Source organism: Protomyctophum bolini (assembly GCF_963924005.1).
Source record: "Protomyctophum bolini genome assembly, chromosome: 16".
In the NCBI taxonomy this organism is placed as follows: Eukaryota; Metazoa; Chordata; class Actinopteri; order Myctophiformes; family Myctophidae; genus Protomyctophum; species Protomyctophum bolini.
The window spans coordinates 12811914-13069413 of NC_137877.1; the positions used below are offsets into that span (position 1 = coordinate 12811914).

The window sequence follows — 257500 nt, forward strand, 5'->3', positions numbered from 1 at the left end:
CGCGATGTGAGCTTGTAGATCAGCTATTTGATTTCCCCCAGAAATCGGTAGGTTGCGATTCAAGTGGTTGAAAGTCTGGAGATGCGAGGCATGGACTGTGTGTGTGTGTGTGTGTGTGTGTGTGTGTGTGTAAATGGCGCAGTTTATATATAGTTTCTTTATCCAAGGCGCTTTACAGATTGTAGATTGTGCATTACATTCACCCATTCACACACCGATGGCGGCGGAAACCATGCAAGGCACCAACTAGCACATCAGGAGCAATCAGGGGTTCAGTATCTTGCTCAAGGACACTTCGACACTAACTCTGTGGGAGTCCGGGTTCAAACTGGCAGCCTTGCGGTTACCATCTGGCCACTCTACCCCTGAGCCACCGCCGCCGCGTGCGGGCCGGCCGGCTAAAGTTCGGACAAGGCATGCAGACACGCATCACCTCAGCTCCAGTGCTGTCAAGCTAAACTGACATAAAATGCCCCCAAGCCACCGTATCAGCAATGGGCTTTACATAACGGCTGAGTCACTCCCAATCTATTTTTATGGCTTTGAAGTCTGTGTGTGTGTGTGTGTGTGTGTGTGTGTGTGTGTGTGTGTGAGTGCGTGCGTGCGTGCGAGACACACTATACTACTATTTAAATACACTTAAAAGTCACACTACTTCAAAAGTATCTAACACATTTCCATTTCATTAGTTCTTATGTTAGATTCGCTTGAATAAATATGTGACTCGACATTGCTCGACATTTCCACAAGAAGGGAATGGATTTTCAATTACTGACTTAGGTTCATCTTCTCACCAGGCCTATAAATGTACAAATGGAACCAAACCTTTGGCGTCTTGCCATCTATCTGCTAAATTAAGTTAAAAGAGTTCAATTGAGTTAAATGAACACAGCTGTGTGGTGCTAATTGTCTTAATTGTTTCTACGTTGATTAACCTGTCTTCTTCATCCCCGGTAACAGTCACATTAAAGGTTGCAAACTGTCCTTTTATTTGCCACTGACTCAAACTCGATTTCTCTCTCTCTCTCTCTCTCTCTCTCTCCCTCTCTCTCTCTCTCTGTCTCTCTCTCTCTCTCTCTCTCTCTAGGCTGTGCAACAGTGACACTTGTTGGTGAACAAACGCTATAACGCTATTTTTGTGCTCAGACAGACCCAGGGACACACATAGCTATAGCTGGGACAAATTTATGTTTGTGTGGGCGTTGGGAGGGCCAGGAGGATGAGGAGGGCTATATACGACAACCAAATCACTGTGCTTGACACATCAGAAACCAACAGCTGGCCGAGTTCAGCAGGCAAGCGGCGCCAGCAAGGGGCGGCCGCGGGAGGCACAACTTCCAGAACCACATGGGTGTCATTCAGCTTGTATCTGTACAATGGAGACCTGTGTGCAGTACTTAGTTTAGACAGTACTTGGTTTAGACTGGTTAGACCAGTCATTAGTCCTACAACTACAACCTATCTCAAACCCTCACCCTAACCCTAACCTTAACCTAAGTATGCACCCCTGCATATTTTGGTGGCACCAGCTGGGATGTGTCGCTTTAGCATTTAACCACAGTAACCATTATTTTATACTTTAGCTATTGAAAAATAGCAGATATACAAGCTCGTAGCGTGGCACTCGGTGCCGCACTATACGAGCTTGTAGGTAGCTTCACGGATCTGTGCATGGAAATTAAATCCGGAGACCTTTTCCTGGACAAGCGTTGGTTGAGCCCATGCACGGGGGAAGTCTCAAATGTTTTTGCTGTTGCTTGCATGGGGGAGGATTTCATCATCATCTTTGAAGGACACAAAGGGCTGTATTTTGCGTGTCTTAAGTACCAGGTCTCCCTAACTTGAGTAAACTAAAGACCTGGAGGCGTGATCAATGCCATTTGGCTATTCTGAGTGGCCAAAGAGCATTGATCACGCCTCCAGGTCTTTAGTTTACTCAAGTTAGGGAATAAGACCTGGTACTTAAGACACGCAAAATACAGCCCCTTGTATATTAAGCTTAAGGCCTCGACAGAGTCCGTTTTGCCTTGCGTAGGGGTGAGAGAAAACACACACACACACACACACACACACACACACACACACACACAGACACACACACACACAACACGCATGGTTATTGTAAGTGCCTGTGACACTTGGTTTTAACTTCAATGTTTTCTTTAGTTTGAAGTTAATTTGTTATATACCTTGCTCATTCTGGTTTACCTTTATTTTGACACTTCCTGTTACCAACACATATTTAGCTGAAGCCTGTTAGCTTCACTCACATCAGAACCACTCACCACACTCAGCCAGAGTGACACGGAGAGATGCAGTGTTTCTAGCAGCAGAGCCACATGGTATGATATGTTTTCAACTTCATGTTTGCCCAGTTGACTCGACATTATTGAAATGTTTGTAGCTTCAGTATACAATATGTGGACCGTTTACCCACAGTGTCCATCACAGTACTGATTGTTTGGTGACACAGTGCCTGTTTGCTGTGCTTCCTGTATGAAGCTCAAGGTGGCCTTCCAGCCCTTAGCACCCTCGATAAGCGGAGCGAGGTACAGCAGTGTTTGTTTGTTTCATTTGAGTTCATGATTTAATTTATGGTCTATTGTATTTTGTTGTGGTATTTCGTTTGGTCTCTGGTATCTTGGTTATGGTGCAATGTGCATTTGCCTGGGTATTGGTCTTGCATTGAAATTAACTTAGTTATTGTATCACTGCATTATTTATAATTGACCTTTAAATGAACACTAATGTAGAGGCCATGTAAATCCAGTAAATTTACGGGTGAGTACGGTTGTTTATCTGCCTGGAATCAGCAAATCTACGGGTACATAGACATCCAAAGAAAAGCTGTTATTCAGTGCAGTCTGGAGCAGTCTGAACTCCCTCACAACATCAGGTGGGAACTGCATGGCAGCCATGACACCAACAGCACCATGATGAAAAAAATGAATCTAAAATAAAAATAGAAATTAGCGCATGTTGATGATCTAAGACGGTGGTTCTCATGCATGGCCAATAAATGCATAACTAAAAAACATTGCATGGATGCACCTGGGACGTATCCTCAGTGATGTATCCTGAGGTCAACGGGGTTTCGGGTCTCTCAACATCATACCCCTCACTCAGGCGACCCAGCCAGGTGTGATCAAGTCCTGACTTACGACTTACGTAGCTACCCTCAATCAGTCTAGGGAAAAACCAGGGGCACACAATCTGTTGGAACTACTCCAGAACTACTCTGCCAGGGCTGGGAGGTACACTTCTGGCACATGGAGGGAATAGGCTCTGTGGGTTGTCTCCTGTCCGGGCCCCTCCTACGTCTCACCAGGTCCACTCCTGCTCTCACCAGGAGTAGAGCGAGGACCTGTGCGTTGCACCAGAGTCCCAGCACCAGACAGTTCATTTCACCTACATATTATCAAAGTGGGGTTCCTTGAAAAAAATTAAAAAGCTTGAGAATCAATATCAAAGTCTTAGATCTTTTGATTCTCTTTTTTTTTAATCCTAGATTCTAAGATAAATTAAAAAGCATTATGGACATTGTAGGAATTCAGCAATCCAGTCAAACCCTAGTCACACACACAGACTTCATTATTTTTCTGGCCATAGGGTGCAAATTTCAAATTGGTGCATGCAGGACGAAGTTCTCCGCCTTTTCAATTAGTAACGCCGATCGCACCGCTCCACAGGCTGGGAGCGTGTGTTACGCAACATGACGTCATCAAAAATGTTCCCCCCCTGTTTAGCCGACGAGACCGAAAATCTTAAAACGTTAATAAAACTTGATCTAAATCATTCCGTCCAAGTCTAAGCAAAGATTAGACGGCCCACCGCGGTCCCGTCGCTAGTCACGGTATAGAATTATCGGCTCTATGAGTGTTTTGGCTACATCTAGCTTTACTTCAGCCACATCTGGGATAGCATCCGGTCCGTCGGTAAAAGTGCTCCGCGGCTATAAATCGCTGGGCGCTATGATCTAACGGATTAAATAACCCTGGGCGTTCGGGGTGTTAACATTTAACATTGAGTGACTGCAGCGGTGAAATGTCCCTTTATGGTAAAAATAAATAAAAAACAAAAGAAAATGCCTTTAATAGGTTTGAGAACCACTGGTTTAAAGTGCCTCTCGGTTTCTGCTTATTTGAATAATGCAGTCTGAACTGAACAGAATCCTGAATACTGCAAAGCTTCAGTGGAAGGAACGGTTGGTTTAGCAGCGTTTATTTGATTAGGTATAACATTTTGTTTAACACATTCTGGGCGGGAACCCCTTTTGGTGTTTTAAGCATTATGTTGTAATTTAGAATTATGTTGTAAAATAGCATATACAAGCTCATAGCGTATGCTATTTTTGAAAAATCGAATGTGGCCCAAATGTATTCTTCTAACGTTTTTAACTCAAATATTTGCTTCTGGGGGGTCTTTGACTGGAACAACATATTTGAGATGGGGGTCAGTGGCCAAATACAGACATTTCTGGAAGTCCTTGACATGAAAAAGGTTGAGCACCACTGACATGGAAACATAGAAACAGAAGCCTTTTTTGTAATCGACTTCAGTCCAAAATGGGTTAACATGTTCACTGAACTTCAGTACATTTCACCAATAAGGTGTATTTGCTCATCACACAGTGCAAACAGACAGGTGGCAGACACCTGGCTGTCACTGTCACCATGCATGAGAGTGCCGACTCGACTCCCTCTGGATTTCCTCTGCCTCACGCACGCATGCACGCACGCACGCACACACGCGCGCGCAAGTAACACTTCATCACACATGCATGCAAAGCTATTGTGCAGACACATTCACAAAAACGTACACTTTACGCACGCAGATATGTATCCTCCATTAACCTACACCTCTTCCTATACACCTTGGACTAACAGATATGTATCCTCCATTAACCTACACCTCCTCCTACACCTTGGACTAACAGATATGTATCCTCCATTAACCTACACCTCCTCCTACACCTTGGACCAACAGATATGTATCCTCCATTAACCTACACCTCCTCCTACACCTTGGACCAACAGATATGTATCCTCCATTAACCTACACCTCCTCCTACACCTTGGACCAACAGATATGTATCCTCCATTAACCTACACCTCCTCCTACACCTTGGACCAACAGATATGTATCCTCCATTAACCTACACCTCCTCCTACACCTTGGACCAACAGATATGTATCCTCCATTAACCTACACCTCCTCCTACACCTTGGACCAACAGATATGTATCCTCCATTAACCTACACCTCCTCCTACACGTTGGACCAACAGATATGTATCCTCCATTAACCTACACCTCCTCCTACACCTTGGACTAACAGATATGTATCCTCCATTAACCTACACCTCCTCCTACACCTTGGACTAACAGATATGTATCCTCCATTAACCTACACCTCCTCCTACACCTTGGACCAACAGATATGTATCCTCCATTAACCTACACCTCCTCCTACACCTTGGACTAACAGATATGTATCCTCCATTAACCTACACCTCCTCCTATACACCTTGGACCAACAGATATTACATGGGAGAGAGAGGAGGGTGAAGGGAGCCTTAACAGCTTGTGCAGTGCCCGCAAGCTGTCTTTGATTTATGGGAAAGGGCAGACGGTACTGTCATTTATGGTGCGTGCGTGCGTGCGTGCGTGCCGCGTGCGTGTGTGTAGATATGACAGAGGGTGCCTGACAGAAGTCATTTTGTTGCCAGGTCAAGAGGACATCTCCCATCAAATCTGTCTACCTCTCCTCTCCCTCCCCTCCCCCCCCCTCTCTCTCTCCATCCCTCTCCACCTCTCTCTTCTCTCTCTCTCTTCCCTCTATATCTCACTTTCTGAGGAACTATACAGGCTACTCTCTGTCTCTCTGTCTTTTTCTCTCCTCTCTCTCTCTCTCTCTCTGCTTGTCTTTTGGTGGAAATAGAACCGTTTATGAGCCCACAGCTTGTTCCTAATTAAAATACAAGATTATAAAACATATACATATACGCATGACAGCCATGACTCTCAAAATGTATAAAAGGTTTAACTTTGTTTCCTTCTTTCTTTTTTTAACACAATCTCAACCGGGCTTTTAGAATGTTATTAAATGGAACCGGAGATGTCCTTGGCGTGTCCTTCACAGTCTCAAATTGTTAGAAGGCCATTTATTCACAGTGGGAAGCGTGAAGGTTTTTCTGGAAAGAATCTTAGATTAAATATGGCGTTCATATTTCACGGCTTTAATAACCGTACAGGGAGACAGTCAGTGATGATGATGCCGGGGACGGGTTGCTCAGTCTCGGGTGACGGTCAGTGTTTTGGGCTGCCTGCAGTGCATGCCTGCCTGCAGCGGCATATATATGATGAATGGCCGTCATTAACGCGTTGACAATGGGCTTTGCCTTTTAGCCGTCCGTCCGTCCGTGCTGTGTGATAAAGCATTGGCTGTCTCTCAACCCTCTCAAATTAATTTCGACCTGCACCGATTTGATCTGTATTATAGGGCCACAGTCTCTAGAGTGCACATGTATACCCGCATTCGATAGGCCTACAGCCGTCTACATATGTTATCTATAATTACATTGCAAAAAATGCTCAGTGTTAAACTGTTAATTTAACTAAAGATTCAAGATTCAATACTTTATTGCCATCAGAGTTGATTGGAATGTGTTTCAGACAGACATATACAAATAAACACCACATCACATATTCAGACAGTAGAAAAATATACAAAAGAACAAACATCATAATGAGAGAGACCATCCAATAAATAAGAAGAATGCAAAACGTTACAGTTCATGGTAAATAAATACAGACCCGGAAGGGTCCATATAATCTGGGGTCCGTGAATGCGCAATTTGCGTAAAACTCGTATAACCGAGTAATGCCAAACAGACACAACACAGGATTATGAAACTATAGGAAGCGCTGCACGCATGGCGATAATCCTGTTGGCGTTATCTTGTATGGTTAAGTATAGCCTATGAATAATGCTCATGTCGGGGCATAGCCTCTCTCCAGAGACGCCAAGATGAACTGAACATGAACTAATTGCGGAGATATAATTATGGATGGAATGATCACGCGTCGCATGCAGGCAACAAACACACATGGGTGTGTGCGCGCGTGTGTGTGTGTGTGTGTGTGTGTGTGTGTGTGTGTGTGTGTGTGTGTGTGTGTGTGTGTGAGAGAGAGAGAGAGAGAGAGGGAGAGACATTCTATAAGACAGCGCTGAAGGACAGAATAAAGCGACTGTCTTGATTCTTGACCTTAAAGGACACCGGCGCTGAACAGCAATGTCATTGGCTGCATGTCTTCGCTCTCCAATTATACGAGGTGAAAATGGTCACTCACTCACCGTGCGAGTCTGTGACCTGTGTGTGTGTGTGTGTGTGTGTGTGTGTGTGTGTGTGTGTGTGTGTGTGTGTGTGTGTGTGAGAGAGAGAGCCGCGCGCTCCTCAATCGTAGGCTATTGTACAGGCTACTGGAGCGTAATTTGACATTTTCGCGCGCACAGGCACGCACCGCACACTCACACAGTGACAGTGTCACCGTGTGTGTGTGTGAGTGTGTGTGAACACACGCGCGCGCACACAGCGAGAGAGACAGACAGTCAACAAGCGAAGTATATAGACAATTAAAAAAGCACATGCACGGGGACTCACGTGGTGGTGACCGCGGGTTTCTAATAAAGTGCGCGTTGCTGTTGTTGTTGTTGTTGGTATCATCATTATCATTATTCCCGCGTTCCGTTGTATTAGCCTATGATGTGGATGTCATCACCATCACATCAGATGCCGTGGTCACAGTCCACGTCCCTGCAGATGTACCAGAGGATGACATAGAGGATGAGGAGGATGGCGAAGATGAACAGCGCTACCAGGATGGCCTTCGTCACCGGAGAGATGAACGACTGCATGGCAGAGCCGCGCGGCGTGGCGTGGCGTGGAGAGGACAGGAGAGGAGGCTCCCTGGCCGTCAGCACTCAGTCAGTGCAGTGTCCTCTCCTCTGACTCCTCTCTCTCTCTCTCTCCCCTCTCTCTCTGCTTGCTGCCTCTCCTCTCTCCTCTGTCTCTCTCTCTCTCTCCTCCGCGGCTCCGGTGGCGGCAACTGTTGAGGAGGATGGATGCGAGCCCGGAGCCTTATTGTTGTGGCGCTGCTGCACGCACGCACACATTTATAATAAAGAGCGACACGCTACACACACACGCGCGCGCTCCTCTCTCTCTCTCTCTCTCTCTCTCTCTCCCCCCTCCTTGGCTGATGATGATAAGCTTGAAGCGTGCGGGGGGCTTCCCCCTTTACCCCCAAATATGGAAGCAGCAACAGCAGCGCAGCCAGTCAGTCAGGCATAGAAGAAATCCCCCGCTTCCTCCCTCCGAGAGCGCATGCAGGGACTGGGAGCTCTTTCTCTCCACACCGCGCGGGGAGACCGCTTTGATTCATTCACCCGTATCGCGGGCAGCTGCTGCGCCCGGGCTGTGCGGTGCCTGGGACGGTTGGTTCAGTTGGGTTTTCGCTGTTCCGTTCCGCGCATGCAGTATGAGTATTACAGACCCACTTTGAAGAGTGAGCCTATAATTTCTCTTCTTTAAGTTGTGTGCGTGCGCGCTGTTGCTGCTCCAGCAGCTCTGGCAAGGTGATGTGATTGTGTGAGGACTCGAGGAGTCGAGAGTAGGAGGAGGAGGAACAGGTTGATTAGTATTCCTCAGCGCGCCGCGCGGTCAACTCCGCTGCTTGTTGCACGGTAGACCTATAGCCCTATAGCCTACCGTTATACCGTTCCGCCGGCCGTCATCCAGCAGTCTGCACTCTGCAGATCGATCTATGCAGCCTGACGAACCCCGGGCCATCATGTCCTCTCATCGCGAGCCATCCTCCTCAGTCTCCTCAGTCCCCACAATCATCGACATCTAATATAGCAAAACAAAAGTATTTTTCTTTGAATGCATTTTTCCCCCGCAATAATAAGTGCTGTTGGTGTCAGGAGGACCCCCCAACATATTTGACCTCCAATTAAAATGTGTGTTGTGCCACTGAGTGACCCAAATGCAAGAGTTGTGTTTCTACAAAATATTCAATTATTTACATAGCCTAATATATATTACGTATATTACGGATAATATTCCGTGGCCATAGCACAAGTTTTAACCGTCTGTCTGTGTCTCTCTGTATCTGTCTGTCCAAGGCTGGACTGGGTCAAAAATCCGGCCCTGACATTTGGCCCAGACTGGCCCACCACAACCGGCAAGCAGATAGCATATACCGCATATACTCTAGAGCCCGCTCTGTGGAGGCACAGACAAACAAACAAGCCCCAATACCACCACTTTAATACTGAAAAACATCCCTCCATGCATGCAAAACAAATATTAAAATATTATTGCCAAGGCACAAACAAAATTGTCTTTCTCTCCACAACCCACAAAATGTCCGCAACACAAACATTAAATGCCATTGACAATCACTGCACAAAGGATTACGTATTATGTTCAGCTGATGCATGAGACTGTTTGTGAAAAATGAGGCTGAACTGCCAGGGTCAAGGAATGCATATAGGTTTGTATTATTTGATTTCCTTTGTTAGATTTCACTTTAACAGGCACAATATAGCACACACTCCTCTTCACCGGCCCCAATATGCCCACATGCTTTTGGAAATGTGCGAGTCTGTTCTGTTTCATTTGCAGATCATTTCAGTTGTCTGTCCTTTTTCTTTTTCCTATATTGTAGGATTTTGTATATTGTACAAGGTATCCAAAACATTTTCCCCTTTCCTTCAGAAAGGTGATTTTGTCTCTGTGCAGTTTCCTCTTGAATGTTTGACATTCATCCATTATATGGTAGCCTACCTGAACAAAATAGAAACGTTTATTTGCAGCTTGAGAGCTGTGCTGTGACTGGGGTGACTGGGAATTGTCGTCGATATTGCTTATGCTGGTGGCGAAGCTGCTGCCAGTGGATTTGGGCTTTTTGTATGTGTTTTGTTTCTGAGCTTTTGGTGCAGTTGGGTCTTGAATGTTGCCAAATACAGGGTCTGTGAGGATCTTCACCTGATATTCAAGAAACCTGACCAGGTCACAAAATCTGACTTTGCTGTTACGCTTTTCCTGTAGCTCACAGACTTCAGATCTCCATCTTTCTCTGATTTTATATGGCAACTTGGTGACCAGAGCTTTTAAATTGGAAGACAAGTCCAGTTCCTCCATATGTGATTTCCTCCATTGCATTGCAGCATCCTCTTAAATATAAAGCAAATGCCTCCAAAGCTCTAGGATCCTCAGGCTTAATAGAAGACCATGACAGGGCCTTTTCTACATATGCATTAGCGATTTTGAATTCATTGCCATAATGCTTTTGAAGGAGCTCTTTAGCTCTATGATACCCCTTCTCTGGTTCCATGTACAGGCATGTTCTGATAAGTTCCCTTGACTACCCCCTTGTGTACTGTTCCAAATAGTACAACCTGTCTCTGCCAGAGGCTGTTTTGGCTTCAATAAAATACTCAAAAGCTCTCATAAATGATCTATATTCAACTGGATCACCTTCAAATACCTTGATGTCTTTTTGAGGCAAAGAGGAATTATGATGCCGTTTTACAAGAGAGGCAGTTATTTCATTTTGTTTTTGCAAAATACTGTACAGAGTTGCATCATGCACTGGGGGTTGTGGCTTGGGCATTTTATTGTCGTCTTTGGATTGTGATGCTGATGCATGTGATTGGGTTCTGTCCTGCATGGGCGAGCGTCTAGATTTAAAGTTAAACACAAATGATGGTCATCTGATATATTGTCACGGTGGTTATCTTGTATGTCCAAAGATTCGATACACCACTAAGATACCCATGTACCTGTCTAAATACTTCCTTAATGTAAACGAAGTCCACACCCACAACACCAGAGGGAGTGCAACAAACCATGTACAACCCAGATTCGGCACAAACAAGGGACTAAATTATTTTCGCTCCTATGCCACCAAAATGTGGAACGCCCTATCAACAGTCATTAAGACATGTGAATCCCTTGACTCCTTCAAAACCGCTCTCAAAGGGCACTTACGGATGGCTGCAATTCGAAACTGGCCTCTGTCAAATCTGAATCCCCCCCACCGCCCACCCACCCTTTCTCCTCACTGTATACATATGTATCTTTTCCCTTTTTGCTTCCTATATGATGAATTCCTGTTCTGTTCTGTAACTACATAGAAGTGTCTATTTGTATGTCTCTAAATGTTTTGATGAATTGAACAATGTGGACCCTGTTGTAAACAAGTGTAATGCTTAATTGGGTCGTCCACTCACAGTTAACAGTCTTTGTATTGAGTTTGTGCTTGAAATGTACTGTAATTCTACAAACTGTTAATAAATATTTCAATCAATCAATCCAAATTGTACCAACTTAATATGCGTGGCCCCCAGCTGTTGCTACTTCCTACCTCAGTCACACCTCTTACTGGGCAAGAACCCCCCATATCAATATCAAGCAGTTCCGTCTCACTGGCTGAATGTCCTCGGCTTCTCTTTGCCCATTTGGAGTCCCATCACCAAACATAATACATAAAACATAATATCTGTTCTCAATTATTTGGGGTTCCAACCATATACTGACTAATAGTGGTATCATTCAAACCGACCACTAGGCAATAAAGCATTACACTTCAGAGGCAAGGAAGCAACCAGGTGCTCATAGGAGCTGTGCAGGTAGCCTATACAAAATGTAAAAATAGTCAAAAGGTGCTCCTGGGATCAATCGGGATAACACATCTATAGAACAAAGTGGAGATCCGGGCACACTTAAAGGTTAAAAAGGAGGAAAACTTTATTCAACCGACAAGTTTCGACCTATACGGTCTTCATCAGGGCTGCAAAGCATTACACTTGTTTACAAGAGGCCAGAGGGTCCACCTTTTTCCAATTTATCATAACATTTAGAGCCTCCGTAAAATCTGAATCCCCGACCCCTTTCCCCCCGGGCCCTCACTGTACATGTTTCTTTCCCTTTTTACCTCTATTTCCTGTTTTGACTATATAGAAGTATATATGTCTCTTAATGTTTTGATGAATTGTAAATGGTTGTCCCTATTGTAAACAAGTGTAACGCTTATAGTTTATGGTGTCGTCCACTCACAGTTAACAGTTTTTGTATTGAGTTGTACTTGAAATGTACTGTAATTCTGCAAACTGTTAATAAATCAATCAATCAATCAATCAATCAACCAGAGACGTAAAAATAAAGTATCATATATTGTTATCAATGTCAACCACTAGATGGCGACAAAAGAAAAAGATTCCTTTAACTTGTCACATCAGTGCAATGTGTTGTGTTTTGGGCTCCCATGTCGTACAGCAGCGTTCCGCTCCACACTGGGCTCTCTTTGCACAACAATCATGACAACTAGACGGATTTAATCAGTAACACCCGTCGCACACTAGGTAAGGCTGGCTTGGCGGTGTGCAAAAAAACACAACGTGCAGCTGCAACGTTTTGTCTTCGTTGGTTTACCTTACTCCCCCCCCCCCCCCCCACCCCCCGAGCTAACTAGCTAACTTTAGCCGCAACAACACAGTCTGTCTGGGGCCTGTTGACAAGAAAGCCGAAGGAAGGAGCTGCTGTCTTGTGGTGGTCGAGCTAAGCGCTACTAGTAGCCTCGACGCTAAAAGCAAGCACAGCTGGAACTGGTGATAAGTTTTGATGAAAATGTGCGGAAAAGTTGTGCTTTGGGGGTGAAATAATGCAGATGTTGAGGCTGCTGCTGCTGCTGCTGCTTGGCATACATATGGACATGTATGATGATTTAAGTTGGGAGCGTGACAATCTCTCTCCACCGAACGTTGTTGTCGAGGCTCGTTTATAACATAATACAGACATTGACTTATTGTTTTAATCCCACCCTATAATAATGACATGTTATTATTATGGGGGAAAGTGTGTGTTTATGTTTCCCCCGCCCCGAGCGACCGACACGGGCGCGTGACGAATAAATAGCACTATACCGTATATGGCCGGTGGCGTTGCTTGCCGATAATAAGAGCAGATGGATGGAGATCAAAGTCTCAAAACATAATGTTGATAGATTTGTTCCCTTTTTAGCTGGGGGGGGGGGGGGGGGGGTGGAATAGCAGTTTATTTATGCTGGATCATGGACTTCATGGAGTCTTGATCACTTTCAACCTGGCCTCCATATTTGTTTTTGTCCATGTCATTTTAGAAGGATCTATATATATATATATATAGTAGTCAAATATATATATATATATAGGGCGTTAAGTAGTTAAATGAGGCTTTAATTGGCCTTAATCAACAGGTCTTTTAGGTCGACCCATCAGTCAGTTATCACAACCACAGCACACCTAGTCACTGTAGGCTAATAACTTTTTTAAAACCAATATATGTCCAGCTAGCCATTGTTTGTGTATATCCATCCATCTTCAACCGCTTATCCGTAGTCGGGTCGCGGGGGCAACAGCTCCACTAGAGAGCTCCAGACTTCCCTCTCCAGAGCAACATTAGTGACTTCCTCCTGGGGGATCCCGAGACGTTCCAAGGCCAGTGAGTCGATGTAATGCCTTGGTCTGCCCCGGGGTCTCCTCCCAGTGGGACGTGGTCCTTGTTCTGCCCCGAGGTCTCCTCCCAGTGGGACGTGGTCCTTGTTCTGCCCCGGGGTCTCCTCCCAGTGGGACGTGATCCTTGTTCTGCCCCGGGGTCTCCTCCCAGTGGGACGTGGTCCTTGTTCTGCCCCGGGGTCTCCTCCCAGTGGGACGTGGTCCTTGGTCTGCCCCAGGGTCTCCTCCCAGTGGGACGTGATCCTTGTTCTGCCCCAAGGTCTCCTCCCAGTGGGACGTGGTCCTTGTTCTGCCCCAAGGTCTCCTCCCAGTGGGACGTGGTCCTTGGTCTGCCCCGAGGTCTCCTCCCAGTGGGACGTGGTCCTTGTTCTGCCCCGGGGTCTCCTCCCAGTGGGACGTGGTCCTTGTTCTGCCCCGGGGTCTCCTCCCAGTGGGACGTGATCCTTGTTCTGCCCCGGGGTCTCCTCCCAGTGGGACGTGATCCTTGTTCTGCCCCGGGGTCTCCTCCCAGTGGGACGTGATCCTTGTTCTGCCCCGGGGTCTCCTCCCAGTGGGACGTGGTCCTTGTTCTGCCCCGGGGTCTCCTCCCAGTGGGACGTGATCCTTGTTCTGCCCCGAGGTCTCCTCCCAGTGGGACGTGGTCCTTGTTCTGCCCCGGGGTCTCCTCCCAGTGGGACGTGGTCCTTGTTCTGCCCCGGGGTCTCCTCCCAGTGGGACGTGATCCTTGTTCTGCCCCAAGGTCTCCTCCCAGTGGGACGTGGTCCTTGTTCTGCCCCGGGGTCTCCTCCCAGTGGGACGTGATCCTTGTTCTGCCCCGGGGTCTCCTCCCAGTGGGACGTGGTCCTTGGTCTGCCCCGGGGTCTCCTCCCAGTGGGACGTGATCCTTGTTCTGCCCCAAGGTCTCCTCCCAGTGGGACGTGGTCCTTGTTCTGCCCCGGGGTCTCCTCCCAGTGGGACGTGATCCTTGTTCTGCCCCAAGGTCTCCTCCCAGTGGGACGTGGTCCTTGTTCTGCCCCGGGGTCTCCTCCCAGTGGGACGTGATCCTTGGTCTGCCCCGGGGTCTCCTCCCAGTGGGACGTGGTCCTTGTTCTGCCCCGGGGTCTCCTCCCAGTGGGACGTGATCCTTGGTCTGCCCCAAGGTCTCCTCCCAGTGGGACGTGGTCCTTGTTCTGCCCCAAGGTCTCCTCCCAGTGGGACGTGGTCCTTGTTCTGCCCCGAGGTCTCCTCCCAGTGGGACGTGGTCCTTGTTCTGCCCCGGGGTCTCCTCCCAGTGGGACGTGATCCTTGGTCTGGCCCGGGGTCTCCTCCCAGTGGGACGTGCATCGAGGACCTCCCTAGGGAGACGCCCAAGGGGGCATAGATTAATTGTTTTAATCGAGATTAATCTCACCGCAATCCTGGAGTTAATCTAGATTAAAATGGCTCATTTCAACTCTGCCGAAGGCATTAAAAATATTATGTGTGTGCTACCTAAATAATGACCAGAAGTAAGTCCTGGAGAACGGGTTTCTCAGGCCAGGTGGCCCATTAGACCAGGAGCCCTATTTATGGATATTAAAATATACAATTGCCTATTAATATAATATTGTGAGCTTGTAGAAATGTTCACAGTGTTGCCAAGCCTAGTCATTATAAGCTACTGTGGACTTGTTTATCTGTAAAGTTTCTTTAAAATATTGCTGGTCCTTGACATGAAAATGATTGAGAACCACTGCTCTAAAACAACATTGGACAATGATGTTTGACAGTCAACACTATAGTTGCTTATTTTAGACTTATTTTCAGATCTTCGGACTTGATCTGGCATGTTAACATTTTCATAGACATGGTTGCTTGTTTCTCTCTGGATGCAGACCCAGCTCCCAGACCCAACTTTGAGAATAGATTCACGGCGATATTTTTTTTATTGCACGATAAGAGTCTCGTGTTAACGCAGCACATTAACGCCGATAACGGCTCAACATATATATATATATATATATATATATATATATATATATATATATATGCATAAGCCATGTGAAAGTTGTATTTACAATTGTAATTTGATTGCTTAGGACACTGTATCGCTGTACCGCACTGTTGTGATGAAAAAAGAGTTGAGCCAGAAGGCAAAGCTCTCTGTCTACTGAGCAATCTTCATTCACCTATGGTCATGAAGTGTGGGTCATGACTGAAAGATTAAGGTCGCGAATACAAGCGGCCAAAATGAGTTTTCTCCGACAGGTGGCTGGCATCTCCCTTAGAGATAGGGTGAAAAGTTCAGTCACGTGGGAGAGACTCGGAGTAGAGCCGCTGCTCCTTCGCCTGGAAAGGAGCCAACTTAGGTGGTTCGGGCATCTGGTTAGGATGCCTCTCAGGCGTCTCTCTAGGGAGGTCCTCGATGCACGTCCCACTGGGAGGAGACCCCGAGGCAGAGTGGCAGACCACGGCGCAGATGGAGGGATTACATCGACTCACTGGCCTTGGAACGCCTCGGGATCCCCCAGGAGGAAGTCACTAATGTTGCTCTGGAGATGGAAGTCTGGAGCTCTCTGGTGGAGCTCCGACTACGGATAAGCGGTTGAAGATGGATGGATCCTTAGGACACAGTATTGGAAATGGTGTCAACAGCACTGTGTGAATGATTCACATTTGGCCTAGTAAATGTTCCTCCAAGTAACATTTAGCTCTGGATTAGCTTGATTAAAGTGTTGCAGCCATGTTCTAACACAGACTCTCCCCTCTCAGCAGCAGAACAATGAACGTGGATGATAAACTGGAAGGTGCGCTGCTGAAGAGTGGCAGTGGAGTGGACGCTGTCAGAGGAGCTTTGGGTTTGTTTGATTGTTTTCACATACAAAAATGTAAAAAAATTAACAGTCAATACAAATCTGAAGGAGAGAGCCTAAAATCCCTCCATGGGGGATCACTGATTCAATTGCTGAACATAGCCGATCTACAAGCTCACAACGCGTCGCGCTGCGACGTGTTGTGATCTTGTAGATCTGCTATTTTCAGCATGCAACCAAGTGTAAAATGACTTATACTGGATCTCTTGTCCACTATTCCCTTCCTAACATTTTAGTCTAGTTTTTATTTGTTGACGAAATTGTCAATATATTTACTCTTAGTTTTAGTCATCATAGCTTAGATTTCATGTAGTTTCCATTTAGTTTTTGCCAGTGGAAAAATGGTAGTCGACGAACATTGTTCGTCTTAGTTTTAGTCGACGAAAACAAACTCTGGTCTGGTGGTCTGGGCGTTGCAGGAGGAGGAGGAGGCTTGGTGGTGATGACCCTGGGAGAGCGTTCTCTGGCCAACCACCCCCTGCTGGCAGACGACGATGATGACGACGACGATGATGATGATGACGACGACTTGACCAGGTTGGTCACGCATGACCTGGTGCCTCCGGAGCGGCTGATGGTGCGCGAGGAGGGTCCGAAGAACGGCGGGGGCGTGCGAGGAGAGGTGGCCGTGCACTTCCCCATAAAGCTCTCCAACAAGCTGACACACTGCTCGCTCCACATGCCGGTGAGTTTCAGTTCCACTTCACTTTCACGTACACTACCCTTAACTGTTCCTCTATTTACAAACTACAATTAGTACAGAATACAGCCGCTAGAATTCTCACCAATACAAACCGCAGAGAACACATAACACCGGTACTGGCTGAACTACACTGGCTCCCTATCAAATCTAGAATCGATTTTAAAATCCTTTTAACAACCTATAAAGCACTACATGGCCTAGCCCCAGTTTATATTACAGACTTATTGGTGGCAAAACCAAATGTAAGACCCCTCAGGTCCTCTGATAAAGGCCTCCTGAATATTCCGGTGACAAAATTGAAAACCAAGGGGGGCCGGTCCTTTGCAGTGGTTGCTCCCACACTGTGGAACGCCCTACCCCTATCAATTAAAAATGCAATCAGTCTGTTGAAGGTTTCAAGTCCAAGTTGAAAAAACTTTATTTAGGTTACATTTTATCTTGTAAATGTTTACTTTTAGTTTGACTATCACTGTTGTCAATTTATGTTTCTGCTCTTACTCTTGTTGTGTTTGCTCCTTTGTGCCTTTGTGCCTGTTTTAACTTGATTGTTTATATTGTTGTTTTTACTGTACAGCACTTTGTGTGTGTGTGTGTGTGTGTGTGTGTGTGTGTGTGTGTGTGTGATTTTTCATTCACTCACCTCCATTACTCGCCTGCTAGTCTTCTCGCGTGGCCAGACTGTTGCCCCTCGCAATTTTCAAATGCTCCCCCCCCCCTCCCTTTCTTTCATTTTTGTATATTTCTATATCAAAAGTCAATACAAGTGAGATTTTAATTACTTCCTTTGAACAAAAACGTGCTGCGTGATAACGTGTCGAGGCCCACATGCATATGAATGAATCTTGATTAAATTCACCTGTTTGATTCCCATTGCTGCATCGCCTTCCAAAGTGGTTTTGATTACAGAACCACTCTGTTTTTAATCTCATTCAAGGTTGTCACCTTGAACGAGATTAAAAACGGAGTAGTTTGTAATCAAAGCCACTATCACTTGCTGAAAATCGGCTATTTTCAGCATGCAACTGATTGTAAAATGACTCATACTGGATCTCTTGCCCACTATTCCCTTCCTAACATTTTAGTCTAGTTTTTATTTGTTGACGAAATTGTCAGTATATTTAGTTTTAGTCATCATAGCTTAATTTTCCATTTAGTTCCCATTTAGTTTTCGTCAGTGGAAAAAGGTAGTCGACGAACATTATTCGTCTTAGTTTTAGTCGACGAAATCAACACTGTATGACTAAAAAAACAGCAACTTGGACACTCAGGCATGAGTAGTCGACGCATGAGTTCAAGTCGGTGGCTCTGCCCATGTCCCCCATATAACTAGGGGTTGGCGGAGGGTGTGTAGAGCCTAGCATCACATTAGATATTTCACACAGAGGTGAAAAATGGGTTACAAAATCGTGGGATAAAAATTCTAAGAGAAAAACAACCCTGGTGACAGTGTGTTCCGTGTGGTCCTCTTGGTTTCACAGTTGAGCATCAAGCAGGAGCTGAAGCAGCTGTCCGATCCGCTGGTCCAGATGAAGGAGAGGAAACAAGGAGCCAAGGACCTGATGGAGCAGCTGTCTGATCCACTCGTCCAGATGAAGGAGAGGAAACAAGGAAACAAGGACCTGATGGAGTGTCCCAAGAAGAAGAAGAGGAAGCAACGATCGCCCGCTAAGGTGCGAGTGCTGTGGAGGAGTTATTGGACTTTTTATTTTGGTGGTAACGGCAAGATATAGACCAACGATACCTGTAGGCCCGTCAGTCGTTCTTTGATTTTTCTAAAATAGCAGACCTACAAGCTCGTAGCGCATCACTCTGTGACGCGCTATAATAATAATAATAATAATAATAATAATAATAAAACTTTATTTGTATAGCACCTTTCATGACATGAAATGCAGCTCAAAGTGCTTTACAGAGCAATGGAGGAAAAAAAAGAAAAGAAAATCAAGGCATAAACATTAAAAAACAAGAGCAGTACAGTGAGGACATGAATAACAAAAAATTCAAAGATCAATTAAAAGTAAGGGTGTAGAAGTGGGTCTTGAGCTGTGCTTTAAAAATGTCTACAGAGGCTGCCTGTCGAAGGTACAGTGGGAGTTTGTTCCACGCCGTTGGCCCGTAGAAGCAAAAAGCTGCTTCCCTGTATTTTTATTTATTTAGGCAAAGCGAGCAGGCCAGCAGTGGAAGACCTTAGGGGGCGGTTTAGGACATATTTATGCTTCCATCTTTGTTTCCATTATTGTTCTCTCTCTCTCGCCTTTGATAGATTCTCACTATCAATGACGATGGATCGCTGGGCCTCCAGAACCCCAAGTGTCACGTCTGTGTCCACTGCAACGCTGCCTTCCGAACCAACTACCACCTACAGAGGCACGTCTACATCCACACTGGTAGGAGCCGGTGTTGTTTTTGACAACACATTTTAGTTTTAGTCTCTGCAATAGTTTTAGTCACCTGGAATGTGTTAGTCTAGTTTTAGTCGACTAAATATCATAAGATTTTAGTCGACTAAATCTACAGTTGATTTAGTCTACTAAAATGTATTTTGGCGGGCCTTGATGCCGTTGTTTTTTTTTGTTGCTGAAAATAGCCGATCTACAAGCTCACACCTTGTCACGCTGCGACGCATTGCGATCTTGTAGATCGGGTATTTTCAGCATGCAACCAAGTGTAAAATGGCTTATACTGGATCTCTTGTCCACTATAGTCCCTGCCTAACATTTTAGTCTAGTTTTCATTTGTTGACAAAATTGTCAGCATATTTAGTCTTAGCTTTAGTCATCATAGCTTAGTTTTCATTTAGTTTCCGTTTAGTTTTAGTCAGTGAAAAAGGGTAGTCGACGAACATTTTTCGTCTTGGTTTTAGTCGACGAAATCAACACTGGTGTAGTGCAGACCTTTTCCTTTATTAATGAGGCCAACCTTGCTGTCTCATCTCCCCAGGTGAGAAGCCTTTCCAGTGCAGTCAGTGTGATATGCGCTTCATACAGAAGTATCTCCTCCAGAGGCATGAGAAGATCCATACTGGTGAGTGAATGGAAGCACGTCCTATTCTATTGTCCTAATAAGACCCAGAAAGGAATCAATATTGTTGTACTTGCCGTTGTTGCCGTGTCTGTCTAAACTAAAGGCATAATACCCAGAGAGTCTGGCCTTTAACCCATTCAGGACGGGAACAACCCTTTTGTTGTTTTTAACCCATTTAGGCCTGAGATCAGATTCTAAAAATGTCTTCTACATCCTGACAGTTTTCTGAAAAAGCTATGTTTCTATGTCAGTCGTTCTTCGATTTTTCAAAAATAGCAGACCTACAAGCACGTAGCGTGCCACTCGGTGGCGCGCTATGAGCTTGTAGATCTGCTATTTTTCAATAGCTAAAGCATGACATGACTCACCAAAAGGGGTTCCCGCCCAAAATTGGTTGCAAGCCCCTAGCGCAGCACTGAGTGCCGCGTTACAAGCTTGTAGATCTGGTATTTCTTTGAAAAATTGTGAGAATGTGGCGCAATCAATGAATATATATATATTCTTTCAGAGCATTTTTAACTCAAATCTTTGCTTCCGGGGGAAGCCAATTTTTCTATATCCACTGATATAGAAACATTGTTTTTTTCAGAAAACTGTCATTTTCTTTTAGATTCGGCCTCGGGTCTAAAAGGGTTAAAGAATGACAAAAAACAAGAATTCAGTGAAGAGCAAAGTTTTGATCCAAAGGTCAACCTTTTGAGAAAAGTGGTCTTCATTTGTGAAGATTTTGTTGCTGGATCAAATGTGAAAGTATCATGATTTTGAACCTCAATTTGCCACAGATGCTAGTGTAGCAGAGTGGCTCAGAGCCTCTGCCTGATTGCCTCAAAAGTCTAATATCTCCCCCGGTCCAGAGGGATATCCCTTTGGACTAGTGGTTAAGATGTTGGACTTTCACGTGGGAGGCCCGAGTTCGAATCCCAGGCATTACACTAACTTCCTCCTTCCACATCACTCTTATTTCTGCCAAGATGTATATAACATTAATTTAAGTGTTTAATTGTAATAATTGTCTTTTTTCTTGCCATGCTTGTTATATCTTTGCTTAGGTGAAAAACCATTTCGTTGTGACGAATGTGGGATGAGATTCATTCAGAAATACCACATGGAGAGGCACAAGAGAACTCACAGCGGGGAGAAGCCCTACCAATGTGACTACTGTCACCAGGTGAGCTCGCTGTAAAGTGTAAACATAAGTGTAAGCTTCCATTTACCATTAACCGTTTCCGTCCGTAGGACGTGACCACACGTCTTAGGGAATCCAATCGAGGGATGCATTGGACGTGTGTACACGTCCTAGCGCATCCTCAATGATACCAGACGAGAGAAGAATATTCAGAATATTTCTCAGTCCGACTCTCGGCCACCGTCCTTCGCGCTCTACAGCCATATTAATCCAGGGAGCTCTCCGTGGTTTTGATCTGATGGATATACTAGCGCTTCATTTCTGCTCCTCATCCGCCTCTCGTTCAGCTGCTACAGTTGTTGTTGAGCTGCTACAGTTGAAGCTATGTTATATATTATTATTGTCTGTGCCTTATTTCCACAGTACTTCTCCAGAACAGACCGGGTTTTAAAGCACAGGCGGATGTGTCATGAGAACAGGGAGAGGAAGGCCCACAAGGCAGCTGCCAAAGCTGCACCTCTGCGCGACACAGAATCTCTTGGCCTTGCCTTTCCTGCCAAAGAGTGCACACTGCCCAAGAAAAAGCGTCAGAAGTGTCTGGATAAGTCACACGGCTCCGCCGCGTCCGCCGCTGCCCGCATGGAAGACCACGCGGCCGCCACCGTCGACGCGGAGGAGAAGGAGGAGCAGAGACGGAGAAAAATGGAATGTCTACCTCTCTACGCCGTCTCCTCCAAAGTCAAACATGAATATGTGATCGCGGGCTACTCCGTGGAGCTTCCCGAAGAGTCGACCAGCCGCCCCCCTTTGGGAGAGGCGTCCCCCGAAGAGATTCCTCCTCCCAAGCTGGTCCTGAAGAAGGTCCCCAAGAGGAGCGTCAAGCAGGCCAGCGAGCAGCCGCCTCCCGGCCTGTCCCCTCTGTCTCCCTTTGAGGAAAGCAACAAGGTCACCAGGTACACCTTTGAGATTGTGGACAAACCCGGAGGCTTTGAGATTGTGGACAAACAAGGAGGCCTTCTCGACGTGGTTGAGTGCAACAATGCACTCGAGCCCGTCGAAACACTTCAAACCAAACCAGTGGCCAGCAGCACAAACTATGAAGACGCCATGCAGTTCCTCAAGAAGAAGCGCTATCTTCAAGCTGCCATGGCCAACAACAGCCGGGATTATTCCGTCAACGTAAGCAGCATCTCTTCCCAGCCTGCTGCCGTTGCGCAAACGGCGGTGTCGACCGCCATCGACGAGACGGTCCCCGCCACGATCCTGGAGCCGCAGCCACTCAACGTGGAAATCAAGGCGGCGACGCACGATAAGAACGTGCTGCCGGATGAGGTTCTTCAGACGCTGCTGGACCACTACTCCAACAAAGCCAACGGACAGCAGGACATCTCTTTTAGCGTGGCCGACGCGGAGGTGACTTCCAGCATCTCCATAAACTCGTCGGACGTGTCGGACGGCAGCCCCGTGGAGACTCTGGGAGCTGGAAGCGCCCAGACTCAGCCGCCCGCCGAGAAATCCAGCCTCCTGCACGAGTACTCCAAGTTCCTCCAGCAAGCCCTGGAGAGGACCAGCCAGAACGACAGCTTTCTGAGCACACAGAGCCTCAACCTGGTGTCTTCCGAGAGTCCCACCTTGGCCGGGCAGCCTCTCTTCTCCACGGAGAAACAGTTCCCGTCTCCCGGCCGGTTCAAATCGGGGATGAGCTCTCCGCTGAGGTCCACGCTGGAAAAGCCTCACTTTGGACTCCTGGTGGGGGACTCGCAACACTCGTTTTCGTTTTCGGGCGACGAGACCAACACGCCCTCCGCGGTGTCCCCGACGGACGACGACGACGACGACTTCCTGGAGGATGTCTCCCCCACTAAGAAGTCAGACTCTTCGCAGGCGATGGTTCAGACTTTCCAAATCAGCGCCTTTGATCAGAACTACCGATCGCACTTCCAGGCGACGAGGTCGGGCGTGTCTTCGCAGTTCACTATTGCCAACGGACAGGTCAGTCTGCGGGCAGGACACAGCTCGGACTTCTCCGAGTTCCCCCTGGTCACGGTCTCGGAGACCAGGTCTCAGCTCAGCTCTTCTCCGGATGTTTCATCTAGCGAGACGTTTGGCTGAGTAGGATGTCTCATTCGTATCTGTAAAAAAAAAAAAAAATCATTTCAATGGCACTTTATATCCTAACATCCTCTGTTCTGCCAAAACTGGTAAAAATTGGAGACCATTGCTGTTGGGCAGAGAAACCTTGTATCTCCATATTTTGTGTCTTTGTTTTACATCCCTATTTCGTGCAAAACTTGAGGAAAAATAGTCGATCTATAAACTCACCTTGTGGTAAGGTTATAGATCTGCTATTTATGAAGATTGTTTTAAATGTTAAAGTTGTGTCAATATTTGACGAGTGAACAATATTCACAAGAGCTTGTGACGAAAAACAACTCCCGTGGATCCATCGGAACACCGTTTGTTTTGCGACAGTTTATTAAGACATACAAGGTTTCCACCCGACAGTTAGGAAATGTGTGCAAAATGGAAAAAGACAATAAGTATACCCCCTGAAAAGAAAACTACACTCGGAATGTGAATGATGCATGGGCATAATTACCATGGTATAGCATCATTCAATAGAATGTATAGTGAAAGATTTGTGACCAAAGCCTAAAAACGCAGTGGATGTTGTGGATTATTCACTTTGTATTATTATTGCCACAGATTATTTGTATCTCAGTGTTGTCTTTATTGTCAATCATCGTTGCCTCACGGTCGCTTGCACACAAAAATATTTACAGTGATTCTATGATTAATGTTTAATATTTTTCCACTAAAATGCAGGCTTAAATAATAGCGTACGCCCCTTTTGCAGTTAGCTACTTCCCCCTGTTACTGTAACCGTTACTGTAAGAAAACTAGTAACTGGAATAAAGCTTCAGTTCACTTCACATGTCAACAGCCCGCCCCCCCCCCCCCTCCACTATTGATTATTTGTCTTAATCTAAAGTCACTTTATTTGTCACCTGAAACGGGTGTCATCACAAGATAAAACTTGGTGAATGATTGTATTCCTCTGGTATAGAAACCAGTATAATTTCCATTGATATGAATTGGCTTTCATATCATGGTTCGTTTGGCTCTTAAGGAAAAGAAAATATAGACAAAATACTATGTATTTGTAATGTATTTTCTTTTCTTCCTATTGACCTTAAACACTTGTGGCCTTTTGTGGCTGGAATTAACAGCCTGACTTGTAAAAGTAAAAAACAAGTCTTAGACGATCCTATTCTTCTTTGAAGAAATTAAACCAAACTGATCTAGGTCTATTGAAAATACCCTATTGTCTCAGATTTTTCAGTGTGAGATTTATTTAAAAACAAATATATATATATATCAAAATTGTAGTTGTGAAATAGTTTGATGCATGCAATTAATCGCACAATGGCGCTTAATTCCCATAACCAGAATAAGAAAGCTCTTAATGGACATCTTATTACGAGTACACTGAACTTAACAAAATTAGTGTATGCAACTGTCCTTGTAAAAGGCTGCAATCTTTTGTAATGCACATTATTGGAGCGTGTTAACATTTTCTCTGTACAGAAATTGCCAATTAAGCTAATACAACTTGGCAATCTTCTTTTCAGTGAAGTGTCTTTGATATGATGATGACTCGCTTATCATGTAAAAGAAATCCTGTCTTAGATTTGTCTCATCGGAAGTGTAAAGGGCTTTTCAAACGTGAAGTGATATAACGCGCCTATAGTTCATTTTCAATGAGACCTGCGTTTTTGCGACAACGCAAGCGTATTTATGTGAGTGCGGTCCCGTGAATTTGATGCGCGCGTGCTCGTTTCGTGCACACGCCCGCGACTCACCGGACTTGGATACTGTTTCGCTTTTTTTTTTTACACTTGCGTTGTTGCGCCCCTCTTGAGCAGAGGGGCGTCCCGTTTGAAAGGCCCTTGAAGCTATACAAATGCCCCCCCCTTCTGTATGTATAACTTTACTTGGGGTTATGTCTCTCTCATTTTGCACCAGTCATTTAATTTCCCTCCTTTGCAACGGGTTTAATTTGAACACAAACACACAATGTTGAAGGCGACTCATTCTGTGGTTTTTGTATGGTTACGTTGTGAATTCTAGTGGGGTGGGAAGGGAATGCTTTTCTAGTTTACTAGTACGTGTGTGCCTTTTTAATATTTCCAGTCATTCCTATATTATGTCTTTCTTAGTTTCTGATAAGTCAATACATGCAGGCCTAATAATAATTCCACTTGCACATTATTAGCACATGTATAAGCTATGAAAGTATCTTCTTCTTATGGTAGGATTGATCTAATGACAACTTCAGCACTTGAACCCTATTTACGTAATTGACCGGCCGGCTCTCTCTCTACTAGGCCTCCTGCCTCCACCAAATCTCTTCGGCAAAATTTAGACCCGAGGACGATTCTACAAATGTCTTCTAAATCATGACAGTTTTCTGAAAAACGCATGTTTCTATGTCAGTGGTGCTCAAACATTTTCATGTCAAGGACCCCAAAAATATCTATGTAATAGGCCGCCGGCCCCCATCTGAAAATATGTTGTTCCAGGGACCCCCCCCCCCCCCCCCCCAGAAGCAAAGAGTTAAAAATGTTCACTCTGAAAGAATGTATATTCAAAATTTGCGCCACCTTTTCATGGATTTCTCAAAAATAGCAGACCTTCAAGCTCATAGCGTGGCACGCGGCAGTAGATCTGCTATTTTTCAATAGCTAATATAATGATGAATATGCCCTGATAAATGTGCAGAGAAACTGACATATTGTTCCACCAGTAACCTATGAGCTGCAGGTAGTAAAAAAAATTATGCAACACAAACATTTGAAAGTCCATGGATGATGATGTATACATTCAGATCCACTGACTGTCTACACGGATAAAATGTGCTATCTTTGCCGAACGTTCGCCCCCCAGAAAGTCGTTTAATTATTTTAAAACACTCCTGGACACTGACGTCTTGTGGGAGAAGGCAAGAAATGGCACCAAGGCAAGTTCTCAGCCTGATATATCTGTGGTTAGGAAAAAGAGAAGGTATTTTAATGACCTGTTGTGTTCGTGTGTGTGTGTGTGTATATATATATATATATATATATATATATATATAAGAGAGAGCATTATCATGTTTAAGATGTCTATAGTTTTGATAATTATTTCATATCTTCAAAGCAGTACTCGATGGTAAGTCTCGTTTGTTCAGACTTCGACATGGTTTTTATGTAACCCCTTAATCTGGCTTTTTCATATACTGCCTCAGATCTCGTGTGTGTGTGTGTGTGTGTGTGTGTGTGTGTGTGTGTGTGTGTGTGTGTGTGCGCGCGCGCGCATGTGTGACCTCTTGCTTTTGGTGCTAGTTGTTCACAAACACTGATTACGTGTTCCATCCATTTAAGGTTTGGACATCAAACCTTCCTCTCCCTCGTTTTCCTCGTTACATTTCTACTGACAATCAGGGACAGATTGCATCCCTTTGTTCTAAAAATCCAAACGGCTAATTAACTTCCCCTCTTGTGAACATTCCTCTTAGAATGTGTATGAAACGTACTGCTGTAAATGTATTGTATATTTTCACATTGTGCTTTTTTTTGTTTTCATGTTCTGAGATATACAGTATGTACTGATATTTGTGGGTATAGGGGCGACTAGGCTTTTGCAAGACACTACATCAGTGGGGGGGGGGGGGGGGTGGGTGTTGACAATTAATCCACTTCTTAATGTGTGAAGTGTGATTTGTGTATATATATGACTGCGACTATCGAGAGTAAATATGTCTGTTTTTTTGACAGATAATTGGTTCGTGTTTAGTTTTAAGGGAAAAATCTGCAAATGTGACTAAATTTGACTGAAGCACTGCCATTGGACTTTTTTTTTATTTTAGTTTTTTCATGTCATACTGTATCAAAGTAGGGAATCATAGCTTCAAATTGACGTATTGGTTGTTCAGTTTGACCCACCAGTTTTGGAGATATGGCTTATAGAGTAATGTCTTTCACAAAACAGCGAGCTGAGAAAACAGACTTGAAAGGTTCACTTCTGTGGACTCTTAACATTACACCTAGCTACATGTTTAAGCATTTATTTCATATTTACATGTCAATTTCAGACATGCTCTAGTATGTGAAGAGTGCCTGTGCTATTAACTCATTTTGGATTAAAAAAAAATGAAAAATATGTTTTTCTCCTCTGGTGAAAAGCTAGAGTTCGCGCAATGGCAGGCTCTCGGTCAAATCTTGTCACAAATTATGAATCCCTACACGGCATTGGATATCTGTGACACGTTCCCCGTACTGTTGAAATGTCTGTTGGTGATGGAAATACATTATTTTATCGTATATAGGGCTGGGTGATATGACTACAAATCAGTAGTATGACGACTATTTCAAATTCCTTGCCTTGTTTACGAATCTTAAGATTAATTAATGATTATGTAAAAAGAAAAATGTAGAGTGAAAATAGTAGGTCTACAAGCTTGTGAGCTTGTAGGTCAGCTATTCCTATGTTTGTTTGCCACCATTGTACAACACTGTGGTTAATCTGACTAATCGCTTTTGTCGATTCATTCAATTATTTTTCATCTTGTTTCGTTGAAATACAAAATCAGTAAATCACTAAAGATTTTTGAGGGGCGCTAGGCACCTATATTCGGCTATTAGTGTAGATTTTCGTCTTACACAAACATTAAATTCCCATTGACAATGAATGGAGAATTTATGTCTTAATGTGGACGACGAGCAAATTGGCAATTTTTGTCCTACAGAAAGATTCAATTCCCATTGACAATGAATCGATGGTGAGAGCCCCCCTCACTTCACACGGATGTGATTTTATTTTATTTTATTGTATTTTATTTATATATTTTGAGAGAGATTATTTTTCGATTAGCCTGCATGAGCAAGATTAGTCGGTTATGTCGTTTAATCGCCCAGCCCTAGTTTATCATTTGAGAATTGTTTGTTGCACTCCCCCATGTATGGTGTGAAATAGCCCAGTGGTTCCCAAATCGGGTCCGGGGACCCCCAGGGGTCCTCAAGGGAGTTCCAGGGGGTACCCACTACCCAGCTAAATTATAATTTGGAACCAAATGGACCCTTATGGGTCTGTAACTCTGAGTGTACAAATGGACCCTGACATCCATTTGGTTCCATTTGTACACTCTCAGAGTTGCATTAACATTGATTTTACAATATAAATTGAGGGTCCCAGAGATAGAAATGGGTCTGTAGACTAATATGCATGTCAAACTGGGGGTCCTTGAAATTAAACTGGTTGAGAATCACTGCTGGAGCCGTCAAAGTCTTCTCTTATGGGGGGGTCCCTGGCATAACTTTTTCTAATTGGGGTCCGCGGACTCATCAGTGTCAATTTGGGGGTCCTTTGCGGTTGGAAATTCCCACCAGATATACCTATTCATACTAAAGCACTTTTCACAGGCAAAGTATACAAGATGCACATTAACGTATGCTTCGTTAATGGCAATCTTGGTTTAAATTGGCCGATTTAAAATAAGGAAAACAAAATGTGTTGATAGCAAATCCTCCACTAAATATATTATCCTCTCTGTCGTGTGGAAACCTTATATGTATGTCGAACCTTTATATGTCTAAAAGTGATCAGGACTTTTCAGGATTTAAATTAAATCACGCAAAAACCTTTTGTGTGATGTTAATTTATGGGGAAAGATACGCACAAAAGGTTAAAATAAGGATATATAGATTTCTGTCTGACAAACAACCACATATAGAAAAGTACCACACAAGTCCTACCAGTGTTGATTTTGGCAGCACATTTTGATTTTACTTTTAGTCATAGTCTTCATTTAGTTTTAGTCACCTGGAATGTTTCAGTGTTTAGTCTATAGTTTTAGTCAACTAAATAATATATAAGATTTTTGTTGACTAAATCTACAGGTGATTTAGTCGACTAAAATGTATTTTGGCGGGCCTTGATGCCGTCGTCGTAATGGCTGATTTTACACCCGCTGAAAATACCAGATCTACAAGCTCGCAACACACATCGCATCCGCGATACGTTGTGAGCTTGTAGATATATTTTTTTTAAGTTTTCATAGTGTCGTTTTCCTTTAGTTCCCATTTAGCTTTCCTCTGTGGGAAAAAAGGTAGTCGCCGAAAAAGTTTCCTCATAGTATTTAGTCGACGGAGTCAACACTGGTCCTCACATCATATAAGCCTATATTTACTGTTCTGAACTACCATCACCTGGCCATAAGTGTCCTTGTATAAGCTCGATAGAAAAATAACTTTGTTTTGTGTAAAAAAAAGAAAAAAGAAAAAAAGTGTAAAAAGAAGAAAGAAATGCCTGAATGATTAACCTTTTTGATAAAAACGTTCTATTTTTGAAACATGTAATGTTGGCACTGTTCTGATGCGGTCACTATATTGCTATCACCATCACCACTGATTCCTCCATATAGATCATATCAAGGTCAACCCTATTATGGTTAAAGAATTTCCCACTCAAGTCTGACTTGTATAGAACTGCTATTTTCATAATACTTTTATGCAGAACTTGAACCTCGATCTATCTATTCTATACCCACTATAACAAAGTGTGTGAATCATTTGATCTGAATGCTCCACTGTTTGGGGGAGAGGAGGGGATGGGAAGTTGTCATGGTTGATTTGCATGGTCTCTATAAGTTTGTTGGGTTGTGTAAAGCTTTTTTTTTTTCATTTTGTTTCATTTCATTTTTCTTCTTTCTGAATATGTTAATGTAACGGCTTTAAATTGTAGCTGATTAATTTCGGTAAACGTAGCCAATTATGATTAGATTTTTTTTTGCAATATATTATCATTTGTAAAATATCTGATTAAGCTAAGGTTGTTGTTTTGATGTGTGTCATGATGTCCCTTATAAATAAATAAAAAAACACTATCAGTATTTTGGGGGGTCTTTTCAAGAAGTCTTGATATATCGGTAATGTAATGTAACCTGCAAGTACTATAGGACTTTTTTTATAACTTTACTGGAGTATTAACAATTTTCTGTAGCCTACTTTTACTTCTACTCCATTTCAGAGGCAAATATGTATGGAAAAAAATCATTAACATGGTGAAACACATCAAGATGTGATTCACCATGTTAATGTTTTTTTCAGACCTCCAGTTCTAGGAAACTTTATAGGACTTTTTTATTATTTCCACTTCCATTTAACAGCTCTAAGGTATATTAATGAGATAGTAAAATCTTGAAAATTAGTGGAATGCCCCTCCCTTTAAGTACATTTTGACAGTTGATACCAATACTTTGCAGTACACACTTAAGTGTACTTGACTTACTTAAGTAAAAGTATAGGCTACTTGTTTCCACCACTGCAGCCTGGGCAGAATGAAATGTTGTCCAGCTGGGGGAGTAGTTTTACCAGGCTACCACTGCACTGCTTGACGTTGTTGAATGTCAGAGTGCTTTAATGGTATTTATAGTCCGCCGTACGCTAGTGTCGCTCGGCGAATGTGTCAGATCCACAAGCTCACAAAGCATGGCGAACGCGACGCGTTGTGAGCTTGTAGATCTGCTATTTTTTAAATTATTTTACGACGACTAGACCAGGCTTGACGCTGATAGGCTCCTGTCTGTGCCAACCAACTGAAGGGCTGGGGGGGGGGGGGGGGGGGGGGGTGAACTGAAGGCTGGCCAAAACTAACAAGCCAAACAAGGCCATTTGGCGAGAGTGTTTGATGATCAACACACACCTTAAAATAACATTGGTCAAAGCAGGTCCTACCTGCTTGGCTGCTGACTCTCTTGACCACGTAGCGTTATTAGAAAACAGCTGAGTCTTCGGATACATGAGTTAATCAGGGGAATTGGGCAACAATAAAAGTATTTTATAAATAAATAGAACTGCTCTCCGCCAAGTTTTCTCTCTCTCTCTCTCTCTCTCTCTCGTTTCTGACATGGAGTTGTTTTAGTGGGCTATTGGAAGTTAAAGGATCGCGTTTCGTTGCCCTCATCCAGGCAGGTAGGCTAATTATCATTTAAATAATGTGTGATCAACAGGGTATCTGATATCGACGCATATATGGCTATTAATTTCAATTCGATGATTTCACCAGTAATGTCATGATAATTGCGTCGGTAACCATGAACTCAACTCCAGTCTGTTTTTTCTTCTGTTGTAAAATGATTGCTCAGTCAACACAACAGAACACCTGTCATGCACATAATCACATTAAATGGATCCGGCCGGGTGTCCGTCTGGGTTTAGGCTATGGCTGTACAGCCACACCTGTGTTTGTCTCCTGAGACACTGCAAAGTGCAATCAGTCATCTTATAAGTCTAATTTAAATTGAATAGACTAATGCTTGATTTACAGGCCAAGACGTAGCCTACTAGTCTATATACGGTAATCAGATATGCACTCGGGATTGAAATCTGTCCCCCAATATCTACTGTTTTACAAGAGGGGGGCTCCAGCTAAGGGGTCCCCAGCTGAATTAGTTAATATAGCTTCAAAATCACCAAAGATCCACACTGTCTACACTACAGGCTGTATAGAGCTGCTATTTTCAGAATATCTTGGGAGAAAAAAAAAGTCAAACTTTTTTTCATATTTTATTAACACAAATGGTGGTGTTATTTTGTTAAAAAAAAACTATGGGGGTCCCTCCCAGGCACAACATATAATCTTCAGATGGGGCCAAATTAATATTAATTTGGGGGTCCTTGACATAAAAACGGTTGAGTTTTTTGAGAACGAGTGGGTTGCAGGCAGCTTTAACAAATCCCCAGAACTCCTCTCGGCATAGTGAATAATCATAACGGATACAGGCTGTGTAAACAGAATTAACAGGCTGTGACAAGTTAATGAAGAAAAAGCTCAGAGCAAGAGTTGAGGGATAATTAATAACCTTCCCGCAGGCTCTGTTTGTTATACTGTCCTGTGGTGGGAAAAGTTATTAAATAGATTTACTCTAATCTTTTCTATAAAGTTTACTTGTATTTGGCTTGATACTTTATTCTTGTACCCCATTACATCTCGGAGGCAAATGTTGAAGCATACTTTTTGCTCAAATTATGAATCAAAGCATTCTAAATTGTTGTGAAGCGTCATACAGTGTTGTTTTTTCATATTCGTTTTAGTCGACAAAAACAACACTGACCACATATCGGGTTACCAGGGTTAAAGTGTTCTATTCTGAAGAAGTGTAGCCTGGGAAGTCATCCACTGTGACTGTACAGTGTACAGTGTACAGTTGTACACTGTTCCAAAGGCCTATTCATATAGTTGAGTTTTACACGTAATGTAAGCTGAAATGCCCATTAATCTACAAGCTCTCAATGTGTCTGGATGCGACGTGTTGTGAGCTTGTAGATCTGCTATTTTAGGTAACCCTTGTGGCTCAGGGGTAGAGTGGCCAGATGGTAACCGCAAGGTTGCCAGTTCGAACCCGGGCTCCCCCAGAGTTAGTGGCGAAGTGTCCTTGAGCAAGACACTGAACCCCAAATTGCTCCTGATGTGCTGGTTGGTGCCTTGCATGGTTTCCGCTCCCATCGGTGTATGAATGTGTGTGTGAATGGGTGAATGTAATGCACAATCTATGTGAAGTGCCTTGGATAAAGGCGCTATATAAATGCACCATTTACCCTACTGACGCGTGCAGGGCACAGAGTCACGGTAATCGATTCCATCCCCTGCCATGGAGACCGTGCAGCCCACAGGGTGGTCCGGCGTGGGACCGCCGAGGCCCGGGAGAGCACCTGGAGCCTTCACCAGCCACACACACATCCATGATCTGTTCTATGAGGATGCCCAGGTACTGTACAACCTTGTTACCTTGAGTTAAATGCATAAACGTCTCCAGACTCAAATGGCCCCATTTACAGTATGGCTAGCTAGTAGACACTGCACGATCTCGCGTGTGTGTCGGTCTCGCGCTTGAATGAATTGGAATAAAAAACAAATGATGTAACCTGGCTATATGTATCGGGTCTGGATCGCATCTTGGTGAACTCTTGCAGTGTGTGATGCCTAGTCGGCGACCAATCGTTTAGTGTGAAAGCCACACAAATATAATGACAGTTGATAAAATAAAATAAAAGACTCCTGTAGTGTGAAATACATACAGTAATGATCTGATGACTCGCAGACAGCTGTAAAACTCCTACAGTGTGTAGGGGCCATCACACATGGCAGCCAAATCCAGCCTGAATCTGTGCCACATCCAGATTGGAATCTGATTTGTTTAGATACAAACGAGTCACATAGAATCCCGCAGTCTTAATAATATTAATAATGTTCTAAGGCCCTATGACTGCAGTCGCATCCAGTCAAATCCCATTCAAATCTGATTCATTTCTCAAATCTGATTTTTTGGCCCGAACTGTTCACACTCATTTGCAAGTGCAGATCGGATCTGTCACAGATCTGCGTGTTCAGACTGCATGGCAGCCAAATCCAGCCCTGAATCTGATCTGTGCACCAGACGTCCAGGATTTAAATCTGATGTGTTTAAATAAGTCTAAACACAATCAAGTCACATGGAATCTGTGTTCAGATCTCCTGAAATCAGTTTTGAAACCACCTCTGAATGTGGCTCATTTGCAAAAATCTGATTCCAATCCATGTGACTTGTTTGTGTTTATACTTATTTAAACTTCCAGGGGCACAGATCTGATTCTGTTTCACCGCTTTAGCGCTCATTCAGCCTTTGCTTCTAAAGTTCAGCACACTTCTGGCAATAAGATTGCCAGTTCGAACCCAGGCTCCCCCAGAGTTGGTGTCAAAGTGTCCTTGAGCAAGACACTGAGTATGCTGGTTGGTGCCTTGCATGGTTTCCGCCGCCATCGTTGTATGAATGTGTGTGTGTGTGTGTGTGTGTGTGTGTGTGTGTGTGTGTGTGTGTGTGTGTGTGTGTGAATGTAATGCACAATCATCTGTGTAAAGAACCTTGGATAAAGGCGCTATATAAATGCACCATTTACCATTTATAAACCATCTGCCTCATGTTGGTGTGCGTGCAGTGCCTGCAGCCTCCCAGCCAGCCCTAGTGGAGGGTTAGGGTTATCATCTCTAGTGTGAACCTCATGTTGGTGTGCGTGCAGCGCCGCCCAGGGTTAGGGTTATCATCTCTAGCATAAACCATCTGCCTCATGCAGCGCCTGCAGCGGCCCAGCCAGCCCTGGTGGAGGGTGCAGCTGTTCGTGTGGGAGCCGGTCCTCTTCGGCACCTGGGATGGCGTCTTCACCACCTGCATGATCAACATCTTTGGCGTGGTCCTCTTCCTCCGCACCGGGTTCCTGGTGGTGAGCGGACATGACACTCATTATACACATTCATTAACAGTGGTGGAAAAAGTACCCACATTTTTTTTTACTTAATCGGCCTCAGGTCTAAATGGGTTAAACGTCACATTTCATAGTATTTCATGTAGTTTCTCTCCTGCAGGGGAACACGGGCGTGTTGCTGGTGTTTATATGTAGTTCCTCTCCTCTCCTCCAGGGGAACACGGGCGTACTGCTGGTGTTTATATGTAGTTCCTCTCCTCTCCTCCAGGGGAACACGGGCGTGTTGCTGGTGTTTATATGTAGTTCCTCTCCTCTCCTCCAGGGGAACACGGGCGTACTGCTGGTGTTTATATGTAGTTTCTCTCCTCTCCTCCAGGGGAACACGGGCATGTTGCTGGTGTTTATATGTAGTTCCTCTCCTCTCCTCCAGGGGAACACGGGCGTGTTGCTGGTGTTTATATGTAGTTCCTCTCCTCTCCTCCAGGGGAACACGGGCGTACTGCTGGTGTTTATATGTAGTTTCTCTCCTCTCCTCCAGGGGAACACGGGCATGTTGCTGGTGTTTATATGTAGTTCCTCTCCTCTCCTCCAGGGGAACACGGGCGTGTTGCTGGGCATGCTCCTGGTGTCCGTGGTGGTGCTGGTTGCCCTGGTGACGGTGATGTCGGGCATCGGGCTGTGCGAGCGCTGCGGCGGCGCCGGGCGCAACGGAGGCGGAGTCTACTCCATGGTCTCCACGGCGCTGGGAGGCCGCGTGGGCGGCACCGTGGGACTCCTCTACGTGTTCGGACAGGTCAGAGAGGTCAGGGGGGACATCCCAGTGATGGGACGGGACTCCTCTACGTGTTCGGACAGGTCAGAGAGGTCAGGGGGGACAACGTCCCAGTGATGGGATGGGACTCCTCTACGTGTTCGGACAGGTCATGTTGGAAACAGCAGTAAATCAAGCTGGGCACATTATCAGGTGCTCCAAGGCCTTTGATTAGCCAGCGGTCCGTTATAGAGCGGAACGGTTATTATCCAGAAATAACACATAGCTGTATTCTGCGATTCAATCATTCAACCATGAAGCCATGTAATAATAAGTCATTTTTCGTCGACTACCTTTTTCAATTAAATAAAAACTAAGCTAAACTAAGACTAAATATACTGACAATTTCGTCAACAAATAAAAACTAGACTAAAATGTTAGGAAGGGACTAGTGGACAAGAGATCCAGTATGAGTCATTTTACACTTGGTTGCATTCTGAAAATAAAAGATCTACAAATCAACTAAACAGACTTATAGCTTGTTACGTAGACAGCACTAGAATTGCATTTTATGTAGTCATAGCACTTTATAGTACACAATGTATAATATAGTATAGTATGTATAATTTACATAGATATTCCGCTGTTACGTTCTTAGTTTATACATGATTCATGATAACTACTTTTTATATATGTGATGTATGCCATTCTTTTGTTATTGCTTAATGTAAATCGCTCTGGATTAAGAGCGTCTGCTAAATGCCTAAATTGTAAATTGTTACTAGATTTAGTCCACTAAAACTAAACGACACTGATGTCATGTCACGTCCCCCCCTCTTCCAGTGTGTGGCCGGGGCCATGTACCTCACAGGCTTCAGCGAGTCCGTGGCGGAGGTGCTGGGCCTGCAGAGCGAGTGGGCGGTCCGCGCCATGTCTGCGGCCGTGCTCCTGGCCCTGCTGGGCATCAACCTGGCCGGGGTCAAGTGGATCGTCCGCCTGCAGCTGCTGCTGCTGGCCCTGCTGGCCGTGTCCACGCTGGACTTTGTGCTGGGCACCTTCACACACCTGGACCCAGGTAGGCTGCTTTGATCACACACCTGGACCCGGGTAGGCTGCTTTGATCACACACCTGGACCCGGGTAGGCTGCTTTGATCACACACCTGGACCCAGGTAGGCTGCTTTGATCACACACCTGGACCCGGGTAGGCTGCTTTGATCACACACCTGGACCCAGGTAGGCTGCTTAAATCACACACCTGGACCCAGGTAGGCTGCTTTAATCACACACCTGGACCCAGGTAGGCTGCTTTGATCACACACCTGGACCCAGGTAGGCTGCTTAAATCACACATCTGGACCCAGGTAGGCTGCTTAAATCACACACCTGGACCCAGGTAGGCTGCTTTAATCACACACCTGGACCCAGGTAGGCTGCTTTACTTGCCCTCTATGCCCTCAGTGTCCACAGGGACGTGCAGAGAGTGTTAATCCCGTAAGAGGGCACTTTTGGACAAAATAGCAATGAATTTAGAGCCAATTAGCAGTTGCGTTGCATCTTAACTTGTAACTAAGTGCAGACTAATTGATATTATTGAGTAATGGAAATACTCAATTAAACCTCTAAATTGTACTACAGTACTTGTGTAAATGTACTTAACTTTTATGGCTTTGAGTTATTGTGGGGCAGTGTCATTGAGCTGTGTCTGCCAGTAGAGGGCACTGTGGCACCATACTTTCCTCTCATTCTGAGCTTTGTAGGCCCTGTGTGGTTTACTTTTCTTGCTGCATATCTGCCCTTAAACCCATACTGTACCTGCTGGGGTGTTTTTATCTTCACCGCAAAGCTGCTCACTCATTCAAGTTTGATTTATTCTCGAAATTACACAGAGTAATTAAACTCATTTTCAGTGTCGCCGAGTAATCCAATATAAAGTGCCACTCGGGGCACAGGTCTCGAAAAGCTCACAATGCGTCGCACTCGCAGCGCGACTCCTTTGTGAGATTGTAGATCAGCTATTTTCAGCAAGTGTAAAATCGGTCAATACGACGGCATGAAGGCCCGCCAAAACACATTTTAGTCGACCAAATATCATAAGATTTTATTCAACTAAAATCTTATGAACACGATACTAACGAACACATACGAACACTAAAACATTCCAGGTGACTAAAATGTGACTAAAACTAAATAAACTATTCAAGATGACTAAAACTAAAATCTAACTTTGCTGTCCAAATCAACACTGTGTGTGGTGTGGCGGGGGGGCTGGGGGCGGGGGGGGAACATTGTTGCCTTTTTGTTTCAATAGAATGTATTCTTTATGCTGGCCTTCAGGAAGTCCTTCCCCGCGCTTCCTGTTCTCACTGATTATCAACTTCCTGTTCAGAGGGAAGAGCAAAGAGTTCTAGAAGGGTGGAGCGTGCTCTCTCTCTCTCTCTCTCTCTGTCTCTGTCTCTCTCTCCCACTCTCTCTCTGTGTCTCTGTCTGTGTCTGTCTCTCTGTCTCTTTCTGTCTCTCTCTGTGTGTGTGTCTCTCTCTCTCTCTCTCTCTCTCTCTCTCTCTCTGTGTCTGTCTTACTCAAGTACTATTTATGTACTCAATGTATTTTTCAATACTGCATGGATAATACTCCACTACATCTTAGAGGCAAAACTTTTTTTGTTTTTTTTTAAATACTCTTTGAACATTTTACTCGAGTAAAAGTTTGAATATAGGCCTTTTACTTGTAACTGACTATTTCTGCACTGTGCTACTTTTACTTAAATAAAAAAATTTGTAGCACTGAGAAACTCAAACCAGACCGCTGGTGGTGGTTAGCTTGGCAAGATGGAACTTTACCACTCCATCATCCCTAATCCCACATCACCACCACAGCTGGGCACAGCCCAAATATACTGCTATTGGCCATATTCAGACCGCAGCCATCTTGCCAGGTGATACTTCCCATTGCAGCTGTAGGGAAAGCTTGAATTGTCCTCTTTCAATCTGTAAAGTGTTTGTTTCATAAAAATCCACCGTAGACATGTTATGCGCTCGTTGACTATCACTCAACGGCCCTGCGTTCCACCTGTTTTGAATGTGCACGTAGTGCAGCAGGAGGTTGCTTTACTGATAACGAGCGCTTCCATAGTCTGATACTAGTCTGAAAATGTCTTGACAGGAAGTAGCTCATAACATGTCTACGGTTGATATTTATGAAACAAACACTATACAGATTGAAAGAGGATAATTCAAGCTTTCCCTACAGCCGCAATGTTGGAGATATTTGACCAGCAGTATTTACATTATACGTACTGGGCTTGAGTACTTTGTCCACCACTGTGGGTAGTGGGAGAGTGAGTCATAATGGATAGACCAGGTTTTTCTAATTAAGAGAGAGAGAGAGTGTGTGTGTGTGTGTGTGTGTGTGTGTGTGTGTGTGTGTGTGTGTGTGTGTGTGCGCGTGCGTGCGTGTGGTGTATAGTACAATTCCAGAAATAGACATTGTAGGACAGGTTATTTTCTGTTTTCAGAAAAAGATCATTACAGTTAGGCTTACAATTAGGAATAGATTCAGGTTGGGGTTAGGAGGATTAGTAAATCAATTTTAAGAAAATGTCCAAGGGCACGATGTGCTGCACTGCGACACGTTGCACATTTTGCCATGTTGCTATAAAAACGATAATCTAAAATAAAAACATTCATAAAATCGGCATCCTAGTGGTGATATCATGATTGGCGTAGTGCCAGCTGGTCCCATCTAAAGCCCAACACACACCGGCTCCGTTCGACGTGGCGCGACGGAAAATAGAACTGGTTCTATCGGCGCGTCAGGCGAGGCGCCAGCGCGCGTCGGACGCCGCCGGTGTGCGAGAGGTTCATTGAAAATAAAGGAGGCGGCTGTTTTGACGCGCGGCATTCGCAGACAGTGTGGGAGGCCCTTTAGCTAGCCAAGAGCTCTAGTCTAGCCCAGAGCCATCTAATAGAAGAGTTACGACATTGAGGGGGCACAAACTGAGCGCTCGAGTGCTGTTCATGCAGCCTGAACTGAGACAAGCTGGAGTTGGAAATGCATTGTTTTCAACGAGGGCAGTGCAAATAAGAGCTATTTTAAGCATGTGTGCAACATGACAACTGTTTTAAAGTATTGTACAGTGACAGCTAAAGTCTCTTTAGTCTCTGTACTATGACTACAAAACAATCTAAAATAAAGGGATTTAAGATCATTAAAGCTGGGCTGTTGCCTGAGTCCAATGCATTTCTGCCTACTTCCGGTCCAGGACTTGGCCCAGTTGGTCATTCTCAATAGAAGTCTATGTAGGAGAGCCGCCATTGGACTGAAGCCCCATGAAGTGAACGTAGTTTGCGTAACTCTGTCTATATCTAAGGCTCTGGTCTAGCCTGCCCCCCCCCCCTCTCTCTCTCACCCTCTCTCTCTCTCACCCTCTCTCTCTCTCTCACCCTCTCTCTCTCTCTCTCTCTCTCTCTCTCACCGGGCGCAGACGAACGGGGGCCTGGTTACCTGCCAGACGGAGAATGAAAGCGAGCCATGACATGTGTTTACACGACGATAACGCCTCTAATCAGACCTGTCGAGGCCAGCTGCCTGCGCACACTTGTCACCGACAGGCCCAGTGGTGGGTTCCACAAACCTCCATACATCACCATCACGCAGCTGACTGCTGCATGGCATTATATGTCTTCGCGGCCAGGTGTCAAAATTCAATGAAAACATCTACTGAATATGTCTGTGCCACCGAGCGCTCCACTAATGCTGTTCAGTAAGGCCTCATTCACACCTAAAAGACACCTGCCTTGTCCGTGTCTTGTCCGTGTTTAATGACCGCCCCAATGCATTTCCAATGGCAGTCACATGATTTGACCAAACATTTTTGTTTGATGGCTGTGTTCTGCCCCACAACAAAAAAATTGAAGGATTCCAAGGATTCCCAGCCTGTAATGTAGGCTTAGAGGTGTTGATTTCCTCGACTTAAACTAAGCCGAAAAATTGACTACCTTTTTGCACAATCGACTACCTTTTTGCACTGACAAAAACTAAATGAAAACTAAGCTATGATGACTAAATGACTAAATGTATTGACAATTCGTCATAAAAACTAGACTAAAATGTTAGGAACGGACTAGTGGACAAGAGATCCACTATAAGTCATTTTACACTTGGTTGCATGCTGAAAATAGCAGATCTACAAGCTCACGACGCGTCGCAGCACGACGTGTTGTGTGCTTGTAGATCGGCTATTTTCAGCAAGTTTAAAATGAGCCATTAAGACGGACGGCATCGAGGCCCGCCAAAATACATTTTAGTATTGCAGATTTAGATTTAGTCGACTAAAACTAGACTAACACCATTAGACTAACCATTCCAGTTGACTAAAATAGAAATTTGCTGCCAAAAACAACACTGCTTGCTAGAGGTTCCCACTGTTCCCACTTCCCACTGTTGTTAGTAAGGAATCACATGAAAAGCGAAGATGCAGCAGATCAGAAAGGGATGAAGCCCGGACGGACTCTACGCCTCAACTCTGGACCTCATGTCTTTGTGTCACTGTCCAAAAATGTTGGGTGAAGTCGGGTTAACACCCTAAAAAACCCCAGACCCAGGAAGCACATTATGGCTTCCTGTCCCCCTTCGATGGGATGGAGGCTTCAAACAGACGGACGGAATCGAAAGGCGTTGCCTCTGGTTGTATTTCAACTTGACGGCACAGCTAGGCAGCAGCGCAAAATTGCCTTGCGGTTCAGGCAGTTTTGGTCGCAGCAAACAATACCTTGGCAATTTCCCTCCTCGGGCTGACACATGCCCTGCAGATTGCATGCTCGGTACGAGTAAAAAAAACAAGGGTTTCTTCAAATGAATTTCCCATATGGGGCAGTTAAAGGACAACTTTAGTTTTTTTTCAACCAAGGTTCATGTTTTAGGTTGTTATTAGAGAAAGTAAAAGATGAGTGTTAATTGAGTTAAGAATTTGCTGCTTTCTTTCGTTTTAGGGATTTTAGCTGTTTTTGACAGGGGGGCGGGGGCATTCAGGCATGGGGCTAAATATGTATTTTTTTACAAAATGTTATAGCGATTTATTTTTTTATTATTTACTATAGTCCTAATAGACCCCAGGACATTATATTTGACCACAAAAATCACAAGATCTACTGAATGTGTCAAACTGACATATTGAGCCTATGACACAGTGTGGCTTCCCCCCAGTAGGCTACCTTCATATTCAGTAGATCCTGTGATCTTTTGTGGCCAGATGTAATTTATTGGAGTGTAGTAGAGCTATAGTAAATAATAAATAAATAAAATCGCTATAACATTTGGTAAAAAAATACATATTTAGCCCCATGCTCGAATGCCCCCGCTCCCCCTGTCAAAAACAGCTAAAATCCCTAAAACGAAAGAAAGCAGCAAATGAAAAAACACTCATCTTTTTGTTTATCTAATAACAACCTAAAACATGGGCCTTGGTTGAAAAAAACTAAAGTTGTCCTTTAAGCTCTGAACCACTGGTTCTCAATGTTGTTAATGCCATATGTTGCATTGTTGTAAGAGCTTGGAGATCAGCTATTTCCACTATTTTAAAACTATAAAGGTGGTTGCACATGCACTGGCCGCGTTTTTCGGCGAGAAAAGCCGCTTACAAATCCGAATTCACGCCCGGTGTGTGGAGACCTTAAGATTATCATTTTGGTATTTGGTATTTTGTCATATCTGCCAGGTGAGATTATAGTTTTAAAAGGCAAACGTGTAATAAAGTGTAATTAAGCAATATTACACGAGAGGGTGTGGTTTAACGTGATTATTGCCACGACAGGGATGCGGTCAAATGGTCGTAGTAGTCACTACGACCACAAATGTCCCAAGAAACTAGCTAGCCTAGCCAAACACACACTTCATTATGTTTCTGGCCATAGGGTGCAAATTTCAGATTGTGCTAATGTTATCTATACTACAAATATTAACACCGAGTGACTGCAGTTTCTTCCAGCGATGAAATGTCCCTTTAAAGTAACAGTATATCACAGGAAAGGACTTGTCATAATCAATCAGTGAACTGCTCCTTGAGGACGGAGAGTGACTCCACATATCTATTGGGAGCTCTTCAAGCTGAATAACGCCTGGCCTGTTGACTTATAATGACATTACCACACACACACACACACACACACACACACAGACACACAGCCAGTATGGTGGAAGTATACTCCTATTGTTCAGCTTAATGCAAGTAACTTAATGTTAGTAATTGTGGGGCGCCCGCTGGCCAAGTGCAGTCCAGGCGCATCATGCCACGGCACATACAGTATAGGCTTTGGCCTAAAAGTGCGTTGCGTGTTGAGTCCCGTTCATGACGACCTTTGCTGTGTGTCTCTCCCCTTCCCTGTCTCTCTCTTCACTTGATACTCTCGTTAATGCCAGAAAAAGCCCCATAACAAATCTTTAAAAAAAGTAATTGTGCAAGTAACTTAATGTTAGTAAGTAAATGTAAGTTAATTTTAGTAAGTAATTGTGCAATTAAGTAACTTAATGTTAGTAAGTAAATGTCAAGTAACTTAACGCTAGTAAGCAAATGTGCAATTAAGTAACTTAATGCTAGTTTGAGTACATCAATTACACCGCTGCTACATCTACACGTGCAAGTGACCACCCTTGAGTTAATTGGCTTGATGTTCTCTCTCTCCCCTGTGCGTGCGTGCGTGTGCGTGTGCGTGTGCGTGTGTGTGTGTGTGTGTGTGTGTCAGAGCGTGGTGTTATAACAAGGGTGGGGTAGCCCACATGGTGGAGACATGGACACTGACCGCCCTGGCCGGCTTATAGTTACACACACCAGGGTTGTTTGGATAAAGGGTGGTCTCGCTGCCGCCGGACTCACAGAATGGACTCTGGGAGTTTAGGAGAGACTCCCGATTATATGTTGATATCTGGGGTCTGATCTTTGGGTTTTAAAGCCTCCTTAAGTTGTTCCTTAGCTGTGGAAATCAGGGCAGAGTGCATGCTATATGTCCATCCCTTCTTGGGCTTAGTTTAGTGTCATGCAGTGCTGTATTTCTAAAACAAAAGAAAAGATTGAGCGACCATGCAATTGTCTCTCTCTCTCTCTCTCTCTCTCTCTCTCAGCTCTCTCTCTCGGCCTCTCTCTCTCCCCCCACTCAGACTTGGAAGCGGCTCAGCTTCTGAAAAGGGCGGTGACTTCCTTTTGGATAAACATGTCATTAATCTGAGAGAACACATTCTTTCCCATAGTAAGATAACCCAGCGGGAAATGACCGGTGTTGTAACACATAGGCGGACCCTTCAGATTCAGGCTCTCTGGATTATAAACCGTGCCCCAAATCAGTGGAGACGTGTAAGAACACGTACACTTGCTGAAAATAGACGATCTACAAGCTAACAACACGTCGTGCTGCGACGCGTTGTGAGCTTGTAGATCAGCTATTTTCAGCATGCAACAATGTGTAAAATGACTTATACTATATCTCTTGTCCACTAGTCCCATCCTAACATTCTCCCTGGAAATAAAAATGTCTGGGTTTCCGAGGCTAGTGTTTCAGTGATGCCCTGTTTGATGTCTAGAATACTGTCAGTGAATCAACCTTCCCCTGACCTGCTCCACATCTCTGTCACTAACTGGCACTCACGAGTCACTGCTCCACGTCTCTGACCTACTCCACATCTCTGTCACTAAACCACTGTCTCTCGGTGGATCTCTCATCTTTGCTTCCTCTGCGACGCTGACAGCTCGTGTTGAATTTCCAATTCCATTCCCATCTATTCAGCTGTTATGAGGATGAGCAACCCTCATCCGCTCTGAGGAAAACACTGGCGCAAAACAGCCTGCCGCGTGACTTGTTGCGACCGTAGGTTCACGTTTACTACGAAAACCTGCAACCTCCCGTGCGTCAGTTAGTTAGTCACCCCCACGCCTCCATATATGGTCACGCCTCGTGACATGGCCAACGCATTTCCGGGCGTCCCCAGAGGGGGTCCCCATACAGCCAAAAAACGTTGAGAATCCCTGTTCTACTACTATCGATAAAGGCAGAAAAAGCCAAAAACATGAAAGTGACAAACAAAAAAAGTGACAAATGAAAACTATTCAAGAGCCTATATGACTACAACGTAAAATGTAAATGTGCTGTCCAAATCACCCCTGGTCTCTCTCTCTCCTCCTCTGCAGAGCATGGCTTCGTTGGGTACACAGCGGAGCTGCTGGGTAACAACTCTCTGCCAGATTACAGCCCCGGAGAAAACTTCTTCACCGTCTTCGGGGTGTTCTTCCCCGCTGCAACCGGTGAGGAACCTTCAGTTATTCACACATTTTGATTGCCATATTAATATCGTCTCTGTCTAGTCCTGTCCAATAGCGTTATACTTTTCAGGAAATCGAATGGAGCTGTGTCTTCTAATGCAGTGGTTTCCAAACTTTTTCATGTCAAGGACCCCCAAATTGACACTAATTAGCCCGCCGTCAATCAGGGAGGCCAATCAGGGAGGCCTCATTCACACGTACCAAACACCAATCAAGCAAATGTTTGGTCGGTTTTTTGGGCCACCACAATGCTTTTCCAATGGGAGTCACATGGTTTGATCAAACATTTGTGTTTGATTGCTGATTGCTGGTGGTGTTCTGCCCCTCCCCCCTCATCAAACAAATGACGACATTCTTGAAGTAGAGCGTTCATTTAAAAGTCGTAATACTGTGTGTGTGTGTGTGTGTGTGTGTGTGTGTGTGTGTGTGTGTGTGTGTGTGTGTGTGTGTGTGTGTGTGTGTGTGTGTGTGTGTGTGTGTGTGTGTGTGTGTGTGTGTGTGTGTGTGTGTGTGTGTGTGTGTGTGTGTGTGTGTGTGTGTGTGTGTGTGTGTGTGTGTGTGTGTGTGTGTAGGGGTGATGGCGGGCTTCAACATGAGTTCAGACCTCCAGCGTCCTGAACACAACATCCCATTGGGAACTCTGGCAGCTGTCTTCACCTCGTAGGACTCTCTCGATCTACACGTGCACACACACTACACTGTTACGTTGAGTCCACGCGTTGTGAGCTTGGAATCTGCTGTTTAGCCAAATGTTCACAATTTACATTTACAAATTAGGCATTTAGCAGACGCTCGTAATCCAGAGAGATTTACATTAAGCAAGACCAAAAGCATGGTAATACATCACATACATAAAATGTAGTTATCGTGAAACATGCATAAGATAAGAACGGTGGAATATCTATATAATGAAACTATACATATAAACTATAAAGTGCTATGACTACATAAAATGCTATTCTAGTACTGTCTACGTAACATGCTATAAGCACCCTGAGCACCACTGGCATTATACAGGATCATCGTTTTCACAAAAGGCAAGCTCATCCTTTCCGTTGGAATAGAAACGGAACGGAACAATCATCCTTGGTTGACCCCGTATTTGTAATTTGAGACTTTTGCGCTGACATAATTCTCCTATTAATAGTGTGAGAAAGCCGCGTGGATAACGCTGGCTGTGTGTTGTTGGTGGTGGTGGTGGGGGGGGGGGCTCCACAGGTGGTTCCTCTATCTGGTCTTTGTCTTCCTACTGGGGGCCATCTGCACCAGAGAGGCCCTGCGGTATGACTTCTTGATAGCGGAAAAGGTAAACTCATTTTTTCCTTCCTTTTCTTTTCATTACCCCCACACACACACACACACACACACACACGTGCACACGGTGACGAGCTCACTTTGGTTGCGGTGATGTGGTTTTGTGTGTTCTCCCTCCTAAGTTCTTGTAATGCCATCCAAAGGGCAGCTGGCTTTGTACAAATTCCCCCTCACGCTTTTGGCACCGGTGGCTAGAGTGGTGACGGCGTCACAGCATTGTGGAAACTGTGTGTGCGTGTGTGTGTGTGTGTGTGTGTGTGTGTCTGTGTGTGTGTGTGTGTGTGTGTGTGCGCGCGCGAATGTGAATTTGAGAAATATATATTGTGAGTACAATCTCCCTGGTCCTCACAAGAGAATGGTTTTGGTTCCATTTGTACACCCCCAGAGTTACAGACCCATAAGGGTCCATTTGGTTCCATCTGTACATCCCCAGAGTTATAGACCCATAAGGGTCCATTTGGTTCCATTTGTACACCCCCAGAGTTACAGACCCATAAGGGTCCATTTGGTTCCATCTGTACACCCCCAGAGTTACAGACCCATAAGGGTCCATTTGGTTCCATTTGTACACCCCCAGAGTTACAGACCCATAAGGGTCCATTTGGTTCCATCTGTACACCCCCAGAGTTACAGACCCATAAGGGTCCATTTGGTTCCATCTGTACACCCCCAGAGTTACAGACCCATAAGGGTCCATTTGGTTCCATCTGTACACTCCCAGAGTTACAGACCCATAAGGGTCCATTTGGTTCCAAACTAACATTTAGCTGACCCCCCGGACCCCACTTCGGGAACCACTGGTTTAAACAACATTTAGGAAGCAAGCACCAAATGAGCAAACTAGCAAAGTACACTTTAGAAACGAGGGTGTGCTAAAACAACATACATGTACAGACAGACACTTAAGCAATATTACACTAGAGGGTGTGGTTTAACGTGATTATTGCCACGACAGTGATGCGGTAAGGAAAGAGACAAAGTCGAGTTCCGCAAGCATCACTGAGAAACTAAGAAAATAGCTGAAAAAATATATATTTTTAATGACAGATGTACAGTCACTACGACCACAAATGTCCCAAGAAACTAGCTAGCCTGTGGTGCATGGTGCTGGTTTGATCCACGGCTAGAAGCCGTTTCAACCAATCAGATTGCTTCCTCGAAACGACCTGTTGTATAATATAAGATAGTCTACAGAATATTAAAACGGGACACAGTGTATAGAGCAGAAGGCTGGCCTATAAACAACATAAATGCGTAAATGTGCTGAACTAGCGATTCTGAACCAGATAAGTCCCAAAACATTTAACATTTAATTTAAACTCATCTCTCTCTACTTTGTCACAGCTATAGGATAAATACAAATAGCTAAAACAGCAGAAAGAAGATTTTCCCAGTGTTGAATGTGGACATGGGTGTTCCTCACCGGTTACCAGTAATGGATGCTGGTGACCAGGCTGTACTGAACAAGTGTTCTGTGGGGTCCATCCATTTACACAGCTGCTCTTAGCGAGGCCAGGCGGAGAGTGGAGCTCAGGCAGCAGACATACAGCGCACGCATGCACGCACGCACGCACGCACGCACGCACGCACGCACGCACTTGTATTCCTATCCTTGAAAGGATATCACCGTCATTCTAGGATGAACACTTTATGAATGGCTGTTTTTTTCCCCTTTTTTATCCAAACACTAAAGCCCCAAATAGCCCCAAATCTACGAGCTTGTAGGTCGGCTATTTTCAGTGCGCAACACAAGTATGAATCGGTCGATCGCTCCAAGGGCCCTATATTTTCGTCAGTGGGGACGCAAATTTTCTTTGCCTTTTAAAAAATATATATATTTATTTTAAGAAACTAGAAACTAGCCGATCTACAGCAACAGTTTTTAGATCGGCTATTTGAACTATCTGTTATAAATAGTTTTTCAAAATGGTAAAACAAAAACAAAAAAAATTCAAACTTTAAGGATCTAATCCTAATCCCAACCTGAGTCTTTTCCCACCTAAATATCTTTTTCTTTCCAACTATAAAAACAATTTCTCTAGTGAGGAATCACAATATCTATTTCTCAAATTCAATTACACTACCCTCACTAGTGCAGTAATTACACACACACACACACACACACACACACACACACACACACACACACACACACACACACACACACACACACACACACACACAGGTGTGTATGTTTGAGAACCAATTATCTAATCCTAACTATTTTTGAGGTAATTTTGAATACAGTATATATCGATATTTCAATAGATTCTAAAGCATACTATAGATGTACCACAAAGTAGTTCCAGTATACAGTACATGTTCTTTGTTGCTTTCCGTGACAAAGTGATAATTACTTTCAAACCATCCCAGAATCTTCATGGTAGTTCCTTGTTGTTAATGGAGGCCGGTGTAGGTTCATATTGTTTTGGGATTGTGTTTTCGTTAAGAGGTCTGGCTGGAGCGGAACTGAGCCAGGGTGTAGTCTCTGAAACTCTGTTTGTTTTCCTTCTCCCCCACCCCCACCCCCCCAGGTCTCCTTGGTGGGTTTCCTCTTTCTACTGGGCCTCTACATCTCCTCGCTGGCTTCCTGCATGGGCGGCCTGTACGGAGCACCCAGGATCCTCCAGTGTGTCGCCCAGGAGAGGGTGGTCCCCGCCCTGGCCTTCCTGGGGAAAGGGGTGGGTGGATGGATGGATGGATGGATGGATGGATGGATGGGTGGGTGGGTGGATGGATGGATGGATGGATGCTTTGAAGGAGAGATGTCCTCTTAAAACACAATCAGTACGGGAGCACAGTGGCACAGTTGGTAGTGCTGTCGCTTCACAGCTAGAAGGTCCTGGGTTCGATTCCCGCTCGGGGCCTGTGGGTGCTGGCGGCGTGTTTTCTCCTCCGTGTCATCAGTGCCCATACCCGAGGCGGGGTTGGCAAAAGGGCCTTTCTGTGTGGGCCTTTCAAATGGACCCGTTAGGGTCCATTTGGTTCCATTTGTACACTCTCAGAGTTAGATTAACATTGATTTTACAATATAAATTGAGGTCCCAGAGATAGAAATGCCATTCAATGGGGGTCCGTACTCCGTAGACTAATGCATGTCAAACTGGGGGTCCTTGAAATTGGTTGAGAATCACTGCTAGAGCCGTAAAAATATTGTCTCATGGGGGTCCCTGGCATATCTATTCAAATGGGGGTCCCCGGGCTAATTAGTGTCAATTTGGGGGTCCTTTACATGAAGAAGTTTGGGAACCACTGATGTACATATAGCATAGTACTGTATAGTACCACAGCCAAGTGAACTCTGACACAAACGATTGTAGCGCAGAGCAGAGGGAGTGTGCGTGCGACCGTGCGTGCATGTACGCACACACACACACACACACACACGGGGGGCGTGGTGGGTGGACTCCATGGGAAATGGTGAGAAGACTGCCTAATTATAGAGTGACCCAGCCCACCACCCCACAGACGCAAGAGGGACTACAGTCCATTAGAGCCATGACTTACAATACACCACCCGCAGAAACACAAACACACACACACACACACACAAACAGGCCGCTTATATAATGAAGCAGACGAGGCAACAATGACACGTCGTACCCCCTCCTCATCATACAATAATGTGCACGTCCTGACCCCTGAACCCGGCCGCGACCCCACGACCCCTGTCCGCTTCCTCGGTCTTCCCCTGCCGGGCGGGCGGGCGGGCTATAGTGGCTGACCTCTCTCTCTCTCTCTCTCTCAGCGGACTGGAATGAGGCCCTAGACATCTCCGTCCCAAATCAAAGCCTCAGAACAAACGCAGGAAGGGAGACCGACCGGCGGACCGGCAGGGCCCAACCCTGGTCGAGTCCTGGAGGCCGGCCAGACGCGAGCTTATATACAGTAGTTTAGTTTAGCTCCGACTGCTAGGGAGTGAAGCTAAGATGCAAGATCTCACGCACGCATCAACTCTAGTCACATCCACAGGTTTAACGACATTATATAATGTCGTCGCACTGCAAGCTTGTAGATCGGATATTTTCAGCATGCAACCAAGTGTAAAATGACTTATACTGGATCTCTTGTCCACTAGTCCCTGCCTAACATTTTAGTCTAGTTTTTATTTGTTGACGAAATTGTCACATCTGCGTCACGCACACTCAGCCTCTGCAGCGCACTAACTGAAAGTGACTGCATGGAGTCTGTTTCATTTCTATCCCCAATCTATGCTCTTTCCAAAGGCCCTTGAATGATGGAATATGATTAAGGATTACTGTGATTGTGGTAAGCTCACATATAACACATACCAAAATTAATTGGCAAAAAGAAAAAACTTTTTTGAAGAAAAAAAAGAAATCAGAATTATTTTGCGGACCCCATGGCTATGTGTTCTCTAACTTCCATCGTTACCGACTCAGTTCTCTACAGCCGGGCACCGGTCTAGTTTGATTAATGAGATCTATGTTCAGATTGCGGGCAAATCTGGTTTGTTTTCTCAAATACAATCTTTCGGATTGACTGTCCACACTGATGAGATCAGACTTCAGAAATATTGTCAACACATGTCTGCTTTGGTTGCTGTGGTAACGACATAATAATAATAACGACATAGGCATGAGTAATGGAAGCTCACGGAATGTTGCGACGAGTTGTGAGCTTGTTGTTCGGCTATATTTGAGAATGACACCGTCGTATGACCGGAAGAGACGAGAGAGCCTTCTGAGTGTCCAGACCGAGACACATCGTTAGAAATCCGATTCTAATCTCATTTCAAAAGTCTGTTTCCATCCATGTGATATTTATGCTGGTTCACACTTTCCAATCTTAATAGGATTTGTGCTGCCGGTTTGAACATAGAGCAGCAGGGCGACTGTGTTCTTTTACCTTGTGCTGTATCGAGATTTCTGCGAATGAATGGACCAAAATTAATTATATCCCTCTTTTATTTTAAATCTATTGTTATTTCTCTCTTTTTTTTAACCAGAGAGGCCCCAACAGGACCCCTGTGGCGGCCATCTGTCTGACCAGCCTGCTGACCATGGCGTTCATCTTCATCGGCCGGGTCAACGTGCTGGCGCCCATCGTCACCATCAACTTCATGCTCACCTACAGCCTGATCGACTACTCCTACTTCAGCGTGGCCATGACCTCCAAGCTCCAGGCCCAGGATAAGAGGGACGCTCTGGCCCTGGCCTCCAGCACGTCGTCAGCATCGGGCCCCAAGGCTTCGGCCAAGCAGAGCTGGAAGCCCCTGCTGGAAGTCACCCAGCAGAAATACTACGGCTCGGGAGTCTGGGGGAGTCCTCCGGCCGAAGGCACGCTGCTGGAGTTCACCCGGGACATGGACCGGATCTTTCACACGACTGGCGGCGTCGACGCCTGGTCCGAGAGGGCCTCGTCGCCGTGCTCCGGGCCGGGAGGGGAGGAGAGCGGCAGATATAATAAGAGCAGGAGGGAGAGCAAGGTGCCCACCAAGCAAATGCTGATGGACAGCTTCGGTCTGGACGTGAACAGCAACGTGTCCCTGCCGGCCGAGCAGGGAAGCCAGGAGACGCAGGGCTGGATTTACCCAGACCAGGAGGTGAGTTCCCTGCAGGGTGGGGGCCCCACTCTGCAGGGTGGGGGGCCCACGCCTCAAGGCTCCGGAGGACCCTCGGACGCACGGGACGGGTCCCCGACGAAAGCAGACCGCGTTGAGCTGGACCAGTTGGCCGGGTCTCCGATGAATCAAAATACAGGTGCAGTGTTGTTGCTTTTGTCGACTAATGCTATGAGAGAGAAAATGTTCGTCGACAGCCTTTTTTCACTGACTAAAACTAAATGGAAACTAAATGAAAACTACATTTCGACTAAATGTTAGGAAGGGACTATAGTGGACAAGAGATCCAGTGTAAGTAATTTTTGCATGCAACATTTGGTTGCATGCTGAAAATAGCAGATGTACAAGCTCACAACGCGTCACAGTTCAGAAAGCGCTGAAGCGACATCACGTTGCCCATCTGAAAGGACATATATAATAGTGTGGCACGAAGTGACACTATATATATCTGCTATTTTTAATAGCCAAAGTAAAATAAATATGGTTAAAATGATTGTGACGCTACAGTATATCAATTAATTTTAGATTACTGTGAGGGCATAATTGTTAGTGTTAGTCGCTTACTTTTATAATATGCAGTGATTATGATTATATGTTCCAGTTAACAGAGACAAGGCGGAACAACAAGGCTCAGAAATCAGACCCATGCCGGACTCGTTCTATGCCAGCTTCTGCAACCACTGGGTCGCTCTGATCGGAGTAAGTTCTTCTGCAACCACTGGGTCGCTCTGATCGGAGTAAGTTCTTCTGCAACCACTGGGTCGCTCTGATCGGAGTAAGTTCTTCTGCAACCACTGGGTCGCTCTGATCGGAGTAAGTTCTTCTGCAACCACTGGGTCGCTCTGATCGGAGTAAGTTCTTCTGCAACCACTGGGTCGCTCTGATCGGAGTAAGTTCTTCTGCAACCACTGGGTCGCTCTGATCGGAGTCAGGGGAGGGCAACTTTGACCATGGAAAGGCCTTTCAAATCCATGTTGTCCCCATTCTCAATAGAAGTCTATGTAGGAGTGCCTCCATTGGACTGAAGCCCCATGAAGTGAACGGAGTTTGCGTAACTCTGTCTATATCTAAGGCTCTGAACAGTATTATCCTGTGTCACTTGTGACTTGCACCATATATGGTGCAAGTGACACAGTAAAACATGCATGCTTTATAGACATCAGAATCATCAAAGAAGGATCTGTTACGCGTGCGTGTGTGCGTGCGCGCATGTGTGTGTGTGTGTGTGTGTGTGTGTGTGTGTGTGTGTGTGTGTGTGCGTTCCTTCAGGCGCTGTGTTCCCTCCTCATCATGTTTGTTATCCAGTGGGTCTACGCCTTGGCAAACATCACCGTGGCCCTGATGCTCTTCCTCTACATAGGGAAAACAAGCCCCGGTCTTCCTATGGGTCAGTGTCTCTAACACGCTATAGAGGGGAGGTATAGGTCAGTGTCTCTAACACGCTATAGAGGGGAGGTATAGGTCAGTGTCTCTAACACGCTATAGAGGGGAGGTATATGGGTCAGTGTCTCTAACACGCTATAGAGGGGAGGTATAGGTCAGTGTCTCTAACACGCTATAGAGGGGAGGTATAGGTCAGTGTCTCTAACACGCTATAGAGGGGAGGTATATGGGTCAGTGTCTCTAACACGCTATAGAGGGGAGGTATAGGTCAGTGTCTCTAACACGCTATAGAGGGGAGGTATATGGGTCAGTGTCTCTAACACGCTATAGAGGGTATATATGTAATGCATAAAGTGAGTGGAAAAATCCAGTTTAACGTAGTTTATTAACCCATTTAGGCCTGATGTCGAAATTGTCTTCTAAATCCTAACAGTTTTCTATTCTAACAGACTGTCAAAGTTATTTCCACAGAGTCGGCACACGTTGGGTTTTTTCTTAGACGGTGTGTGGTGGGTTCTTCAGCCATTCTCCTCATTTTCCTCGCATAGCCTTGTTTGAAGTTCCGCTGGTAATGATTTCCTCACGGTTATTTTGAGGGGTGCACACCACTCAGAGCCCTGACGTCACATAATTTGGAGCGATCCCACTTTTAGGCCAGTGCAGCCCATGCGTAAATCCAGGCTTTCATTTTTCGCGCAGACGAAATGAAAGCCTGGGTATCGAGGCTATCGGCTGAGTGAAAACTTGTGATATATGTATTGTAAATGTCTTTCAATTATCCTCAGGACACCTTATGTCGTGTGTGTGTGTGTGTGTGTCTGTGTATAGGCTCAAATTTGGCTGATTTTGATTTGCAGCGTGTTCGCTTAACAGCTGTTGTGGCTTAAGGATTTCTAGAATAGCTGACTATAGGGACATCGTGTGCAACTGTGCTATTATGGCATCTCTAGCACACAATGACACGCTTCAGAGTGTAACACAGCAGTGCGAAACACTTGTGTCACAGGTGGTAGGGGTCGACGAGATGCTGCACATACCTCACTAGAGTACTGCACTCCTACGCACTTTTAAGATACCAAATTGACACTTGACCCATTTAAAATGACATGCCAGGGACCCCCCCATAAGAGGAGTGATTCTCAACATTTGTAATGGACTGAGGACCCTTAGTTTGACATGCATTATTCTACGGACCCCCCCTATGTAATGGCATTTCTATCTCTGAGACCCCAACTACTTTATTGGTTTATTTGGACAGGACCAGAGGCGTATCTACAATAAGGCGAGGACAGGCGTCTGCCTGTCCAAATCCATTTCTGGCCTGGTCAAAATCCAGACAATGAGAAAAAAGAGAGGACAAAAACAAGACCTGAGAACAATTAGTGGACAGCTGGTTGGCCGTTGCGGTAGAGCGCGACCCTCAATCACCAATTGGAATGTAAATGCATGCCTTTCAGCCTCTGTATCCTACTGTCTGGCAGGTATATCTCTTTGAAAACCTTTAGGGCTACAATTGTGCGCGGGGAGACGACAATCAACACACCTTGCCTGTCCAAAATGTAATTCTTGCCTGCCCAAAATGTAATTCCTGGAAACGCCACTGGACCACGGCCGGCGTCACGGGGGTGCCTGGGGGTGCAAAGCACCCTCAGTTGCAAAATGTGCACCCTCAGTTTATGTTCTATGTAAAGTTATGACAATATCAAAAATAACAAAATTATATTCAGAATATTATAATTGTCATAGAGATAACAATAACAGTATCAGTATCAAAACACTCCGTTTTACCCAGTAATATTATATAGCCACATCCAGCCTATCAATTGCTCGTTGTCGTTGCAGCGCAGCTCCAGTCTAATTCCCCAATTTACAATTACCTGCCTGCGCAGGCAGTAGCCTATTATTCAGCAGTGGCACCGTGACCACGGACAGTTTAGTGATTTTAATTTTCACCCTTTCACCTCGTCCTGATTCCTGTTGTGTTTTGTTGTGGAAAGTAAAAGCGTGCGAAACAAATTAAAACAAAGTGATTCAAAGACCGAAGATCTGCCCTCTCCTGGCTCTAGCTGTGGAAGAACTCCACCTCGGTAAGCCTAAACTAAGCTTGCCATCACACCACACACCCACCGCCGGTTGATTTGGGAACAGAGAAGCCAGGAGCTACAATCCTACCCAACTCGAATATTTTTCAATAAAACAGCTAATTTAGCATTAGCTGGTTTGGGAGGCTGGTGCTGCCTTTTGCTTTCCATGTCGGACATTTCCTAATTATTGGTAGGCTGCAATCTACGACTGGTTCAGTTGGAATTCAGCTGGCATATTTTGTTCTGCTGGTTTTATTTGTCATGTCTGTCTGAAACAGGCTATTTTAGGCTATGCTATAGGCTTAATTCTTTTTCACTATTCTATTTTTTGTATCATTGTAGCAGTAGCAACAGAATGGTGAACTTGGTGAAGGAATGGCTGTCTTTTTGAACGAGCGAGATGTTTGCGCCTCGATCTCTCTCTCTCTCTGGCTCACTGGCTGGGCTGCAGTTCAGGCGATCCGTTTATTACAGTGCCGGCCCTATAATTTGGTGCCCTAGGCAGGATTTTTGGTGTCCCCCGGGGTGGGGGGCCAATTTGGTGCCCTAGGCAGGATTTTTGGTGTCCCCCGGGGTGGGGGGCACCGAACACATGAACTGACATGGGGGATGTCAGTTCAGTCAGAGGGCGTGTTGTGATGCCCCAAACTTAGATTTGTCAAAACTTAAAATTTTGAAGGAGCTTTTTCAATTAATGATATAAAAATATGTATATATGAGTTAAAAAAAGAATGCATGGTTGGTCATGGCACCTAGGCAACTGCCTGTTCTGCCTATTCTTGCACAGTGCTTTATGCTTTAGAAAATGTGTCCGACCTGGCTGTGGCTGCAGTTCAGACAATTTATTTTTATTGATTGATTGAATACTTTATAACAGATTGCATGCAGTAGCATGCATGTAGGCTACACTTAATTCAATAAATGCTGCTGCGGCTGCAGTAGAAACAGACGGAAACTCAGGTTTTTGATTGATTGATTGAATACTGTATAAAGAGTTTGCAGATTGTAGCTATACCACACTTAAATTAAATAAATGCTGCCTATTTAACAGCAGTAAATATTTCAGCATTCAGCTATGCATTGTTAAATCATTCAACATGGCAACAGGCTGATACAAGTTTTACTAAATGTGCAGTGCAGGGCTGCGGTCACAGACAAGCCATTCTTATTCTGTAACAACCGTCCTACACTTCTCCAAACCCCTACAGTCCACAGCGCCTTCTGGAGGCACTTGTACAGTTATCACCCCGTTTGATTTAACAACGCTATAGTTGTATGTTGAAATAAAATAACACTATTTCCTGTGCACCCTAAGAATTTTCATCTGCACCCTTAGTCATTTCATCCTGCAGCCGGCCCTGCACTGGACGGGACAGGGCATAATAAAGGACATTACATAAAAATGTAGTGTATACACCGACTTTAGCATACAGGTCCATGGTACATTTCAAACGTAATGGTACATTTTCAATCATAAACGGTGTGTGTTTTGATTTCTTTACAGGTGCTGCGTCTCGCTTCAGCTTTTTCAGATGGCTCAAATCAACGTTGAGCAGCATCTGCAGGTGTGTTTCAGTTCAGGATGTCACCCTGACATGATTATTATTCAGGATTTGACTTTTACACCTTCATAGATTGTAGTCTTTGTACAAAAGACTTGCCTCTGGTCTATATCGGTTTGGAGTGACTGTGGCTCAGGAGGTAGAACAGGTCGTCCAATGATCCATGTGGTCGGCGGTTTGAATCTCGGCTCCTCCTGTCTACATTTTAACTTTTATGACCTCAATTACACCATAAGAAAATACTATTTCTACGCTAAACATGCCCCTTCAAGACAAAAGAAAAAACATTTTCTCCCCTTCAAATCAACCAAAGGCATCGGGATACACTGCATTTCTACATTGTGGTATTGCTACTTTTACTTAAAGAAAATCTCAGTTATTCTTACACCACTACATGTGTCCTTTCCTCTCAGGAGGCCTCCGTCTCCCAGGGACCAGATCGTGGTGACGCCCTCTCTCTCGGGCGTCGGCATGGAAACCAGGCAGCTGACTGAGGACAATGCTGACTTCTCCTCGCGACACCGCTACCACCAGTCCTCCTTCATCGAGGCCAGCGGGATGGCGCGGACTCGACTCGACTGACGTCGTCACTTAAACTCCTCAGTAAAACGTTTGTCAAGTCACTTTGTCGAGGTTGACGGGCCGCAGATACCGAGCAACAGAGGGTTGGAACCCAAGGACTCAATTTTCGTCACCGCTAAACCCCTTATCCCTAAACTTATTTTTTAAATATTTTGCTAAACATTTTTGAAAGTTAAAATGGCCAGTCTACAAGCACGTGTCATAGTTGAACTATTCAAAAATGTTTTTCAAAATAAAAATAAAAGGCAGTAAAAAGAAGTTTAGGGATGAGGGGTTTAGCATGTACGAAAATGGAGCCCCAAATGTCTGCTAAAGACGGCGGTTTAAAGTGTCACATCATCAGCCCGTCTGGGTTTTATTTGAATTAACAGAACTTTTTGTTCGGGAGCGTGACCCAGACAGACTTCGACCTGTGCATGACTTGGAGCCTGAGTGCAATTGTGAGGACTGTTTATTTGACTATTCTGAAAATAATGTTGGTGTAATTGTCTTCATATTGGAGAGATACTCCACTTATTTTGCAGCTTACCCCACTATGTGACTTACTGTAGGCAAACATTCCAATATTGACCACTATTTTCACACTATTGTATACAATACATCAAGAGGGTGCAATAAACTAGGCTCTAACCACTCTTACCTTCAAGTATAATGCACATTCATTCCATTTAGGAACGATGCTGTCCAGGGCTGATCACAGTTTGGGAGATGGTAACAGCTGTTGCGTGCACAGACATGTTCTGAAAATGCACTCTGCCCACCCATCTGGCGACTTACGTGTGGTCAGATTTTCAAGTGGGCCCTGATCAGAAAGGGCTGGGAACCATTGGTTTAACTCATTTAGACCTGAGCTCGAGTCTACAAATGTTTCTATGTCAGTGGGTTTTCAAAGTATTTCATGTCTATTACCAATTTGAAGCCATGATTCCCTGCTTTCATAAAAAAAAGTCACACCCGTGTGAACCGAGTGGTGCAACTCCCCCCCCCCCCCCCCCTCTCTCGCTCTCTCTCTCTCTCTTTTTCTGGCAAACAGCGCCCCTACTGGTACTCATTATATGATGCTCATAGTCACATAGGCGGACACGGACATTGCTGGTTGTAGGAGTGGTTGCACCACTCAAAAATCCAATGGCAGTCCCTCAGTCAAATTTTGGTCACAAATGTTCTTCCTTTAGTCTTCGTCTGCATGCTTATGCAGGAAGCCATGTGTTGGAAGCGGACACAGCTTGCGGGAGCTGTGTTTAATCAACTCAAGCTCATCAGGTTTCTCCATAGGAAGAGTCTAGCTCTGGTCCATGAAATTAATATATACAAAGTATAGGTGGGCCAATACTTCCATGTTTACAACCGCCTTTGCTAATTGCTTGATCTTTATTTGCTATATGGATGCCTATAATGTGATCCATGTTGGATGCTTAAGCACAACATTGCTTTGAATCGAAGTGATTCTGATGTTCTATTTATTTCACTTGAGCATATTATATTGATGAGACGATGCTGTTTTCGCTCCAGAGGAGCGAAGTGGTCCTCTCCAGAGGACCACTATAGTTCCACACTCACTCCAGAGGGCCACTATAGTTCCACACTCACTCCAGAGGGCCACTATAGTTCCACACTCACTCCAGAGGGCCACTATAGTTCCACACTCACTCCAGAGGGCCACTATAGTTCCACACTCAATCCAGATGGCCACTCTCACTCCAGAGAGCCACTATAGTTCCACACTCACTCCAGAGGGCCACTATAGTTCCACACTCACTCCAGAGGGCCACATTGTGGTCCCATGTGGACCCCGGGCCGCCAGTCGCCCATGTATGCTAGTATAGGTCATGTGGCTTATGTATTCAATCTATCCATATACAACCATGCAGTCCAGGAGACACAGGTCTTAACCTCTGGGTTCATGACCTTGATCAGTAAGGGTCAGCCCCAAGGTATTTGAAACGCATTCCTCCTATAGCCGTTGGAGTCTCTTGAAACCAAAGTATCGACCGAATTGTAGTAGAGGGCCACATTCTGACGTTATTTACATGGGGTCTGAAAGATATTCAGCATTAATGATGACCTTTATAGTCGACTAACCATAATGGGCTTAGTTGACCTGCATGTAAATCAAGGTGCGTGCGTGAAGTGCGCTGTAGCTCAGGGATGTGTTATTTATACCATGTCAAGACAAGTACTCTTATGTGTATTTGGCCGTGGACCCTCATCTCAAACTATTTGCTTTACACACACACACACACACACACTTTTTCAAAGATTTTGACAAGTTGTCTATACTTGTGACACACATATGCATAATAGTCACGGACAAAGTCAGAGAGAGAAGGATGAGGCTGTCAGGCACCCAGAACTTGAGGCAAGTAAATTGATATGGGAGCCAACCAGGGCAAAGCCAGGAGGGGAAAGAAGCGCATACCACCTATGTAGACGTGCTGCGGCGCGACAGCTTGGCTGACAACACTGAAGAGCTCAAGAACCTGATGTTGGATAGAGGAAATTGTGGAGGGCAGTGATCCAGGAATCCCAAGTTGGTGTTGGCTATAGACCTCACTCTCGCAGCAACAACATAGCTAATATCTAAAATGAGACGGATCGTTTCCCAGTTTTAATTGGTTTATAGGAAGAACACAGAGTCAAGAGAAAGCACCAAATATGGCCAGTAGACACACTCAGTGGTTTGTTCAAGACCATGGGCACAATTGGGCATGCAGCCCTTTGCCTTTGCAAGACATGACAGACGTGGAGCATGAATGGAACACAGAGTTCAGAAGATAACCTGAACGGTGAACACTGACAGCTGAACGCTGTAGTTTTTGGCAGCAAATTGCTATTTAAATTTGAGTCATAATGGTCTCTTGAATAGTTTTCCTTTAGTTTTAGTCACATTTTATTCACCTGGAATGTTTTAGTGTTTAGTCTAGTTTCAGTCGACTAAATCTATTAAGATTTTAGTCGACTAAATCTACAGTTAATTTAGTCGACTAAAATGTTTTTTTTTGGTGGGCGTTGATTTTTTATACACTTGCTGAAAATAGCCGATCTACAAGCTCACAACACGTCGCAGCGTGACGCGTTGTGAGCTTAGATCAGGCTTAGATCGGCTATTTTCAGCATGCTAGTGTAAAATGACTTGTACTGGATCTCTTGTCCACTAGTCCCTTCCTAACATTTTTAGTCTATAGTTTTTATTTGTTGACGTAGCCTAATTGTCAGTATATGTAGTCATATAGTTTTAGTCATCATAGCTTAGTTTTTATGTTGTTTTTGTCAGTGAAAAAAGGTAGTCGACGAACATTTTCGTCATAGTATTAGTCGACGAAAACAACACTGGCTGACAGATGGTGTGGTCAGCTAGGAGTCGGGACCTATAGCTGCTAGGTCAGGTGACTCAGGTCAAGTGCGGTCACACAACTGGTGAAAGAGTTCCCCACTTGAACCCTAGATACCATGAGCGTCTCTGTCGGTGTCGGGTGTCCAAACTTTCACTTGAAAAAGTATAGGCTATACTCACTTTTTTTTGAGTGGTGCAACAATTAACCACTCCCTTTACGGAGCTGTGTGTGGCTGGGTGGCTGGCTGCATGGGTCTGAGCACGTAAACAGCATGATTGTTTTTCACCACCTGTGCTGTGTGCAACCTAACAGTAACACACACACACACACACACACACACACACACACACACACATGCACATATTAACTTTATATAATGAATTGGGTGTGCCAGTACAGTGACAGTGCAGTAGTACAATAGAGGGACCCCCACACGGTAACTCTGTAATTTCTAAACCGTTTCGGACGCGGGGTGGCACGCAGGAACTGGCCTGGCCCCCTGGGCACGTTCCTGGATGTTCCGGGGACCCCCCAGGGGACTCCCCGGGGACCCCCACACGGTAACTGTAATTTCTCTACCGTTTCGGACGCGGGGCGGCTTGCCGGAACAGGGCCGGCACCCTGGGTGCGTTCCTGTGGGTCTGGAACTTCCCCCCACCCGGGGACCCCCATACGGAGTTGCACCACTCACTTCACACGGGTGTGATTTTTTTCTTTAGTTTATTTTATTTTATTTGCACATATGTACATAACAACAACATGGTCAAATAAAAATAAATACAGAAAGCAATACTTAAGCTACCAGTTGAGCTTAAATAACATAATTAAGATATGAATAATATTGATAGGCAAAAAAAAGATGATAAACAATTCTCTAAAAAATAATATGATTATAGGCGTGTTGCCCTGCAAGCTTGTTAATAAAAATTGCAGTAATGGAGGTACAGACTCTGATATGAGACGGTAAGTTATTCCAAAAGTGTGGTCCTCTGAACTTGATGGTAAATTGGGCCGATGTAACACTTTTCTGATGTCCGAATATAGCGGATTTATTGTGTGGAAGGTAAGCCACTATCGCTGCGTGCGCGCGTGAGTGCATACGTGTGCGGCGTGTGTGTGAGAGATTGTGTGTGTGTGTCTGTGTGTGTGTGTGTGTGTGTGTGTGTGTGTGTGGGAGGAGCTCAGGCGCCTGTAGAATGTGATAACATGCTCTCTGCTCCAACTTCACTTGTGCTGAACTTAAACTGCACACAAGTTCTCTCTCCTTCTTCCTCCCTCCCTCCCTCCACCGCCATCAGGCGCTGCTACACTATGGTCTCTATAAGGAACCATTCAGCTCCACCACGACATGAGGGATTAACTTTATTGAGACGCATTTAAAACAAAACCTAAAAGTAAACCCCAAAAGCGCTCTTCCGATGGTGGCCTCGGGCGATCATCCGCCGCTCATCTCTTCTTCTTCTTGTAAATCCTTCGCGGTCATCCCGTTGTTTTTAGGTGTGGAATCATGGAAACGTGTTTTCTGAATCACGTCCTCCTCCTCCTCCTCCTCCGTGCCTCTGTGGCGATGGTGGCACTGGGCCCCGTCGCCCAGGCATGGACACCGGACACCCCGGACAGCTTGGACGGGGACGGGACAGCAGCGCCGGGTCTGGGTCCGGGGGTAACGGGACGGGAACGGCGGTACCACTCCTCCACCACCGGCCCAGGAGGAGAAGAGCTCCATGCAGCCACGGCGGCAGATACGGTGGTGTTTACCGGCCCGGGACGAGCATCAGGGACCGGCCGCGGCGAGGAGGAGGAGGACTCCATCAGCCACGCAGTGGAGGACACTTTATTATTATTCTTACCAACAACTGGAAGCAATCTGCCGCTGCTGCAGAGCGGGACGGATGGAGGACTGGACAACACTGCTGCTGCGGCCACTGATACGGTATTAGGTCAGTGTGTGTGAGCAAACTTTATTCTCGTGCCAAAATAGGACCCGCAAAATGATCAAATTATAGGTTGCTGCGGACCCCCATCTAAAAAAGATAGTCTATAGCTATAATGTATAAATGTATTATGAAGTGGTTCACATTATGAGTGAACATTGTGAATGTGATGCTGCACATTAACACATTTCGCTGCATGGGGAGTCGGGGACCCCCTAGATTTAGAACCCCCTAACTCCCTGCATGGGGAGTCGGGGACCCCCTAGATTTAGAACCCCTGGCCCTAACTCCCTGCAGTCGGGGATCCCCTAGAAACCCGGCCACAAGGACCCCCTTTGAGGACCAAAGCTTCGAGAAGTGATGCACTTGTCTTTGAAGCACTCATGCCCTATATATATATATATATATATATATATATATATATTTATATACTTAGTATAATCATTCACCGGAGTTGCAACTGTACTTAATAATAATAATCAAAAAATCTCAAAAAGTACCCAAAGACGCTTTACATGGGGGGGCTTTACAGAGGTAACATCAAATAAAAACAACTTTATTAGAAAAGTGGGGAGTGGGTCTACACCACATTTATTTGCCAAAAATAGCCGATCCACATGAAACATCAAATCACCTTGTGAGAGTTAATCGATTTAATTGATTAGGCTTAAAGAAAATAATAAAGCTATAATCAAATAATTGATGAATAATCAAATGGACCCCATTGTGGCCATTTCACTATAGGCTATATAGGTGCACAGTCTCTTTTATTTTCCGGAAATAAAGAAAATAGCCGATCTACAAGTTCACAATGCATTGTTTTCCACACAGTCTATTGCAGTGATTCTCAAACGTCATTGTTTTTTATATTCTTCAAGAAATAGCCTGCCTATAGCTCAATAAATAATGGTTCGTGCAGTGTGGCTTGGAAGTGAACATAATAGACAGATATCCAGTAGACCAGTGGTTCCCAAGGACCCCCAAATTGACACTAATTAGCCTGCAGACCCCTGTTTGAAGAGATATTCCAGGGACCCCCATAAGATAATTTTTGTACGGCTAGCAGACAGTGATTCTCAACCTGTTCAATTTCAAGGACCCCCCAAGTTTGACATGCATATTAGACCCATTTAATGGCATTTCTATCTCTAACCCTCAATTTATATTGTAAAATGTATGTTAATTTAACTCTTATAGAGTGTACAAATGGAACCATCAGGGCCCATTTGGTTCAATTTGTACACTCTCAGATAGTTACAGACCCATAAAGGGTCCATTTGGTTTCAAACTATCATTTAGCTGGGGACCCCCTGGAACTCCCTCAAGGACCCCTGGGGGTCCCGGACCCCACTTTGGGAACCACGGCAGTAGACAGCTTCTGTGTCTCAGTTTCCATGTCAAAGTTCAAGTGACATTACATGTGCGGCAGCCGTTGAACTGTGGAGCCCCTCGTGTGGTCCCCGGGCCGCCAGTTGCCCATGCATGTTATGCCTTAAAATGTCACTGCACTGTCACCTGGGGACCCGACCAAAAACCATGTGGCGATCCCCCTGGGCGTCCCGACCCACAGGTTGAGAATCACTGAGCTAGACAACTTCCATCCCGTTGAGTGAGTATAACATATCGATGCTTTCGGGCAGAAATCTAACGTCATGTTGTGGCCTATACCTGATCGTACTACAGCAACAACAGTTGTTTTTGGACATATGTGACCAGATTTGACTGAGAGCCTGCCATTGTGCAAATTCCAGCTTTTCACCAAATGAGTTAATAGCACATGAGGCATAGAGCATGTCTGAAATAAATGTCAGAGCTGAAATCGTAAATATTAAATAAATGCTTAAACATGTAGCTAGGTGTAATGTTGGAGACCACAGAAGTGAACCTTTCAAGCCTGTTTTCTCAACTGTCAATTTTAAGCTATGATTCCCTGCTTTCATATGACATGAAAAAAAAACGAAAATCCAAAATAATCCAATGGCAGTCCCTCAGTCAAATTTGGCCACCCGACACGACAGGCTTAAGACCATCAGCCTTGTCATCAGAGCTGGATGTGAAAATTATATGAAAGGAGGGCTCGGAACTCACTTTGAATCGCTCCAAGTTGTTTTCCCACCGGCAAACGACCGCAAGCAAGACGTTTTGGAGTTTGGCTCAGCACCGACGTTGGAGGATGTGTCTTAATCAGTTTGAAATATAGCCCTAAGTGGTTCTCACAGTGAAGACTGATGACTCGGACTGAATGAAAGCTTCCTAGAGAAAACATTTTCATGTCACAAGTTGACATGTATTTGTCCGCGAAACACCATCTGATAAAATGTTCAAAATCTCTTTCAAAAGTTTTCACAATTTAACAAGACCTTTCAAAAGTTTCAAATGGACCCTTACAGGTGTGTAAATGGAACCAAAAATAACCTTACGGTTACATTTTGTTCAATTTTTACACAATTAGAGATAATAGACAGACAGACATTTTTTATTGGCCTACATTCATGCATCCACTTGCTGACCAGCTGTCGGTATTGAGCAATTATTTTAATAGGGGTTTATATGTGACCATATACCATTAACATCCTATATAAGGCAATTTGCTTTATGTAGCATGTGACATGATTCTGAATCCATTTCATGCATTAGTTTTGCACAAAAAACACTCCTTGGCCTAATAACGGCCATAACCACTGTGCACAATGTGCTGCCATTGCAATGGCCGTTTTTAGCCCAAGGAGTGTTTTCTGTGCAAAACTAATGCTTGGAATGGATTCAGGATCATGAAACCCCCCCCCTAGTTTGACATGTCACATGCTACTTAAAGCATAATGAAATTGTGACATTTTTGTCACAATTTGTATTTCTTTTTTACAAAAGCACATTAGTTCAATTATGTGCCCTCTCCCAATAATGTTTTTTTAAGTGAGTTCTTTTAAAAGAGTATTTACCTTTGATTTGTTTCAATTTGATAGACTTTAAGGACTTAGACGGTTAATTCTTCGTCTCAACTGCATCAAGGCAAAAGGCTGAAACAATGGTTGACTAGAAGTCATATAGCCATAAATAGTCATTCTATTCATGACACTTCTTCATGTTCTTGCGGTGAATCCTTGGAACCTGTTGCACGCACTTGACCCCTGGTGAGGCAGAAACAACACACGTCCCATGCGGACGTCGCACGTCCACGGGACGACCTTTGATGCTGCCGGGAGAAGGAGACAGTGTGTGAACAGTTCAGAGATAAATAGACAAACAACAGGCGTGTATGTATGTGTGGATGTGTGGGCCGTAGGGAGGGTCAGTCCGCTGCAGTGTTGCCAACAGCACGTTCCAGTCTGTCTTCGGTTACTAACGCCCGCGGACTGGATCCAGAGAGAGAGAGAGAGATAGGCAACCTGGGGAACAGGGCAGGTCCCAGGTTCGAGCCCCCCCAGCTATGTGTTGAAGTGCCCAACCTGCCTGTGCTCAAGTCTGGCTACTTCAATCAGCTGGGTGCAGCTGGAAACTGAATTTCCCCTGGTGGGATCAAATGGGTGTACATTATTGTTATGAGAGAGAGAGAGAGTAGGAGGGAGAGAGAGAGAGAATTGCAGAGGAAGAGAGAGGGAAAGAAATAAGACAAACAGAGGAAGTGAGAAAGAGAGAGAGTGAGGAAAAACACAGGCTAAATGGCCCAAAAACAAGACACCTCCATGGTGCACTCCCCGTGGGTGGACTGCTTGGACACATGTGCACTGCAGGCAGGGCTGCAGTTGAACTCTCCCTTGCCCTGGGTTCTGGGATGGCTGCTTGCATGCTGTGTGTGTTACGCTCTGGATGGTGTCCAGCTCTGAGGCCTGTTTTGTTCCTCTCACCAGGCTAGCAGGGTGCTGTACGTCTGCCCAGTACAGGGCCGGCTGCCACCGCAGCTCCAATGCTGTCAATCTAACACAGTGAGTCACACTAGAGCAGCGGTTTGCAACCGCTTTTCACGTCAAGGCCCATTAGTTGTTTTGCATTTGAGCCACAGAGTCGGAACCACCATTTGATGAGATTCAGCCTCTCCGATCCTAAACTAAAGAATATGTTGTTGTCGTTGTCAAAATAACAAAATGTGTAGACTTCTTGTAAATTAAGTAATGCTGCCAGATCTTTTAACAACTCGAGAGTTCCCATCATTTAGCTGGGGACCACCTACCTCCTCAAGGACCACTGCTGGTCCCCGGACCACTGGTTGAAAACCACTGCACCAGAGGTAGAGCAGTGGTTCTCAAACTTAAAAAGAAAATGTCAATGGCCCCCATAACTCTTGAGCGTGACAAATGGGGTACACTCCCAGAGTTACAGACTTGTGTGCTTTCACTTCACGGACGAGGACATTGGTTTTGTGGCCAGAAAAGCGCTGTGTGCGTCTTCTGATCGATGTCACTTAAATTCTGGGCGGGAACCCCTTTTGGTGTTTTAAGCATTATGTTATACTTTAGCTATTGAAAAATAGCAGACCTACAAGCTCACGATTTTTCAAATCGTGAAAATGCGGCACAAATCTTTGAATATATATTCTTTCAGAGCGAACGTTTTTAACTAAAATCTTTGCTTCTGAGGGGTTCCTGGAATAACATATTTTCAGATGAGGGTCTGTGGCCAATAACATCATTTGTGGGGTCCTTGACATGAAATATTGAGCACCACTGATACAGAAACATAGGTATTTCAGAAAACTGTCAGAATTTAAAAGATTATAAGGCCTAAATGGGTTTAAAGGGGATATTTCACTTTCAAAATAATGCTGGGTCATTTTATCGTCTACTCAGGCTTTTATGTGAACACCCAGACAGTTTTTAAGTTGCTCAATTCAGTATTTATATATTTGATATTTTAGCTGCCCCACCCCCTTCCCATATACAAACCCATTGTAACTTCATGGGCATAAAATAATTATGTTGATCGACGTTTGCCTGTTATCTCTACTATAATGATACCAACATCAATACAGCATGGATGGAATTAAATGGTGGTCTGTGCCCCTGTGGCTCAAATGCTGAATAAATAAAAGCCTTATAATGGACTGGAAAACCACTGCTTTAAGTGGTGGGGCCGCCTGGTGTCCAGACAATGCTTCTAAAGCCGAGCATGATTCCTAGGGACAAATAATGTACATGAGAGGGTCTGCTACGCATCAAATAATCATCATCTCTTACTCATCCCATTGTGGGAGATTACATCATCAATACAGATCTGTGTGTGTGTGTGTGTGTGTGTGTGTGTGTGTGTGTGTGTGTGTGTGTGTGTGTGTGTGTGTGTGTGTGTGTGTGTGTGTGTGTGTGTGTGTGTGTGTGTGTGTGTGTGTGTGTGTGTGTGTGTGTGTGTGTGTGCGGGTGTGTGTGTGTGTGCGGCTGTGCGTGTGTGCGCAATGTACCTCACCCGAAATCAATTGGGGCTCCAAGGATAGGGTGTGGTGTTCCTGTGTGTGCGTGTGTCCATATTGCCTATTTATTGCTGTAAGGTATACGTCTCTCTCTAGTGTTTCACAAAGTACGCCTTGCAGGCACCCTTTGGGTTCTCGGAAGGGGGTTCCAAATGGCTGAAGCGGACTTTGCAGCGTTCCTTAAACACTGCATGTTCTCCCCGTGTCCCCTAGGGTAGGTACCCTCAAAAACATGCAGTAATCCTGGTCTCTAAACTACCTCCCCCTGGACAGCCGGGGCGCCTGATGGAGGGGAAAGGAACCGGTCGGAATAACGTGTTCCTTCCACCCGCTACGTCTGGCCGGCGAAACTCTCCCCTGTCAGGTGAAAAGAAGCAGCTTGGACTCCTCATGCATAGATGAAAGCATGAGGTCAGTCCGCTAGCAAAAGTAGCAGATCTACAAGTAAAACATGTCGAAACTTGAGGAAGTTGCAGATCTGCTACTTTGGATGCTTTTGTGTTTAAGAGGTTTTTGCCCAACAACAACGCTATACTTTGGAATACGTATGTTTTTTTTTTCCAAAGCAATAAGCAACACACTCCAGTACCTTAAACCCAAGTACAACTTCGACTGAGCCACTTTCACTTGTCGCGCGGAGCTGCTATGACCAGAAGTAGATCTATCTATCTATACTTTGACTCTGGGGTTGAAGCACCACATCCTCACCGACAGTGTTTCCAGCAGGGCCCCGCTGCTCTCACTCATGCTTTAGGAAGGAAATGGCTGATTCCCAGCGGACATGCAGGGCCACCGCCATATTTAGGGTCTCAGGCCTTTTGTTGGGGTAGACGAGCCCGGCTGCCAATTGTTCTCCGCCCAAAAATCATTACATCCGCAGGCAAGCTACTTCTGACAGCAACTTCTTCCCCCCTCCCCTCCACCACTCTCTACTCCTGCGTCCATGATCACTGCCCAAACAGTGGCTCTTGGACACCCCCTGGTGACGTTGTTTGGACAATGCAGGAATGGAGGTGAACGTTAGAGGGCCACTTCTCCCCGTTTTGCAACCAGAGCTTATTGTCTCCACCAGGCCGAAGGCATGGGGAGAGAGTATGTTTTATTGTATCCACCAGGCCGAAGGCATGGGGAGAGAGTATGTTTTATTGTCTCCACCAGGCCGAAGGCATGGGGAGAGAGTATGTTTTATTGTCTCCACCAGGCCGAAGGCATGGGGAGAGAGTATGTTTTGCACTCCGTCCGTGTGTCCGTGTCTGTGTGTGTGTGTGATGTGTATGATGTTTGCTCCCTCCAACACCCCAGCACTACCGGTGGGCTCTGTTATTTATGTTCCCCATGGGTGGGTTGTTATTGTATATCTATCTCCCTGCTCTTAATGTTTAATGATGGTGTTTGATTGTGCCGAGCAGGGAGAAGAAATGCAGCAGAGCCGAACGCCAAGATAAAATATTATATGAACACTTGTATTCTCATTCTATAATAAATATTGGTTAAATCTGTCCGTGAGTTATCTGACTGAACTAATCTAAAGTTGTTTTGTCCACAGTCACTGAAGTGAGGAGGCAGCGCGTAGCAGAGACAGGCTGGTCATCAGAGCAGACGGCCGGCCCGCTGTCGTCCACGCAGCCTCTCATCAACACTGTGGTGGCCAGCACTGAGGCCAGCATCACCTACTGGGAGGACCTGCTCGCCCCAGACCAAGGTTAGAATGGTTTAGGGATGGGGCACACGGCACACACCCGGTCCCAGAGATAGAATTGCCATAATTGTCTAAATGTATGTCAAACTAGGGGTCCTTGAAGTTGAAACGGGTTGAGAATCACTGCTAGAGCCGTACAAATATTCTCTTATGGGGTCCCTGCTGGCATATCTCTTCAAATGGGGGTCCGCAGGCTAACTAGTGTTAATTTGGGGGGTAAGTGTTAGTTTTATTTATTATACTTCTGGTTATTTGTCAGGTGCAGGGTTGAAATGGGCCAGCGTAAGAAACGCAAGAAAAGATAGCATTTCAGAGATTAAGCATTAAGATTTCATATCATCCTAGAAAGCTTATTCTGAATACATTGGCCAAAAAAAACTAAGGACATTTTGCCTATAATTTCAGTTATTTGGAGTTAATCTTGTAAACGCACAATACACTTTCAGACAGTTAGTTGTCGTTTATAAATGTTTTACTATCATTATAACCTTTCCCCAGACCTGCTGCCACACTACATCTCCCAGGAGCCCCGGCCCTGGACGGTGACGGACCACATCTCCCAGGAGCCCCGGCCCTGGACGGTGACGGACTACAACTCCCAGGAGCCCTGGGTGGTGACGGAGGAGGCCAGGTTACCCAGAGACAGCCCCGACATGGGCCTCCGGCTGGGGGGCGTCACTGAGTCGGACGCTGGGGGTATGTATGCCTGACACAATTATTATTACATACCGCTAATCGTCTATAATCCAGTGGTTTTCAACCAGAGGTCCGGGAACCAATTATATTCAATTTCAGTAATGATCAATGTTCCACAGTAAACCACACTGAGTCCTTTAAATGATACCTCACAGGATTTATTTGTGAAGTTCTGTTCAGTTCAAGTGACACATAGAAACAGGAAACAGTTAGGATTTAGAAGCATGTTTTAGAATCGGTCTCAGGTGTAAAAGTGAAATGTTCTAATGGTGACAGGCCTGGCTGGGGGGACATCGCTGGGGACGTCTGTCCACGCGGACCACGCCAGCAGCAGCACCAGTGCCTTCATCTCTACCACCATCAGCCGTGCTGGAGAGAGGACCCTGCTGTCTGTCACCTCCTCCAGCAGTAGCCACGACAACAACAACAGCACCTCCTCCATGTTCACAGAGGTAATAAACTCCCAGCAACCCCCGGGGGCCTCCACCTGGGGTCTCCCAGGCACGGACGCAGGGTCTGAGGACTACCGGCACACCTTTCCCTCCTCCTCCTCCATCAGGACCCACAGCAACATGGACGCTACACGCTCTGAGCACCGGCCACCCCAACGCTCCTCCTTCTCCTACTCCTCCAGGGGAACGGATTCGGAGACGCTGGGCGCCACCCGGCACGTGCTCTCCTCCTCCGTGTCTGAGGGCACGCCCATCTCCACGCCATCTCTCAGTGTGGCGACGGAGGGCGCGGCGAGGAGACGAGAGGAGGTCGATGCAGAGCGAACAGAAGCGCCGCCTCTCGTTGCGTCGGAGAGCGGGATGACTACCAACACCTCGGATCAGGACACTGTGACACAAGGTTGTTATAGTTTAGCATTATTAGGCTATTATTGTTATTATGCTATATATCTCTTGTTGTGTTTATATAGCAGACTCCTCACTCAAATGTGCACTAGCAGTTTGGGCAACTCCAAAGCAAGCTCCACATGCCCCAACATTTTATTTACCTGCCATAGTGTCAACCCCTTACCCCTGTGTCGGATCGTGTGGTTAGGCATATTCATCGATACGACCTGATATGACAAATAAGGGCCGATACCGATACTTTTCCGATACCGATACAGTATCGGGGACATCTCTACTTTTAAGTATATTTTTGATGCCAATACTTTTGTTACGTTGAACATAAATTAATTATTAATAACCCTTGCTGGGGTTTTGACATTCACAGAGTTCTCTGGCGGAACGCAGAGCTCCAGCAGCACGCTGGGCCAGGAGGAGGAGAGGACGGACAGCGTGTCTCCACCGCACACTGTGGATCAGGGGACAGACGGCATGTCTCCACCCCACACTGTGCAAGGGACAGACAGCATGTCTCCACCCCACACTGTGCAAGGAACAGACAGCATGTCTCCACCCCACACTGTGGACCAGGGGACAGACAGCATGTCTCCACCGCACACTGTGCAAGGGACAGACAGCATGTCTCCACCCCACACTGTGGACCAGGGGACAGACAGCATGTCTCCACCGCACACTGTGCAAGGGACAGACAGCGTGTCTCCACCACACACTGTGCAAGGGACAGACAGCATGTCTCCACCCCACACTGTGGACCAGGGGACAGACAGCATGTCTCCACCGCACACTGTGCAAGGGACAGACAGCGTGTCTCCACCACACACTGTGCAAGGGACAGACAGCATGTCTCAACCCCACACTGTGGATCAGGGGACAGACAGCGTGTCTCCACCCCACACTGTGCAAGGGACAGACAGTATGTCTCCACCCCACACTGTGCAAGGGACAGACAGCGTGTCTCAACCCCACACTGTGCAAGGGACAGACAGCATGTCTCCACCCCACACTGTGCAAGGGACAGACGTGTCTCCACCCCACACTGTGCAAGGGACAGACAGCGTGTCTCCACCCCACACTGTGCAAGGGACAGACAGCGTGTCTCCACCCCACACTGTGGATCAGGGGACAGATAGTGTGTCTTCACCCTACACTGTGGATCAGGGGACAGATAGTGTGTCTCCACCCCACACTGTGCAAGGGACAGACAGCATGTCTCCACCCCACACTGTGCAAGGGACAGACAGCATGTCTCCACCCCACACTGTGGATCAGGGGACAGATAGTGTGTCTCCACCGCACACTGTGCAAGGGACAGACAGCATGTCTCCACCCCAGGGGGACGAGCGGAGCACAGTCCTGGCTCTGACCGATGCCACGCCTACACTGGAGGCCAGCACTGTGGTGGCGGTCCTGGAGGGCACGCTGTCACCCACCCACGTCCTCCCAGAGACGGACAGACCAGCGCTGGCCACTGAGCTGCCCCTCACCACCACCACCACCACCACGCCTGTCACCGTCACACACAGGTAACTATACGGCACTGTGGTGTGCATATGGGGCTCAAATGAAAAACAAAAGGCAGTGGCGTGCACAGACATTTAGAGGGGCAGGTGCTCAAGTGAAAAAAGCGCACCTTGTGCAGCGCGTGGAACCGGCCGGTTGCCTTAATAGTTAATTTTGGGGCCTAAATAATATATTAGAAGCTTTTTATCAAGAATTGATCAATGTCACCATGGTCCACATACTGTACAGTGTACAGTACATTACAAAAAGTGCTCTAGCACCCCCTAGTCTATCTGTGCACGCCACTGAAAAAAGGGCAGGACCCCCACATTGATGGGTATAGAAACATACAATTTTCAGAAAACTGTCAGGACATAGAATACATTTAGTAGAATCTGGTCTCAGGTCTAAATGGGTTAATTCAATTAACGGCTGAACGCCTACACAGACCGCAGGTCACGGAGGAGGAGGAGGAGACGACAGCCAGAGCCACCGCGCCACCCTTCATCGCCACCACCCACCCTCCTCCACCCGCCAGCACCCTGCTGCCTCCCCAGCTCAGCAGCAGTGGCAGCACCCCCACCCAGGGCTCTCCCACGCAGCGCAGCACCCATCACCCCACCACCACCACCTCCACCCTGGCCCCGCGCACCACTCTGCCCACCTCCCTGCACACCCAGGTTAGTGTCGTTTTGGGCATTTTCATTGGTGATTAAATAACCCCGGGCAATTAAAGTGTGAAAAGCTGGAGCGATGGCAGGCTCTCAGTCAAATCTGGTCACATATAACACGACCTTTCCCCCCCCACCACCCAGAGGCCGTCCACGCAGCCCGCCAGCCCCACCAACGTCACCACCATCCGGCTGGAGACCAGCACGGCCAGCCCCCTGAACAATAGCACCACCCGCGGAGGGCACGCCACCACCACCACCATCGCCACCAGCAGCACATACACCCACAGCAGCAGCACCGCCGCCAGGGTTACTACGCCCACTCCTCACCCCACAGGGAGACAGCCGACGGACAGACTGACCACGGAGCCCACGGTGCCCATGCCCACCACCACGCAGCCCATGGATGTCCGGCGGCCCACCGCCAGCGCACCACCAGGTCAGCAGCAGTGGTGGAAAGTTAACTAAGTATACTTTTTATAAGTATACTGCACTTAAGTACAATTTTGAGGTATTTGTACTTTACTTAAGTATTTCCAGTTTCCCGTACTTTTAATTCTACTCCAGTACATCTCGGAGCCACATTTTTTACTTTTACTCCACTACAATAATTTGAAAACTTTAGTTACGACTCGAGATATTAATTTTCATTAAAAAACAATTACATTAAACAATATACATTTCGACCATTTGAAAATAGCCGATCTACAAGCTCACAATGCGACGCAAGGCATTATGTCACATAATGCCGGTCCACTGGCAGCTAAATGTTGTGTTATTGAAAACAAGCACTTCCAAACTCTGACACTCAAATGCAGGGCATTACTTGACAGAAAGTAGCTCATAACGTTTCTATGGTGGATTTTCCTGAAACAAAAACTTTGCAGATAGAAAGAGGATAATTCGTTCAGCTGCAATGTTGGTTAGTTTAACATGGTTTAATGCAATCAGACAGGACTTTTCTGTGTGGAACTGTGGATGTATGGGCTGTCAAGGCCAGAAAGTCGTTTTTTGCCACTCAGTGGGCGTTCCCGCATAACTTCCAGGTCACGCGCATACCCTCTATAGAGCACCGCAGTCCCGCCCCCTTTCAGAAAAGCGAGTGGCCCAGGAAATGAAACCCCAATGCATTCTCCCATCGGCACTTCTAATATAATTTATTTAAAGACGCTTACGCCGCGGACAAAGCCAACTCGGATCGTGACAAATCATGACAATGAACACAATGTTTTGGGCCGATCAAATCATTTATAAGACGAAAAACAAAACAAATAATGTTGTCTCCTGACTTTCTTTTCTTCTTTCTAATGATTTGATCGGCCCAAAACATTGTGTTCATTGTCATGATTTGTCACAATCCGAGTTGGCTTTGTCCGCGGCGTAACCGTCTTTAAATAAATTATATTAGAAGTGCCGATGGGAGAATGCATTGGGGTTTCATTTCCTGGGCCACTCGCTTTTCTGAAAGGGGGCGGGACTGCGGCGCTCTATTAAGGCAACCGGCCGGTTCCACGCGCTGCACAAGGTGCCCTTTTTGACTTGAGCACCTGCCCCTCTAAATGTCTGCACGCCAAATCATTTAGCTGTATAGGGACAACCTGGGGCCCCCTCAACCACTGGTTGAAAACCACTGACCTATACAGTACACCACTGTCTCTTGTCTGTTGTCCCAACCTGTATAGTCAGTCCCTGCGAGCTCAACCCCTGCATGAACGGACCACTGACCTTGTCTCTTGTCTCACCCAACCTGTGTAGTCAGTCCCTGCGTGCTCAACCCCTGCATGAACGGAGGCATGTGTGGCAGCTACGGAGGAGGGACGTTCACCTGCCACTGTCAGCAGGCCTGGACCGGCTCCACCTGCAGTGAGGGTGAGGCTCCGAGAACTGATTCTACAAATGTCTTCTAAATCATGACAGTTTTCTGTGATTCTCAAACTGTGTGTGTGTGTGTGTGTGTGTGTGTGTGTGTGTGTGTGTGTGTGTGTGTGTGTGTGTGTGTGTGTGTGTGTGTGTGTGTGTGTGTGTGTGTGTGTGTGTGTGTGTGTGTGTGTGTGTGTGTGTGTGTGTGTGTGTGTGTGTGTGTGTGTGTGTGTGTGTGTGTGTGTGTGTGTGTGCGCGTGCGGTCTCCAGATGCGAACGAGTGTCACAACAACCCCTGTCCCCCAGGCTCCATGTGTGTGAACACACGGGGATCTTTCAGCTGTGAGTGTCCCCTAGGCTTTGATCTGGAGGATGGACGCACCTGCACCAAAGGTAAGGAAGGCCACCAGGCCAGGGTGGTGTAAAACACTGGTTTTCAGGCCGTGAGCCCCCAAAACCAGTGGGGGGTTTTTTTCAACCTTTTTCAAGCTCCATTATTATTCGGAATTTGATCCGGCGGATCAAATGCCGATAATAAGGTCTTAAAATTCCGTAATTGTAAAATAAGTAATCTGGGGACCCCACAAAAAAAATCATGCACCCGCTGGGGGTCCCGATCCACAGGTTGAGAACCACTTGTGTAAAACAGGACTCTCTGAGTCACAATGGATCTGAAACAGATTCCCCAAAGTAGGCAGCTGGTCGCTGTCCTTGTTTATTATTAATATGAATATTTGTTTTGCCACATACAGCAAAGACCTTCTTGGGCACATTTAGTGTGAACAGGAAGCCTCACGATCCTGAAGTCTTCAAGAGCGTCACCGTTCACGAGATCCAGAGAGAGATCGTTCAGCTGGTGAGAGATCTTTTTGCTGTAGATCTTTTTTTGAGTGGTGCAACCACTCCAAGGAACAGCAATGTGCCTATGTCCCTATGTCCCGATGTTTAGAGTTCTGTGCTGTTGCACCACTCGCTTCAGACTGGCTTATATTTAGAAATGAAACATGTGCCCATACTCGAGGCGGGGTTGGCGAAAGGGCCTTTCTGTGTGGAGTTTGCATGTTCTCCCCGTGTCCCCTAGAGTAGGTACCCTCACAAAAAACATGCAGTAATCCTGGTCTCTAAACTACCTTCCCCTGGCCAGCCGGGACGCCTGATGGAGGGGAAAGGAACTGGTTGGAATTACGTGTTCCTTCCACGCGCTACGTCCAACCAGGGAAACTCCCCCCTGTCAGATGTAAAGGAGCAACTTGGACACTCATGCATGAAGGAAGCATGAGTTCAAGTCCGTTGCTCTCCCCAGGTTGGCGGAGGGTGTGTAGAGCCCAGGATCAGATTAGATAATTGACACAGGGGTGAACAATGGGTTACAAAATCATGGGATAAAAAAATAAATAAAACATGTCTGTTGCACACACATTTCTAATATGCAGTACACTTTGCCTCATTTCTCTTGTCCTAGCTCAATGCATCGTTGTCGATTCTGCATGGCTACCGTCGTTCGACGCTGAGGAGGAAGTAAGTTGATCCAGTTTAGGATAAAGCTTGCCTGCATGGGCCCAAAAACCTTCTAGAGTTGCCCTCTGTTGATAATAAAATAAAAAAACAAGAATGACTCACGGTCATAACTGCCAGGTACAGCAAAGAGGCTCCATCTTGCGCCACCCTTATCCCTAAACTAATTTAGCCATTTTTTACTATTTTGAAAAACATTTTAAAATTGTTCAACTAGCCGATCTACATCGAGACATTGTGAGCTTGTAGATCGGCTATTTGAACCATTTTAAAAGGTTTTTTAAAATAGTAAAAAAATGTCAAGTTAGTTTAGGGATATAGCAAGAAATAGCCCTATGGGTTTTTATCTTCCATTGGCTTAGAGCAGTGGTTTTCAACCAGTGGTCCGGGGACCATCAGTGGTCCATGAGAGGATTCCAGGTAGTCTCCATGGCTACATGATAGAGTTTAGGTAACCAAATGGACCCTTATAGATAGATCTTTAACTCTTGAGACCCTGTACTTATTATTGACGTTTTTTATTACTTAACGTTTCCAGAGGGGAAGACGGGGTGCGTATCCTGGCCATCAACATGTTCTCCGTCTCCACGGACGTGACCAGCGCGGAGGTGTCCGAAGGCATCCAGATGTACCTGGGCAACTGCAGCTCGTCCATGGCTCACTGCAGGGTGGTCATGCACCACCAGCTCACCTATCACGGTGAGACACACTTCATTTAGCGCAATCAGGACGGTCCTGCACCACCAGCTCACCTATCACGGTGAGACACACTTAATTTAGCCCAATCAGGACGGTCCTGCACCACCAGCTCACCTATCACGGTGAGACACACTTAATTTAGCCCAATCAGGACGGTCCTGCACCACCAGCTCACCTATCACGGTGAGACACACTTCATTTAGCCCAATCAGGACGGTCCTGCACCACCAGCTCCCCTATCACGGTGAGACACACTTCATTTAGCCCAATCAGGACGGGGGAAACCGAACCCCTTTTGGTGTTAGATCTGCTGGCCAGATGCAATTACTGGCCTGGGCCGTGGCTCAGCGGTCCAGGCACCTTGGCTGGTAATCCAGTCTGGCAGTGTGCCACGGGGTTTGACTACCGATCCCGACGGCCTTTACTGCATGTCACTCCCCCCCCCATTTCTCTCCCCATTTCCTGTCAGCCTACTGTCTGTCCCTCCATAAAAAAATAAATAAATAAAGGTGAAAGCCAAAAAAAAAAAAAAAAAAAAGATGCAATTACTGGGGGCGAGGAAAGTAAAGTAATAAGTAGCTAGTTACTCTTGGCAGGGAGTGAGGGAGTAATAAGTAAAGTAATAACTAGTAATAAGTAATAATATTATCTTATGATATTTAGTCGACTAAAACTAGACTGACACTAAAACATTCCACGTGACTAAAACTTAATTAAACTTATTCAAAACACTATATGACTTAAACTAAAAGCAAAATTTGCTGTCAAAAACAACAGTGATCATAATAACTATTAATGTGTGTGTCTTTGGCCAGTGGAGAGTCTGTGCGTGGAACAGAGGATGCAGTGTGACGCGCAGCGCTCCGCCTGCACAGACAACAATGGCGCCGCCTGCTGCCAGTGTCTACCGGGATACTACAAACAGAGCCCGGACGCCCTGTCCTGCATTGGTACGCTGTGTGTGTGTGTGTGTTCGTGCGTGTGCGTGTGTGTGTGATACACCAGATGCTGTTGTCAACGAAGGGAACAGATCCGTTTCCATTCTTGAAGTGGCCTGCAGCACCTCTGATTCTAGCTTAGAAGAAGCCTTTATGACCAACGTCATTAAATACCAACTGCTACTCCAGGCCATCACAGAGCTGTATAGGCTATAGGTGCAATCTACTGTACTTGTATTTATCTTTGGCAGCCTAGGACATGGACATAGGCTTCCAACAACTTGCAGAATTATGTGCAAATATCTCTTCTACTATCGGTAGCTGCCAAATATGGCGAAGACGCTGTTACTTGTGCGTATTTGTCCAAGATTTGTCGACTGCATTGTAAAAAATGGTGTCCTTGTATTATATCTCTCATGTGGACATAAATACAATGATGAAAGTGTGTGTGTGTGTGTGTGTGTGTGTGTGTGTGTGTGTGTGTGTGTGTTTGCGTGCGTGCGTAATGTTCTGGGGTACAAACGATTCATAGATTCATATAATATGAATATGATACAATTAGTTTGTAGTGTAATAAAAGATAATGGAAGTAAATCAATCTGTTTTCATCATGGATCATTAGTCACACAGTGAGGTGGGAATAAATCATGTGTTGTAATCGAGATGCATCGTGAATGCATCGGTAATCGATTTCTCTGAATGGATCCAAAAATGGGAAGGGCAGGTTGAAAATGTTAACTGGGGGGGGGGGTCCCTGGAAAAACATATTTTCAGATGGGGGTCGGCTGCATATTACATATTTTTTTGGGGGTTCCTGGCATGAAAATGTTTGATGAACGACTGACATAGAAACATGTATTTTTTCTTCAAAAAACTGTCAGGATTTAGAAGGTATTTGTAGAATCGTCCTCAGGTCTACATGTGTTTTTTTCTGTCTCTGTGTTTCTTCAGACTGTGGAGATGGCTATAAGCTGAGCGAGAACGGCACCTGTGTCCAGTAAGCATGGATTTATGTATTATTTACTTTGCGGCGGGCACGCCTCCATCATTGCTGAGGAGCAGTGTTGTTTATAGCAGCAAATTTAGATTTTGGTTTTAGTCATATAAGTCTCTTGAATAGGTTTAGTCACATTTTAGTCACCTGGAATGTTTTAGTGTTTCAGTCTAGTTTCAGTCGACAAAATGTCATAAAATTTTAGTAGACTAAATCTACAGTTTATTTAGTCGAACAAAATGTGTTTTGGAGGGCCTTGATGCTTGAGGGTCGTAATGACAGTTTTTTTTCACTTGCTGAAAATAACCGCGCTGCGACGCGTTGTGAGCTTGTAGATCTGCTATTTTCAGCATGCAACCAAGTGTAAAATGACTTATTAGTTTTAGTCGACGAAAACAACACTGCTGAGGAGGAGGGTTCCAAATGTGCCATCTCGTCCTAACTCCTGTGTCTGTCTGTCTGTCTCTGCCAATCAGGTGCATGTTTGGCTTTGGAGGTTTCAACTGTGGAGATTGTAAGTATAGGGCTACAACTTATGCCTTTTTTCATACTTCGGTCTACAACGTGTTGTTTTAGAAAATGTGGACAATTTTGTACATTTAGTTTTTTAGTTCAAAATAGTTTCGTGTTTTTGAGTGGATCATTATGTGCTGTTGTTCTCTTTGGTGTTGCAGTCTACAAGCTGATTGCAGTGGTGGTGTCACCTGCAGAGGGCGCCCTGCTCATTGTTCTCATGATTGCTCTCATCGTCACCTGCTGCAAGTAAGGAGCCTATAAACAACTCTACAGTCTACACACAACCTGGCGTGACGCCAGGGCACCACTTGTAAAAGTCAATTTAGACTACAGTGGGTCCTTGCACTTATCCTACTATAAATGCGCTACGTCTCTGTCTGCGTGTGTGCGTGTGTTTAATGCACGTAACTTGAGAACCGTTTGCCCCACCGACTTCACATTCGACACACGTGTTCCACACCCGCAGGGAGTGCAGTGCCCGGTATCGAGTCGGTCGGACCCACGGTTGTCCAGAACCACCACAAAAGGCTCTGGTCAGGCTCTGCCAGTGGGCCTAATGAGGCCAAGTCCCCTCACCTGTGCAATTTCCAGCCTCTGCCTCAGCCAATTGATTGCCATGGCAACCCCACACCTGCGTGGGTTCCACTTTACACCAGACAGTGGCCTTGTGGTTAGAGTGTCCGCCCTGAAAGTGGGAGGTCGGGGTTCGATCCCCGGCCGGGTCATACCAAAGACTGTAAAAAATGGAACCCAATGCCTCCCTGCTTGGCACTCAGCATCAACGGGTTGGATTGGGAGGGTCGTATCAACGAATCAAATGATTCCCACAGCCACGGCATGGCTGCAGCTCACCGCTCCTTGGCTGTGGCCCCTTGGCTCCTTGGCTGTGGCTCACAGCTCCTTGGCTGCAGCTCACCGCTCCTTGGCTGCGGCTCACCGCTCCTTGGCTGCGGCTCACCGCTCCTTGGCTGCGGCTCACCGCTCCTTGGCTGCGGCTCACCGCTCCTTGGCTGCGGCACACCGCTCCTTGGCTGTGGCTCACCGCTCCTTGGCTGTGGCTCACCGCTCCTTGGCTGCGGCACACCGCTCCTTGGCTGCGGCTCACCGCTCCTTGGCTGCAGCCCCCCGCTCTTGGCTGCGGCACACCGCTCCTTGGCTGCGGCTCACCGCTCCTTGGCTGCGGCTCACCGCTCCTTGGCTGCGGCTCACCGCTCCTTGGCTGCGGCTCACCGCTCCTTGGCTGTGGCTCACCGCTCCTTGGCTGTGGCTCACCGCTCCTTGGCTGCGGCTCACCGCTCCTTGGCTGTGGCTCACCGCTCCTTGGCTGCGGCTCACCGCTCCTTGGCTGTGGCTCACCGCTCCTTGGCTGTGGCTCACCGCTCCTTGGCTGTGGCTCACCGCTCCTTGGCTGCGGCTCACCGCGCTGTGGCTCACCGCTCCTTGGCTGCGGCTCACCGCTCCTTGGCTGCGGCTCACCGCTCCTTGGCTGCGGCTCACCGCTCCTTGGCTGCGGCACACCGCTCCTTGGCTGTGGCTCACCGCTCCTTGGCTGCGGCTCACCGATCCTTGGCTGTGGCTCACCGCTCCTTGGCGGCAGCTCTCTGACCGTCATGGCGTACTGTCTGTAAATCCCTGAACAACGTTTTGTTTTTCCCTAATATAAGGAAAGACAAGAATGACATCAACAAGATCATATTCAAGAGTGGCGACCTGCAGATGTCTCCATACGCCGAGTTCCCCAAGAGCAACCGCGTGTCCACGGAGTGGGGCCGGGAGACCATCGAGATGCAGGAGAACGGCAGCACCAAGAACCTCCTGCAGATGACCGACATCTACTACTCTGTAAGGAAGTATACCTAGGCTGGGGTCCACCTATGCTTTCTATGGCATATAAGCAGCTAATTAATGTCGGTTTTCGGATATATATATTTGATTAATTTCACAGCACTACTCTGTCTCCCTCTCTTTCTGTGTTGTTGTGTCTGACAGTTCTCTCATCCTCTTTCTGTGTTGGTTCTGACCGTTCTCTCATCCTCTCTCTCTGTCAGCCTGCGTTGCGTAACTCTGACCTGGAGAGAAACGGCTTGTATCCGTTCAGCGGTCTGCCGGGCTCCCGTCACTCGTGCATCTACCCCGCGCAGTGGAACCCGTCCTTCATCAGCGACGACTCCCGTCGAAGAGACTACTTCTGATTCCCCACCCGATCCGATTCACCCCCCCTGCACACCACCACCGCTGGCTGGCCCCACCCGATCTGATTCCCCCCTGCACACCACCACCACCATCGCTGGCCCCACCCGATCCGATTCCCCCCTGCACACCACCAGCACCACCACCCCTAGACTGGCGCGGCCAGACTCATAGCGAGGATTCACTGACGCTTCCTCAACCGCGCCAGGCTATACCCCCACCCCCAGCCCCAAGCTCACCCCCACCCGGATCCGACACACACTCATTGCTAAAAACTAAAATATCTCCATGAGTTCAAGGCTTCATGGGGTGTGTGTGTGATTGATTGATTGATTGATTGATTGTATTATCTTTGATGGAAGAACTACTCCTTCACTGATCCACTTCACTGATCCGTGGCGGAACACATCAAGTCCATTGAATGATCAGTAAAACAGACATGCTCTGAAAATGCACCCACGCACCCATCTGGCCACTTAACAGTGTTAAGAAAAAAAAAGAAAGTATGACAGATCATGCTGTTGCAGCATCTGTTCAGCTGGACTGCTATGCGCTGAGGGTGTGTGTGTGTGTGTGTGTGTGTGTGTCTATGTGTGTCTATGTGTGTGTGTGTGTGTGTGTGCGTGCGTGCGTGCGCGATAATATGTGCGTTCCACTGCTGTGATTTGAATGTAGATTTATATTTTTTTGTTCAAATCCTTTTTTTTTTTTTCAGATTTGTTTCTCAAATCTGATCTTTAGGACTGACTGTCCACACTGTGATCAGATCAGATTTGTGTATTCAGACATGTCGACCTATCTGCACTGGTTGCTGAAATCAGATTTGGAATTATCTGTATTTGCGCCACATTTTCACGATTAAAAAAAAATCTACAAGCTCATAGCGTGGCCACATCATGCTTAAAACACCAAAAGGGGTTCCCGCCCAGAATGCGTTAAGCAATAATACACAAGCGGGTGTGCTTGTGGAACTCTTCTCCGCCTCGTTCCTGACCGCGTCACTTGACGTGCCAATCATAAAAATATAAATGCCTCATTGGTTGCTGCAGTTCGTTGGAGCGACCTGTCTGCAACCGGAGGAGGAAGTCAAGCGGAATCTTGAAGGCACGCTGCCTCTGATTGGCCTATACCGTTTTGCTTCCCTTAAATGCTTCGCAAGGAATCTCGGGAAAGGTTGCCCAATGCAATCACGCGTCGCCGTTGCCTCCATGTTGCCTTCCGTTGAGGTACAGAAGGGGCAGAGCCGGAAGAGGCGTCTATGTTTAAAGCGGCCGAAATTTGTTTTCTCCGACGGGTGGCTGGCATCTCCCTTAGAGATGGGGTGAGAAGTTCAGTCACACGGGAGAGACTCGGAGTAGAGCCGAGTCTCTGCTCCTTCGCCTGGAAAGGAGCCAGCTTAGGTGGTTCGGGCATCTGGTTAGGATGGCTCTCGGGCGTCTCCCTAGGGAGGTCCTCGACGCACGTCCCACTGGGAGGAGACCCCGGGGCAGACCAAGGCGCAGATGGACTCATATCGACTCAGGGACCAAACCGAAGTCTGACAAACGGTGAATTAAGCATTAGGGCTATATGGACCAGAGCTAGTAGAGGATATGGATGGAATATGAGCGCCTGCAGTGCTTCCCAAAATGTTAGAGCTCAAGACCCAATAGAGATATTTGGTTTCTCACCAGGATCCAAACTTGCCAAAAACAATGTGTTTATGAATGAACCACTTTTATAGTGAAAATGAAAAATGTCTCGCAACCCATTTACATGGGTCCGCGCCCCCTCCCTGAAAACAGCGTCCCGAGCCATCGTTTGGGAACCATAACAGACCACTGTAAATGTCAGGATGCACTAAATGTGTGTCTGTGCCAAAATGTTGGAAAAATATTTAATGTCTTTTCTGCTCATACAGCTGTTAATTTATTCCCTTTGTAGCATAATGGATGTCTCACACATACACACTGAGCAAGGAGTGTGTGTGTGTGTGTGTGTGTGTGTGTGTGTGTGTGTGTGTGTGTGTGTGTGTGTGTGTGATTCAACTAAATAATGTGTAGAAGTATCAGAACTCATTGAGTGATTGTATGTAAAGATGTATCATAATTAGTTTGCTATTTTTTTGGAAGGAATATCATTTATGTAACTATTCCTTTTGTATATTAATGCTGTGTTTGTTCTGACGTTTTAGTCAGCCATGCTTATTTAAATAAAAGTCTTGCACTGCAGTGATCTGGTCTCACTCCATTAAAAAAAAAAAAAAAAAAATTGAAGCAGAAGGAAAAAAACATTCAGGTATTTAAATTACAGCACCAAAGACAGTAGCATATGTGAATTTATTCTACATTGTAACAAGCACCAATGTTCTTCCCTGATTTACATTTAGTACTTTGCAGATATGTAGGCCTACGCTATGGTGACCATGACCATGTTGAATAAAGTAAAACAAATGAAACTGTGGTGTATTCATCATTTCTCAATTGAGAAGTTGTTCAAACTGGTCTCAGTCTTGAAGTAAGGAAATATAATCTTGTGCCAGCTCTGCTGGGATATATGCAGATCATTGTTACTGGGCTCACTGCTAAAATATAACATATAAAAAAACCCACATATTACACACATAAAGAGTCAAGACCCCCTGGAACGTGTTCTAAATCTTCTAAACGTCTTAACATATATTTTTTTGCAAAAAGGGTGAAGTGTCCCTTTAATATATATTTTTTTTTAAATAGATAAACGGAGACCCCTGTGGTCACATAATTATATGGGTCACTGATGTTGGTGTGTAACTCCAAACAGGGTTTCTCTCCCTCTCAGGCTGCAGGCACGCCCCTCCTCGTCCTGTGTGTACTGTGTGTGTACGATCTGCTCAACAGCAGATGAGCCTCAGCTGCTGCAGCACAGCGGATCGTATCCATGGCTCCTGGAACACTGCAGAAATAAATCGGTTTATCATTTGCAAGTTTATATACAGCGAATTAACCCAAATTAGCCCCATTTGAAGGCTTTGATGTGTGTCTCGTGCAGCATTATATCGACGTTGGATTTCTTATAAAAACCAAACGGAATCTTTGACGGATATATCTCCAATCAACGACAGACAGGAAAAACGTACGGGGATTTAATGTGAGAGGATATTTTCGTTAACCGTTATTATAATAAACGTTAAATTACCGTGATCTAACTGATATGTTACACACTCTCTCTCTCTCTCTTGACTCCTGCTGAGGTGAGTGCGTTGGATTTTTATTTAAACATTGATTGATCAGATCAGATCGGACATGGTTTTGCCTTGCCTCGATTTTATTTTATATATTTTTTGCTTTTACTGAGGCTGTCCCACAGAGAAACGTTAACCCAATGTAATACAGTTTTCCATTACATTGGCTTCAGCTCAGGAATGGTAGAGTGGAATTACCGCCAGTTTCTCCTTGGCATATAGCCTAGAATAGATGCCTGGGCTAATGTGGGTCAATAGGGGAAACCAAATCAGTGCTCTTTGAGAGGAATCACTATCCACCTAACCTTCAAAGAATTATAAAGGAAGGTTCCTTCATTAGGTTAATGTTTTGATGTTACGAAATGGACTTCTGTCTCTTTTTTGAAATGTGATTTAATACTATTTGAATCTGTTCATGTTTGTTTTCTAACCACTCCTATAGACAGCTATGTGTGTGGCTGTGTCCCTGGGTCTGTTGCACAGCCTAACACATAGACAGACACACACAGGCCAGATAGGAGGGCCAGTACAGTACAGTACAGTACAGTACAGTACAGTACAGTACAGTACAGTACAGTGCAGTACCACTCACTTCAGACGGGTCTGATTTTAAATAATTCTGCTGCATATTGTGTCTCAATCAGTGTCTTGGCCCTGGGTCTGTTGCACAGCCTAACACATAGACAGACACACACAGGCCAGATAGGAGGGCCAGTACAGTACAGTACAGTACAGTACAGTACAGTACAGTACAGTGCAGTACCACTCACTTCAGACGGGTCTGATTTTAAATAATTCTGCTGCATATTGTGTCTCAATCAGTGTCTTGGCCCTGGGTCTGTTGCACAGCCTAACACATAGACAGACACACACAGGCCAGATAGGAGGGCTAGTACAGTACAGTACAGTACAGTACAGTGCAGTACAGTACAGTACCACTCACTTCAGACGGGTCTGATTTTAAATAATTCTGCTGCATATTGTGTCTCGATCAGTGTCTTGGCCAAGTTTCCCCTCGAATAAAGATTTTTTATTAAAAAAAAACATAAATCTCTGTTCTATCCTGGTTCATTTGGACAACATTTTCAATAGCCTTACTAGGGAAAATAGTAGTTTGTCTGTTTAGCTAGAATCAAATGACGAAGTGTATATAGGATTTAAGCGGTTCAATTACGTGTTTATTTATTTATGGTATGTTTGCTTACTATATAGCCAACATTGGACCGTCACAGGCGCTCCTGTGAAGCCTGCAGATTGGGCCCCCCCAGAATGGCCCCGGCCCCTAGAATGGCCCCGGCCCACACCAAGATCACCGGCAAGGACGGCCACGGAGTCCATCTGTCTTCTCCTCTGTCCAACAACGTGGACTCCGATGGGGGGGCCGTGCTCGGCGTCGTCGAAATGGAGCCTCAGATGAAGAGAACAAAAGAGGACAGTTATTCCCAAAAGATGGACTTCCGCCTCTCCACGTTGGAGGTCCCGCTTCTTCCCCGAATGCTGGCGGCGGGCGCGACGTCGGCCGCCCACTACAAGGCCGTGCTCCTCCCCAGCCCGGCGGCCTCCTCCATCCTCGGCCTCCTGTCCCTCCACAAAAGCTTCAAAGATTCCCCTCGGGGGGTGGCCTCCCCGGCGGGGCTCCCCCCTGGTGCACCAGACACGTGTTCTTCACTCCCTGTCCCCGTCGAGCACAGTCGGCAAGAAGCACGCACGCAGCAGCCGGGACACGGTGGCGGGCCAGACGGCCGCCATGTTCCCCAGACCCCTGCTGCTCCTCTCCTTCCTTTGCTCTTCCAAGGGGAGGAGGAGGAGAAGAAGAAGGTCCACCTTGGCCTCCTCCTCACACACCCCATTACTGTGACCCAAAAGGAGGAGGAGGTGGTGGACAGTCATCGCACCCCAGCTCTGGCACAGCCTTATTGGGGGGGCGGTTCAGACTCCGACCGCGGGCCTGATGTGTCCGAAGCAGGGCCCGAGGAGGAGGCGACTGTGAGGGAGCTGACCCGATGGCAGCTCTCCAGGCAGGCAGGCCTGCAGAGCTGGGCCGCGAGGCTGCAGAGGAGACTCCAGGCTCTTCAAGGGCGGCACGCCGTGCTGCACTGCAGCCAGCAGCTGGAGGGCCTGGAGAAGGCCCTTCGTCAAACCCGAGGGACCTCCTCCTCCTCCTCCGTCTCCTCCAACACCCAGGACGACTCCTCTAAGCCTCCGACACGCCGCAGATGTACCGCAGGCTGCGGCACCCGCCGGTCTCCCCTGGAGTCTTCCGCGGAGCTGGAGGAGTTTGGCTGCTCCAGCCAGGCCGTGCTGAGAGGGCTGCAGGAGGCGCTGGACTCTGACGCCACGGCCTGCAGCAGCAGCTCGTCGGACGAGGCGTTTGATCTAGAGAGCAGACCGCGAGGAAGCAAGCCCACGTGAGTACTGCTATAGTGAAGTATACTTTGTTGTGTGTGTGTGAACGTTTGGCCAAAATATATAGCAAACCTATACAAGCTCCAAACACATCGCGTTGTGATTGTGAGTGACACGTTGTGAGCTTGTAGGTCAGCTATTTTCGACGGGTGTAAATGACAAAATTGTATTTCAGCCTTTATTGACAGCGACGGTGATTATCGATAGGAAAGGAAACGCTCAAAGAGTAAGGGGATGACATTCAGTATTTATTTATTAATTTAACCCATTTAGACCTGAGGACGATTCTACAAATGCCTTCTAAATCCTGACAGTTTTCTGAAAAACCTCATGTTTCTATGTCAGTGGTTCTCAAACTATTTCATGTCAAGGACTCCAAAAATTATATGTAATTGGCGGCCGACCCCCATCTGAAAAAATGTTGTTCCAGGGACCACCCCCCCAGAAGCAAAGATTTGAGTTAAAAACGTCCGCTCTGAAATAATATATATTCAAAAATGTGCACCAGATTTTCACGATATTTCAAAAATAGCAGATCTACAAGCTCGTAGCGCGGCACTCAGTCTCAGTGCCGTGCTATGAGCTTGTAGATCTGCTATTTTTCAATAGCTAAAGTATAAGATAATGCTTAAAACACCAACGGGTTGTGTCATTAGAAACTACAGTAAGCCTACTTTTCTTAGTGGACGCACTTTGTGCACCCCCGCCAGAAAGGGATTTATTTTACACAGAAAAATCCCTTTCTGGCCACAAAGTGCATTTTATAGTGTGGTGGGGAACCCAGAGTGCGTCCACTAAGGAAAGTAGGCTTTCTAATGACACAACCCGTCCTTGTATTGGTGAGTATAGGTAACACGCTCTTTAGATTTTCGCTACAGAGGAGAGGCTGGTCTGAGTTTCATTTGAGAGCCATCGGTCCCATACAGCCTTCTATGGACCAGAGCTAGTCACTGAGCAGGCTCTTAAAAGTGATAAAACTATCCATACAAAAACATATACAATACAAAAAAAGTACAGGGGAGGGGACAGAACAATTACAGTGCAATGTGAGCAGTGACGCCAGTGACAAATGGAGTGGATATTTAATTACTCATGATTACAAATGTGGTTTTCTTTAAGTACATGTGAAGGTCAAATAGTTGTAGCTCTCTCTTATACTTCTGTAGGGAGACTGTTCCATTGAAGGGATCGAGGCTCTAACAGAGAAGACTGTTTTATTACCAAACACACTACATCTGTATGGCACTTTGCAGTCCCCTCTGGTAGTTGCCCTGGTTACTCTGACACCACTGTCTCTTCGATCTGTAAACTGTTTAATAATGGCCGGCAATCGAACCCGGGAGTCGCAGATGAGAGAATTGCTTCCAATCCTAATCTTAACCATTCGGCTACCAAGTGGTTAATGCTTTGATGTACACATTATTCTAGTGCAAATATGGTGCACTAGCAGCTAGCTGACAGCCAGGTGATAATGGCAGTGGATTTCTTACTATAAATGTGCCACGTCTCTGTGTGTGTGTCTGCGTGTGTGTGTGTGTACGGTTGTAATGCTCGTAACTCGAGAACCGTTTTCCCCACCGACTTCATATTCCACACACATGTTCCACACCGCCGCAGGGAGTGCAGTGTCCGGAATCGAGTCGGTCAGACCCACGGTTCTCCAGAACCACCACAAAAGGCTCTGGTCAGGCTCTGGTCAGGCTCTGCCAGTGGGCCTAAATCCCCTCACAATTTTCAGCCCCTGCCTCAGCCAATTGATTGCCATTGCAACCCCACACCTGGCGATTGATAAGAAAGGCCACTTTTCACAGTCAGTCAGTTTTCCCTCTTCAGACACAGGCAGATACAGAGATCTCCATGTGGGACACAGACAGACAGTTAAAACGGGTGCTATGACAAGTTGACAACAGGTATTATTAGGTTCCCAAGTTGCATCGTTCTCAAGTAGGCCGGTAGCCGACGGGCACGTACAGGTCTAGTCTTTTTTTAAGCAAGTTGATTGATAAGCACTTTTCTATAAATGCTAGAATTTTGAGCATTCGGTCTGTTTGGATGTGTTCTTTATTTTGACATAGACATAGATTACACAGCAGGTTGTAACAGCTGCACAAACAGCCTAGAGACCACATGCTGTGTGTTTGTAACATGTTGATTTGAGGACAAACATAACTTTAATGTCTCGTTTTTGGCCAAACAAGACATGTGCCAGGGGCGAATAGTTCTTACAACTGTCAAGGGTGACCATGGATGGGAGTGGAGCACCCACTTTGTCAGCTTGAGAGCAAAGGGTACAAAACACCGTCGTACATGATCCACGGAAATGTCTCTTTCTAGTTGATATGTGTGTCCCTTGTCGCCCAGTGACTGCGTCGTCAAAGTCGTTACCGCTTGGTTCACGGGCGGTGCTGGCTACTGGCTGTTGGCTACTGCTGGCTAACTGCTGGCACTTTTAGATGCAAGGAATTATTGGCTCTTAAAAGAGCCGTTATGTTGGCACTGACAGTGCTGTCCGCCTCGGCAGGTTCTGGCACTGCGTCAGCAGGTTTTAACGACAGGCTGGTCATCGTTGTCGGAGGGCGCCGGGGTCTTGTCGGTGGGCGCTGGGGTTCTTGGTGGAAGCGGCGCCGGCAAATTGTAGAATCGACTTGACGAATCCCTTTTTTAACTGGTGGTGGCTTCATCGTAGTCAGACAAGTGAGATATACTCTACCTGGCAGGTTAAAACAAAAGCCACCATATTAGCATTTGAATACCTGTTTCTGTGAACAGACAACGCCCACCGCCAGTGGCCCAAGCCGCAAGCCCCCACCACCTACGTAAAGGTGAGAGTCGGGTGCCTACGTGACCAAACGCCAGTCATGGGGGAGGGGAGCTCAGGGGTGCTATATTGTGTTCCTGTGTTCTTGAGGGGTTGCTCCAGCTACCAAGCACCGCCACAGTTGTCACCACTGACGAGAGTTATGCCTGTTCAAAGTTTTCATTTTCAAACGATTGCTATAGCGCCGCTATTTGGCATGACTCTCTGTAACGCCCGGGATTCGGGCCTCCCGTGTGAAAGTCCAACATCTTAACCACTAGACCAAAGGTCTACCGGGTTGGACCGGGGGAGATATTAGACTTTTAAGGCCATCAGGCAGAGGCTCTGAGCCACTCTGCTACATCTCTAACATACCGTGAATTTTAGGGGCAGAATTTTCATTGGCTCATAAAACCTTCATGTCATAAAACTCAGACAAAAGCCCAACATTAGATATTGGTGAATTTTGATCAAAGATCCCTGGAGTAGATAGATTTGAACGGTTGGTTCCGCTGCCTCCAGGACTGGGCCGGACCTGCAGCCTGCACCCTGCAGTTCATTGACGTCAGCTGCAGCTGTTATTTGTTTCCATTCAGACTAAACAGGGTGAATCAGATGACAGCGCACGTGTATATCAGTGGTTCTCAAAAAAAGCTTTTTTTAAATAGCTGATGTATATGCTGATGTACTTTAGGAAGTAATAAAGTGGTTAAACTGGGGACCCCCTGGAACCCCCACCTCAATAACCCTGGGCCGCCATTTTCTTGTTTTGTTTTTCAACATTAGAAATATAATGGTGCCCTCATAGTACATAAAAAATTCATAAAAATAAAAGCACTTGCAAAGTTATATGTAATACAGTTGTGTATTCTTATGACATTCATTTCATTATATTTCTTTTCATATTCCATCTGAATTAGTTAAAACTGAGGAGTTGGATTATTAACCCGCTTGACTGAAGTCTACCTTGAATTGAACGATGTCATAACGGCACTCTGCTGAACGCCTATACTTCTGAACATCCAGCACCTTACAGTACAGTACATACTCCGAGAGTGCTTCTCATATATAATATGTTCTTTCCTACGTTGTCGTGCTCCTTCCTTAGACAACACGACATGGCATCGTGGAAGGTTTTACAGCCAGAGTTATTTGTGGGGGTGGTGGTGGCAAGCCAAGACACATGGAGTCACACAGCGGAAACACTGTGCACATGCAACACAGGAATGATAATAGGGCGCTGTTGTCGGTTTTCTGGGGAAGTCTATTTGTGGGAGGCCTTGTCTGATATTGTGGCAAGCTATCACAAATCTCTCTAGAGCAGGCAGGGGTGCCCACACTTTTTTGACTTACTTTCACAATGACCAGCTCAACCAGATCTACCCACCTGAAAATAGTTTAAATATGTACCTGAGGGTGCTTTAGAATAGCGGCGCTGGCATTACATATAAGACAAATGCACTTGGAATGGGAAATAGAGGAGGAGAGATGGAATAGGTAGGGGTTTTCTTGTATTTAATGTATAATGCTACCGATGTTTGTGCACAGCAACACTGAAAACAAAATTGTGGATTTGAGCTGACAGGCGCTTTTTGATGTCAATCAATTAAGTCACCTTTAATTCAAGTGGCAGATGCCAAGAATTGTCTTTTATATATTGAATTGAAATATTATTTAGGGGCATGTCATGTGATCTACCTACACAGCCTTTTGTGATTTACTGGTAGATCGCGATCTACCTTTTGGGCACCCCTGCTCTAGGGTATGGTGTACAGTATATCAGGCCTATAGTACAAACATCATATTGTACGTTTTCTATAAAGCACTTTATTCTTGCTCTGTAAAGCACTTTGAGCTGTATTACATGTCATCATTATTATTATTATTATTATTATTAATATATGAGAAACTGCAGTTTTTTAACTTGCTTAACTAGCTTGTTGATGTCGATTTAGAGGTGTCACATCTGTGAGGTTGTAGATAGGCTATTTTTTTAACCGCGATCTCGACTCAATCTGTGTCTCGATTTTGTCAACAAATAAAAACTAGACTTAAATGTTATGAAGCGACTAGTGGACAAGGGATCCAGTATAAGTCATCTTACACTTGGTTGCATGCTTGTCTAAAATAGCAGATCTACAAGCTCACAACGCGTCACAGTGCGGCGCGTTGTGAGCTTGTAGATCGGCTAATTTTGACTAAATCACCTGTAGATTTAGTCGACAAACATATTATGATATTTAGTCAACTAAAACAGGTTGACTAAATATAAATGAAAACGTTTCAAGAGACTATATGCCAGAAACAACACTGGTTGTCTGTGGCTTTGATACACGGATGTCTCATTCAGCAACAGTGTTTGTCTTTGGTTGGACTCTTTGAAGGTCAGAACCTGCCTGGACGCTCTTCTTGTTCTGTTCAGCCCCTTGTGAATCTTGGACGGGAGATTTAGGCCGACTCTTTCCCTCCCACTACCAGTAAAAGTCACCAGTGGTAACCACGGTAACAGGACGACTCACCCCTTTTCTGTTCTCCTCCCGGAATCTTCCCCAGTGAGGGGTGGGATCTGTATAAGCCAGACAGCTGGACTTGAATATCTACAACTTTCACGACAGCAGACAGCCTAAGTACGAATATAATTTATGAAAAGGCTACTACAGCGAAGTCGGTTCATGGGGATTATCTGATGAGGTACCATTTGAGTAGGCAAAACCTTGCATACTAAATTATACTAAATTGTTTATAGGGTCAATATAAGTAAAATGATAAAACCTTTCCATAGGAGTATCTTTTTACGTTTTTCCCAAAAGAATACAAATGGCCAATAGCATATTACAAGTTATCCCCCTCACTGGGGAAAATTATCCGTGAGGAAAAACGTGGAAGCACCGGGGTGTGTTGTCCAGTATTCGTAACCACCACACATCCTGGACCAGAATGTGTGAACGTTGGCTTGACGTCAATGTCAACAGCATGTTGGCAGAGGGAGGCAGGTTGGGATGTAGGGTGTTTTTCTGACAAACAGCATGCTGGCAGAGGGATGCAGGTTGGGATGTAGGGTGTTTTTCTGACAAACAGCATGCTGGCAGAGGGAGGCAGGTTGGGATGTAGGGTGTTTTTCTGACAAACAGCATGCTGGCAGAGGGAGGCAGGTTGGGATGTAGGGTGTTTTTCTGACAAACAGCATGCTGGCAGAGGGAGGCAGGTTGGGATGTAGGGTGTTTTTCTGACAAACAGCATGCTGGCAGAGGGAGGCAGGCTGGGTTGTAGGGTGTTTTTCTGACAAACAGCATGCTGGCGGAGGGAGGCAGGCTGGGTTGTAGGGTGTTTTTCTGACAAACAGCATGCTGGCGGAGGGAGGCAGGCTGGGTTGTAGGGTGTTTTTCTGACAAACAGCATGCTGGCGGAGGGAGGGAGGCTGGGATGTAGGGTGTTTGTGTTTTGTGTGACAGTGGTTAACCTTTTCCCCCTTACAATCTCACACCAACCATTAATTTAACTAATCAATGTGATACATTTGAACAAAAACACATTTTAATCTATTTTATAATCTATAGCATAACACTTTACACGTAAACTTACCACATCAACACACAATGTTCCTTACTCACATTCTCTGATGGAGAACGGCAGCCCATGCTCTCCCCCAAGGCAGAGCCTTAGATATAGAGTTACGCAAATTGCGTTCACTTCATGGGGCTTCAGTCCAATGGCGGCTCTCCTACATAGACTTCTATTGAGCCTGAGGACAACCAACTGGGACAAGTCCTGGACCGGAAGTAGACAGGATGCATTGGACTCAGGCAACAGCCCAGCTTTAATGATCTTAAATACCTTTATTTTGGATTGTTTTGTAGTAATCGTACAACATAAACTTTAGTTGTTACTGTACAATACTTTTGTACAGTAACAGTTGTCATGTTGCACACATGTTTAAAATAGCTCTTATTTGCACCGCCCTCGTTGAAAACAATGTATTTCCAACTCAAGCTTGCCTTTGTTCAGGCTGCATGAACAGCACTCGAGTGTGTGTGTGTGGGGGGGTTAAGGGCGGGGGGGATCTAGGACCAGATTTCCTTTACTCAATGCGCATTTGTGAAAAGCCAAACCGGCTCCCGAATCAGCAGCCAGGGAATTTAGTAAATTCATGCACATTTATCATGAGATATTTCGTACGTTTGGGCATTTATTGGCATTATTGATCATACATCATATTACAGCGGTTATTGGTTAAATCATTATCGGACACATTTGAATTATCATGTAACAACTGGGCCATGATGCTTTCACTATTATGTATCATTATCATAATTCATTTGTCCTCTTTGTATTTCCTTCACTCCTCCATTCTGGGATGGATTGGACCCAAACACATGAACGCACTGGCCGTTGACTATCATTGCACGCGTTCACGTGCGTTCATGTATGAAACAGCGTTCACGTGTCATCATGAACGTGCGCAAAGGTTGGCAACGGACCAGCGCGTTCATGTGTTTGGGTCCAAACTGCAATACCAAATATGGCCACTATGTTCGGCCACTATTTCGCCTCAGGGTTTCCTCCGGGTGTCGTCTCTATTCATATATACTCTAAGCTGAAACCCCCATTTGATGTCTATGTGTGCACTTCCCTGTGCTCAGTCTGTGGTGGTTCTAATTCTGTCTGGCTAAAGCCTAGTGGTCGCTCTGGGATTGGTCTGTAACTAAGTATGCTGTGATTCCAGTAAACACGCCGACGACAAAGGAACACACATTACGTTTTTACTAGCTCTGGAGACAGGGAGGGCTTCTTCCGTCCGTCCGTGTGTGTGTGTGTGTGTGTGTGTGTGTGTGTGTGTGTGTGTGTGTTTGTGCACTGTGTGTGTGTATGTGTGTGTGTGTGTGCGCGTGCGTGCGTGTACTGTGTGTGTGTGTGTGTGTGTGTGTGTGTGTGTGTGTGTGTGTATGTGCGTGCATGTACTGTGTGTGTACTGTGTGTGTGTGTGCCCTAACAAAAGGCAGTTTTAAGCCTGCCTTTTGTCTAAATAAGTCCCCCTACTGTGTACAATTGATTTTCTGTGCTTCCCTCAATGGCTCCCCACGAAGAGACATTTTTATGGTATGTCCTCCATGTCTCCTTCTCTCTGGAGAGGTTGTTGCTCCTCTTGGGGGAAAATAAATGCAGCTTTGAGGATAAGAGCTCGACCGACATAGTAATGGTCTGGCCGATATATACTTGGTGATACCCCGGTATGAGGTATCAGTATTATGCATGTAGTCGATGTCCCTATATTTTGGGCATGTCAATATAGACCATATCAGAATGTTTGAACAAACAGGTATTTCCGGGTAGAGAATGTCTATGGATGTTTTCACGATGAAATGTAAAGTATGTCCAGAACATTAGCTACATTATGTCTAATTTGTCAACCTGTGGATATAACAAATACCATAATAATTAGTTCTAATACTCAATAGCAATATCAAATCAAGTGTCCTGTTCTTGCTGAAATAACAATAATACTACTGCTCCATCCTGTTATGTATTGGACAAGCAGGGATGCACTGGGTCCCATTGTTCAGACTGGACCTGTATACGTGGGACTAAGTCCCATTGTTCATACTAGACCTGCACTGTTCCCATTGTTCATACTAGACCTATCCTGTACATCCCATTGTTCAGACTAGACCTGCACTGGGTCCCATTTTTCAGACTAGACCTGCACTGGGTCCCATTGTTCAGACTAGACCTGTACTGGGTCCCATTGTTCAGACTAGACCTGCACTGGGTCCCATTGTTCAGACTAGACCTGTACTGGGTCCCATTGTTCAGACTAGACCTTCACTGGGTCCCATTGTTCAGACTAGACCTGTCCTGTACGTCCCATTGTTCATACTAGACCTGCACTGGGTCCCATTGTTCATACTAGACCTGCACTGGGTCCCATTGTTCAGACTAGACCTGCACTGGGTCCCATTGTTCATACTAGACCTGCACTGGGTCCCATTGTTCAGACTAGACCTGTACTGGGTCCCATTGTTCAGACTAGACCTGCACTGGGTCCCATTGTTCAGACTAGACCTGCACTGGGTCCCATTGTTCAGACTAGACCTGCACTGGGTCCCATTGTTCAGACTAGACCTGCACTGGGTCCCATTGTTCAGACTAGACCTGTACTGGGTGCCATTGTTCAGACTAGACCTGCACTGGGTCCCATTGTTCAGACTAGACCTGCACTGGGTCCCATTGTTCAGACTAGACCTGTACGTGCCCGTCGGCCACCGGCCTACTTGAGAACAATGCAACTTGGGAACCTAATAATACCCGTTGTCAACTTGTCATAGCACCCGTTGTAACCATCTGTCTGTGTCCCACATGGAGATCTCTGTATCTGCTTGTGTCTGAAGAGGGCAAACTGACTGACTGTGAAAAGTGGACTGGTTAAGTAATCAATTGTCAGGCACCTGACAATTGATTACTTAACCAGCTGAGGCAGAGGCTGGAAATTGCACAGGTGAGGGGATTTAGGCTGATTAGGCCCACTGGCAGAGCTTGACCAGAGCCTTTTGTGGTGGTTCTGGAGAACTGTGGGTCCGACCGACTCGATACGGGGCACTTCACTCCCTGTGGCGGTGTGGAACGCGTGTGTTGAATTTGAAGTCGGTGGGGCAAACGGTTCTCGAGTTACGTGCATTACAACCGTACACACACACACACACACACAGACAGACGTGACATTTATAGTTAGATGATATTTATAGGGTTATATTGATATTGTAGGCAGCTACTGTATTTTATTTGATTACGTATAGATATGTGTTGTTTCCTAGCAATTAGTTGACTTTTGGTGAAAAGGCCTGCATGTCCTGTATCGGTTAATATCGGAATTGAAGAGCTGGACAATATCAGAATATTATAATAATATAATAATAATATAATATCGGCAAAAAAGTCTATCGGACATCCCTAGTTCAAATCTTAGCTTTTTGCCAATTATTTGGGGGCCATCATGCAATACCCTCACGGCCCACCAGTGGGCCCCGGGCCACAAGTTGATTCACAGAAAGTATTCTGACAAAAATAATAAATACAATAGTTATAATAAGGCCTGCAGCTGCTTGAGCAGAGTGGCACTTCCATTTCAAACCAAACATCCTATTAAATAGCTGCTTTTCTGCTCTTGCAGCATTCCTCAACAGCCCTGGCCCTCATTTTCCCATGTGTTCATAATTTTTGACATATGGGAAGCAAGTTTTGCGGCCACCCTGGACTAGCTTAATTATTGGAAAGAACTGCGGGGCACACCCTGCAAACTTACAAAATGTCAAACCTAAAAAATGTCTTCTAAATCCTGACAGTTTTCGGAAAAACCTATGTTTCTATATCAGTGGTTCATACATTTTCATGTCAAGAACCCCAAAAATGTATGTAATTGGCCACCGACCCCCATCTGAAAATATGTTGTTCCAGGGACCCCCCTAGAAGCAAATATTTGAGCTAAAAACATTCGCTCTGAAAGAATATTATATAAAGATTTGCGCCTTATTTTCACCATTTTTCAAAAATAGCAGACCTACAAGCTTGTAGATCTGCTATTTCTAAATAGCTATAGCATAACATAATGCTTGAAACACCAAAAGGGGTTTCTGCCCAAAATGGGTAAAACTGCGGGGCACACCCTGCAAACTTTAAATGCCCCATACGAGAGCCAAAACTGTGTTTGAAAAAGCTCTACTCCCCCAGCTACTAGTTGGGGCTGGCCTTTCTCCAACTGGGATTTGGCTGAGACATGGTTTAATGGCCTTCTCATTGTCAAGAAGTCAGTGGAAGCTATGCAAACATTGTCTTTTCCCAGCTAATGTGTAGACATGATCTGTCAATAGTTCTGTCCAGTAGAGGTGTGTGTATACAGTGTACTGCACAATATGTGTCGATGTGTGAGCTCTGCATCCATAACAACAAACTAGGGCTGCAACTATGGATGCACCGAAAGGGAAATTCTTGGCCGAAACTGAATACTGAATATAGGAAACAGTTGGCCGAAAACCGAATATCCGAATATGATTCATATCTATATCTTTTTTCCTAACATTGCTGTCATGGCCGTACCTTTAAAGCTACCTGATTTATGCCAAAGAAATGGTTATGGCAAAACTTAACTTAAATATTAATCACTATTATGTGTCCATAAAACATGTATTCAGCTCTTTTGAATGCATTAATTGCATACAGTAGTCTGAAAACCCACCTTTTCAGAATCCATCATGGCCTGTAGGACTTACCCTACCCCCTTAGATAGCACTTTTGTAGACTTAGATAGCATTTGATACAGACTTATAGCATGTTATGTAGACAGCACTAGAATTGCATTGTATGTAGTCACAGCACTTTATAGTATATATGTAGCAGAGTGGCTCAGAGCCTCTGCCTGATGGCCTCAAAAGTCTAATATCTTCCCTGGTCCAAAGGGATATCCCTTTGGACTAGTGGTTAAGATATTTGACTCACGTGGGAGACCCAAGTTCAAATCCCGGGCGTTACATATATGTATAGCATAGTATAGTATATATGTATAGTTTATATGTATAGTTTCATTATATAGATATTCCACTGTTACGTTCTTAGCTTACGCATTTTTTATGATAACTACTTTTTGTATGTGATGTATTGCCATGCTTTTTGTTCTTGCTTAATGTAAATCGCTCTGGATTAAGAGCGTCTGCTAAATGCCTACATTTGTAAATTGTATGTGCGTACATGACTGAGGCCCATTGTGTTTTTGTATACGCACATCAAGTGGTCTTCCTCTTAATCTGCCTTTGAGGTTCCTCTCCTCTCCTTCGTCCTGTTGCTATGCTTAGCAAATATTCCCGGAATGTTCCTATTTGGCAGACACAGAGAGAGAGAGAGAGAGAGAGCCACAGCATATAGCCAGACCTGATTATTTTCTCTGTGAAACTCCACTACAGACATTCATTATACCAATTACAGGCCTCTCTCTTCATCCAAAACATTTTCTTGTTGGTCACTAATGAACTCTAATAAAGTTACGCAGCCAGCCGCCTCCATGTCATTCAGGCTAGACATGCACTCTCCGTTTAATTCAATTGGCTTCCATTAAAGCACAGCCTTATAATCCTAACACAAAATTAGAGCTGTTTGTTTATGTTAGTGGTTCTTCGCCAAGTGAGTCCGAGGACCTCCACCAGGGATCCTTTTTAGCTCGGGCACCTTTTTTTTTATGTTTTCAGAAGCCAGCCGCCTCCATGTCATTCAGGCTAGACATGCACTCTCCGTTTAATTCAATTGGCTTCCATTAAAGCACAGCCTTATAATCCTAACACAAAATTAGAGCTGTTTGTTTATGTTAGTGGTTCTTCGCCAAGTGAGTCCGAGGACCTCCACCAGGGATCCTTTTTAGCTCGGGCACCTTTTTTTTTATGTTTTCAGAAGGGGGTCCAAGTACAATACATTCATCATTTGGGTGTCCTTTGCCAAGCAGTGGTTTACATCAATTCCCAAAGTGGGGTCCGGGGACTCCCAGGGGTCCTTGAGGAAGTTCCAGGGGGTCTCCAGCTAAATGATAGTTTGGAACCAAAGGGACCCTTATGGGTGTGTAACTCTGAGAGTGTACAAATGCATCCATTTGTACACTCTCAGAGTTAAATTAACATTGTTAACCAACATAAATAGTGGTCCGTAGCCTAATGCATGTCAAACTGGGGGTGGAAATGGTTGAAAATCACAGCTAGAGCTGTACAAATCTTCTCTTATGGCCTGGGGGTCCCTGGCATACGTTTTCAAATGGGGGTCCGCAGGCTAATTAGTGTCAATTTGGGGGTCCTTGACATGAGAAAGTTTGGGAACCAAACGTTGGTCCAGTGTCTGTGTTCATCCAGTCAGGAGCAACCTTCCCCTCTGCTGCACCACATTGTTTAAAGTGGGAGAGGCTCCTCCCCCTAGCCTTAGTCAAGGTCCTAGAGTAGACCTACTGCCATGGTAACTATGGCCTTGGCAAAGCCAGGGACGCACGCACGCACGCACGCATGCACATGCACACACACACACACACACACACACACACACACACACACACACACACACACACACACACACACACACACACACACACACAGTGGGTGAATACTTAACAATGTTGCCTAGCACCATGGTAACATATAGAAACACACTAATAATAACCAATCTGTGTCCTGCATACATATTAGCTAGGTTAACAGGATATTGTTGTTGACACTGCAGCGTGCAAACATTGGCCACATGTTTGCTTGTCTCTGTAGGCAAGCTACTGTACAGCAGGGTTGAACCACTTCAAGATGCCATTTTATTTGCTAAAGCAAAACTTACATAATGTAGCTTTACATGGTTAAAATGTGTGCTTTGGATAGCGCCTTTATCCAAACAATGTGCATTACAGCAGTGGTTCCCAAACCATGTCAAGGACCCCCAAATTGACATCCATTAGCCCGCGGGCTCCCATTTGAAAAGATATGCCATGAGGGACCCCCCATAAGAGATCTAGCAGAGATTCTCAACCCGTTTCATTCCCAGCTTGACATGCATTAGTCTACGGACCCCCATTTTATTGCACTTTGGGAACCACTGAGCTATAACAGGGGTCTAACAGGGTATTTAACAGGGGTTCTCAACGTTCTTGGCTGGGAAATGCGTTGGTCATGTCTCGCTCAAACGAAAGAAAGAAAAAATGAAAGAAAAAGAAAATACACTCATCTTTTACTTTCTCTAATAACAACCTAAAACATGAACCTTGGTCGAAAAAATAACAAAAACAAAGTTGTCCTTCATTTCTATAGGTATAGCCAACAGCATCTGTGAATGACATGGATTGTCCTCTCTCTCTCTCTCTCTCTCTCTCTCTCTCTCTCTCTCTCTCTCTCTCTCTCCAACCCCCCTCGTCCCTTCTGTCCCTCTTTCCCCCCCATGTCCTCTGGGATGTTCTCTCTTGCTGCACCAACCCCCCACCCCACGCCACCCCACCCCACCCGCAGGAGAGGCAGACGGAGCAACGGCCACAGTGGTGTTACAGGTAGAGCCGTTCAATTCACGATCAATTACATTTTACTTGGGGATTAATTTCCGATGTTATTGTGCTTTTTTCCCCAGCACATAGAAATAAAATAAATGTTTTTTTTGTGGCTTTCACATTTATTTTATATATTTTATGGAGGGACAGACAGTAGGCTGACAGGAAATGGGGAGAGAGATGGGGGGGGAAAGACATGCAGTAAAGGCCGTCGGGATCGGTAGTTGAACCCGCGGCACGTTGCCAGACTGGATTACCAGCCAAGGTGCCACACTATGGCCAAAATAGGTTATATTGAATAATTGTAGGCCTATATGTACAAAACTATTTTGGAAATAGCCAATCTAAAGCTTACAACGCATCGCAACGCAACACCTTGTGAGCTTGTAGATTGGTTATTTCCGCAGTTTTTGAAACAGATTTATATGGGCGAATGGAAGCAATTGTGACGATTAGCTATGCAAAACAATTGCAATTATCTACAAATAATTGCATTCTGCAATAACAGTGACACACAGTGACCTCATTATGTGCTATAATGATTGTGAACTGGCCTGCAGCAGAGCCATTGAAGTACGACAGAGTTACGACATCTCCGTTCACTTCATGGGGCTTCAGTCCAATGACTGTCCGGCCAGTGCTGGACTTAGGCAACAGCCCAGCTTTAATGATCTTAAAGCCCTTTTATATTAGACCTTTTTTTGTAATAGTACAACATAAACATTACAGAGACTTTAGTTGTCCCTGTACAATACTTTAAAACAGTTGTCATGTTGCACACATGCCTAAAACTGCTGATATTTGCGCCGCCCTCGTTGAAAACAATGTATTTCAAACTCCAGGTTTGTAACTCCAGGGCTGCATGAACAGGACGGAATTCTGCAGCAGGTGGAGCTGGCTGCAGCTGCGCGTGGCGTAACTCTGTGTAACTCTATGGCTCTGGTCTGCACTCCGCAGTGGTTCCAGGCAGCAGTGAGAGGAGGTGGCAGGAGGACCGGGCGGAGGTCTGCAGCAGGTGGAGCTGGCTGCAGCTGCGCGTGGCCGAGCTGCAGGGACGCATCCAGCAGCTGGAGGAGCTCCACAAGCACATCTGCTCCACCAAGGTAGAACTGGAAGAGAAATAACCAGGGGTTCCCCAGATGGGCCTTGCAAACGGGGCGCAAAGAACGCACACGTTGTTGCCTGGATCCACGACAGGTCTGCTACAGGTCTGGATCCACGACAGATCTGCTACAGGTCTGGATCCACGACAGGTCTGCTACAGGTCTGGATCAACGACAGGTCTGCTACAGGTCTGGATCAACGACAGGTCTGCTACAGGTCTGCTCGAGAGGGGTGCGACAACGCAAGCGTAAAAAAAAAAGCTAAACCGAATCCAGGTCTGGTGAGTCGAAGGCGTGTGCACGAAACAAGCACGCACGCAACAAATTCACGGGCCCACGTAAATACGCTTGCGTTGTTGCATCGCGACTTCTCCGAGCAAAAACGCAGGTCTCATTGAAAATTAACTATAGGCGTGTTTTATCGCTCCCTGTTTGCAAGGCCCCTTCACTAGCATGTCTGAAGTAAAATCAGACACAAGTAGTAGCATGTGCTTAAATTCATATTTAGAAAATGTTTCAGATGTCAAACATTTCTGAGATGATGGAATGGTGATGGATGATGATGGTCATGGAAGGGGAACCTTCTGAAAGCTTCATGGGCAAAGATAATAAACTTCAAAATAAAATAAAAAAACGACAAAATGACATGCTAGTGTTGGATTGAGACCCAAAAGAGAGACATGTGGGGCTGTATTTTGCTTGTCTTAAGTACCAGGTCTTATTACCTAACTTGAGTAAACTAAAGACCTGGAGGCGTGATCAATGCTTTCATCAATGACCTGGTACTTAAGACACGCAAAATACAGCCCATGTCTCCCCGGCTGGGACCCAAAAACAACAAAAAACACGATGGATTAACCACCGTAGCCCTGTTTGACGTAGCGTGAGCTTGTAGAGAGGTTATTTTGTAAGGGTTTGTATTTATTTTATTAGTAGGATTTATTTTTATTTTCTGAAATGATGTCTGAAATTCTTTGGGAAACTTTTAGTTTTGGGGTTTTTCCCCCCTGACATTTATCTTTTTGAAAATCCTTTAAAACATTTTTAAACACAATTTATAGGAAACAATTAAGGGTAAAAAAAAGAAAAGACATTTCCTCGCAAAACAAATCTTGTTCCCCCCCCCCCCATGCCCCAGTGTTTGGTGAAACTCTGAAATACTGTCTGTGCAGTCCTGGGAATCATGACCCCCATATACAGTATCTCACCGAGCTTCTGCGGCCTTATCGTACATTCCAGCCAGGGCTCTGAGGTCTGCTGATCAGTCACTACTAACTGTACTTGAAACAACAAAACAGAGTTTAGGGATAAGGGGTTTAGCGGGGTGTGTTTTCGCCTCCCGAGTAGGACACGAGAGGCACTTACATGAAGCTCCCTCCTACGTTCTACAATACATTCAGAAACGAGTGGGAGTTGATCTTTTGAGAATGAATGACGTCAAAGTTTAATATGACTCACTGAGCTGCAAGATTGAAATCACTCCCAACATCTTGCCGTTTATTTAGTTTATTTCTGACAGTTGCACTGTGCATTACATATTTAATGAAATAATAAAGCAGGGGCGCAGATAGCATTTTATAACTGGGGGGGACATATTTGGGGGCTATCTGCGTGCACTCATTTTGTTTTTCGCATAATTACGCAGATTTTCTGCGTTAGCGGATTTCACGGCAAAGCGCATGCAGCCACGGTACATGGCTTTTTTTATAGATTTTTTATATATATAGAATACATGAAATAAGTGTGTGTGTGTGTGTGTGTGTGTGTGTGTGAGTGAGTTAGGGCATTCACAAATAAATCGATTTATCGATTAACACAAATCGATTCAGATTAGGAGAAGTCGAAAGTTGAAAAAAAAAGAAAGTTTTCCCCATATTTTTTGCTCTATGTGTGCTTGTGTACAGAATTCAAACTGTAGCATTGATTATTGTCACGGACAGAAGTCATTATTTTCCTTTGCATATGCACCGGAGTGCACTCGCCTATTAGTTTGCATTGCATTCAGAACGCGCCCTTAATTACAAACCAAATGCAGCTGTGTATGTGCCTCTCCCCCCTCACCTCCGTGTAGGAAATAAAACGTCTGGGTTTCCGAGGCTACATCCGTGCTGACGCAATGACTGTCCTGTTTCTGGTTAAGCTTTACGCGCGGGGCACATGAACCTCTCCGTCTCCGGTCAGTGCTGGTTGTTGTTTATTTGCATGGCTCAGAAAATAAGTAACAAACTAAAATGAGAACGTTATCGAGTTGTTGGAGGATCGAGGAGGAGGAGAATAATAATGTTATATTCCTTATTGTATTCTCAGGCCGCTGCGCTGCTGCTGCGCTGTGTGCCAATGCCACTACTTTACCTGGATAACATCATCTTTTCATTTTGACATGAAATAATAATCCTGTACCGGCACCGCGTGTAGCGTTTGGTTTCATTAATGCGATCGTGAGAAAATAGCCTACTCTGCTGCTGCCCGCAGAGCATTATATGATGAACGGTAAAGATACCAAAGATTGGACAGACAGTGCTACGCAACATGGAAGTAACATTGACTCGAAGCCGTTTATAAATCAGTCAGTGAACGGACGAGTCAACTTTTCACCGCAGTTTGGTCCCCGTCGTCTGTCCCCCCCCCCCCCACACCCACACCCACAATCACAATCAGAAGCGTTTTCAAAGAGACGAGTAGGATATAAAGGCAGCCTGAAAGGCAAGCAATTGCATTCCAATGGGTGATTGAGCGTCGCGCTATACGCGCAACGGCCATCAGGTCTGGTGTTTGTCCTCTTTTCTCAGTGTTTTCAAATGGATTTTTAAACGACGCAAAACTTGGAATTCCCCTCTCGCGTAGGCTACCAGTGGCACGTGTCAAGTTGTTAATGCCCTAGTGTGTGTGTGTGTGTGTGTGTGTGTGTGTGTGCGTGCTCGCACATGCTCGCGCATGCTCGCTCGTGCCTGCCAGGGTGGAGTGGTACTGGCCAAGTCGCAGCCTCTGACAGACAGACAGATCCAGCAGACGCTGCTGAGGGAGACGGCAGGGCTGTCCTACACCACCGGGGCCGCAGAGCTGCCTGTGGACACCGACAGTGAGCCCAGCAGCCCCACACGCCTCCTGCACAACATACAGAGACAGGTATATGACCCAGGAGCCCCACACGCCTCCTGCACAACATACAGAGACAGGTATATGACCCAGGAGCCCCACACGCCTCCTTCACAACATACAGAGACAGGTATATGACCCAGGAGCCCCACACGCCTCCTGCACAACATACAGAGACAGGTATATGACCCAGGAGCCCCACACGCCTCCTGCACAACATACAGAGACAGGTATATGACCCAGGAGCCCCACACGCCTCCTGCACAACATACAGAGACAGGTATATGACCCAGGAGCCCCACACGCCTCCTGCACAACATACAGAGACAGGTATATGACCCAGGAGCCCCACACGCCTCCTGCACAACATACAGAGACAGGTATATGACCCAGGAGCCCCACACGCCTCCTGCACAACATACAGAGACAGGTATACGACCCAGGAGCCCCACACGCCTCCTTCACAACATACAGAGACAGGTATACGACCCAGGAGCCCCACACGCCTCCTTCACAACATACAGAGACAGGTATATGACCCAGGAGCCCCACACGCCTCCTGCACAACATACAGAGACAGGTATATGACCCAGGAGCCCCACACGCCTCCTGCACAACATACAGAGACAGGTATATGACCCAGGAGCCCCACACGCCTCCTGCACAACATACAGAGACAGGTATACGACCCAGGAGCCCCACACGCCTCCTGCACAACATACAGAGACAGGTACAGTATACGACCCAGGAGCCCCACACGCCTCCTGCACAACATACAGAAATTCAGGAGTTGAAAGTTGGCCGAAGTGCGATTAACAACCTATATAAGGCAAATAATAAATAATAATAAAATAATTGTCATTATGCTTTAAGTAGCATGTCACTTGTCAAACTAGGGGATTTTCATAATTCTGAATCCTTTACCAACATTAGTTTTGCACGAAAAACACTCCTTGGGCTAAAAACGGCTATAGCCGTCATCACAAATATGATGAGGTCATCACATTTGGGCAAGTGACTATATGGCCTCATTTAGGCCATCGTGAATAATTAAAATACAAATCATAAGAAATTCCATAAATTAGAAAACAATTGTTTAGGAAGTTAACGTGTGGCTTCGCACTGCGTTGTGAGTTTGGTAGATAGGCTATTTTCCACAAATGTGGGTCCCGGGCCAAAATGTCTAATTTCTCTTCTGGGTCTTGTAAGTGAAAATGTTTTGTAACCATTGGTTTTGATGCCTTCTCTCCACTGCAGAGTGCCCAGCTGAGCCAGATAGTCACCAGCCTGTCTGCGTTCTCATCACCACCCAGCTCCAAACAACCACAGGCCTGGAAGGGCCTCAGCAAGAGAGCCTTCAGCCGGTACAAGATACTGCACGCACGCACGCACGCACCCATGGTCATGGAAGGGGAACCTTCTGAAAGCTTCATGGGCAAAGATAATCAACTTCAAAATAAATAAAAACGGTCAAAATGACCTCTTAGACATGCTAGTGTTGTGACTCACTGAACTGCAAGATTGAAATCACTCCCAACATCTTGCATTTAGTTTATTTCTGACAGTTGCGCTGTGCATTACCCACGCACGCACGCACTCACACGATTGTCACTATAGTATACTACACTGGTGTGCATGCCGTGACACAGATCCAGGTTTGCCTCAGGATTTTGTGACAATCACAAATCATTATTATTTCTGTATATTATTATACAAAAGTTATGCATTATTTTATTTTTTTATTCACTATATCAGCACTATTTTTTTTAAATTAATGAATATATTCCTACAAACAAAATGTAACAAAAGGGGGATCTACAAGAAATCTGATTTGAGTTTCTGTTTGAGAACATTAACCGACCAACACAAATATACAAACACAAATAACTTTGATAGATATATTTGAAAACGAGGTTAAGCTGTACAGCTGCTATAGGTTGTTGTAGCTGACACAATATAATATATTTGCTGAAAAAAGCGCTATGGTTCTTTATGAAACGCCCATAGAGACGTGAGAGAACCGTGTCATTTATCAAGAGTTTAACCCATTCTGAACGGGAACCCCTTTTGGTGTTTTAAGCATTATGTTATACTTTAGCTATTGAACAATAGCAGTTCTACAAGCTTGTGTCGTTTGACATGAAAATGTTTGAGAACGACTTGACACAGAAACATGGGGTTTTTCAGAAAACTGTCAGGATTTAGTCTATCAGGACATTTATAGAATCGTTCCCAAGTCAAAATGGGTTAATAATAACATCCAATGAAACGCCCATAGAGACGTGACAGAACAGCATGCAGGGCCTGTCATGGATCAAGAGTTTAAACCAAGCAGCCCAAATAAGGAATAGCCTGCACGGTCCCCAGTGTCCAGCCTGATTTGGATCAAAAGCATCCCTTCCAAGCCTTTCCTTCCTGTTGCTCTGTTAAACTAAACGTCTGTCTCTGTGTGACTGACTGCGCCCTGATCCTCTTCCTCGCAGACACACACCAGGATTCCATACAGTGTTGTTTTTGTCAGCGCATTTCTATTTTTTGTTTTAAGTCATATTCCCTTGAATAGTTTTCATTTCGTTTTTGTCACATTTTAGTCACCCGGAATGTTTTAGTGTTAGTCTACTTTTAGTCGACTAAATATTATACGACTAAAATGCATTTTGGTGGGCATTGATGTGCCAATCTACAAGCGATCACAATCACATCTATCCAATCTACAAGCGATCTACAAGCTTGTAGATTTTTCAGCATGCAACCAAGTGTAAAATGACTTATACAGGATCTCTTGTCCACTAGTGCATTCCTAACATTTGAGTCTAGTTTTTATTTGTTGACGAAATCGACAGTATATTTACTTTACTAGTCATAGTTTTTGTCATTATTATTTTTTGTTTTAGTTTTAGTCAACGAAAACAACACTGATTCCTTATTATTTTCCATAGCCTACAGACCATTTTGGACGACAGCTAGTCTCTCAAGACAGACTGTTGCCTCGCGTCAACTAGTCTGTCGGCAAGCAGTAGAAAGAAACGTATCACTGGCCTACAAGTATGGACGCTGTAGTTCAGGAAGTCAGCCGCGCAATCACCCAATCACATTTAGTGGGCGGGATTTACATGTGTGTGCAGCGAGGACATTTCGTCCCACTGGAAGCAAACCTACACGCTTCCATTATTATTGAACATGGCTTCCTCTGGTCAACAAACAACACCAAATAAACCTATTACGAATGTATGTAGAGTTTGTGGAGATTATTTAAAGTATGGAGTAAAAGGACAAGTATTTAATTTATTCACAAATCAGGGATTGGAGACTAGTTTGGAAGCTATAACCGAAGAACCTGTTGTTGCAGACGATCCACTGAAATCGATTTGCTTAAGCTGCAAACAATTGTTGATGAAATATTCGCGCACCAAAGAAATTTTGGAAAAGGTTGGCGATTCGGTCAAATAACTGTATGACCGAAACAATGCTAGACATAAGCGTTGTGCAACTGCATCTCCATCTCACCTCAAAAAAACGGGGAAGTGCTATCTAATGTTGTCCTATGTTGAACAAATAAGTGTAAACTCCGTCAAACTAAATGTAATGTAAACTGTGTACAGTACAAAGTATGAATAAAAGCGTTGGTTATGATTAAGTGTAATTAACTTCAATCAAATGCGTTAATTGTGTTGTGTGCTAATATTTACGTTTCCCAACAAATGACCCCTTTATTTAAGCAACTTCAGAACAGTCCGTGACGTACAAATATAACGGACGTAAAACAAATGTATTTTGCAGTACAAATTAAAGTTATAAAAGCTTTGGTTTAGTGTTCAATCTGAAAGTGAATTGATTTGGAAACCGCGGGGGCTCCTTTTCACACTGTTTCACAAATCACATTAGGATACAAAGCCTTTCAGACGTGGTATTATCTATATTTTTGCTTTAAACTTTGAGAAGGGGTCCATTACGTTTTACAGGTCAACAAGGACCCATTATCTAGTGTAATCAATGAATATAAATCCTCTTACATTAGCTACATTTATTGTCTAAATTTCAAATTGTGTTGCATATTTATAATAAACTTGATTTAATGGATGGTTGGGTCCATATGATCGTTTGACAGTACTAAAAGTACATTCAGTGTATTTTATTTTAGACACTAATCCCTTAAATACTCAGCACTTGATCAAAATGGGTGATCTATAAGGTCACAATACTAGCACTGAGATGCATTGTGACTCGTGAGTTTAAAGCTGGCTGTTTTTCTGCATGCCATGATGCAACATGCATAAGTAGTAGTACACATGGTTAAATTGTATTTTCTAGCATTATTATGATTAAATGTTAATAAACGGCATGTTTTCAGAGTCTGTAGATGCATTCTGCCCAGCATATGCTGCAGAAATGCCTCGCTCCGTCAACATTTTCACTTGCTCTTCCATTATAGAAATGAGTGGGCATATAACAAAAACGATAGCGTCCTTTAGCCATCTCTCTGGAAAGGCTTCGGAAAGTAGGGAACACACCGTTGGCCAAGCTTGATATACGAGGCTTTTTCCAAAACCAGTAGGTAAACATAATAAAACATCTCGTCGATCGATTAAATATTTCAAACAAATGTGCTGAAGCGGTTTGATATGTTCAACATTGTGTAGAACAGCAACTTTTCCTCCTCCGTTACATCCATGTTTTGTTCCGCAAAGGAATGGTTGAAAGTAGGAATGAAAACAGTGCGACACAGCGGTAGTAGTGGAACTCGGCGGAAAAGCAAGGGCCTTTTCCGGTTGATCGAAATTCTAAACAGACGTTGCCCCCAGAGTCTAATTTCGAGGAACAACAGCGGAGGCGCTGTTTTCCCGAATATTTGACGATGGGATTCTCAGATTGGACGACAGCTGATGTGAAACACACGACAGTACAGTCGAATTAGATAAATATTTAACTTTGAAAATAGCAATGACATGTCATGTGAGCTTGTAGATGGGTATCGATTACTTTATGAAATTATTGATTACCGGTATTTCGTTTTTTTATTATTATAACCGATTAATTTGATTTAATGTATGCGTGTGCGCGCGTGCAAATGAATGAATGAATGAATGATTTCATTTATTTACGTGTCTTGACTGCCTTTTGCAGCCCATCCCTTACGGGATTATTTTTACAGGACACAATTTACAGTACAATATATTTCCTGTGCCAACACGTTGACACCAAAACACGAAACAAAAGTAAATATCATACAATGTATGTACATAACATAATCAATATAAGGAGATAATGGACAGAAGACCGATTTGCGTCTAACTTTGTGTGTGTGTGTGTGTGTGTGTGTGTGTGCGTGCGTGTGCGTTTCCCCGGCAGCAGCAGCCTGGGGGCGGGGTGTGAGCTCGTCGCCCTGGCGGGGGGCAGCAAGAGGAGGAAGGTGCTCGGCCGAAGCAGACAGCAGCTCCTCAGGGCCGACGCCTCCCGCGTGTGCGCCCGGACCCGGCCTCTGGTCACCTACCACAAGCCCAGACTCTTCACCCTCCACCTCCACGGCACCACCTCAGGCAGCTCACAGGTACGCTGCCCTCCACAGCACTACCTCCACACCACCTCAGGCGGCTCACAGGTATTCTGCCCTCCACAGTACTACCTCCACACCACCTCAGGCGGCTCACAGGTATTCTGCCCTCCACAGCACTACCTCCGCACCACCTCAGGCAGCTCACAGGTATTCTGCCCTCCACAGTACTACCTCCACACCACCTCAGGCGGCTCACAGGTATTCTGCCCTCCACAGTACTACCTCCACACCACCTCAGGCGGCTCACAGGTATTCTGCCCTCCACAGCACTACCTCCGCACCACCTCAGGCAGCTCACAGGTACGCTGCCCTCCACAGTACTCCATATATGGAGCTGACCTGTTCTGACATTCCATATTGTTGATCTGACCTCATCAAACACTGTACACTCAAGACACGCTCCATATATGGCCAGTACAGAATTAATTCCATATGTTGATCTGACCCACATGCCAAAGCGCCAGCGCTCGCCCAGCAGTCTGCTGTCACCCAGGTGGATGCGTGCACGCGACCAGGCGAGGTCGCTTCTCGCCCTCAGGCGTCTTACTGGTATACGTACTGTAGTTTTCTATTATTAGTCTCTGAGCAGCTTACTGTACCTCTAGCACCTAAGGGCTCTTTTAATTTGGTTATTGAGAAAGGGGGAGCGCATAATTATCTCATTGCTTGCCTCCTACTCATTTTAACGGAGCCAGATTGAAAATGGCAACCCTCTACTCACAGATTGCTGCCGCATAAAACTACCATTTTGACATCTGATGTCTTCATTTTCTATAGTGCTGTTTAACACAGCATAGTGCGTAGTTTGAGTATGCTAGGCTAAATTATCCCCATAATGTCCATTTCACTCAAACGCATTGAGATTCCAGTTAGATTCAGACAATTACATGCAGTTCTCTGAGATAGTTTCAACACATTGTAATCTAACCTCTGGATTAGTGCCTTTTTCATGAGCCTAGTAAAGCTAAAATAAACAATTATTTTGCAGTACATTCAACTCTACATTATAAAGGTTCTTTATAAAAGTTCTACCATAATCATTTTCAGTACTTGTCTATTTTTAAATTAAGTTAATTTCATATAAAAGTGGTTCTCTCCTTACATGGTATTGTCGTGGAAATTTAGGGATAAACATCTAATAATATAATACTCCAAGTTACAGAAGTTACAGTTTGGTGCTGTTCGGCTGTTGTTTATGATGTCACTGTCCCATTTGGTGAATGCCTTGAGGCTATATGTTGGGGGTTGGTTGTGTGGGACTGAGCTATAAAAGCTGTCGCCTTTCTCCATTCTGGGAGTCAGACTGGGTTTTCCATACATGAACAGGTCGTGTAAGTCTCCACAGACTGCCTTTACAGTATGTGCCACCTACATGAGCAAGATTAAGTCAAGCATTAATTCTACTTCTATCAGTTTTGAATTGATATATTTTCGGTGTATATGCTCAGCCCTACATATAATACACATTCCAATCTATCAGTTCACCAAAAGATAATTGACTTTTTTTTTTGGTCACCACCCAGCCTTGTAATTGCGGGTGATATATCATGTCATGACATTTTGGCTATATATGAGTCAAAGTGGCATTCTAATTATTAATAAGTGCCAATAACAAAGCAGTGTGCCAGCTTAACTGTGATATTAGCAGCAGACCCAGGAATCTCAATGACGACCTAATGACTTTAATCAGTGTGATTAAACCCTGGTAGCTTCTCCAAGACATCATGACTCACGATGAGAAAGAGAGAGAGAGAGAGAGAGAGAGAAGAGAACCATGCACTACCTGAGATAATATCACCCCCGCGGCTATGCTCTCTGCCGCCTCCATTTTCGAGTGCCTGACGTGGAGGATGAGAGAGATCATATCGTTGCAGAAAACCTCTTATCCACCATATATTTTATCTTTTGTGTTTCTTTGTACATTAACACAGTACAGCGCCACACGAAAGCATCGGATGTACAGTAGCAGATCCACAAGCTTGAACCAGCTACTCGTGTTGTGTTTTTTATTTTTATATTATCTCTCTCTCCTGAAAAGTAACTGTTTTGGACACAATGAGGTTTCCACCCGACAGAGACATACAATCACACTCACATTTGTACAAGCAGAGTAAAGATGTGAATAGCGATGATTTGATTGGCTGAGCAAAGTACATATTGAAGACATTGCTCAGTGGGATGGTCAAAAATGATGAAAAACCAGGATAAAAAAAGAAAATCAAAAATTCAAAAAACGATTTTTGAAGTACGATACTTAAGTAAAAGTACTTAGTTACTTTCCAACACTACAAAAGTGACGGCAGAAAAGTGAAGATGCCAAAAGTGAGCACGGAATGTGATGTATGATGGTTGACGATTAAGCAATAAGCCTCAGGATTTGAGCAGTTGATGACGTGTGCACTCCTCGACTCATCTCATTCAACAAACATGGCGGAGCTAGTAGCTAGCAGTGACGTTACAATTTCCGACAATTATCTTTGCAGAGACGGCAAAAATCGTTTACATTCGAGTCAGCCATAACAAATTAGATTTCGAAATAAACGGAGACTGCTAGTGTGGCAAGAAGATTTCGCTGCTGCTGTGTGCAATGCATAGAGAGTATGTACTACTGTGGGACAGGAGGAATGAGGAAGTAGGAACGGAACGTGTTTAGATGACGCCACTTTTTTTGATATACGCTGATTGGCTGAAGGGGTTGTCCGTCAACGTTACTCTCCCGCCCCATGGCTAAACAGCCACACAGGCGATTATGCCAGACTCTCCCCTCAGGCAGAATGCAAATCTGGCGAGGGGGGAGGGGTTTACCCAGGCTAGGTTATCGGTGAAATTTACAATTTCAAGTATTGGGACTACCCGTTTTAGAATGATGTATAAGAGCGCCCCTCACTTCACACGGGTGTGATTCCTCTTTATCATCTTACCTGCTGTGTCTTTCTCTCTCTCTCTCTCTCTCTCTCTCTCTCTGTGTCTCTCTCTCTCTCTCTCTCTCTCTCTCTCTCTCTCTCTCTCTCTCTCTCTCTCTCTCAGCGGGTGGACAGTTATCCCTCGTCCTCCTACTGTCCATCATGCTCCTCCTGTGACCCCGTGGCTCTGTGCTCTGACCCCGCCTGCACCTCCTCCTCCAACACCTCCTCCTCCAGAACCTCCGCCTGCACCTCCTCCTCCAACACCTCCTCCTCCAGAACCTCCGCCTGCACCTCCTCCTCCAACACCTCCTCCTCCAGAACCTCCGCCTGCACCTCCTCCTCCAACACCTCCTCCTCCAGAACCTCCGCCTGCACCTCCTCCTCCAACACCTCCTCCTCCAGAACCTCCGCCTGCACCTCCTCCTCCAACACCTCCTCCTCCTCCGGCCCCTCCAGACCCCACCCTGTTCTGTCTCTCTCTTCAGGTATACGAGGCAAAGACGTGTGTTTTACACCAGTGTGCCGGTCGAAATTCGACGTCTAAATCACGACAATTTTCTGAAAAACATGTTTCTCGGTGGTGCTCAAACTTTTTCATGTGAAGGACCCCCAAAATTATATAATTGGCTGCCGACCCCCCCCCATCTGAAAATATGTTGTTCCAGTGACCTGCCAGAAGCAAAGATTTTAGTTGAAAACGTTTGCTCTGAAAGAATATATTCAAAGATTTGCACCACAATTTCATGATTTTTCAAATATAGCAGAAAGCTCGTGGCATGGCACTCGGTGCCACGCTATGAGCTTGTAGATCTGCTATTTTTCAATAGCTAAAGTATAACATAATGCTTAAAACACCAAAAGGGATTCCCGCCCAAAATGGGTTCTTTTTCATTTCAAGGACCATCTCTGGTGGTCTCCGGACCTGATGTTACGAAACAGTCGTTTACAGAACTGTTGAATTACAGAGTTGTCTGGTTGTATTTAAGAATGGAACCTTTATGGGTAAATTGACCATTATCATATCCACTTAAAATACGTTGTCGCACATCAATAATAGCAGATCTGAAATGTTAGTCTTCTCCTTAACTGACCCACATTTTTAACAATGGGCTTATTCATATCAGGCAACTGTTCCTCTCCTCTCCTCTCCTCTCCTCTCCTCTCCTCTCCTCTCCTCTCAGACACCCCCCTGTCCCATCATTTGCAGACAGCCCTGGCCAGAGAAGAATGGCTCCAGAGGCCTTTGGTGATCAAGGCTGAACGATCCAGTACAGGACATTACAACGCAGCAGGCTGTGAGTCCACACTGCTGCGCAACAGTATGAACCATAGACCAATGACCAACAGTCATTGGAACCCCATGTAGAGGTCCCCAACATCATAGAAAAGGACTCTTTGACAGTCATTGGACAGTCATTGGAATCGCTAAATCACAAAAAAAAACCCACTAAAAAAGAACCAAAAATCAAAAAAAAAAACACTGATTTGTTAGTGATTTTCAGTGCTTTTTAGTGCTTTGTTTGTGGGGTTTTTTTATACCAATGACTGTCAAAGAGTCCTTTTCTATGATTTTGTTTTAGTGATCAAAATGTTGGCACCCCTTCTGAGATGGTGAGATACCCCTTAAAGAGTGCGTGTACCAAATTTGGTGCTTTTATCCACCGAGTAACGATTTGCCGATAATATCCCATGTCGGTGGCGGCCATATTGGAACTTACAAAATGGCCACCGTAAAATGTATGTTTTGTAATATCTCAGCCTCTAAATGAGCTAGAACATTAACTGCTAAACCTACATTTTCGGCATCAAGGAATCCAATGGTGGTAGTTATAAAGCTACAAGAATGTCAACATTAACCCTTAGACTGGGTCCATAGTGACCTGGAGTGGTTGCAGCTTCACTATGTAATGTTGTTGGTTTTTAATTTTATTATTTGTTGCGAACGCAGTGATTGCGAATGCAATGAGCACTTACTATGAGACCTAGCAGATCATGTCTGTCTGTCTGTCTGTCTGTGTGTGTCTGTCTGTCCCGCTTTTGTGCCCATATATGGAGCTGAGTGATTTGTTTGTGATTGATGCAAGTGTCTGTCCCGCTGTTACGTCACCATGACTCAGCCATAACCATATAAGGAGTCCCCAAAGCAGCTATACGTCCAAAACCCAAATATGTACGAGCTGCGTTCGCATGTCTGTGGATGGCATATTGGAATTTACAAAATGACAGCCGTAAAATGTATGTTTTGTAATATATTGGATTCTAAATGAGATGGAACATTGATTTTAATGGCTAAACCATAGAACCATAGAAATTGAATAGAAATGTTCTTCAGCAAGAGGTAATAGTTTGCTGTGACTAAACGTCCGTATCTGGGGAGAAAAATACCAACTGTGCATCAGGTTGGTTTCACTGTGAAGCCAGCACAGCCTGGTGGATCAGCAGTGTATCTGCTTCTTCGTGGTTATTTTCCTCAAAGAGCAGGTTTTTGTTGCTCCTAGTGTATCCAGAAGCAGACATGATGGTCACCTTGGAGGATCCCCTGCTGTACTGTACAAGTAGATGGATTAACCTGGACTTGTCATGGCATGGCAGAATTGTTCCATCAGGAGCAAACAGTGCCCTTGGTGTCAGAGTGAATGGCTTCTTTTTGGTTGATATCTTGGCTTGAGCTGGCCAAGGACCTGTTTGCAAGGCTGATGGTACTTGCCCCATCAGCCTTTCAAACAGGTCCTCGGTCTCCTTCATATCTCTAGAGTACAACAGGGGATCCTCCAAGGTGATCCATTGTCATCCCACCTGATGCACAGTTGTGAACAAGAAAGTGACAAGCTCCCTCTAATAATAATCCATTCCAAGCATGAGTTTTGCACGAAAAACGTCAGCACAAATGTGATGAGGTCAGCACATTTTGGGCAAATTTGGTCTATGGCCGAATTTAGGCCAAGGAGTGGTTTTTGTGCAAAACTAATGCTTGGAATGGATTCAGAATCATGAAAACCCCCTAGTTTGACATGCTACTTAAAGCATGATGAAATTCGGAAAGGTTTGCCTTATATTGGTTGTCTATGGTGTGGTATACAAAAATGTCCATAACTTTTTTTCGCAATGTTTTCCGGCAGAGCAGACCTCTCATTCTGTGGACCTTAATGACCAAATGAATAGAAAAAAACACAAATAAAAATCACTGGTTAAACTCTATTCCTTGAGCTTTTGGGCCTGTGGCCGCCCGACTACCAGGGGACTGAAGAGGGATTTGGGACAGCGAGAGGAAATTCCTGTGGTGTACTAACTCTCTCTCTCTCTCTCTCTCTCTCTCTAGATCAAAGTCACAGGCATCACATGAGGCAGGGGAGGGGTGGAGTCAGACCTGTAAGGTGGGCGGGTGCCGCTCAGACACCAAACAGCAGAGTCAATCAGCGGAGGAGGAAAGGACACGCCCACACAGTGACAGATGGTAGGTTTTGTACCTTGTGTTGCTATACTTGTGAGGGCCAAATGTCTCTACTGCAAGTACACTATAGTATAATTTGAGAAATTGACATGATGAGGCCAATTTGATTTTTCAAAAGGACTTTATTTTTTAGAGTTAAGAGAGGTCAGGTTTAGGGGTTCAATCTAATCTTTTAACCAAGTCACAGACGACATAAAGGGTGTTCAATTACGTTGATTTGTGGGAAAATTACAAAAATCTGAAAAAATTAAGTTAGCTCATGTTGCGAGTAACTAGTTCTTTACGTATAAAGTAACTTTCCCATTCAGTAACGCCATTATATTTACTTTACTGTGTTTTCAATGGGTGAGTTACCCACATTACATAATGTGATCCAAAAAAAAACGTCTCCTCCGCCTCCTGCCAGTGCAGAGTCTGTCATGTAAACTGACAGGGTGCACTGAGTGCGCTCCCAGAGTACGCACGCACACACACACACACACACACACACACACACACACACACACACACACACACACACACACACACACAGTGGTCAAATGTAAACTGTGTATATATTTTGTGTTGTATTGTTCCACTACATTTCATAATGATAATTTCCACAGAACAACACAAAAACATTTTGTATAAAGTAAAGTAACTAGTAACTATAGTTACTTTCATAATTTAGGAACTAGTAAAGTAACTAGTTACTGTACTTTTAAAAAGTAACTTGCCCAACACTAGTCGTTTCTTCCCGACAGTGACGATGTAGAGTGTTGCAGTTACCACCCTCTTTCAGAAGGGCGAGCAGCCCAGAAGAGAATTTCCCATGCATTTTTCCCATAGACCTTTCAAAAAGTATTTATTTAAACACCTTTAAGCCTCGGACAAAGCCAACTCGGCTCCTGACAAATCATGACAATACGTTTTTGAGCCAAACAAATAATTAGAAAGACGAAAAGAAAAAAAAAAGTTGTACCCTGCCCTTTTTCTTTCCAATTATCTGTTCGGCCCAAAAATGTTGTGTATTGTCATGATTTGTCAGGAATTTCTCTTCCGGGCCGCTCTTCGAGGACGGGACTGCAACGCTCCATGCTCGGCCACACCCCTCATCATTCAGCACACCTGGGTAAGAGCAGATTAGGATGTTAAGAATGTTTGGTGCTTCTCTTATCCCCCCCCCCCCTTAACACAATTAAGAGAAAATAAGAGATATGTAAATGTTGCCGTAGTTTACTTAAACCCCAACATCCATATTCTGGGGTGGGACAATTTGCCAAAATTATCAGATGTTCAAGCTCAGAGTGTTTGTCGACTTTCCAAGTGCAGTTGTAACTCAAGTCTGTTTCACAAGAGGATTTAAGTGGTAAAAGCTCTCTCTGTGTGTGTGTGTGTGTGTGTGTGTGTGTGTGTGTGTGTGTGTGTGTGTGTGTGTGTGTGTGTGCGCGCGCAGATGAGGAGGATTTTCTGTCCCAGCTCTCTGATCCTGAGGACAGTTCAGAGGACACATGGTCACCCCAGACCTCTCACACACGCAAGCAGTTCACAGTACCGGTAACACACACACACACACACACACACACACACATTGAAAGGCTGGATTGAACCACTGGTGGGCCACAGGGATATTGCAAGTGTTTTCCCAAATTATTGGCAAAACACTTAAAATTTTAATGATAATATGGCATTAAAGTGCAGGATGAAAAGCCCAAAAGTTGACTACTGTATACCCCTATCCGGGGTAGATAAATCAGTTTGACTTTTACTGCAAAAGTCTTGAAATTGATCCATGAAGTTACACACAACACAAAAAAATTCAACTAAACGCAAGAGAGAAGAAATTAGGTCTCTAGCTGTGCTATAAAGATGTTTAAGAGAGATCTATCTCTGTATGTTGCCCATGCCCTGTCACTCACATGGCTTGTGTGTGTGTGTGTGTGTGTGTGTGTGTGTGTGTGTGCTTCCCCCCGCTCGCCAGGGGCCCGTCCGCAGACGCCAGGGGGACGACAGCGTGTACGACATCCACAACCTGGCCTTCCCCATGGCGCTGGTCTCCATGGCCAAGGTGGAGAAGATGGAGTACAAGAACATCCTCACACGCGGGTAGGTAAATATCTCGTCCAGGAGGAGAGGAGAGCGAAGGAATGTGTGGAATATACAAGCCCATGGCGTATCACTGTGCGCTGCGAGCTTGTTCATCTGCTATTTTTGAACTTCTTTTTGAAGAATCCTGAAAGTGTGAGAACTACCGATTTATTTCGAAAGCATTTCGTTGAATGGGCCTCAGGGATTAATGCTTGCGTGTGTTACTGTGCAGGTGGAGGGTGGTGGAGTGCCCGTCCCCAGGAGGAAAACCAGAGGAGGTAACAGTTAACAGCCTGTTAACCAGTACATAACCTGTGTTGTGGACCGTTAGGCGGGCGGCTGTGGCTCAGGAGGTAGAGCAGGTCGTCGAATGATCCGTGGGTCGGCGGCTCGAATCCCAGCTCCTCCTCCTGTCTACATGTCGAAGTGTCCTTGGGCAAAGACACTGAACCCCACATTGCCTCCAATGGGTCGGTCGGTGCCTATAGCTTGCCACCATTGGGGTGTGAATGTGGGAAGTGAGGACGCTGGCGTCGACTGTTCGCCGCTTCACCTCCCAATGTATGAATGACTGGACCATTGTAAAGCGATTTGAGTACTTAGAAAAGCGCTATAAAATGCAATCCACTATTATTATTATTATTATTATTATTAACATGCTGGGTTAAAACCTGTGCACCGTGTTAAAGGAGCATTCAGTGATTTTGGGTGATTTGGAAAAGCCCCCGGTCCGCCCCGGTAACAAGATGTGCACATGCACGCACTACAGTGGGGGGACACGCAACAGGCCAACAGCACACACACCAAGGCCCGCCCCCGCTCAATCATGATGGGAGGAAGGCCCCTCTCTATCCTGATTGGATGAAGGCTGGGCCCTTAACCTAAGCTTTTTTGACCCCAGGGGTTAACTGGGGACAGGGAGGAACTCCTTATATGGTCAGCACACTCTATAGTAGGGAGGATTATCACATAAAAAAAGAAAAGTGATATTTGAATTAAGTGAAATCACTGAAGATGCCTTTGACATCGTCGGTCCAACAGGAGGCAGTGACGGATGAGGCGTTCCACCAGAGACACTTGGCGTCTGAGCAGAGAGAGAAGCAAGGCTGGTCCGCCCTGAGCATGAGCCCCAGCTACAAGCAGCCCTCCAGGTGGGCACGCACGCACCCACGCACTGTTACTATTCTTGTGTGCGGATATCCACATTTTGTATTGTGTTATTGCCCATTCCCTGAATCTAAATCCACTGGTTTGTCACAGCTAGGTTTATAGGTGTAAAGAAGTGGGTGAAATGTTTATAACAAGCACTGTGTGAAGTGAGGGGCGCTCTTATTTGCGTCCTCATCACCTTCGTCTTCAATGTTTGTGTTTACACTAGCCGCAATTTGCAACTCTAGATTTTGTTAAAAGATCATTCTAATAGGTTGTGTTGTTATTCACTGCAGGTCGGGTAGCAGATGGTCAGCCAGTGTGGAAGAAGAGGCGTGCTCCTCCTGGTCAGAGGATGGGACGATGGACCTTCAGATGGACACAGAGGAGAGGGCCGGTGCAGAGGAGTGGCTGGTAAGATGACCAAACTCAAAATACATTAGCAGCACTGCCACCCAAGTGCCCTGACCCCCTCCCTCAAAAATGCATTGACCGGCTCAAATGCATGAGTGTGGAAATATAGTGGCCCTCTGGAGTGAGTGTGGAACTATCGTGGCCCTCTGGAGTGAGTGTGGAACTATCGTGGCCCTCTGGAGTGTTTTGGAACTATCGTGGCCCTCGATCTGGAGTGAGCGTGGAACTATAGTGGCCCTCTGGAGTGTGTGTGGAAATATAGTGGCCCTCTGGAGTGAGTGTGGAACTATAGTGGCCCTCTGGAATGAGTGTGGAACTATAGTGGCCCTCTGGAGTGAGTACAGAACTATAGTGGCCCTCTGGAGTGAGCACGGAACTATAGTGGCCCTCTGGAGTGAGTGTGGAACTATAGTGGCCCTCTGGAGTGAGTGTGGAACTATAGTGGCCCTCTGTAGTGAGCGTGGAACTACAGTATAGTGGCCCTCTGGGGTGAGTGTGGAACTATAGTGGCCCTCTGGAGTGAGTACAGAAATATAGTGGCCCTCTGAAGTGAGTGTGGAACTATAATGCATCGTCAAAGTTGCACCACTCCTGCTACAGCGTTACAGTACATGTCATTGTGCTGCTCATACGTCTATATTTCGGTGTCCTCGCAGCCTCCTCTCTTTCTCTGGGAGCTGCGTGTGTTTCCTCTGGCTGAAGACGAGGAGAAGGCCCTGTTCTCTGAGGAGGAAGAGGCGGCCCCACGATGCTGCCCAGCCCCGTGGCCAAGAACTACACCCCCCAGCAGCCCCAGCAGCACCACTGTGCTGGCCTCCAAATCCCAGCTGTCCTCTCTGGCACTGTCCTCCAGCACCAGCACCACCACACCACCCTTTGGTGGACAGAGGAGGAACTGCGCCCCCAACGGTCGAATCGCCTGTAGGTCATCACCACTGGCATGTGTGTGTGTGTGTGCCCGAGAATATCTGCCTCATTTTAGATTTTAGCTATATTTTAACCACTTTAATCATTATTTTATACTACTATACATACTTTTATACTATACTTAAAAACAAAAAACAGATATACAAGCCCATAGTGTGTCACTTTGTGCCCAATCTGAGAATCCCATTGGCAAATAATGGGAAATCAGCGACCCCTGAGTCAACAGTCTGTCTTGAATACTTTGTGCCTAAAAAGGTTTAAGCCATGATGTTTACTTTGTCATGCAACAGTGTCGTTTAAAAGTATCGAAAATATTTTGTGAGCTTATAGATCGAATATTTCCGCTATATGGGGTAAGAAAGCAACATTGCCCCAAAATGGACCATTTTCATTTTGTATGCAAATTGATAGCGATAATTTTGTAATTAAACAGATTAGTTTGATTAACAGTTTCAGCCCTACTCATATACATTTTTTCCGTCATCCGCAGGAGCTCTCCGATGTCTACTCCTTGGGAACTACAATCTCCAACATCTTTGGAATACTTATACCGTAGATTTCTCAAGTAATTAGATAATGTTCTGCCTGGTTCTTCGATTTTGTATTCGTCAAGTTTAGTCCCAATTAGAGATGTCCCGAATCGGTATCGGAAAAGTATCGGATCGCCATCGGCCCTTATTTGGTCATATCGGGTCATGTGGAGTTTGCTTTGGAGTTGCCCAAACTGCGAGTGCACATTTGAGTGAGGAGTCTGCTATAAACACAACACGAGATATATAGCTAGAACGCTATAAACACTATTCCCAGTCGGTGGACTTTTTCTTTTTTTTATTATTATATATATTATTCTCTGGTATCGGTATTCGGTATCGGCTAACAGAAATTGTGAGATCGGATCGGAAAGGAACAAAGTGTATCCGGACATCCCTAATACCAATCCCCTACTACTTGATGGTGCTAATACTAAACAAAACTGTAAACCAGCATTAACCAGTTGTAGTCTCAGGTAGTATATAGAATTTCTATAGTAGTATAATTGTTATTTATTTCTATTCAAATTTGTCTCTGAAAGGTCTTATACTATATTATATCATATTATGTAATAGTGTACATCAGAACTGTGTATTATTAGAGAATATGTATGGGAATTGTATGTGATAAACATGACCTATTTTATAGAATGTTTTTTTTTTAATGAACAAAAAGGGATTCGCTGTATATGTCTTTTGGCCTGGCACAATACGTTTGAGTGAAAATTTATCTTAACCTTCTTTTATCTATCTTTCTTTTTGACACGTTTTAATTAGATCACAATAAAATAAAACCCAAGCAAGGTTATTGTCACATAACTTATTTACTACAGTTGGCATGTCAGTGCAGTTACAGTTCTTTGCAACAATTGAGGGTCAGGTAAGCACACACAAAATGTACTAGGGCAGTGGTTCTCAACCTTTTCAAGGCTGGGACCCCCAAAATAATCACATTTGAACTGGGGACCCCCACCCTGAGAAGCATTGCAATTGTAGGAGTTGAGTTGAGATGTTCCTTTTTTAATATTGCGAAAACAGCAACAAGCGAGCTTGTAGAGCGGCTACCCCCCCCCCCCCCTCTTTCTTATATTATTTGACAATTTGACCAATGTTTCACCATGCAGTTTATATACTTATATACTACAGTATATATATTTGATTACTTTTGATGCAGTAATGTTTTTTGTCTTTTCTTTTTTTTAAGGTACTAAAAAGGTCATGAAAGTCCTTAACCCATTTTGGGCGGGAGACAATTTTGAGGTATTTGTACTTTACTTGAGTATTTCCAATTTCCAGTACTTTTACTTCTGCTCCACTGCATCTCAGAGCCAAAATTTGTACTTTTACTCCACTACAATTATTTTAAAACTTTAGTTACTAAGATTTTAGCCGATCTACAAGCTATTTTCAATAGATTTTGTACACATTTTGAACTTGTGAAATGGCACATTCTGCACAATGAGTACTTTTACTTTTAGTATTTTAAGTACATTTTGATGCAGATACTTTTGTGCTTTTATTCAAGGACATTTTCAATTCCCTACTTTTACTTAAGTAAAACAATTGAGTACTTTTTCCACCACTGATACTTCGATCCCTTTGCCTTTCTGGACCAGCAAGCTATCACTCTCATTGGCTGCCGTAGTGTGGCCGTACTAGCAAGCTATCATTCTCATTGGCTGCCGTATATATTGCCTGCCTCGTCTCTAGGCAACCAGCCACTTTTTTGCCCCTAGCAGACCTCTCAGCCATGGGATGCATTGCTAGCTGAACGGCATGAAGTCAAACCACTCAACACTACTTTTACAAAACTAAAGTCAAAGACAGCGAGTGCTGCTGGTGATAGGAACGGGTAAAGCTTACATTCTGTAAGCTTGTAAAACACAGAAAAATACACATGCTGAATAGGTGCTGTGTAGCATGGGGGATTTGCAGAGCATGTCTGGGCTGAAGCTGCTACAGTGATCAATCTGCCTCCCTTGACTGGCCAACACAATGTATCATATTCACAGATTGGCCAGATTGTATATGACGTTTGTGCCGCTGAACCAATATAAATGTTGCACAGAAGACTTCCTTCTGTCACAGGGAGATGATTTCAAGTGTTCATTCGTACATAGTGTTGCTGGTGTGAGAGATGTTTTCCTGGGCGGTGAGATTGAGTGGAGCACAGAAACGAAACAGTGACGCCGCTGTTTCCGTGGAGCACAATGTGTACTCATTTGGAGGCTACTACATGGACGACAGCAATACGAATATAATGATTGTGGTCGATGTGTTCAACACAGTGTCTTTGCGCTGGAAGAACCTGCCCCCAGTTACAGCTGATGGAGGCCACTCTCACCTTCATGTTCCCACCAAGCGCTTTGACCACACCGCTGTGCTGGCAGAAGATGTCATCTACATCTTCGGGGGGTTCAAGTATGCAAATCGGTACCGTGCAGAAGTCTGTAATGACCTTTATGCATTCAACGTCGACGCCCACAGATGGCTCAAGCCAGAGGTCCATGGGACTGTTCCAGAGGCATGCAGGGGCCACTCAGCCTGTGTCTCTGGGAAGGCCATGTATGTCTACGGTGGATCGGTCAGGACTAATGACATGTTCAGGTTGGACACCACCACGATGTTCTGGTCTTTCATTAACAGCAGAAGTACTACTCCAGAGCCTGCTTCATTGTATCACTCTGCCACAGTCATCAGGACAAAGATGTTTGTATTCGGGGGCCGAGGGGTCCATGACAACACAATTAGAGTGTTTGACACAGAGACAAACCACTGGCTGAACACGCCTTCTGCACAGCTTCTTCCAGAAGGACGCTGGGGTCATTCAACCTTTGCCTACAAAGAAGAGCTCTATATATTTGGTGGAAGAAACTGGACTCTGGACAGGAACTTTAATGATCTGTGGAAATTCAATCCAGATACCTTCTCTTGCATGAAGGTCGGACCCACTGGCAAAGGCCCATGTCCGACGTTAGGGATGTGCTGTTGCATGGTGGGGGATCGTATCATTCTGTTTGGGGGAAGGAACACACCCGCCCACCTTTACATCTTAGACTTAAGTCCTAGTCTGAAGACGTTATGCAAGCTATCAGTTATTCAGTACAATATGGAGCAGTCGGCACTGCCACACAACATCAGGTGGGAATTGGCTGCCATGGACAACAGAAAACGAACGAACAGCCCATGAAATATAAGTGGCAGTTTATTGGGTCAAAGCATAGACGATGACATTTGCAGGAACATTTTATGTTCAGTTTCACACAGAGACCGGTTATCGAGTTGTCTGAAGATCATCTCATGAACCAATGGACCCCTCTGACGCCTGGCTTTTAATTGTGGCAGTCACGACTACACGACTTCATAATGTTTGCTTTAACCCATTTAGACCTAAGGCCGATTTTGAAAAGGCCTTCTAAAACCTCGACTTCGACGTTGACTCTTGTTTGTCGGAGTGGTGGTACTTTACATTTTTGTTCAATAGTACCACCATTCCAACACGGGACGTCGCAGCCACATGCATATTACTTTGAGTTGGCCATAACTGTACTCACCCAAATTTCAAGCTGTTTATAAATTAAAAGTGTATGTTAATGTCCTTAATTATTACGTGATTCAATGCTCATACCTTTATTATGAACTGCTGGGCTTGCATTACCACGGCTATTCTCTCTCTCTCTGCATGCAACATGCACATTTGAGTAGGTCTATATATGATTTCCTCTAGTGGTGGGTGGGGCTATACTGATTACTAGTTAGGCACACCTGTGGCTGATATAGGCCCAGGTGGTGGTAACCTCAAAAACATTTGCCCTCTATCAGAGGTACTGTGAGAACCTTGACAGTTGTGCCACAAGCTGATGCATTATGAAAGTTTGCTCCTTTCTTTCTGTTGTTGTTCTTTTTGAGTATTGTTTGTTTATGTCCAAATTGGTACCTTTAGTTTGCACTACTGACTGTTATACCGTTTTCTTTCTTGTGCAGTTAAAATCATCACTTCCATCTTAAACTATCATCCGTCATCATCCATGTTATTCAATGAGCAGTGTTTAGTATAAATATAAGTTCCCGATTGTACCTTACATGCCAGTGTGGCGCAGGTGATAAACCGGGGGTTTGTAAACAGGACATTCAGGGTTCAAGTCCCCTGAAGAACAATTTCAATGTCCATCTAAATTCTAAAAGGCTGGTTAAATTTAAGTCCCAGATTGTACCTTACAGCCCAGCGTGGCTCAAAAGATACAGCTGAGGTTTACAATCCAAAGGTTACTGGTTCAAAACTCAAACAAAACTAATACTCAACCAAAAACTCAAATAAACTCAAACAATACTAAAAATCAACAAAAAACTCAAAAATGAGTCAATATAAAAACTGAAACAACAAAACAAACAAAACATGTCAAATAACAAAACAAAAGCAATAAACAAAAATCATCAACCACAACAATCCAAATGCCTAACCTAAATGCTTTTCAAAGCAAACTTATGTCATACAACCTCTAATCATTAGGGTTCATTATGACAAATGAGATTTAGGTTGGAACCTTTCACTGTAGAGCATGCAATAGCATCTTTTCTGCATGAGCTATGGTGGTGCAATGGTTAAAATTCAGACCTTGCAAACAGAAGGTTCTGGGTTCAAGACCAGCACGGGCATTATCCTCTTTGCATCTTTATCCAATCTTTCACTGTAGACTGTGCAATAGCATCAATTCTGCATGAGTCATGGTGGTGAACTGGTTAGGACACTGGCCCTGCAACCATGAAGGTTCCTGGTTCAAATACAGTCAAGACAATTTTCCAATTAATCTTGTCTTGCATCTTTGTCCAATCTTTCACTGTGTAGAGCATGCAATAGCATCATTTCTGCATGAGCTATGTTGGTGCAATGGTTAAAATTCAGACCTTGCAAACAGAAGGTTCTGGGTTCAAGTCCAGCACGGGCATTTTCCTCTTTGCATCTTTATCCAATCTTTCACTGTAGACTGTGCAATAGCATCACTTCTGCATGAGTCATGGTGGTGAACTGGTTAGTACACTGGCCTTGCAACCAGAAGGTTCCTGGTTCAAATACAGTGATGACCTTTTTCCAAGTTTGTACTCTTGTACCTGTATCTCTAACTGTAGGTTCCAAAGCCCGTGAAGCAGTAAGCTTGACTCCAAAAAATAATCCACGTCCACACGTCCATTGTAGTTTAACGTTTTACTTGACAAAAAGTGTACAGAACAACAAACAACATGTGATACAAAAAAAGGTGTTCAAAAACGATTCTAAAATGGTCTAGTCAGGTTTCTGAATTGTCTTAATATTTTCCAACGTGGTTTAGTATTTCCAAAGTGGGTCAAAAAACTGTAGCTGCTCTCAGGCTTCCAGCTCTGAACTAACTAAAAACCTGCTGCTGATAATGCACACTGAATTAACTGGCTTGCTGGCTTCTGCTCCAATAGGCTGAATTCTTAATTGGCTCTATTAACTCAGTTAAGACTCAGGCTGCACAAAATGTGTAATCAAGAAATGTCCTTCAATATAGTACACACAATGAAATAACTTAAATGCACTCATAGACATTTTCTGTTCTAAATATGGCTCTCACATTTCCGGCCCCTAATTGGCTAGGCGGGAAGCATAACAATTATGACATTACTTAGAGCCATTAAACATTACTATCAAGAAAACAACTTAAATATATTCTTCACAGTTCAAACTGCCTCTTGTAGCAGACAGAGTTTTGTAATTGGTCTCTCAAGGGTGCTGGTTTTCGTCTTCACACTGACACGACGCACAACTCCCCTTGAATCTGGCATGATCTTGAGTATTCTTCCCATCATCCATGAATTCCTCAGAGCGGAGTCATCCACAATCAAAACGACGTCTCCAGGTTGGAAGTTCCTTCTTGCTGTCAGCCATTTCTTCCGTTCCTGAAGGAGCGGCAAGTACTCATGGGTCCATCTTGACCAGAACAGATCAGCAAAGTACTGGATTTGTCTCCATCTCCATCGTGCGTACAGATCTTCTCTCTTGACATATGCCCTTCTTTGCAAAGCCTCAATATCCTCAGGGTATGAATGCTTCTGGCTGAAGAGAACTAGCTCTTTTTCAGCTATGTTCAGGTCTTCAACTGTGAGCGGCTTCTTTTCCAACTTTGTTCTATGTTTCTCCAGCCGTTGCTTGAGAAGCCTCTGTTGCTTGACTGGGTCATCTTCAGAGTGATTGATGATAGCTGGTAGCTCTTTCCTTTTGCCACTTAGGTGCAGCAGCAATTCCCTTAGCCGGAGAAACCAAGCCACTGCTTTCTTCAGCTGGTGCCAGCTTGAGTAGTGATCAAATAGCTTACTTAGTGTAGCAGTGCTCTCCTCCGTGGCAAGTAGACTGACTACAGCTGACTTTTTGATCTCGACGTCATCTTCCTGAATATGACTGGACTGATCTGGTCCCTTGTAGTCTTCATGGAAGTCTGGGTTCTCGCTGAGCTTTCTTTTTAGACCAACTGTACGCTGCTCAGCTACACAGCGGTTGTTCGGCATGATGGCAGTCTCATTCCTCAAAGGCAAGCCGATACAGTAATGCCCATCAACAAGCTCAGTGGATTTAGTGACTGACCGCATGAACTTGTGATCTTCTTGAGACATCTCTGTTTTGTCTTCACAGCTGTGTTCCGGGAAGTCTGTATTGTACTGTTGGACTAACAGTTCTTCAATGCTTGCTACAGAAATGCGGTTGACTGTGTGACTGCAAACATCATCCACGATCTCATCCTCTCTTCTTACAGGCCCATTCACCACCCAACCAAGGATGGTCTTAACTGCGTAGGGTCCGTCCCCTTCACTATTAATCACCTGCCATGGCTCCATAGCTTTAGGCGAGTTGGTCCCGATCAGCAGGCCGACTTCTGCTTCGAGCTGCGGGATTTGTACCTCTTTCAAGTGGGGCCATCTCCTCACATCTTCTGGCTGGGGAATGTTTTCCCTCTTCACCGGTATGTCCTTATGTGTGAAGGCTTTCGGTAGGTCGATGTAATCTTTCGACTCAAGTCCACACACTTCCAGGTCAGACAGGATGTAACTGGGAACCAGCTTCTCCTGGCCCATAGTTCGAAGAAGGATCTCCGTCTTCCTGCCTCTGATGTTCAGCTGTCTCATGAGTGCTTCAGTACAGAATGTGGCTGAACTTCCCTGATCCAAGAAGGCGTATGTCTTCACAGTCTTCTCACTTTTCTTGGACCTAACCATTACAGGTACTATTGCGAGTATGCACTCATCTCCGGCCCCAGTGCGTCCACAGGTCTCTTGCTCTAGTGACACAAGGGCGCTTGAGACACTCGAGCTCCTTTCCTCAGTGTTGCTGTCCTCATCCTTCCTTGACTGAACACTGTCTTCTTTGTCAACATGCAAGATGCTTGGATGTTTCTGAGAACACTCTTGACATGTCATCCTGGCTTTACAGAATTTACTGAGGTGTCCCTGCGTAAGGCAACCAAAGCAGAGTCCTCTTTTCTTCAGAAACTCAACTCTGTCTTTACCCTGTTCTTCTCTTATATTTCTGCATACATCTAGTGAATGATTCTCCTGGCAGAACAAGCAGGGTTTCTGGAAAGCATTTACAGCGTGGGACGGTAGATTATTCTTAAGTGAGTCATGTGACTCCTCTTCAGCAGGAGTTACAGTAGTAGCAAAACTGCTCTTTGGTTTTCCTTCAGTAGCTGTGCCGCTGTCTTGAATATTTCCGAATAGCGGATCACTTGCAATCTGTGCTTGTCGGTAGATAAACGTCACCAAGTCTGAGAACCTGGCTCTTCTTCCTTGTCTTTCTTGAACGTCAAACGCTGTCACCCTCCACTTCTCTCTTATCTTGTAAGGAAGTTTTGAGATAACAACTCTCATATTCGTGGGGTTGTCCATCTCACTCATGAACTCAATATCATCCATGGTATTACGACATCCGATCAGGAAAAGAGCGTATGTGTTCATCGCTTTCCCGTCCTCCGACTTCATCTGAGGCCACTTCAGAGCCTTTTCTATGTAGGCATTGGCTATCTTCAGCTCGTCACCATAATGCTTCCGAAGTAGTGTTCTGGCTTCTTGATAGCCTCTGTTCGGGTCCATGTGTTCACAGCTGCAGACCAACTGGTGTGGTTCTCCGCTGGTGAACTGCTCCAAATAATACAGCTTGTCTCTGCTGTTCTCTGTCTTGCTGTCTATTGCATAATCAAAGGCTCTAATAAAGGACCTGTAGGTGAGCGGGTCACCCTGGAACACAGGTATTTCTCTTTTCGGGAGATAAGACAATTGTTGCTGTGTGATGAGCATCTCAGTAATCTGATTCTGACACCTTATCACTTCATAGCCATCTCTGTCACTTCTTGGTGGCAAGGTAGGTGGCAAAGCAGGCTGCAAGGCAGGCTTCCTTTCAACATGTGTCTGAGACCGCTCCTCTGGCTCCTTAGATGCCTTTCGGGGTCCTCTTGTTCCTGTCTTCGATGTCTTTGAGCCTGCTACTACATGTGACTTGTAGTAGTCATTCATTCCATCCTGGTGGGTGCCTTCATATTCTTCATATTCTTCAAATACTTGTAACTTGGCATCAGACTCTGCAATAGCTGTATCTAGCTCCAGTTGTTCTTTTTTAGCTTTCAACTGGGCTTCTTCAAATTCAAGGGCTTGCTTCATCTTTAACATTGCTGCACGCGCCAGCAGTGCTGCCCTTTCTGCTTCTACTTGTCTACGTGCACGCACAGAAGACGTAGTAGAGGATACTTTTGAGTGTTGCACATTAGAAGCACTATCACCAGGCTTGATATAGTCGTCTTCTTAATCCCCTCTGGGAGGGCCTTTTTTATTTACTTTACGCACATCATCAATCCATTCATCAGTGGCTTTAACAGAATTTAGGATTGATGCTTGCTTAGGTTCGTACCAATTAGTCTGATCAGCAGTAACCTCATCTTCAGGTAAAAGAGCTGTCACTTCTTCATTGACATCACCAAATTCTTTACACAGCTTAACAAGGTCATTCAGACTCAATTGTTCAACTTTATCCACATTTCTTACATCTTTCTTCAGAATATCCAATTCGTTAATCTTGTTAGTTATTTGCCCTGCTTTGGCTCTCCTAGATGCAATCAGTCTATGGAGTTTCTCCTCCAAAGCCTTTCCTGTGGGTATTGACATCCTCTTGTGGTGGCTAGGCGTATCTGCAGCCTTGTGTGTTGCTTCATCTGGCATTTTCGTTTTTCAATGCAAACAGTGTATAATGCAATGTTTAAACTTCACAAAAAAGCTTCCAATAAAACTTGCAAAACTGTTACTTAAATGCACTGTCTTCTGATATAGGCTTGGATATATCTTCAAAACGGCAATGATAAAATCAGCATCATTCTTCAGCTCACCAGAGCAAACTTCTTTTCTTTTTCCTCTTCCTTTACACAAGATTAACTCTCTTTACCTTCTTGTAGCTTCCAGTGATGTTAGGTTTCCACTTGCTTCTCTTGAGCTAGTTTTTTGACAAAATGTAGGTTCCAAAGCCCGTGAAGCAGTAAGCTTGACTCCAAAAAATAATCCACGTCCACACGTCCATTGTAGTTTAACGTTTTACTTGACAAAAAGTGTACAGAACAACAAACAACATGTGATACAAAAAAAGGTGTTCAAAAACGATTCTAAAATGGTCTAGTCAGGTTTCTGAATTGTCTTAATATTTTCCAACGTGGTTTAGTATTTCCAAAGTGGGTCAAAAAACTGTAGCTGCTCTCAGGCTTCCAGCTCTGAACTAACTAAAAACCTGCTGCTGATAATGCACACTGAATTAACTGGCTTGCTGGCTTCTGCTCCAATAGGCTGAATTCTTAATTGGCTCTATTAACTCAGTTAAGACTCAGGCTGCACAAAATGTGTAATCAAGAAATGTCCTTCAATATAGTACACACAATGAAATAACTTAAATGCACTCATAGACATTTTCTGTTCTAAATATGGCTCTCACACTAACCTTACAGTGCGCAAAAGAACAGGTTAAGTATGAATAGATAGATCTGTCAGTGTGACGCGAAAGATAAACCTGGAACTTAGAAACCAGAGGTACAGGGTTCAATCCTAAAATTTTCACTGTCCATCAAAATTCTAAAAGGTGGGTTATATATAAGTCCCAGAATGTACCTGACAGCCCAGCGTGGCTCAAAAGATACATCTGAGGTTTACAATCCAAAGGTTACTGGTTCAAAACTCAAACAAAACTAAAAGAAACTCAAACAAAACTAAAAATCAACAAAAAACTCTAACAAAACTAAAAGAAACTCAAACAAAACTAAAAATCTACAAAAAAATGCATCTGTGCTTGAAACAAACATTTCTGAGCCTGCATGTTCTCAATCAACCTAATTACATCCTGCTCTTTCTGGAGTTGTCATGTGACCGGCTGTGATTTTGGACTTTATTTGAACCTAAACCAACCAAAGAAATACAATTCAATGTACAGCATAAATAACCGGGTAGCGGTGGCTCAGGGGTAGAGTGGCTGGATGGTAACCGCAAGGTTGCCAGCTGAAACCCGGGCTTCCCCAGAGTTGGTGTCGAAGTGTCCTTGAGCAAGACACTGAGGTTTAAACCCAACATGAGCATTTTTCTCTTTGCATCTTCATCCAATCTATCACTGCAGAGCATGCAATAGCATCAATTCCACATGAGCTATGATGGTGCAATGGTTACAATTCAGGCCTTGCAAACAGAAGGTTCTGGGTTCAAGTCCAGCATGGGCATTTTCCTCTTTGCCTCTTTATCCAATCTTTCACTGTAGACTGTGCAATAGCATCAGTTCTGCATGAGTCATGGTGGTGAACTGGTTAGGACACTGGCCCTGCAACCAGAAGGTTCCTGGTTCAAATACAGTGATGACCTTTTTCCAATTTTGTACTCTTGTAGAAGAACATTTTCAGTCGATCTAATTTCTGAAAGGTGGGTTGAGTAAGACGTTCGCCGATAGATCTGACATGTCAGTGTGGCGCAGAAGATAAACCTGGAACTTAGAAACCAGAGGGACAGGGTTCAAACTTAACATTTTCAGTCCATCAAAATTCTCGAAAGTGGGTTAAGTATTACATTCCCGATTATAGCTTACAGCCCATCGTGGCTCAAAAGATACATCCAAGGTTTACAATCCAAAGGTTACTGGTTCAAAACTCAAACAAAACTAATAATCAACCAAAAACTCAAACAAATCTAAAAGAAACTCAAACAAAGCTAATAATCAACAAAAAACTCAAAAATGAGTCAATATAAAAACTGAAACAACAAAACATGTCAAATAACAAAACAAAAGCAATAAACAAAAATCATCAACCACAACAATACAAATGCCTAACCTAAATGCGTTTCAAAGCAAACTTGTCATACAATCTCTAATCATTAGGGTTCATTATGACAACAAATGAGATTTAGGTTGGAACTACTTTATTCTGCACTCGCATGTAATATTTCAATGAGCAGTGTTTAGTATAAATATAAGTTCCCGATTGTACCTTACATGCCAGTGTGGCGCAGGTGATAAACCGGGGGTTTGTAAACAGGACATTTAGGGTTCAAGTCCCCTGAAGAACATTTTCAATGATCTAAATTCTAAAAGGCTGGTTAAATATGAGTTCCCGATTGTACCTTACATGCCAGTGTGGCGCAGGTGATAAACCGTGGGTTTATAAACAGGACATTCAGTGTTCAAGTCTCCTGAAGAACATTTTCAATGTCCATCTAAATTCTAAAAGGCTGGTTAAATATGAGTTCCCGATTATATCTTACATGCCAGTGTGGCTCAATAGATAAAAACTAGGCTTCATAAACCTAACGTCATAGGTTCAAACCTCAAACAAAACTAATACTCAACCAAAAAGTCAAACAAAAACAAAAATCAACTGAAACCAAAAAGCTCAAATAAAGTGTCATAAAAAAACTCAAATAAAAACAAAACTCAAATATCTCAATAAAAACAAATAATAAAATGTTTCAATCAAATTAATCTGAAGAAGACAATACAATTAGTTAAATAAAATCACTTTGCTTAATATGTAAATTTCTTAAGCTCCACCCCCGGAGGCAGGCTCATAAAAAAATCCCGCCCCAGAGGCGGGTTCCAAAAAAAGATCCTCCCCCTCCCACCGGAGCCAAAAGAGAGCGGGAGGAGGGAGGCCGGATTTCGGCACTCTTTGCCTTAAAAAGCCCAAAAATGAAGGTTTACCCTGAGCAAGATTCAAACCCACCACCTTCAGCTTGTGAGACCTATGCTTTCCTCTTGCACCACTAGGCAATTCACACTAATAAGAATTTGGGGGTTGTATTTAAGGTTGAAGGCAGAGGTGACAGGTCAAGGGATGAAAATCCACTTCTGACACCTCTACCCCTGCCAGAATGATTATTCTAAAGGTATATGAGATCAGGGTTCATGACGACTCAACTGAGATTTAGGTTATTGTTTAAAACCATCTGTGGGAACATTTTTACTCTGTTTCCCACATTTACTCTTTCATTGAGCAAACAAGATGTTTAGTTTGCCATAATGTAATTACATTGCATACCAGTTATTGTCATCTCTTAGTCTTAGTTTTAGATGACCAAAACCTTTGCACTTTTAATCAACCAGAAATATAATTGTTTTGTTTAATACATTACTTTTGCTGTTCTCACTCCAGACTTTATTATTTAAACAATTAAGTTGGATAAGTGTTTTGTGATTAGTATTTTTTTTTTTTTTACAGATTTTGTTAAGTACATTTGCTGTTCTCACTTTAGACTGTTACAATAAAATGGTAATTAAAGTGTTTTCAACTAGTTTCTCAAACAGTGCTGTTATGACCACAGCTCATCTTAGAGTAGCTTATTTCATGTAAAAAGAAATACCACTTTATACACTCATGGCATGCAGCATGTCAATCAAATCAATTATAGGCTGAGCTCCATACTTGTGAACTGCATTCTGTTTTGAGCTAGTGACTCAAGGATACCTTTTTTAAATGGAATCCAACTTCAATCCATTTCATGTATTTATTGCAACAAATACCAAACAATTAAATACAAAAACAAACAACAATTTGGGGTAACAACAGGACTATGGAAATTGTATACATGTGACCATGGCAGAGTAAGAACAGCTCAGTAAATTCAACTTGGGAATCCATTAAAAGTGCTAAGGTAACCACACTGTTGATGTGTTCCACAATGGCAAGAGTAGACAAGCCTATAAGTAGAACTCTGTTAGAACCACAATATGAAGGTACAGATCACAAAGGCAACCTTTCTGCACATTTGGTCATCAACACTGATGTGTAGAGAAGGGATGCCTGCGAAACATTAGGCTAAAACAATTACAAGCAGTCAAGCAGTTTCCTACTTTGCTCAGTCAGTGCAAACAAAGAAAGACCAAACAGGAAAGCCCAGCATGGCCACCAGGCTTTATAGGGGAGGGGCTAATCAGTGACTACTTAGACCTGGGTAATTGGGGGCATGGAGACAGAACTCTGCACCATGCATCTCACATGTCTTTGTGGCATACACATAAAGACAAGGATTTATAAACCGAAAGTTGTAGGTTAAAAAATGTGTCACATGACAACTCAAACCCGGGCTTCCCCAGAGTTGGTGTCGAAGTGTCCTTGAGCAACCTATATCGTACGGCATACTATAGCGCGCCGTTTTTCATCATTTTTGATGATTTGACAAAAATGAAAAAAACGATGGGTTATAGCCCATGTTTTTTGAAATTTTGAAAAAAAAAGTTATCCTCGTTTCTCATCATTTTGGACCGTGGGCTAAAGCCCATATCGTACGGCATACTATAGCGCGCCGTTTTTCATCATTTTTGAGGATCTGAAAAAAATGACGAAATGACAAAAACGATGGGTTATAGCCCATGTTTTTTGAAATGTTGAAAAAAAAAGTTATCCTCGTTTCTCATCATTTTGGACCATGGGCTATAGCCCATATCGTACGGCATACTATAGCGCGCCGTTATTCATCATTTTTGAGGATTTGAAAAAAATGACGAAATGACAAAAACGATGGGTTATAGCCCATGTTTTTTGAAATTTTGAAAAAAAAAGTTAGCCTCGTTTCTCATCATTTTGGACCATGGGCTATAGCCCATATCGTATTATAGATTAGTTTCAGGTGGGGTAATCTAAACACAGCATCTTAACACTGGTTGTCAAGCTATTTAGTATTTTTTGCAGTTTCCCTGCTTGAAAGGGATGGCACAGACCATTTGGAGATTGTTACTGGGTTTCACTCATACAATGACCACACAGTTTCCTTCTTTTTACTCTTCTTTACTTTGTAGTTGAGTACAGTTGTACAGGTATTGTGTAAGTCAGTTAGTGGGTAAGTCAGGTAAGGTGAAAAACCTTAAAGGGAAAATAAAAAAGAACTAATGTAAGTATAATGCACATTCAATCAATACACATACTTTACATGTTCTAAACACCTAAATATCATTTTTACTTAAGTGTCTCTTAATCAACTCATTTCTAAATCAATTCATTTTTTGCTCAATTCGTTTCTAAACAGTTTTTAAACATAATAAACTCATGAAATGTAAATTAAATAAACTGAATTAATTAGCATCATTGAAACGTTTTTATCAATCAATAATCAATTCAAATGTATTTTAAATCAAATGATCATGTTCATTGTTCATGTCCAATTGGCCATCATGTTTCCTTTAACTTCAACTCAAGTCATCATAAACAACAACAAACAATAACAAGTGTCCATGAACTGGCATGCAACTGGCATGATCTGTCACAGATATACAGTTCTCTCACCGGCTGTCTCTCCAGCATTTATATGGCTGCACCGTTCTGCTCTGCTGTTTGTGTGTGTTGCTCCTGTTTGGATGCACACCGCTGTTTCTCATGGAGGTTTGTGTGTTTCCTGTGTTTGGCCAACGCCCTACTCTCAGGTGCAGTGAATGCACTGATGCTGATTAGTGAGGCAATTGGGGAGTGAGTGAGTGAGTGACAATCAGCAGAGTGTCAGTGGCAATGATTGTCAGTCCAGATTTAACCCTTTGCTCTCCATTTCTCCAAGTTGACTTCACACTGGTGAAATAGTGAATTTCATATTTAATGTGAACATACAACAGGACTAAGGTTAGCAGGTTACAGCGCTGTAGGGCTTCGAACCCTATATCCAGGCAGAAGCTTGGATAGTACACTACCAGCGCTTTCTTTTGCTTTGCAACACCATGGTCCAAATTCACAACGGCGTTTACGATGATAACATGACGTGACGTGCTAGCGGAATTTACGTGGATTTCCCACATTTTAATTTGGAATTCAAGGAAATGGCCGTGAACTTGACGCTCACGTAGGTTGGTCGGAAACTCCGTCAAATCCTCTTTAGGTGGCGTAGACATTTGCGGAGGCATACACTTGCGTATAGATTTATTCAGAAGGCTTTAGTCTTCATGCTGAATCAATAAATTGTTCCCAAATCTCAGATAAAATATGTAGGCATGTGTCCCCAACATATTGGTCGATCAGCACATAAAGAAATGATAGCCTATATAATAAATGATGAGAAACAAGGATAACTTTTTTTTTCAAAATTTCAAAAAACATGGGCTATAACCCATCGTTTTTTTCATTTTTGTCAAATCATCAAAAATGATGAAAAACGGCGTGCTATAGTATGCCGTACGATATGGGCTATAGCCCATGGTCCAAAATGAAGAGAAACGAGGCTAACTTTTTTTTTCAAAATTAAAAAAAACATGGGCTATAACCCATCTTTTTTTTCATTTTTGTCAAATCATCAAAAATGATGAAAAACAGCGCGTTATAGTATGCCGTACGATATGGGCTATAGCCCATGGTCCAAAATGATGAGAAACGAGGCTAACCTTTTTTTTTCAAAATTTCAAAAAACATGGGCTATAACCCACCGTTTTTTTTCATTTTTTCATTTTTTTCAAATCCTCAAAAATGATGAAAAACGGCGTGCCATAGTATGCCGTACGATATGGGCTATAGCCCACGGTCCAAAATGATGAGAAACGAGGCTAACTTTTTTTTTCAAAATTTCAAAAAACATGGGCTATAACCCACCGTTTTTTCATTTTTTCATTTTTTTCAAATCCTCAAAAATGATGAAAAACGGCGTGCCATAGTATGCCGTACGATATGGGCTATAGCCCACGGTCCAAAATGATGAGAAACGAGGCTAACTTTTTTTTCCAAAATTTCAAAAAACATGGGCTATAACCCACCGTTTTTTTCATTTTTTCATTTTTTTCAAATCCTCAAAAATGATGAAAAACGGCGTGCCATAGTATGCCGTACGATATGGGCTATAGCCCACGGTCCAAAATGATGAGAAACGAGGCTAACTTTTTTTTTCAAAATTTCAAAAAACATGGGCTATAACCCACCGTTTTTTTCATTTTTTCATTTTTTTCAAATCCTCAAAAATGATGAAAAACGGCGTGCCATAGTATGCCGTACGATATGGGCTATAGCCCACGGTTCAAAATGATGAGAAACGAGGCTAACTTTTTTTTTCAAAATTTCAAAAAACATGGGCTATAACCCACCGTTTTTTTCATTTTTTCATTTTTTTCAAATCCTCAAAAATGATGAAAAACGGCGTGCCATAGTATGCCGTAAAGATATGGGCTATAGCCCACGGTTCAAAATGATGAGAAACGAGGCTAACTTTTTTTTTCAAAATTTCAAAAAACATGGGCTATAACCCACCGTTTTTTTCATTTTTTCATTTTTTTCAAATCCTCAAAAATGATGAAAAACGGCGTGCCATAGTATGCCGTACGATATGGGCTATAGCCCACGGTCCAAAATGATGAGAAACAAGGCTAACTTTTTTTTTCAAAATTTCAAAAAACATGGGCTATAACCCACCGTTTTTTTCATTTTTCATTTTTTTCAAATCCTCAAAAATGATGAAAAACGGCGTGCCATAGTATGCCGTACGATATGGGCTATAGCCCACGGTCCAAAATGATGAGAAACGAGGCTAACTTTCTTTTTCAAAATTTCAAAAAACATGAGCTATAACCCACCGTTTTTTTCATTTTTTCATTTTTTTCAAATCCTCAAAAATGATGAAAAACGGCGTGCCATAGTATGCCGTACGATATGGGCTATAGCCCACGGTCCAAAATGATGAGAAACGAGGCTAACCTTTTTTTTCAAAATTTCAAAAAACATGGGCTATAACCCACCGTTTTTTTAATTTTTTCATTTTTTTCAAATCCTCAAAAATGATGAAAAACGGCGTGCCATAGTATGCCGTACGATATGGGCTATAGCCCACGGTTCAAAATGATGAGAAACGAGGCTAACTTTTTTTTTCAAAATTTCAAAAAACATGGGCTATAACCCACCGTTTTTTTCATTTTTTCATTTTTTTCAAATCCTCAAAAATGATGAAAAACGGCGTGCCATAGTATGCCGTACGATATGGGCTATAGCCCACGGTCCAAAATGATGAGAAACGAGGCTAACTTTTTTTTTTTAAATTTCAAAAAACATGGGCTATAACCCACCGTTTTTTTCATTTTTTTCAAATCCTCAAAAATGATGAAAAACGGCGTGCCATAGTATGCCGTACGATATGGGCTATAGCCCACGGTCCAAAATGATGAGAAACGAGGCTAACTTTTTTTTTCAAAATTTCAAAAAACATGGGCTATAACCCACCGTTTTATTCATTTTTTATTTTTTTTCAAATCCTCAAAAATGATGAAAAACGGCGTGCCATAGTATGCCGTACGATATGGGCTATAGCCCACGGTTCAAAATGATGAGAAACGAGGCTAACTTTTTTTTTTTAAATTTCAAAAAACATGGGCTATAACCCACCGTTTTTTTCATTTTTTCCAAATCCTCAAAAAGGATGAAAAACGGCGTGCCATAGTATGCCGTACAATATGGGCTATAGCCCATGGTCCAAAATGATGAGAAACGAGGCTAACTTTTTCTTTCAAAATTTCAAAAAACATGGGCTATAACCCACCGTTTTTTTCATTTTTCATTTTTTTCAAATCCTCAAAAATGATGAAAAACGGCGTGCCATAGTATGCCGTACGATATGGGCTATAGCCCACGGTCCAAAATGATGAGAAACGAGGCTAACTTTTTCTTTCAAAATTTCAAAAAACATGGGCTATAACCCACCGTTTTTTCATTTTTTCATTTTTTTCAAATCCTCAAAAATGATGAAAAACGGCGTGCCATAGTATGCCGTACGATATGTGCTATAGCCCACGGTCCAAAATGATGAGAAACGAGGCTAACTTTCTTTTTCAAAATTTCAAAAAACATGGGCTATAACCCACCGTTTTTTTCATTTTTTCATTTTTTTCAAATCCTCAAAAATGATGAAAAACGGTGTGCCATAGTATGCCGTACGATATGGGCTATAGCCCACGGTCCAAAATGATGAGAAACGAGGCTAACCTTTTTTTTCAAAATTTCAAAAAACATGGGCTATAACCCACCGTTTTTTTCATTTTTTCATTTTTTTCAAATCCTCAAAAATGATGAAAAACGGCATGCCATAGTATGCCGTACGATATGGGCTATAGCCCACGGTCCAAAATGATGAGAAACGAGGCTAACTTCTTTTTTTCAAAATTTCAAAAAACATGGGCTATAACCCACCGTTTTTTTCATTTTTTCATTTTTTTCAAATCCTCAAAAATGATGAAAAACGGCGTGCCATAGTATGCAGTACGATATGGGCTATAGCCCACGGTTCAAAATGATGAGAAACGAGGCTAACTTTTTTTTTCAAAATTTCAAAAAACATGGGCTATAACCCACCGTTTTTTTCATTTTTTCATTTTTTTCAAATCCTCAAAAATGATGAAAAACGGCATGCCATAGTATGCCGTACGATATGGGCTATAGCCCACGGTCCAAAATGATGAGAAACGAGGCTAACCTTTTTTTTCAAAATTTCAAAAAACATGGGCTATAACCCACCGTTTTTTTCATTTTTTCATTTTTTTCAAATCCTCAAAAATGATGAAAAACGGCGTGCCATAGTATGCAGTACGATATGGGCTATAGCCCACGGTTCAAAATGATGAGAAACGAGGCTAACTTTTTTTTTCAAAATTTCAAAAAACATGGGCTATAACCCACCGTTTTTTTCATTTTTTCATTTTTTTCAAATCCTCAAAAATGATGAAAAACGGCGTGCCATAGTATGCCGTACGATATGGGCTATAGCCCACGGTCCAAAATGATGAGAAACGAGGCTAACTTTTTTTTTCAAAATTTCAAAAAACATGGGCTATAACCCACCGTTTTTTTTTCATTTTTTCATTTTTTTCAAATCCTCAAAAATGATGAAAAACGGCGTGCCATAGTATGCCGTACGATATGGGCTATAGCCCACGGTCCAAAATGATGAGAAACGAGGCTAACTTTTTTTTCCAAAATTAAAAAAAACATGGGCTATAACCCACCGTTTTTTTCATTTTTTCATTTTTTTCAAATCCTCAAAAATGATGAAAAACGGCGTGCCATAGTATGCCGTACGATATGGGCTATAGCCCACGGTCCAAAATGATGAGAAACGAGGCTAACTTTTTCTTTCAAAATTTCAAAAAACATGGGCTATAACCCACCGTTTTTTTCATTTTTCATTTTTTTCAAATCCTCAAAAATGATGAAAAACGGCGTGCCATAGTATGCCGTACGATATGGGCTATAGCCCACGGTCCAAAATGATGAGAAACGAGGCTAACTTTTTTTTTTTTAATTTCAAAAAACATGGGCTATAACCCACCGTTTTTTTCATTTTTTCATTTTTTTCAAATCCTCAAAAATGATGAAAAACGGCGTGCCATAGTATGCCGTACGATATGGGCTATAGCCCACGGTCCAAAATGATGAGAAACGAGGCTAACTTTTTTTTTTTTAATTTCAAAAAACATGGGCTATAACCCACCGTTTTATTCATTTTTTATTTTTTTTCAAATCCTCAAAAATGATGAAAAACGGCGTGCCATAGTATGCCGTACGATATGGGCTATAGCCCACGGTTCAAAATGATGAGAAACGAGGCTAACTTTTTTTTTCAAAATTTCAAAAAACATGGGCTATAACCCACCGTTTTTTTCATTTTTTCATTTTTTTCAAATCCTCAAAAATGATGAAAAACGGCGTGCCATAGTATGCCGTACGATATGGGCTATAGCCAACGGTCCAAAATGATGAGAAACGAGGCTAACTTTTTCTTTCAAAATTTCAAAAAACATGGGCTATAACCCACCGTTTTTTTCATTTTTCATTTTTTTCAAATCCTCAAAAATGATGAAAAACGGCGTGCCATAGTATGCCGTACGATATGGGCTATAGCCCACGGTCCAAAATGATGAGAAACGAGGCTAACTTTCTTTTTCAAAATTTCAAAAAACATGGGCTATAACCCACCGTTTTTTTCATTTTTTCATTTTTTTCAAATCCTCAAAAATGATGAAAAACGGCGTGCCATAGTATGCCGTACGATATGGGCTATAGCCCACGGTTCAAAATGATGAGAAACGAGGCTAACTTTTTTTTTCAAAATTTCAAAAAACATGGGCTATAACCCACCGTTTTTTTCATTTTTTCATTTTTTTTAAATCCTCAAAAATGATGAAAAACGGCGTGCCATAGTATGCCGTACGATATGGGCTATAGCCCACGGTCCAAAATGATGAGAAACGAGGCTAACTTTTTTTTTTTAAATTTCAAAAAACATGGGCTATAACCCACCGTTTTTTTCATTTTTTCATTTTTTTCAAATCCTCAAAAATGATGAAAAACGGCGTGCCATAGTATGCCGTACGATATGGGCTATAGCCCACGGTCCAAAATGATGAGAAACGAGGCTAACTTTTTTTTTCAAAATTTCAAAAAACATGGGCTATAACCCACCGTTTTATTCATTTTTTATTTTTTTTTCAAATCCTCAAAAATGATGAAAAACGGCGTGCCATAGTATGCCGTACGATATGGGCTATAGCCCATGGTCCAAAATGATGAGAAACGAGGCTAACTTTTTCTTTCAAAATTTCAAAAAACATGGGCTATAACCCACCGTTTTTTTCATTTTTCATTTTTTTCAAATCCTCAAAAATGATGAAAAACGGCGTGCCATAGTATGCCGTACGATATGGGCTATAGCCCACGGTCCAAAATGATGAGAAACGAGGCTAACTTTCTTTTTCAAAATTTCAAAAAACATGGGCTATAACCCACCGTTTTTTTCATTTTTTCATTTTTTTCAAATCCTCAAAAATGATGAAAAACGGCGTGCCATAGTATGCCGTACGATATGGGCTATAGCCCACGGTCCAAAATGATGAGAAACGAGGCTAACCTTTTTTTTCAAAATTTCAAAAAACATGGGCTATAACCCACCGTTTTTTTCATTTTTTCATTTTTTTCAAATCCTCAAAAATGATGAAAAACGGCGTGCCATAGTATGCAGTACGATATGGGCTATAGCCCACGGTTCAAAATGATGAGAAACGAGGCTAACTTTTTTTTTCAAAATTTCAAAAAACATGGGCTATAACCCACCGTTTTTTTCATTTTTTCATTTTTTTCAAATCCTCAAAAATGATGAAAAACGGCATGCCATAGTATGCCGTACGATATGGGCTATAGCCCACGGTCCAAAATGATGAGAAACGAGGCTAACTTTTTTTTTTCAAAATTTCAAAAAACATGGGCTATAACCCACCGTTTTTTTCATTTTTTCATTTTTTTCAAATCCTCAAAAATGATGAAAAACGGCGTGCCATAGTATGCAGTACGATATGGGCTATAGCCCACGGTTCAAAATGATGAGAAACGAGGCTAACTTTTTTTTTCAAAATTTCAAAAAACATGGGCTATAACCCACCGTTTTTTTTCATTTTTTCATTTTTTTCAAATCCTCAAAAATGATGAAAAACGGCGTGCCATAGTATGCCGTACGATATGGGCTATAGCCCACGGTCCAAAATGATGAGAAACGAGGCTAACTTTTTTTTTCAAAATTTCAAAAAACATGGGCTATAACCCACCGTTTTTTTTTTTCATTTTTTCATTTTTTTCAAATCCTCAAAAATGATGAAAAACGGCGTGCCATAGTATGCCGTACGATATGGGCTATAGCCCACGGTCCAAAATGATGAGAAACGAGGCTAACTTTTTTTTCCAAAATTTAAAAAAACATGGGCTATAACCCACCGTTTTTTTCATTTTTTCATTTTTTTCAAATCCTCAAAAATGATGAAAAACGGCGTGCCATAGTATGCCGTACGATATGGGCTATAGCCCACGGTCCAAAATGATGAGAAACGAGGCTAACTTTTTCTTTCAAAATTTCAAAAAACATGGGCTATAACCCACCGTTTTTTTCATTTTTCATTTTTTTCAAATCCTCAAAAATGATGAAAAACGGCGTGCCATAGTATGCCGTACGATATGGGCTATAGCCCACGGTCCAAAATGATGAGAAACGAGGCTAACTTTTTTTTTCAAAATTTCAAAAAACATGGGCTATAACCCACCGTTTTTTCATTTTTTCATTTTTTTCAAATCCTCAAAAATGATGAAAAACGGCGTGCCATAGTATGCCGTACGATATGGGCTATAGCCCACGGTCCAAAATGATGAGAAACGAGGCTAACTTTTTTTTTTTAAATTTCAAAAAACATGGGCTATAACCCACCGTTTTTTCATTTTTTCATTTTTTTCAAATCCTCAAAAATGATGAAAAACGGCGTGCCATAGTATGCCGTACGATATGGGCTATAGCCCACGGTCCAAAATGATGAGAAACGAGGCTAACTTTTTTTTTTAAATTTCAAAAAACATGGGCTATAACCCACCGTTTTTTTCATTTTTTCATTTTTTTCAAATCCTCAAAAATGATGAAAAACGGCGTGCCATAGTATGCCGTACGATATGGGCTATAGCCCACGGTCCAAAATGATGAGAAACGAGGCTAACTTTCTTTTTCAAAATTTCAAAAAACATGGGCTATAACCCACCGTTTTTTTCATTTTTTCATTTTTTTCAAATCCTCAAAAATGATGAAAAACGGCGTGCCATAGTATGCCGTACGATATGGGCTATAGCCCACGGTCCAAAATGATGAGAAACGAGGCTAACTTTTTTTTTCAAAATTTCAAAAAACATGGGCTATAACCCACCGTTTTATTCATTTTTTATTTTTTTTCAAATCCTCAAAAATGATGAAAAACGGCGTGCCATAGTATGCCGTACGATATGGGCTATAGCCCACGGTTCAAAATGATGAGAAACGAGGCTAACTTTTTTTTTCAAAATTTCAAAAAACATGGGCTATAACCCACCGTTTTTTTCATTTTTTCATTTTTTTCAAATCCTCAAAAATGATGAAAAACGGCGTGCCATAGTATGCCGTACGATATGGGCTATAGCCCACGGTCCAAAATGATGAGAAACGAGGCTAACTTTTTTTTTCAAAATTTCAAAAAACATGGGCTATAACCCACCGTTTTTTTCATTTTTTCATTTTTTTCAAATCCTCAAAAATGATGAGAAACGGCGTGCCATAGTATGCAGTACGATATGGGCTATAGCCCACGGTCCAAAATGATGAGAAACGAGGCTAACTTTTTTTTTCAAAATTTCAAAAAACATGGGCTATAACCCACCGTTTTTTTTTTCATTTTTTCATTTTTTTCAAATCCTCAAAAATGATGAAAAACGGCGTGCCATAGTATGCCGTACGATATGGGCACGGTCCAAAATGATGAGAAACGAGGCTAACTTTTTTTTTCAAAATTTCAAAAAACATGGGCTATAACCCACCGTTTTTTTCATTTTTTCATTTTTTTCAAATCCTCAAAAATGATGAAAAACGGCGTGCCATAGTATGCCGTACGATATGGGCTATAGCCCACGGTCCAAAATGATGAGAAACGAGGCTAACTTTTTTTTCCAAAATTTCAAAAAACATGGGCTATAACCCACCGTTTTTTTCATTTTTTCATTTTTTTCAAATCCTCAAAAATGATGAAAAACGGCGTGCCATAGTATGCCGTACGATATGGGCTATAGCCCACGGTCCAAAATGATGAGAAACGAGGCTAACTTCTTTTTCCAAAATTAAAAAAAACATGGGCTATAACCCATCTTTTTTTTCATTTTTGTCAAATCATCAAAAATGATGAAAAACAGCGCGTTATAGTATGCCGTACGATATGGGCTATAGCCCATGGTCCAAAATGAAGAGAAACGAGGCTAACTTTTTTTTTCAAAATTAAAAAAAACATGGGCTATAACCCATCTTTTTTTTCATTTTTGTCAAATCATCAAAAATGATGAAAAACAGCGCGTTATAGTATGCCGTACGATATGGGCTATAGCCCATGGTCCAAAATGATGAGAAACGAGGCTAACCTTTTTTTTTCAAAATTTCAAAAAACATGGGCTATAACCCACCGTTTTTTTTCATTTTTTCATTTTTTTCAAATCCTCAAAAATGATGAAAAACGGCGTGCCATAGTATGCCGTACGATATGGGCTATAGCCCACGGTCCAAAATGATGAGAAACGAGGCTAACTTTTTTTTTCAAAATTTCAAAAAACATGGGCTATAACCCACCGTTTTTTCATTTTTTCATTTTTTTCAAATCCTCAAAAATGATGAAAAACGGCGTGCCATAGTATGCCGTACGATATGGGCTATAGCCCACGGTCCAAAATGATGAGAAACGAGGCTAACTTTTTTTTCCAAAATTTCAAAAAACATGGGCTATAACCCACCGTTTTTTTCATTTTTTCATTTTTTTCAAATCCTCAAAAATGATGAAAAACGGCGTGCCATAGTATGCCGTACGATATGGGCTATAGCCCACGGTCCAAAATGATGAGAAACGAGGCTAACTTTTTTTTTCAAAATTTCAAAAAACATGGGCTATAACCCACCGTTTTTTTCATTTTTTCATTTTTTTCAAATCCTCAAAAATGATGAAAAACGGCGGGCCATAGTATGCCGTACGATATGGGCTATAGCCCACGGTTCAAAATGATGAGAAACGAGGCTAACTTTTTTTTTCAAAATTTCAAAAAACATGGGCTATAACCCACCGTTTTTTTCATTTTTTCATTTTTTTCAAATCCTCAAAAATGATGAAAAACGGCGTGCCATAGTATGCCGTAAAGATATGGGCTATAGCCCACGGTTCAAAATGATGAGAAACGAGGCTAACTTTTTTTTTCAAAATTTCAAAAAACATGGGCTATAACCCACCGTTTTTTTCATTTTTTCATTTTTTTCAAATCCTCAAAAATGATGAAAAACGGCGTGCCATAGTATGCCGTACGATATGGGCTATAGCCCACGGTCCAAAATGATGAGAAACAAGGCTAACTTTTTTTTTCAAAATTTCAAAAAACATGGGCTATAACCCACCGTTTTTTTCATTTTTCATTTTTTTCAAATCCTCAAAAATGATGAAAAACGGCGTGCCATAGTATGCCGTACGATATGGGCTATAGCCCACGGTCCAAAATGATGAGAAACGAGGCTAACTTTCTTTTTCAAAATTTCAAAAAACATGAGCTATAACCCACCGTTTTTTTCATTTTTTCATTTTTTTCAAATCCTCAAAAATGATGAAAAACGGCGTGCCATAGTATGCCGTACGATATGGGCTATAGCCCACGGTCCAAAATGATGAGAAACGAGGCTAACCTTTTTTTTCAAAATTTCAAAAAACATGGGCTATAACCCACCGTTTTTTTAATTTTTTAATTTTTTTCAAATCCTCAAAAATGATGAAAAACGGCGTGCCATAGTATGCCGTACGATATGGGCTATAGCCCACGGTTCAAAATGATGAGAAACGAGGCTAACTTTTTTTTTCAAAATTTCAAAAAACATGGGCTATAACCCACCGTTTTTTTCATTTTTTCATTTTTTTCAAATCCTCAAAAATGATGAAAAACGGCGTGCCATAGTATGCCGTACGATATGGGCTATAGCCCACGGTCCAAAATGATGAGAAACGAGGCTAACTTTTTTTTTTTTAATTTCAAAAAACATGGGCTATAACCCACCGTTTTTTTCATTTTTTCATTTTTTTCAAATCCTCAAAAATGATGAAAAACGGCGTGCCATAGTATGCCGTACGATATGGGCTATAGCCCACGGTCCAAAATGATGAGAAACGAGGCTAACTTTTTTTTTCAAAATTTCAAAAAACATGGGCTATAACCCACCGTTTTTTTCATTTTTTCATTTTTTTCAAATCCTCAAAAATGATGAAAAACGGCGTGCCATAGTATGCCGTACGATATGGGCTATAGCCCACGGTTCAAAATGATGAGAAACGAGGCTAACTTTTTTTTTCAAAATTTCAAAAAACATGGGCTATAACCCACCGTTTTTTTCATTTTTTCATTTTTTTCAAATCCTCAAAAATGATGAAAAACGGCGTGCCATAGTATGCCGTAAAGATATGGGCTATAGCCCACGGTTCAAAATGATGAGAAACGAGGCTAACTTTTTTTTTCAAAATTTCAAAAAACATGGGCTATAACCCACCGTTTTTTTCATTTTTTCATTTTTTTCAAATCCTCAAAAATGATGAAAAACGGCGTGCCATAGTATGCCGTACGATATGGGCTATAGCCCACGGTCCAAAATGATGAGAAACAAGGCTAACTTTTTTTTCAAAATTTCAAAAAACATGGGCTATAACCCACCGTTTTTTTCATTTTTCATTTTTTTCAAATCCTCAAAAATGATGAAAAACGGCGTGCCATAGTATGCCGTACGATATGGGCTATAGCCCACGGTCCAAAATGATGAGAAACGAGGCTAACTTTCTTTTTCAAAATTTCAAAAAACATGAGCTATAACCCACCGTTTTTTTCATTTTTTCATTTTTTTCAAATCCTCAAAAATGATGAAAAACGGCGTGCCATAGTATGCCGTACGATATGGGCTATAGCCCACGGTCCAAAATGATGAGAAACGAGGCTAACCTTTTTTTTCAAAATTTCAAAAAACATGGGCTATAACCCACCGTTTTTTTAATTTTTTCATTTTTTTCAAATCCTCAAAAATGATGAAAAACGGCGTGCCATAGTATGCCGTACGATATGGGCTATAGCCCACGGTTCAAAATGATGAGAAACGAGGCTAACTTTTTTTTTCAAAATTTCAAAAAACATGGGCTATAACCCACCGTTTTTTTCATTTTTTCATTTTTTTCAAATCCTCAAAAATGATGAAAAACGGCGTGCCATAGTATGCCGTACGATATGGGCTATAGCCCACGGTCCAAAATGATGAGAAACGAGGCTAACTTTTTTTTTTTAAATTTCAAAAAACATGGGCTATAACCCACCGTTTTTTTCATTTTTTCATTTTTTTCAAATCCTCAAAAATGATGAAAAACGGCGTGCCATAGTATGCCGTACGATATGGGCTATAGCCCACGGTCCAAAATGATGAGAAACGAGGCTAACTTTTTTTTTCAAAATTTCAAAAAACATGGGCTATAACCCACCGTTTTATTCATTTTTTATTTTTTTTCAAATCCTCAAAAATGATGAAAAACGGCGTGCCATAGTATGCCGTACGATATGGGCTATAGCCCACGGTTCAAAATGATGAGAAACGAGGCTAACTTTTTTTTTCAAAATTTCAAAAAACATGGGCTATAACCCACCGTTTTTTTCATTTTTTCCAAATCCTCAAAAATGATGAAAAACGGCGTGCCATAGTATGCCGTACGATATGGGCTATAGCCCACGGTCCAAAATGATGAGAAACGAGGCTAACTTTTTCTTTCAAAATTTCAAAAAACATGGGCTATAACCCACCGTTTTTTTCATTTTTCATTTTTTTCAAATCCTCAAAAATGATGAAAAACGGCGTGCCATAGTATGCCGTACGATATGGGCTATAGCCCACGGTCCAAAATGATGAGAAACGAGGCTAACTTTTTTTTTTTTAATTTCAAAAAACATGGGCTATAACCCACCGTTTTTTTCATTTTTTCATTTTTTTCAAATCCTCAAAAATGATGAAAAACGGCGTGCCATAGTATGCCGAACGATATGGGCTATAGCCCACGGTCCAAAATGATGAGAAACGAGGCTAACTTTTTTTTTCAAAATTTCAAAAAACATGGGCTATAACCCACCGTTTTTTTCATTTTTTCATTTTTTTCAAATCCTCAAAAATGATGAAAAACGGCGTGCCATAGTATGCCGTACGATATGGGCTATAGCCCACGGTCCAAAATGATGAGAAACGAGGCTAACTTTTTCTTTCAAAATTTCAAAAAACATGGGCTATAACCCACCGTTTTTTTCATTTTTCATTTTTTTCAAATCCTCAAAAATGATGAAAAACGGCGTGCCATAGTATGCCGTACGATATGGGCTATAGCCCACGGTCCAAAATGATGAGAAACGAGGCTAACTTTCTTTTTCAAAATTTCAAAAAACATGGGCTATAACCCACCGTTTTTTTCATTTTTTCATTTTTTTCAAATCCTCAAAAATGATGAAAAACGGCGTGCCATAGTATGCCGTACGATATGGGCTATAGCCCACGGTTCAAAATGATGAGAAACGAGGCTAACTTTTTTTTTCAAAATTTCAAAAAACATGGGCTATAACCCACCGTTTTTTTCATTTTTTCATTTTTTTCAAATCCTCAAAAATGATGAAAAACGGTGTGCCATAGTATGCCGTACGATATGGGCTATAGCCCACGGTCCAAAATGATGAGAAACGAGGCTAACTTTTTTTTTTTAAATTTAAAAAAACATGGGCTATAACCCACCGTTTTTTTCATTTTTTAATTTTTTTCAAATCCTCAAAAATGATGAAAAACGGCGTGCCATAGTATGCCGTACGATATGGGCTATAGCCCACGGTCCAAAATGATGAGAAACGAGGCTAACTTTTTTTTTCAAAATTTCAAAAAACATGGGCTATAACCCACCGTTTTATTCATTTTTTATTTTTTTTCAAATCCTCAAAAATGATGAAAAACGGCGTGCCATAGTATGCCGTACGATATGGGCTATAGCCCACGGTTCAAAATGATGAGAAACGAGGCTAACTTTTTTTTTCAAAATTTCAAAAAACATGGGCTATAACCCACCGTTTTTTTCATTTTTTCCAAATCCTCAAAAATGATGAAAAACGGCGTGCCATAGTATGCCGTACAATATGGGCTATAGCCCATGGTCCAAAATGATGAGAAACGAGGCTAACTTTTTCTTTCAAAATTTCAAAAAACATGGGCTATAACCCACCGTTTTTTTCATTTTTCATTTTTTTCAAATCCTCAAAAATGATGAAAAACGGCGTGCCATAGTATGCCGTACGATATGGGCTATAGCCCACGGTCCAAAATGATGAGAAACGAGGCTAACTTTCTTTTTCAAAATTTCAAAAAACATGGGCTATAACCCACCGTTTTTTTCATTTTTTCATTTTTTTCAAATCCTCAAAAATGATGAAAAACGGCGTGCCATAGTATGCCGTACGATATGGGCTATAGCCCACGGTCCAAAATGATGAGAAACGAGGCTAACCTTTTTTTTCAAAATTTCAAAAAACATGGGCTATAACCCACCGTTTTTTTCATTTTTTCATTTTTTTCAAATCCTCAAAAATGATGAAAAACGGCGTGCCATAGTATGCAGTACGATATGGGCTATAGCCCACGGTTCAAAATGATGAGAAACGAGGCTAACTTTTTTTTTCAAAATTTCAAAAAACATGGGCTATAACCCACCGTTTTTTTCATTTTTTCATTTTTTTAAAATCCTCAAAAATGATGAAAAACGGCATGCCATAGTATGCCGTACGATATGGGCTATAGCCCACGGTCCAAAATGATGAGAAACGAGGCTAACTTTTTTTTTCAAAATTTCAAAAAACATGGGCTATAACCCACCGTTTTTTTCATTTTTTCATTTTTTTCAAATCCTCAAAAATGATGAAAAACGGCGTGCCATAGTATGCAGTACGATATGGGCTATAGCCCACGGTTCAAAATGATGAGAAACGAGGCTAACTTTTTTTTTCAAAATTTCAAAAAACATGGGCTAGCCTATAACCCACCGTTTTTTTCATTTTTTCATTTTTTTCAAATCCTCAAAAATGATGAAAAACGGCGTGCCATAGTATGCCGTACGATATGGGCTATAGCCCACGGTCCAAAATGATGAGAAACGAGGCTAACTTTTTTTTTTCAAAATTTCAAAAAACATGGGCTATAACCCACCGTTTTTTTTTCATTTTTTCATTTTTTTCAAATCCTCAAAAATGATGAAAAACGGCGTGCCATAGTATGCCGTACGATATGGGCTATAGCCCACGGTCCAAAATGATGAGAAACAAGGCTAACTTTTTTTTCCAAAATTTAAAAAAACATGGGCTATAACCCACCGTTTTTTTCATTTTTTCATTTTTTTCAAATCCTCAAAAATGATGAAAAACGGCGTGCCATAGTATGCCGTACGATATGGGCTATAGCCCACGGTCCAAAATGATGAGAAACGAGGCTAACTTTTTCTTTCAAAATTTCAAAAAACATGGGCTATAACCCACCGTTTTTTTCATTTTTCATTTTTTTCAAATCCTCAAAAATGATGAAAAACGGCGTGCCATAGTATGCCGTACGATATGGGCTATAGCCCACGGTCCAAAATGATGAGAAACGAGGCTAACTTTTTTTTTCAAAATTTCAAAAAACATGGGCTATAACCCACCGTTTTTTTCATTTTTTCATTTTTTTCAAATCCTCAAAAATGATGAAAAACGGCGTGCCATAGTATGCCGTACGATATGGGCTATAGCCCACGGTCCAAAATGATGAGAAACGAGGCTAACTTTTTTTTTTTAAATTTCAAAAAACATGGGCTATAACCCACCGTTTTATTCATTTTTTATTTTTTTTCAAATCCTCAAAAATGATGAAAAACGGCGTGCCATAGTATGCCGTACGATATGGGCTATAGCCCACGGTTCAAAATGATGAGAAACGAGGCTAACTTTTTTTTTCAAAATTTCAAAAAACATGGGCTATAACCCACCGTTTTTTTCATTTTTTCATTTTTTTCAAATCCTCAAAAATGATGAAAAACGGCGTGCCATAGTATGCCGTACGATATGGGCTATAGCCCACGGTCCAAAATGATGAGAAACGAGGCTAACTTTTTCTTTCAAAATTTCAAAAAACATGGGCTATAACCCACCGTTTTTTTCATTCTTCATTTTTTTCAAATCCTCAAAAATGATGAAAAACGGCGTGCCATAGTATGCCGTACGATATGGGCTATAGCCCACGGTCCAAAATGATGAGAAACGAGGCTAACTTTCTTTTTCAAAATTTCAAAAAACATGGGCTATAACCCACCGTTTTTTTCATTTTTTCATTTTTTTCAAATCCTCAAAAATGATGAAAAACGGCGTGCCATAGTATGCCGTACGATATGGGCTATAGCCCACGGTCCAAAATGATGAGAAACGAGGCTAACTTTTTTTTTCAAAATTTCAAAAAACATGGGCTATAACCCACCGTTTTATTCATTTTTTATTTTTTTTCAAATCCTCAAAAATGATGAAAAACGGCGTGCCATAGTATGCCGTACGATATGGGCTATAGCCCACGGTTCAAAATGATGAGAAACGAGGCTAACTTTTTTTTTCAAAATTTCAAAAAACATGGGCTATAACCCACCGTTTTTTTCATTTTTTCATTTTTTTCAAATCCTCAAAAATGATGAAAAACGGCGTGCCATAGTATGCCGTACGATATGGGCTATAGCCCACGGTCCAAAATGATGAGAAACGAGGCTAACTTTTTCTTTCAAAATTTCAAAAAACATGGGCTATAACCCACCGTTTTTTTCATTTTTCATTTTTTTCAAATCCTCAAAAATGATGAAAAACGGCGTGCCATAGTATGCCGTACGATATGGGCTATAGCCCACAGTCCAAAATGATGAGAAACGAGGCTAACTTTCTTTTTCAAAATTTCAAAAAACATGGGCTATAACCCACCGTTTTTTTCATTTTTTCATTTTTTTCAAATCCTCAAAAATGATGAAAAACGGCGTGCCATAGTATGCCGTACGATATGGGCTATAGCCCACGGTCCAAAATGATGAGAAACGAGGCTAACTTTTTTTTTCAAATTTTCAAAAAACATGGGCTATAACCCACCGTTTTTTTCATTTTTTCATTTTTTTCAAATCCTCAAAAATGATGAAAAACGGCATGCCATAGTATGCCGTACGATATGGGCTATAGCCCACGGTCCAAAATGATGAGAAACGAGGCTAACTTTTTTTTTCAAAATTTCAAAAAACATGGGCTATAACCCACCGTTTTTTTCATTTTTTCATTTTTTTCAAATCCTCAAAAATGATGAAAAACGGCGTGCCATAGTATGCAGTACGATATGGGCTATAGCCCACGGTCCAAAATGATGAGAAACGAGGCTAACTTTTTTTTTCAAAATTTCAAAAAACATGGGCTATAACCCACCGTTTTTTTTTCATTTTTTCATTTTTTTCAAATCCTCAAAAATGATGAAAAACGGCGTGCCATAGTATGCCGTACGATATGGGCTATAGCCCACGGTCCAAAATGATGAGAAACGAGGATAACTTTTTTTTTCAAAATTTCAAAAAACATGGGCTATAACCCACCGTTTTTTTCATTTTTTCATTTTTTTCAAATCCTCAAAAATGATGAAAAACGGCGTGCCATAGTATGCCGTACGATATGGGCTATAGCCCACGGTCCAAAATGATGAGAAACGAGGCTAACTTTTTTTTCCAAAATTTCAAAAAACATGGGCTATAACCCACCGTTTTTTTCATTTTTTCATTTTTTTCAAATCCTCAAAAATGATGAAAAACGGCGTGCCATAGTATGCCGTACGATATGGGCTATAGCCCACGGTCCAAAATGATGAGAAACGAGGCTAACTTCTTTTTCCAAAATTAAAAAAAACATGGGCTATAACCCATCTTTTTTTTCATTTTTGTCAAATCATCAAAAATGATGAAAAACAGCGCGTTATAGTATGCCGTACGATATGGGCTATAGCCCATGGTCCAAAATGAAGAGAAACGAGGCTAACTTTTTTTTTCAAAATTAAAAAAAACATGGGCTATAACCCATCTTTTTTTTCATTTTTGTCAAATCATCAAAAATGATGAAAAACAGCGCGTTATAGTATGCCGTACGATATGGGCTATAGCCCATGGTCCAAAATGATGAGAAACGAGGCTAACCTTTTTTTTCCAAAATTTCAAAAAACATGGGCTATAACCCACCGTTTTTTTTCATTTTTTCATTTTTTTCAAATCCTCAAAAATGATGAAAAACGGCGTGCCATAGTATGCCGTACGATATGGGCTATAGCCCACGGTCCAAAATGATGAGAAACGAGGCTAACTTTTTTTTTCAAAATTTCAAAAAACATGGGCTATAACCCACCGTTTTTTCATTTTTTCATTTTTTTCAAATCCTCAAAAATGATGAAAAACGGCGTGCCATAGTATGCCGTACGATATGGGCTATAGCCCACGGTCCAAAATGATGAGAAACGAGGCTAACTTTTTTTTCCAAAATTTCAAAAAACATGGGCTATAACCCACCGTTTTTTTCATTTTTTCATTTTTTTCAAATCCTCAAAAATGATGAAAAACGGCGTGCCATAGTATGCCGTACGATATGGGCTATAGCCCACGGTCCAAAATGATGAGAAACGAGGCTAACTTTTTTTTTCAAAATTTCAAAAAACATGGGCTATAACCCACCGTTTTTTTCATTTTTTCATTTTTTTCAAATCCTCAAAAATGATGAAAAACGGCGTGCCATAGTATGCCGTACGATATGGGCTATAGCCCCGGTTCAAAATGATGAGAAACGAGGCTAACTTTTTTTTTCAAAATTTCAAAAAACATGGGCTATAACCCACCGTTTTTTTCATTTTTTCATTTTTTTCAAATCCTCAAAAATGATGAAAAACGGCGTGCCATAGTATGCCGTAAAGATATGGGCTATAGCCCACGGTTCAAAATGATGAGAAACGAGGCTAACTTTTTTTTCAAAATTTCAAAAAACATGGGCTATAACCCACCGTTTTTTTCATTTTTTCATTTTTTTCAAATCCTCAAAAATGATGAAAAACGGCGTGCCATAGTATGCCGTACGATATGGGCTATAGCCCACGGTCCAAAATGATGAGAAACAAGGCTAACTTTTTTTTTCAAAATTTCAAAAAACATGGGCTATAACCCACCGTTTTTTTCATTTTTCATTTTTTTCAAATCCTCAAAAATGATGAAAAACGGCGTGCCATAGTATGCCGTACGATATGGGCTATAGCCCACGGTCCAAAATGATGAGAAACGAGGCTAACTTTCTTTTTCAAAATTTCAAAAAACATGAGCTATAACCCACCGTTTTTTTCATTTTTTCATTTTTTTCAAATCCTCAAAAATGATGAAAAACGGCGTGCCATAGTATGCCGTACGATATGGGCTATAGCCCACGGTCCAAAATGATGAGAAACGAGGCTAACCTTTTTTTTCAAAATTTCAAAAAACATGGGCTATAACCCACCGTTTTTTTTCATTTTTTCATTTTTTTCAAATCCTCAAAAATGATGAAAAACGGCGTGCCATAGTATGCCGTACGATATGGGCTATAGCCCACGGTCCAAAATGATGAGAAACGAGGCTAACTTTTTTTTTCAAAATTTCAAAAAACATGGGCTATAACCCACCGTTTTTTCATTTTTTTCATATCCTCAAAAATGATGAAAAACGGCGTGCCATAGTATGCCGTACGATATGGGCTATAGCCCACGGTCCAAAATGATGAGAAACGAGGCTAACTTTTTTTTCCAAAATTTCAAAAAACATGGGCTATAACCCACCGTTTTTTTCATTTTTTCATTTTTTTCAAATCCTCAAAAATGATGAAAAACGGCGTGCCATAGTATGCCGTACGATATGGGCTATAGCCCACGGTCCAAAATGATGAGAAACGAGGCTAACTTTTTTTTTCAAAATTTCAAAAAACATGGGCTATAACCCACCGTTTTTTTCATTTTTTCATTTTTTTCAAATCCTCAAAAATGATGAAAAACGGCGTGCCATAGTATGCCGTACGATATGGGCTATAGCCCACGGTTCAAAATGATGAGAAACGAGGCTAACTTTTTTTTTCAAAATTTCAAAAAACATGGGCTATAACCCACCGTTTTTTTCATTTTTTCATTTTTTTCAAATCCTCAAAAATGATGAAAAACGGCGTGCCATAGTATGCCGTAAAGATATGGGCTATAGCCCACGGTTCAAAATGATGAGAAACGAGGCTAACTTTTTTTTCCAAAATTTCAAAAAACATGGGCTATAACCCACCGTTTTTTTCATTTTTTCATTTTTTTCAAATCCTCAAAAATGATGAAAAACGGCGTGCCATAGTATGCCGTACGATATGGGCTATAGCCCACGGTCCAAAATGATGAGAAACAAGGCTAACTTTTTTTTTCAAAATTTCAAAAAACATGGGCTATAACCCACCGTTTTTTTCATTTTTCATTTTTTTCAAATCCTCAAAAATGATGAAAAACGGCGTGCCATAGTATGCCGTACGATATGGGCTATAGCCCACGGTCCAAAATGATGAGAAACGAGGCTAACTTTCTTTTTCAAAATTTCAAAAAACATGAGCTATAACCCACCGTTTTTTTCATTTTTTCATTTTTTTCAAATCCTCAAAAATGATGAAAAACGGCGTGCCATAGTATGCCGTACGATATGGGCTATAGCCCACGGTCCAAAATGATGAGAAACGAGGCTAACCTTTTTTTTCAAAATTTCAAAAAACATGGGCTATAACCCACCGTTTTTTAAATTTTTTCATTTTTTTCAAATCCTCAAAAATGATGAAAAACGGCGTGCCATAGTATGCCGTACGATATGGGCTATAGCCCACGGTCCAAAATGATGAGAAACGAGGCTAACTTTTTTTTTCAAAATTTCAAAAAACATGGGCTATAACCCACCGTTTTTTTAATTTTTTCATTTTTTTCAAATCCTCAAAAATGATGAAAAACGGCGTGCCATAGTATGCCGTACGATATGGGCTATAGCCCACGGTTCAAAATGATGAGAAACGAGGCTAACTTTTTTTTTCAAAATTTCAAAAAACATGGGCTATAACCCACCGTTTTTTTCATTTTTTCATTTTTTTCAAATCCTCAAAAATGATGAAAAACGGCGTGCCATAGTATGCCGTAAAGATATGGGCTATAGCCCACGGTTCAAAATGATGAGAAACGAGGCTAACTTTTTTTTTCAAAATTTCAAAAAACATGGGCTATAACCCACCGTTTTTTTCATTTTTTCATTTTTTTCAAATCCTCAAAAATGATGAAAAACGGCGTGCCATAGTATGCCGTACGATATGGGCTATAGCCCACGGTCCAAAATGATGAGAAACAAGGCTAACTTTTTTTTTCAAAATTTCAAAAAACATGGGCTATAACCCACCGTTTTTTTCATTTTTCATTTTTTTCAAATCCTCAAAAATGATGAAAAACGGCGTGCCATAGTATGCCGTACGATATGGGCTATAGCCCACGGTCCAAAATGATGAGAAACGAGGCTAACTTTCTTTTTCAAAATTTCAAAAAACATGAGCTATAACCCACCGTTTTTTTCATTTTTTCATTTTTTTCAAATCCTCAAAAATGATGAAAAACGGCGTGCCATAGTATGCCGTACGATATGGGCTATAGCCCACGGTCCAAAATGATGAGAAACGAGGCTAACCTTTTTTTTCAAAATTTCAAAAAACATGGGCTATAACCCACCGTTTTTTTAATTTTTTCATTTTTTTCAAATCCTCAAAAATGATGAAAAACGGCGTGCCATAGTATGCCGTACGATATGGGCTATAGCCCACGGTTCAAAATGATGAGAAACGAGGCTAACTTTTTTTTTCAAAATTTCAAAAAACATGGGCTATAACCCACCGTTTTTTTCATTTTTTCATTTTTTTCAAATCCTCAAAAATGATGAAAAACGGCGTGCCATAGTATGCCGTACGATATGGGCTATAGCCCACGGTCCAAAATGATGAGAAACGAGGCTAACTTTTTTTTTTAAATTTCAAAAAACATGGGCTATAACCCACCGTTTTTTTCATTTTTTCATTTTTTTCAAATCCTCAAAAATGATGAAAAACGGCGTGCCATAGTATGCCGTACGATATGGGCTATAGCCCACGGTCCAAAATGATGAGAAACGAGGCTAACTTTTTTTTTCAAAATTTCAAAAAACATGGGCTATAACCCACCGTTTTATTCATTTTTTATTTTTTTTCAAATCCTCAAAAATGATGAAAAACGGCGTGCCATAGTATGCCGTACGATATGGGCTATAGCCCACGGTTCAAAATGATGAGAAACGAGGCTAACTTTTTTTTTCAAAATTTCAAAAAACATGGGCTATAACCCACCGTTTTTTTCATTTTTTCATTTTTTTCAAATCCTCAAAAATGATGAAAAACGGCGTGCCATAGTATGCCGTAAAGATATGGGCTATAGCCCACGGTTCAAAATGATGAGAAACGAGGCTAACTTTTTTTTCCAAAATTTCAAAAAACATGGGCTATAACCCACCGTTTTTTTCATTTTTTCATTTTTTTCAAATCCTCAAAAATGATGAAAAACGGCGTGCCATAGTATGCCGTACGATATGGGCTATAGCCCACGGTCCAAAATGATGAGAAACAAGGCTAACTTTTTTTTTCAAAATTTCAAAAAACATGGGCTATAACCCACCGTTTTTTTCATTTTTCATTTTTTTCAAATCCTCAAAAATGATGAAAAACGGCGTGCCATAGTATGCCGTACGATATGGGCTATAGCCCACGGTCCAAAATGATGAGAAACGAGGCTAACTTTCTTTTTCAAAATTTCAAAAAACATGAGCTATAACCCACCGTTTTTTTCATTTTTTCATTTTTTTCAAATCCTCAAAAATGATGAAAAACGGCGTGCCATAGTATGCCGTACGATATGGGCTATAGCCCACGGTCCAAAATGATGAGAAACGAGGCTAACCTTTTTTTTCAAAATTTCAAAAAACATGGGCTATAACCCACCGTTTTTTAAATTTTTTCATTTTTTTCAAATCCTCAAAAATGATGAAAAACGGCGTGCCATAGTATGCCGTACGATATGGGCTATAGCCCACGGTCCAAAATGATGAGAAACGAGGCTAACTTTTTTTTTCAAAATTTCAAAAAACATGGGCTATAACCCACCGTTTTTTTAATTTTTTCATTTTTTTCAAATCCTCAAAAATGATGAAAAACGGCGTGCCATAGTATGCCGTACGATATGGGCTATAGCCCACGGTTCAAAATGATGAGAAACGAGGCTAACTTTTTTTTTCAAAATTTCAAAAAACATGGGCTATAACCCACCGTTTTTTTCATTTTTTCATTTTTTTCAAATCCTCAAAAATGATGAAAAACGGCGTGCCATAGTATGCCGTAAAGATATGGGCTATAGCCCACGGTTCAAAATGATGAGAAACGAGGCTAACTTTTTTTTTCAAAATTTCAAAAAACATGGGCTATAACCCACCGTTTTTTTCATTTTTTCATTTTTTTCAAATCCTCAAAAATGATGAAAAACGGCGTGCCATAGTATGCCGTACGATATGGGCTATAGCCCACGGTCCAAAATGATGAGAAACAAGGCTAACTTTTTTTTTCAAAATTTCAAAAAACATGGGCTATAACCCACCGTTTTTTTCATTTTTCATTTTTTTCAAATCCTCAAAAATGATGAAAAACGGCGTGCCATAGTATGCCGTACGATATGGGCTATAGCCCACGGTCCAAAATGATGAGAAACGAGGCTAACTTTCTTTTTCAAAATTTCAAAAAACATGAGCTATAACCCACCGTTTTTTTCATTTTTTCATTTTTTTCAAATCCTCAAAAATGATGAAAAACGGCGTGCCATAGTATGCCGTACGATATGGGCTATAGCCCACGGTCCAAAATGATGAGAAACGAGGCTAACCTTTTTTTTCAAAATTTCAAAAAACATGGGCTATAACCCACCGTTTTTTTAATTTTTTCATTTTTTTCAAATCCTCAAAAATGATGAAAAACGGCGTGCCATAGTATGCCGTACGATATGGGCTATAGCCCACGGTTCAAAATGATGAGAAACGAGGCTAACTTTTTTTTTCAAAATTTCAAAAAACATGGGCTATAACCCACCGTTTTTTTCATTTTTTCATTTTTTTCAAATCCTCAAAAATGATGAAAAACGGCGTGCCATAGTATGCCGTACGATATGGGCTATAGCCCACGGTCCAAAATGATGAGAAACGAGGCTAACTTTTTTTTTTTAAATTTCAAAAAACATGGGCTATAACCCACCGTTTTTTTCATTTTTTCATTTTTTTCAAATCCTCAAAAATGATGAAAAACGGCGTGCCATAGTATGCCGTACGATATGGGCTATAGCCCACGGTCCAAAATGATGAGAAACGAGGCTAACTTTTTTTTTCAAAATTTCAAAAAACATGGGCTATAACCCACCGTTTTATTCATTTTTTATTTTTTTCAAATCCTCAAAAATGATGAAAAACGGCGTGCCATAGTATGCCGTACGATATGGGCTATAGCCCACGGTTCAAAATGATGAGAAACGAGGCTAACTTTTTTTTTCAAAATTTCAAAAAACATGGGCTATAACCCACCGTTTTATTCATTTTTTTTTTTTTTTCAAATCCTCAAAAATGATGAAAAACGGCGTGCCATAGTATGCCGTACGATATGGGCTATAGCCCACGGTTCAAAATGATGAGAAACGAGGCTAACTTTTTTTTTCAAAATTTCAAAAAACATGGGCTATAACCCACCGTTTTTTTCATTTTTTCATTTTTTTCAAATCCTCAAAAATGATGAAAAACGGCGTGCCATAGTATGCCGTACGATATGGGCTATAGCCCACGGTTCAAAATGATGAGAAACGAGGCTAACTTTTTTTTTCAAAATTTCAAAAAACATGGGCTATAACCCACCGTTTTATTCATTTTTTTTTTTTTTTCAAATCCTCAAAAATGATGAAAAACGGCGTGCCATAGTATGCCGTACGATATGGGCTATAGCCCACGGTTCAAAATGATGAGAAACGAGGCTAACTTTTTTTTTCAAAATTTCAAAAAACATGGGCTATAACCCACCGTTTTTTTCATTTTTTCATTTTTTTCAAATCCTCAAAAATGATGAAAAACGGCGTGCCATAGTATGCCGTACGATATGGGCTATAGCCCACGGTCCAAAATGATGAGAAACGAGGCTAACTTTTTCTTTCAAAATTTCAAAAAACATGGGCTATAACCCACCGTTTTTTTCATTTTTCATTTTTTTCAAATCCTCAAAAATGATGAAAAACGGCGTGCCATAGTATGCCGTACGATATGGGCTATAGCCCACGGTCCAAAATGATGAGAAACGAGGCTAACTTTCTTTATCAAAATTTCAAAAAACATGGGCTATAACCCACCGTTTTTTTCATTTTTTCATTTTTTTCAAATCCTCAAAAATGATGAAAAACGGCGTGCCATAGTATGCCGTACGATATGGGCTATAGCCCACGGTTCAAAATGATGAGAAACGAGGCTAACTTTTTTTTTCAAAATTTCAAAAAACATGGGCTATAACCCACCGTTTTTTTCATTTTTTCATTTTTTTCAAATCCTCAAAAATGATGAAAAACGGCGTGCCATAGTATGCCGTACGATATGGGCTATAGCCCACGGTCCAAAATGATGAGAAACGAGGCTAACTTTTTTTTTTAAATTTCAAAAAACATGGGCTATAACCCACCGTTTTTTTCATTTTTTCATTTTTTTCAAATCCTCAAAAATGATGAAAAACGGCGTGCCATAGTATGCCGTACGATATGGGCTATAGCCCACGGTCCAAAATGATGAGAAACGAGGCTAACTTTTTTTTTCAAAATTTCAAAAAACATGGGCTATAACCCACCGTTTTATTCATTTTTTATTTTTTTTCAAATCCTCAAAAATGATGAAAAACGGCGTGCCATAGTATGCCGTACGATATGGGCTATAGCCCACGGTTCAAAATGATGAGAAACGAGGCTAACTTTTTTTTTCAAAATTTCAAAAAACATGGGCTATAACCCACCGTTTTTTTCATTTTTCATTTTTTTCCAATCCTCAAAAATGATGAAAAACGGCGTGCCATAGTATGCCGTACGATATGGGCTATAGCCCACGGTCCAAAATGATGAGAAACGAGGCTAACTTTTTCTTTCAAAATTTCAAAAAACATGGGCTATAACCCACCGTTTTTTCATTTTTTCATTTTTTTCAAATCCTCAAAAATGATGAAAAACGGCGTGCCATAGTATGCCGTACGATATGTGCTATAGCCCACGGTCCAAAATGATGAGAAACGAGGCTAACTTTCTTTTTCAAAATTTCAAAAAACATGGGCTATAACCCACCGTTTTTTTTATTTTTTCATTTTTTTCAAATCCTCAAAAATGATGAAAAACGGCGTGCCATAGTATGCCGTACGATATGGGCTATAGCCCACGGTCCAAAATGATGAGAAACGAGGCTAACCTTTTTTTTCAAAATTTCAAAAAACATGGGCTATAACCCACCGTTTTTTTCATTTTTTCATTTTTTTCAAATCCTCAAAAATGATGAAAAACGGCGTGCCATAGTATGCAGTACGATATGGGCTATAGCCCACGGTTCAAAATGATGAGAAACGAGGCTAACTTTTTTTTTCAAAATTTCAAAAAACATGGGCTATAACCCACCGTTTTTTTCATTTTTTCATTTTTTTCAAATCCTCAAAAATGATGAAAAACGGCGTGCCATAGTATGCCGTACGATATGGGCTTTAGCCCACGGTCCAAAATGATGAGAAACGAGGCTAACTTTTTTTTTCAAAATTTAAAAAAACATGGGCTATAACCCACCGTTTTTTTTTTCATTTTTTCATTTTTTTCAAATCCTCAAAAATGATGAAAAACGGCGTGCCATAGTATGCAGTACGATATGGGCTATAGCCCACGGTCCAAAATGATGAGAAACGAGGCTAACTTTTTTTTCCAAAATTTAAAAAAACATGGGCTATAACCCACCGTTTTTTTCATTTTTTCATTTTTTTCAAATCCTCAAAAATGATGAAAAACGGCATGCCATAGTATGCCGTACGATATGGGCTATAGCCCACGGTCCAAAATGATGAGAAACGAGGCTAACTTTTTTTTTCAAAATTTCAAAAAACATGGGCTATAACCCACCGTTTTTTTCATTTTTTCATTTTTTTCAAATCCTCAAAAATGATGAAAAACGGCGTGCCATAGTATGCAGTACGATATGGGCTATAGCCCACGGTTCAAAATGATGAGAAACGAGGCTAACTTTTTTTTTCAAAATTTCAAAAAACATGGGCTATAACCCACCGTTTTTTTCATTTTTTCATTTTTTTCAAATCCTCAAAAATGATGAAAAACGGCGTGCCATAGTATGCCGTACGATATGGGCTATAGCCCACGGTCCAAAATGATGAGAAACGAGGCTAACTTTTTTTTTCAAAATTTCAAAAAACATGGGCTATAACCCACCGTTTTTTTTTTATTTTTTAATTTTTTTCAAATCCTCAAAAATGATGAAAAACGGCGTGCCATAGTATGCCGTACGATATGGGCTATAGCCCACGGTCCAAAATGATGAGAAACGAGGCTAACTTTTTTTTCCAAAATTTAAAAAAACATGGGCTATAACCCACCGTTTTTTTCATTTTTTCATTTTTTTCAAATCCTCAAAAATGATGAAAAACGGCGTGCCATAGTATGCCGTACGATATGGGCTATAGCCCACGGTCCAAAATGATGAGAAACGAGGCTAACTTTTTCTTTCAAAATTTCAAAAAACATGGGCTATAACCCACCGTTTTTTTCATTTTTCATTTTTTTCAAATCCTCAAAAATGATGAAAAACGGCGTGCCATAGTATGCCGTACGATATGGGCTATAGCCCACGGTCCAAAATGATGAGAAACGAGGCTAACTTTTTTTTTCAAAATTTCAAAAAACATGGGCTATAACTCACCGTTTTTTCATTTTTTCATTTTTTTCAAATCCTCAAAAATGATGAAAAACGGCGTGCCATAGTATGCTGTACGATATGGGCTATAGCCCACGGTCCAAAATGATGAGAAACGAGGCTAACTTTTTTTTTTTAAATTTCAAAAAACATGGGCTATAACCCACCGTTTTTTTCATTTTTTCATTTTTTTCAAATCCTCAAAAATGATGAAAAACGGCGTGCCATAGTATGCCGTATGATATGGGCTATAGCCCACGGTCCAAAATGATGAGAAACGAGGCTAACTTTTTTTTTTTAAATTTCAAAAAACATGGGCTATAACCCACCGTTTTATTCATTTTTTATTTTTTTTCAAATCCTCAAAAATGATGAAAAACGGCGTGCCATAGTATGCCGTACGATATGGGCTATAGCCCACGGTTCAAAATGATGAGAAACGAGGCTAACTTTTTTTTTCAAAATTTCAAAAAACATGGGCTATAACCCACCGTTTTTTTCATTTTTTCATTTTTTTCAAATCCTCAAAAATGATGAAAAACGGCGTGCCATAGTATGCCGTACGATATGGGCTATAGCCCACGGTCCAAAATGATGAGAAACGAGGCTAACTTTTTCTTTCAAAATTTCAAAAAACATGGGCTATAACCCACCGTTTTTTTCATTTTTCATTTTTTTCAAATCCTCAAAAATGATGAAAAACGGCGTGCCATAGTATGCCGTACGATATGGGCTATAGCCCACGGTCCAAAATGATGAGAAACGAGGCTAACTTTCTTTTTCAAAATTTCAAAAAACATGGGCTATAACCCACCGTTTTATTCATTTTTTATTTTTTTTCAAATCCTCAAAAATGATGAAAAACGGCGTGCCATAGTATGCCGTACGATATGGGCTATAGCCCACGGTTCAAAATGATGAGAAACGAGGCTAACTTTTTTTTTCAAAATTTCAAAAAACATGGGCTATAACCCACCGTTTTTTTCATTTTTTCATTTTTTTCAAATCCTCAAAAATGATGAAAAACGGCGTGCCATAGTATGCCGTACGATATGGGCTATAGCCCACGGTCCAAAATGATGAGAAACGAGGCTAACTTTTTCTTTCAAAATTTCAAAAAACATGGGCTATAACCCACCGTTTTTTTCATTTTTCATTTTTTTCAAATCCTCAAAAATGATGAAAAACGGCGTGCCATAGTATGCCGTACGATATGGGCTATAGCCCACGGTCCAAAATGATGAGAAACGAGGCTAACTTTCTTTTTCAAAATTTCAAAAAACATGGGCTATAACCCACCGTTTTTTTCATTTTTTCATTTTTTTCAAATCCTCAAAAATGATGAAAAACGGCGTGCCATAGTATGCCGTACGATATGGGCTATAGCCCACGGTCCAAAATGATGAGAAACGAGGCTAACTTTTTTTTTCAAAATTTCAAAAAACATGGGCTATAACCCACCGTTTTTTTCATTTTTTCATTTTTTTCAAATCCTCAAAAATGATGAAAAACGGCATGCCATAGTATGCCGTACGATATGGGCTATAGCCCACGGTCCAAAATGATGAGAAACGAGGCTAACTTTTTTTTTCAAAATTTCAAAAAACATGGGCTATAACCCACCGTTTTTTTCATTTTTTTCAAATCCTCAAAAATGATGAAAAACGGCGTGCCATAGTATGCCGTACGATATGGGCTATAGCCCACGGTTCAAAATGATGAGAAACGAGGCTAACTTTTTTTTCCAAAATTTAAAAAAACATGGGCTATAACCCATCGTTTTTGTCAAATTGTGGAATTGCGGAAATTGCGGAAATGATGAAAAACGGCGTGCCATAGTATGCCGTACGATATGGGCTATAGCCCACGGTCCAAAATGATGAGAAACGAGGCTAACTTTTTTTTTCAAAATTTCAAAAAACATGGGCTATAACCCACCGTTTTTTTCATTTTTTCATTTTTTTCAAATCCTCAAAAATGATGAAAAACGGCGTGCCATAGTATGCCGTACGATATGGGCTATAGCCCACGGTCCAAAATGATGAGAAACGAGGCTAACTTTTTTTTCCAAAATTTCAAAAACATGGGCTATAACCCACCGTTTTTTTCATTTTTTCATTTTTTTCAAATCCTCAAAAATGATGAAAAACGGCGTGCCATAGTATGCCGTACGATATGGGCTATAGCCCACGGTCCAAAATGATGAGAAACGAGGCTAACTTCTTTTTCCAAAATTTCAAAAAACATGGGCTATAACCCACCGTTTTTTTCATTTTTTCATTTTTTTCAAATCCTCAAAAATGATGAAAAACGGCGTGCCATAGTATGCCGTACGATATGGGCTATAGCCCACGGTCCAAAATGATGAGAAACGAGGCTAACTTTTTTTTTCAAAATTTCAAAAAACATGGGCTATAACCCACCGTTTTTTTCATTTTTTCATTTTTTTCAAATCCTCAAAAATGATGAAAAACGGCGTGCCATAGTATGCCGTACGATATGGGCTATAGCCCACGGTTCAAAATGATGAGAAACGAGGCTAACTTTTTTTTCCAAAATTTCAAAAAACATGGGCTATAACCCACCGTTTTTTTAATTTTTTAATTTTTTTCAAATCCTCAAAAAGGATGAAAAACGGCGTGCCATAGTATGCCGTACGATATGGGCTATAGCCCACGGTCCAAAATGATGAGAAACGAGGCTAACTCTTTTTTTTTTTAATTTAAAAAAACATGGGCTATAACCCACCGTTTTTTTCATTTTTTCATTTTTTTCAAATCCTCAAAAATGATGAAAAACGGCGTGCCATAGTATGCCGTACGATATGGGCTATAGCCCACGGTCCAAAATGATGAGAAACGAGGCTAACTTTTTTTTCCAAAATTTCAAAAAACATGGGCTATAACCCACCGTTTTTTTCATTTTTTCATTTTTTTCAAATCCTCAAAAATGATGAAAAACGGCGTGCCATAGTATGCCGTACGATATGGGCTATAGCCCACGGTTCAAAATGATGAGAAACGAGGCTAACTTTTTTTTTTCAAAATTTCAAAAAACATGGGCTATAACCCATCGTTTTTGTCAAATTGTGGAATTGCGGAAATTGCGGAAATGATGAAAAACGGCGTGCCATAGTATGCCGTACGATATGGGCTATAGCCCACGGTCCAAAATGATGAGAAACGAGGCTAACTTTTTTTTTCAAAATTTCAAAAAACATGGGCTATAACCCACCGTTTTTTTCATTTTTTCATTTTTTTCAAATCCTCAAAAATGATGAAAAACGGCGTGCCATAGTATGCCGTACGATATGGGCTATAGCCCACGGTTCAAAATGATGAGAAACGAGGCTAACTTTTTTTTCCAAAATTTCAAAAAACATGGGCTATAACCCATCGTTTTTGTCAAATTGCGGAAATTGCGGAAATGGTAATTGCGGAAATTGAAATTCTGGAAATGGTAATTGCGGAAATGCGGAAATGGAAATTGCGGAAATGGTAATTGCGGAAATTGCGGAAATTGCGGTAATTGCGGAAATGGAAATTGCGGAAATTCATTTATCCATACATCGCAATTGCGCGTGTGCGAGCATGTTGCATGCTTCTCAATGTTGCCTGCTTAATCATTTCATTTATCCATACATCGCAATTGTGCGTGTGCGCTGAACCTGCACACTCATGCACTATCCATTCCATGCACATTATTAGTCGCCTATATTTACTACAGTAGACTATGCCTACACGCTGGCCCCAGTGTGTGTGTGTGTGTGTGTGCCCCTCCACCCTCCCCCATGGCGCTGGCGCTGTGGAATGTCCATCTAAAAAGGAACAGTGAACCTCACGACGGCCATTTACACAAAGCACACTGGGCTAAACCCAACCATAACTAATTAAATAATCTCTTAACATGCCTAAACACCCCCTTTTTAACATTATCTCTTAACTCTGGCTGTTCACACAATTCACCATGGGCATGATACTGCCGATTCAGGAAGCCATTACCACCAACAAAAAAAAGAAAAAGATAGACAAAATATAATCAAGCTTTTATTGTGAAAAGAAAGCGGAGCAACATAGTCCTCTGTGATTTTACCAGTGAATGTCAATACTGTTCACCTAGCTTAGAAGCCAGCTGCAAAAGAAACATTGCAAAAAGCCACAGGCGTTCTTCTAAGAGCATTTTAGTTTTTAAGTGCCATATAGTTTGAAGGCCCACAAAACTAGTGTGAAAGGAAGGCAGTTGTTTGCATGTGGACGGTCCCGTTGCGGTGTTGGTTCAATGCAGGCATTTGTTGGTTGGTTGGTTCCGTTTAGGCGTTCAGGTACTTGGCGTGGTGCTTGATGTGGTCGCTCATGAACGAGTAGATGAAGAAATAGCTGTGGTCATAACCCTGTCGGAGACCAGATAGAAAGAATATTAAGTTTTGCTACAGTAATTTTTATTTTTTATTTTGATCAACATCTGCCTGTTATCTCTCCTAATTATAATGGTACCAACATCAGTACCGCATGGAATTTGGACAAAATCTTATCCAACGATAACAACATATTCTTTAGTTTTGGATCCGAGTGGCTGAATGTCATGGTGGTCGTGGCTCAAAAATGCAGAATAAATAATGGTCCTTGACATGAAAGAGGTTGAATACCACTGTCCTAAACAATATATATCTTTGCTGTCGGGAGGAAACGTCATAACTCCAAAATGTTAAATTTTCAGGAAATAAAGAAAACCTTATATTTTTAAAAGAAAGCAATACAGCCTCATCAAAGTTGGTGTAACTTTATTATTGTCAATTACTTCCATGAGAGGGGGAGAGGTGGTGGAGTTAGTTGCTTTAGCAGATATTTTGAGGGTCCAATGGAGTTAAGAGGTTTTTATCCAAAGCACTTTTTACTACTTCATTGGTTTAATATTTTCGAAACAACACACAGACAATAGCACTGATTTATGCCCAAAAAAACCAAAAAATTGAGTTATGAGGTTTCCTCCCGACAGCAGCGAATGTGTTGAGTGGACGAAAAGGTACTGACCGGCTGCAGTCTAAAAACCACAGGGATCTTCTTCTCAGAGCAGGCAGCGATCAGGTTGTCGGGGAGGAGTTGACTGGCCGACAGGAACTGGTCATCACGGCCCTGGTCAATCAGGATGTCCAGCGCGGGCCCAGAGTAGGAAGCCGCCAACACTGTGGCGTCATAAGCCTGGACAGAGAGGGTTATGCCCGCAGGGCTTTTCATACTGGAAGCACTGTTGATTTTGACAGCAATTTTTTTTATTTTCATTTTAGTCATAGTCTCTTGAATAGTTTATTTAGTTTTAGTCACATCTTTTTAGTCACCTGGAATGGTTTAGTGTTAGTCTAGTTTTAGTCGACTAAATCTAGTTGATTTAGTTGACTGAAATGTATTTTGGCGGGCCTTGATCACTTGATGCAGTCGTAATGACTGATTTTACACTTGCTGAAAATAGCCGATCTACAAGCTCACAATGCTTCGTGAGCTTGTAGATTGGCTATGTTCAGCATGCAACCAAGTGTAAAATGACTTGTCTTTTACTTACTGGATCTCTTGTCCATTAGTCCCTTCCTCACATTTTAATCTAGTTGTTATTTGTTGACGAAATTGTCAATATATTTAGGCTTAGTCATCATAGCTTAGTTTTCATTTAGTCCCAATTGGTTTTAGTCAGTGAAAAAAGGTACTCGCCGAACATTTTTCGTCATAGTTTTAGTCGACAAAATCAACACTGCTGATAATTCAATTTCAACGTGAGGCGAGTGTTTAGGTAGGCGGGTGCGGGCAACCTGACTGGTGTAGTGGCACAATGCCATTAACCCATTTTGACCTGAGATCAGATTCTAAAAATGTCTGTTTGTTTTCTGAAAAAGCTATGAGCTTGTAGATCTGCTATTTTTCAATAGCTAAAGCATAGCATAATGCTAACACCAAAAGGGGTTCCCCGCCCTGAATGGGTTAAGGCTCTTACATGACTCGTTTCATTTTCAGTGTCATTTCATGTCTTATAATATTTCCCTGAGCGCCGTCATCACATACCTCCCAGGTGGACTTGTCTGGCCCCAGGTAGCCTGAAAAGGCCTTCTGGCCCCAGGGACACTGCATGGGGTTACAGATGGGAGCAAAGGCAGACACCGCCTATAAGAGAAAGAGAGAGACCATGAAAGAGGGAGAAAAGGGGGGTGATAGAGGAGAGTGGGAAGAGAGAAATTATTGCAGTGGTTCTCAACATGGGGGTCCAGAGAGCAAGTGCTTTGGTGCACTGCTCCTCCTTGTGGATAGGGGGAGGGCTGTCTTACTGAGACAACATGTAGTCCAGAAAGTAAGTGAGTCCAGTGTCCATGACATCAGAGACACTGGGCTCACTTCTAAAATCTAAAATATCTAAAACCACATATTACACACATAAAGACCCCCGGGAAATGTATCCAAATCTTCTAAACGTCATTAACACATATTTTTTTACAAAAAGGGTGAAGTTTCCCTTTAACAGCTGCTCTGGGGCTCAACCACTATATGCACAGAGTATACGAGGGGGTACGGACATGCACATACCTGGCTGATAACGTCCCATAGCTGGGCGGTACGAATATATTCGTACCTCGCAGAGAAACAATTCATATTTATTTTATCAGACACACCCCTTTCCTATACAAATCCATTGTAACTTCAAACTTAAGTTGGTTCTTGTGACTGATATTGTCCTTCTAATGCGTGAGGGGGCCTTTTTCTTTTTCTCATCAACAAGAACAATCTTTCGACTCTCCCCCTGCCTATTTAATTGTGTACCTTGTATTTCCCAGGGTTCTTCAGGGCACAGATGAGCGCCCCGTGGCCGCCCATCGAGTGACCGCTGACGGACATCCTGTCGGGATCAGCAGGGAAGTTGGCGTTGATCAGTTTGGGGAGCTGAGGAGGGACAAGTTGTTCAGTGCTCAAGAAAGTACAAAAAGAAAAGAGTAGTTGTAACAGCAGCAGTACACCAATGTTGCCAGAAGAGGGCAATGTGACTCCACACATTAACTGTGGGATTGGTATTCTACATTTCCCAAATTATCAATTCACTTACAGTACATTCACTTAGATAAAACAAAACAAAGAACAAACTAGGGATGTCCCGATACACTTTTTTCATTTCCGATCCGGATTAATAAAAAAAGAAAATAAATCTTATTTTGAAGTCCACCGACTGGGAATAGTGTTTATAGCCATGTAGCCATCTCGTGTTGTGTTTATAGCAGACTCATCACTTAAATGTGCACTTGCAGTTTGGGCAACTCGAAAGCAAACTCCACATGCCCCAGCATTTTATTTACCTGCCATAGTTTCAACCGCTTACACCCCTTACAGTCTAACCACTGGCAAATATGCCAGTGGTTAGACTGGCATATTTGCCGATACCGACAAGACCAAATAAGGGCCGATCCGATACCGATACAGTATCGGGACATCTCTAGAACAAACAGGAAAAAAGATAAAAGACACGTTCTTCTTCTCCTTTCGGCTTTTCCCTACAGGGGTCGCCACAGCGAATCATCTGCCTCCATCTCACCCTGTCCTCTGCCTCTTCTCTCACACCAACTAATTTCATGTCCTCTTTCACTACATCCATAAATCTTCTCTTTGGTCTTCCTCCATAGGCCTCCTGCCTGGCAGTTCCAACCTCAACATCCTTCTACGGATATACTCACTATCCCTCCTCTGTACGTGTCCAAACCATCTCATTCTGGCCTTTCAGGCTTTATCTCCAAAACATCTGACATACGCTGTCCCTCTGATGTACTCGTTCCTGATCCTATCCATTCATCCTTGTTACTCCCAGAGAGAACCTCAACATCATACTATAATTAACTCAATGTCTGAATGAATGTCAGAAACACCGCAGTATCTCCTCACCGCCTGCACCAATCGCTCCCACTTTTCACACACCACATTCATTCAGACGTTGAGTTAATTATAGTATGATAGTAAAATAAGTAAATCAATTAAAACATGAAAAGCAGCTCTGAAAAACGAAATAAAAAATATTTATTTTTATACAAGGCTAGATAATCTCTGCGATTTTGGATATTGTAATATCGTGAGATGACATAAGTGTTGTCCTTTCCTGGTTTTAATCAATTTTTTATACTTATTTATTTTATTTTCAGAAATAGCTCAAATAGTCGATCTACAAACTCACAATGCGTTGTAAGCGTGTACATCGGTTTTCGCCACAGAATTTCTTTGGAGAAATAAATAAAAAACGTAGATCATCTTCACAATATCAAGGCATTTTGGGCAAATAAATCATGCTATAAAAAGCCCCCTCGCTGATCCTGTTTCACATTAACTACAGGGGTGAAGGCATCATGCCAGATACCTCCTCAGTGACGTAGGCGTACATGCGGTAGTTGGTCTTCCAGGGGTCCTGGGTGGCGTTGACATAGAAGCCAGCTCCTGTACCAAAGTCCCAGCTCTCATCTTCACCCTCGATGTTACAACCACCTGACCCAAGACAGACAGACACAGACAGAATGACACCAAGTCGACAGCTTTGATTTCTGTTCTCGCTGCAGTTGTGTGCATAATTTAAAGACACACTTTTAGGCCCAAACCATACTAGCTGCAACTCCTTGCAAGTCGCAACTACCCACAACAAAACAAACCACATCAATGCAACTCCTTGCAACTGCCATTATAATAATGGTTGCAAGTAGTTGCATGTTGCAAGGAGTTGCATGGTGTCCCTCTGGTGGTTAGGGCTTCACACCAGTGCCTGGTGCGCGTTGCGTCGCTCTTGGGTGATAACCTTGTATCTCCAAGTTCCAGCGTTTTATGCTCCACCCCCCCACACACACACATTAAATGGTGAAAGCAGATCTACAATCTCAAATCCCATCACAACGCGTTTGTATAGGTCATATTTTTTCTACATGTTTTTCTTAAAATGTTTCACCTATAATGGCACACCCCAAAATGGAGATACCACGTTTAAAGTAGTTAAGTACAGTATGTCTTACCTAACTCTTTCAGCGCCACCTGGTGGTCACCAGTTTAGGCTTTGAGTGCCAATTCTCCCATTATAAAGAAATAAATAATTTGTAATTCTATTATGCATGTCATCACCTGTACACCAGATTTTCAAAATATAAAAAAAAAAAATTAATTCCCAAGGGAAGACGTCTTGTCATCCGTGGCATCCGGTACTTAATTGGCAATTAGACGATAGACGTTTATGGCTACCAAACAGTTTTAACATTGTTTGGGAGTCGGGACAAAGGATATTTGAGTTTGCTGACAAATAATGGTTTTGGACATACATGGTTTCCACCTGACAGCAACGGGGTGTGTGTGTGTGTATGTGTGTTGTTCCTACGTGGGCTCGTATCCGGGGCGACGAATATGATGCCATTGTCGGCGGCAGCCTGCTGAATTCCTCCTTTGGTGATGACGTTCTGCTCTGTGCACGTGAGTCCTGAACAGCACACACACACACACACACACACACACACACACACTTGAAATGTTTATTTATGTCCACATAATGAGAAGTACAGGAATACCTTGTTACTGTACAAAGGACATAAACACTGCCAGTGCAGTTTGACAGTGGGAGAGCAGCCAGTTACAACGTGCATGGACGGCAAAGCATCGTTACATACAGTACAGCTGACATGTCGGACACAGGGCAGCAGACATAAATCATGGATAAAGGAAACAACGCCTCCTCCAAATTGAGCGGCTTCCTATAATGGCTGAAACTGAGCAATACCTCGCTAACTGCTTGGCTATCCTTTTGGAAAGGCCGGCCATTTGTAAGCCCCTCACAACCAACTTATGCACATGCCCTAGGCTGCCAAAGATAAAAACTAAAAGTTTACATCTGTAGCCTAGCTGTGAGATGGTCTGCATTAGCTGCTGATACTTCAGCACTTTGGTTAGAAAGGCTTCTTCCAGGCTATAGTCAAAGGTACAGCCGACCTCGAGAATGAACACCTCTCTATGGTTTTCATTTACAACAATGACATCAGGGGTGTTAGCTGAAAAAGACACACACACACACACACACACACACACACACAATTCTGAATGTGCGCGTGAGGCCTAACACACACACAAACATGAAGTTCTGCTCCACGCACGCGAGTCCTGCAAGGCTTTTGGAGATTATGTTTTCGCCCTGAACTATAACTCTTGAACCAAAGACTTGAGCAAACAGCACATGCAGTGCATCGTTAGCTTTGTTGTAGATGCTATTTTTCCACATTTGAACATTTTTGAAAATGTTCACTCACTGTTCGCCCACGGCATGCCCAGGTTTAAGTGACACGTATTGCATGAACGGTTCGGCTTACTGATGAATGATGTGAGTCCATCATCTTCAATGCCCACATCATTTTGGTTGACTGTTGGCTGAAGTTGTCTCGCAGCCACACTGATGCTTGTAGAAGCACTAACGTTATCATCAGGCTTGGCCATGGCAGGCATGAGATATGTGCCAACCCCGACCAGTCTGTCGAGAGGCCTTTTGACACTTTTTCTCTTTATCATCACTGACCAGAGCCGCTCCCTCACGTTGCCAGCGTCAACCGTTTCGCTGCAGAGAATGCACCCACGCCAGTGCGGCATGCTTCTGCCCCACTTGAGTCTAGCCCATTTAGGCCTGACCTCAAAATTAAAAAAGAATCTTCTAAATCCTCCAGTTTTCTGAAATAAATATTTTCACGTTTTTCAAAAATAACAGACCTACAAGCTCGTAGCGCGCCACTCGGTGGCGCGCTATGAGCTTGTAGATCTGCTTTAGCTATTTCAAAAGCTAAATTATAACAATGTTTAAAACACCAAAAGGGGTTCCCGCCCAAAATGGGTTAAAGTAATAATAATACTATTACATTCCTCCAAATAACTACTCAGTAATTCAACAGCAAACTGACCTTGACTGAGAGGTCCCTCAGTCAGCCTAAGCCACTGCCATGCACCACATGGAGGTTTTATAAGCACCAGAGACACTGGCGGTCATGTTGTCAGCACTTCTTCTGTCCACCTGTGAGATCTTATTTTGGGCATGACAGCCACTAAAGGCAGCCTGGAAATCAGCCAGAACAAAAGTGCGCCAACCGCACGATGTAGCGCTGAGGTAACGAAGCAAAACAACACAGCTTTAATGTATAAATAAAAACAATTTAAGGCTTTAAAACAATCAAACTAAAACTAAAAACAGACAATCCGGGCACTTAAGAGTAATAAAAGAGGGATAGCCTTTATTTATTTAAAAGGCAACATGTTTCCACTATAGTTCACTTTTTACCTCCCGGAAGCACCTGGTTGTTCTTGTTTAATTTTTATTTTACCGTAACATTTGGCTTTGCTTCCAAAAGAACTGCTTCAGTGGTCTGTGCAGTGCATGTACTATATTAAAATAAACACCACATGGATGGAATCTATTTTAACAAAACTTAAGAGCGTTTGGATTTATCGTAACCGAAGAGAGAGGGAGTTTGTGGACTGGTATAGGTGGATTTCAAAATAAAACATACTTCAGTATTCATTACTTCATAATCAAGTTAAAAAAACGAATACACACTAATAATATTTACAACTAAATTACAATACCCATTACATTAACCTACAATACAAAAGTAAACATAATCACTCAGGTAACCAGTCAGAATGCTGTACATGTGAACACAGTTGATTTCAACCATAGTTTCAGAGTCCTCTGTAGAACACGTTACCATCCTTCTCTAGTTTTAGAACCGTAGGCAATAAAGGAGTTCCAAAGGTTATAGCCCCCTTTACTGAGAAGGCAGACTGCTCTGCCGGAAACATCGCCGAAAAAGGTTATGGCCATATTTGTATACCACACCATAGACGACCAATATAAGGCAACATTTTCCAAATTTCATCATGCTTTAAGTAGCATGTGTCTGGAGCACTCTGGTGGAGCTGTTGCCCCCACGACCCGACTACGGATAGGCGGTTGAAGATGGATGGATGGATGGGTCCTGGGAAAATGTCTAATCTCTCTTTTGGGGGTAGACAACTCACCTGAGAGCCAGTACATGACAGGACACTTCACGTCACCCTCTGCCTTGGGGGGCAGGTAGACCGCAAACTTCATCTTACACTTCAGCTCGGTGCTGCAGAGAAATTAATTTCAATTCAATTATTATTATTATAGTATGACAACCCAATTTCTGACAAGACACTATACAAATTGAGAAGAAACCCGACATTACCCTCCCAGTGCTCCCACCCACCATCCAATGCCCAGGAATCGAACCCAGGTCTCCTGTGTGAAAAGCCAACAGCCAAAGGGATAGCCCTATGACTATGGGGAGATATTAGACTTCTAGGCCATCAGGCTGAGGTTGTGAACCACTCTGCTACACTCTCACCCCCCTTTTGACCTCCTCCCACAGTGAATCGAACCCTGGTCCCCCACGTGGAAAGCAGAAACATCTTAACCACTAAGCCAAAGGGAATTCCCTCTGACTCTGGGAGATATTAAGACTTTTGGGCCATCAGGCTGAGGTTGTGAGGTGAGCCACTCGCTACATTTTTCCCCCTTTTTTTGCATAGTGGCAATTATGATTGGTTGTGGTTTTCTATCATTTCAACATCGTTGAACAATAACCTACAAAGTTGCAGCTTATTTTTTCGTTAATAGAAAATAGAAAATTATCTACATAATAACTCTGTAAGTTATCCATTTGACTTTTATGCATGCCCGTCGGGCTGCAATTTTCCATAACCGTGTGTTATGATCCGTGGAAGGTTATGATGAATAATCTTAATATTTAACTTTATTTCCATAGCAGCAGCAGTGTGTTACAATCTGGGACACACTAGGCAAGGACACGTGAAACATTTTTTTAAAAAGTTTTATAACATTTAACAACTTATATTTTACACTGGATGGAAGTCAATGCTGAGGTTGCTTGGTCAAGTTGGTCTGACTGAAACTTTGCGCAAAATAGATTCCTGACGTCATAGATGATTAACATTGAAAATGACGTCATTTATAGGCCTATAGACAAATTCAGTCTCATGGTCACAGCGAACTATTTCCTCTTTCCTGTAGGTGGAGACGACATATCTGCGGTGGGAAAGTGACTGACTCTTTTACTAGCTCTGGTCCATAGCCTTCTACTGCTTCGATTCTGCCCTGCAGTAAGGCTATGTGACTATCAGTATTACATCTCAAATCGAAATCAGACCAGCCTCTCCTCTTTTGTGAAAATCTCACGAACGTTTGACCTACTCACCAATAAAAAGACGGGTTGTGTCAATAGAAAGCCTACTTTCCTTAGTGGACGGCTGGACGCACTCTAAGCCCCCCACCACACGGTACTTTTTGGCCAAAAATAAAATACTTTTAGTTACTCCGCTGCGCCCTCTACCGATATTGCCCAGAGAACTGCCTCATAGAGAATATTATTCCTCCGGTGAAAAAAAATCCTTTTTGGCCAAAAAGTACCGTTTACACGTGTGGTGGGGGGCTCAGAGTGCGTCCACTAAGGAAAGTATGCTTTCTATTGACACAACCCGTCTTTTTATTGGCGAGTAGGTCAAACGTTTGTGAGTTTTCCACAAAAGAGGAGAGGCTGGTCTGATTTCGATTTGAGATTTAAAACTGATAGTCACATAGCCTTACTGCAGGGCAGAATCGAAGCAGTAGAAGGCTATGGACCAGAGCTACTCTTTTAACTGCTTTTTACTAAGACTAACTTTACAAAGATGCCCAGAACCTCAGGATGAACCTGTGTAGTTTATGGCTGCTCCAACAGTATTGGCAACATTCAACTTTGGAGAGAAACGGAATGTCAAAAAATACACAGAGGTGGCTGAGACCAGAGCCATAGAGTAATGGTTGAGACGAAGCAGTGAAAGGTCCTGAAAGATACATAACGTCAGTCTTACCCAAGAATACCAAACGACTCGCCCCTGCGAAATGTTTTAATGTAGTTAACAGTTAAGTTAGTATTTCCCTCCCTCCCTGAAATCTACGAGACAGAAACCGCACCGCACGCGTTGCGTCCTACTCAGGGGGGCAGTCGGACAGATATTTTGTGAAGCCACCAAGGAAATCGGGATTTCCTGAAAGTTCATATAATGGCCTGTTGTGGCGCTGTCATTGGGCCCAAAAAAACCCATAGCCCCATAGAAGTCCATGTATTTGGGCCCAACTTCACCTAGACTGTATTACCTTAATAAACATGGTCATGAATACTTTCTTCCACTTTGCTTCCAGTCACTAGTTTAAAGTCTCATTTCTAATGTCATAATATTCTTTTTGGAAAATGATGTTCCCATTTATAAAAAAAATGACCATAAAGTCGCGTATGTTCTGAGGGGCGTGGCTACCGTTAGAGTCTATGATCGGGATTCCCCACCCACTCGAGTCAAAATAAAAACCAACTAAGAAGAAGGGGGGGAAGTCCCGCCTCGTTGTCTGGGCCAGCCAATGGGCCAGCTGGGCGATTTACAATACAAGGAAGGACTGACAGGCTTCATTTTACGTTCATGTTAGACCCGGGGAACGCTTTGTCCATATTTTTTTTACAGTCTATGGTCCTACTACATCGTCTTACCTGTCATGTTCGAACACCTTCTGGTAGCCGCCTGCACACTTGTTGGAGGATACTTGAGTGAGGGCCATTATCTGTGGCAAAAACACAACCATCATCATCATCATCATCACATATGTTGCACAACATACAGTACATGTAAAACCTTTTGCACAGTGCACTGCATCACACCAGGAATCTGTGAAACATTAATTTGCCTACTTTCTTATCTACTTCTGTCACGTACCTTATGTAATATGTACACATTAGCTGCCATTTCCTCCTGTACATATCTAAATTAATATTGATAATCACTGACTCACTTCTGTACAGCTGTAGTGTGATGTGACATGAAGCGGAAATAAAATAAAGTGGAATCCAATTCTGAATGGAGTGTGTGTGACGTGTGTGTGTGTGTGTGTGTGTAAAAATAGAATGCATGGTGCTGGGTGAAGATTTGCTGTAGTTAATAATCAGACAGCATGACAGTCACACTGCCTTGGCTTGGTTTCAAACCTCTCTCTAGAAGCCGTTGGCTGCACGTTACCCGTGACGGACACAACTCAAAGAGAAAGCACTATAATCGATCATCTAATCTTTATTATTAATTATCATCAGCAGCCGTTGGTTCAAAGGCTCATGCTCAATGCAATGCATTAGTTGCATTAAAGCTACTTAGTAAGTTGACATACTAGTATAGTATATGACATGGACAGACAGACTACTGTACTTTCGTTCAGACTAGGAGGCGTGCCAAAAAAAGAACATATCTAACATAGGCTAAAACGCGTCGCAATGCGTATGCGTTTTCAGTTTTCACCTTCTAGATTTGTTCTATAGATTTATTTGTATTTATTTGTAAGAAGGAATTCACTCTCGCGATATGGAGGTCAGCTTTATAGCCAGTTAGCAGTACGCAGCGTTGTTGTATTATTAAGGAAGGAAAGTGGATTATTGCTGAGCATTGAATCTGTTGTGAGCGATAGACATGTCGGTTTAAGCTATAATTTATAATATGAGCACATGTTGCACCGTTGCACGTAACGGTAACATACCTCTGTTTTGAGCCCACGTTGCTGTAAGTGTTGTCCCGTTGAGCTCCGACCGACAACTGAAACTGAACTGAACTGAACTGAACTCTGACTAGGATAAGCTAGCTGAGCTAGGATAAGACTTCCGGTGGCCGAGCTCTTCCGAATAAAAGTACCCGCTAAAGTAAACAAAACACGATTCATAAGATCTGCACATTAAAACGAATACCCGGGAGTACACGGGAAGTCTTCTCCTAGCTCACTATAGACGGAGCTCTGAGTCATAGCTCTGAGTCTTTGGCACGGCCCTGGTACCCTACCATGGGCCACCTAGTGTCAGGGATGTCGTCACTCTTACCTGACGTCACTCTTACCTGATGTCATCCCCTCCATATATAAGGCATCCACGCCAGAAACAATCTCTGTCCGACTATTGAATATCAACGTGGTCAGTATTGAGATTCTAATCCTAAACCTGCAATTTAATCATTCTTAACTTGCTCCCAAAACTGAAGAACATCAAGACCACAACTATCCAACTTCAAGATAACAACTCCTTGATAAGTTGTTAAGGTCAGCACTTTCCGCGCTTGCGACCAAGACCTCCTCCATCCTTACACCTAGTGGCCATTGACAGGATGGATGAATAAGCTATTGATGGGACGGCAGCGTCTAGTGAACAGATCTAATGAACAGATTTAAGACTTCCGGTGGACGATCTCTTCAAAATAAGAGTACCCTCTAGAGTATGAAAAAAAAGTTTCATTTGCACATTAAAACTACAAATTAAGCATTTAAATGATGCTATATGATGCTAGAAGACACACATTATGTTTCTGTGTAAAAATAAGTAATTAAATAATAATAATAGTAATAATAAAGTCATCTAAATGCATAAATGCTCATCACTGGAGTGCATGGACTTTATAAAGTGGACACTGGACAAAAGACGGCTCCGCGAGGCAACTATCTGGACATACCCACGCGTCCGGGGAGATGTCCTCTACCACCCCACAGTCTCCGCTAAGCGGGAGAGGTGTAAAATTCAGAGCAGCAGAGCTTCTACTGGGGTCAATGCAAAAAAAATTACCGTTTCCGGACCCAGACTGGACACTGGACAAAAGACGGCTCCGCGAGGCAACTATCTGGACATACCCACGCGTCCGGGGAGATGTCCTCTACCACCCCACAGTCTCCGCTAAGCGGGAGAGGTGTAAAATTCAGAGCAGCAGACCTTCTATTGGGGTCAACACTCAAAAAAGTGCCGTTTCCAGACACAGAATGGACACTGGACAAAGAGGCCTCCGCGAGGCAACTATCTGGACACACCCACGCGTTCAGGGAGATGTCCTGTACCACACCCCAGTCTCCGCTAAGCGGGAGAGGTGTAAAATTCACAGCAGCAGAGCTTCTAATGGGGTCAATGCAAAAAAATGTACCGTTTCCGGACCCAGACTGGACACTGGACAAAAGACGGCTCCGCGAGGCAACTATCTGGACATACCCACGCGTCCGGGGAGATGTCCTCTACCACCCCACAGTCTCCGCTAAGCGGGAGAGGTGTAAAATTCAGAGCAGCAGAGCTTCTACTGGGGTCAATGCAAAAAAAATTACCGTTTCCGGACCCAGACTGGACACTGGACAAAAGACGGCTCCGCGAGGCAACTATCTGGACATACCCACGCGTCCGGGGAGATGTCCTCTACCACCCCACAGTCTCCGCTAAGCGGGAGAGGTGTAAAATTCAGAGCAGCAGACCTTCTATTGGGGTCAACACTCAAAAAAGTGCCGTTTCCAGACACAGAATGGACACTGGACAAAGAGGCCTCCGCGAGGCAACTATCTGGACACACCCACGCGTTCAGGGAGATGTCCTGTACCACACCCCAGTCTCCGCTAAGCGGGAGAGGTGTAAAATTCACAGCAGCAGAGCTTCTAATGGGGTCAATGCAAAAAAATGTACCGTTTCCGGACCCAGACTGGACACTGGACAAAAGACGGCTCCGCGAGGCAACTATCTGGACATACCCACGCGTCCGGGGAGATGTCCTCTACCACCCCACAGTCTCCGCTAAGCGGGAGAGGTGTAAAATTCAGAGCAGCAGAGCTTCTACTGGGGTCAATGCAAAAAAAATTACCGTTTCCGGACCCAGACTGGACACTGGACAAAAGACGGCTCCGCGAGGCAACTATCTGGACATACCCACGCGTCCGGGGAGATGTCCTCTACCACCCCACAGTCTCCGCTAAGCGGGAGAGGTGTAAAATTCAGAGCAGCAGACCTTCTATTGGGGTCAACACTCAAAAAAGTGCCGTTTCCAGACACAGAATGGACACTGGACAAAGAGGCCTCCGCGAGGCAACTATCTGGACACACCCACGCGTTCAGGGAGATGTCCTGTACCACACCCCAGTCTCCGCTAAGCGGGAGAGGTGTAAAATTCACAGCAGCAGAGCTTCTAATGGGGTCAATGCAAAAAAATGTACCGTTTCCGGACCCAGACTGGACACTGGACAAAAGACGGCTCCGCGAGGCAACTATCTGGACATACCCACGCGTCCGGGGAGATGTCCTCTACCACCCCACAGTCTCCGCTAAGCGGGAGAGGTGTAAAATTCAGAGCAGCAGAGCTTCTACTGGGGTCAATGCAAAAAAAAATACCGTTTCCGGACCCAGACTGGACACTGGACAAAAGACGGCTCCGCGAGGCAACTATCTGGACATACCCACGCGTCCGGGGAGATGTCCTCTACCACCCCACAGTCTCCGCTAAGCGGGAGAGGTGTAAAATTCAGAGCAGCAGAGCTTCTATTGGGGTCAACACTCAAAAAAGTGCCGTTTCCAGACACAGAATGGACACTGGACAAAGAGGCCTCCGCGAGGCAACTATCTGGACACACCCACGCGTTCAGGGAGATGTCCTGTACCACACCCCAGTCTCCGCTAAGCGGGAGAGGTGTAAAATTCACAGCAGCAGAGCTTCTAATGGGGTCAATGCAAAAAAATGTACCGTTTCCGGACCCAGACTGGACACTGGACAAAAGACGGCTCCGCGAGGCAACTATCTGGACATACCCACGCGTCCGGGGAGATGTCCTCTACCACCCCACAGTCTCCGCTAAGCGGGAGAGGTGTAAAATTCAGAGCAGCAGAGCTTCTATTGGGGTCAACACTCAAAAAAGTGCCGTTTAAAAGTGTACTAAGTATACTTAAGGTAAAAGGTGCTTGCTTTAAAGGTATTCAACTAATGTATTTTCACACACACATTGGCTTCTTTGGTTTTTGGCTTTCTAGTCTAGTCCCGTTCATATTTGTTTGGCAACGGTGATATATACAAAATGTCACCAACTATATTACCAACTCATAGCTCATAGCTGGCTGCATGCAATTGCAATTGCAAAGTAATACTAATTATTTTGGTAATTACTGGTGTTTGAACACTAATGTCAGCATGAATAACAATGTCATTCACTATGTAGATGGGCCATTAACAGTAATAGCTTATTTTTACAGTGCTGTACATTCCTGCCCCAGATATAGATGAGGTGACAACGATTGATCGTTGTATATATAAAGTGGCCCTCTCCAAGCATTACATTTATAAAAGAATAAAAGAATACAGACAAGGCTTTGAAAGTTAGAAATAAATACCTTTTAATTAATCATTCAATCAATCAATTCAATGGAAAGAAAAAGGCATACAGTTTCATTCACTGTTACACAGAAGAAGAAAAAATCACTCTTCAAAATAATGGTCATCACAATCAGAAATAAAACGCTCATTTTAAAGTTTCCAAATCCCTACAATATTTGTTTTTAAACATCACAATTTGTCTTAATGTGGACTGAGAAGCTACTTTAATAGTTTAGTAGTCACAGATTTGATCAATTTACTGCATGTGTGTGCGCATCTGTGTTAATACAGCAAACATTATTCAAACACATGCAAAACATGCAAAAACTACAAAGTCAATCAGTGCAAACATCACTCAAAAGTACAAAATGGTACTATAAGTGCAACGTACCTATAAGTGCATACATTACTCAAATGTATAAAAAGGTAAGACGTGCAATGTACCAAGTGCAAACGTTACTCAAATGTATAATATGGTACAACATGCAATGTACCTCAATGCAAACATCACTCAAATGTATAATATGGTACAACATGCAATGTACCTAAGTGCACACATCACTCAAATGTATAAAAAGGTATAGTGCAAAGCATCACTGCAAACATTAAGTGCAAACATTGTACACACACACACACACACACACACACACACACACACACACACACAAATTGATCAAAAGTTAGATGTAGGGGAGAGCCGCCACGGATGTAACATTTTGCACGTTTCATTTTTTTACTCGGAGATCCGTTTAGCTACACATGTAATATTTTCAGGCAACGGACCTACACATGTCAGCTACCATAAACCACTTCAAGTTATTTTTTTGATAAAACAGGTCGGGAGTTATTAAACCGAACGTGGACGCTGTTTCAGTGTTACATTTGCTGCGCATATCGGATTAATTGTAACAGCATGGAGTATAAATGTAACAACGCTAAAAAACACCATTAAACATATCGTTTTCAGCTTAAAGCAATTATATTTCATTGAAGCAACTCCTTAGCATTGTTTTCATACCATGGATGTGATAAGAAAATGTATCAAACATATTGGGAAATATTAAATAGTATCGTGTACCAGTTTGGGCTTTTTTTTTCAGTTCAATGGGGAAATACATTGATTAAACAAACGTTTGATTGATTGAGTTGTACAATGTTATACAACCCTAAACTAATTTTAGAATACACTACACAATACAATACAATTTTAGAACATATAATATTGGCCAATATGTCAAATATGTAAATATTACTTATAATGGCATTGAATGGAAGCGGACCATTTGTAACACATGTTACAATTGACCCTCCCACCGAAGTTTTCTTTGCCGTTGCTTACAGACCAGAATGAACGTGAATTCCGTCTAAACACGATGCAAACTAATGAAGAACATAAGCATGAAGACATCCATGTGGATTTTTATTCACCAACACCAAAGAAAAAACTTGTAGCACACAAATACTCCAGGTGTAAAATTATACGCATTTTGAAAAAAGTCAGTTTTTCGCCAATAGCTCCCCGCAGGATGAAGGTAAACACTTCAAACTTCCTGGGCACGTAGAGTACGTTGCTGTACACATACTGACGCGATTGCGTCATGGTGGCGTTGACCAATCAAGAGATAACGTCCATGTTACAACCGTGACGCGTTACATCCAAGGCGGCTCTCCCCTACTTTTAAAGCAAAACCAGCTCAGTCCAAACATTTCAAACGTTTGTTTTTAGATGATCACAGTAATCACTATTGGATTAAATCACGTGGGGACGTGTCATTTGGCGTCCCTCGCATCCTCCATTGTCGAAGTTCTCCTACAACATAGATAAAACAGAGCCTTTTAGTGCAGTGCAGTACTTAAACTATGTACTCATAGCAATACATTTTTTCCTGTCAGCTCATACAATATGATATCTCGCTTTTCAGTCTCTGTTTGGAAAGTGTTGAGACTCACATCAAACAGAACAGCTTTGGAAAATAAACAAGTGTAGAGACCACAGCTACTGTTGTCAGTTTGTGTTATGAAATGAGGGCAACTGTCATAACACTCATATCTAAATGTGATATTCATACCTCTACCATGAATTGCAAAATACTGTAAGGCTAAGTATTTTTGCAGTGGACCAAATACATTAACCAGTTCTTGTTCAGGACTGAATCCATTAGAACAACATCCAAGCCCTTACCAAAAAGCAGTTTATAAAAGTGTACTAAGTATACTTAAGGTAAAAGGTGCTTGCTTTAAAGGTATTCAACTAATGTATTTTCACACACACATTGGCTTCTTTGGTTTTTGGCTTTCTAGTCTAGTCCCGTTCATATTTGTTTGGCAACGGTGATATATACAAAATGTCACCAACTATATTACCAACTCATAGCTCATAGCTGGCTGCATGCAATTGCAATTGCAAAGTAATACTAATTATTTTGGTAATTACTGGTGTTTGAACACTAATGTCAGCATGAATAACAATGTCATTCACTATGTAGCACCTTTTACCTTAAGTATACTTAGTACACTTTTATAAACTGCTTTTTGGTAAAGGCTTGGATGTTGTTCTAATGGATTCAGTCCTGAACAAGAACTGGTTAATGTATTTGGTCCACTGCAAAAATACTTAGCCTTACAGTATTTTGCAATTCATGGTAGAGGTATGGCTAATGTATGTTAATGGCCCATCTAACATTACCATTGTCATTCATTGTCAATTGACATTAGTGTTCAAACACCAGTAATTACCAAAATAATTAGTATTACTTTGAAATTGCATGCAGAGCCATTTTGAGCATTGACCCCAGTAGAAGCTCTGCTGCTCTGAATTTTACACCTCTCCCGCTTAGCGGAGACTGTGGGGTGGTAGAGGACATCTCCCCGGACGCGTGGGTATGTCCAGATAGTTGCCTCACGGAGCCGTCTTTTGTCCAGTGTCCAGTCTGGGTCCGGAAACGGTACATTTTTTTGCATTGACCCCATTAGAAGCTCTGCTGCTGTGAATTTTACACCTCTCCCGCTTAGCGGAGACTGGGGTGTGGTACAGGACATCTCCCTGAACGCGTGGGTATGTCCAGATAGTTGCCTCGCGGAGCCGTCTTTTGTCCAGTGTCCAGTCTGGGTCCGGAAACGGTACATTTTTTTGCATTGACCCCATTAGAAGCTCTGCTGCTGTGAATTTTACACCTCTCCCGCTTAGCGGAGACTGGGGTGTGGTACAGGACATCTCCCTGAACGCGTGGGTATGTCCAGATAGTTGCCTCGCGGAGGCCTCTTTGTCCAGTGTCCATTCTGTGTCTGGAAACGGCACTTTTTTGAGTGTTGACCCCAATAGAAGCTCTGCTGCTCTGAATTTTACACCTCTCCCGCTTAGCGGAGACTGTGGGGTGGTAGAGGACATCTCCCCGGACGCGTGGGTATGTCCAGATAGTTGCCTCGCGGAGCCGTCTTTTGTCCAGTGTCCAGTCTGGGTCCGGAAACGGTACATTTTTTTGCATTGACCCCATTAGAAGCTCTGCTGCTGTGAATTTTACACCTCTCCCGCTTAGCGGAGACTGGGGTGTGGTACAGGACATCTCCCTGAACGCGTGGGTGTGTCCAGATAGTTGCCTCGCGGAGGCCTCTTTGTCCAGTGTCCATTCTGTGTCTGGAAACGGCACTTTTTTGAGTGTTGACCCCAATAGAAGGTCTGCTGCTCTGAATTTTACACCTCTCCCGCTTAGCGGATACTGGGGTGTGGTAGAGGACATCTCCCCGGACGCGTGGGTATGTCCAGATAGTTGCCTCGCGGAGGCCTCTTTGTCCAGTGTCCATTCTGTGTCTGGAAACGGCACTTTTTTGAGTGTTGACCCCAATAGAAGCTCTGCTGCTCTGAATTTTACACCTCTCCCGCTTAGCGGAGACTGTGGGGTGGTAGAGGACATCTCCCCGGACGCGTGGGTATGTCCAGATAGTTGCCTCGCGGAGCCGTCTTTTGTCCAGTGTCCAGTCTGGGTCCGGAAACGGTATTTTTTTTTGCATTGACCCCAGTAGAAGCTCTGCTGCTCTGAATTTTACACCTCTCCCGCTTAGCGGAGACTGTGGGGTGGTAGAGGACATCTCCCCGGACGCGTGGGTATGTCCAGATAGTTGCCTCGCGGAGCCGTCTTTTGTCCAGTGTCCAGTCTGGGTCCGGAAACGGTACATTTTTTTGCATTGACCCCATTAGAAGCTCTGCTGCTGTGAATTTTACACCTCTCCCGCTTAGCGGAGACTGGGGTGTGGTACAGGACATCTCCCTGAACGCGTGGGTATGTCCAGATAGTTGCCTCGCGGAGGCCTCTTTGTCCAGTGTCCATTCTGGGTCTGGAAACGGCACTTTTTTGAGTATTGACCCCAATAGAAGGTCTGCTGCTCTGAATTTTACACCTCTCCCGCTTAGCGGAGACTGGGGTGTGGTAGAGGACATCTCCCCGGACGCGTGGGTATGTCCAGATAGTTGCCTCGCGGAGGCCTCTTTGTCCAGTGTCCATTCTGGGTCTGGAAACGGCACTTTTTTGAGTGTTGACCCCAATAGAAGGTCTGCTGCTCTGAATTTTACACCTCTCCCGCTTAGCGGAGACTATGGGGTGGTAGAGGACATCTCCCCGGACGCGTGGGTATGTCCAGATAGTTGCCTCGCGGAGGCCTCTTTGTCCAGTGTCCATTCTGGGTCTGGAAACGGCACTTTTTTGAGTGTTGACCCCAATAGAAGGTCTGCTGCTCTGAATTTTACACCTCTCCCGCTTAGCGGAGACTGTGGGGTGGTAGAGGACATCTCCCCGGACGCGTGGGTATGTCCAGATAGTTGCCTCGCGGAGGCCTCTTTGTCCAGTGTCCAGTCTGGGTCCGGAAACGGTAATTTTTTTTGCATTGACCCCAGTAGAAGCTCTGCTGCTCTGATTTTTACACCTCTCCCGCTTAGCGGAGACTGTGGGGTGGTAGAGGACATCTCCCCGGACGCGTGGGTATGTCCAGATAGTTGCCTCGCGGAGGCCTCTTTGTCCAGTGTCCATTCTGTGTCTGGAAACGGCACTTTTTTGAGTGTTGACCCCAATAGAAGCTCTGCTGCTCTGAATTTTACACCTCTCCCGCTTAGCGGAGACTGTGGGGTGGTAGAGGACATCTCCCCGGACGCGTGGGTATGTCCAGATAGTTGCCTCGCGGAGCCGTCTTTTGTCCAGTGTCCACTTTATAAAGTCCATGCACTCCAGTGAATAGCATTTATCCATTTAGATAACTTTTTTATGTTATTTAATTACTTATTTTTACACAGAAACATAATGTGTGTCTTTACAATAACTGTAATGTAATAATAATACTAATAATGTAATGTAAAAATTATTTAATTAACGAATTAAATAACCTTATTTTATTCTGAAAGCAACCGGATGTCTTAAATCTGCTAGCTCTCAGACCGGAAGTTCTAAAGCTGCTCATAAGACGGAGCCGATGGGACGATGTTTACACCATTCTGGTTGGTAACGAGACAACTCACCCCTTTTACTCTTTTTGGTGAGTTGTCCGGACAACTCCGATGATGATGATGATGGCTACTGCTAATATATAATTAGCAGTAGCCATCATCATCGTTGTTGGGGGGAGGGGGGTGTAATTCAGTCAGACAGTATGTAGGCCTATTAGAAATGTGATTGATTGATCATACATGTTATTTCACACTAGGGTATACATTTAAAAAGAAAGCAGACCAAAAAGACTTGTTTACATTATGGTCTTTCGGTTTCAATTTAGACGTAAAGATGTACACTTCTATGAAATCATCATATAAAGAACTCAATAAATAAAGGGAAAAATTTATCCTGTAATGGAAAAAAGGCGTGAATTTAGAACTAATGGTGACATATAGTTCCTATTGGATATGGAAGTAGGTCTATTTTATTGCATTGTCAGAACTTTACAACAACAATGTCTACAATAAGTTATAATTAAGACAAGTCATGATAGCACAATCACAGATTGTGCGAGATTGTTTCTCTGTCTAATTTCTCGGTCTAGTTTCTCGGTCTAGTTTCTCGGTCTAATTTCTCGCTTATATTTCTCGGTCTAATTTCTCGCTTATGGTTAATATTCCAATGCTCAACATGGGATCATGTTGTAAAGTGAGGATACTGTTATAAAAGAATGTGGTTGGCTCTTAAAAGAGCCTTTTGTGGGTATAAGATGGAGCAGACAGTTTACTTCTTTTTGGGCGCTGCCTTGGGTTTGGCAACCTAAGATGCCAAACGACGTGGCCTTTTAAAGAAGTTGCAAATTCTCTTTTCACCTCAGGGTGGCAGCCCCGTTCTGTACTCTGCTTGGCCATGCTGGTGACCGCCATAGACATGACACTTCCAGTTGTTTACTGCAGCTAAAAAGACAACGATAATAGATCAGGCCTACTGCTTCCTCCAGAAGTGATGCAAATTCCAATTGGTATTCACCGAGAGTAGAAATTGTGTTTTCTTCTGATTTGCCAGCAGTGTTGCCAATTGCCATTGCTAAGTAATTCAACGTGAAGAGAAACTTACAAACATTACAGTTGAGTTGACATCATGGAGCTTGCTTAACCACTAAAGCTCTAGTCTACAGTCACAGTGTACTGTGGAATAGCAAAGGTTGCCTATTTACAAGGAGGTGCAGTGGGGTATTTTTATCTAAATTATATTTGCCCGGAATTTAAAAAGAAGGCTTATATATGGCTCAATATGTCAGTTTGTCACATTCAATAGATCCTGTGATCTTTTGTGGCCAGATGCAATTTCTTGGGGTTTATTAGGACTATAGTAAATAATAATAAAAAGAATCGCCATAATATTTTGTAAAAAAATAGATATTTAGCCCTATGCTCGAATGCCCCACCCCCCTGTCAAAAACTGCTAAAATCCCCAAAACGAAAGAAAGCAGCAAATTAAAGAAAATTAACACTCACCTTTTAGTTTCTCTAATAACAACCTAAAACATGAACCGTGGTTGAAAAAAACGAAAGTTGTCCTTTAAAGCAGCTAAAAGCAGCTTAAAGCATATAGGGAATAATAGTTTGTAGGCTATATCCTTAAGTGTGTAATCAATCTCTAAATAAACAAACAAACAACAAACAAACATATTAAACCTGTACATTATGTGACTGTAAACCCTTGCCTCCATCTCTTTTTAAATAGCTTGCCTTATATGCTTAATAATTACAGAAGTAAAAATTGGACTTTGGATAAACTATAATGTGTCTAATTCTGACTGATAACGTGAACCTGCAGTTCAGCAAGCATGAAATTGAAAGTGGAAGATGTGCCATGCATGCTCATATCTCTACACAGAAGGCTGTATTTTAGGGCAGTAAGGTTCCCAAACGTTTTCATGTCAAGGACCCTTAAATTGATATGCACTACTACATATGCAGAGCCCTACCTGAAAATATTTTGTAGAGACCCCATAAGAGAAGATTAGTTAAATGTTGTTTTTGTTTTTAAGATTTAAAAAGTTTTTTGTTTTTTACTTTTATTTTGATATGGTAAGTATATTGTCACTATACTTTTGTAATTTTACTCAAGTCAAATTTTGAATTACGGTCTTTAACAGAGTATTCGTAGGTGGTATAGACAGTAAGTAAGTAAATAACTTCTTCCACTATACTGACCTTCCCATGACAGGGTCCATGCAACATGCCTCAAGTTTCTGTCATGGAACTGGCTAAATAAACAACACGATACAAGGTGAAAACATTGTGAAAAGGAAAATGTCAAAACAACATGAAAAATACATGCATTATTATGGGCTCCATCTTGCGCCATGTTGTCAAAACAACATGAAAAATACATGCATAGGGCTCCATCTTGCGCCACCCTTATCCCTAAACGTATTTGCCATTTTTTACTATTTTGAAAAACATTTTAAAATAGTTTTTAAATAGTAAAACATGGCAAATTAGTTTAGGGTTAAGGGTTAAGGGGTGGTGCAAGATATAACCCAAGGTGTCTATATACTCAAAGAATTACTAAAATAAAACAGTGCCTGTGTCCCTTGTGCAAGTAAGAGCCATCACTTATCAAATCGATATCGATCAGAGAAATGAGATCAGATCTGCAAACAAGCTGAAAAAAGAAAATAAAAAAGGTCAAATCTTCGTGAAGGTCAATCAATAGATGTCAGTTGTTGGCAGGTAGTTTCTCACTCATAAACACATGACCACAAAGGCTCTGACTCGAGTCCAGACTATCATCAATGAAAGATGAATTCATTCTCCTTCCTGATCCTGACCTGTATACAGTAGGTGCAGATATGCCCAGGGGGAATGAATGAGTTTAAAACCTGGAAAAACTCATGGACCGGTGGAGAGCAGCTGGGTTGGAAAGACACTGCTCTTTCTTTTGTGGAGATGTCATGTTTTATTTCAGTTCAATGTGCATCCATGTAGTAGTATGTACAACATCCATGTTCAAACTGTGCACAAGCCCAAGTCACACGAATACATCTCAAGATGTCAGGAACACGCTCAGGGAGAAAGGTAGGACCCAAAACTTGTTTCAGAGAACAGAACACAATGTTGAAGGCAACGTCTTTACTAATTCTACAATGAACAAACTCGGGTACACCTCTCACAGGACAAACATATAGGCCCTATAGGTCCTTTAAATACCAGAAATAATGAACTCAACCATCTTCAGCTGGGCTGCGCAGGTGGAATCAGTCTCAACAATGTCGGAACAGAGAGGGGAGGAGGGAATGGGCAAGGACAGAGCCACATAAGGACAGTACTGACAGGAAGGGGAAAAGGCCCCTTCGTATTCATAACGAAAACATCTAAGGCATTTTCCCCCCGAAAATGTAGAAAGTTGGAATAAAAATGATATACTGATATTCTAGTCATGCCAGGTTGAAAGTGTCCTCTGTATTGGGAAATGAGTGCACCAATAAAAAATTCCTAACATTTTGTATAGTATACTGTATATTACAATATTTACGTGTGGTTGTCACAGAATCCCAAAGCACGGCACGTCATACTGTTTGAGAAACACTGATGTGTGAGAGAGTATAGTCCTCTAACGAAAGGTTATCCGTTAGATTTTGTTTCTATTACAGTGTCCGTGCGTGAGTGTAATAATAATGGATTGCATTTTTATAGCGCTTTTCCATGCACTACGTGCTTACTCAAAGCGCTTTACAATGGTCCATTCATTCATACATTTAATGATGTGTTAATTACACACACAGTGTGTGCATACTGCATATATAATTAACACTAATAACACAAGGGGAATTAACAATAAGATTTTTATTTGAACGACATTAATCTGTTTTGAATGACATGTTGTGACATGCTGTGCACACTTAAGTTCCTTGCAGACTGGACGCGTTTTTCAGGAAAATCTGCGAAAAAACGCTGCTAAAGTTTTTAGACACCTTTACAGTGTTGTATAAACAATAAACATAACATCAGTTTGCAGAACATAAACGTAGATTAATAATACATCATCCGTCCTTTTTACGCACACTGCAAATGTGTCATTTCTTCCATACAGAACACTAAGATAATAGCAGGCTATACATGAACACATTCCTTCCTTCTTAACCTCCTGGGGTGTTTTGTTGTTGTTGTTGTTGGTAAATCAACAAAGAATAGAAAAATTGATTGGGGTTAACAAATAATATTTATCTCAATCATTACAATTGTGCTACTATATGTCTATCCTCCTTCCGTTTTTCCCTTTTTATTTGGCAGGCCAAGTTGTTTAGCATATACTGTACATTTTGCGTGTCCGATGGGGCAGGTATTATCTATATTTCAATGTCACATTTCACAGCTCGTAATGTGTTAAAGATGTTAAACCCATTATGCCAATGAAGGATTGGATTGGATTGCACGCACGCACGCAAGCAAGCATGCACACACATGCATGTACAGCAGGGTTCCCCAATGAGCGCCCCCTTGTGGCCCACGGAAGTGGGGGGGGGGTCCCAGTTATAAATGGCATTAAATTGGGGTCAGTAGCCTCTGGCATGTCAAACTGGGGGTCCTTTTCAAATGGGGTCTTGCCCTGAACATTAATTTCAGCTAGGGCAAGACCTCGACCTCGCGCGTGCCGACTCGGCCCCCAGCCTACCGTAGTCAAAATATGGCCCTTGAGGAAAATTAATTGGGGAAGCCTGATGTACACACAGTCACACGCGCACACGCACACGCACACACACACACACGCACACACGCACACACACACACACACACACACATACACACACACACACACACACACACACACACACACACACACACACACACACACTCATTAGCCTGACAGCACATGTCAGGATGTTGCGACTTCAATCAGAATCCAATAAGCTACTAATGGCCGGGAGAACTATATGATAACAGTGTGTGTGTGTGTGTGTGTGTGTGCTCACTCCTTTCAAATGAGAGGATCTCTGACACAGGGCTTTATGATGTGTATACACAGTACAGTACAAAAGGCATCGCATCTCCTGCATTGCTTTCATGTATCCACTTGATGAATGGAAGTAGCCTAAATCTATTCCAGGCTGGGACACAGAGATGATGTATTCAGCCGTAGCCACACGCACACGCACACACACACACACACACACACACACACACACACACACACACACACACACACACACACACACACACACACACACACACACACACACACACACACACACACACACACACACACACACACACACAGCATTGTGCTGTGTGTCTATAATAATAGACACACAGCATTGTGCTGTGTGTCTGCTTGTGTGCATGCAAATTGGATGCCTTATTAACATCCATTAAGCAAGCAGAGTCTGATAAGGGTTACATGGTATGTCTACTATGTTGTGTCACCACGTTGCGTATACGCCGTTCAACTTGCTCTCCTCTTTGATCCACATCGAAGGCTAATCGCATTCAACTACTAATGCCGAATAGATGGAGGCTCCTGTCTGGGCACTTAGGCCAGCCTGCTAATTGCTAATCGCATGTACCCTTGCATGTTAATCAAATCACAATCTTATCACTTCGCTGGAAGGAGCTATATATGACCGCAGAGCACCCGAGGGTTCGGCTGTCACGCGGTGAGAAATGGCCTCATATACCCTGATTATATGAACAGATCTGGTAATAACACGATAGCAGCCACTGTAGATGTCCCCCGCTATATGCAGTGGTCCTCTGTTTATCCTGCATTAGTCCCCATAGGCGACAGACGGCCATACATGTCCCCTACCCTGCAGTCGTCCTTCCTGTGTCTGCTCTGCATGCCCTGTAGTAGAAGTATACTCAGGCCCAATCCCAATTGCCTCCCTCAAGCCCTGAGCCCTGGACCCTCATTGACTTTAATGACGTCAGCTGTAAGTGCTTGAGGGTGAGAGGCTGCAAGGGCTCCACATTGTTGTGAAAGAAATGGGACAGCACTTTGAAGATGAGTCCGCCATGCATGAGTCCATGACACTTTGCATCACTTTATAAAACCTGTCCTTATTCACAGCCAGTGCCTACACCTACATGCTTGGCCTATTTGCCATGTCTATCATGTCTATTTTAGTATTTAAGCTGATCGTTTTATTATTATTAGTTTCATAAATACACTTTCCTGTGTGATATGGGTTGTAATATTCATATATAATAATATTCATTATACATTTAATTTCCATATTCTTTTACTTTTCTCATTAGTCATTTCTCATCATGTTTCCCTTATTATTATTATTGTTATTAAATATATAGCCTATATCCTTCCATTCCGTCTCCTTTTGAGAACAGTGAGAAAGCACTATTGTGTTTGTTGACATTCTAATCGCGATACATAACTAATTTGCATATTTAAATGATTGACGTTTGGAGGATCCCCCTCATTCCCCTGGTAACGCTATGAACTGTGGGTAATTTCTTTGCTAAAGTCAGCCCAAAGTCAGCATCGACGCTGACTTTGGCAAAGGGCACATAAAGGGGCGGGGCTGAGCCCTCACTGACTTACCGATTTCAAATGGGACATCCCTCAAGCCCTCGCAGACTTCACATGAACGCGCAGCTAAGTCAGTGAGGGCTCATTGAGTCAGCAAGGGAGTGGATTGGGATTGGGCCACAATAGAGCGTCCCAGGGCCCAGGAAATGATGCTCCGTTCATTTTCCTCATAGACATTTAAAAGTATTTAAGGCCCAATCCCAATCCACTCCCTTGCTGACTCAATGAGCCCTCACTGACTTAGCTGCGCGTTCATGTGAAGTCTGCGAGGGCTTGATGATGATGATCCTACTTTGTAAGCTGTGACAATCCTTCCTTCAAATTATGTTAAAATAAAATGATTTACAAGATGAAATCTATATTGTCAGTTGCTCCATGCAAAAGGGATGACTTATAGCTTACACCTAAGTATATACTGTAGCTCTATGCATGCAGGGTCCGTAACCTATGCCTATACAACTGGGGGTTCAAAAAAGTTTTAAATGATAAGGTTGAGGATCACTGATGTTGATGAATGACAATGACAGAGGGAGGGAGAGAGAGAGAGAGAGAGAGAGAGAGAGAGAGAGAGAGAGAGAGAGAGCATAGATAATTATGTATGGCAGATGGAGAAAGGGAACAAAGATAAAGATAAACTCATAGACCATAATTTAGTTAGTCATGCCAGCGATATAATGCCTCCTATCAGAGGTTTTGTGAAGTGCCTCATGGATAAAGAAAGAAAAAGAGGAGGAGAAGAAAAACATCAAGCACGTCTTGTCAATGCTGCCAAAGTGCCCTTCGGCAAACTACTGTGTGGAACCTTTTCCTTTTTTTGGATCAAATATAATAAATGTATAGGCCTATTTTATCTCATGGCCTCAGCTTGCATATCATCGCTGTGGGGTAGAAACCTTGAGAAAAAAAAGGCACCTGTGGATTTAGTCATAAGCTCTAGTTAATACTTTGGTTCAATATTTCTAAAACGCACAGACACACTTATCCATGCACCTTCACGTAGATCTTTTAAAAAATGATGTATAGGGAAAATAGGCAATCTACAAGCTCACAAATCGGCAATTTTCGCGAGTATTTCTGGAGTTGTTTATGATAAGAACAAATAGTTTAAATATGGGTATACGGAAGGTTTCTGCAGTGACGGTATGTATGTATAATCCCCATTTTGCCATGCATGTTAGCGATACGGAGGCTGCAAAATGAATCATCTTGTCCAACATGTGCCGACTGGTGATTGTCCCGAGGGCCACCGGGGTAATACTGTGTGTAGCCTACTGTACGCAACACAGACAATGAGTTGTGAGCAGTCGATATAAGTCATCACCATTATGTCATTCGGGCTCGGTAGCCAGGAGAGCTATTAAGAACTAATTTGAATTGATTGGCATGCTGTAAACATGGAAAGGCTTATCATGTGATGTTTGCCCCTAGTCGAGTCTGTCAGCTGTCACACAGTGTGCCACAGTGTCACTGTGGGTGTGAGACTGTGAGAGGCTGAGGAGTGGCCCTTGACGCCCGCCAGAACTGCAGATTAATGGTGCCATCTTGGACAATTGGTTTTAATAGCTTGACTAAATGTGACTTCCAATATTATCAGTTGTGCCAATTAGAGATTTTTAGTCTTCAGCAAATAGGGAAAAAATAGCTGATCTGTAGTTTGTACATTTTCTAATTTGTTTTTTAATCTCTTTTTGAATCTCTTTTCGGTCTCCACCAGGCCGAAGGCATGGGGAGAGAGTATGTTTTGCACTCCGTCCGCGTGCGTGCATGCTCAAATGACGTCACATTGTAGGCTCTACAGAGCCGAACCGACTTTTATTCGGCTCTAAAATAGGAGTATGAATCGCGCCTAGGACTATGGTTTACCTCCTGCCTAGTGTCCTCCTATACGTCTCACCAGACTGTTCGTCAGCGCGGTGTGCATGTGTCCATACACTGACACGACAACGCGTATTCAGGGCGGAGTCACCACCCTCAGGGGAAGTTGTGATTTGCTCTCGTTCACTGCAATGCAATTTGCGGCATGTCCAAAACAATATTGCGCAGAGTAGCGATTATCAAACGTATTTGCAATGCCATACGTTGAAAGATCTGTTGCCCGTGGACAAGGCACATTACCTCCGCAAGTTAGATATTATCGGCATAGATGTTTGTCCGTATGTGATTAAGGATTGGAAAAAGTTGCATTGGCAGCCATAGAAAATTCTGCCCAGGGTAAAAAAACGGATGTGACGTTTTTGGGCGTTCCTGTCTTGCTCTGTGTCAGTGTATCCTTGTCCACACTTGGCCTTACTCTGGTGTATTTCAGTCAAGGGAGCCTTCTCTGCGTCTGTGTCACTGTCGTTGTTGAATCTGTCCTATAGCGGTCTGTCCTAAAGTATGAAGAAAAAACAACACAAAAAGTTAGAAAATGGAGATAAGAGGTCTCTGCCTGACGGCAACACTATTGAAGTTCATAAAATGCTGCCGGCTTGTGAATAATTTTAGGAGGATTTCGCCGGTGCGTACAGTATTCACAGCATGTACTGTAAAGTACTGTAAAGGCCAACAGAGTGTGACTCATTTCAAAATTGCCAGATTATCTCGAGGCCACCAGTTTCCTTTGAAACCTAAAAAATAAATAAAATAAAGAATAAATAAAATGTAATGTTACGCACTTGGAATTCACATAATCAATGTCACATTATGTGGATATAGCATCATGTTGGGGGGAAAAATATCCCTTCAAGGGTGATGTCAGCAGGAAATGGCTTAAAATAGAGCATGTCATTTAGAAGGATACACATTTGCATATACACAGGATTATGTGTTTTCCTGGCGTCTCTGCTTTATTTCTGGCAGTGACAGAAAGGCAGGATAGAGAGACGAGATGTCATAACACGAACGATGAACACTGTGTATACACCTGACAACTTTACCCCTTTGCAACTAAAGGTCACTCACTGCTAGCCTGTATAATAAGCCAGACCGAATCAGCCGATGGCAAAAGAAAATCATCGTGTTTTGAGTCTGGCTTATTAGCCAGGCTAACTCACTGCACCTGATTATTAATACCTAAATCCGTGGATTTCAACCAGTGGTCCGGGGACCACCATGTTGTATATAAGTATAGAGTAACATCTGAAGGAGCATCACTAGATCACGTGGTCTGCACTCACACCACACATATGCGCAGGCAGGCAGGCAGGCAGGCAGCGCACACACACACACACACACACACACACACACACACACACACACACACACACACACACACACACACACACACACACACACACACACACACACACACACACACACACACACACACACACAGTGAAAACACCACATAGGGAATAGGTTATTCTTACCTTGTCCTGGCGTATGACATGAATAGTCCTCTGGGACGTTTATATAACACATATGTGGTCCTGATTCTTTGATTAACCAATCCCACTGATCAGTGTCCCAGCGGGGCTGTAAAGAACGGCCGTGGGCAGTGTGGCCACTGAGCAGGCAATCGAGGCCTTTTCTGGTAGCAAGCACGTACCGTACGTAGCGAGTAGAAATACCAAATAGTGCATGTGAAAGTCCTGTGTTCAAAGCCATAGCCGTAGCGTCTTCATGCACAAATGTGATGAGGTCATCATGTGATGAGGTCATCACATTTGTGACTATGTGGTGGCTATGGCTGTTTTTAGCCCAATTAAGTGTTTTTCGTGCAAAACTAATGCTTGGAATGGGTTCAGAATCATGAATAACCCCAACTTTATGACCAAAACTAAAATCTAAATATGCTGTCAAAAGCAACACTGCATGGACCCCGAAAGTTCAGTTCAAACAGAGTCCTCCATGTATAATTTAACAATGAAAGACCTGAAGTGTGGCAGCTAGTCAGGCTTTTTGATCCATGTTCAGTACACTCCTTCATATATCATACCGACTTAAAAAAAGGAATTTGATGTCAAGAAGTGAACTTTGTATTCTCTAGCCAGAGAAGATAGTCCAACTATGTCTGAAGCTGATTTTTGTTTTTGTTTTAGCAAGCGCACACTGACAGTAAAATCACCAGTGTTGTTAACCATTTATCATATTATATAATTTATACTGATATAATATTGTATCGCCTGGTGTAGAATAACATATGTATGGTAACCTTTACCATAATCTTGTTATATGCTTTGGCTAAAAGGTCCTCGCATGGATCTTGGTCTATACTTAGCCTACTGGTTCTCAATGCGGGGTCCAGCTAGGGGACGCCCTGCAGGCCGGCGTGGGGTCATTCATTTAACCCATTTTGACCTGAGATCAGATTCTAAAAATGTCTTCTACATCCTGACGGTTTTCTGAAAAAGCTATGTTTCTATGTCAGTCGTTCTTCGACTTTTCAAAAATAGCTAAAGCATAACACCCAAAATGGGTTAAGGGAGTTAAAGGGAGTCCCAAATGGACCATGATGGATCTGTACCTCAGAGAGAAATGGAGCCAAATGGACCTGAAAGGGTCCTTCTGAAGCTACAGTAACTGATTGTTAAATTATAGAGGGCTCTGGACCCTTTGTGCAACATTTTCTTGTTTAGTTAAATGCATGTGTTTTGCTTTAATCAATCATTACTTACCGGTATGTGGTGTCCCTGGCTTAGGCCTCACTCACACCTTTCGATCGCATACAACATTGATGCATGCTATATGTAAGCAAGATGTAAGTGTCATGGCCGCCCCAATGCATTTCCAGTGGAAGTCACATGGTTTGATACAACATTTTGGACTACAAGCTGTTGTATGGCTTTCGGCTGTGTTTCGACTGCCCCCCTCCCCCTCATACAACACAAATGTTGTGTCAAACCATGTGACTCCCATTGGAAATGCATTGGGGCAAGATGTGTCACACCCTTTGTATACAACAAGCATACATCAGTCTGTTGCGAAGGTGTGAGTGAGGCCTTAGTCTGGACTTTGAGCTGCATTCAAATATATTCTTAGAAGCTTTGTCATTGGTCGGGAAAAAAACCCGGTCGAAATGACTAACCAATCAGGCAAATCGACCAATGACAAAGCTTCTAGGAAAATCTTTGAATGCAGATTGTGGGCCCTAGATGTGTCACAGAGACTACATTTTTTGGGAGCGTTTTTCTCATTCCTGGATGTCTGAATACCAACAAAACATTTTGACATATTATTGCTTATAGCAGCTTTAAGTAGCCTATATAGTAAATGGCCTACCAGTAGTATACTGTAGGTAGGCACACTCACACACACTAAGACAATTACACACGACAACATAATGAGAACATAATAAAATTGCATATTGGACTTTCCTGTGAAGTAATGAACACTTGAAGGTTTATTCTGTGCCACTAATTATTCATTAGTATGAATTGTGCTGGGGCTTGAAGCTCATTTGACGATGCTTTATTTGTATGATTGGTCTAGTGTGGGCAGGCGCATTTGTTGGTTCAAATGGTTAGAGTGTGATTGTGATCCTACATTGTTATGGGGTTTGATAGCCTATTTAATAAGCATTTGCTTTGTTTGGGAGACACACAGGTAATTGGTTTGGGTCTTGAGGGAGAGAGAGTTTAGAGTTTAGAAAATTGTCTGAAGATGTGGGTAAAACATAGGAAGTGATTTCACCTGCAGTTACCCCTGAACGTTTTCGAACAGCAAAAATGATTGTTATGCTTAAATTGGAACACGACATGGGAGAAACAAGTACAGTTGGAAATTATGATAAGAAAAGGCAAAATTGGAACTGGCATGCTATAAATGTGAAGTTTTTAACCTGTCTGGTGTCGGTGCTGTTCTGGAAGAGAAGCTATTTAAAGTTAACTAAGCTGAAATGACTTCACAGTAAGACACACTACTGTTAACGTCTTGGATCTTGAGAGTTTGAGGGCTTAATATATTTGACAGAAATTCTAGGCCTAATGCAGGAGATTTTCACATTGTGACAATAGACTGACACCACACCGCACCGTTTTTTTATTTCGACGTCAGGCCTACATGGTTTGAAAAATGCAGCACACTTTATTGATTACTCTAATATAAACTAAAATGGTACAAAAATGGAACAGATTGGATTCACATGAGGCTTCCCTTTAACTAAATAAAGATACAGTATGAAGATACAGTATGAAGTGACATACTGCAATGTAAATATTGTACTAACAACAGTGCAGAGTAGAAGTCACAAACCAAAGCAAATGCATAATAAACAACCACATTCAAAAACTAATTCTGTGCAAATGGTCATTTCAGTAGATAACTCTTTCACAGATGCAACGGAGAGTGGTAGTGCATGACATGTCGTTCCATCCCCTCTCATAAAACTCCACACAGTTTTCATCAGGGTTGTTAGGCTCACCAGGGTGCCAGTACCTGGAGAAGTATAGGAACGTTTACAATTCAAACCTTTACAAGATATTAGACAAACTGGATTGTGAAATTATAGTGACACATGTGGTAGGTTTGTATTTTCATCTCCATTTATAAAAAACAGCAAAAATGAATTTGAAATGCTCTTAAAATGTTTGTTGAAATGAGCAAGAGAAGAATGAAGGGAACCTTCTTACGTTGGTGTGGTCAGTTGTGTTCCATCCACCCACTTCCAGGTCTCTTCTTCCTTTGAATACGTCAAACCCAGCCACAAATACGCGTGAAAATGGCCGACAGCTTTTTCAACAACGTCCTGGTCAAAAAGGATGTCGGTTACTTAAAGCATTCATTCTCAAAGTGGGGTCTGGGGGAGGTACCAGGAGGACTTTAGTCTGCTCTAAACATATGTTATACTTTAGCTATTCGCAACAAACAGTACAGTGACACACACACACACACACACACACACACACACACACACACACACACACACACACACACACAAATACCTGCTTTTCTTTGCTGTTTAAAACAATCAGGTCTGATTGTTTGTCTGTACAATATCTTCTGCTCTCCTCCCAGTTTTTCAACTCCGCAGAAATGTAATAACACAGACCGCCGTCAAACGTAAATCCGCGTGACTCTATCAACAACAACAACATGTCAGACTTCGTTCTTTAATGCCGAGGTTAATGAAGAACAGCCGTGACGTACGGTCTCACTGACCACAGAGGCTCCTCTTCATGCTGTCTCGCTCTGCAGTCAGGTGGTCATATCTGGACAGTAGCTGGTCAAAGCTGACCTGTAAGTGGCCTTTCTGTTCAGTCAGGTTGTTAAAGCTGCTCTGCAACTGGTCAAAACGGGACCTTATCTGGTGTAGGTTGTCTTCCTCATTAATCAATCCAAAATCTGCAAGAAGGAGAATCAACAAACAGATTTTTTAGTAGTTAGTAATAGTGGTCATGAAACCGTCATGGTGGTCATGAAACACAGAGGCCAAGTTCAGAGGGCTAAACAAAACGGCACTTTTATTTGTTTGTTAATCAGAAACACAACTTAAACGTCCGCTCATTAGAGATTGGGCTCTTTGTTTGTTATCAGAGCATATTATGTCACAACTTAGGTCTCTTCTGTATAAACAGATTTATGGGTCATTTGTCCCACAATATCTGGGACACTCCAGTGTCCCAGCCAGTGTGAGCCTCCTATTTCCTAGAGCCCAGCGGTCACTTCCACGGAATGGGTAGGTGAGCCTGAGAGGTGAGAGATTCACACAATTAGTATTGTCATCACATTAACTGGAATACTAGAAGAGGGAATATGACAAGTCTTACCGGATTAATTGGGTCGTCCACTCTCAGTTAACAGTCTTTGTATTGAGTTTGTGCTTGAAATGTACTGTAATTCTGTTAATAAATATTTCAATCAATCAATCAAAGTATACCGCACGCCAGCCTGTCTCTCGGGAGAGTCTCTGAGAGAGTGTGAGCAGGGCAGAGCCTTTTAACCTGCCTGGGTGTGGACGCGCAGCAGGTGGCTCGTTAAGGCAGACGAGGAGACGGGCTGGGACCCGCCCTCGTTGCCGTTGGTGACGCTTCAGTCTGCCTGTCTCTCTCCCTCTCTCCCCGAGGTGGCTATTCCGTAGCGTGCGGTCCCATACCGAGACGCCACAATATATATATATATATCGCGATATTGATATATCGTCCCACCCCTAGTAGACATTATTGTCTATGCATATACCGGTCCATGAAGAGTTTTGTCTTCTAATCTAGATCATGGGTTCCCAAACTTTTCTTACCCTGGAGGTAATTTTAAGCATGTGCATGTTTGACTAGATTATAGTCACCAATGTACACAGTTTTTAAAAGTACAAATATTTATTTCCAAAAAAAATACATAATAGGTAATACTACTAGTAAACTAGGCAACTAGTCAACTAGTAAAAATTACTAGAGGTGAATGCCCTACTGTGCACTCAGTCACCATGTTGCGGACTGCATGGCTTCATGTCGGATCACCTGCTTTGTCTATAAAGTCTAAAAGAAATCTGTTTGTTGATTCTATGTACAACAAACCCTATTGTACATAGGGTTTGTAGGCTAATTTGCAACCCCAGTCCCTAACTAAGGACTGGGGTTGCAAATTAGCCTTGGCTACAAACCCTATGTACAATGCAACGGTTTCATGTTTTTACAACTTGATACATTGTTGGTGCGCATTTGTCTGCACATGTAACGTATTGTAGAGGTTTTGTAACAATCATGGCTAAAATGTATTTTTCATCATGTTTACATGTGTATTTAGGTCATTCTGTTGACTTCTATCCAGGTATGTGTAAAATATGTTGATGACCCCAAATAATTCTGCGACCCCCACCGTCATTGTCCCGCGATCCCAACTTTGCAACCACTGTTCTATAGAGAGGCCTGGTATACTGTCTGAGTGCCTTGAGAATTAAGGCCTACACTGAATTATTGTCATGAACTGGCTCTGGCTCAGTGACTAACCATTTTAGAGAATTACATTGGCTCCCAGTGGAAGGCAGAATACAACACCTGAGACTCCTTATGGTCTATAACATTTTAAAAGAACAAGGCCCAAAATATTTTAAAGGTTACTTCCCGTATGTTAACCAGTTCCATAGTTTGAACACAAGGGCTAGTGTAGCTGATCTTAAACCACCAAACCTGAGACATAGGGTAGGTATAAGCTCATTTAAATATACAGGGGTGGAGGATTGGAACAAAATTAAATTTGCCCAGTCTTTGAACATAAAAATATGTTGAAAAAGTGGCTGATGGGCAAGTTAGTAAAGTGCTGTATTTATCTATTTATATCTATTTATTGTCTTTTGTTTATTGATCTATGATGGCCGGTTGTAAATGTCATTAGTATTGTAATGTTAGTACACATGTTCTTCTTATCATGCTGTAACTATTTATTTATTTGGATTGCAATGGAATTAAGTCCTCTGACTTTTTGTGCAATCCTGATAATTCTGTACTGCTCTTCTATGAATTGTATCATGAATAAATCAAATAAATCAAATAAAAAAATCAATGAGCCACTCTTTTTCATTTGGTCGTCGTCCCCCCACCACGACCCTGAGCTTGGGGCCCAGCCACCCAGGGCTGTATAGCCCCTAAAAATCCCTTTCATTAAAGGTTTCATGACATTCATTTTCATTTACTTTTCTTTATCTTTTCAGTGGATTTTCTGTGGCCTGGGGTTTTGTCTGTGTGTTCTGAAGCCTTTTGAGCTGCAGTGAAAACAGGCAAAATCAGTGACATCTGCTGGCAAATATGTCATGGGATTTGTGGACTCTCACATCACAGTAGTCCACAGGCAAATCAGAGTACTTGTTTGATCCAGAAAACCCCTGACCACAGCAAATCTACTAAAAAATGTTAAAAGTTCTGGCTTTTTGGGAACACCTAAAAAATATATTAAAAAAAATAAACATTACAATTTAATGTCACGATCCCTTTAAGCCGGGCCTGTGCTTCACCACATTGTCAGCTTGTATAATTATACTTTAAAGGTGGTGTGTGTGATTCTGGAGGGTGTGCCAACTACAGTGTACTGTGTGCCGAAAATAGCAATGGACGAGCATATGCAGTTCTCGCTATGCGCCACTAGACCTGGACCAAGCAGGCGCCCAGCCCGCTGACGGCACTTCGCCTTCACAAACTGTCCACTAGCAAGCCACGCGCCATATATTCCGCCTGCCCGAAAACGGGGGCCAAGAGTATTTAAAGCAACAGCCATCAGCACTATTTCTGACTCAAACATAAGCATGAAAATATGCTATTTATAGAATGACACTCACACTTTATGAGCAGGGCAGTGATGACAGCCAAGAGGAGAAGACACAGGAGCCCCAGACACACTGCAACGGCTCTGGAATGATTTCCCTTTGACTCATCAGAACCTGATCAACACAAGACAAAACCTATATGAGGATACTTGAGAGGGTTTAAAGTTAAAACCATTTAGACCTCAACACCTGAGACGAACACCAGATGCTACAAATGTCTTCTAAATCATGACAGTTTTCTGAAAAACTGATGTTTCTATGTCAGTGGTTCTCAAACTATTTCATGTCAAGGACCCCAAATATTATATGGCATGATTTGCGACACATTTTCAAGATTTTAAAAAAATAGCAGATCTACAAGCTCGTAGCACGGCACTCGTTGCCACGCTATGAGCTTGTAGATCTGCTATTTTTCAACACCAAAAGGGGTTCCTGTCCCGGGTTAAAGAGTTTTTAAAGTGACGCTTTATGACAGCTATCAAGTAATTTGTGTTCTTAATTAACAAAATTAATAGCACACCATGTCCATGAATGTGGAATGGCTTGACAATTAATTTACCATGAAAATTAACTTGAAATGTCAGTTCAAACAAAGGAACATGAGAGGGTGTGCACGCACGCACACACGCACACACCGTTGTTGAAACTTTAATAGCAGCCTCGTGCTTGGTGGAAAAAAATTGCATAGTTACAGTATATAGTTTGGGTGTTCATTGGCTAAATATTTACCAGTTTGATGGTATTTTTTTGCTTCAAAGATTGTTCTGTACAATTAAAAGGATAATCCAGTCACATATGAATGAATGCAAATGTTCAATTAAAAACTAATTATGTTCACATGAACTCTCTCTGCTTGGTTGGTCATTCATAACCATACTTTCCTTCTGTAAAACAAACAGACAGACAGACAGACAGACAGACAGACAGACAGACAGACAGACAGACAGACAGACAGACAGACACACAGACACACAGACACACAGACGTGCTGTACATTCAGTGTGGGATTTATGAAGCAAACATTAGATGTACTGTAGCAGAAGTCAAGAGAGTACATACTGTACTGCATGGCCCATATAAGAATAAGAACATTTACAATGTGTCATTTCATTTTCGAGTAGACTATATCATGTTAAGTTTGCTTACATGGTCATTTTTGAGCCACCCTTGACATTTTTTTCCAAAAAATATAAATAATGTCACAATATTAAAATTGAATCGCCAGAAGTTCAGAATCATTTTTTATTTACGTTTGTATTTTTTCATGTCAGAAAGACTGACTGACGTTGTCTGGCTGCATTGTAGTGTATGATTGAACTTTTCGTGGTCTATATTGTTTAGAATTGCTTTAAAATGTTAAATTAAAGTATAATTAAAGCAAAGTAACTTAATTTATTAATAACATGCCAGGATATCGCCCCGTTCAAGCCTTATTTTGAAGATCCAAAACATCGCGACCGGATGTTGTGTCAGCTTAAGAATCGCAATATAAATTGAACCCTAGGTATCGATATCATATCGAATCGCCCACCCCTAATGAATAACATCTATAGATAGCATTGATTTATTTTCTTACCGCTATGCTGCTCTTGAGTTGCGTTCTTCTGTACAGCATCCTGCCGTGCCCCAGGACCAGGGTCAAGGTCGTCTGCAGTGACGTAGATGTCTACTATCCTCTCTTCTCTCTGTCCTCTCTCCTCCATCTCTAGCTCCCTCTCTCTTTGGCCATATCTGACCTTCTTAGTCAGGTCTGGCCTGGCATACACTTCCTCAGGCATTTTTACTTGATCTTCTGCTCGACCATTGTAGAGTTTTCTGTGGAAAAAGTTCACAAAAGAGGAAGATGGAAATTAACGCTTTGAGAGAATACGGAAGTAACTTATTTCTCCACCATGCAGTCCCGTCAGTCTGTGCTGTGATTCGCATTTTCTGTCATGCATTTCCTGGGAAATGATCTTGGGAAATCCACAGCTATCAATAGCACTGAGACAGCACTTGCCAAAGCTACAAATGACCTCCTGATTGATTGCACCAGACAAATGACTTCTCTCTGTACTTGTTTTGTTAGACGTTAGTGCTGTATTTGACACAATAAAAAATAGGGTGCATTTTGCATCCCAAAACCCCCCCAGTTCATAGTTAAGGGACGCAAGAAAACAATGACCTCTGCATCCACGGGATGCACTACTGTACTACTGTAGTATGTTTTTGCCTATACACCTACAACTATATAGATTGTACAACCCACCTCGCCCTTTATTTATTTAAATTTACGTTTTTGGGCCGGGTATATAGGATGTCAATTAAAATTTGTGCTAATTAGGAAGGCCAGGCGTTGCCTCGGGCCATCCCAGTTAGGGCCCAGGCAGGGCCGGGCCTTAATTTTCGGGCCTGTTGAGAACTACATTTTTCGCCCGCTGCCTGGCGGAACCCTTACAGATCTGTACCCCCTGTGGTGGTGTGGAACGCGTGTGTCAAAGTTGAAGTCGGTGGGGCTAACGGTTCTCGAGTTACGTGGATTACAGAATACAGACACACAGAGACTTGGAACATTTATAGTTAGATAGTCTGTCTGCAACTCATGAGTACCTTAGAAATAGTCTTTAGCCCATTCACACCATGAGGCAGATTAAAAAAATGCAAACAAACAGGCAAACCTGAGAGAGGACATGTTTGGGTTGTTCTTTTCACTTGTGAAAGAGCAACATCTGCAGCCTGTGGTCGTTCTATTCTGGAGTATCCGCTTTATGGACATTCCGTGTTGCCATCCAGTGTGATAGACTGTTTCTCTGCTTTATGAAGCATACAGTTTTACAGTAGGTGTGAAAACATATGCGCAGTGGTGGAGAATGTATTCGCTTTTTAAAAAAAGTATCAATACCGTAGAAATAATGGAGAAACTCTGTTACAAGTAAAAGTCAGGTAATCAAAATGTACTTGAGTAAAAGCACCAAAGTATAGGCATCAAAATATACATATAAGTACAAAAAAATTAAGAATGTATAAAAACAACATACAAGTGGGAATAGAGCTGGAGCACGTATTCTTTGTAATAATAATCAAAATCTACACATTAAAATTAACTAGTAACAAGGGATTAAATTAATTTGGCTCCTATGCCACTAAAATGTGAATTCAGAATGAAATAAAAATTGCAATCAATCAATCAATCAATCAATCAATCAATCACTTTTTCCAAATAACTGTAGTGGAGTAAAATGTAGAATATTTGCCTCTGAGATAATAGTGGAGTAGAAAATTAATACTCTAAATTGTCCATAAGTACAGTAGGCTACTAGAGAATACATGCACTTGGTTCCTTTCCACCACTGCATATGTGAGCAGACCGCCCAGCGTGCCGCCGTGATGACCAGTTTCTGGGAAGTATACGGAAGCTGCTCTGAAGGAATCCAGTCTGGCACCACATCCACGTCTACATCCACATCCAGACCACGCTACGACCTTGTCCTCAAGGGGGGACAGAGCGGCATGCCGACGCACCGCTATTCCGACTATGGAAAGGTTTAAGGCTATAGGGACAGGATTAGTAATGTGGCGAGTCGGAATGGTAATGCATCGGAAAAGCGGCTTCGTAATGCCGGTGTGCAGCCGTCCTCAGGGCCATATAGGTTGTGTGTAATGCCGGTGTGCAGCCGTCCTCAGGGCCATATAGGTTGTGTGTAATGACGGTGTGCAGCCGTCCTCAGGGCCATATAGGTTGTGTGTAATGACGGTGTGCAGCCGTCCTCAGGGCCATATAGGTTGTGTGTAATGACGGTGTGCAGCCGTCCTCAGGGCCATATAGGTTGTGTGTAATGACGGTGTGCAGCCGTCCTCAGGGCCATATAGGTTGTAATGCCGGTGTGCAGCCGTCCTCAGGGCCATATAGGTTGTAATGCCGGTGTGCAGCCGTCCTCAGGGCCATATAGGTTGTAATGCCGGTGTGCAGCCGTCCTCAGGGCCATATAGGTTGTAATGACGGTGTGCAGCCGTCCTCAGGGCCATATAGGTTGTAATGCCGGTGTGCAGCCGTCCTCAGGGCCATATAGGTTGTAATGACGGTGTGCAGCCGTCCTCAGGGCCATATAGGTTGTGTGTAATGACGGTGTGCAGCCGTCCTCAGGGCCATATAGGTTGTAATGACGGTGTGCAGCCGTCCTCAGGGCCATATAGGTTGTGTGTAATGCCGGTGTGCAGCCGTCCTCAGGGCCATATAGGTTGTGTGTAATGACGGTGTGCAGCCGTCCTCAGGGCCATATAGGTTGTGTGTAATGATGGTGTGCAGCCGTCCTCAGGGCCATATAGGTTGTAATGACGGTGTGCAGCCGTCCTCAGGGCCATATAGGTTGTGTGTAATGCCGGTGTGCAGCCGTCCTCAGGGCCATATAGGTTGTAATGCCGGTGTGCAGCCGTCCTCAGGGCCATATAGGTTGTAATGACGGTGTGCAGCCGTCCTCAGGGCCATATAGGTTGTGTGTAATGACGGTGTGCAGCCGTCCTCAGGGCCATATAGGTTGTGTGTAATGATGGTGTGCAGCCGTCCTCAGGGCCATATAGGTTGTGTGTAATGACGGTGTGCAGCCGTCCTCAGGGCCATATAGGTTGTGTGTAATGCCGGTGTGCAGCCGTCCTCAGGGCCATATAGGTTGTATGTCTCACACTTCTCTATGTCTTAATTTCCCCGTCTAACTTTCTCGCTCTCTTTATTTAAAGGACATTTAGACCTGAGATCAGATTCTAAAAATGTCTTCTACATCCTGACAGTTTTCTGAAAAAGCTATGTTTCTATGTCAGTGGTTCTTCAATTTTTCAAAGATAGCAGACCTACAAGCTCATAGCGAGCTTGTAGATCTGCTATTTTTCAATAGCTAAAGCATAACATAATGCTAACACCAAAAGGGGTTCCCGCCCAAAATGGATTAAAGGACATTTCCAGATTAGCCATTTTCTTTTTACCTCGATCTGTTGTCTGTAACTTATGTGGTACAGTTGAACAATTACACAACGGTGCCGTGTCATTAGTCAGAAGGTTCATTGTTCCGAAATTACTATCCCTATCTCTAACCCTAACCTAAACCTAACCGCAAGCACGAGAGCAAACCTAAACCTAACCGCAAGCACGGGAGCAGTGCATGTTCGGACTAACGGGACTTCGGATCTATGGGCAGTTTCCTACACAACAACGGGCAACAGCACCGACCTTGTGCGTTGGCGCTGGTTCTTAGGCTAAATTTCACTTATTTAGATCGCTCGAAAATTCTAGATCGTATTTTTTCTACACATCTGTCTTTCATAATGACCAGATGTGTTTTGTCCCAAAGGGGCTTCTGTAACAAGGCAAACGAGCATGCTCTGAGCTGCGGTCCGCTCTGAATGTTTTTTATATTATTATTATTTTACTTTTATTTATTTATTTGAAAGACTCATTAGTTGCTCCATGGATGAACGACCTCGCTGATCCCTGTCAGGTCTGTTTTCAGCTCAAGACCCAAAATATTGAGTGTCTCCCCAGGACTCAGACTTATGGATTATGAATGAATTAAAGTCCTAACATAGTGCAGTAGATCTGCTATTTTCATACATTCATATATCGTTTTAAATGTAGGGTGGGTTATTCGCGCTGAAATTCTGTTGATAAATGTTTGAATTTCTTTTGGAATATTTTTGAAAAATGTTAGATTATGATATATATTTTAATATCTTTTATTTTAACAAACAAATCATGATGGTAAAAAAAAAACATTATTTCGTATTTACTTGCGATACACAAAAATGGTTCTGTGACGCCAAAAATGGGTCCCGACCCATTGCTTGGGAACCATAGCAGTAAACAAGTAATTAGCCGGTTAATTTCATGCAAGACGTCGCCTCGAATGAATCAGGGATTATTTTTCTTGCCAGGACTTTGGATCAAGTTCTTCCAACGTGTTTCAGTGTACGATCAATAAGAACCACTAGACTAGGATATGCAGCATTGCTCTATGAGATTAGTATAGCATCATCTGTATTTACAGTACGTGTTGCGTGTGTGCATTGCTTTGCTAGACAAACTGTACACAGATGGAGGGCTGGACAGGGGCTTAAAAATGTGACAGTAACCGTGCGTGCGTGTGTGCGCAGTATAGTAGATATTAGAAATAGATGTACAGGTATCACACGATACATGGTTGTTTTATGGTTAACCCATTAACAAGTAGAAGCAGAAGGCCGCACAGCACACCGGTCCTTGTGAGGTGCCAGCCAACGGGAAATTTAATACTGAATGGGCAAAATGTTATGTCTTAGTAAGTACCAGTAAGACGCGCAAACGCGGGAAGCGAACGCAGCTGAGACCCTGCAGATCATGTCTGTCTGTCTATCTGTCTGTCTGTCTGTCCCGCTGTTACTGTATATATGTGGACGTGGCCCCTTTTGTGCCCATATATGGAGCCGAGTGGACCTGGCCCCTTTTGTGCCCATATATGGAGCTGAGTGATTGCTGATGCAACACACTCCATATTTGGATAGCGGGACAGACAGACACACAGACAGACAGACAGACATGATCTGCTAGGTCTCATAGTAAGTGCTCACTGCGTTTGCAATCACTGCGTTCGCAATAATAGTGAGATTGGCTACTATGGCAACCATCACTGTCTCTCTCTTCCCGACAGACACTCATTGGCTATGATTGGCTGCCCACTTCCTGTCAGACAAGCAGGAACCTGGTATAATTGGCTCTGACATGAGAGCGGATATTCATTCACCAATGATATGCCCTATGTTTTGGATATGTACCGTGCTATAGTCTATATTTTCAGATGACAAATAGCAGATCTGCTATCTGCTATTTTAAAGAGCTGCTATTTTAAAACAAATCGTGAAAATGTGGCGCAAATCTTTGAATATATATTCTTTCACCGCAGACATTTTTAACTTTGCTTCTGTGGGGTCCCTGGAACAAAGTATAGGTTCTGTGTCCAAATACATATAATTCTGGGGGTCCTATATAAAAACATGGGTCTTTCAGAAAAGTTGATTTGGAAGACATTTTGTCAAATCTGTTCTCAGCTCTTAATGGGTTAATTAATTAGCACAATCCAATCCAAACTGTGACCAAATGACTTGATGTGATTTGACAGAATAAACGCATGCAGGTGACTGGTATACACTACAGAGTGAACCCAGGGTCAGACAGTTCTTCATGCAGGTGACTGGTATACACTACAGAGTGAACCCAGGGTCATGCAGGTGACTGGTATACACTACAGAGTGAACCCAGGGTCAGACAGTTCTGGTGACTGGTATACACTACAGAGTGAACCCAGGTGACTGGTATACACTACAGAGTGAACCCAGGTGACTGGTATACACTACAGAGTGAACCCAGGGTCAGACAGTTCTTTCGGCTGTATTCCAAGACGGAATCGGCAGGACTCAGGGGTCGCCTTGGGATTTTCTTTCCGACAGGGAAACGTTGAGCGGGAAAGCTGAACTTAAGACAAAGGAAAGGAAAAGTCACGGACGGATTACTTCCAAAGAGGATCCCGGGATTTTATTAATAGGTTTTCCTTTCCGATTCCCTCGCTGGAAAATTGCACAACAATGTGAAGTTGTCTGGATTCAACTTCACCTTCATTCTCCGATGATTCCTTGGAATTCATGACAGCAGCAGCGCTGACATGGCCCGACATTCACACATGTACGCTAACAGAGACTGATAGGCCTATGTCCAATCATATGCCCTTCTCCAGCATGTGCCGTAAAAGGCCACACTTAATTTATCCAGGAACTGGCCGGGGATGTCAATAAAGGACCGGGAAGTCTGGCGTGGCATTGTGAAATCCATGATCTCGACTGTGGTCGAATTATTTTATGTAATCAGTGTTAATGTTTATTGTAAGATAGCCCAGAATATTCAAATAGCTCAAATAACTCAAATAGCCCAGAATATCCCAGACTTTATGGAAGATGCTTCTGAACATTCAGATACTCTTTAATCTTGGCTTGTTGGGGGGCAACACCACGGCAGAGGCCCCGCCCATCATGATCTCTGGAACATCCTGTCCTGTACGTGTCTTGGTCAGTGTTGGGCAGTAACGAGTTACTAGTAATATATTAATGAGCATCGCGCCTGTCACAGAGCAAGTTCAGTCAGAAAAACCTCAATGCAGTCACTGCCGGCCGTTAATTGGGCCGCATCAGCATCACGCTCTCATCCACATGATTCACTCAGCCAATCACACACTCACTCCTCCTTCCGCTGCTGATTCTGCTGCGCTGCTGTATGCCAACTTTGCTGCTCACCCTCCTCCACCCCAGCTACCACCTGTCGTTTTGGATCTATTGTTTAGGTACGGGGGATTCGGAGTCCCTATGGCCGGGACTGATGCGCTTGATCTGAGTACCTAAAAAGCAGATCCAATTAATCGCCAAACCATAATAAACATATTGCTCATTTTATATTCAATAAATATATATTCCATCCGTTCTTGAGTTGTCCTGATTGAACTGTATTATTATTACTGTACTTTACCCAGTAATGAGTAGTGTAACAAATTACTCTGCCAATTATACCATATTACTCCGCCAAGAAAACGCTGATTTAATAATTACTTACTAATTATTATTAGTTAGTTACTAATGAGCGTGATTTGTAAGTTGTCGCATGCGTCGCATGGCATGCGGAAACAGAACAGATCTACAAGCTATCAACAGCTAACAACTTGGTGGTCAACAAACGCTATGTCCGGAAGTTCCAGACCCACAGGAACGCACCCACGGAGAGTTACCGTGTGGGGGTCGCCAGGGGGTCGCCAGGTCCCTCTACTGTACTATAAGCTGTACTGTCACTGTACTGTACCGTCACACCCACAATCATATACAGTAAATGTGTGTATTAGGCTGCACAACTGTGACACAGCCAGGGACCCTGTAAACACAGCCAGAGACACACAAAGATCCGTATAGGAGTGGTTGCACCACTCAAAAACACATCACAAATAGTGGATCATGTGTGCTATTACTATTAGGCCTATATATTCACATGTTCATATGTAAAACCCTGTGTGTTTGGTTATGCTCATTCTGTCATACATTTATGAATAACACCACTGGTGCCATTCATAAATTTATGACTAACCATGACCATACCGCACCACTGAGGTTGGAGTCAGGGCAAACAGGACACTGAAAATACCTTTTCCAACTGAAAGGAGCATTATTTCACGTCCATATACCAGTCAGTGCCTGAGCCTTCACCCCAAAGACCACACGGATCCCCCCTCCCCCCACCCCAAAGCCACTGCGTCGACTCCTAATTAAACCTGACACATTTACTATGGCGTTAACATTTAACAGAGCTGTTAAAACAGCGAATTTGGGTCATGTAATGTTTTTTTTCTTCTTTTTTATGTGAGGAAATTCTTCTCCTAGCCCAGTCCACTTGTTTTTCTTTTTAAATTTTTGTTTTTCTTGCAGCGCAGTGTTGATTTCGTCGACTAAGGGCCAATTCATAGTCCTATTTTACCGCTGTTTCGGCGCTGTAGTGCCGAAAGGATTTCGGCTCGTCAGAATTGTTCAGTAGCACCGAAGAGGCGACTTTAGGACGGTACCCGCCCCCCCCGAACTCAAATGACGTCACATTGTAGGCTCTACAGAGCCGAACCGACTTTTATTCGGCTCTAAAATAGGAGTATGAATCGGCCCTAATACTATGACAAAAAATGTTTGTCGACTATACCCTTTTTCACTGACGAAAACTAAGTGAATATTAAAGGTGATATAGGCAAGTTTCCAGTGTTTGTACACAGAATTGATCGAGTGTTTCCAAACAAATTAAAATCTAGCTCCACCCCCCTCCCCCCGTCATTCTATTGGCTGAGCCAGGTCACTTCAGGCTATGGGGTTGTTGTTGCTGCTGGGAGGGACGCTATGGATATTGCGCTCGTATGGCTAAATATGACATTAAAAAATTATGAATTTCTATCGATATCATAGTTACAACAATGACATTGAGTTGACATGTTTTTTTAAGGGTAACTGTAGCGTAATCACAATATCACAAGACTGACACGACGAGTCCCGCAAATGAGGAAGTAGGAAGTAGTGGAGCAGACTCACTGGCTCTCAATTCAATTATCTTTCATTTGTAATCGTGCATATAAAACATATTGCCCCTCAAATGCCCCAGCCACTACAGCATCGTTCATGTGAACTACTTTGTCCACGGTTATTCATCGCTATGATGATCAGCGACGGCTTGTCACCGTTGGCGAGCACGGGTTGAATGCAAGCTTCAAGCCGGCCGGACCACCAAACCATGCGCTATACATAGCGATTCTCATAATTTCAACAGGCTTACATATTACATCATAAACATACTATTTCACATGAACAATGGTGAAACTAAGATATGGGGATAATATTATACTTGCAAATTGCAAGTATAATATTATCCCCATATCTTAGTTTCACCAATGCGATTTCATTGCAAGTTGCAATGAAATCGCATTGCGTTTTCATTATAATACTGTTGGGTCGAACACACAGTCACAGCCTCGCGCTGCAATTGGCTAAGACTCCGCGTCACCCCCCACACAGACCCTCCTCCCAACACGACGCTTCCGTCCCGCGACATAAACAACAGTGGATATAAACAGATACAAACACATAGAGGGAGACAAAGGGAGAGTGTATGTCTACAGGGCAGCAGCTCAGCATCAAAATATAGGGGAAGATAGAGGGAATAAGGCCACAAATATAGATAGATAAATATGTTGATTTTTGGCTGAAAACTTGCCTATATCACCTTTAAGCTATGATGACTAAAACTAAGACTAAATATATTGACAATTTCCTCAACAAATAAAAACTAGACAAAAATGTTATAGGAAAGGACACCTTTTACAGTACACTTGGTTGCATACTGAAAATAGCAGATCTACAAGCTCACAACATATCACTGAAACAAATGTGTCATGAGAACAACTTTGCAAAAGTTTGATTTCATATAGTCATAGTCTTTTGAATCATTTGCATTTATATATTTTAGTCACTTGGAATGTTTTAGTGTAGTTTTAGTCGACTAAATCTACAGTTGATTTTAAATGTATTTTGGTGGGCCGTCATAATGACCGATTTTCTCAAAATGTTACTCACAGTAGGTACACTAATTAGTACCTGGTTACAGGTACTAAGTGTACTTACTGTACAGTAAGTACACGACTTAGTACCTGGTTACAGGTACTTTCCACCACTGAGGATGCAGGGGCAGCTTTCTCTCCCCACCTCTCGGGGGAACTGTTTGCCGGCACTGCATTTGGACCAATTACAGTGACGTCTGCCAACACAGGTAGCTACTGTACTCTACTGTACTGTACTGTACTGTACGCCGTTGTCTCCGGGACACGCTAATTGGGCGGGCAGAGAACCCGAGGAGGATCGAGGGAAGATGAATGGCCCTGCATGGATGAGATGAAAGAAGAGCTACTGTATATATGGGTCCGCTGGTGAAGGGCGGTCGGTCTCACCACGTAAAACTCTGTTGGAGATCGATAGAGGGTCTGTTTACTGCAGAGAGGTCCCTGACCCAGGACTCTTTTTGGTGTGGCGTTCCTCACATCATCTCTGGGACCCCCCCTGCACCAAATTCACACACTCACTCATGCACACACACACACACACACACACACACACACACACACACACAAATAGAATCCTACGTATTTAAAATGAGTCCACATTTTCATACATGAGTTACATCCACGCTGTGAGAATAAATAATGCATTAGTGAGACGTGAGTATAGCCTGTTGTTGTATGTTCCGGATGTTTTCCTTGTCCTTAAATGAATGAGCAAATAAATTATTATGTTGGGTGTCTAGTGCCCGCTCCAACACGATGAACAGAATGAAACAAGAACAATGAAGATAAAAGATAAAGAATATACAAACTAAATGGTATCGTAAATGATTCAAAATACAGACATGACATGTACAGTGACAAAGAGTGATGCGTAAAGAGGGAGAGCGGGGGAGAGAGAGAGAGAGAGAGAGATATGCAACCTTTATACACAATAAAAGGGACAGGAACAGAATAACCACTTGATTCATGTTCATAGAAAAAGGATCAAATTAAATGATTTTGCCAGCAAGCTAAACGCTTTGCAGCCGATGTATTAAAACAGACACTCCTGTTGTAAGAGTCGTTTTTCATGATTACCTCCTCTGTCTGCACGTACGGGCTGAGACTGCACCTTTTCATGATTACCTCCTCTGTCTGCACGGGCTGAGACTGCACCTTTGCAATTACCATACATCCTTTTGTGGGTCTTCAAATGTCTGTCCATGTTCATAGAAGTGATATGCCCAGAGGTGATGTCATATCAGTGTTCAACCTTCTAGATCTTTGACCTACAGTATATAAATGAGCATCGTGTCATGCTTTAGCTATTGAAAAATAGCAGATATACAAGCTCATAGCGTGGCACCGAGTGGCGCGCTACGAGCTTGTAGGTCTGCTATTTTTGAAAAATCGAAGTACGACTGACATAGAAACATAGCTTTTTCAGAAAACTGTCAGGATTTAGAAGACATTTTTAGAATCTGATCTCAGGTCCAAATGGGTTAACTCTAATTAGCCCTTCACTAAGTCCCTCCCCAACCCATCCTTGTCCAATAGGCACGTTAGCGTTGAAGAAAGCTTGACCTGCATAGAAACCGTTGCTAAACTATTTGGATTGGCATTGGACAATCACTTTTTGGGTGGGATTTAGTAAAGGGCTAATTAAGCATAGAGTAGCCTGACAGAGCCCTGTGAGCTTTTCTGGGCATAGAGGGGAGGAACAAACTAGCGCTGGAAACCGACGCCGACTTCCTATTGGTTCACAATCACCAACCTATAGAGGGTATGCGCGTGACATCATCGTACCTGGCTGGAAATTATGCGGGAAGGCCCACTGAGTGGCAAAAAACTACTTTCTGGCCTTGACAGCCCATTCATCCAAACAGAAAAGTCCTGTCTGATTGCATTAAACAATGTTAAACTCACCAACATTGCAGCTGTACGAAAAGCTTAAAATATCCTCTATCTGCAAAGTTTTTGTTTCATAAAAATCCATGTTATGAGCTACTTTCCGTCAAGAAATGCCCTGCATTTGATAATTTTTGTGTCAGAGTTTGGAAGTGCTTGTTTTCAATAACACAACATTTTGCTGCCTCTTGCATTATGTGACATTCAGAAACAGGTGGTATGCAGGACGGTTGAGTGATTTCCAACGAGCGCTTCCAAGCTCCAACACTCCATGCTGCTCAATGTTTTGCCACTCAGTCTAGATGAGGGGGGCGTGTCCTGATGGGAGAATCATGCATGTGCATACTCTCTATTCTAGCTTTGTCTGAGTGAAGGCCCCAATGCATTTCTCTGGACCTTTGTATAACACATGCATTGCTTTGTGAGATGAATTACTCTTCTCTCCTGCAGATGTGTTTAAACTTCACTGGTAAACATATTTTTAGGGACAACTTAGGGACAACAAATGGCTTTGTTTCTGTCCGTGGGTTTATGCTTAAAACTTGTTGTTGTTATTCCGTTTCCATCTTTGATTAATTAGAAATCTAAGAAATGTATAGATTATTTTCCATCAAGAAAGAATTTGGGGGGGGGGGTAAGCTTTAGGTAAGTCATAAATTGCAGGTGTGACTGGAAATGTATTGAATATACATTTAGCTCATTTTGCAGCCATCCATGTATTGTTTTGAAGCTTTTGAATAACAGTAGTCAACTTATGTTTATGGAATCCATCAGCAACTCTTTTATTGATTTGCTGTGTTTACTTGTATCCATTACAACTATAGCTCTGTCACTGTCACATGGCGTTATTGTGATTATACCCGTATCTGTGGAAATCATGAAAAATGACTCTTACAATAGGAGAGTTTTTGTATACATCAGCTAAAAACATTTATCTTGTTGGCATGACTTATCAATTTTCTATAAACATGAACAAAGTGACGTTAGAACCTCCAGAGTGTGTTCTGTTCCTAACAATGACAAAGAAACAGTTTATAAGAAAGATGAAGTCACTGAACTTTTGACAAGGGAATTTATTCCAAACGCCTTTGAGCTAAATAGTAGTCGTGACCAGTTCCCAGTGACCTTAAGTACAACGTCGAGGTATTTGTACTTTACTTGAGTATTTCCAATACTTTTACTTCTACTCCACTGCATCTCTCTCTCTACGTCGTCCTCAGACAAGCCCTCCATCGGTGTCTCCAGTCATCTCGGTTCTCCATACATCTTGCCAGCTCATTTGTGCTTTCTGCACCAGCATCTTTCTTTAGTATGTCCACAGAGGTACAGTTGTACATGCTAATAAAGAGACTGTGGCCAACAGTGATTTGAAATGGCCGAAATGTATATGGCTGAAGTAATTATAATACATGAATCTACAAAGTGTAAGTTATAAACGTAAGTTCTACTGAGAGGTGGAACTAACAGTGACCACCCAACTCGGTTCCCCTAACTCAACTCATTCAGCCCTGCTCCAACCAGATACCAGTGCATCTCATGTCCGGGCCTCTTAAAAGGAAGCCTCCTACTTCCTTGTCTCACTTGTGCTATCCGTTCAGGTGAACCCGCCACCTCCCCGACACCGCCCAGCAGCAGGCACCACCAGGATGGCCCCAGGGGGGTGGGGGGCTCCGGAGCCCCTGCCTTCCATCAGGCAGGATCCGGTTCGAGGCTCCTGACCAGAGCCTCCGTTGGGGCCCCGCGCCAAAGCACCTAACGTCATGCCAATACGACTGCATTCATTCGTGACTTTATCATCTTCCATTGAATTCATTCATTCTCAATGTAATCCCCTTTTCGTAATAAACGTCAGTGCATTCATTCATTCAGTTCTGTGTAGTGAAATATCTTGAGTAGAAGTAACTATTAACTAATGTTTTCAAATGAATGTGGTAAAAGTACAATAGTCCGAGATGTAGTGGCCAGCAGAAGTAAAAGTACTGAAATTAGGAAATACTCCAGTAAAGTACAAATACCTCAAAACTGTACTTAAGCACAGTAGTACTTAAGTAAATGTACTTAGTTACTTTCCGCCACTGCTAGAATCACAGCGTGCTTGATACATCATACAGACGTTTATCTTTGGCCGGACCTCCATGTGAAGCAACAACATCCCGGCACAAACAGAAGTGGTGTTCTCTCACTCTGTCTCTCTTATGGCGTATAAGCTGTGCTGGGAAATACCAATTACCAAAAGCTCTATTCTTTGTCACACTTGCCTAGTTCTTCGCCAACAGAAGTCTATGAGCCATCAATATGATGAAGTGTTTTCTTTAAACAAAAAAAAACAAACTGTATAAACAAACATGCCTGGAGAAGCCACTTGCAAGCCCCTGGAGGGTTTTTAGGCTTTCTCCTTCACATTTTTATTGACCTTGTGTATCATTTCCGAAATATTTTTGTATGTGAAAATAAACAAATAAACAAACACCATTGGACTGGTCCCATGAAGTGAATGGAGTTGTCAGAACTCTATTATCTATATAGTGCTGGTAATAGGTATACCAACCAACGCATGGATCTCCATATGTGGAGCTGACTATCATCACATGGATCTCCATATACGAAGATCAAGACTCTGACCTCATCAAACCCTGGATAGCCATACATGGAGAAGACTGGATCATCATCATCACATCTGCATATATGGAACCGGCCAGCAACTCTACATCTGACCAGCGCTCTGCATCTGACCTCATAGACACCAGATTAATAGTTTAACTCCGGCAGGTCTGGCAGAGTGCTAAAACGTGTGTTACGTAATGTTTTATTAATTATGATAGCTCCAAGTGACTCGCTAGCCAGCACTACTTGACTTATTTGATTTATTAATGGAATGGAAAGGTCAGTCGCCAGTTCACCATGCAGAGAAAATAAAAATAAATAAATGACAATCTGAAGAACTCTGTGACTCTAACTGAATCCTTCCAGATGCTCCAGTTTGAATGTACAGCTGTGTGTGTGTGTGTGTGTGTGTGTGTGTGTGTGTGTGTGTGTGTGTGTGTGTGTGTGTGTGTGTGTGTGTGTGTGTGTGTGTGTGTGTGCGTGCGTGCCATAGTCATACTCAAAATGAATGGACAGAACGTCACGCCGATAGACTCTACAGGCAGTAAATGAAGCCAATACTGGAGTGATTTCTAATCCGCCATCTTTCCAAATCCAGTCCAAAGACACCCTTGGACGGAATGCTATTGGTTGGGAACAAACATGGGACCAGAGTGTCTTACTGAAAGCCCACGTGTACAACAATTCATGGCCATGGACATAACAAACTGAACTGAACTGTGTCAGATCAGAAAACCGTATTTACATCCACTACAACGATACTTTTGTTTTAAAGCCCCCTATGAAAAAAGGGGGTAACCCGGCTATCTAATTAAATAAAAAGAACAGTCAGTGCCCGTTGGGGGGTGATCAGGTGTGATCAATTGGCTAATAAAGGGCGAGATCGCTCATAGAACATCACTGTGATGTCAGAACAGGCCAGCTCCATATATGGAGATCTAGGGGTGATGTCCATTTTGGGCCCCGTCCGGAGCCTGGGCAGAGGCTTTTGTGCTGGTTCTGGACAACTGGCGATCCGACAGACTCGACACCGGGCACTGCACGCCCTGTGGTGGTGTGGAACGCGTGTGTTGGGGGCCTTGATATGAAAAGGGTTTGAAACCCACTGCTATAGGACATTCATAATGAACTTGCAGTTCCTTATTAGCCTCAAGGACTGTCTAAAGAGGTCGAGACGCGAAGACCGTACGAGCGATGCCATGTTGCTCCATGGTGCTCCACTGCTCCATGGAAGGAAAGAAACTGCACAATGGGCTATATACAGCCAACACTTCCGCGTTCAGCTTCCTTGGTCTCAACTGGGCATGTTTCTTTCCTTCCACGGAGCACCATGGAGCAACATGGCGTCGCAATATTTCCAAAGCTGGCCGCTTGGTGCGTGCGTGCTTGTACACAGTGCGATAATGTTTAGTTCTTGAGCATCTTGAGTGCACAAGGACAAGTCAGTAAACAAAGACTTTCTGAACTGAATCCTTAGAAAGCATGGTCCACTTGTTTAGCAAGTTTACAAAGTTCCTCACAGGCAAAAACAAGTAAGCATGCAAATAAAAGGTCACACTCACAGCCAAATAAAACAATTAAGTAGTGCAAGCAAAAAACTTGAAATCAATTCACTGATCAAAGCAAGAATAAAGGTTTAGATTTGAATAATTGCTATGGATGCTATGATCACCTGTCTCTCCCTTATAGGCCTGCTGAGAGGTGGATTTAAAGGATGCAAGTGATCTGGACAGACCATTCTTTACCAGTGCCTGCCCTATAGAGACAGGGCCACAGTGTCAGAGAACAATTCCATGAACAGAAGCTTGTATGCTCACTTGGATCAAGTTAAGTAAAATATGCAAAACAAAATTCAACACGTGGACAATGTGGAGGACAGCAGCAGGATGCCTGTATCCAAGGGCAACGTTCCCAGGCAAGAGGATGCAGATCAATGGCAATATTTGAGTGGGGTCAAACTACAACAAATTGACACTGACATTGACCTTTTCATTGGAACAAAATGCTTCCAAGATCCTGGAACCATGCGGGTAGTCATGCATAGTCAAGGAGATATTGGGCCCCATGCAATGAGAACCAGAGTGGGGCTGGTACTTAGTGTGCCACGTCAAGGTGGAACGAGACTCTCGAGACAGACTATGACTAACATTCAAAGGAAAAGAGGGCGCTGTTTTTCCTTCGTTTTGCCAACAGGTGCCCAGATTGAGGTGGAACTGACGACAGGAGCAAGAGAGGCTGCTCCAGCATCAGGCACACAGAGGAGAAGGCTGAAATATGAGAAGGACGCCTCACGCTCACGTCTCTCAATGACTCTGCATGCATGAACAAATAATAATCCTAAAAATAAATCTAGCAGAACTCTGTAGCGCATTTATGAGCTGCGAGGACCACAGAGTAGACCGCACGCTGGTAATCGATAAAAATAAAACCTCATCCACCGTCCGTGTGTAATTGCATTAGGCACTTGCGTGTGGAAAATATTAATATTTCTTTCCGCACTCCAGAACATTAAGAACAGTTAACACTGTTCTTGTCGGTTGTATAGCTTTAACTGCGTGCGTGTACGCGTGCATGTGCTGAGCCTTGCAAAAGGACAGATAGTGGACTTGTGGTTAGAGTGTCCGCCCTGAAACTGGGAGGTCGGCCGGGGTTCGATCCCCGGCCGGGTCATATAAAAAATGGGATGGGACCCAATGCCTCCCTGCTGCCTGCAGGCTGCACCGATACCCATATCTATAAGGCAAAGGCAACTAAGGACATGGCACCCCCGTGCCTTTAGGATGTGATCCAGACCCACATTCTTTCCTACTCACTTAGATCTGCTAACACAGGAAGGCTAATCGAACCTTCCCTAAACATCTCGCCAGCCAACAATGCTTCACACATCCTAGAGACACTATGGCTTCAAAACTATGTAATACAATTCTTGGTCTCTCGCCCTCTTTTGCAACATGAAAGTCCTCACTTCTATTACTTTTTAAATATACTTTATTTAAATTATTCATGGTACAATTTATGCCATATTACATTGAAGTTTGGCATTTTGAAGTGCAGTATTAAGGCATCTCAATACACAAATATAGTACAAGAATATATCTATTTGTTTTTGTGTTAATACAGTAAGTGCCATGGTTTCAGTTTTTTCTGTCTTAAGTCCAGGGTTCTCTGTCTTTTTAGTTCAGTCACAATATGTTTGAAGACCACCTCTCCAGAGACGGCCTCCTGAGGGATCACCACCATGGCCATGGTGTTCCAGATCTTGTTGACCACAGTGCAAACCACAGCCCAATAAAAGTCTTGTTCCATAGGAGACATTTATACATCTCTTCTATCCACACTGCTATCTCTCTCCTACTACCTTGCTCAATACATATTTACTGTTTTTAGTCACCCTCCCGCCCCAATAACGCTGCTATCCCTCCGCATCACACAGGGGCTCTCATGTGTCTGTGTGTAGCATGCATGCATGCATGGTGAACATCAAACCCTGGCTGGGTTTCAAACTTTACACAACTCACACACCACGCCTTATATTACAGTATAAAGACTGCATGACATTCCCGTCAAGGACAGCGCTTACTGGAATATGTGGCCATGGTCTGCTGGGACGTAGACCAATTACACACATCGCAGATACATTGCTGGGACGTAGACCAATTCCACACATCGCAGATACATTTGTGAGTTGTTTGTCACGTCGATTGGGTCAAGCCAGGTCTTTTAGAAAGCGCTTGCCAGTTGCCACTTTGGAGCAGCCATAAACTACACAGGTTCATCCCGATGTTCTGGGCATCTTTATAATGTTAGTGTTAGTAAAAAGCAGGTAAAAGAGTAACGTTTGAGGCAGACTAACATCAGTCACTTTTCCATTCACTGTAGTAGAAGCTTGGTGCGGGGAAACCGCAGATTCCGTAACAGGACCATGAGACCTGTTACAGAATCGGTCCTGCTATAAAAGTGAATTCTGTCTGTCTGTCTGTCTGTCTGTCTGCCTGTCTGTCTGGAGGTCTGTCTGTCTGTCTGTCTGGAGGTCTGCCTGCCAAAACCATTTAGCATCAACTATTCATATACAGTAGTTGATACAGCCTCATTGATACCTTTTGTCAGGGAGAGAGAGACTGAGAGATAGAGAGAGAGAGATTTGGCCATGCGCCCAGTTGGACACAAACAGTTCACATGCACCACAGCATTTCTCCCACTGCCAAGTCGGGTCAAACATTCCATCCCCCTCTTTATGCGAGGTCTGCTATGTATCCGCGGGCAGAACACTGTACTCTCTAAGGGTCAGGGCTTCCAACCACCGTGCAGCACAATCCCCTCAATAAATCATCGGCTAAATATACAGGATGGCACACAGACGTGGAAAGTACAGTAGCGCTGCGAGAGTCAGGGGCTACCAGTCCAGTCCATACCCCACGTAACAAACTATATCCATGATAAGACACATTTTTTATGGTAGAAATACCATTTTCTTTTCCTACAATTTATATATCTCAAAAGATCTTTGTTATAATAAAACACATACATCTAAGAAATTCCATAAATAAATAAAATTATATATATATATAGCTTAAAAGCTGCTATAAGCAATAATGTCAAAATTTGAATCATTAAAAAATAAAAATTAGACAGCCAGCAACGCTCCCAATTTGTTTTTGTCTCTGACTGTGACACATCTAGGGGCCACAATCTGCATTCAAAGATTTTCCTACAAGCTTTGTCATTGGTTGATTTGCCTGTCTACTTTCTGATCTTTGCGGCCCCTAGATGTGTCACAGAGACTACATTTTTTGGGAGCGTTTTACACATTGCTGGCTGTCTGAATACCCCCAAAAAATATAATAATAATAATAATTAACAAGAGGCATGTTGAAGTCAGAAATAGAGCTTAGTATATCCATCAGATCAAAACCACGGAGAGCTCCCTAGATTAGGAGATATGAGGGATTCTTTCTGCAGCGGTAAACAGGGAAGTGAACGGGACCGCGGATAAGCGAAGAGCAAGGAGTATGGTGGCCATGGATGCCAAAAAAAAACAACTAATATTTTTCTCTCGTTTGATATCAATGAAAATGCGTTAGGACGTGTACACTACACACGTCCTAGCAACCCGTCGGTTAATTGGATTAGTTATGACGTGTGCTCTAGAAAATAGTCAATCTACAAGCTCTCAACATTTAATAATTACTTTATAATATAATAGTCTGCATAGCCTTTATGTGGAATGGGTTACCTGCAAGGAGAGAGACTGAAGCAGGGAAGAAAGACTGGATGGCATGCAGCCAAGCTTCGATTCACAGTAAGAGCACATCACACTTGTATACTGTAACTAATTTAAAGTACAACCCATGCATGCAAATGTCAACTATACAGATACACCTACCAGTTTCATCTCATCTAAATATGTCATCTGCTTTGCTTTGCCTCGTCAAAACATGTCTGCAAGTCTCCACATTGTGCTGTGTTCGTGTCGTTTTGATGATGCAGATGTCCCCCCCCCCCCCCCCCCCCCCCTATACAAACATTACCTTTGTCAATGTATGTTTTTATTTCTTGCCTTCGATGTCCATGTTGTATTTTTCATACATGAGCCAACTTCCATCTCTGACACGACCAGATCTGCAAGTGGATTGCTACCCAGGAATGGGCTTCCAACATACGAAGACCCTACTAGAGAGGATACCGAGCAACACCACTGTAGCCTATTGCATCCTGTCGGTTGGGATAAACGAGAGAGGCCACGCTCCAAAACAAGCGCAGAGGGCATTGAGAGAGGCCATCGCAGCAGCACAGAACGCATTCCCAACTGCAAGTATCCATGTCCCTTTAGTCAACTACTCAACTAATTTCTCAATAAAGGATAAGGATAACATGAGAGAGCTAAATCGCAATATTATTACCTATAATTACCTCCCTAAATTGGATGACAGGGAGTTTAAAGTGGTTCCTGATAACGTACATTGGACAACAGAGACAGGCAAAGCAATGCTTGTAAATTGGCTTACTAGTTTAAACTTATAGACCCCATAAACCCAGAAAGGAGGGGGGGCAAGTCAAACATAATTAATCTGTCCCATTACTTCCAGCCAGATCAACACCAGACCGAACTGCTGGAAAAGGGACTTTCCTTTGTCCCGACACTGGATATCTATAAACAACAAACCAACAGGTTAAAGAAAGACCTTTCTCAGTATCACCGCAGATTGAAACTAGCTACACACTTTGGAATGGACCAAGGAACGGAGATACTGCCTTTTCGACCAAAATCAAGCTGGGAACCGTCTGAGAATTTAATCCCAAGCAGTCTTAAACGACTGATGCAGAAGGACATGAATACGGTAACACGCATACCAGGACACATTAAGGAAAAAGATAATCTCACAATAGAACAAACCAGGGCACTTAGGGAACTAATCAACAACAAACAAATCATTATCAAACCAGCAGACAAAGGCTCCTGCATAGTCATTATGGATAGACATCAATACCTTTTAGAAGGTGAGAGACAGCTTAACAATCAGGACCATTATAGGCAATTAGACCAACCCATTTACATGCAGACAGCTACGAAGGCCATAGCCATCATAAACAGTCTCAAGGACAAAAGGCACATAAACGCCAAACAACACCAATACTTAATAGGACAGGATAGCCCACGGGCTAGGATCTTTTATCTTTTACCAAAAATACACAAAAGCCCGGATTCATGGACAATACCATATGAAATTCCACCCGGGAGACCAATTGTGTCGGACTGTGGCAGCGAGACGTATCAGACAGCAGAGTTTATTGAATATTTCCTGAACCCACTGTCGATAAAACACCCCAGTTTTATAAAAGACACTTACGATTTTGTGGACAAAATTAAAGCTATTAAAGTAGGAAAGGAGGCCCTTCTATTTTCAATAGATATAGACAGCCTCTACACAAACATTGAAACAGAATCAGGACTCCAAGCAGTCAGAGAAGTCTTTAGTAAATACCCAGACACAAGTCGACCAGAGGAGGAAATACTCCAATTACTAGACTTAAATCTAACCCAGAATGATTTTTCCTTTAACAACAAATTCTATTTACAAATCAAAGGCACGGCCATGGGAAAGAGATTTGCACCATCTTATGCAAACATTTACATGAGCATATGGGAACAGACCGCACTAGAAAAATGCAGACTTAAACCGACACATTACTATAGATTTCTAGATGATATATTTGGAATATGGGAACATAGCCAAGAAGAATTCCAGGAATTTATTGATGTTTTAAATAGCCATCATAGATCCATAACGATAAAATATGTGACACACACAGAAAGGATTGACTTTCTTGATGTAACAATCTTCAAGGGCCCAAACTTTAACACAAATGGGAAACTAGACTTAAAAGTATTCTTTAAAGAAACAGACACTCACGCCCTATTACACAAAACGTCATTCCACCCGACACACTCCTACACAGGAATAGTCAAATCACAACTACTAAGATTCCATAGGATTTGCACGCAAAGAAGTGATTTCAAAATAGCTTGTAAAACTCTATTTAATGCCCTCAGACTAAGAGGATACACTAGGACCTTCCTCCGGAAAGCCCAAAAAACCTTCTTAGAAATAAAAGTGCGAGATACAGGCCCCAAATTGGCCCTGATAACCAGTTATTCAACACAGAGCACACTAGCCAACAACAGAATAAAAAGGAATTTTGAGAACCGAACAGACGATCTTCTAAAAGATTATAAAATTATATCGGCCTACAGAAAAAATAAAAACCTTAAAGATTATCTAGTACACAGCAAGCTAAAAGAAATCAACACACCAGCACGCCAGGGACCAGAATACTTCAAACCCAAACAATTAGTAAAAAATAGAACCACAAAACGCGTCTTGGAGATTAAACAACAAATAACAGCCAGAACCAGCAACTGCATTTATTTAATCACATGTGAAAAATGTGGTTTACAATATGTCGGAGAGACAGGTAAAACAATAGGTACTAGGCTGGGACGACACAGATACAATATTAACAATGCCAAAAAGACAACCACAAGATTGGTGCAACATTTTATGGCGCACGGCATTGGAGCTCTAAAATGCGCTGGACTTCAACACAATCCTAACTGGACAGTAGGACAAAGACGTTTTAATGAAAAACAGTGGATTAAGAACCTCAACACGGATTTTCCTCGAGGCTTAAACATGCCTAAAATTAGATCTTGAACACTAAAAAACTTAAACTCAGGATTAAACTGGAGAAATCTAAAAGTGATTGGATCAGACTTCCTTCGGATACATGGCGAATGCATTTATTCCTTGCATTGTGCCTACACATGTCGCGACCTGCGGTCGCGACATGTGTAGGCACAGTGCACTGAAATCTTTTAATTCCCCCCTGAGCTAGTACCTGGAAACCGGAGATAAGTCTTTTATAATTATTACTGATTCTCCATTAGAGACATTTGGTCTCTACTAAAACCAAACCACAACTGAAAAAATCCAGAACAATAGAACACACACCCATTGATTCTGATTGGACAGAGTGAAACAATGGCTAAGTAAGCCACACCTATCAAACAAAGCTGATTGGCCAAAGACTATCAGTCACGCCCACCATTAGGAACACATATAAACCAGGGTTTCAGCACAACTAATCATTCTTCTAACAGAATCCTGCCTGAAGAAGGACCATACCAGTCCGAAATAGCTATAGCATGCATCAGAAGAACCAATGGAGAGACCACCGCAGAACCACGGAAGTTACATGGCCTGAGGACGGGCCACACCGACGAGACCCTCCACCGGGACGATGGGCTGGAAACCAGCCATATCACCAGGAGAGAATCAACACCATACCGCCGGAAGACAGGCGAGAATTCCACCCTAGACTGGAGGAGCCCTGGTTGAAGAACAGACCCAGACAGAGATCTCCCCACCAGTCACAGGGAATTCCACACAACCAACGGCCTGACCACAGACCACAGGTCCTCCGGAGACAGAACCAACCTTGGTTGAACAAGAGACAGCAAAACCAGCAGTCAGTACCTCACCCAAGAGCCGGAGAGAGACCTCAACACCAGACCCGATCGGGTCCCGTAAGATACAACACACATACCTACACACACACACACCACACAGAAAGAGGTGACTTCTTAAAAGCCATCAGAACCATGAACAAATTGATCATAAGTACACATCATCTGCAGAATGTAAATTCTTCTAGCAGACCACCAGCGAGTATAGCAAGGAAAACCCTTGAACTCATAAATTTGATAAAACCAGCTCTACCAACGGCTAAAACCACCCTATTACTCGAAGGGATATCCAGACACTGGTGTCACACAACCATCTTAGCCTTAGAAGAACACTACACCACAGTCTTAAACACAACCAAACAAGAGTTAACAGATAACTTAACAGAGGACGAGGAGAAAAAAGCCTTTACCATAGCAATCAGATGGGCTAGAAAAAACTTAGGGAAAAGACTAACACATTTGGAGATAAACAAAGCTCAACTTATGATCACACAGCTCAGATCAAATAGAACTGTCATTTCTACCCCTCCCCCTCCTACTACTGTCTCTCTGCCTATTCCCACTTTACCCCCACTCCCCCCTCCTCCTCCTTCCTCTGATCCTGTTATACCTGTGTCCACTCCCCATCGTTCTCCAAAAAACCCCCCCCCTTGTGTATCCACTGCCCCCCTCTCCCCACCCTCTCTGACCTCGACCCCCCCCATGTTCCCCACCATACTTATTTCCAAGACAATACTACCAACCATAGTACAGGTCCCCCCTAGAACGGATCTATCGGAAGTAGAGTTCCCCTCCCTGACCCTACCACCACAGAAGAGCCCACCACAGAGGCAAACACGAAGTAGGAGAGCCAATCCAAATGGCACGCCAAAACCCCAGAGGACTGACCACAACAGGACGGAACCAACAAAGAAGAAGACTACACAGGACCGGACCCAGGACACAGAAGCAGCCCCTAGGAGGACCAGGACAGACCCAGGAGAGAACCGAGAAAAGGAATCAGATGAACCAGAAATAGACGAGCCAAGGACCCCAGGGGAAGTCTACAAACACATCAACACCGGGAAGAAGAACCAACGTTGGAGACTATACCCAAAGAAAAGCATCCTCATCATAGGAGACTCAAACATGAGCCAACTTCCATCTCTGACACGACCAGATCTGCAAGTGGATTGCTACCCAGGAATGGGCTTCCAACATACGAAGGCCCTACTAGAGAGGATACCGAGCAACACCACTGTAGCCTATTGCATCCTGTCGGTTGGGATAAACGAGAGAGGCCACGCTCCAAAACAAGCGCAGAGGGCATTGAGAGAGGCCATCGCAGCAGCACAGAACGCATTCCCAACTGCAAGTATCCATGTCCCTTTAGTCAACTACTCAACTAATTTCTCAATAAAGGATAAGGATAACATGAGAGAGCTAAATCGCAATATTATTACCTATAATTACCTCCCTAAATTGGATGACAGGGAGTTTAAAGTGGTTCCTGATAACGTACATTGGACAACAGAGACAGGCAAAGCAATGCTTGTAAATTGGCTTACTAGTTTAAACTTATAGACCCCATAAACCCAGAAAGGAGGGGGGGCAAGTCAAACATAATTAATCTGTCCCATTACTTCCAGCCAGATCAACACCAGACCGAACTGCTGGAAAAGGGACTTTCCTTTGTCCCGACACTGGATATCTATAAACAACAAACCAACAGGTTAAAGAAAGACCTTTCTCAGTATCACCGCAGATTGAAACTAGCTACACACTTTGGAATGGACCAAGGAACGGAGATACTGCCTTTTCGACCAAAATCAAGCTGGGAACCGTCTGAGAATTTAATCCCAAGCAGTCTTAAACGACTGATGCAGAAGGACATGAATACGGTAACACGCATACCAGGACACATTAAGGAAAAAGATAATCTCACAATAGAACAAACCAGGGCACTTAGGGAACTAATCAACAACAAACAAATCATTATCAAACCAGCAGACAAAGGCTCCTGCATAGTCATTATGGATAGACATCAATACCTTTTAGAAGGTGAGAGACAGCTTAACAATCAGGACCATTATAGGCAATTAGACCAACCCATTTACATGCAGACAGCTACGAAGGCCATAGCCATCATAAACAGTCTTAAGGACAAAAGGCACATAAACGCCAAACAACACCAATACTTAATAGGACAGGATAGCCCACGGGCTAGGATCTTTTATCTTTTACCAAAAATACACAAAAGCCCGGATTCATGGACAATACCATATGAAATTCCACCCGGGAGACCAATTGTGTCGGACTGTGGCAGCGAGACGTATCAGACAGCAGAGTTTATTGAATATTTCCTGAACCCACTGTCGATAAAACACCCCAGTTTTATAAAAGACACTTACGATTTTGTGGACAAAATTAAAGCTATTAAAGTAGGAAAGGAGGCCCTTCTATTTTCAATAGATATAGACAGCCTCTACACAAACATTGAAACAGAATCAGGACTCCAAGCAGTCAGAGAAGTCTTTAGTAAATACCCAGACACAAGTCGACCAGAGGAGGAAATACTCCAATTACTAGACTTAAATCTAACCCAGAATGATTTTTCCTTTAACAACAAATTCTATTTACAAATCAAAGGCACGGCCATGGGAAAGAGATTTGCACCATCTTATGCAAACATTTACATGAGCATATGGGAACAGACCGCACTAGAAAAATGCAGACTTAAACCGACACATTACTATAGATTTCTAGATGATATATTTGGAATATGGGAACATAGCCAAGAAGAATTCCAGGAATTTATTGATGTTTTAAATAGCCATCATAGATCCATAACGATAAAATATGTGACACACACAGAAAGGATTGACTTTCTTGATGTAACAATCTTCAAGGGCCCAAACTTTAACACAAATGGGAAACTAGACTTAAAAGTATTCTTTAAAGAAACAGACACTCACGCCCTATTACACAAAACGTCATTCCACCCGACACACTCCTACACAGGAATAGTCAAATCACAACTACTAAGATTCCATAGGATTTGCACGCAAAGAAGTGATTTCAAAATAGCTTGTAAAACTCTATTTAATGCCCTCAGACTAAGAGGATACACTAGGACCTTCCTCCGGAAAGCCCAAAAAACCTTCTTAGAAATAAAAGTGCGAGATACAGGCCCCAAATTGGCCCTGATAACCAGTTATTCAACACAGAGCACACTAGCCAACAACAGAATAAAAAGGAATTTTGAGAACCGAACAGACGATCTTCTAAAAGATTATAAAATTATATCGGCCTACAGAAAAAATAAAAACCTTAAAGATTATCTAGTACACAGCAAGCTAAAAGAAATCAACACACCAGCACGCCAGGGACCAGAATACTTCAAACCCAAACAATTAGTAAAAAATAGAACCACAAAACGCGTCTTGGAGATTAAACAACAAATAACAGCCAGAACCAGCAACTGCATTTATTTAATCACATGTGAAAAATGTGGTTTACAATATGTCGGAGAGACAGGTAAAACAATAGGTACTAGGCTGGGACGACACAGATACAATATTAACAATGCCAAAAAGACAACCACAAGATTGGTGCAACATTTTATGGCGCACGGCATTGGAGCTCTAAAATGCGCTGGACTTCAACACAATCCTAACTGGACAGTAGGACAAAGACGTTTTAATGAAAAACAGTGGATTAAGAACCTCAACACGGATTTTCCTCGAGGCTTAAACATGCCTAAAATTAGATCTTGAACACTAAAAAACTTAAACTCAGGATTAAACTGGAGAAATCTAAAAGTGATTGGATCAGACTTCCTTCGGATACATGGCGAATGCATTTATTCCTTGCATTGTGCCTACACATGTCGCGACCTGCGGTCGCGACATGTGTAGGCACAGTGCACTGAAATCTTTTAATTCCCCCCCCTATACAAACATTACCTTTGTCAATGTATGTTTTTATTTCTTGCCTTCGATGTCCATGTTGTATTTTTCCTTTTTCAGCACTTTGGTCGGCCTTTGGCTGTTGTAAAACGTGCTATATAAATAAAGTTTGATTTGATTTGATTTACCTGAGCTACTTATCTAAATGTCAAGTTGACAGCCACTCAAAGGTACAGCTTAGTATGAAATCAAGCGATAAGCACCAGTAAGGTTACTTATCAGTTGAATGCAATCGGGCCAGCAGGCTTGCCTGAAGCCGACTGGCTTTGATTAGAAAACCGCGGAAATGTGGAGGCAAAATGAACACTGGCATAAAATAAACTAAAACATAACTGCCCGGCAGGTTCTTCTTCAACAAAGATGGCGAAAGCAAACATTCTTTGTTTTGTACTTGCATACATACAACTGTATGGTACAAAACACTGAAGTCCTTCAACCAGAAATATAACCCTAACCGTCCCGTAAGTCTTAACCGGCCATGTAAGTCAGTTTCACGATGTTTTAGCTTCAACTGCAGTAATTTAATTTCCATGTTTCCTAGCAGCAGCCAGTATACATGCAGTCGGCTCCATGCAGGCGAGCCTGCTGGCTCGATTGAATCCGAGTGATAAGTAACCTACTGGTGATTATCGGTTGATAACATTTGAAGCAGGTATACTGTAGCTAGTGTTTTGTTTTTTGTTTCGTGCATGTCGTCCTTCAATTAAAAACAGCAGTAAATCATTTCGACAGTTGTTGGGAGTTGCTGTCCTTCCATGAAACGTGATCTATCAAAGTCACGTCACATGTCCCTTAAAATAAATCCTCTCTAATATCTGAATAGCCAGCATGGCCGTGCATACCCTAACAAAACTGTATGTGTCCTGTATGCATGTGAACTTCCTGCCCACCTCTCCCTAAGCTTATTGCGAACGCAGTGAGCACTTACTATGAGACCTAGCAGATCATGTCTGTGTGTGTGTGTGTGTGTGTGTGTGTGTGTGTCTGTCTGTCTGTCCCGCTTTTCAGCTCCATATATGGGCAACTCACAAATCACTCAGCTCCATATATGGGCAACTCACAAATCACTCAGCTCCATATATGGGCACAAAAGGGGCCAGGTCCACAACAAACAAATCACTCAGCTCCATATATGGTCATTTGACCAGGTCCACAACAAACAAATCACTCAGCTCCATATATGGTCATTTGGCAAAAGCGGGACAGACACACCCAAATATGTACGAGCTGCGTTCGCTTCCCGCGTTTGCGCGTCTTACTTGTTAACTATAGTTCTGGGTAACTATCGTTCATGTAAATCCTTCCAACCACCATTTGCAATTACGGTAGGCCTAAATGAATGTCCTATACAAACTGCAATAACATGAACAAAGCCATAGTAATCATCATGCACAGTCTGTTCTATTGAGAGCTGTGAATTTTTGTTAAAAAAAGAGGTTTCCCCCAATCCACCCCCCACCCCACAGGTTGAACAGCGAACAAAATTACAATACATTAAGACAGGTACTTTACCATTGGAAAAATAAAAATAAAAGAAGAAAATAAGTGTCAAGTCTGTTTGCTTATGCCCCATTGGATGGAGCTATAGAGAGTTAGAGAGATATCCATTAATGAGAGGATCCATTGACCTCAAGTTTATGGGGAGGTTTCCATCTTAGGACGAGCAGTGTTTTTTGCAGCTGTCAGCCCTAAGAGCAGGAGTCTACGTGGCATTGTCAATGTCAAGCCAATCGATCAAACCAAAAACGATTGACATCTGGACACTCCCACATGCATGTATACGAGAGCTATGAATTCATCATTGCAGAGGAAATGCTCGCCACAGCAGAGTGGTGTGGGCATTCTCTCACATTTGCTCACAGTCACAATGTGACATTGTTTTGCTCCATTATGTCCAATCAGAATCAGCTTTATTGTCACGTCACAGTTTTACAGAAGTAAAGAAGTATTGGTGAAATTCGTTGTTGTGCATCGTTCCCATCGTATGGTTATTTTCCAGCCAACCAGTGCCCCATTGCCTTCATAAGAGAACGTGCAGCCTTTTATGTCTATACAATCCTCATTTATACATCCCTTGCCCTGCTCTCATTCAATACAAAGGCTCCTGATAAGACAACATTAGCAGCCGGCATCGTCAGCACTCGCAGCAACGCATATTTCCGCAGCATTTCTGAGACGTGATGTGGGTGTGAAGTATGGTCATACAGGCGTATGCAAAGGCTCAACTTATGTAACTTACATTTTATGTAGACTTATAGCATATTATGTAGACATAGCAGCACTATATAGTAGGCTATTAATGCATAAAGTTTCATCAGTGGTGTAAAGTAACAAAGTACAATTACTTCGTTACTGTACTTAAGTACAAGTTTTAAGAATGTGTACTTTTGAGTATTTTTCTTTTTCTGTACTTTTACTTCGTTACATTTACAAGGAAAAAATCGTACTTTTAATCTGCTACATAAAAATTTGACATATTTCGTTACAAATTAAAATCTTAATCGCATTATGTCTGCGCAGTGCTCACACAACATGCAAAATATGCGGGGCTCGCTTGATTTCAGTCATTTCACCCTAACCCGCATTTTCAGCATAAAGTCATCGCCACGCCTTCTCATTCCTTCACATTCACACAGAGAAGCATAGTGGTGTCAAGCTGGACAGAAGCGCCCGCCCATCTCTCTCTCTGGTGCAGTGAATCAACAGCGTGCGGTGTGTGTGTGTGTGTGTGTGTGTGTGTGTGCGTGTGTAAAAGCGTGCGCTGCTTCTGCATCGGCTCTGTTTTCGTCATCAAAGCTGTTATTTTGCATGGCTGTGTTGTGAACACATGCTGGTGCAACACGACTCACCCACCTAGTCTTACTGTGCATTGCATGAAAACTTCTGTCGAACTGGACGGTCGTTAAGGTTGATAGCTGTTTCAACTTTCTCCCTCGTATTTCTACTTTATTGAAATAATGTCGTCCACATTGCAGAGCCTACTGCAGGCTTTGTTGACAAAATTTAGAAGACATGTTCAAGCTCTTGCTACTGATCGATTATTTATATGGAGAAATCATTTAACATGCATCTTTGTGATGAGTGACAGGACAGCTTGCCCAATGCCCTCGCAGAGTGGAGTGGGTGGGACGGGCTTAATATGATGTATGTTTTGCAATGGCTCTCTCCATTCAAGGACCCCTAAATTAATATGTATTTGACTGTGAAATATATTTTGTGTGAGCTTTGCACCCTGAGGGTGTGTGTATAATGTAAACACAAACATTGTCCTAACACAAACCTTAAATGTCATCGATAATGAATGGCCAGTTTGTCAGTCCCACGCCACTTTTGACAGAATGACATTTTTTTTACTTCTTTGTAGGCATTTTGAAAAGCATTTTGTACTTTTTACTTGTACTTTGTACTTTTACTTTTACTTTTATACTTAAGTACATTTTAAAACCAAGTACTTTTGATACTTAAGTAAATTTAATGTGAGCTACTTTTATACTTATTATTATTACTCAAGTAATTTTCTGATTGGTTACTATAATAATCTTCCTCTTTTGTGTGTACTGCTTTTCAAGGTGTATCAGTGTGTAGTTTGAAGATCAACTAGACTGTCTGGGAATGTGTATGCCAGACCAGACCAGACAAAGAAGGTCAGATATGGGGAGGTAGAGACGGAGGAGAGAGAAGAGAGTCTCCGCAGAGTAGACGGCCTTGACCCTGGGACACAGTGGGATGCTGGACAGAAGAACACAGCTCAAGAGCATCATGGATGTAACAAAAAAATGTGATGTTATTCAAGCGCAGTGATGTAGTGATAGTCTATGGCTATTGTAAAAAATAAAGTTAATAATAGGTGAACTCTGAATGTCTGAAGTCTGAAGGCTGCCAAAATGTATCATACTGTATTTGCAGGGATTTTTTACTGGAGGACCTGAATGATCAAGTATAGAATTCACAGAACAGATACTATAAAAGTATTGTTAAGGAACTCTGGGAATTTGAGGAATAAATGAAAACAAAAAGTATTGTTATTGTGTTAGAACATCCTACATATATTATACAAAAATCCCAAGGGAAATTAAATTTGCCCAGTCTTTGAACATTTTTAAAAATATGTTGAAAAAGTGGCTGATGGGCAAGTTACTATAGTGCTGTATTTATCTATTTATATCTATATATTGTCTTTTGTTTATTGATCTATGATGGCCGGTTGTAAATGTCATTAGTATTGTAATGTTAGTGTTCTTATCATATGCTGTAACAATTTATTTATTTATTTGGATCACAATGGAAAGTCCTCTGACCTTTTGTGCAATCCTGATAATTCTGTACTGCTCTTCTATGAATTGTATCATGAATATATCAAATAAATCAAATCAAATCAAACCACCAAAGTATTGTATTTTTCTGATGACTTGAAGGCTACGAAGAAAAAAACTACAGCTTAATCTAAGCCTGGGCTTGAAGGGTGGATTAGGGTTGGAAAATGCAACCTTTGAGTGGCAGCTATATTAGTATGCATGTAGTGTTGGGAATCTATAGGAATTCAATCTTATCCTATATCTGCACTTACATCTGTGGATATCACTTGAAAGTATCAGCTAAGCGCCAACAACATTCAAGAGAGAAAAAGATCAGCCATTCTCAACCACAAACTGCTTTGAGGAAATGAAATGCATCCCACAACACTTTATAGACTGAGACTCATGGTGCCTAGCATTGAGCATAAAGGGAACAGGTATTCGATCCATCATACTTACACACTTCACATAGACAATCACACATCAAAGACACTGAAGACATGCAGACACAGTTCAAAGAGCACAGCGAGAGATTGGATTTAGAGTTGCGAATCTTTGATCTCCTTTCACTCTAAACTCATCTTAATTCAACAAAGCAGGATAAGAGAACATGGGCTATAAAACATTGCACCACCCCTTAGCCTTACCCGTTATCCTAGCTCTGGTCCATAGCTCTAATGCCTTCGCGCATTAGAGCTACAGTATATGCTACTCTCGTCTTCCATCAGCGGAAGATAAATACTTTCAGTTACTCTGCATTTCATGCGAGCGCAGGAAGACGAGAGTAGCATTAGAGCTATAGACCAGACCAGAGCTACCCTTATCCTAAACTTATTTGCCTTTATTTTGCTTATTTTCTTTACAATTTTGAAAAACCTTTTAAACCCTCGGACTGCCACCCCAATAGCAGCTTTTCAGTGCCTTCTGCCAGCTCTATTCATCATCATACTATAATTCTGACAATGTCTGAATGTCTGTTTGAATGTCTATGTGTCACTGCGACTGCCGTAGCTCCTCACTGCCGGTAGCCAGTGCTCACAACGTGTCAGCTTCAAATGTTTTTCAAGAGAGTAAAAAATGGCAAAGAATTGACTTCAAAGTACTCCTCACAAGGCACTGCACAACCTGTCCCCCCCCCCCTCCCCCTCCACCTCTCCGCCCTCCTCGAAACACATGTCCCATCCCATTCCCTCAGGTCCAGCGACGCCGGCCTCCTCGACATCCCCAAAAAAGATCAAGCTCAGAACCTGTGGGCGACAGGGCCTTCTCTGTGGCTGCCCAAACACATGTCAGAGATGCCCCCTCCCTCCCCACCTTCAAAAACGCACTGCAAACCCACCTATTTAGACTAGCATTTCTAAGCTGACTAGATTTTTAACTTGTTACATGTTTTATTGCTTATTATTCTTATCTTTTACTAGATTATTTTCCTAATAAAGTTGTCCTTTTAGATGTTCTCTCCCTTATACATGTAAAGTGTCTTTGAGTACTCGCAATATGAATCCCAGATATTATTTTTATTATTATTATTAGGGATAAGGGGTAATTGGTGGCGCAAGATATAGGGCCCCATATCTGCAGATTGAGTTTTTTTCTGTTTTACAGGGCCATTTAAGTTCCAGCTTCATCCAGCAGCTGGCTGCTTAGATTGGAGCCGTTAGTGTTTAAGTGTTTTGCTCAGGGACACTACGCCTGGTGGGCTGAGGGTCAAAACGGCGACCATCCAATTCCTATATGGCAGAGGTCATGGCCACCTTATTAAATGACTAAATGCATTATCTATGGGGGTGAATTGAGTGTGTGTGTGTGCGTGCGTGCGACGTGCGTGCGTGCGTGTCAGTGAATGTAATTCCTCACTGTCCACCAAGAAGTGACCATGCAGTCTGAATGCAGTCTGAAGGACTGGCATCGTAATCATCATGTGAACTTTGACCCTCGGCACTACCTAATTATCATCTCCGACCTTTTGACATTGTATCCGCGGCTCACCCTGGAGAGAGTGTGAGCCAAGAGAAATGAGACGGAGAAGAAAAGTACATACAAGGGTTGTCCCGATCCGATCACGCGATCGGAAATTGCGGGCCATCACGTCATTTTAAAATGCAATCGGATCGGGAGCAAAAAACGTGATCAGACATCCCTATTACCTAGTATCGATATTATATCCATATCATGATATTAGACTGGTTTTTGTCTGTGATTTTGTATTTTGTAATATTGTGATATGGTTTAAGAAAAGAAATCGGTAGTGGCAGATATAATCAAATGATCGGAATTGGATCGGGTCATCCCTATAGCCTACATACCTGTACCTTTTTACTTAAAGGAGAGTTCCGCACAACCTGTTTTCATTACTGAATTATGATGATGAACGTATATTAAGCCCCGTTAGTGGCGAAGAAAGGTAGGCGGTCTCAAAGCGGTCAAACGCCGTGCAGCGTAAGCGTGATAATTAAAAAAAAGTTATTCCCCAGATGGAAATAAAAAATATATAATTTCCGCGCGATTGAAGAAGAGATCTAACGACTGATCCGCTGTGCGGGTCAAACGCTGCTTAGAATGGAGGGTTTTTTTCTTCTGTTTTTCTCCCGCTAATTTCCCAGTGATCAATGGATTATCATCATCATAATATGGTAAGAAAACGGATTGGGCGGAATTAGCCTTTAACTACTTGTTCCTATACCGTCCCCACGGTCAAAGAGCTTGAAATATATTTTGAGAGGCGCTATACAGTAGCCCCTCTTATAAACGGCTGTAGTGTACATTCTGCCTGAACACGGGCGACTTTGTTACAAACATGAAGGTGGGAGAGATGAGAGAAAATGCCAACACTTTGTTCTCCTCTGCGTTTGTCAGTGATAAGGACAGGGTGATTCATTGCAAAGAGAAGCCTCTCGGCAACGCTGAGCCGACATGCGAGCCATTTGACGCCCTCCATCTGTCCCGCTGAGTCTGTATCCAAGTCTCGGCTCAATCCGCCAGGAGGACCGGGACGGGGAACGTACCGTGCGTCATTATAAAAGCATCCGCCTCGTTTTAATTGAGCCCATGAGAGATGGGTTAGATTAAATGTGACCTTTGTAGACTTCACTCAGTCAGGGCTGGATAAATCCCTGTCAAGAAGGGATCTGCTTTCATCATAGCAAATGGTTAAGTTTTAACTAGGCAAGTGCACTGGCGGCTGGAATGTTCACCGGGCCCGAAAGGAAGATTGACAGCTCGGAGACTAATCGAAATATTGTAGGGTGTAGGCTGCATACTCACATATAGTTGTGCCTGCCTGTGGCTGTGACAATGAATGGGACAGCTTCGGGAAAGTTGAAGTAGTCTCTTAATTTTTTAGTTCAAGTGGTAAAGTTAAAGTGGGTATGTGTCTTTTTTTGTTGTCTTTCACCGGCATGTGACTTCACTCACCTCCATGCAGTCAAAGTGTGGATGGAGCTGTTCTGTTGCCATTTCCAATGCCACCTGTACCTGTACCATCTATCTTGCCCTCTCTTTTGAAAGTGTCTGTGGTTATTTTATGTTTTGTTTTGACTGTTCAAAGAATCAAAACTCAACTTTACCCGGCGACTGCAGAGTCTGCAGTGCCAACAACTGTTGACAGCCACTGAGCCAGTTTAAACACTCTTTCCGGCGGGCCCTTCACAATAAAGCGTCTCCCTTTACCTCCCAATGAACTACATTTTACACTGCTTATTATTGACAGGAAAGCATGTGTTTGTGGGAGAGAGAGCCAGAGAGAGAGAGAGTCAGAGAGAGAGAGAGAGAGAGAGCGTTTACAGTTTACCACGGTAGGAGCGGCCGCCGGGCTCCGATGCGACTGCATGTACTGCTTCTGCTACAGTATAAGTCCGCGCCTGGACAAGCTTTTTGGATCGCAGAGCTCCACCATGCATGCAGTATACATATGCTGCATGCATATACTGTAGTACGCAGTCGTGGTTAAAGGCCATGTCAAAGTGCAGTTAGGGGCTATGGCTATTTGGGGGTGCTTGGCAAGGACCATGGTCAGTGTTATGATCGTCAGAATATAACATTTTATACATTCATTGACACAGTGTCAATTAATGGAAGCTGGTGGGCTGTGTCAATGACACGGTCCACCCACTAATGTTGCGACTTGTGCAGGTGTCTATCTTTCAAGTGCTACAATTGGTATTTTAACCTGGTTTGTATATCTATTTTATTATTATTATGTTTTACAGTATGACACCGATTCCCAATGTTTGAGTTCCGGGGTGACAAAAAGTGACAAAAAACAATTTGATTCCCGTCTGCTGTTCTAAGTCACTCTGGCGCGAGACAGCCGGCTAAGAAAATGTCTTAGACAAATAATAATTATGTTTACATTCCGCAGACCAAACTGTCACAGGCATAGTCATGGCGGCAGGAGACATTGTTGAGTAAAGCTGAAAAAGTGCTTTTGTCCAAAATGAGTTAAAAGTACAGCAAGACTCTAGACATACTATTATATCTACTGTTTTTGAATAGCCAACGCAAACATCTAAAATGACACAGATGACTCCACGCCACGGTTTTATGGGTTAAAGTTGAGATGAAATGAAAATATTGAGGACCTGTACGGTAACAATTGCACAAACTAAATTACAAATCAATTTCTTTGTATTCTCATATGAAAATCAAATCATGTATTCCTGTACTTCCTGTACAACAATTTATGAGGTGCTTACGTAGGCTTGAACAAACCAATTTCAACTCTTATCATGACATCCACTCATCAATCGTTTTAATAGTAATTATCCATGTTTGTTGCGACTGTAGGTCGTAGATTACTATGAAAACCTGCAAAGCGAAAACTATAGCTCTCAACAGGCCCGAAAATTAAGGCCCGGCCCTACCTGGGCCCTCATCAAACCCTGTACACTCAAGACACTGCCCCGCTGCCACCCTTAGATCTCCATGGAGCTGACCTGTTCTGACATTCCATATGTTGATCTGACCTCATCAAACCCTGTACACTCAAGATACGCTCCATATATGGCCAGTACAGAATTCAGTCCATATGTTGATCTGACCCCACCATGCCAAAGCGCCAGTGCTCGCCCAGCAGTCTGCTTTCACCCAGGCGATGTGTGCACGCGACCTCGCCCTTTAGGGGATCAGGGATCTCCATCCATATTGATGTAACATGATGTCACGAGGCATGACCATGAGTCAACATATAGACACAAACAGCCAGGGTTTTCCTTGTGACGGCACCGTCAATACGGAAGGCATAGGCGGCAGACACACTACGCACCACCAATAACCCAACAATACAGTCCGAACATACCCTTGTGGAACGTACAGCAACCATTTTTATATAGAGCTCTACGACATGGCAACAGGTATGAAAAGCTACATTTACTGCAAAGAAAGAAAGAAAGAAAGAAAGAAAGAATAGGCCTACATTTTCACTAAGCCAGTCACAAACCAATATCAACCACCATGTCAGATCATCAACAACATTAAAGAACAGCGACAAAACACAGCAGATATACTGTAAGTCCACATAAGTCAATTGTTCCAAATTGGAATAATTGACCAAATTGATGGCTGTGACATAGAATCACAGCCATCTTGAGCCATCAGCTAGTCATCAGCTAGCCATCAGCTAGCTTGAACTTAAAAGGAAATAGCAAACTCACACATAGCCATAGGATAATTTAAGTGACCAAGAGCCACATACATAGCTGTTCATTCCCTGTTACTTACAACTCACTGTCTTCAATGACAGACACAACTCAACATACAAAAGGTTCACATCAGCATTCAATTCCAGAGCCACAAACAGCCACTGAACATGTTGGGCCACTGGGTCCCAAATGACAGCAATAGTACAACAGCTTAAATAACATTACACACATCACAGCAGCACAACAAAATGTTCCTACCTTGAGCTGACTTCATCAGTTGTGTAAGAGATGGCCAGGGTCAAACCGCCCTTTCTCTAGTTCATCCCCGGATGAGCCCTCCATCGGCGTCTCCAGTGCGCCATCTCCGTTTAGCACCCACTGTGGCGAATGGCACTGATCATCCCCAACATTGTCACCTCAGACTCATGTCATCTGCTGGACAGATGTACAGAACTTTTAAAAGGCAAAAAGTTTGATTTGGTAGGAATTGTGTCCCTTGAGCAGCCATTGCTGCACTGAACAAACTGGATGTTAGAGTCTATACACACCAGGCTGGGGTACAGTATTGGGCTGCAGCGAAGACCAGGGCCTGCGTGGACATTAGCAGTACTGTGGTCCCAAGTACGTTGAGAGGAACACCACAAGCCTCGAGTGCCTGAAAGAAAGAAAGAAAGAAAGAAAGAAATTTACACATCACATACTGTACCTGTATAATGTACAGTACCATGTCACAATAACTCACTATCTTTAACAATAGCCACAACACAACATCATACACAATACACAGCCTAACTAGAGTATATCTGACAAAAGTTTCAAAACTTAACTTGACATTAAAATATGAATAAAAAGCTTTAACATGTGAGTTAAAAGAAAAGAGCTATATAGCTGTATGCCATTCAAATGGTTTAACTTGCATGACTTCAGTTCTATAAGCTGTAGTTTCAAAACTATTCACTCAATCTAATTAACCAATATCGATAATTTTATTAGAGTTTCTGCATTCATATAAAACAAAATTAAATAAAAAAGAACGACCGATTCAATATAATTAGAACTGTGCAAGTTGGGATCAGCTGTGATCAATTGGCTATTAAAAGTGCGAGGTCGTGCCCATTGGGGGGTGATCAGTGCCTGTTGGGGGGTGATCAGTGCCTGTTGGGGGGTGATCAGTGCCTGTTGGGGGGTGATCAGTGCCTGTTGGGGGGTGATCAGTGCCTGTTGGGGGGTGATCAGTGCCTGTTGGGGGGTGATCAGTGCCCGTTGGGGGGTGATCAGTGCCTGTTGGGGGGTGATCAGTGCCCGTTGGGGGGTGATCAGTGCCTGTTGGGGGGTGATCAGTGCCCGTTGGGGGGTGATCAGTGCCCGTTGGGGGGTGATCAGTGCCTGTTGGGGGGTGATCAGTGCCCGTTGGGGGGTGATCAGTGCCTGTTGGGGGGTGATCAGTGCCTGTTGGGGGGGGGTGATCAGTGCCTGTTGGGGGGTGATCAGTGCCCGTTGGGGGGTGATCAGGTGTGATTGTCAGAACAGGCCAGCTCCATAGATGGAGATCTAGGGGTGAACTGGATTTGGGTCCTTTCCGGAGCCTACATGGGAGGAGATGTTTGTGCTGGTTCTGGACAACCGGTGATCCGACAGACTCGACACCGGGCACTGCACTCCCTGTGGTGGTGTGGAACGTGTGTATCCAATTTGAAGTCGGCGAGGCGAACGGTTTCCGAGTTACATGGATTACAGACGTACATGCACGCGTACGTACGTACACACACACGTACACACAGAGACTGGGTGCATTTATACTGAAATAGGATGTACGTATATATGACCATATTAAACCACAGACCAGAGCAAAACAAGTCTTTTAAACTCCAACAAACTGACCACTATAGGCAGATGTGGTTTAACAAATAAATACCAAGCAAGGGTGTGAAACGTATTAGAATATATAAGCATAGTCTACTAGTCATGCGTGAGTGCGTGCGTGCGTGTGTGTTTGCGGGAACAGACAATCACAGTAATGCCAGTAGAAATTGACCACATGGGGTCTCGTCTGTTGTCTGTTTTAGGGATACTGAGATTAGGGTTACATATAGAGCTGTTGCTGCATTTAAGGTCAAGGTCAAGTATACAGTTAGGTTTGTCATCAGGTTATGTGTAATAGCAATGTGTGCACCTGCGTATATGCGTGTGTGTGCCTGCGCGTGTGTGTGTGCGTACGTGCAAGCATGTGAAAGAACATGTATGTGTGTGTGTGTGTGTGTGTGTGTGTGTGAGCTTTGATGCTGAAGGGAAGTGAGGCTGGGTAATCCACTTAAAAAATGGCTGCAGTGTTTTGTTCACATTACATAAGTAAAAATGTGTTCAAAAGGATTTCTGCATCAGAACCTTCTGGCTTGCTTAGTATTGTGTGTGTGTGTGTGTGTGTGTGTGTGTGTGTGTGTGTGTGTGTGTGTGTGTGTGTGTGTGTGTGTGTGTGTGTGTGTGTGTGTGTGTGAGTGTGTGTGTGTGTGTGTGTGTGTATGGGGTGCATACTTAGTTTATAGTCATTGGTTAGACATGGGTTAAGGTTAGGTTAAACCAAGTACTGTTTAAACTAAGTACTGCACCTGTGTGTGTGTGTGTGTGTGTGTGTGTGTGTGTGTGTGTGTGTGTGTGTGTGTGTGTGCATGTGTGTGTGCGCCAGTGTGTGTGTGTGTGTGCGGGTCAGTGTTCCTGTGTGCGTGTGCTTGTGTGTGTTTGTGTGACGTGTGCCATGCGTGCTTGCATGTTTACTTCCTGCATTTTAGGTCATGAATCGTGACATGTGTTTTGTGGATTTATTTCTGGTGGCTCAGCTAATGATACAGTATGTCTACAATTACTGTATAGGGCAGAGCAAAGATTAACAATGGTTTCTCCCCCACATCGTAATCATAATTAGTGTGTCTGTCGTCTGTTGGAGACCTGTGAGGCATGCTGCCACTTCACTTATCGGTGGTGGGCGGGGGGGGGGGGGGGGGGGGGGTTGGGGGGGCTGTAGTGGCTCAGGGGTAATGTTGCCTGTTCGTGTCAAAGTGTCTTTGAGCAAGACTCTGAACCCCTGATTGCTCCTGATGTGAAGATTGGCACCTTACATGCAGGTTTCCTCCGCCAACGGTGTATGAATGTGTGTGTGTGTGAATGGGTGAATGTAATGCACAATCTACAGTATGTAAAGCGCCTTGGATAAAGGTGCTATATAAATGCATTTCCCTCTACACCAGGGGTCTTCAATGTTTTTCAGACCAGGGACCCCTCAGCTGAGAGGTACCTCCACTATTTCAGAGTGCCTCATACATAGACTTGTTTGACAGCGGTTTATATTCCACAATTTTTGCAACCCATTTTCTTTTCTTCACCCATGTGTCAATAATCTAATGCCTGGGGAGAGCAACGGACTGACTATGCATGAGGTGTCAACTGACAGGGGGGAGTTTCCCCGGTTGGACGTAGCGTGTGGAAGGAACCACTTCCAACCAGTTCCTTTCCCCTTCATCAGGCGCCCCGGCTGGCCAGGGGGAGGTAGTATAGAGACCAGGATTACTCATGCATTTGTCGGACCAGGATTACTCATGCATTTGTCAGTTTGACACTGATGAAGGCTGAATAGCCGAAACGTTTGTCTTATTAGTTATTCACTATATTATGACCACAAGGCAGTCCCTCAAGTGGAATCCCCAAGGGAAAAGAAAGAGAGGTCGGCCACGGAACACCTGGCGCAGAGACTTGGAGACAAAAGCTATGGGCCACACTTGGGGACAGCTGGAAGTGTTGGCTGAGGATCAGGATGCTTGGAGAACTCTTGTCGACGGCCTAAACCCCAGAAGGGGTAATAGGCGTAAGTAAAAGTAAGTAATATTATGAGAATAAAAACTAAAGCAGTTCTTGTGTGTGTACGACCCATCACCGTTATTTCTATTGCATGATTTGAACGGGTATAACGCAACGCACCATGAGTCAGAGCGCGGTGGTCACAAAGAAAAGTGTCATCTCATAAAGGAATAGCTTTAAAGAGTGCCTAGATGACGTTTCCATCAAACATGGGAAGAACTGTGGTTGTCTTGTCTGAGACTCACATTTATACAATGCACTTAATTACAAGAATTGTGTGAACTGGCACATTGTGAGATCTTCAATTTGTCACTAATTGTATGATGAAGTAGGGCATTCATTTATGAAAAAATAACCCATATAAAGTGAAATATGGAGATACAGCAGCGATATTCAGAAGCTCACAGCGCAGTCGCATCATGGTGCATTTGTAGATCGCCGAATTAAAAAAAATTATCAGTTAATTACCAGTGGCTGCCTTATATCTCCAGAATTGTGCTATGAAATGTAAATATCCTAATGACACCTTAAAAAGAAAAAAGAAAAAGAAAAAAAAGGGGGGGGGGGGCAATCAGAAATACCCGTCAGTATGATTAGCATGTCAACCTCAGGTCGACCTTTTCATGGATGTTCATAGACCAGTGCTTTTCAAGCCACTGGTAAAAAACTTTTAAAGTGGCTATGCACTGCAGTAGAAGAAAGCTAATCCCCGTTAATTTGTATACAGTGCATTCAGCAGAGAACAATCCATCTTCTTCAGCTAATCTCTCCTTGAAGCTGCGTTTACTTGGCAGTGCTCTGCTCCTCTCATTCGACTGTTGAGTACACACACTCGTATACGGGTGCGGTATGTGTGCAGTTCACAGCCTTCACGGCCCCTGACACTGTCCAGTATGAAAACATGGCTGTCGAATATCCACACAGTGACATTAGCATCGCTACGCGAGGCTATGTTTGCACAGCAGTGGGCCGCGCCTTCGCTTTATGGGTCCTCTATTGCGTCTCAACACCCACCCAATGGGTGGACTGCCATCAAACCTTCTACCTGGAGGATGATTTAACCCTTTAGGTCTGTGGGTTTCAACCTTTTTTTTAATCAAGTCCCATTATTTATTCTGCATTTGATCCATTTGATGACATTTAGCCTCGCAGATCCAAAACTAAAATAAATCTAAAACAAATGTTGTTGTCATTTGATGAGATTTTGTCCACAATTCCATGCTCTTGGCAAACGATCAAAATATTCCATATTCTCTCATTTTGTAGACTTCTTGTAAATTAACTTAATTAAGTATGCCTAATGAAGATGTTTAACAATAATTTAACTGTTGAGAGTGTAAAATGAAACCAAATGGACCCGTACAGGTCCATTTGGTTTCATTTTTACACTCTCAAGAGTTAAAGATCTATAAGGGTCCATTTGGTTACCAACTCTCAATTTACCTGGGGACCACTGCTATAGGCTACTGATATGGGTGACGTCATTACTATGAGACTATGGAGATAAAGGGCTGTATTTTGCGTGTCTTAAGTACCAGGTCTTATTCCCTGACTTGAGTAAACTAAAGACCTGGAGGCGTGATCAATGCCATTTGGCTATTCTGGGTGGCCAAAGAGCATTGATCACGCCTCCAGGTCTTTAGTTTACTCAAGTTATGGAATAACTGGTACTTATTACTTAAGACACGCAAAATACAGCCCAATGGATGGCGATCTCAGGTGATTCAGGTAGACCTGAGGAAGAGCCTACAAAATGTCATGATCTGTCTAAATCATGACAGTTTTCTCAAAAACCCATGTTTCTATGTCAGTGGTTCTCAAACTATTTCATGTCAAGGACCCCCAGAATTATATCTATTTGGCCTCCTACTCCCATCTCAAAATATGTTGTTCCAGCTAGGGACCCCCCAGAAGCAAAGATTTGAGTTAAAAATGTTCGCTGTGAAAGAATTATAGTCAAAGATTTGCGCCACATTTTCAAAATGTTTCAAAAAATAGCAGATAGATCTGCTATTCCTCAACAGCTAAAGTATAACATAATGCTTAAAATACCAAAAGGGGTTCCTGTCCTGAATGGGTTAAGTGAAGAAACAACATGCAGGTCTCAAGAGGCTGCTATCACACAAGTTACTGTGCTAATGATATGTACCTGTAGGTGCAAATTACAATCAGCTGCAAATCTGTGTCTGATTGCACAACAACAAGGCTTTTCAAACAAGGAAACAGTAGAGAGCGAGAGCGAGAGAGAGAGAGAGAGATAGACAGAGAGACAGAGAGACAGAGAGAGAGAGAAATGCAAATTTCAGACGGCAAGTTACAAGTTTGCTGCCGTTTAAAACATTTCATTTTAAAGGTCATTAATTATTACAGTACATGTGGAATATGCAAACAGAATAAGAGTTCAAAAGATGAGGCAATGTTGACTAGCCTGGCAATTAAACCGTTTGGCTGATTGGTGACTCTTATTATTCCAATAAATTGGATTCAGTTGTGTGTGTGTGTGTGTGTGTGTGTGTGTGTGTGTGTGTGTGTGTGTGTTAGTTTTGCACTAAAAAACTAAATTCGGCTATGGCCGTTTTTCTCCCAAGGAGTGTTTTTTGTGCAAAACTAATGCTTGGAATGGATTCAGAATCATGAAAAGTAATTATTCACCGACCACCTTTTGGCAATAAAAGGGAGTTTTGAAATTGGTCTGTAATTAATAGGAAGTGACGGGTCAAGGTTAGGTTTCTTTAAAAGTGTCTGGATAACAGCACGTTTAAAATAGTCAGGGACACAGAACTAGCGTAGCTGTTTATAATGGGCAATGCATATGAACCACCAATCTCATCAAGCGGACTGGAGGAGGGAGATTTGGCTGAACTCATTTAAAAGTGGTAAAAGGGTTGGACAATAAATCAACTGTAGCTGTGTGTGTGTGTGTGTGTGTGTGTGTGTGTGTGTGTGTGTGTGCGTGCGTGTGAACGTGCACATGTGTGCGTGCGTGTGTGCATGCGTGCACGTAACGACCTTGAAACCAGTGTCAAACTGACAACCAATGTGAGGTATTTTCAGCAGCAGACAAAGGCATGTCTATTAGAAAAGGTTCCCCTAGACTCTAGGGGAACCTTTTCTAATAGACATGCCTCTATGCTCATGCTCCAGGGCCTAGGCCCTAGAGGGTTAGCAGTCCGGGACAGATAAGAGAGCACTTTGTTATGTATGTAGCCTACTGTACATGTTACTGTCATGTGCTTGGTATACTGTATATATATATATAAAAAATGACTTAACTGTGAGCGGACCTCAATAGAAGTAAGTCTCAGGACTTTATTGTGTAATCCTCGAAATGCTGTAGCCATGTGGTTTTACTTCTTACATTTTACAATTTAGGCATTTAGCAGACGCTCTTAATCCAGAGCGATTTACAAAAAGCATGGCAATACATCATATACGTACATAAAAAGTAATAATCATGAATCATACGTGAGCTAAGAACGTGTGGAATATCTATAAAATGAAACTATGCATATATACGATATAGTGCTATGTTTACATAAAATGCTATAAGTTTGCATTAATTATGCAAAGGCTGAAAAAACTAAAACAATAATAAAAAAAACTGGTTCGATCCAGCTGCCCCTTAGTGTTGAAGGCTCCCTAAGCGAAACACACATTGGTAGATCTTTTTGCTGCGTTTCAAGGTCAAGGTCAAGGTAAACTTTATTGTCCACAAGGGAAATTTGTCTTGGGCTTTCACCCCAGCTGCAGCCACACATAAAACATCAAAGACAACAAAAATACATTACAGAGGAAGACACAACATTACACAATTGCACACATTATGTGGATTATCAGGCCTCACGTAGTTACAGCTGTTTCAGAGCCTCGTTCAGCATCTTAGTTGATGCTGATACAAATTATTTTTTAAATCTGATGTACTTCCACTTTGGTTCTTTGTATCTTCTCCCAGAGGGCAGAAGTACAAACTCGCCATTTAAAACATGGGTAACATCACTGACAATGTTTTGAGCCTGTTTTAATGTAGCCTGCTCATAAATAGACTGAAGAGAGGGGAGTTGTCTTACCCCTATGATCTTCCCTGCAGTCTGCACCAATCTTAACAGTTTGGACCTCAGTTGCACTGAGAGATTACCGAACCAAACTGTGATGCCAAACCTGACCAGGCTTTCCAAGACTGCTCGATAGAACACTAACATAAATCTTTGGTCAACACCATGAACCCTGAGACGTCGGAGGAAGTGCAGTCTTTGCTGTAGTTTACTACAGAGACTGTCAACATGTGTATTCCAAGTCATTGAGTTGTCAATACAGATCCCCAAGTATTTATATGAGGAGACCTGTGAGATGGTCGAGTCATGGATGACCACAGGCCTGTGGTCACCAATACTCTTGGGGTCAAACACCATCTCCTGTGTCTTCTTAACATTAAGAATAAGGTGGTTGTCGTCACACCACTTTACAAAGTTCTGTACCTCTGAAAAGTAGTCAGCTAAATCCCTATCCTTATCCAGAAGGGCTAAGATGGCAGTATCATCCGAAAATGTAATGATGTAATTGTTCGGGTTGCTACTTCTACACTCATTAGTGTACAGGGTAAAAAGGACAGGTGAGCTAACGCAGCCCTGGGGTGCTCCAGTACTCATGGTTCTGCGCTCTGACATAGTGCCATTCACACTGACCCTTTGTGTGCGTTTAGTTAGGAATGAGTGGTACCATCTAATAATAAGCGGATGGACATTTAGGTCCCTCAACCGTTTTATTAATAGATGTGGCTGTATTGTGTTAAATGCTGAGCTGAAATCTACAAGAAGAAGGCGTGCATAGGCTTTGTTATTGTCCAAGTGTTTCAAAAGAAAATGGTCCAAGGTCAAGACTGCGTCCTCAATACCCCTGTTGCTCCTATAGGCAAACTGAAAGACATCCAATGAGCAGCCTACCGCTGCCTTCAGCAGACTGACAATGATTTTTTCAAAGCATTTCATGACTACTGAAGTCAAAGCCACTGGACGATAGTCATTATTTTCCTTGCAGCCTGCCTTTTTGGGAACAGGAATAATAATAGAGTCTTTCCAGGTGGGCGGAACAGTACATGAGTCCAGTGATTTCTGATAGATGGGACACCAAGCCTCTGCTAGTTTGGCGGATCCAAAGTCAGCAAAAACATCCTTGCACAATGAGTGCATTGCATATTATTTGTTTGCGCAGAACGAAATTGAGTGGAGCAGCAGCAGTGAAGATGAAGATCATTATTTCTGTACAACACAGTTTTATGTAAGAGCCAACAGTGTGGTGCCCTGCTTCACTAGAAGTTGATTAGATGCGATGTCACCATGTTTTTCTATCTCTATCTCTCACTCTTTCTGTTTCTGTCACTCTGCATTCTTCCACTGCTTCGTGTGTGTGTGTGTGTGTGTGTGTGTGTGTGTGTGCGCGCGCACGCACGCACGCACGCTCGGCTGCCGCCTATTTTCACACTCACTCGGGCAGACGTGTGCAAGACTACATTTTTTTTAAGTTTGCATGTTACTTTTAGTAGTGCTCTTCAACGAGATGATAAACTCCTCAACCGAGAAGTGGCTCTGGAAGGACACAGCACTGCTCAAAGGGTGAAAGACAGCTGCGAAAAACGGATCAAATCGACCGCGGTCCAAAAAAATCTTTACACAGACGAAATATTTGCCAGCAGTGTGCAAACGCGATCGACATATGTACATTGAGGACGATTTTATTTCTTACGTACTCCGGAATTCGCTACGATATTATGCCTGAAAAACGTACCACAGTGTGCAAAGACCTTTAACCCCCTTAAATACAGACTTATAGCATGTTATGTAGACAGCACTAGAATTGCATTGTATATAGTCATAGCACGCCATAATACATATGTATAGCATAGTAGTATATATGTATAGTTTATATGTATAGTTTCATTATATAGATATTCCAGTTCCACTGTTACTTTCTTAGCCTACGCATGTTTCATGATAAATGCTTTTATGTGATGTATTCCCATGCTTTTGTTCTTGCTTAATGTAAGTCGCTCTGGATTAAGAGCGTCTGCTAAATGCCTAAATTGTAAATTGTAAATGTTACAGATGAGCAGGATTGGTGCAAGGTGTTCCACTGCCATCATCCATGTACTGTATGTGTGAATCTAATGCACATTGCACCATTTACCATTCACGTACTGTACGCACTTAACTCCTAACTGCTCCCTGGCCGCTGTATACTCCGTTTGATAGTCGCCATAGTCGGTCAAGTGATAACGGAATCCTGCAAGCTAAATAGCCAAATGCAATACAAACACGGGCAGCCATATTAATGCCAAGTGTCAAGGGGTGCTGTGCCTTCTGCATCTCATTATTTCTTCCTCATGCACTCGCCAGTAAAATAACAATTTGAGGGGCAGTTGATAACAGAAAATGTCAAAAGGTGGGAGAAGAAATAAAATAGTAATTAGGTGGCACAGAGGGTCTGAAAGAGATGAGTGATTCTCAACCTTTGTTGGCTTTTGAAAGTACGCCGTATGGCAGGCAAGTCTACCGACTTTTAATGTTTGTTTAGGGCAGCAGTTAAACAATAAACATTGACGACACTCACGTCATGTGACGTGAGTGTCTTTGATGAATTGAAGTGGTGGACTTGACTTACTTGACTTAATCCTCTTTACCCCGTCGAGGGGCATAGGGCGTCCACCAGAGCTCTCCATCTCACTCTCTTCTGGGCCTGCGCTTTTGCTTCCTGCCAGCTCATTCCGATGTCCTTTAGGTCCTGGAGAGTGGAACGTCTCCAGGTGAAGTGGTGGGCCCTATTGTAAACAAGTGTAATGCGTTATGGTGTCGTCCACTCACAGTTAACAGTTTTTGTATCGAGTTGTACTTGAAATGTACTGTAATTCTGCAAACTGTTAATAGATCAATCAATCAATGTGGCCATCTTGTGGCCACATTGCATTCATGTCTCGTAACGTAGATAGTGTTTTATAGAATAACACACTTAAGTCATGTGGCAGCCACAGTGGGCGCCCCTCACTTCACTTCACACAAGTGTGATTTTTTGGCGTTTCAAGGGACTGCCTGTTTGATATGCATTGGACCACCGACCTTCATCTAACAAATTTACCGCCAACTGAGAGTCAGGAATAGGGATGGGACCCGAACCTCGGGACGAAGCAGGTACCAAACCGACCATGATTTGGTACCGTGTACGCATGAGAACAATTTAATTTCGGTTCTCACTATCGGTTCCTACAGACGTGCGCAGGCACGCCCTCTTATAATCATGAGTTGCCCATGTACATTTTTCTTTTTTTTTCTCCTTCATTTCATTTGATTTCGCACATAGTGTATCACAAATTAAATACAGTACAAATCATAATAGATAACAATTTATTTGTCTTTTGTCTTTCTGATACACCCATGACGAAAAGGAGTCTATGTACTCGTCAATGTTTATTGTTTAACTGCTGCCCTAAACAAACATTAAAAGTCGGTAGACTTGCCTGCCATACGGCGTACTTTCAAAAGCCAACAAAGGTTGAGAATCACTCTACTGGTGCGAGTATACTGTAGTATGCCCCCCCCCCTCTCTCTCTCATCTCTTTCAGACCCTCTGTGCCACCTAATTACTATTTTATTTCTTCTCCCACCTTTTGACATTTTATGTTATCAACTGCCCCTCAAATTGTTATTTTACTGGCGAGTGCATGAGGGAGAAATAAAGAGATGCAGAAGGCACAGCACCCCTTGACACTTGGCAAGTCTATGTACTTGAACTTGAGATACAGTGTACTTGATATGTATTGTGTACTGCCTGTACTGTAGCATACTTTATAGATAGGGTACGAGAGACATCTCAGCGCCAGCAAGGTCAGCCTTGCTGCAGTAGGCACGTTATTTTGTCTCATATCTTATTGTCACGTCATTATGATCCAGCACTATATATGTTCCCTGTTGTGTAATAAACTCTGTGAACCTTTATACTGTCTCGTGTACCGTTATTTGTTCTCCCG

At 43.0% G+C, this 257500-nt stretch overlaps 6 protein-coding genes and 1 long non-coding RNA gene across 16 annotated transcripts; 5 read left to right on the forward strand and 2 right to left on the reverse strand.

Moving 5' to 3' along the window:
• The first annotated feature begins 12314 nt into the window (after positions 1-12314).
• On the forward strand, positions 12315-30166 carry znf148 (zinc finger protein 148). 2 transcript variants are annotated; one of them, XM_080785296.1, is made up of 8 exons: positions 12315-12428; positions 16290-16375; positions 16810-17075; positions 18572-18763; positions 19357-19480; positions 20034-20117; positions 21167-21285; positions 21667-30166. In XM_080785296.1, exons 2-8 carry the CDS (start codon positions 16300-16302, stop codon positions 23353-23355), a joined length of 2550 nt encoding a protein of 849 aa, XP_080641422.1. In that variant the 5' UTR covers positions 12315-12428; positions 16290-16299; the 3' UTR covers positions 23356-30166. The 2 variants fall into 2 exon arrangements, with proteins under 2 accessions (XP_080641422.1, XP_080641423.1); XM_080785297.1 differs by having other exon boundaries at positions 12329-12428; positions 16293-16375.
• Positions 30167-31084: 918 nt separating this feature from the next.
• Positions 31085-57180, forward strand: slc12a8 (solute carrier family 12 member 8). Its single transcript, XM_080785298.1, has 14 exons — positions 31085-31253; positions 32897-33049; positions 34392-34538; positions 35113-35313; positions 36115-36346; positions 44447-44560; positions 45151-45238; positions 45797-45884; positions 48427-48573; positions 50862-51615; positions 52078-52175; positions 52746-52863; positions 56448-56508; positions 56919-57180. Exons 2-14 carry the CDS (start codon positions 32933-32935, stop codon positions 57085-57087), a joined length of 2334 nt encoding a protein of 777 aa, XP_080641424.1. The 5' UTR covers positions 31085-31253; positions 32897-32932; the 3' UTR covers positions 57088-57180.
• A 4483-nt stretch (positions 57181-61663) lies between these two features.
• On the forward strand, positions 61664-84099 carry heg1 (heart development protein with EGF-like domains 1). The gene is made up of 18 exons (XM_080785295.1): positions 61664-62362; positions 69301-69456; positions 69952-70149; positions 70426-71001; positions 71374-72529; positions 72955-73186; positions 73322-73616; positions 74933-75046; positions 75308-75430; positions 75790-75893; positions 76500-76555; positions 77091-77251; positions 78067-78201; positions 79141-79186; positions 79660-79697; positions 79858-79945; positions 81364-81541; positions 81748-84099. Exons 1-18 carry the CDS (start codon positions 61930-61932, stop codon positions 81889-81891), a joined length of 4233 nt encoding a protein of 1410 aa, XP_080641421.1. The 5' UTR covers positions 61664-61929; the 3' UTR covers positions 81892-84099.
• Positions 84100-84767: 668 nt separating this feature from the next.
• kansl1l (KAT8 regulatory NSL complex subunit 1-like) lies at positions 84768-123335 on the forward strand. 8 transcript variants are annotated; one of them, XM_080786136.1, is made up of 18 exons: positions 84768-85100; positions 86304-87499; positions 101301-101338; positions 102293-102438; positions 105394-105564; positions 106792-106898; positions 110884-111082; positions 114116-114479; positions 115176-115289; positions 117314-117448; positions 118473-118556; positions 118881-118981; positions 119406-119530; positions 119745-119790; positions 120554-120663; positions 120958-121075; positions 121732-121996; positions 122493-123335. In XM_080786136.1, coding segments are annotated over exons 2-18 (3264 nt in total). In that variant the 5' UTR covers positions 84768-85100; positions 86304-86360; the 3' UTR covers positions 122495-123335. The 8 variants fall into 8 exon arrangements, 6 of the variants coding, with proteins under 6 accessions (XP_080642262.1, XP_080642264.1, XP_080642265.1 ...); XM_080786138.1 differs by having other exon boundaries at positions 110887-111082; XM_080786139.1 differs by having other exon boundaries at positions 110890-111082.
• A 1334-nt stretch (positions 123336-124669) lies between these two features.
• On the forward strand, positions 124670-127683 carry LOC308330431 (kelch domain-containing protein 3-like; the record flags this gene model as incomplete). Its single annotated transcript, XM_080785282.1, has 2 exons — positions 124670-125473; positions 127660-127683. The coding sequence occupies 2 exons, from the start codon at positions 124670-124672 to the stop codon at positions 127681-127683; spliced, it is 828 nt and encodes a 275-aa protein (XP_080641408.1).
• A 42094-nt stretch (positions 127684-169777) lies between these two features.
• On the reverse strand, positions 169778-181556 carry esd (esterase D/formylglutathione hydrolase). Of its 2 annotated transcripts, XM_080785670.1 has the most exons (9): positions 181367-181556; positions 180336-180406; positions 177790-177881; positions 175118-175216; positions 174122-174246; positions 172549-172668; positions 171799-171897; positions 170779-170946; positions 169778-170138 (listed from the first exon to the last, which is right to left on the reverse strand). In XM_080785670.1, the coding sequence occupies exons 1-9, from the start codon at positions 181544-181546 to the stop codon at positions 170058-170060; spliced, it is 1035 nt and encodes a 344-aa protein (XP_080641796.1). In that variant the 5' UTR covers positions 181547-181556; the 3' UTR covers positions 169778-170057. The 2 variants fall into 2 exon arrangements, with proteins under 2 accessions (XP_080641796.1, XP_080641797.1); XM_080785671.1 differs by lacking the exon at positions 181367-181556.
• A 21654-nt stretch (positions 181557-203210) lies between these two features.
• Positions 203211-203875, reverse strand: LOC308330261. Its single transcript, XR_013965480.1, has 3 exons — positions 203807-203875; positions 203495-203610; positions 203211-203300 (listed from the first exon to the last, which is right to left on the reverse strand). It is a non-coding gene; the product is annotated as an uncharacterized lncRNA (long non-coding RNA).
• Positions 203876-257500: the final 53625 nt, after the last annotated feature.

Excerpts from the sequence above, each read along its gene's own strand:
- znf148 (XM_080785296.1), top strand. The coding sequence starts at position 16,300 with ATGAACGTGGATGATAAACTGGAAGGTGCGCTGCTGAAGAGTGGCAGT. Across the intron at positions 18,764-19,356 it reads AGCAACGATCGCCCGCTAAG|ATTCTCACTATCAATGACGA; the intron begins GTGCGAGTGCTG and ends CGCCTTTGATAG. Across the intron at positions 20,118-21,166 it reads GCATGAGAAGATCCATACTG|GTGAAAAACCATTTCGTTGT; the intron begins GTGAGTGAATGG and ends ATCTTTGCTTAG.
- slc12a8 (XM_080785298.1), top strand. The coding sequence starts at position 32,933 with ATGGAGACCGTGCAGCCCACAGGGTGGTCCGGCGTGGGACCGCCGAGG. Across the intron at positions 36,347-44,446 it reads CTTCACACACCTGGACCCAG|AGCATGGCTTCGTTGGGTAC; the intron begins GTAGGCTGCTTT and ends CCTCCTCTGCAG. Across the intron at positions 45,239-45,796 it reads CTGGCAGCTGTCTTCACCTC|GTGGTTCCTCTATCTGGTCT; the intron begins GTAGGACTCTCT and ends GGGGCTCCACAG.
- heg1 (XM_080785295.1), top strand. The coding sequence starts at position 61,930 with ATGGAAACGTGTTTTCTGAATCACGTCCTCCTCCTCCTCCTCCTCCGT. Across the intron at positions 73,187-73,321 it reads CCACCTCCCTGCACACCCAG|AGGCCGTCCACGCAGCCCGC; the intron begins GTTAGTGTCGTT and ends CCCACCACCCAG. Across the intron at positions 78,202-79,140 it reads GGACGCCCTGTCCTGCATTG|ACTGTGGAGATGGCTATAAG; the intron begins GTACGCTGTGTG and ends GTGTTTCTTCAG.
- kansl1l (XM_080786136.1), top strand. The coding sequence starts at position 86,361 with ATGGCCCCGGCCCCTAGAATGGCCCCGGCCCACACCAAGATCACCGGC. Across the intron at positions 106,899-110,883 it reads AGCAAGAGAGCCTTCAGCCG|CAGCAGCCTGGGGGCGGGGT; the intron begins GTACAAGATACT and ends TTTCCCCGGCAG. Across the intron at positions 119,531-119,744 it reads AAGAACATCCTCACACGCGG|GTGGAGGGTGGTGGAGTGCC; the intron begins GTAGGTAAATAT and ends GTTACTGTGCAG.
- esd (XM_080785670.1), bottom strand. The coding sequence starts at position 181,546 with ATGAATCGTGTTTTGTTTACTTTAGCGGGTACTTTTATTCGGAAGAGC. Across the intron at positions 172,669-174,121 it reads ACGCCTACGTCACTGAGGAG|CTCCCCAAACTGATCAACGC; the intron begins GTATCTGGCATG and ends GTCCCTCCTCAG. Across the intron at positions 170,139-170,778 it reads TGGTTTTTAGACTGCAGCCG|GGTTATGACCACAGCTATTT; the intron begins GTCAGTACCTTT and ends GGTCTCCGACAG.